This window comes from Symphalangus syndactylus, chromosome 1 (assembly GCF_028878055.3).
Source record: "Symphalangus syndactylus isolate Jambi chromosome 1, NHGRI_mSymSyn1-v2.1_pri, whole genome shotgun sequence".
Taxonomy (NCBI): Eukaryota; Metazoa; Chordata; class Mammalia; order Primates; family Hylobatidae; genus Symphalangus; species Symphalangus syndactylus.
Genome location: NC_072423.2, coordinates 152,027,362 through 152,249,497, shown reverse-complemented (window position 1 = coordinate 152,249,497; position 222,136 = coordinate 152,027,362). Strand labels below are relative to the sequence as shown.

General features: G+C 42.2%; 2 protein-coding genes, 1 long non-coding RNA gene, 2 other non-coding genes and 1 pseudogene across 8 annotated transcripts; 4 read left to right on the top strand and 2 right to left on the bottom strand.

Annotated features, from left to right (window-relative positions):
• Positions 1-7,456: 7,456 nt before the first annotated feature.
• On the top strand, positions 7,457-46,678 carry LOC134731951 (uncharacterized). The gene is made up of 3 exons (XR_010114695.1): positions 7,457-7,522; positions 38,678-38,820; positions 46,497-46,678. It is a non-coding gene; the product is annotated as an uncharacterized lncRNA (long non-coding RNA).
• An 18,716-nt stretch (positions 46,679-65,394) lies between these two features.
• LOC129461567 (small nucleolar RNA SNORA70) lies at positions 65,395-65,528 on the top strand. The gene has a single exon (XR_008650596.1). It is a non-coding gene; the product is annotated as a small nucleolar RNA SNORA70 (small nucleolar RNA).
• A 125-nt stretch (positions 65,529-65,653) lies between these two features.
• Positions 65,654-97,773, top strand: LOC129489321 (uncharacterized). The gene is made up of 4 exons (XM_055291714.2): positions 65,654-65,874; positions 67,053-67,251; positions 80,789-80,997; positions 97,325-97,773. The coding sequence occupies exons 1-4, from the start codon at positions 65,654-65,656 to the stop codon at positions 97,491-97,493; spliced, it is 798 nt and encodes a 265-aa protein (XP_055147689.2). The 3' UTR covers positions 97,494-97,773.
• A 7,044-nt stretch (positions 97,774-104,817) lies between these two features.
• On the top strand, positions 104,818-199,900 carry ERI1 (exoribonuclease 1). 4 transcript variants are annotated; one of them, XM_055288824.2, is made up of 8 exons: positions 104,858-105,154; positions 109,911-110,089; positions 113,468-113,678; positions 118,242-118,325; positions 120,516-120,625; positions 122,567-122,681; positions 189,315-189,424; positions 199,683-199,900. In XM_055288824.2, exons 1-7 carry the CDS (start codon positions 105,047-105,049, stop codon positions 189,420-189,422), a joined length of 915 nt encoding a protein of 304 aa, XP_055144799.2. In that variant the 5' UTR covers positions 104,858-105,046; the 3' UTR covers positions 189,423-189,424; positions 199,683-199,900. The 4 variants fall into 4 exon arrangements, with proteins under 4 accessions (XP_055144790.2, XP_055144799.2, XP_055144809.2 ...); XM_055288815.2 differs by lacking the exons at positions 189,315-189,424; positions 199,683-199,900 and adding an exon at positions 131,901-135,440 and having other exon boundaries at positions 104,818-105,154; XM_055288834.2 differs by lacking the exons at positions 104,858-105,154; positions 189,315-189,424; positions 199,683-199,900 and adding exons at positions 108,708-108,727; positions 131,901-135,440.
• On the bottom strand, positions 159,157-159,238 carry LOC129461859 (uncharacterized; annotated as a pseudogene).
• Positions 173,020-173,081, bottom strand: LOC129461468 (U7 small nuclear RNA). Its single transcript, XR_008650561.1, has one exon. It is a non-coding gene; the product is annotated as a U7 small nuclear RNA (small nuclear RNA).
• Positions 199,901-222,136: the final 22,236 nt, after the last annotated feature.

Sequence of the window (222,136 nt, the reverse complement as noted above, 5' to 3'; positions counted from 1 at the left end):
GGACTTGAACTCCTGGGCTCAAGCAGTCCTCTTGCCTGAGCCGCCTGAGTAGCTGGGATTATAGGCATGAGCCACTCTGACCAGCTTATACTTCCATTTTAAATGTCCTTGGAAAACTGCACTCTTCATTTGTCAGGAGATCATCTATAATTTGCTTTATCTAATAAAAAGAACTGGATAGGACCCTGCGCTAGGGCTTCAACCCACACTAAAGCCCCAAAGCCTGGTGTGAATAAGTCTGCTGAGGGGGCAATTCTTTGTGAGCCCCTCAGCTGATGCAGTCAATATGGTAGGAAGCCTTGTAAGAATCCTTGTCTGTGAGTTCTTTGACAGTCAGTATGTGAATGGGCACAGGGGCGTATGCCTGTAATCCCGGCACTTCCAGAGGCTGAGGTGAGCAGATCATTTGAGCTCAGGAGTTCGAGACCAGCCTGTGTAACAAGGCAAGACATCATCTCTACAAAAAATACAAAAATTAGTAGGGTGTGGTGGCTCACACCTGTAGTCCCAGCTACTCAGGAGGCTGAGGCGGGAAGATCACTTGAGGCTGGGAAGTGGAGGCTGCAGTGAGCCAAGACTGCACCACTGTACTCCAGCCTGGGAAACAGAGTGAGACTCTGTCTCAAAATACAACACAACACAACAAAAGAAAGTCAGTATGCTAAAAACTAGAAAGTCAAATGATAAAAGATAAGTCAATGATAAAAGAAAACTCTATGAAAAGATATTGTGCTCCATATAGCTTTAAATTTTTTTTTTCTTTGTGCTTTCCACTTTCAAAGAAACTGCTTCATAAAGAACTATAGAAATGATTCCTGGCCGGGGTGCAGTGGCTCACACCTGTAATCTCAGCACTTTGGGAGGCCGAGGCGGGCGGATCACAAGGTCAGGAGTTCCAGACCAGCCTGGCCAACATGGTGAAACCTCCTCTCTACTAAAAATACAAAAATTAGCTGGGTGTGGTGGTGGGTGCCTGTAGTCTCAGCTACTCAGGAGGCTGAGGCAGGAGAATCGCTTGGATCCAGGAGGCGGAGGTCGCAGTGCGCCGAGATCATGCCACTGCACTCCAGCCTGGGCAACAGAGCAAGACTCCATCTCAGAAAGAAAAAAAAGAAAGGATTCATGAAAGTATCATCTTTTTTGTTTTTTCATTGAGACAGGGTCTGGTTATGTTGCCCGGGCTGGTCTCGATCTCCTGTGCTCAAGTGATCCTCCCAAGTACCAACCCAGGGAAGGATCCTGCCGTAGGCACCTAACCCGGCCCTCCTCTCACCATGCTGTACCCCTTGTGGTAAAGTTTCTGATGGGCCAAGGGAGCACGCCCCGTCCACCTTCTAGAACACACATGGTATGGAGGACCCTGAATTCCCATTGCAAATAGCCTCAAGCCTGGATGGGGAGGGTGGAGCAGTCTTTCATAGTCATTCAAAAGAAGTTATTGAGATGGGCATCCCTAGACCTGGGGGTTGTGCAGGAGCTGGACCTCAGCTGTGTGTCAACGAAGCTCCTCTCTGTGCTGGATGAAACCCAGGCTAGGGCAAGGAGTGTGAATGTGCCACATCTGTTAGGGTGATGTAACACATTTAGATATTTAGGCGTGTGGCATGTGGGCCTTCACGTGTACCCTTTCCCCAGGCCCTGTAAAGGATAAGTGTGGCCCTGCAAATGGTAGGGTTCTTCTAAAAGCAAAAACAACAACAACATTGTTTGGAGAAGAGGAACTCTGTTATATAAAGTTTTCTTTCCTTAGAGGTCTATCCAATGTCATGAACCTAATCTATAAACTTTCCAAAACCTTTTCAGCTTAAGCCTTTTAATATATCCTGTTTTCTGACTCTTAGATTGTTTTCTCTTTCGCTGCTGCCTTACGATGGCAAGAACATTCCATAAACATTGGCTTTCTTCCAGAGTCTAGACCCTCTGTGCAAGGGCAGAGTCATTCAGGAGAGTGGAGGGTACATGGTAAGAAGTTGTGTCTTGAGTGAGGCCTTGAAACATGGCTATTTAGAAGGGAGAATCCCAGATGCTCCAGATAAGCATCTTTTGTCAAGAACAGTCTGGGTTGGCAATGTGTGGTGGCTCATGCCTCTACTCCCAACACTTTGGGCGGATCACTTGAGGTCAGGAGTTCAAGACCAGCCTGGCCAACACGGTGACACCCCCTCTCTACTAAAAATACAAAAAAAAAAAAAAAAATTAGCCAGACGTGTTGGTGCACTCCTGTAATCCTAGCTACTCAGGAGGCTGAGGCAGGAGGATCACTTGAACCCGGGAGGCAGAGGTCACAGTGAGCCAAGATCATGCCACTGCACTCCAGCCTGGATGACAGAGCGAGACGCTGTCTCAAAAAAAAAAAAAAAGTCTGAATAGAGGTGGGCAAGAGTAGTTGGTTCCTATCCTTTGCTAAAACTATCAACAAGCCCCAAGTAAGCTTTCATCCTGGTTTCTTTTGCTCAGTCTTCAGCATATTCAATCAACCTTCTTCCATCTTGACAGTTTTCTCTCGACCTTGCTAATGCCCTAGCTACTGTCTGACTACTTTACCTCCTTTCTCTGTCAAATGTCTTCCATAATTGGTCTACGCTAGTCTGACTCCTCACCCCTGGCTCCCTACTTGGGCCAGTCCAGGAATCTGGTTTCCATCCCCACCATGCTGATGAGCCTTTCCCTCTTAAAGGTCAACTCACCCTTTCTCCTTCCTTGACCTCCCATCGCTGAAAATATTAAACAACTTCCTTTGCAAACTTTCGCCTTTCTTGGCCTATAGGATATTTGGTGTCACTTTAAGGTTTGGGTTTTCAAAAGGAGTGCCTGTAAAGGCTAATTATTTCCTTCTAGGGATCAAGTTTGCAATTAGAATAAGTGCTACGAAACGAAGCACTATAACTACATGGGCAGAGTGGCCAGGATTTGCCTAGATAATGATAACTTCTTAGGAGGACATTTAGTCAGTATGCTTTTTCCACTTATATTTATATTACTCTATGTCTATTAAAGATGCATTTTGAAAATCATATGAGCACTCTTTTCCATTGAATTTTAATTTAATCTATCACAGCTTAATCAAGTCTTGATTTTAAGGTGACAAAACATTCCAGTGTGCACAAGACTGAGGGGTTTCTCAGGTTAGGAGACATTCTGTTCTTAAAACTAGGGTAATCTTAGGAAACTAGTACAATTTGTTAACTGACTTGGTCTTTAAAACAGACCCTTTAATTTGCTCTCCCTTTACCCTTGAGGAGTTCAGAAAGCACAGCTTCCAGGAAATGTAGCACTTTTTCAGCTGCTTTTGTTCTGATTTAGACTTTGTTATGATTTCATTTACCTAGTTGTTCACTACCTTAGAAGACAGGATATTCATGGGCTGGAGGTTCCAGCTGACTTTGGAGTATGAAAATTACCTGTCTAGTCTTGAAAGAAAATTTGGCAATCACTTAACCCTTCCACACAAGTGAGTCCCGGGGCTGGGTTACAACATCTCATGACAAAATGAACTGAATTTTCTCCTTGAAGTCTGGAGAAGCTGAAGATATGCTGTCTGTGTCATGAAAAGGGGCAAAGGGTTTCCCACATTTCTTCTTTCTTGTAATTTTAGATCGTATTTTGCTTTAAATAAATGACAGCAACAACAATGCTTCCTCCCATGTGGCTAAAGGCAACTAAGAGAAAATCTCACTTTCGCGATTTTAATTAGGCCACACCCTTCTTGACTTGTCTTTGGAGGAGATAGAAGTGGAAAAAGTCAAGAGAAAAACAGAAAGAGGAAAACGAAGAGATATTTATTTATTTATGTATGCATTTATTTGAGACAGAGTCTTGCTCTGTTGCCCAGGCTGGAGTGCAGTGCCGTGAACTAGGCTCATTGCAATATCTGCCTCCCCGGTTCAAGCGATTCTCCTGCCTCAGCCTCCCTAGTAGCTGGGACTACAAGCACACACCATCAAGCCCAGCTAATTTTTGTATTTTTAATAGAGACGGGGTTTCACCATGTTGGCCAGGCTGGTCTCGAACTCCTGACGTCAAATGATCCACCCGCTCCAGCCTCCCAACATGCTGGGGATTACAGGTGTGAGCCACTGCACCCAGCCAAGAAGAGATATCCCTTTGAAAGGTGTTACGCTTGGTCCAAAGCAGGGGATTAGAAATAAAGTCTTAAAAATTGACATCAAACAGTTTTGTCAAACGAGGTCTTGGTGATCATGGCATTCTCTCCTGCCACTGGGCATCGCTCACTGAGAAATCTCAGAATAATCACCAGTCATAATAGCTAACATCTCTTAAAAGTTTTCTATTCACCTAGGCACGGTGCTGTGTGCTTTTCATGCAATATTTCATTTAATCTTCTCAACAGCCCTGAATAGTAGGTTCCATTAGCCTCATTTACAGATGGAGAAAAATGAAAGCAGAGATACTGAGTGGCAAAATTCACTCAAATCAAGGCAGACTGTAAAATTCATGTGTTTAATTACTGTGCTAATTCTTCAGGGCTCAGGAGGGTAGAGGAGATTGGTTCTTAACTGACTGGGAGCAGACTGTGTATTTTAAGCTGTAGAGAAGAGGGAAAGAGGTACCAGCTGGAGACAGGGCTGCCACCCAGTCTTCAGTAGAAATTGAACTGATCTCTTACAAAATTGAAGAATATTATATTGGGTAATCCAAAGCTCTAAACAAAGTGTCCCCAACTACAAGAACTAGGCTTAATAACTATTCTTAAATGTCACTGCAGGAAACCAACAGAATATCTATGCTAGTTGTAGATCAGCTGTGTTTGTTCAATTTGCTAGTTTTAACAGAAAAGGTTTAATACCAATGTCTGTAAATCTACAGTCCAATTAGAGGGTGTTTCAGACTTCATATTTTGGCTTCATTGTTTGAAAAAAGATGGAAGAAGAATTTATTAAGCTCAGATTAGATACAAAGAATCTGACCCCTTTTGCTTGGATTTTTAAAAATTTTACTTAAAAAATATTTAAAACATACCTCACCCCTCTTTCCTAAATTTAATAAACCTGCCTTGGACTCATCTGATTTGAAAGCAAGTCGGCTGGGCATGGTGGCTCACGCCTGTAATCCCAGCACTTTGGGAGGCCAAGGCGGGCGGATCACGAGGTCAAGAGATCAAACCATCCTGGCTAACACGATGAAACCCCGTCTCTACTAAAAAATACAAAAAATTAGCTGGGCGTGGTGGCAGGCGCCTGTAGTCCCAGCTAGTCGGGAGGCTGAGGCAGGAGAATGGTGTGAACCGGAGAGGCGGAGCTTGCAGTGAGCCGAGATCAAGCCACTGTACTCCAGCCTGGGCGATACAGCGAGACTCCGTCTCGTTAAAAAAAGAAAAAAAAAAAGAAAGACAGCCAGTTCCAATCAGCAATGGCTAAGAAGCCTGAGACTTGCCACTTAACTACAAGCATGGAGCATAAAGTATGTGTTCAAGACACTGACTCCTCCAGAGAGCAAAGGCAAAACTATACCCAGACGACTGTTGTTTTTTCTTTCCCTTGCTCTCCAGAAAACTCATTTATCTTGGAATGAGCAACATTACATTTAACATTGGATCTCTTTGTGTTTCCAGGTCAAGTGGGAACACATATGCTCCCTACTGGGGAAAATAAACTGCAATGTATTTTTAGCATCCGTTGAAAGTACTTTCAGCTGAAGATATTCTACAGGACCCAGGCCATTTCACTGCAAGCCGAAGGATTTGCCTTGACGTCACCTAGAATTCCAGAATTTTCCTGGGGGTCCCACAGTAGCAGTGTCCCCTCCCAGCCCCCAACTGCCCACCCAATCCTGGAGAAAATATCCTCTTTCTGAGAAAAACAAGGAAAATTAGTCCAGTGAAAGACAAATGGAAAACATCTGTGAAATAGTCATGACACATGAGGCTAACTGTAGCATACTTGGCATTTTGAAATGAAGCATGTCCAGGAGGAGGGGAGAGGGAGAATGGGTTGCAGAGAGGATGCCCTATCATCCCCCACTTCATGTCTATTGCTAAAGGCAAGCATTGGACAGGGAGACACTCTATTGTGGGGCTTTTCAAAAGGGGCCTGTATTAGTCCGTTTTCGTGCTGCTGGTGAAGACATACCTGAGTCTCGGAAGAAAAAGAAGTTTAATGAACTCACAGTTCCACATGGCTGGGGAGGCCTTCACCATCATGGCAGAAGGCGAGGAGGAGCAAGTCACGTCTTACATGGATGGCAGCAGGCAGAAAGAGAGAGCTTGTGCAGGAGAACTCCCCTTATAAAACCATCAGATATCATAAGACTTATTCACTATCACAAGAACAGTATGGGAAAGACCTGCCCCCATGACTCAACTACCTCCCACCAGGTCCCTCCCATAGCATGTGGGAATTCAAGATGAGATTTGGGTGGGGACACAGTCAAACCATATCAGGGCCTGTATGGTGCCTCAGTGAAAGGGAGAGCAAGGCATCACTCTCCACAGACCCAACCATGCTCCTAGGTGTGGTGAGTGAAGCTCAGGTGGTTTTGTCTTCCATGCCTCCTTCCAAGGGTGTGTGTGCAAAGCATAATCTATGTAGCCCTGGGAGTGGAGTTTCAGTTACCAGTCTGAACTATAATGAGATGCAGTCACAGTGAGACAAATGGTTTAAGACCTTGCTTCCGTCCACAAGGTTTTGAAATATTTTCCATGTTTAAAAATAAAGGTACTAGTACCTACCATTTAAATAAATGACCCAGGGATATGGGGCCCTCCTTTTTGAACATCATAGTTCCAAAATTTCAGAAAAGTCTACAATGACATGACACATATTATAAAGCGTAGCGTTGAAAATGTAAAGTCCAGCTGAGCATGGTGGCTCATGCCTGTAATCCAAGCACTTTGGGAGGCCAAGGTGGGCAAATCACTTGAGGTCAGGAGTTCGAGACCAGCCTGGCCAGCATGGCGAAATCTCGTCTCTGCAAAAAATACAAAAATTAGCTGGGCATGATGGCAAAAGCCTGTAATCCCAGCCACTCAGGAGGCTGAGGCTCGAGAATTGCTTGAACCCGGGAGGTGGAGGTTGCAGTGAGCCAAGATCACGCCACTGCACTCCAGCCTAAGAAACAGACAGATTCTGTCTCAAAAAAAACTAGGGGAAAAAAAAATGTTGAGTCCTACCAAATTAGTGTAATTATTATTATTAATATTATTATTGAAGACAGACTGGACTTTGAGTTTTTTTCTTCTCTTGCCCAAATTCCTACCCTAGGGGCCTGGGGAGTCACAGCCTACAAACCATCAAATCTCATCAGAGAGGTTATCTGTAATACTATATAATGTGGCCTGCCTTCCAACCTGAGTCTGTCATAACATCACATAACAAGGAAGTAAATCAAAATATTTTAACCCCAAATATATTTCCTTGCCATACCTTGAAAGTGTCCTGCACAGTCGTCTCTTGTGGGGAAAAATCAGCATTCTGTAAAGAACCGCATTTTCCCTTTTTCCAGGCCTTTTTCTGGATCCAGGAGCGAATCAACTAAGAAACAGCCTAGCACCCTTTTAAGTCCGGTAAGAAACATTTACAATCTATTCTCTGGGAAGCCTGCTACCTGAAGACTTCGTCTGCATAGTAAAAACTTTGCTCACTAAAATCCTTTATCTTAACCCAGACATTTCCTTTCTCTTGATCCCAGGTCTGTAGATATACTCAACAAATTGTCAACCAGAAAAATTTTAAATCTACCTATAGTCTGGAAGCCCCAGCCCCGCTTGGAGTTGTCCCGCCTTTCTGACCCGAACCAATGTACATCTTAAATGTATGTGATTGGCCGGGTGAGGTGGCTCACTCCTGTAATCCCAGCACTTTGGGAGGCTGAGGTGGGCTGATCACTTGAGGTTAGGAGTTTGAGACCAGCCTGGCCAACATGATGAAACCTCGTCTCTATTAAAACTACAAAAATTAGCCTGGCCTGGTGGCACGTGCCTGTAATCCCAGCTACTTTGGAGGCTGAGGCAGGAGAATCACTTGAACCTGGGAGGCAGGGGTTGCCATGAGCCGAGATCGTGTCACTGCACTCGAGCCTGGGCAACAGAGTGAGACTCTGTCTCAAAAAACAAACAAAAAGTAATTTGATGTTTTATGTCTCCCAAAAATGTATAAAGCAAGCTGTGCCCCACACCTAGGGCACATGTTCTCAGGACCTCCTGAGGGTGTGTCACTGGCCATGGTCACTCATATTGGGATCCGATTAAAATATTTCTTCAAATATTTTAGGGTTTGACTTTTTTCATCAACATTATGAAGCCATGTATTTACTAAAACCCAGGAAAATCAAAGTTATCATTTATTTCTGATACTAATGACTCTTATAGCAAAAACAATTTCTGTTTACTTTTCTGTAAACAAAACAAGAAAACCTAAGTCTCTATCTGCTCTCGATGTCATCCTATGAAATAGAGTCCTTGAAATAATGCCATAAGGGACTATGGTGTATAATCATGGAAGCATCACCGTTGGTCATACATTCATTACTAACCCCACAAATATTTATGTGAGGCCCTGGCTAAGCTACCTGGACTCGACGCAACTTAAGAAGACTTCTATCTTTGTTCTCTCCCTCAAAGCTTACACATAAAGCATGTATCCACTATTGATTAAGGTGCTCTTCCAAAGCTGTGGTCCTCTGATAAAGTTAACAAGATACACTCTATTTCAAAATTCTCTGATTTGATGGAAGTAGCTAACAGACCCCTCTGTCTGGTTCCTTTGTCCCCTAATTTCAGTGGCTGCTTTGGTATTAAAGAACAATTTGAGGAAGCCCTTCTCTTTCTCTGTAAGATAATATTGTTCCATTGCCTTGGTGGATCTTGAATACAATGATGTTAACATTTAATTTATATTTTCAAACAATACTTGGAATATTAAGTTTATGTATTACAGGTTTGGTTTTGTTCTAGTATGGAACACTGAATTTATTATTATTTTTCTTAGTTGGGCTTATTTTAGTAAGTTCTTATTAGCAAGTTTAACATGTTGTACCAATTAAATGAAAATATCCTCCAAAATTATTTGGAAAAATTATAGAAGCCTTATCGTAGCAGCTTAGGATATAATCATACATTCCTGCTGCTTATCATGACTGTGTCACAGGCTCTGTCTCTGCAGAGCAACTGGATTTAACTGGAGCCAAACTCAGGTTTCCTCTTAAATTTTAGTGTTCACTTTCTTGCAGATGATGTTCTTAAAATGGATAGTTTATTTTTAAATATCCTCATGCGTAACATTAAATCTGACAAAAGATTCTAGGACATGCTTTTAAAAATACAGTTGGTGTGATGCACAGCTTTTTTGTATCTGTGTAAATTCACAATGGCTCTTCAACTGCTCCCTGTCTCCCCCAGTAGTGGGCTGTCAGGAGCCATTTGTCCATGTGACCGCACATTCTTGCCTTAGAATAATTAGACTTGAGGTAGGTGCTTAACTGAAATGGGGCCAAAGTCTCTTTCTTAGAAATTTGGACTTGGTCACGCCTGTAATCTAGCACTGTGGGAGGCCGAGGCGGGTGGATTGCCTGAGCTCAGGAGTTCGAGACCAGCCTGGGCAACACAGTGAAACCCCGTCTCTATTAAAATACAAAAAATTAGCTGGGCGTGTAGCGGGCACCTGTAGTAATCCCAGATACTCAAGAGGCTGAGACAGGAGAATCACTTGAACTTAGGAGGCAGAGGTTGCAGTAAGCCAAGATTGCGCCATTGAACTCCAGCCTGGACGACCGAGCGAGACTCAAAAAAAAAAAATACAGCAAGAAATTTAGACTTGGGGTTGAGAGAAGGAAAGCCAGTCTTTCTCTGGGTCCAGATGGTAAATTTGGAACCATAAGCAGCCAACTCCAGACTATTAAGAGGACTTAGGAGCAGAGAAAAGCCAGTCCACCGAGAAAGAAGATGGCAAATGTGAGAGGCCACGTTTCTTGAGTTTCCACCAACATTTTGCTTTCTTGACTGGTGTTCTTGAATCCTAGCTCCTCTCCCTGCCTTCAAGACTTACAATAAATCTCCTGCTTTTGCTAGAGTGCCTTCAAATTGGTTTCTCTTCTTTAAAACCCAAAGGATCTTAACATAGAAATTTTTATCTGGAAGTGAGTTTACAAGTTACAGTCCATTAAAGGAAATTGTTATATCAAAGCAGATGGGGTGAGAAGTGGATAGTCCTCTAACCAAGAAACAGTATGTTTTCGTGTGTGCAGTTATTGCAGACTTCCAGGAAGTACAGTAAGAGCAAGAAAGAGAGAGACTTCAGGCCAAGCTTGCCCCACTGAAAGAAGACGATGGAAAATAGAGTAAGAATACAGTTGTGTACCAGAAGCCTTTCTGATCACAGCCAGCCATCTAATCTTGCTCAAAGTTAATCTAAAAAGCATCTATAAGGGCTAGTCGTGGTGGCTTATGCCTGTAATCCCAGCACTTTGAGAGGCCAAGGTGTGTGGATCACCTGAGTTCAAGAGTTCAAGCCCAGACTGGGCAACATGGCGAAATCCCGTCTGTACAAAAAATAGAAAAGTTAGCCAGGTGTGGTGACAGGCACCTGTAGTCTCAGCTACTCAGGAGGCTGAGGCATGAGAACTGCTTGAGCCTGGGAGGCAGAGGTTGCAGTGAACCGAGATTGTGCCACTACACTCCAGCCTGGGCGAAAGAGCGGGAGACTCTGTCTCAAAAGAAACACATCTATAAGGACACTAACCATGCTAATTATGTATCATGCTTAGTAGCAACCAGATCCTTTATTGTAATCATTTTTGAAACTAAAATTGGGGTGTTTATTGGGAAAATATATAATGTTTATAATTAGAATGAGAATATCTGATAGAAACCAGAGCACCTAAGGACTTCAGCTTCAAAACTTCTGCTTTGATTCCCAAAACCCTGCACATGTCTGTTTCATTCCATTCATCCCATCAGATAAACACGCTGAGACCTGCCCCCTTGTAAAGCAAATCAGTTTTACAACAGCTTTGCAACTTGGGGCACAGGTGACATTTCATGATTTATTAGAGAAAAAAAGTGTCATCCTAAGTTAAAGAAAACGATAGAGAAAGTATTGTCAATACATACAACGTAGGGTTTATGGTAAAAATATATAAGGAGTTCCTACCCATCAATTTGCAAACGATGAGTACCATAATACAAAAACAGGCAAAACAGTTTGCATTAGGACAAATGCAAATAGCTAGTAAACATATTTTTAAAATAGTTTAACTTTGAAGAGTAATCAAACTAATGCAAATTAAAATAGGATACCATATTTAGGTTTTCAAATTGGAATCAATTTTTAAACATCCAATATTAACCAGAGAATAGGCAAAAGTAACACTAACAAATACTGCAGCTAGAGGTGCAAATTGGTAGAACAGTATATAAGCGTTTAATAATATACAGCAAAAACCTAAGAAAATGTTCTACTCTTGGGAATTATTTTACTTTTAGAAATTTCTGCTAGCCAAAAAGCTGAGAAAAATACAAAGTTTTCTAAAAAGGCTAGGTACGGTGGCTCACACCTGTAATCCAAGCACTTTGGGAGGTTGAAGCGGGTGGATTACTTGAGGCCGGGAGTTCCAGACCAGCCTGGCCAACGTGGTGAAACCCCATCTCTACTAAAATAAAAATTATGAAAAATATTTTTTAAAAAATTCTAAAGAAATAGAGAGGCACCCAAAGATCTACATACAAGGATATATAAGGGGGAATATTAAAAACACTCTGGATTTCCAAATGATTAAATAAATGTTGGCATGGATATATGATGGAATCCATATAGCTATTAAAAACTGTTTTCCAAGAAAATTTAATAACTTTTAAAAATACTTATGCTGTAATATTTGTTGAAAAGATCAAACTACAGTCCTTCATATAAACACGGCCTTACTTTGATAAATAAAATAGATCTATATGTAATTATATATATATATGTGTGTGTGAGAAAATATGTATTCATAGAAAAAAGCCTGAAAATATATGCATCAGATTATGAGTAGTTGTTACTTCTGCTTACTGGAATTACAGCAATTTTCTTTTCTTTCTTTTTTATTTTTCAAATTTCCTGTAATAGGTATGATCTTTATCAGAATAAATTATTTATCAAAAGAAATTCATGCAAAAATATACATATAGTTTGTTCAATCACAAAAATACTTGTAATATTTAGTTATATTTCTATATCTCAATTTATGATTCAGAGCAAATATGTTCACAAGGAAATCCCCCTCTTTCCCGGAATATCACTCTGTGCTTCCTTCTTGGCCATAACACAATCCTTATCCAACATGTGCAGTTTCTCCAAGTTAATTGCATGAGACTCATAAAAGTGGACATTTTTAAATACATTTCAACAATTTCAGGAATCTGGTTGCTTAGTATTTCAGTACAAAACACTTCCAGCACTCTTACTTCTAGCTGAAAAAAAAAAAATTGAATCAGATGAAGTTCTGAATACGCTGTTTTTGCTTAACTTTAATCCTGTTAGAGAGACTCTTCTGCCCCACCTCTCCTTTTATAAACACCCTATTTCTCTACCCCTCATCCCCTTGTGTAGAGCTGATCATCGGACAATAGGCAAACATGTGTAGAGGTCAAGCTTAACAGCAGGTAAAGAGACCAAGAGCATCAAAGGGAATTGAGCCTGAGAGAAAGGAGTCTGGGCTAGTGACCCATGTTATACTCTAGTTTGCCTTCACCTGGCATGTGCATGGAAGATGGTGCTTGATGTCTTGTCCAAGTTGATACAAATATGCTACCAGAAGACCCCACACGTGAGAATTTGAGGTATTATCAAAGACTGGGTAAGGAGGTACATCGGGTCCAATGGTACCTCTCACATTGATAATCTGTTAGGTGAAGTTTCGTAATCAAGTGATAGAAAAAGCCCCATTGTAATTATAGTGAAATCTCTACCCTCCCTCACTCTGTGGCCATGGGCAAATTGCATAGCCACCATGACTGTCAATTCCATCAACTGTAAAAGGAAGGAGTTGAATGACATCGGGTTCTCTTTTTTTTTCGTAGACAGAGTCTTGCTCTGTCGTCCAGGCTGGAGTGCAGTGGTTCGATCTCGGCTCACTGCAACCTCCGCCTCCCAGGTTCAAGCAATTCTCCTGCGTCAGCCTCCTGAGTAGCTGGGACTACAGGCACCCGCCACCATGCCCGGCTAATTTTTGTATTTGTAGTAGAGACGATGTTTCACCATATTGGCCAGGCTGGTCTGAAACTCCTGACCTCAAGACATCCACCTGCCTTGGTCTCCCAAAGTGCTGGGATTCCAGATGTACATCAGATTCTTAATTTGGAGTCTGACGATGGGCATCAGAAGGTCCATGAACAGGTAAAATTATCAGCAAAATAATATGCATTTTTCTAGGGAAAAGATTCATAGCTTACATCAGATTCTCAATTCATGAACCCAAGAGAGACTCTGACCCACTGAATTATACAACCTTTAAATTTCATTCGAGATCAACATTCCAGGATTCTCCATTGACGCATATTTTGGATAGAACTTTTACTTGATTAGAAAAGTTTATTTTATTGTATCTCAGCTTTTTGGATAGAAAAAATTTTTTAATAATATAAATAAATAAGTAAAAAGAAAGCTTTATTTTATACCACATTTAGGTTTACTCAGACTTCAAATAGGTAAGGCCAGACTCCAGTGTGAAGTTAAAATTATATTTCCTCTCTCGTCTAGAAGGAATTTTTCTACAAAACGGATTTGAATTTGTATGGGTACACAGGAGCTACAAAATCAGAAATTATATTAAAAGAGTTAAAATTCTGTTATAGTTCATGTCAATGAAGGACATTTTGCAATTGTGGGAAATTAGACACAATTTACTAGTTTTGTTCATCCAATTAAAATATTTTAAATGTAATGTGTGTTAAGGATAGTTATACACAGTGTTTTCAGTATACGATCCTGATGCCTACCTTGGCATAGTATTTTTTTTCTTTTTTGAGACAGAGTCTCACTCTGTTGCCCAGGCTGGAGTGCAGTGGCTCCATCACAGCTCACTGCGGCCTTTACCTCCCCAGGCTCACATGATTCTCCTACCTCAGCCTCCTGAGTAGCTGGGAATACACATGCACACCACCATGCCTGGCTAAATTTTGTATTTTTTGTAGAGATGGGGTTTTACCATGTTGTCCAGCCTGGTCTGGAACAATCCACCTGCCTCAGCCTCCCAAAATATTGGAATTACAATTGTGAGCCACCACACCTGGCCAGCATAGTATTTTTTTTTTTCTTTTTTGAGACAGAGTCTCACTCTGTCACCCAGGCTGGAGTGCAGTGGCATGATCTCGGCTCACTGCAACCTCCGCCTCCTGGGTTCAAGCGATTCTCCTGCTTCAGCCTCCCTAGTAGCTGGGACTACAGGCGTGTGCGGCCATGCCTGGCTAATTTTTCTGTATTTTTAGTAGAGACGGGGTTTCACTATATTGGCCAGGCTGTTCTCGAACTCCTGACCTCATGATCTGCTCACCTCAGCCTCCCAAAGTGCTGGGATTACAAGCATGAGCCACCACGCCTGGCTTCAGCATAGTATTTTTACAGAGTAGGTTGGGCTACAGAGGAAGACCCTATCTCAAGAAAAGAATAGGTTGGAAGGATGTGGGGGAATGTTATAGAACTGTAACTCCAAGATCCCTAACCCCACCAATATGTAAATAATGTAGCTATAATGAATTCAGAATCTCCAGATTTTCATTCCCTGCTTGACATTAATAATGTAACGTATCTATTCACATCGGTCTCTCTGACATTTACCTATTCTTTCAAGAGACTACATTAAAAGCAACTAAATGATGATACAGACATTTAGCATCTTGCGGCTTTAGAAGCTAGCTAGAGATGTGTCGGGAAATTCTGTATGCAAGGGGCACTCTGGGAGCGTCTTTGCCGGGGGCCACTGAAGCATAGTGCCAGATAACAGCCCTGTTTTTTCACCAGCCTTGCTGAGCATGCAGAGCTGATCTCACGGGTTCTGGGTGATCTGCAACGACGTCAGTGCGCAACAGAGACGCCACATCCACAGAACAAAACAATAGACTGACCCTGCAACTGTGGACCACAGTTCATTTTTATTTTAAAGTTGTTAACCTTGGATTGTTAGAGCTCTTACAAAAGTCTTACAAAAGGTGAAATTTGGTCATTTAATATTTACGTTGCTCATCTCTTTAGCTTTTTGAAAAATATTGCTACCATGTATTTTTATGTAGTTTTGTGCCCCCCAAATTCAGTCAATTTGCAAATGAAGATGAAAATAAAACAATTAAAAAGAATAAGACATTGGGAGGCTGTGGCTGGTGGATCACTTGAGGACAGGAGTTCGAGACCAGCCTGGCCAACATGGTGTAACCCTGTCTCTACTAAAAATACAAAAATTAGCCGGGCGTGGTGGTATGAGCCTGTAATCATAGCTACTGGGGAGGCTGAGGCGTGGGAATCACTTGAACTCGGGAGGCAGAGGTTGCAGTGAGCCAAGATAGCACCACTAAACTCCAGCCTGGGTGGCAGAGTGAGACTCAGTCTCAAAAAAAAAAAAAAGAATGAGACAATTGGAGAAAAACAAAGTGTAGTATATTCATGCAATGGGATATTATTCAGCCATAAAAAGGAGGGAAATTCTGATACATGCTATAATGTGGGTGGGTCTTGAAGATGTGATGCTAAGTGAAATAAGCCAGTCACAAAAAGTCAAATATTGTATGAGTTCACTAATATGAGATAGCTAGAGAAGTCAAATTCAGAGCCAGAAAGCAGAACGTTGATTGTCACACGGCTGAGGGAGTTGGGAGGGTCGGGGAGTGGGGAGCTACTGTTTAATGGGTGCAGAGTTTCAGTATGGGAAGATGAAGACTCTCTGGTGATGGATGGTGGTGATGATTGCATGACAATATGAATGAACTTAATGTCACTGAACTTTACACTTAATAATGGTAAATCTTATGTTGTGTATATTTTACCACAATTTTTAAAATCCACTGAATTGTAAAACAAACAGACAAAAGGCTAGGCATGGTGGGGCATATCTGTAAACCCCATTCTTTGGGAGGCCAAGGCAGGCAGACAGCTTGAGGTCAGGAGTTCGACACCAGCCTGGCCATCATGGTGAAACCCCATCTCTATTAAAAATACAAAAACTAGCCGAGCGTTGTAGCACGTGCGTGTAGTCCCATCTACTAGGGAGGCTGAACCACGAGAATTGTTTGAACCAGGAGTCAGAGGTTGCAGTGAGTTGAGATGTCGCCACTGCACCCCTGGGCAACAGACTGAGACTCTGACTCACAAGAAAATAAAAAGAAAAGAAATAAATAAATTGTGAGATAGTGAAGGAAATTTGAATACTAACTGGATGTGCAATGATATAGAAGAATTATTATTAATTTTGATCTCTTTCAAAGACTCTCTTTTAGAGCTACTTAGTGAAATCTTTACAGATGAAATAATGCTGTCATTTGCTTCAGAAAAATCTGGTGAGTGCTAACAAGGAGGGTAGAGATGAAACAGTGTCGACCATGAGTCAGTTAAATTTAAAAAGAGAGGGAAAAAAGAGCACACCTATAAACACATATTGCTGTTAACTTTACATAAATAAAACCAGAATCTATGATTTTTCACCAAAATGTGTTACGTATTGGAATCTAAACTTTACTTTGCTTGCCCAAACTAAGAGTGAATTTGTGTATATATTCTCTAAACTGTATACTTCTTGAGAACCGAGTTTAGTGTTTTATCTTAAAAAAAAGTCTAGAAAATAAAGGGCACTAATAAATATTTGATGAAGAAACAATGGACTCTATTTCTGGAATTCCTATGCTGCCCTGTAGACCATCACTGTTTACTTGGAGAAGAAGCCTGCCTATCTTACTCTCACTCTTAGGACACAGGGGTTGATAATTCACTTAACACAAGCCCCCCACTCACTCCATCCCAGCTGCCAAGCCTTTGTATTGTACCTTATAGGCCCCCACACATTCTACTTATGATTCCCTTTGTTTAGAAATCTCTCTTAAAATGTTTGCAAGAACCTCCTCTCCCTGCTTTTTCTTGTAACCTTCCCTAGAGGCCTGCTCTAGCCACGATATGGTTTGCATCCGTGTCCCCAACCAAATCTCATGTTCAATTGTAATTTATCATGTTCCAGGTGGGGCTTGGTGGGAGGTGATTAAACCATGGGGGTGGATTTCCCCCTTGGTGCTCTTCTTGTGATAGTGAGTGAGTTCTCGTGAGATCTGGCTGTTTAAAAATTGTGTAGCCCCTCCCTCTCTTGCTCCTGCTGTGGCCATGTAAGAGGTAGGTGCCCGCTACCTCTTCCCCTTCCGCTATGATTGTTTCCTGAGGTCTCCCCAGAAGCTGAGCAGGTGCCAGAATCATGCTTCCTGTACAGCCTGGGGAATGAGTCAACTAAACCTCTTTTCTTTGTAAATTACCCCGGTCTCAAGTATTTCTTTATAGCAATGTGAGAACCGGCTAATAGGAAAAATTGGTACCAGGGATCAATCTCTTACTTTTGTCTACCTCTCTATTTGTTTTCCCATCTCCTATCTCCTCCCTCCATGCACTTATCACTACCTGATATGTTTGTTTGTTGTCTTCTTCCCCTATAAGACTATAACCTCATGAGGAAGGAAATTTGACTGTTTTATTCACCACTGACTTTTAACCTTGGCCTTGGCACATGGTAGGTCACAAATGAATATTTGTTGCATCAATGAATAAAGTGTTAAAAAGGCACTAACAGTAAAGAGATTCTAACTTCTAGCTAGAACAATGAACTTCACTCATATCTTTAGCAACCTCTTCCTTGGGAACTTTCATGGAATTTAATTACTTGTACTTTTCATTTTCAAAGTGCATGTAAATGATTATTTTACTGCATGACACAGATGCTAATGCGGCATTTTATAGATGGGAAAACTAAAGCATAGACTAACTAAATCCCTGAAGATCAATGAGTGAGTCAACGTCACAGCTAGATGAATAGGAGAATTTGGGATATTTAGTTCTGAGCAACTGATTCCCCAAAGTCATTTAACTATATTTTGTGCTTGTTACAACTCATTTAAAAGCATTCACAATTCCCCAGTTTAAACGCTTTTCAAGTGAGGAATTGGTTTGTTGTGACAGCAGGTGATTCAGTTGCTGTAAACGCTCATTCGGGAACTCATTCCTCAATCTGGATACAGGAATTCACACAGTAAGCTAATGCTCTCCTACTAATCTCTCTGCCGCCAGTTATTTGTTCTGCCAGGCATCCTTTAGAAAGTCCAGAATGTCTTTCTAAACCCCAAATCAGGCGAGGGAGGGTGGCTCATGCCTATAATTCCAGCACTCTGGGAGGCTGAAGTGGGTGAGTCAGTTTAGGCCAGGAGTTTGGGACCAGCCTGGGCAACATGGTGAAACCTCATCTCTACTAATAATACAAAAAAAAAAAAAAAAACAGCCGGGTGTGGCGGCGTGCACCTGTGATCCCAGCTACTTGGGAGGCTGAGGAGGGAGGATCGCTTGGCCTGGGAGGCAGAGATTGCAGTGAATCAAGATTGCACCACTGTACTCCAAGCTGGGTGACAGAGCAAGACCCTGTCTCAAAAAAAAAAATCCCAATCTGATTGTGCCACACCGTAAACACATGTGTGTAAAAGTTGCATAAAGGGTTGACAGAAGCAGAGTTCTTCCTTTAGAAGGTAAAAATGTGTCAAGAAAATTGAGAAATAAAATGAATAAATGCTGAGTGAGAGCTCAGTAAATATCTAGGACTATGAATAACTACATCCAAGACATTATTATGTTTGTCTGTATAAAATATGTTGAATTTGCTTGTAAAATTCAGGTACTCTAATAGATTTGTTTTTCTGCTGCTGGAAATATTAAGGAATGACCATAGGTCAAAATCGGCATTTGCTTCCTATTATGTAGAAACTAGCAAAATAAATAGGATCACAAAATTAACATTTTATTGTATTCATTTCAAAGATCTATAGTCACTTCAGTAATCTCACTGAATTAAATTATCTTATTTATATAAGGAAAAAAGAGCAAGTCAACTTGAGTGAATAAAATGTGAATTTTTTTAAAAAAGTAAGTAGTGGCTGGGTGCGGTGGCTTATGCCTGTAATCCCAGCACTTTGGGAGGCCGAAGCGGGCAGATTACTGGAGGTCAGGAGTTCGAGACCAGCCTAGCCAACATGGTGAAACCCCGTCTCTACTGAAAATACAAAAATTAGCTGGGCCTGGTGGCACACGCCTGTAATCCTAGCTATTTGGGAGGCTGAGGAATGAGAATTGCTTGAGCCGAGGAGACAGAGGTTGCAGTGAGCTGAGATCATGCCACTGCACTCCAGCCTGGCCGACAAAGCAAGACTCTGTCTCAAAACAACAAAAAAAAAGTAAGTTACTGTTTTAGCAGGAATATGTGGTCTGTAAATAATTTACCAGTTGGTAGTTTCATTAATGTTCATTCCTCATTTTGTTTTAAAATGGATTGTGCCACCCCACATCTATTGCAAATGTAGAGGAAACGCTTTGTGTACTGTCTGTAAAAGAGTTTCTCAAAGTCTAATTTAATTTTTAATTATTCAAATGTTACTAGAAAGTATGACCCCAAAGTTCAGTATGCAATCTCGTTTTTCATTAGGAATTCTCTTTTAAAATGTGGACGTCTCAAAAAGAAAAGAAAAGGGTGGGGGGTGGGAGCTGGGCGCCATGGCTCACACCTGTAATCCCAGCAGTTTGGGAGGCCTAGGCGGGCTGATCACTGGAGGTCAAGAGTTTGAGACCAGCCTGGTCAACCTGGCAAAACCCTGTCTCTACTAAAAATACAAAAATTAGCTGGGCATGGTGGTGCTTGCCTGTAATCCCAGCTACTGGGGAGGTTGAGGCACAAGAATCGCTTGAACCTAGGAGCTAGAGTCTGCACTGAGCCGAGATCACGCCACTGCACTCCAGCCTGGGTGACAGAGCGAGACTCTGTATCAAAATATAAACAAATAATCATAATAACTGTCATAATATAGGGACAGTGGTTCTCAACTTTGGCTACACTTTGGAATCATCTGGAAACTTTACAAATAGTTATCCCTGGATTCCACTGCCTGTGTGTTTATTTGATCTGAGGAGTGGCCTAGGTATTGTGATTTTTTAAAGCAGCATCTGAAATGCAACCAAGATAGAGCCCTTTGAAGAAGAGGCTCAGTACATGGAAGTGCCTACGCAAGACCTGAGAATGGAATCTAAGAAGGACCCAAAGCCAGAGAACCCTGAATATAATGGTTTCTAGATTTCTCTGTAAGTCTAGGTGTTGTAAACAATTTCAATATTGCCATTAGTAATATCTTAGTGTATTCTTCAATGCTGTGGCTATTTCTCGAAAGGATCTAGTTTTCAGAATCTAGGATTTAAGTTAAATTGGGCTAAGATGAAAAGGATGGCAAGGTAATCAAAACTTTGGTATTAGGCCAGGCACAGTGGCTCAGGCCGGTAATCCCAGCACTTTGGGAGGCTGAGACCATGAGGATCACTTGAGCCCAGGAGTTTGAGGCCAGCCTGGGCAACATAGCAAGATGCCATATCCACAAAAAATTAGCCAGGCATAGTAGGGTATGCCTGTAGTTCCAGCTAACTTGTAAGCTAAGGTGGGAGGATCACTTGAGCCTGGGAGGTCGAGGCTGCTGTGAGCCATGACCACACTTTAGCCTGAGGGACAGAGTGAGACCCTGTCTCAAAACAAACTCTGAGAAAACAAAACAACAGCTGTGGTATTACATGTGAGCCATGCAGAACCAAAGTGGTTATTTGTATAATATAAACTGCCTCAATATAATTCTTAATAATAAAATACACACAAAATATGTTTACTTTTATTTTGGAGCTCTTAAATCTTCATCATCAATCATTCTCTCTTGCTGGAAAATGGATACAGATTTGAATGCCTGAAAATTCTACCCACTCTGATACCTATAGCTTAAAGTAAAACACAGCCCTGTTGTTACACAGTGGTTACTATATTTAACAATTCAGATCCCGCTATATGAAGAGTCCCAGGGGTACATGGTTTGCATTTATTTGCTAGCAAGTTCTCACACCTGGTATGTATTTGGTTTGCTTGCTTGCTTAATTGTGATGTTAACAAAGGTAACATAGAAAAATAGATACAGGTGCTGGCTCATACCTGTTATCCCAGCACTTTGGGAGGCTGACGCAGGTGGATCAGTTGAGCCCAGGAGTTGGAGACCAGCCTGAGCAACAGGGTGAAACCCATCTCTACAGAAAAACACAAAAATTAGCCAGGTGTGGTGGCACATGCCTGTAGTCCCAGCTACTTGGGACGCTGAGGTGGGAGGATTACTTGAGCCCGGGAGGTGGAGGCTGCAGTGAGCCAGGACTGCACCACTGCACTCCAGCTTGGGTGACAAAGCAAGACTCTGTCTCAAAAAGAAAAAGAAAAATAGATACAAATGAGGAAGGAATTACTGAAAAAGAAATCCTTTTTTAATAATGAGCAAGAAAAAGCACAGAAACTTTCACTTCTGAGATCTAGGACTAGAAACCCTGACCCTCTCCATAGTTCAACCTGTGCATCTCACTGGGTGCTTCCAGAACCCTGATTGCCTGAATCCCTTCCTTCACTGGTGGTGGTGTTGGGTCCTTGTCACTAGATTACTTAAGCTCCTTTAAAGTGTTGCTTTCCCCCTCCTTGCTCCAGGCTGTTGGGCCAACATTTGGTATACATTCTCAGAAGCAAGGAGGCTGGTGTCATCATTCAGCACCCCTATTCAAACACTCCCTTAATAATTCTTCCTGTTTCGTCTGCCTCATTGGGTGTTGCCCATAAAAACAGTTTGGCTTTTGTAATTACAATTAGAGCAGGCGGCATGACTAATCAGTCAGTTCACTGCACCTCTTGTTATCTTCTGTGAAGTGAGTCAGTTTCAACTTCGGCTTTGTGCTTATGTGTCATTCCCTGCTATTTGATGTTCAAGTCTATATTGGTTCCAGACTCTGTTTTATTTAATCTGTTTGTTTTCTTTCTAAAAACATATTCTATATTCCCATTCAAGAGTGGAGCTAACTTCACAGGATTTGGGGAAATTCTGATAATTCTAGCCCATACACAGAATGCCCAGGACAAGGAAGACACTTGTTCTCTGAGGAGTTGTACCAAGAATACAAGGCATTGAAGTCAGCAGGCACATGTTAAATGTTTACAATGTGCCAGGTACTTTCATACACTATTCTATTAATAAGCAGTATATGGCCAGGCGCAATGGCTCACGCCTGTAATCCCAGCACTTTGGGAGGCCAAGGTGGGCGAATCACAGGAGGGCAGGAGTTCGAGACCAGCCTGGCCAACATGGCGAAACCCCATCTCCACTAAAAATCCAAAAATTAGCTGGGTGTGTTGACAGGCAACTGTAGTTCCAGCTACTCAAGAGGCTGAGGCAGGAGAATTGTTTGAACCCAGGAGGTGGAGGCTGCAGTGAGCTGAGATCATGCCACTGCTCTCAGCCTGGGCAACAGAGCGAGACTCCATCTAAACAAACAAAAAAAAAGCACTATACGTTAGAGCAGTTTTAGGTTTACAGAAAAATTGGGAAGACAGTACAGAGTTTCCATATATGCCATACTCAAGTTCCCCTATTATTAACCTCCTACATTAGTGTGATCCATTTGTTACAATTAGTGTAATGCTATATGAATATTGATATGTTACGATTAACTGACATTTATACTTAATTTTTATTGACTTATTTTTTACCTGTTGTCCTTTTTGTGTTCTGGAATCCCTCCCAGATACAACATGACACTCTAGTCATCCATCTCCTTAGGTTCTTCTTGGCTGTGACAGATTCTCAGACTTTCTTTCTTTTTTCTGAGCTTGACAGTTTTGAGGAATATTGGACAGGTATTTTGTAGCATATCCCTCATTGACATTTGTCTATTGTGTTTCCCATTAGATTGGAGTTAAGTGTTGGTGGGAGCAAGACCACAGAGGCAGATGCCATTTTCATCACATCATGCCAAGGGTACATACTATCAAGATGGATTACCACTGCTGCTGTTACCTTGATCACCTGGCTGAGATAGTGCTAGTCAGGTTTCTCTGCTGTAAAGTGACCCCACTCCCCCAGCAACCCTTCTGTTCTGTGCTCTTTGGAAGGAAGTTGCTGTGCATGGCCCACACTTAAGGAGGAGGGACTTACAGCCATCTCTTTAAGACAGAGGATTTACATAAATTATTGTAAGTTCTTATTTAGTCACTTATTTATATCAACGTAGACTCAAGGATTTTTTTTTAATCTTTTGAGTTATAATCTAATTCCTTTCCCTTCCTTCCTTCCTTCCTTCCTTCCTTCCTTCCTTCCTTCCTTGCTCTCCACCCCCCTCTCTCTTTCTCTTGCTTTCTTGCTTTTTTCCCCAGCTTTGGCCATGCTGCAAGCTCTTTCAGTTGACTTCTCTGTACCTATGACATACTCCTTGTGTGAGTGTGTGTGTGTGTGTGTATGTGTGTGTATGTGTGTGTGTGTGTGTGTGTGTGTATGTGTGTGTGTATGTTTGAGCACTTCCTCAATTTCTGGCTCTACAGGATATTTCAGACATTTTGTATATTTTCTCTGCACTCGTAGAATCAGCCATTTCTCCAAGAATCCCTGGTTCCTTTTATTGAAAAATGGTACTAAATATCAAGATTTAGGTGGTAGGTGTGGTTGTTGCTGTGGGGAAGTCTTTGCTTCTCAGCTGAAAGAGAAAGGAAATATATGTGCATACACTAACCCATATATTTACATATATCCATAAACATTTCTATGTGTGACCATTTATAGTGATATCAAGCTAAATATTCATTCATAGGGATGTCCCAACTCTATTCCATTACCTCATGGTTTATTCTAGCCTCTTTCCCTTCCACCAGCAGTGAGAAGTCTGGCTGTGACTGTCAATCATCCATTTACTTAAGACCTCCTGGCCTCAAGTGATCTGCCTACCTCAGCCTCCCAAAATGCTGGGATTACAGCCGTGAACCACTGTGCCTGACCTGAATTTTAGCTGAATTTCTACGAAAGGGTTGGTTTTTTCTTCTTGGTACTTTTGACACAAAGCTCATTTCCTTCTTTTGCCACTTCCTTTGCTGCTGCATCACCTCCATGTTTTTTCAGCCTCCACAGCAGCCAGCCATCACTATCAGAAGTAAGGGGAGAAGCCTTAGCAACTTCATTAGACATTGTGAGGTGAGAGGGCACAGCTGGGTAGCCAGGTGGTGATGGATGGATGGAGGGAGGGAGGGAGAGAGGGATGGAGGGAGGGAGGGAGGGAGGGATGGATGGGTGGATAGATGGATGAAAAAAGTATCAGTTAATAGGTGCTGACTCATCCAAGATATTAATACAGCAAGGGGAAAGAAACATGGATGATGGGACGGGATTTACAGGTGACCATTAGGCAACCGTAATTTATATCTGTTAGGATATAGATTATACACCTCTGACTAGTCTGTGCCTCTTCACTGAGCTATGATCAAATCAATCATCGGCATGCTATTGTCATCCAGTGACAGCTGGCAATTTAAAAACAAACCCATGTCCACTTTCCAAATCTGACCTGATGTCTGCACAATAGTGGATGTGTGTCATTATATATTTGTCAAAACTCATAGATTGGGCTGAATGAAGTGGCTCACATCCGTAAACCTAGCACTTTGGAAGGCCGAGGCAGGCAGATTGCTTGAGTCCAGGAGTTCAAGACCAGCCTGGGTTACATGGTGAAATCCCGTCTCTACTACTAATAAAAAACAAAACAAAAACCGATAAGTTGTGCAATATCAAGAGTAAATTGTAGTCATAATGACATCTCAATGTAAGTTCACTGATTGTGATAAATGAAGTATTATTGTTGTGTTGGATGTTGATGGCAGGGAAGGCTGTGGCATGTGTGGGGAAAAGGGGTACGTGAGAACTCTGTATTTTCTACTCAATTTTGATATGAACCTAAAACTGCCCTAAAAAATAACTTTTATTAACATATAGGCCAGGCACGATGGCTCATTCCTGAACTCCCAGCATTTTGGGAGGCCGAGGTGGGCAGGTCACCTGAGGTCATGAGTTCAAGACCAGCCTGGCCAAACAGTGAAACCCCATCTCTAATAAAAATACAAAAATTAGCCGGGCATGGTGGCGGGCACCTGTAATCCCAGCTCCTTGGGAGGCTGAGGCAGGAGAATTGCTTGAACCCAGGAGGTGGAGGTTGCAGTGAGCTGAGATCATGTCACTGCACTCCAGCCTGGACAACGGAGTGAGATTCGATCTCAAAATAATAATAACAAACCTAAAGGTGTCCCTAAAATATGAGCTGATTGAGAGTTGAAGATTGTTGAAAGAAGCAAATGGCAAGGTGAAAGGAAAGGGGGTTTTGCAAACTCACTCATCTTAGTTTGAATCCTAGCTCTGCCACTTAATAGCTATGTGACCGTGGGCAAATTATGTGCTGTTATTTATTTTAAATTTATATTAAAATATTAAAGTATTAAATATAACTTATTGAAATAGTATGTAAATGACATCCTCTATTAATATTTAAAATGATATATGACAAAACTCATACAATTTGATAGCACTAAGAGTAAACCTGAATGAATGCACATTTACAAATCATTCATGAGGTCAAAAGATCCCAGGATGGAATGTGGAATGCAGTAAAACGATCTAAGTGTATTACAAAAGTAGGAAACCACCTCACTGAAGAGGTGGAGGGAAAAGATGTTAACCTAAGTAACTCTGGAAATGAGTGGAGTCTCATAGACTAAAGGCAAATGAAATTGTCCATAAACACTGCTGTAGTCAGAAGTCGAATATGAGACTTCCACCAAGTGTCTGTAAAGGAGAGGTGCCTTTCTCCTCATGTCTTTCTTTTCCTACTGGGTAGAAGGAGAACTGATATGGCTTGGCTCTGTGTGCCCACCCAAATCTCATCTTGAATTGTAATCCCCACGTGTCAAGGTAGGGACCTGGTGGGAGGTGATTGGATCATGGTAGTGGATCCCCCATGCTGTTCTCACGATAGTGAGTTCTAACAAGATCTGATGGTTTCATAAGTGTTTGGCAATTACTCCCTCACTCTCTCTCTTTCCTACTGCCTTGTGAAGAAGGTATTTGCTTCTCCTTCACATTCTGCTATGATTGTAAGTTTCTTGAGGCCTCCCCAGCTATGTAGAACAGTGAGCCAATTAAACTTCTTTCCTTTATAAATTACCCAGTCTCAGGTATTTCTTCCTCTTCTTTCTTTTTCTTCTTCTCTTTTTTTTTTTAAGATTGCTCTGTTCCCCAGGCTGGAGTGCAATGGCAAAATCTCAGCTTACTGCAACCTCCACCTCCCGGATTCAAGCAGTTCCCCTGCCTCAGCCTCCTGAGTGGCCAGGATTACGAGCATGCACCAACATGCCCCACCAATTTTTGTATTTTTAATAGAGGAGGGGTTTTGCCATGTTGGCCAGGCTGGTCTCGAACTCCTGACCTCAGGTGATCTGCCCACCTCAGCCTCCCACAGTGCTGTGATTACAGGCGTGAGCCACCACACCCAGCCGGGTGTTTCTTTATAGCAGTCAGAAAACGGACTAATACAAGGACAGGTGCCTGACATGGAAGGAACATCCATTTTGCACTACATGGAGTGAAAGGCAAGGGTTGAAGACAATGGGACAAGAAGATGGAAGACGCCTGTCTTCTTCTCAGGATGGTGGTGCCATTATGCCAGCTGAATCTATGTGGAATAAAAAGTAAACTTCTACTTTGTTTAACCCACTCTGATTTGGGGTTTTCTGTCACTCACAGATCAATCTAATCCTAACTGATATAAATTTTAGTTACGTCTTTTTCTCCCTACATTTTATCTCTCCAACAATGCCTGCATCCCTTAAAAAATGAGGCTACATAACTGTTCATGATATAACTCTCCTTGTGGGATATCCTAAGTTACTCTTAAGCACCTAATTCTAGTCAATAAAAGCAGGGCATGGAGCAGACTCTCTCTCACAAAAAGATCATGCCGTTACATGGAATAATAATTGATAATAAGTAGCATAATTTTTATTAACTCATCATCTTTACAAAAGAGATTTTTTTAATGAGCTTTCAAACAACAGTATAAATTTAGCTTTTGTTTCCTTTATATAAAAATTACACACTTACTGAATTTTGGGAGAAATGCCAAGAAGTATGACCTATTAAAATGTAAAGGAACACAAATTGCTTTGGTTTGGAAGGTGGTAAGTATGGGGTTTGAATTAGTCCGTTTTCACGCTGCTGACAAAGACATACCCGAGACTGGGAAGAAAAAGAGGTTTAATTGGACTTACAGTTCCACATGGCTGGGGAGGCCTCAGAATCATGGCAGAAGGTGAAAGGCACTTATTAAGTGACAGTAGTAAGAGAAAATGAGGAGAAAGAAAAAGTGGAAACCCCTGATAAACCCATCAGATCTCCTGGGACTTAATAACTATCACAAGAACAGCACAGGAAAGACTGGCCCCATGATTCAATTACCTCCCCCTGTTCCCTCCCACAGCATATGGGAATTCTGGGAGATACAATTTAAGTTAAGATTTGGGTAGGGGGTCAGCCAAACCATATCATTCTGCTCCTGGCTCCTCCAAATCTCATGTCCTCATAGGGAATCATGTGTTCCCAACCGTCCCCTAAAGTCTGAATTCATTTCAGCATTAATGCAAAAGTACACAATCCAAAGTCTCATCCAGACAAAGCAAGTCCCTTCCGCCTATGAGCCTGTAAAATCAAAAGCAAGCTAGTTACTTCCTAGATACAATTGGAGTATATGTACTGGGTAAATACAGCCATTCCAAATGGGAGAAATTGGCCAAAACAAAGGGGTTACAGAGCACAAGCGTGTCTGAAATCCAGCAGGGCAGTCAAATCTTAGAGCTCCAAAAGGATCTCCTTTCACTCCAGGTCTCACATCCAGGTCACACTGATGCTAGAGGTGGGTTCCCATGGTCTTGGGCAGCTCCACTCCTTTGGCTTTGCAGGGTGCAGACTCTCTCCCGGCTGTTTTCACGGGCTGGCATTGAGTGTCTGCGGCTTTTGGGCACGTGGTGCAAGCTGTCAGTGGACCTACCATCCTGGGGTCTGGAGGACGGTGGCCCTCTTCTCACAGCTCCACTAGGCAGTACCCCAATAGAGACTCTGTGTGGGGGCTCCAACCCCATATTCCCCTTCCCCACTGCCCTAGCAGAGGTTCTCCATGAGCACCCTGGCCTGCAGTAAACTTCTGCCTGGGCATACAGATGTTTCCATACATCGTCTGAAATCTAGGCGGAGGTTCACAAACCTCAGTTCTTGAATTCTGTGCACCCACAGCCTCAACACCATGTAGAAGCTACTAAGGCTTGGGGTTTCCACCCTCTGAAGCCACAACCTGAGTTCTACGTTGGCCCCTTTCAGTCACCACTGGAGCAGCTGGGGCACAGGGCACCAAGTCCCTAGGCTGCACACAGCACGAGGGCCCTCGGCCGGCCCCATAAAATCACTTTTTCCTTCTGGGCCTCCAGGCCTGTGATGGGAGGGGCTGCCGTGAATGTCTCTGACATGGCTTGGAGACACTTCCCCCATGGTCTTGGGGATTAACACCAGGCTTCTTGCTACTTATGCAAATTTCTGCAGCTGGCTTGAATTTCTCCCCAGAAAATGGGGTTATCTTTTCTATTGCATTATCAGGCTTCACATTTTCCAAATTTCTATGCTCTGTTTCTCTTTTAAAACTGAATGGTTTTTTTTTTTTTTCTTTTTTTTTGGTGACAGAGTCTCGCTCTGTGGCCCAGGCTGGAGTGCAGTGGCGCGATCTCGGCTCACTGCAAGCTCCGCCTCCTGGGTTTATGCTATTCTCCCGCCTCAGCCTCTAGAGTAGCTGGGACTACAGGCACCAGCCACCATGCCCAGCTAATTTTTTTGTATTTTTAGTAGAGACCGGGTTTCACTGTGTCAGCCAGGATGGTCTCAATCTCCTGACCTCGTGATCCGCCCACCTCTGCCTCCCAAAGTGCTGGGATTACAGGCGTGAGCCACTGCGCCCAGCCAACTGAATGCTTTTAACAGCACTCAAGTCACCTGTTGAATGCTTTGCTCCTTGGAACTTTTCATCGCCAGATACCCTAAATCATCACTTTCAAGTTCAAAGTTCCACACATCTCTAGGGTGGGGCAAAATGCTGCCAGTTTCTTTGCTAAAACATAGCAAGAATCACCTTTACTCCAGTTCCCAACAAGTTCATTATCTCCATCTGAGACCACCTCAGCCTGGACCTTATTATTCATATCACTATCAGCATTTTCGTCAAAGCCATTCTACAAATCTCTAGGAAGTTCCAAACTTTCCCACATTTTCCTGTCTTCTTCCGAGCCCTCCAAACTCTTCCATTCTCTGCCTGTTACCCAGTTCCAAAGTTGCTTCCGTATTTTCGGGTATCTTTTCAGCAACGCCCCACTCTACTGGTACCAATTTACTGTATTAGCCTGTTTTCACACTGCTGACAAAGACATATCAGAGACTGGGAAGAAAAAGAGGCTTAATCGGACTTACAGTTCCACATGGCTGGGGAGGCCTCAGAATCATGACGGGAGGCAAATGGCACTTCTTACATGGCAGCAGCAAGAGTAAATGAGGAAGAAGGAAAAGTGGAAACCCCTGATAAAGCCATCGGATCCGGTGAGATTTATTCACTATCACAGAACAGCATGGGAAAGACCGGCCCCCCATGATTCAATCACCTCTCCCTGGGTTCCTCCCACATCATGTGGGAATTCTGGGAGATACAATTCAAGTTGAGATTTGAGTGGGAGCGCAGCCAAACCATATCAGGGTCTAAAACAATGAGAATATTGATAAAATAGTTATTTATGAATGGCATGTTGTTTAAGTATTTTCACAAATAGGCACTAGTATCTCTCCATCTCTCTCTCTCCTCCGCCACCCTTCCTCGTTGACGTTATACTGGATTTAGGAATTAAGATTTCCATTCATAGAAACAGGAGAAAAGGAAGATGGCCGTTAGTAGTTGCTTGGTGTCCGTTTCAAAATGGTTACCTAGCAACAGTTCCAGGCTGTAGCTGCTAGGGGTAGCTCCAGCCGCTCGCGGTTAAGCCGGCTTGAGCTACATAGTTGCTCTGCTAAACATCTTATTTGTATGATTTTCAAATAAAGATCACCTTTTGGGGTTGTATGGGCTGATGCTTCAGCTGGCCTTCTGTTTCATTTGTCTTGTCTCATTCCTTGACAAGGTGAATGTGCTTGCTGTGTTTATAAAAGAAAAGAAAAACCTGGCCGGGTGCGGTGGCTCACACCTGTAATCCCAGCGCTTTGAGAGGCCGAGGCGGGCTGATCACCTGAGGTCAGGAGTTCGAGACCAGCCTGGCCAACATGGTGAAACCCCCGTCTCTACTAAAAATACCAAAAAATTTAGCCAGGCGTGGTCAGGGGCGCCTATAATCCCAGTTACTTGGGAAGCTGAGGCAGGAGAATGGCTTAAACCCGGGAGGCGGAGGTTGCAGTGAGCCAAGACCCCCCTATTGCACTCCAGCCTGAGCAAAAGAGCGAAATTCTGCCTCAAAAAAAAAAAAAAGTTGTAAAAAAAAAAAAAAATCTGACAGTATTTGGAGCCAAAACAAAATGTCTCTCAAAGCTCCTAGATGTCAAGTGATAGCAACTATGTAAACTCATAAATAGATTTAAAAAATATTAATAAAGTTTATCCCAGCTACTCAGGAAGCTGAGGCAGGAGGATTACTTGAGCCCAGGAGTTCAAGACCAACCCGGGCAACATAGTGAGAACCTGTCACAATTTTTTTTTTTTTTTTTGAGATGGAGTCTCGCTCTATCCCCCAGGCTGGAGTGCAGTGGCGCGATCTCTGGTCACTGCAAGCTCCATGTCCCGGGTTCACGCCATTCTCCTGCCTCAGCCTCTCCGAGTAGCTGGGACTACAGGCGCCTGCCACCACGCCCGGCTAATTTTTTTGTATTTTTAGTAGAGACGGGGTTTCACCGTGGTCTCGATCTCCTGACCTCGTAATCCGCCTGCCTCGGCCTCCCAAAGTGCTGGGATTACAAGTGTGAGCCACCGCACCCGGCCCCTGTCACAATTTTTTAAAGTCCACTTTTAAGTAAGAATATTGATAGTTTGCTTAAACCCACAGGATGCATTTGAAGAGTTTAAGTCAGTGTTAAATAATTTTCACAAAAGTTAAATATCCTTCTAAGATCACTCTACCCCTTGCCTCTTAAGTTTTAATCTCTTTACGTTCAATTTCAGGAAACTAAGATAAGTATCAATAAAAGGAGAAACATGGGCCGGGCGCGGTGGCTCACGCCTGGTGGGCGGATCACTTGAGGTCAGGAGTTCGAGACCAGCCTGGCCAACATGGTGAAACCCCGTCTCTAATAAACATACAAAAATTAACCGGGCGTGGTGCCACACACTTGTAGTTTCAGCTACTCAGGAAGCTGAGGCAAGAGAATCACTTGAACCTTGGAGGAGGAGGTTGCAGTGAGCAGAGATCGTGCCACTGCACTCCAGCCTGGGCAACAGAGCAAGACTTTAAAAAAGTTTTTTAAATAATAATAAATAAATACCCATCACATATGCTGAATGTGTAGAAATGGGATGGCTACTAAAAATCATATTCGCAAGGCCTCAGATATTTGTACACCAAAGTTTATAGCAGCATTATGCATGATAGCCAAAAGGTGGAAACAACCTAGCTGTTCATGGATAGCAAAACGTGATGTATGCACACTATGGAATATTATTCAGCCCTTAAAAGGAATAAAATTTTTACACATGCTACAACATAGATGAACCTTGAAGACATTATGCTAAGTGAAATAAGCCAGACATGAAAGAACAAAAACTGTATACTTCCACTTATGTGAGAAAACTAGGGGAGTCAAATTCATACAGACAGAAAGTAGCATGGTGCAATGGGGAGTAATTGTTTAATGGGTACAGATTTTCAGTCTGGGAAGAGCATTTAGCTCCCACTTACAAGTGAGAATATGTGGTATTTGGTTTTCTGTTCCTGCAAAATTTTGCACATGGCTGGTGGTGATGGTTGTAAAAACGATATGAATGTACTTAATGCCAGTCAACTATACACCTAAAAATGGTTAAAATAGACAATTTTATGCTATGTATGTTTTACATAGCTTAAAAAAAAATCAGATGTGCTTATTTGGTCCAGACAAATGTTAACAATGCTCTGATTTTCCCTCGCGTTCCAGTATTTTGCCACATAGCTAGTGGGAGATCATTACATTACTAAAAGAGAAAAATCTCCTATGGAGATTGTGTAATGTGCACCCATGTACAGAAAAATGAACCACAATGTCTAAAAAGCAAAATCCTGGCTGGGCGCAGTGGCTCATACCTGTAATCCCAGTGCTTTGGGAGGCCGAGGTGAGCAGATCACCCGAGTTCAGGAGTTCGAGACCAGCCTGGGCAACATGGTAAAACCTCGTCTCTACTAAAAATACAAAAATTAGCTAGGTGTGGTGGCAGGTGCCTACCAGCTACTCAGGAGGCTGAGGCAGGAGAATCGCTTGAACCCAGCAGGCAGTGTTTGCAGTGAGCCAGGATCATGCCATTGCACTCTAGCCTGGGCAGTAAGAGGGAAACTTGGTCTCAAAAAAAAAAAAAAAAAAAAAAAAAAGAAGACTGACTTCATTTTAAAAGCATGATTTTTATCTTTATATATATTTTTCGTTCATTTTTTTCTTCTTGTTTTTTCTTTCTTTTTTTTTTTTTATTTTTTCGGGGGGGCAGGGTATTGCTCTGTCACCCATGCTGGAGTGCAGTGGTGAGATTATGGCTCACTCCAGCCTTGAGTCCTTGGGCTCAAGCAATTCTCCTGCCTCAGCCTCCTGAGTAGCCAGGACTACAGGCACACACCACCATGCTTGGCTAATTTTTTATTTCTTTGTAGAGATGGGAGTCTATGTTGCCCAGGCTGGTCTTGGACTCCTAGACTCAAGTGATCCTCCCACCTCGGCCTCCCAAAGTGCTGGGATCACAGATGTGAGCCACTGTGACTGGCCATGATGTTATTTCCTATTGCAAAAGCAAAATGTAGCTATTATAGAAAAATCAGAAAATGCATGCAGACCGAATAAATCCTAGGGGCACACATAGATCAATGGCCACACATAATTCTACCAAAGAAGTGTGGTAGGGTAGCATGTGTGCCTCTAAAGATGCTGGCCTAATATGTCCATCATCTACAGCCCATTTCCCCCAGATCCATCCTTCCAACCTTCTCTGTGATGCTCTATCCCCTTACAGTTGGCCATTGCATGCTATATCACCCAGGTCCTTCTGGTTGGGCATACCAAAGGACTAGTGACTTCTTGGAAAAAAATTCAGAAGAAAGAATTCCCAGAAAGAATTTTGGAGTTCCCCGAAAAGCAGATCTTGAAAGAATAATTTGAATGCCAGCCGTTTATTTGGGAAATGATCCCAAGAAAGTGTGGTAGGGAAGTGAGACAGAAAAGAGAAGAAACCAAACAAGTGGTTGTTAGCAAGTTACCCTTGTGGGCGACTGGAGTTTAATTTCTGGGGAAATCTTGGAAATAGTGAGGAACGTGGACCTGTGAGCTGTCCCACTTGAGGGTGGGGAAGTCCTAGTATTTATCACCACTTCCCATCTGTCATTGGCTAATGACTTACCCCAGGATGGTGTACATGAAATGTAAGGTCTGAGGAGCTATGGGGCAGATAGTCGAGGGGACCACCTATTCGGACGTGAAGACAAGAGAAAAATAGAGAAAGGTCAAGAGTGTTAAAAAGCTACACAATAATGCTGTAAGCAAGTACGGAACTGTGTCCATCAATTTCTCAAAAGGAGTAGCTGGATGGACCATTTCAGTGGAACGATTGGAGCTAATGCCAAAATGCTTCAGAGTAAGAAGTAGAGATCATGTCTGGGGACAATTCTTTTTTTTCTCACTCTCACCCAGGCTGTAGTGTTGTGGTGTGATCTCGGCTCACTGCAACCTCCGCCTCCCAGGTTCAAGCTATTCTCCTGTCTCAGCCTCCTGAGTAGGTGCCATGTGCCACCAAGCCTGGCTAATATTTGTGTTTTTAGTACAGACAGGATTTCACCATGTTGGCCAGGCTGGTCTCAGCCTCCTAAAATACTGGGATTACAGGCATGAGCCACCATGCCCAGACAATTCTTTACAATGCTTGATTCTGAAAGGAAGGAGAGAAAGAGGGCTGCAGCCAAAAGGCTGTGAGGTTAGAGCAATGCTTTTCAAACTGGGGTCCTTGAAGGATTGTCAGTCCATAAGACCTGAGAATTTTAAACACAAACACACACACACACACACACACACACACACACACAGAGTGTCCTCTGGATGCCCATTTCTAAGTGAATATTGCTTCTGAGTTTTAGTTCCTCTGTTTATATTTGTGTTTACAATCAAGTTTTAGCCAGGCAGTAATCCTTTAAAGATCATTTTGTTTCTCTTTTTTTTTTTTTTTTTTTTTGAGGAGTTTCACTCCTGTTGCCCAGGCTGGAGTGCAATGGCGTGATCTCCACTCACGGCAACCTCCAACTCCCGGGTTCAAGCGATTCTCCTACCTCAGCCTCCTGAGTAGCTGGGATTACAAGAATGGGCCACCATGCCCAGCTAATTTTTTTGTATTTTTAGTAGAGACAGGGTTTCCCCATATTGGTCAGGCTGGTCTTGAACTGCCAACCTCAGATGATCCACCCTCCTTGGCCTCCCAAAGTGCTGGCATTACAGGAATGAGCCACCACGCCCGGCATAAAGATCATTTTCAAACAGAAATTGTTCATGCTGTCATGGAGAAGGTATGATCTGGATGAGAGTGAACATCAGTTTCTGTGTTGACAAGAAGGAACAGTGCTCTGCCTTCTTCTTTGGTTGTTCCAGCTTTAGAGGTGTTTGAATTAGAGTGAGTGTTCCCCATGGGGGATGCTTGTGTCCTAGAAAAGACACTGAGGGCCGGGCACGGTGGCTCATGCCTGTAATCTCAGCACTTTGGGAGGCCAAGGCGGGTGGGTCACCTGAGGTCAGGAGTTCGAGACCAGCCTGGCCAACGTGGTAAAACCCTGCCTCTGCTAAAAACACAAAAATAATTAACCAGGTGTGGTGGCATGCGCCTATAATCCCAGCTACTAGGGAGGCTGAGGCAGGAGAATTGCTTGAACCCATAAGGCAGAGGTTGCAGTGAGCTGGGATCACACCACCACCCTCCAGCCTGTGCAACAGACAGAGCGAGACTCCAACTCAAAAAAAAAAAAGAAAGAGAAAAAAAAGAGAGAGAAAAAGGAGAAACAGTGTATTAGTCTATTCTCATACCGCTAATAAAGACATATCGGAGACCGGGTAATTTATAAAGAAAAAGAGATGTAATGGACTCACAGTTCCACATGGGTGGGGAGGCCTCACAATCATGGCAGAAGGCAAAGGAGGAGCAAAGGTGTGTCTTACACGGTGGCCGGCAAGATAGCATGTGTGTGTGCAGGGGAACTGCCCTTTATAAAACCATCGGATCTCTTGAGACTTATTCACTATCACAAGAACAGCATGAGAAAAAGCCACCCCCATGATTCAATTACCTCCCACTGAGTTCCTCCCACAACACATGGGAACTATGGGAGCTACAATTCCAGATGAGATTTGGGTGGGAACACAACCAAACCATATCACAGGGGGATCAACGTATCGATGAGGGTAGATTTGTCACAATAAAACAGGAGCCCAAGCAGAGAACTTTATCACATATACCCATCAAGTCATTCTGGGTACTGCAAGACACTTCTCCTGAAAACACTTCTGGAAACATCCAGCTGCGAAGGACTCCAAGGCCTTAATTTTCAGAGAGGAATCTCTTAGTGGGTCTACAAGTGAATGCCTCCAGCAAGATGGAGTGGGGAGGGCTCCTTTGTGGCCATAGCAGTGTTGGAATTGGGGATACAGTGGGCAGACCAGATGTAAAAGCCACTTGCTGTTTGGCCGCGCTGAGAATCTTCCTTTCTGCCTGGGAATGCAAGCCCTGAAATAACATGATTTGTGTGTATCTTCAAAAGCAAGGAGAACTTATATCATAGGTAATCTCAAGATTTTGATGTTTCATAAGAAAGCTGAAGAACTTCAACGATTAGGATAAATCATCTTCGAGCTATTCGGTGTTTAAAGAAGTTTTACAAAAAACACATACACATGTACTCACGGAGAAAACCACTGCTTTAATGGAGTAACTAGCTGCAACTTATTATGTTATTTCCATTCTTGATCTATGTGCCTATGGTTTTAGATAGTTGTGGTCAACATGTTGAATATTTCATGAGTGACCCCAGACAAACAACTTCACCTCCACTCGTCTATTTTCCTGTCAGCAAATGGAGATAATTGCTTTTATTTCACAGGGCTGTTGTGAAAAACAAGTGAAGTATGGTAATACAAAAACAATTCGTAAACTCTAAAGTATACAATTATGAGACATAATAGTTACACGTAATTGCTTCTGTTGTGTTTTTCTATGTATCACTTGTAACAGTTGCATATTACTCTGAGTTGCTGTCACAGTTTATTTAACCATTATCTACTTGTTACTCATTCTTGCTTTTTGCTATCATAAATAAAGTTGGTTATAAACATCTCTGCGTGGTTTGCATTTTTTCTCTTTTGAAATATTTCTTTAGGAGGAATTCCTGGAAGTAGAATAAATGAGTTCGAATAGTAGTCCGGACATTCTTTCTTAGATGATATACATCATAGTACAAACAAGCAAAAAACTAGCTCATTATGCTGTACCATAATTCTGACAAATTAAGAAACTAAAACTAATTCTGGTGGTGTTAGCAAGCAAGCATATATAAAATCATATCATAATTTTCAAAAGAGAAATAGTTACATTTTCTTTGATTATGGAACATGCCTCCTGATGGCGTGAAATCCTTTTTTTGGAATGTGGCAGAATAGAGTATGAAATGCAAAGACTTAACTGGGTAGCCTTCTTTTACAGTTTTAGCGTCCTCTGTTTACAGGAGACCTGGTTTTTAAAGGATCACTTCCTTCCCATGTGAGGCCTCAAGCTCCTTGGCGTCAGCTGATTTTGATTCAGGGCAAAGTCATTTTAGTAAAGGACAGTTTGCTACATGGATTTTAGATTAAAACGGACAAGATGAATTTTGTGCAGCAGGTATATAAAATACAAAAATGTATTCTCCATGACGTGGTTCCAGTTTTCTGGAAAGATCAATTTTTTTTTTTTTTTGAGACGGAGTTTTGCTCTTGTTGCCCAGGCTGGAGTGCAATGGCATGATCTCGGCTCACCACAACCTCCGCCTCCCAGGCTCAAGTGATTCTCTTGCCTCAGCTTCCCTAGTAGCTGGGATTACAGGCGTGCGCCACCACGCCCAGCTAATTTTTTGTATTTTTAGTAGAGACAGGTTTTTTCCATGTTGGTCAGGCTGGTCTCGAACTCCTGACCTCAGGCCATCCGTTCTCCTCCGCCTCCCAAAGTGCTGAGATTACAGGCGTGAGCCACCGCGCCCAGCCAGAAAGTTTAATATTTTAAAAGTATATGCAGGCCAGTCGTGGTGGCTCACAGCTGTAATCCCAGCACTTTAGGAGGCTAAGGATGGAGGATCTCTTGAGACCAGGAGTTCAAGACCAGCCTGGGCAACATAAGAAGACTCTATCTCTGCAAAAAAAAAAAATAATAAAAAATACATATATATATAAATTAACTGGGCATGGTGGCACACACCTATAATCCCAGCTACTTGGGACACTGAGGGAGGAGGGCCACTTGAGCCTGGGAAGTCGAGGCTGCAGTGAGCTATGATTATGCCACTGCATTCCAGCCTGGGTAACAGGGCAAAACCCCATTAAAAAAATTTTTTTTTAAGTGTATGCAGATTCCCAAACTTCTGGAGTGTAAGTGCTCTTAACATCTATTATCTGACACAATTTTTGGAGCCTTAAATGCTCAGATTGGCAAGAGGCTTCTGCCTTTTTGGACTGAAATTTTGCTTCTCTCTGGGCATTTGTTTAGAGATGGTTGCAGAATCGAAGAAGAAATATCTGACCAAACTAGTATGGTTCAGTAGAAACTTTCCCTATGAAACATTTCAGAGGAATTTGACCTTTACCACTTATCAAGGGATCAGGGTGATTGATTATTAAGTGATTAGCTCTATTGCCCTTATTTTGTGTCTCCAGTCACTTCTCTTTTAAATGGCTTGATAGGAAGTTAAGAGGAGGTATAACGGGAAAGCCTTGGCTGAAAGTTACATTTGATTCGTGAGTTCAGCTTTGCCACTAACTAGCTGGCTGACCAGATCCAAGTTACTTAACCCATTTGGGCCTGAGTTTTCTCAAGTACAAAGTGGAATCTAAGGTCTAGTCCCGTTCCAACACTCTGTGATTTCATCTGGAGCAAAGGCCTTTCTCCATGACACAAGTAATCTTCTGAGGGCCAAATGACTTAAAGACTCTTTCGCAAATGTCATGTGACTATTGCTGTGCTGCGTGTGTGGGTGTGCGGTGGGGAAGGGTGGGTGGAAGTAAATTCCTACTGTCTATAGCAACAGTTAAAAAACAGGTTGAAAAAAATACAGTGCTCTCCTGTGTTTGGGCAAACAGGAATCAGGCCACCCTGACCTCATGGTCCCATGGACGCTGCCAGGAAGCCTGAAAACTCCATCCAAAGCTGCTGAGACAGAATCTTTGGCAGAGCTGAAAGGAAGCTGAAAGGAGCGGTGCCGGGAGTTCCTGCCCAAAAAAGGGTGAGCATGGCACTTGGCAAACGCGCTGCATGTATTATGTGCTGAGTTAACACCCCTTAGTGTCATTATTAGCACTTTCAGAAATAGCCAGCAAAGCTATTGAGAGAGGAGGTTAAAAAAAACAACACCAAAACCTTTAACTGACTCCAATATTACTTCTGGTGCATTAATACTTTTAAAACCTAAATTGTAGTCTTTCTACTTGTTATTAAGGCATCATTATTTTTCAGACTCAAATTCTGGCAGTTGCTTGTTGATATGTTCCTTTGGAGTTTCTTTGGCATTGCTGTTGAGTCTCAGATCCCACATTGGAGGGATCAGCTCCTACGAGGTGTATTATGAGGCTTAAGTGAAAGCAAACCCCAGGGTCTTACGTGACCCCAGCAGGATCCCTTCCCCTTTGGGTCCTCACTGTCCCAGACCCAGAGTGTTGCCTGGCCATCTGAGGGGCCTTAGTCTCACCCAGTCTGCTCACCTCTGCTAATACCTCTGTATGATGATACTTTCATTTATTGCTAAAACCTCGCTAGGGGTTCAGTCTGACACTGCCTGCTGGTTTGGTTCTGCACCCTGCTGCGTCTTCATGCAGCCCCTAGCTCCATAGAAAACCATTTGCCGTGGGCTTTCAAGTGCCCTTCCCTGACCTTCCTCCCAGAAGGTTCTTGCCCCTGCCTGCTGGCCTAGTAAACTCTTAGATTTGCCATCCTTAGGTCAGAGGCATTCCAACCAGAGCTGTGCCACCTCGAACGGGGGCTGGGTAAAATAAGACTGAGACCTACTGGGCTGCATTCCCAGGCAGTTAGGCATTCTGAGTCACACCATGAGATAGGAGGTCGGCACAAGATACAGGTCACAAAGACCTTGCTGATAAAACAGCATGTGGTAAAGATGCCAGTCAAAATCCCCCAAAACCATGATGGCAAAAAACTGACCTCTGGTTGTCCTCACTGCTCATTATAAAGTAATTATAATGAATCAGTATGCTACAAGACATTACCACCAGTGCACAGACAGTTTACAAATGCCATGGCAACATTAGGAAGTTACCCTGGTCTAAAAAGGGGAGGAATCCTCAGTTCCAGGAATTGCCCACCTCTTTGCCAAAAAACTCTTGAATGATCCACCCCTTGTTTAGCATATAATCAAGAAGAATGTAAGTGTCCTTGGTTGAGTAGCTCAAGCTGCTGCTCTGCCTGTGGACGATCCATTCTTTACTCCTTTACTTTTTTAATAAACTTGCTTTCACTTTACTCTATGGACTCGCCCTGAATTCTTTCTTGTGTGAGACCCAAGAACCTTCTCTTGGGGTCTGATTGGGACCCCTTTCCAGTAACACCAAGTCTCAGCTAAAATGTCTCTTCATGATATTTTATTGTTTCCTCTTGCGAGCTACCTCAGCACCCAGGACAATTCCAGCTGACTCTTGAAAAACTCAAGGGTTAGGGGCATCGACCCCCTGCACAGTCAAAAATCTGCATATAACTTAACTCCTCCAAAATGTAACTAGTAATCGCGTCCCATTGACCAGAAGCCTTACTGATGGCATCCACAGTTGATCAACACATATTTTGCATGTTACATGTATTACATACTATATTTTTACAATAAAGTAAGCTAGCTAGAGAAAATAAAATGTTACTAAGAAAATCATAAGGAAGAACAAATGTATTTACTGTTCATTAAGTGGAAGGAGATCATCATAGAGATCTTTATCTTTGTTGTCTTCCTGTTGACTAGGCTGAGGAAGAGGAGGAAGAGGAGGGGTTGGTCTTGCGGTGGGGTGGGTGGGTAGCAGAGGCAGAAGAGGTGGAAGAGGTGGAAGGAAGGGAGAGCAGTAGAGTCAGGCACACTCAGTGTACTTCTTTTTTTTTTTTTTTTTTGGAGACAGAGGCTTTCTCTGTCACCCAGGCTGGAGTGCAGTGGTGCAGTCTTGGCTCACTGCAACCTCTCCCTCCCGGGTTCAAGTGATTCTCGAGCCTCTGCCTCCCGAGTAGCTGGGATTATAGGCACATGCCACTATGCCCGGCTACTTTTTTTATTTTTAGTAGAGATGAGGTTTCACCAAGTTGGCCAGGCTGCTCTCAAACTCCTGACCTCAAGCGATCCGCCCCCCTCGGCCTCCCAAAGTGCTGGGATTACAGGTGTGAGCCACCATGCCCAACCTTCAGTGTAAATTTTACTGGACAAAAAATCCACATATAAGTAGATTTTGACTCACGTTCAAACCTGTGTTGATCAAGGGTCAACTGTATATATCCATCAGAGACTGAGTTTTTTGGAGCCAAGCATTTTATTTTGATTTTTATTTTTCAAGCTTTGAAGCTTGAGCTCGGAATCTGGTAAAAAGGTGCCCAGTAACTGCTGTATAAATACATAGATCTGTGTTCTAACAATCTCATCTTCAGTTCCTCCTTCGAACAAGGTGACGGAGGGTGTTAAATGAAAAAGAAATTTGTAAACTGACATGTGGGAATTTATATTAAACCATGTTTATACTTGCTTTATGGAAACTTCTCCTGAAACAAAGAAAAAGAGAACCAAAAAAGGGTCCCTTTCTGTTTCAAAGATCTTATGTAAGAGGAGAGTCCCTTGACACCCCTGAACACCGCATCCCCCCCACACAGGCCCATGGATTTCCCTCACATTCTAGCAATCACGGGCTCAAGTTTCTCTTTTAAAAACTTCATTACTTGTTAGGGAAGGCTAAGCCTCGTTTATCCGTTAATGCAAATTATTCCACATAGAGATCCTCCTATAAGAGCTTCTCGCTGGGGACAGTGAGCACCAGAGATGCGACTTTGAACGGGGGACGCTTTCCCGGCATCCAGGCCACAGCTCAAATGCTAATCAGTGCTCCTGGGCTGCAACCCACTGTTGGCCCAGATTCCTGGGCTGTGGAAACAGGTCTCCACGGTGTAAAGAGCCTGAGCATTCTCGCCAGAAAAAGCTACTTTCAATTCCTGGCTCTGTCACCCACAGGCTCTATGACTTGGGAAATATTACCTATCTTAGCAGAGCTCCTGTTTTCTCACCCATAAAATGGTGATAACAGCAAATGCCTCACAGTTGTTGACAAATGAGATGAGAGGGCTGAGGTCCGGTCATGTAGCAGGTGCATATAAAGAGTACTTTGTGTGTCTTTGAGTGACTCTGTGGCTCTGAGACTTACCGGGAGTAGGTTTGGATTGGTTGGTTATTGGGTCTTGCTATGAACTGGAGATGGTGTTGGGGGTGGGTTGGTAACAGCACTGGGGGCCTGGGGGATACCTGGTGAGGTGTGGCACACTGTGGACCCCTGAGGTTGATCTGCTGGAGGATATGGTATTCCAGGAGCTCCAGGGCAACTCTAAACCCACAGCCTGCAAAAGTGGGCAGTGGGTGATTCGATTCTGACACTTACTTCCTTTTCCAATGAATAATTTTTTCCATTTCTAGCTCGCTGAACAAGGGTGGGCCGCTGGCTCCATAGAGCACTAAACACAGAGAAACTTGGAGTGTTGAAAAAGAAATTAAATGTCAGAATCAGTTCCCATCTGTAAATGATCTGTCGCCCTATCTGACCTTGGAGGTGAAGCCCAGAGAAGATTGTTTCTCAAAGTGAATTCAGAGCACCTACCCCGGAGAGCTCAGACTTGTTGAATCAAGATCTCTGAGACAGGGATGGAGAATCTTCATTAAACCAAGTTCCCCCAGGTAGTCCTGGTGCACCTTATACCCTCACTACTTCAAGTGTGGTCCCTGGGACAACAGCAAGAGCCTAATTGGGCACTTACAAAAACTTCAGAATCTCAGACCCAGCCCCAAACCTACTGAATCTGCGTGTTTAAAACATCATAGTAAAATGTAATATCCATAGCATACAATTTACCGTCTTTAAGTGTACAGTTCAGAAGTGTTAATTGCATTCACATGATTGTCTAACCTATCTCCAGAACTCTTTTCATCTTGCAGAAATGAAACTCTATACCCATTAAACAACCCCCATTTCTTACTCCCACAGCCTCTGGCGACCACCCAGAATCTGCGTTTTAACAAGATTCCCAGGAGATTCTTATGCCCGTTAACGATGAAGACGCCCTGCACTGAGTATGAAAACCACAGATAACAAAATCAGGAGCCTGCCAGGAGGCTTAGTGAGGCAGCCAGGCCATTTCCTTAGGGCAAGATTAGGGAAACCAGTGAGCAGAACAATAGCAAATCCCTCTAGAAAATTCTGATGCATGCTCCAGTTTGACAATCACTGCTATCCAGCAGTGATTCATAACTCAATCTACATATTAGAATCACCTGGGAACCTTCCAAACATATTCATGCCTAAGACCCATCCAAAATCCAGTAACTCTAATCTCTAGAGGCAGGGCCCAGGCATCTAAATTTTTAAAACATCTCCCAGGGATTCTGATTACTCAGTCAGATTTCTTTCTTTTTTTTTTTGAAACACTCTTAGTCTGTTTCCCAGGCTGGAATGCAGTGGCGTATTCTTACCTCACTGCAATCTCCTCCTCCCAAGTTCAAGAATTCTTGTGCCTCAGCTTTCTGAGTAGCTGTGACTGCTGGCGGGCACCACTATGCCTGGCTATTTTTATTTTTTACTTTTATTTATTTATTTTTATTTTAGCAGAGATGGAGGATTTTTGCCATGTTGGCCAGGCTGGTCGTGAACTCCTGGCCTCAAATGATCCACTGGCCTCAGCCTCCCAATGTGCTGGGATTACAGGCATGAGCCACTGCGCCCTGCCTCAGTCAGGTTTCAGAACCACTGACCTGCAGAGATGAAGGAGGTTGGTAGGATGAGGCGGATTCTGCAACCGTGCATGGGCATTAGAGGAAAATAATGGTGCTGGGTAAGGCCTCAGAGCTGCTTTTTTATTTTATAGTCTGCTCAGCTCTCCTGGTATGAGTGATTGCCCTGGGGAGTTTAAACCAACCAACAAAGCTGTGTTTGCAAAAAGAAATCGCTATCTTATTTGATGTTCCAATGCTTTCCATGCAAACAATCCCTACCACCTCTTCCCTACTGCCTGCCATTATTTCCTATCACAGCCCTCTGTTTATTTTCCTAATAGCATTTACCACAATTAGCAATTATTATGCTCATTGTCTGCCTCCTCTCATTAAAATAATAGCTAACTGTCTCTGTGTAAAAACCAAGTTCATAGGTCTTGTTCACCTCCTCCTCACACAGAGGCCCCTGATAAATATTTGAATGAATGAAACACACATAGTACTCAATCAGCTGATGTACCAATCAACTTTGCTATGCCATGGAATCACTGCCCCCCTTGTGGCCCCAAACCAGCTGACATAATATAGAAAGGGAGAAGCAGTCGTCTTAAAAGAAACTGCTGCACTGTCGAGATTGAAAGAATTATGGCAGACAGGCTGTGCGCTAAAGCCCACAAGGAGCAGTCAAGGGCGGTGGTGGCCCAGTGTTCTCAGGTGGTAGAGACCAGTGTAGGGAAGCAGCACTGGCAGGTGGATTACCTAAGGTCAGGAGTTCAAGACCAGCCTGGCCAACATGGTAAAACCCCATCTCTACTGAAAAAAAAAAAAAAATTAGCCCAGTGCAGTGGCGAGCGCCTGTAATACTGTAATCCCAGCTGTTTGGGAGGCGGAGGCAAGAGAATCACTTGAATGTGGGAGGCGGAGGTTGTAGTGAGCCAAGATCGTGACACTGCACTCCAGCCTGGGCGACAGAGTGAGACTTCATCTCAAAAATAAATAAATAAATAAATTAGAATTCTTCAATGAGTGAGTGATAGGTTCATTGAAGTAGTGAAATCTGCATATAAATGTGACCTCATCCAGAACCTCCCAGCTGGTGAGGCTTGGATTAAAATGTGTTTATGCAACTCCCCATGTAGAATTCTGCAGTGGAAAGAGCGTAGCTTTTGGAACACTGTTGAAGACAAGTTCTGCTTCCTCTACTAGCTGGCTGTTCAACAGTGGGAAATTACTTATGTGAGCTTCAGCTTCCTCATCTGAAAATGAGATGATCTTTCTCTCATATATTATGCCAAGTGCCTAATAAAGTGCCTGCTGCATAGCAGCGTTTGATGAACGTTAACTCCTAAATCTGCAATCTAGATTTTCTTACCCATTCTTTCTCAGACTTTTTCTTCCTTTAGTTACAGCTTAGCTATTACCTCCTCGTCACTGGAACCACATGCCATCACTTATAACACTTACTGTTTGTTAACATTTGATTGGCCAAGAAAAAAATCACATACTGCCTTGTGGATTTTCTTTTATCATTATATTGAGAGTTCTTGTATTGTGAATATATTAAAAGCTAAAGAATTTATTTAACTTATTCCTCAGCACAAATTGAAATACTTTTGGAGACAGGAGGCTTTTACCAGAAAGGGGTCCTGATCCAGACCCCCAGAGAGGCTTCTTGGATCTCGAGCAATAAAGAATTCAGGGTGAGCCCACAGAATACAGTGAAACCAAGTTTATTAGAGAAGTAAAGCTCTCGGGGCTGCTGGTTGGCTATTTTTATGGTTATTTCTTGATCATATGCTAAACAAAGGGTAGATTATTCAGGAGTTTTCCAGAAAAGGGGTGAGGATTTCCCGGAACTAAGGTCCCTCCGCTTTTAGACCATATAGGGTTATTTCTGGATGTTGCTATGGCATTTGTAAACTGCCATGGTGCTGGTGGAGTGTCTTTTAGCATTCAAATGCATTTTTTTTTTTTTTTTTGAGACGGAGTCTCGCTCCGTCACCCAGCATGGAGTGCAGTGGCGCAATCTCGGCTCACTGCAAGCTCCACCTCCCGGGTTCACGCCATTCTCCTGCCTCAGCCTCCCGAGTAGCTGGGACTACAGGCGTCCGCCACCATGCCTAGCTAATTTTTTGTATTTTTAGTAGAGATGGGGTTTCACCATATTAGCCAGGATGATCTCGATCTCCTGACCTCGTGATCCACCCGTCTCGGCCTCCCAAAGTGCTGGGATTACAGGCATGAGCCACCTCGCCCAGCTCAAACTTTATTTTTGAAATCCTGATGATATACCATATGGATTGAAAAGGGTTTTATATTTTTAAATCAGATTTTTATCTGCTTTATCTTTTAACAGAATTCAGTGTTATGACAGAGCTGTAGCATCTTTCAATCAGTGTGATATTATTTATGTTAAGAGAGTGGCAAGAAATACAAATTTCTTTTCCCTATTTAGTCTCTCTTTTTTCTGTAGTAATATATCTTCAATTTTTGGTTGGTGCACGGCAGTCCAGTTAAAAGATGACATTTCCTAGTATCATTTGAAGTTGACTCGGTCAGGTATCTAAGTACTTGTCATAGAGTTGTAAGTCAAAATACTGCATAGTCTTCTGAGAAGTCTTATAAAGAAAGTGTTCTGGCAGGGTGTGGTGCCTCACGCCTGTAATCCCAGCACTTTGGGAGGCCGAGGTAGGCGGATCTCCTGAGGTCAGGAGCTCGAGACCAGCCCGGGCAACATGGTGAAACCCCATCTCTGCTAAAAATACAAAAATTAGCTGGGCATGGTGGCAGCCACCTGTAATCCCAGCTACTTAGGAGGCAGAGGAGCGAAAATTGCTCTCACCCAGAAGACGGAGGCTGCAGTGAGCCAAGATTGTGCTACTGCACTCCAGCCTGGGCGATAGAGCAAGGCTCTGAAACTGTTCTGTTTATTCTTTCTCTTTTGCTGCCAGCCTGAACCATGGAAGAGATTACTGGAGCACCAGACGTCTTGGACCGTGAGTATAAGGACCACAAGCTAGAGACTGTAGAGCTGACAGCCCGAAGGAGATTGAGTCTTTAATGAATTTGGGGTACCTTGCCACACTCACGCCAAAATGCTTACTTACAAAATCCCTTTGCAAGAGAAAGCAACCAAGTGTTATATCAAGCAAAAACTAATTTCAACTGATACAAGTTGTAGTTAAATTATACTTTTTTCATATTCCATTCTTATGAATGAGGTTAATTACAGACAATTAATGCATTGGTTCTGTGATGACCAAATACTTTATAGCCTACTAATTGCTCTGAAGTGCTGGCTGAATGTAGCATTTTGATTATAATGCGAAACAACGATATTAAGAGGTTTAAGAAAATACAATTGACCCAAAAAGTCAATTTTAGACAACAATCAATAAATAGGCCCTATGTTCTCTGGGCACCAAAGATTACCCCTTCAGGAAAACATATGCCAAAAAAAAAAAAACAAAACACCATAATCTGCTGAAAGAAAAAGCATTACCTTTGGTTTTATGGATTTTTCTAGCTATTTTTATGTGTCAAGTTTTAAATAGACTTTAGACACATTTATTGTGCTAGAGAATTTTTTATCACTAGCAAGAAAAAAAATCTTTGTCCTAGAAACACATATATGTAATTTTTTGGTCTTTGTTTATTACTGAAAAATGAGCATGAGAGAGAGGTAGGAAAACTGGGAAAAATAGAAGTTAGAGAAAAATGGTGGTAGAGGTTGTCCTGTCGGTTGGCTGGCATATAGGAATGTCAGAGGCATTTGAACTAGAGCAACCCCACCTTGCATAGGGCCTGGGTAAACCAAGGCAGAGACCTACTGGGCTGCATTCCCGGGAGGTTAGGCACTCTAAATCACAGGATGAGATAGGAGGTTGGCACAAGGTACAGGTCACAAAGACCTTGCTGATAAAAGGATGTGGGAAAGAAGCCTGCCAAAATCCCACCAAAACCAAGACAGTGACAAAAGTGACCTTAAGTGACCTCTAGTTGTCCTCTGTGTTCATTATATGCTAATTATAATGAGTTCTCATGCTGAAAGACACTCCTACCAGCATGCTGACAGTTTACAAATGCCATGGCAACATCAGGAAGTTACCCTATATGGTCTAAAAAGGGGAGGAACCCTCAGTTCCAGGAATTGCCCACTCGTGAATAATCTGCCCCTTGTTTAGCATATAATCAAGAAATAACCGCGAAGGTAGCCAACCAACAGCCCTCAGGGCTGCTCTGCCTGTGCAGTAGCCATTCTTTTATTCCTTTACTTTCTTAATAAATTTGCTTTCACTTTACTCTATGGATTTACCCTGAATTCTTTCTTTTGTGAGGTCCAAGATCCCTCTCTTGGGATCTGGATCAGGACCGATTTCCAGTAACCGGAGTAGTACTAATATCCACTATTTGAAGAATAGATTTCTGTTTATGAAGCCCACATATTATCTCACTGAGAGATAAGACTTAGGAAACAGGTTGGATTGCCAGGGGTTATCGGTGAGGGAAGTGATGACTGTAAAGGAATATCACAGGAAGGTGTTTTTTGTTTTTTTTTTTTTTTTTTGGATAATAAAAAAGTATAAAGTGACCAGGCACAGTGACTCAGGCCTATAATCTCATCAGTTTGGGAGGCCAAGGCAGTCAGGAGTTTGAGACCAGCCTGGACAACGTGGTGAAACGCCATCTCTACTAAAAATACTAAAATTAGCTGGGCGTGATGGCGGGCACCTGTAATCCCAGCTACTCGGGAGGCTGAGACAGGAGAATCACTTGAACCGGGAGGTGGAGGTTGCAGTGAGCCGAGATCACACCGCTGCACTCCAGCCTGGGCAACAGAGTCTCTGTCTCAAAAAAAAAAAAAAAATAGTATACTCCAACTGTCTATGATAACCCAGGTTGGCCATAATGTTTGTCATGTATGTAAATATCATGGAAAGATTCAGGTTTTTAAAATATCAAGTTAAGTTCAAGGTCTTCGAAGAAATTTATGCAAGTGAGAGTTTCTGAGCCTTAAATTTCATTCGCTCCACCATAAATCCACCTCTGATCATTATACTTTAAAAACAATCAAAAGAGTGTTCACAGTGTGCACATTGTTCTGTAAACTTTTTCTCTTCAATTATGCATCTTGGGTACATTTTCCTGTCAACATAGAGGGTTCCAGCTCATCTTTTAAAAACAATTCTATTTTTTTTAAAAAAATCTGTAATTGTCCAATATTCATTATATACTTCTTGAATGATATTTAAATTGTTTCCACAGTTTGTTCCTCTCACTGGGGAGACACTTTATACAACAACAGTGCCTGGCGTATAATAAGCCCTAAATAAATCTATGTTGAGGTCAAGTGTAGTGGCTCATGCCTGTAGTCCCAGCACTTTGGGAGTCCGAGGCAGGTGGATCACTTGAGGTCGGAAATTCAAGATCAGCCCAGCCAACATGGTGGAACCGCTTCTCTACTAAAAATACAAAAATTAGGCAGGCGTGGTGGTGGGTGCCTCTGATTTCAGCTACTCGGGAGGCTGAGGCAGGAGAATTACTTGAACCCGGGAGGCAGAGGTTGCAGCAAGCCGCGATCATGCCACTGCACTCCAGCTTGGACCACAGAGTGAGACTCTGTCTCAAAAAAAAAAAAAAAAAGAAAAAGTGTGTTGAGTTGGTGCTTTGTTATGAGCTGGGTGGTTCCAGGTTTGCTGGGGTTAAAAGATGCTGGTCTTTACTTGCAGCTCCCCTGGCTTGCAGAGGTGAGAGGAGAGAACAAAGCCCACTATTCTCTTCTTCCCCTCCTGCCTCCTTTCTGTTTGTCCCTCCTCCCTCCCACTTCCCCTGGCTGTCATCACCCAGCCTGGCTGTTAGTGAAGAGTGGGAAACATCACCACTGAACAGGTTTGGCCAGAAAGCAAGATGGTGTTCTGGGACTATGCTCTCAATTTCAAAGCACTTTTAATGTTATAGGAAAAAAAAGGTTCCTGAACTTTCTTTCCCCACATCAATGACAGCAAAGTCCCAGACATAAAACTGGAACGACAATCTGAGGGTCCGGAGTGCGTTTGGGTAATGTGAGCCTGAAAAACAAAGAATACTCAAAACGAATAAAAATCCCACAAAATCAAAGAGTGTGATGCTCGAAATGAATAAAAATCTCACAAAATCAAGGAGCGTGAGACTGACTCTAGAGATAAAATTCTCTTTATATTCTTGTGTGATAGAGGGGATTATAGACAAATCTACTTTAGCTAGGGCAAAAGGTACCATCAGCTTTTTGTTCGTTTGTTTGTTTTTAAGAGGTACGTACTGTGTCGCTCAGGCTGGAGTACAGTGATGCAATCATACCTCACTGCAGCCTCGAACTTCTAGGCTCAAGCAATCCTCCTGCCTCGGCCTCCCAAGGCACTGGGATTACAGGCATGAGCCATGGTGCTCGGCCTTCATTTGCGATTAGAAATATTCTTTGTCACTAATAAGCAGAATAAATGTACTGACGAAGAAACAGCCATCTCAAAGTCTATCATCCCAGAATGATAGAGTTTTGGTGTTTTTATTTGTTTATTTTTTTGAGATGGAGTCTTGCTTTGTCACCCAGGCTTGAGTGCAGTGGTGCAATCTCGGCTTGCTGCAACCTCTGCCTGGGTTCAAGCGATTCTTCTGCCTCAGCTTCCCAAGTAGCTGTGACTACAGGTACATGCCACCACGCCCGGCTAATTTTTGTATTTTTTGGTGGAGACAGGGTTTCACCATGTTGCCCAGGCTGGCCTTGAACTCCTGACCTCAAGTGATCGACCTGCCTCAGCCTCCCAGAGTGCTGGAATTACAGGCCTGAGCCACTGCACCCGGCGAAGTTTTGGTGTTTTTAATGAGAAAATGTATGTGTTCGTTTCCTAGAATAAATCTCTACATCAGTCATGGAAGTTAGTGGAATATTAAGCCTGCCAACTTCTCTCTCTCCAGCCTCTGCAGCCTCTTAATCGTTTAGCCTGGGACCACTCTTCTCCGTGGATTTCATCATGTTCTGAGGCTCAGGAGAATCGAAGGGACCCAAGGCCAGGTGCTTAGCGTGAAGTCCCAGGTCACTGCTGTCCCTTTCTTCTTTTTAGCTGTGATATTGGCTTGCCAGGATTGGGCTTCTGCTTCATTCACAGGGCTCAGTGACTGCTAATGGACTTCACTATCCCAAAATATTTTAGGCTGAAAGAACTTGAGAAAATGGCAAAACAAGAAGGTGGCTCTTACCTTTCCCCCTACCCTTCTTCCCTGAAGCAGGTCATAAATTTAGGAAGGATTTTTTTGATGTTGCCCTAAAGCAGGTCGTAAGACCCTCATTCCAGAGATGCCCTCCCTATACCTGGAGGAAAGGAACATCCTAACCTCCGACGACACAGGGACGCAGAGGAGAACCTCAACAAACAGGCCTGGCTACGTTCTCTCCAGTTTACTGCCATTAGATTGTATGGCTTTGTCCAATCATACTTTTCCAGGACCATCTTCATCTTCATCAAACTTAGCATGAAAATACACGGGCTTACCCACTTCTTCAGGGTTTCATTTCCATATGAAGGCTCCCGTGTCACGTAAAAGTTATATTCAATTTGTATGCTTTTTTTTGGTTTCTTTTCTGTTGTGTCTTTTGTTATAGGGATCTAAGCCCTGAACATTGAAGCGGAGATAGGAAGGTAAGGTAGTTCTCGTCCCTGACACTCCCAAGCCAAGTAACCAGGTCGCATGTCTGTCCCATAGTGTTCTGCGCACTGTTGAGCCACTTTGGCCTTTCTTTTATTTATTTATTTATTTAGAGACAAAGTCTCAGTCGTCCAGGCTGGAGTGCAGTGGCGCAATCTTGGCTCACTGCATCCTCTGCCTCCGAGGGTTCAAGCGATTTTCCTGTCTTGGTCTCCCGAGTAGCTGGGATTACAGGCGCCTGCCACCATGCCTGGCTAATTTTTGTATTTTTAGTAGGGACAAGGTTTCACCATGTTGGCCAGGCTGGTCTCGAACTCTTGACCTCCAGTGATCCACCCACCTCAGCCTCCCACAGTGCTGGGATTACAAGCATGAGCCACAGCACCTGGCCTTTAGTTGTGTTGTTGATGCTTATTTGATTCAGTTCATTTCTGGCATTCAACGTCACCCTGCTATGGGAGAATGGATTTTGTTTGGTTAACGGCCTAACCAGCATTCGTGGTTAGACACTTTGCCTGTTTCCTTCATGCACTACAATTATAATTGTATTTTACTGCAAATGCCTCTCCATCTAGGGATTGAGTATAATTACCATTGGGTCTCTACTGCTCCTAGTGAATTACCTAATGCTTCTTAATTACTTACTAAAGAGCCTAACAGCGAAATAGTTTTAGTAATAGTTTAAGGTAAGAAAAAATGTAAACTTGGACAGGAGCACCTCACCCTTAACTTTTTTTCTCTATAGCCGTATGAAAGCATTTACATCCCTTGTCCCCACAACTTTCACAGGGACCAAGAGATCTGGAGGCAAATGACAAGAGTCAGTGGGATAATGAAGGGGTTTACTCTTGTCATTTGCAGAGCTTTGTCTCTTTAAAGCAAACAACCTCTTGTTTTTACAGTCATACGCTGGTCATAGTCATAAGCAAACAAATGTTGAGAAAGTGCCAGAATTACTCATGAGCAAGCTGTTTCTTTTTGAATCAGCCTTCCTCATGACTTTCTACTGTCCCGTCTAGGGAAGGCTTCCTTTGCCTCCTACTCCCTCACCCTATGTGTGCAAAACCAGTATCATAGCCAACTCTTTTTAACCTACTAATCCTGATTTCTATCTTTCCTACCTCCATTGCATGGAGCTTTGGAAGTACAAAAATGATTAAGACAAAGTCTCCTTCCTCAAAGATCTTGCAGCCTTGTGAAAGAGACAAACACATATACATTTAATTTTAATAAAATGTGTTTAGCCGGGCACAGTGGCTTATGCCTGTAACCCCAGCACTTTGAGATGCCAAGGCGGGAGGATAGCTTGAGCCCACGAGTTTGAGACCACCCTGGGCAACATGGCAAGACCCCATCTCCACAAAAAAATATAAATAATTAGCAGGGTGTAGTGGCACACACCTGTAGTCCCAGCTCCTTGGGAGGCTGAGATGGGAGGATCATTTGAGCTCCAGAATTCTTGGCTGCAGTGAGCCATGACTGCACCACTGCACTCCCGCCTGGGAGGCAGAGTGAGACTCTGTCTCAAAAACGACAGGCTGGGTGTGGTGGCTTATGCCTGTATTCCTAGCACTTTGGGAGGCAGAGGCGGGTGGATCACATGAGGTCAGGAGTTCAAAACCAGCTTGGCCAACATGGCAAAACCCCGTCTCTACTAAAAATACAAAAATTAGCTGGGCGTGGTGGTGCGCACTTATAATCCCAGCTACTAGGGAGGCTAAGGCAGGAGAATTGCTTGAACCTGGGGGGCGGAGGTTGCAGTGAGCTGAGATCGTGCCACTGCACTCCAGCCTGGGTGACAGAGTGAGACTCTATCTCAAAAAACAAAACAAAAAAACAGTAACAACAACAGCAACAAAAGGGGGGGGAAGTGCTATGGTAAAATTATACGTAGGGTGCTACGGGGGCACAGAGAAGGGCCACTGAGGCCAATGCAAAGCTCTTGAAGGTTTTCAGGGAGAAAATGATACCTAAGGTGAACCAAAAACAAGAATACTGTTTGAACATAAAGCATGAGGCAGGAAACACTGCGCTCTGACGGTTGGAAGGGTATATACAGGAACCGTCATACAAGTCGTGGAGGTCAGGGCTTAGAAGAGGCATTTAAGTGAGGCTTTGAATTCTTTATTCCTATTAGAGTTTAAGCTCCTTCAGTGTAGGAACCTGATCTGTCTTGCTCACTAATGGATCTTCAATACCTAAAATGGTGCCTAGCACCTAAATGGTACTAAATAAGTACTTGTGGAACTGAATGAAAGCTTGGAAATAACACCACCAGATATAATCTCTTATAAATTATTTTGGCAGCTATGTGGGGCATCAGTTCTGAGGCTAATGCAACAGTCCAGGTAGTGAATTGAATGAGACCCCAACATGGCAATGAGAACAGGATAAGGAAGAGGGAACTTATCTGCGAAATGTTTACAGAGTGAAATCAGCAGGAATTAGTAACTGGATGTGGGAGGTGAAAGGGAGGCAAGGATGACTGTTAGTGATGAAAACTATAGGAGAAGGGACGGGAGTGGTGGCTCACACCTGTAATCCTAGCACTTTGAGAGGCTGCGGCAGGTGGATCGCCTGAGGTCAGAAGTTCGAGACCAGCCTGGCCAACATGGTGAAACCCTGTCTCCACTAAAAATACAAAAATTCGCCTGGCTTGGTGGCTTGTGCCTGTAGTCCGAGCTATGTGAAAGGCTGACGCAGGAAAACTGCTTGAACACGGGAGGCTGAGGTTGCAGCGAGCTGAGATCCCACCACTGCACTCCAGTCTGGGCTACACAGTGAGACCCCATCTCAAAAAAAAAAAAAAATACTACAGGAGGAGGACTAGATTTGGGGAGGGAATAAAACGAAGAAACCTACATAGCTAGAAATTCTATTTGAAAAAAATCTTTCTTCCACTTCCCTTTTCATTATCTACCCTTGATCCTCAGGGACCCTCTAGACAGGTGATGTTCAGATCACGTTCATCCGGTCATACACATTCAAGTCATGTTCATGTAACTTTGAAATTATATCACTTATGAAATTATGATTTAGACTATAATTATATGTTATTTTTATAGTTTGTTCTTTTCTGAAAATATTTTCAGGTTTGTCATTTACTTATTTAAACATGGTAAGCAGAGTGGGTTTATCATCTGAATCTGAAAATTCTGATCCCTGAAGTCCGTGTGGCCTTTTTCTATTATCTGTTGTTTCTGCTGGTTCTCCCTCAAGTGCTTTTGCTTTCATGTGAGTGTGAGTCTCTTTAACTACATGTTTGACACTGCTTTTGAAAGTTACACATGAGGATTTCCTGAGGCTGGCGAGGAATATGCCTTCCCCTGGGAGGCTGCGCATGTGCTACTGTCAGCTGCTTATACACACTGCTGCATGGGAACCATCTCAAACCAAATTAATGCATGAGGCTGTCTGGCTCCCTCAGACTGTGTGTGCTCAGAATGCAAATATATGTGAGAGCTGGTCTGTGGCCAATATTTCTAAGGATTTTTTTCCTTTTCTTTTTTTTCTCCCGTTTACGTTTTCTAGTCTCTTGTGGTTATGAGGCAGAAGAGCATGTTAGTTCTGCTTAACTCTCATGCTGTGAGGGTTGCACCTGTGGTTAAGGGTTATAGGGACACTTTTGGAACTGTGCTCCCGTGCTGGACTTCTGTCCCCCTCACTCCACAGGACTAACAACCCTGGCCAACTGCGTGTTGCCCCCAATTCCCTCAGGGAATATGTAGCTTGGATCTCCCCCAACCCCGTTCAATATATTATTCAGAAAACAGGCTTTATCCTAAAAGTGGACATTGAGTCCCCACTTGTCAACTTTTTTCAGCTTTTCAATTTTTAAAGGCAATCCAAATAACCTAGCCCTCCTTTTCTGGAAAAAAGAAGTCTTCTGCTAGAAATATTGAACTTTGTAATTACCAAAAGGTAGAATAACTCAAAAGGTTTTTGCTTTGGGAATCTGCTGATAAAAATATAGGTGAATATAGCTTGATTTTATTAAAGAATAAATGTTTATTACTAATAGTCAAGATAAATCATTGCAGTTAGCTTCATTATTTGTAACACTGTATGAAATTCCAACTAGCACTGTCTTTCTATCTCTGCGCCTGGTCCTCAGTTGATAAAAGTGTTTTGAATAACCAGGGACACAGATGGTGACCTGTACTAGTTTTTAATCATGTGACCTTAGGCTTCCATTTTCTCAATTTTGAAATGGAAAGGTTGAACTCTGAACTCTTAAATGAGAAGGTCATATCAGTTGAAAAAGTAGTATGGCTTATTTCAGAGCTCATAATCTGGGCTAATCACATTTCAGCTCTTTTCCCTGGGGAAGGAAGGGAAAAACAGGTTTATCCAGTTACTACTTTTTCCCCCTCTCCTCAGTCTAAAAAGTAAAAGAGTTTGTGGCAGCATATGAACATAAATGAATATAGTAACACAGAAATATATACTGGTACTTTAAAAATAGAGGAAGAGAAAAGAGATGAACACCACACATTTATTCCCTAATGTCCCGTAATTGGGTCCACATCTATGCAAAACTTTGTGGTGGCCCCAGCAGAAAAGAAAACTTGATTAGTTACTAAACTCACATCGTGTGTAAAATAATGGCAAACCAGAGAAAAGCTTTTCTAGATCCTTGTTCCGAGAAAATCTTCTCCCATGGGTTTTTAACATCAGTTTTCTAGGTCTGCCATAGAAAATTACCACAAACTGGGTGGCTCAGAACAATAGAAATGTATTCTCAGTTTAGGAGGATGGAAGTCTGAAATCGAGGTGTTGGCAGATTCTTTTGGGGGATGCTGAGGCTGTCCCAGGATGAACTCCCAGCTTCTAGTGGCTGCTGGCAACCCTTGGTATTCATTCTTGTTTGTTTGAGATGGGGTCTCCCTCTGTTGCCCAGGCTGGAGTGCAGTGGCATGATCTTGGCTCACTGCAGCCTTCTCCTTGGGCACAAGCAAGCAATCCTCCTGCCTCAGCCTCCAAGTAGCTGGGATTACAGGCATGCACCACCACGCCGGCTATATATATATATATGGTATTTTTTTTAAGGCAGGGTTTTGCCATGTTGCCCAGGCTGATCTCAAACTCCTGCGTTCAAGCAATCTGCCCATCTCAGCCTCCTGAGTAGCTGGGACTGCAGGCATGAGCCACTGCGCCTGGCCCTTGGCATTCTTTAGCTTATACTTGTATCACTTCAAATTCTGCCTGGCATCTCATGACCTTCCCCTCTGTGTGCCTGTGTCTCTGTATCCAAATTTCACTCTCCTTTCTCTTATTAAGACACCATTGCATTTAGAGCCCACCTAAATCCAGTAGAACCCCATCTCAACTTGATTATATCTGCAAAGACCCTGTTTCCAAATAAAACCACATTCACATGTATGAGTGGTTAGGTCTTGAACATGTATTTTTGGGGGACAAAATTCACAGGTCTTTACAAAAGAAAGCCTGAAGGGTGTAGAGGAAACATTTATACCTCCTCCAGCTGCCCTGCTTCCAGAGTATCCAGCGCTTCCTGTTCTCCACCCTCTTGCATCCCATCACCCGAAAGATGACTCCTTGACCACCTGGATGTCCGGCATATTCTAACGGATTGTTCTGAACTGCTCAGAGGGGCATTAATAAATAACAATAGCTGTATGAGCTAGTTATTTTTACAAAAATAGAAAAAGCACTGTCAGTAATTACTGTGAACTGAAGCTTCCTGGAAGAATACCAGATTTTAGAATCATGATCAGTTTATCTTGGCTGAGTCTAATTAAGGTTTTGGAATGAGGATCTAGCCATCTTTATCCTTACTCCAAATTTCTATTTGAATAAACTGCCACGTTTGCTGCTATGTTTTAGCTAAAGTGTGCCATTGGGCAGAGTTTTCTGCGCCAAAGTCCAGAGAAGTGAAGACAATGGAGGTTCTGGGAATAGTTTTGAGCCTCTGTGGTTAAATGGGTGCTATAGTTTGAATGTGCCCCCCACATTCCATGTATTGGAAACCTAATCTCCAACTTCATATGTTGATTGGGGGTGGGGCCTTTGGGAGGTAATTAGAATTAGACAAAGTCATTAAGACAGGGACCCCATGATGATTCTAGTGGCTTTATAAGAAGAAAAGAGACTTGAGGTGGCAGGCTCTTGCCTTTTGCCATGTTATGACACAGCAAAAAGGCTCACTAGGCACCAGTGCCATGCTCCTGGACTTCCCAGTCTGCAGAACTGCGAGCTAAATAAGCTTCTATTGCTTATAAATTATCCAGTCTGTGGTATTCTGTGATAGCAACAGAAAGCAGACTAAGACAATGAGTTAGAGACAGAAGCTGCTCTAAGTGTTACCTGGGGAGCCTCAAGACGTAAGCATAGTGCTTTGGGGTTCATATTGGGGCATAGAGCACCAGGGAGAGGGAGGCTTTCTCATTTTTCTGCAGACACACAGCTTGACCATGCAGCAGGGAGGAGGACCAAATGGAAACCTGTGTCATTCAGTGTATGAGAACATTTGTAGCATGGAGAATGTAGCAAGTAAGGAAGTAGCCTTCTGTGTGTTAGAGAAAAGACGCTGGTAGCTATGGCAGTGAATGAGTGACTCCTCTCTCAAACACTTCTAAGTAGAGGACTTACTCATACAAGAAAGCTGGCCAGGCGCAGTGGCTCACACTTGTAATCCCAGCACTTTGGGAGGCCAAGTCGGGCAGATCACTTGAGGTCAGGAATTTGAGAGCAGCTTGGCTAATGTGGTGAAACCCTGTCTTTACTAAAAAATACAAAAATTAGCTGGGCGTGGTGTCACACACTTGTAATCTCAGCTGCTTGGGAGGCTGAGACAGGAGAATTGCTTGAACCTGGGAAGCAGAGGTTACAGTGAGCCGAGATCATGCCACTACACTCTAGCTTGGGTGACAGAGCAAGACTCTGTCTCAACAATAAAAAAAAATTTTTAAAAAGAATGCCAAAATTAATGACCATGAGTGAATTTTTTTCTGAGCAAATGTGAGACAATTCTGGAGAATCCTTGGAACAACTAAGATAATTTTTTATTTTTTTAAAAAAATCTCGAATAGCAACTATTTTATTTTTATTGTAGTAAAATATACATAACATAAAATATGCCATTTTCACAATTTTCCAATGTACAATTCAGCAGCATTAAGCACAATTACGTTGTTGTGCAGTCATCACCACCATCTATCTCCAGAGCTTTTTCACCATTCCAAACTGAAACTCTGCACTCATTAAACAATAATTTTCAATTCTCCCCTCACCCCAGCCCCGATAACTTCAATTTTACCTTTTGTCTCTAGGAATTTGACTACCTTAGACAATATTTGTACAATATTATACAATTATTAGACAACATTTGTACAGTTGTAATTTGTAAATATTGTACAATTATAAAATATTGTACAATGTTTGTCTTTCTGTGTATGGCTTATTTCACTTGGCATAATGTCTTTAATGTCCATCCACATTGTAGCGTGCATCAGAATTTTCTTCCTTTTCATGCCTGAATAATATTCCATTATATGTATGCACTCTGTTTTGTTTATCCAGTCATCTGTTGACAGCCAGAACTTTAAATGTGGGGACTGAGGTCCTGCAGCTATGTTGATCGGAACTAACAAGGTGACAGAGTTCAGATGCCAACAGTGACATGAACTCACTTGCACCATAGATTTAACATATTTTAAGACACTCAGGTTACTGAATTGTGTGATTCTTTTCATCTGGCAAATGTCTTTTTTTACAGCTGAGGAAATGAACCCCCAGCTTGCTAAAGTCATCGTACATGCTATCTCCTCTGCCCATGCTTGTCTCCTGATGACTGGACTTGGGCTTTGGCTCTGCCAAGAATGAATGATTGGCCAGGGGTGGTGGCTCACGCCTGTAATCCCAGCAATTTGGGAGGCCAAGGTGGATGGATCTCTTGAGGTCAGGGGTTCGAGACCAGCCTGGCCAGCATGGTGAAACCCATCTCTACTAAAAATACAAAAATTAGCCAGACATGGTGATGCGCACCTGTAATTCCAGCTACTGAGGAGGCTGAGGTGTGAGAATCGCTTGAACCTGAGAGGCGGAGGTTGCGGTGAACAGACATCGCACCACTGCACTCCAGCCTGGGTGACAGAGCAAGACTCTGTCTTAAAAAACAAACAAAACAAAAAACAATGAATAATTGGCTTCTCTCCCTTAAGCCTTGCAAGCAGAATCAGGGGGCCATCCAGCCCAGTCATAAGAAAACTGAAGAGACCTCTCTTCTCTGACTGCCAACGGAATGGGTCACAAGAAACAAGCTCTTTCTATGTTTATTGGAATTCTCATTTATCTTTATGAAAATAAATCCTATTTACATAAAAAGAACTTTATCAGATTTACTTGTTCATGTTCTCTCAATAGTTATATAGAATTAGTAGATATATTCCCAAATTGCCATATTGTCAGATGGGCAATTTGGCCTATCTGACTGACAGAACACTGAGAGGATGTGATTGATGTGTGCAGAAGAACACAGCTGGAGGGCTATTTGAGTGTAATTACTTGGGGTTTTATTACTCTCCTTGCAAATGAAAAGCATGAAGATGTGCAAGTGCCAATTGTTTCCAATTACTTGAAATAGTTTCTGTTAATATCCAACCCCTTTCTGCAATTGTATTGCCAAGTCCAAAGGGAAATTACCAGATTATTGTATAGATTGTTAAGGTGGCTGAGCATGGTGGCCCACACCTGTAATTCCATCACTTTGGGAGGCCGAGGTGGGAGCATTGCCTGAGCCCAGGCATTCAAGACTAGCCTGGGCAACACAGGGAGACGCCATCTCTACAAAAAATTTAAAAATCAGTCAGGTATAGTGAAGCCCACCTGTGGTCTTAGCTATTCAGGTGCCTGAGGTGGGAGGATTGCTTGAGCCAAGGAGGTCGAGGCTGCAGTGAGCACCACTGCGCTCCAACCTGGGAGACAGAATAAAACTCTGTCTCAAAACAAAAAACAAACAAAAAGGCCAGGCACAGTGGCTCACACCTGTAACACTAGCACTATGGGAGGCTGAGGCGGGTGGATCGCCTGAGGTCAAGAGTTTGAGACCAGCCCGGCCAACATGGTGAAACCTCGTCTCTACTAAAAATACAAAAATTAGCTGGGCATGGTGGTGGGTACCTGTAATCCCAGCTACTTGGGAGGCTGAGACAGGAGAATTGCTGGAACCTGCGAGGCAGAGGTTGCAGTGAGCCGAGATCGCGCCATTGAACTCCAACATGGACAACGGAGCAAAAACTCTATTTCAAACAAATAAACAAATAAAAATAATAACAACAACAAAGTATATATATCCCTATATATTGGTTAAGCTATATATACACACACATATATATATAGCTTAATAAAACAATTACATGGTTGAAATATGCTCATCAGAAAAGATACCTGAATTCAATTACAACAGTATGTGTCACGTCTTTAATGCTCAATGGAATATTAGTAATAAATTAATAAATAAATAGTCACATAGAAAATACAATATAACTTTATACGAATAATAGTATATTGCCATAACTAGATATGTAAAGTCTCCTTGACACATAAACAGTGAGAGGAAAAACCACAAATCAAATCAAACTTTTAAAAAAATTTTTTTTCTTAATTTTTTTTAGTTAGCTTTGAGTTCAGCTATCAAAACCAAACTTTTTTTAACTCATTTTCTCTCCTGACCAAAAAAAAAAAAAAAGTATAAGTAGAAAAGTAAAATAAAATTGGGAATATTCTCTACCTCTTAATGGACACAAAAAAAATGGAACACACATTTGGTTATGGCACCCTGTTGACCTGTTTAACTAAGCGGGAGTTTGATTTTGTTAATATGACCTTGGGTGAATCCAGGAGTACTAGATAGAGTTCTTGAACTGGAAGATGTTTAAAAATAAGAAATAGCAACAAATCTTCAAGTTACTGATGCTTGTTAGGTTGAATTGCGGCGTTGCTCTGGGCTTACTGTCTGAGTAGTTGGCTACTTCAGACAGCCTGTACCAAGTGGGTGGACATCCTGGGGAAACTCAACATGATCCTAAATGTCAGGGTTGGAGAATATCTTGTATGCCAATGAATAGCCTGCAAGTACTTATAAATAAGTTGTTCAGTGATCTAGGTGCTTGTGTAACTATTACATCAAAGCATAATCTCGACAGGTAACACAGCATTTGGCCAAGTTATTCACAGTGTTTAGTAATTTACCTATAGAGGACTTGGCCCTGGGAAATGGTTGAATCGAATCTACGTGATCTTACAAGTTTAGTACTCTAAGAAGACCATGTGATGATGTATTGGTTTGGCATATGCCATGCCTATTCTCCTCTGTCACCTCACCACTTCCGTTGGCTTGAATCCTTGCAGCACATATGGGTTTAGGGATTTTACAGATAGAAGACGGACCGTCTCAGTATTTTTGCCCACTTTTTTTCTCTTATGTTACACCTTTAAGGTTGGAAATAGAACAAATGCGACTATTTGCTGGTAACAGTGTTAGATGACTTGGGGAAAAATAGATTACCCATAGCTCCTATCAATGCACATTTATTTACAATTTAAATAAATGAGTTAGTAATGTTCCATATGCAGCAGATGAAGCCCATCATTCTTATGCTTATTGTGCAATCCCTGGAGAGGGGCTTTTTTCCACTCTTCTCTCTAGTTTGTTGTTGTTGTTGTTGTTTGTCTTTAATCTAGTAAATGCTCAAAAGCCTAGTGAGACCGACTAACAAGAACCAAATAGAGTTTCTCAGGTAGGAATTTGTATTAATATACACAGGGGTTTCTCACTAAGCCGTGGTTTTGCTCATATCCAAAACACAGAGCCAGTAAAGTCTCCTCTGAAAGAGTCTGCCAGCAGACTCAACCCAAGTACCAGCGAGTGTGCTTGTTAATTTACACTGAGCATTGATCAAGAAAAGATTCTTTTCCTGCTGATACTATGGTGATGTCCAAACTCAGTAATCAAGATGCCTTTTATAAGAAAAAAATCATCCTCCTGGTAGTTTAAAGATCCAATGTAAAAACACTAATATTTTATTCCATAAGAAAATTTTTCCATTGTAAAATTATTACCACAAAAGCAATGTTTTGTAAGAAGGAATGTCTTTTTGTTTTTGTTTTTTAACCAAGCCTTCCATATGAAACTGATGAACACTGGTTATGCTTTGAACCTCTACTAAGGTTATCATTACCCTAATGGAATTTAGGAACTTATATTATTTCCTATTCCCGTTTCCTAAAGAATTGTGAAATTTCTTGTTAAGACAGACAGCTAAGGGAAGTGCCTAGGCTTTCAAAAAAAAGCCAGCTTTTATGCTACCAGTACATGGGAAAATTTAAAGGAGACTTCCCCAAAAGAGTTTATTCTACAAAAACGAATGAGCAACTCTGAGTGGAACTTTGGTTACAGAAGGGACAAGCTGATTCCTGGGATGGGGGGATTTTAGTAAGAAGATAGAATGAGAGAATACAAATAATGGTTGATCTGAGAATTTGCAATTGAAGTTGAGACAAACTAAGCCACCTTCCCAGCTCTCCCACTGCTCAGGAGTGATACCAATGTCTTATTCATTTAACGAGGCTCTAGGAATCATGAAACTGAGCTGTATTTTCGAGAAAAGGAATCAAAAGTCTCTCTCTCATTGAAGATACCAAAAAGATAATTTAAAATACATATTCTATTTGACTTTGTATTAATCCATTTTCATGCTGCTGATAAAGACGTACTTGGGCCTGGGCAATTTACAAAGGAAAGAGGTTTAATGCAGAGCTCCGGTTCCAGGTGGCTGGGGATGCCTCACCATCATGGCAGAAGGCATGGAGGAGCAAGTCACATCTTACATGCATGGCAGCACGCAAACAGAGCTTGTGCAGGCAAACTCCTGTTTTTAAAGCCATCAGATCTCGTGAGAGTTACTCAGTATCACAAGAACAGCTTGGGAAAAACCTGCCCCGTGATTCAATTACTTCCGATCAGGTTCCTCCCACAACACATGGGAATTGTGGGAGCTACACGGTGACATCTGGGTGAAGACACAGAGCCAAACCATATCATTCTGCCCTTACCCCTTCCCAAAAGTCACGTCTTCACATTTCAAAACCAATCATGCCTACTCAGCAGTCCCACAAAGTCTTAACTCATTTCAGTATTAACTCAAAAGGCCACAGTCCAAAGTCTTATCCAGATAAGGCAAGTCCCTTCTGCCTATGAGCCTGTAAAATCAAAAGCAAGCTAGTTACTTCCTAGACATAATGGAGGTACAGGAATTGGGTAAATACAACCATTCCAAATGGGAGAAATTGGCCAGAACAAAGTGGCTAGAGGCCCCACACAAGTCCAAAATCCAGCGGGGTGGTCAAATCTTAAAGCTCCAAAATTATCTCCTTTGACTCCATGTCTCATATCCAGGTCACGCTGATGGAAGAGGTGGGTTCTCATGGTCTTGGGCAGCTCTGCCTCTATGGCTTAGCAGAGTACAGCCTCCCTCCCGGCTGTTTTCACAGGCTGGCATTGAGCGTTTGCAGCTTTTTGAGGTGCACGACACAAGCTATTGGTGGATCTACCATCCTGGGGTCTGGAGGATGACGGCCCTCTTCTGGGCACAGCTCCACTAGGCAGTGCCGTAGTAGGGACTCTGTGTGGGGTCTCTGACCCCACATCTCCCTTCTGCACTGAGCTAGCAGAGGTTCTCCCTGACAGCCCCACACCTGCAGCAAACTTCTGCCTGGGCATCCAGGCGTTTCCATACATCCTCTGAAATTTAGGAGGAAGTTCCCAAACCTCAATTCTTGACTTCTGTGTACTGGCAGGCTCAACACCACATGGAAGCTGCCAAGGCTTGAGGCTTGCACCCCCTGAAGCCACAGCCTGAGCTCCATGTTGGCCCCTTTCAGCCATTGTTGAAGTGGCTGGGACGCAAGGCACTAAGTCCCTAGGCTGCACACAGCATAGGGACCCTGGGCCTGGCACCACGAAACCACTTTTTCTGCTAGGCCTCCGGGGCTGTGATGGGATGGGCTGCCGTGAAAACGTCTGCTGCGCTCCGGATATATTTTCCCCATTGTCTTGGAGATTAACATTCGGCTCCTTGTTACTTATGCAAATTTCTGCAGCTGGCTTGAGTTTCCCCTCAGACAATAAGATTTTCTTTAATGTCGCATTGTCAGGCTGCAAATTTTCCAAACTTTTATGCTCTGTTTCCCTTTTAAATCTGAATGCCTTTAACACCCAAGTCTCCTCTTGAATGCTTTGCTGCTTAGAAATGTCTTCCCCCAGATACTGTAAATCATCTCTCTCAAGCTCAAAGTTCCACAGTCTTTAGGGCAGGGACAAAATGCCGCCAAGTCTCTTTGCTAAAACACAGCAAAAGTCATCTTTGGTCCAGTTCCCAACAAGTTCCTCACCTCCATCTGAGGCCACCTCAGCCTGGATCTTATTGTTGATATCACCATCAGCATTTTTGTCAAAACCATTCAACAACTCTCTAGGAAGTTCCAAACTTTCCCACATTTTCCTGTCTTCTTCTGAGCCCTCCAAACTGTTCCATCCTTTGCCTGTTAACCAGGTCTAAAGTCATTTTCACATTTTCAAGTATATTTCCAGCAACACCCCACTCTACTTGTACCAATTTACTGTATTAGTCTGTTTTCACACTGCTGATAAAGACATACCCGAGAAAGGGCAATTTACAAAGGAAAGAGGTTTAATGGAGAGCTCACACTTCTGCATGGCTGGGGATGCCTCACAATCATGGTGGAAGGCAAGGAGGAGCAAGTCACATCTTACACGGGTAGCCAGAGAGTTTGTGCAGGTAAACTCCCATTTTATCAGATCTCGTGAGACTTATTCACTATCATGAGAATAGCACGGAAAAGACCCACCCCCAAGATTCAATTACCTCCCATTGGGTTCCTCCCACAATGCATGGGAATTGCGGGAGCTACAAGATGAAATTTGGGTGGGGATACAGGGCCAAACCGTATCCGATTTTATTTTCAAACACATTTTCTTAAAAACAAATACAAGATGCTTTTTAAAGAAATTGTTTACTCTTATTCCAATTGGCATATATATTTTGTTACCGTAAAAAGGTAATATACACATATGGTTGTGTGTGAAGAAGAAACAGATAGTAGGCTACATGTAAAAATGATAAAGGGCTGCAGCCAATTGAGCTGATGCAGTTCCTTTCATTATGGGGCCCAGTGTGCAATAGCTGCAAACGGCAGCTTCCTTTGTAGTGTATGCAGCCTGTTTCTTATATGGGTTGCTCTAAGGGACCTTGGAGACAGGCCTTTCAGGTGGATGTTCATGGCTCTGACCTTGCACTATCCTCAGTGTAGACTCTGAATAGGTATTCGAGGTGCCTTTGGAAAGCCCCAGGGTGCTGTGGTCAGGGTTCACATTGGCCAAGTCATCATGTCCATCCGCACCAAGCTACAGAAAAAGCAGCATGTGATTGAGGCCCTATGCAACGCCAAGTTCAAATTCCTTGGCCGCCAGAATATCCACTTCTCAGAGAAGTGGGACTTTACCAAGTTCAGTGTAGATGAATTTGAAGACATGATGGCTGAGAAGCAGCTTATCCCAGATAGCTGTGGGGTCAAGTACACCCCTGATCCTGACCCTCCAGACAAGCGGTGGGCCCTGCACTCATGAGGGCTTCAACTGTGCTGCCCCCTCCTAATGCCCACCAATAAATCCTACTTCCTGTCCACGTTAAAAAAAAAATGATAAAGGGTAGTCACCTCTTGAGAGTGAGAATAGGGCTGGTGTGGAAGTGAGTTTTTACTTCTCAATGGACATATTCCATGTTTGAAAAACTGTTCTGAAGTGGGTATCATTTTTATAACATTTAAATTTCAAGAAATATTTCACTGTGTGCCTAATCTGTGCAAGGGGAGAATGCAGAGGAGGGAGGCATTAGAACCACATGTGAGGAACACCGGAGTCCCAGTGTGTTTCACTGCAGAAAGCCATTACTTATCGTGTTTGGCTAATAAATACTGTATGAAGATTACTTCTGATTTGTAATCTCTTAATTACAGATTCACAAAAAAGGCCAGTCATGAATCACCCCAAATTGGAAGCAACCAACATGTCCTTCAGTGTGTGAATGGATAAGCAAACTATGGTGCATTCAGATAACAGAATATTACTCAGCACTAAAAAGAAATGAGCTGTCAGCCATGAAAAGATGTGGGGGGTATTACAGCCATATTACTCAATGAAAGAAGCCAGTCAAAAATGGCTACAGACATACAATTCCAACTATATGACATTCTGGAAAAGGCAAAACCACGGAGACAGTAAAAAGATCAGTGGTTGCCAGAGGCTGGGGAAGGGGTGAAAGAGCAGGATGAATAGGTGGAGAACAGGGGAATTTTAGCTCAATGGAGCTACTTCTGTATGAAACTGTAATGATGGATAGAGGACTTTATGCATTTGTCAAAATCCATAGAACTGTACAATACAAAGAGTGAATTTTAATGTACACCATGGATTCAAGTAATAATAATGTATCCACATTGGTTTGTCAATTGTAACAAACGTACTACATTAATGCAAGATGTTAACAGCCTAACTGTTGGGCAGAGACAGGATGCATGGGATCTCTCTGGACTTTCTGCTCAGTTTTTCTGCAAACCTAAAGCTGCCCCCCAAAACTAAAACCCAAATTAAGAACAAAGTTAATGCTGTTTAAACATAATAATAATAAAAGGCTACTAAGAACATACTAACATAAAAAACTAGTATTTCAAAACAAAGTCAGGACTATGATGCTCTTATCCATGTTTGTTTGTTTGTTGTTTTCAAGGTTAGGCGATTCTTTCCTTCGCTGTCCAGTTTGCAGAGCCGTCTTGGAGCTGGCAAGGGTCCTCCCTGCGTCGTCCTGGCTCTTGGGAAGGAACCAGGCGGGCTGCGGAAGTGGCGCGCCCTCGTCCGCCCGCAAGTCCTTGGAAAGCGCAGGCGTCGTGCGCTCTCCAGCGCCCTGCCAGGGTGCAAGGGCAGGACAGGTACATCCCGCGTGCTGCGGCGGCGATCAGCGCGGACACAGAGCCCGGCTCCACCCGTCCGCCCAGCCTCGGGGTTCTGCCAGAGCGCCGGGCACAGAGCAAGCGGGTCTGAGCTCCAGCACCTTTGGCAGCTCCCGGCCCCGGGGTGCGAACGGCGGCCGTGGCTCACCGCTTCAGGAGCAGGCCGCCAAAGCACTAGGGAGACAAGCCCGGAGCAGAGCTAGTTTGTTTCCTCACCTCCTCTACCCAGCTCAGGTTCTTAAACCCCCTGTGCAACAGACGCAGGTACCCGCTCAGGAAGCTCAGTCAGTGGTGCAGGAAGCCTGGGTCGCGGTGCATTGTGTTTAAAAATAAACACCCACTTCCCTTGGGGCCATTGGTATTTATTCTATTTAAATTACATAGATTGTTTCCATTCCTTGGTGTCTGAAGTATTAAAGCTGAAGTCTGCTTTCCCAGCTATTTGCATGTATTTGTTTAGGGGTGGAGTCGCCCTGCAACACGGGCTGCTCCTATGGCAACTGCTACAAAACAAGATCAGGCTTCACCAGGGTCGGGAGAAGAAACCTCCCAAGAAAGCCAGGCGCTGGAGTCACGGGTGTGGATGTCCTTTTAGGGCCTAGGAAAGGAGGGTCTGATGAGGAGGCATTGAAGAAAAGCCAGTATGACGACGATGCTTTCATGGTGAAGTTTTGTGCATTTTCTACTGAACATTTTTTAAAGTATGGCCTTCTTTTTTGACTTAAAAGGAAATCTTGGCATTCAGAGTTAATTCTTCCTAAAAACAGTTATATAGAAAGGAAAGTATTCTATCTTAGCTCATTTGCAAACAATTGCATTATTCTTGATCTTTGTTTATACATATATGTGTCCAGTGAATATACCATAGGATGTATATGTAATTATACATCATATGTATAGTGTAGAATATAATTATATAACTTTTCTTTTGAAACTTTGTACTTCAGAGAAGACCCTGGGAAACACATGCATACTTTGCACACTGAAGTTTATCTTAAGTTCTTTTTTATTTTTATTTTTTTTGAGACAGAGTATCACTCAGTTGCCCATTTTTAAGTTCTCTCTTTTGAGAGGCAGTAAGTGATGATTAGGGAGAATGAACGGACCACAGAGACCGAAACGAAATTGTAAGTGATTGATTGTCTTTGGAATCTGAATGGGCCTGAGAGGCCGAGATTATCTTGGGAAAAAGTCTGTCAGGTGTGGTCACATTCGTCAGGCTCTTTTTCTGAGATAATGAGATACCAGGGAGGGCATAGAAAGCATTTATGTTTCTTTCAGTAAGCTCTCTTAGACAGATAAGGATGTTCCAGGAATATTCCCTGCCCTTGTGATTTGGGGAGGCACAAGACAAGGTTAGAGGGACCTTCATTCTGAGGCTTGTTTCTGAGGCTGCTCAGCTTTCAAAAGCGCCCAGCATGCTCAGGTGCCATATTTTGAGGAATGATTTTCTATACCCCCAACATCATAAAACCACCTCATTTAAGCTTCAAGTGGTGCCTCATGTTTCCTTTCTAGGTTTTGTTTTGTTTTGTTTTGAGATAGAGTCTGGCTGTGTCCCCAGGGCCAAAGTGCAGTGGCGCAATCTCAGCTCACTGCAACCTCCACCTCCTGGGTTCAAGTGATTCTCCTGCCTCAGCCTCCCCCATAACTGGAATTACAGGCACATGTCATGATGCCCAGCTAATTTTTGTATTTTTAGTAGAAACAGGGTTCGATATCCACTCACTTTAGCCTCTGAAAGTGTTGGGATTACAAGCATGAGTCACCTCGCTCGGCCTATCTTAAGTTCTTATATTAAATATAGAGTTCACGTTTAAGATTCCTCTGGATCCAGCCTAAAAAGCAAGGCTTTATTTCCTTCTGAAGAAAAGACTTATGACACTATCAGACCCAATGCTCACCATTTTTCTTTCTCTTTTTTTGGAGACAGAGTCTTGCTATGTTGCCCAGGCTGGACTGCAGTGACTATTCAATACCAGCCCCATCAGACTGCACTGTGGCCTTGAACTCCTGAACTCAAGGGATCCTCCTTGAGTTCTCGGCCTCTCCTATAGCAACAGGCATGCACCAATCATCTTTTCTTTTTTTTTTTTTCTTTTCTTTTTTTTTTTTTTTTGAGATGGAGTCTCACACTGTTGCCTGGGCTGGAGTGCAATGGTATGATCTTGGCTCACTGCAACCTCTGCCTCTCGGGTTCAAGCGATTCTCCTGCCTCAGCCTCCCGAGTAGCTGGGATTACAGGTGCCCACCACCATGCCTGGCTAATTTTTTGTACTTTTAGTAGAGACCAGCTTTCACTGTGTTGGCCAGGCTGGTCTCGAACTTCTGACCTTGTGATCCACCCACCTTGGCCTCCCAAAGTGCTGGGATTACAGGCGCGAGCCACAGAGCCTGGCTCATGCTCACTTTTTATAAACAAATTTTTCAGTAATACCTTCTATGCTTAATTTTTAAAAAATAGTCTTTATTTTTAAGATCAGTTTTAAGTTCACAGCAAAACTGACTAGAAGGTAGGTACAGAGATTTCCCATACACATAGCTTCCCCTACACATAGCTTCCCCTTTTATCAACATCAACAACCAGGGTGGTACATTGTTGCAATTGATGATGCTGCATTGACACATCATTATCACCCAAAATCTGTGATTTACTTATGGCTCACTCCTGTACATACTGTGGGTATGATCAATGTCTACTGACATGTATCCACCATTATAGTATCATACTGAGTAGTTTCACGGCCCTAAAAATCCTCTGAGATCCATCTATTCATTCCTCCCTCCCCACCAACCCCTGACAAACACTGATCTTTTCGCTGTCTCCATAGTTTCGCCTTTTCCAGACTGTCATATAGTTGGAATCATACAGTATAGAGCCTTTGCAGATTGGCCTCTTTCACTTAATAATGTACATTTTAGGTTTCCTTTCTGCCTTTTCATGGCTTGAGAGCTCACATATTGTTAGCACTAAAAATTTTCCATTGTCTGGATATACCATGGTTTTTTCACACATTCACTTACTGGACATCTTGGTCGTGTCCAAGTTTGGTCAATTATGAATAAAGCCGCTATAAGCATTCACGTGCAGGTTTTTGTGTGGACGTAAGTTTTCAACTCATTTGGGTAAATACAAGAACTATGATTGCTGGATCATATGACAAGAGTATGATTAGGTTTACATTAATAACAAGCCTCCAAACTGTCTTCCAAATTGTCTGTATCATTTTGCATTTCCACCAACACTGTGTAAGAATTCCAGTTGCTCCACATCCTCACCAACATTTGGTGTTGTCAGTGTTCAAGATTTTGGCTATTCTAATCCATGTGTTGTAATATCTCATTGTTGTTTTTATTTGCATTTCCCTGATGATATATGATGTGGAGCATCTTTTCATGTGTTTGCCATATAACAAATATCCTTAATGCCTCCTTAACAATTCTGAAATGCAATTCTTAGTTAATATCGTTTACCTACAACATAATTGTTAAAATAATCAATACAATGCTCTAAGAAGTAAAGGACTAAAAAGAAAGTGATTAATAATGACATAGTACAGGGACCCCACAAGAGAAGACATGAACAAGTAGACAGATGATTGCTCTTAAGTGGCATAGAATCACCATGGAAGTGCCTTATATTGGCAAATAAAATATCCCAAATCAGCAATGAGATTCTGTGAAATGGCAAACAGCTCTTAGTAAAGCAAGCAAAACAAAGTATAATCTTCCCTCTTTTCACATTGTAGTTGCATTTGTGGAAATTTACTGTATATTAAAATTACACAAAACACATTTCGTGTTTATATGTAAAATGGAGTTGAAGTCTAGATGCAGATAATTATACATATGGTACTTAGTTTGTTTTTCTTGTACGAACATCTGTTCGGATATTCAGAATTTGACAGAACTGTCCCTTGCCAACAGTGCTACCCCAATATTGTGAAAAAAATTCCTGCTTTAAAAACCGCTGTTCTGAAAGATGGAACTTGGTTTGGTGCGGTGGTTCATGCTTGTAATCTCAACACTTTGGTATGCTGAGATGGGAGGATTGCTTGATTGAGCCCAGGAGTTCAAGAGCAGCCTGAGCAACCTAACAAGACCCAGTCTCTACCAAAAATTTTGTAAATTAGGGAGGCATAGGGCATGCGACTGTACTCCCAGGAGGCTGAGGTGTTACTTACTCATAGAGGGTCTTGACTGCAAGCTCTCAAGGTTAATGGCACTTTTGAACAAAGAATTGGACAAAATGCACAGCAAAGCAAGGAAAGAAGGAAACAGAAAGCAGAGATTTGTTGAAAGTAAAATTACCCTTCACAGTTTAGGAGCGGTTGGAGCAGCAGCTCAGGGGCCTGGATGCAGAATCTTCCTGGGTTCAAATACTCCTTAGAGGTTTCCCATTGGCTGCTTGGTGTTCACCTCATGTAAATGGAGTGGTGGCTCACAATCAGTGTGATTGGTTATGGACAGCAACCAATCAGAGGCTGAAGTGAAGTTACAAAGGTCACACTCCCATGCACACATCTGATTGGTCTTGGACAGCAACCAATCAGAGGCTGAAGTGAAGTTACAAAGGTCACACTCCTATGCACACATCTGATTGGTCTCGGAAAGCTAACAATCAGAGGCTAAATTTACCAAGTTACACTCCTATGCAAACGTCTGATTGGTTGCAATCAGAAGTGCTTTCAATGTCCCATCTGCCCGAGCAGAAAAGATGGGAGTTAGCAAAGGGAGTAGCCTCTGGTCCTTGTCATTTACGTGTGGAAAGTTAGGGTTTTCCTTCCAGGACCTGTTCTCCTATCTCAGGAAGACTGATTGAGCTAAACAGCGAGGCTCAAGCCTGGCTGACAGCACAGACCCTGTCTAGCAAAAAAAAAAAAAAAAAAAAAAAAGAAGAAAGAAAAGAAAAAGAAAAAGATATAACTCTTTCTCCAACAGGAACATTATGAATTTTTTTCACTGACTTGAGATTTGAGTCCAAGAAGGAAGGTGAAGTTGCTGAAAAACGAGACTCACTTAAAACTCAAAAGCTGAGCCAGGTACAGTGGCTCACGCCTGTAATCCCAGCATTTTGGGAGGCCAAAGTAGGTGGATCACCTGAGGTCAGGAGTTCAAGACTAGCCTGGCCAACATGGTAAAACCCCATCTCTACTAAAAATACAAATATTAGCCAGTCATGGTGGCAGGCAGCTATAATCCTAACTACTCGGAAGGCTGAGAATCGCTTGAACTCGAGAGGCGGAGGTTGTAGTGAGCCGAGATCACACCATTTCACTCCAGCCTGGGTGACAAGAATGAAACTCTGTCTTAAAAAAAAGGAAAAAAGAAACAAAAAAAGTCTGAAGCTGGTAAACTAATCCCAGTGAGAAGCTTGGCACTGAAATGATGAGTTAATTCACAGAGAAAAAGAGCAAAGTCTCCAAAAGCTTTTCTAGGCATTTTATAACTGAGCTGGCCCCAGGTGCAGGTGCAGGAACTCTTAGAAGCTCAGCCACAGGGAATAACACTGCAGGAAATATACGGCAAGGGATGAGCTGAATGAAATGAGGGGGATGGGATCCAGTATCCCATCTCTTCAACTTCAAACAGCTGCCCGCCTGTAGAAACCGTTTCAAGCTAGCTTGAGCACAGTATCCCTTCTGCAGGGCTGCATGCCATTTGCTTGTCTGGCAATCCCATAACTCATAGGCAGATGCTGTATGCCATATACCAAATAGCAAAGTGGAGATGTGCAGGGTAGGAAAACTGGATTGAGAGGAAGGAGATGAGGCAATCATTCTCAATCTTGGCTGCACAACAGAATCTCTTGGGAAGACTTTATAAAATATGAATTCCGGGGCCCATTCCTATGGTATTCTTTTTTTCTTGATAAATGTTAGGAATTTTATTAGTCTTATGTCCTTGCTTTTGTGTACTATCTGTCCCCAGGGAGATTATTTTTGAGAATTACCCCTAAATTTTCATTGTTTTCTCCCTTCAAATTCAGTGCTTATGAGACACCTTATGAAATAGAGAAGCAACTCTGCATTTGTTTAATGCATTACTTCCTCCACTTAACCTCTTGCTTATTGGAGCTAAAACCAAACTCTGTAGTTCTTGTCTCCTAATCGCTCTAATCCACACTGTCCTAACCAGGAATTTACCATTGTAGTTTCAATGCAATGGCAGTTTCGTTTTCTTTTTCCATCCTAATCCAGTAGTTAGCTTAACTTGATTTACAGTGAAATATACCCATGTTATTCTGACTTTATTGACTGAGTGCATAACCCTGGCATCAATAATTTTTAAAGGCTGATAAGGTGATTCTAATACGTGCAGTTGGGGTGGAGAATACCAATCTGGCAGCTGGAAACAAAATAAGAGTGAACATTTTCCCATTTGGTGCTTCCAGAAAGTAATTAAATACATATAAATGCTGGGAAAAAAGGAGGCTAAGTCCTCAGATATTAACTAGTTATATGACGTTGAGCTGGCTATGTTATCTAAGACTCAGTGTCATCTTTAAAAGGAGGGAAATTATAGCACCAGCCATATACAGATGTGAAGATTAAATGAGCTAGTATGTGTCAGTCACTTAGGATGGTGCTTGACAGTGCCCAATAGACAGGCCCAAGGCCTAGTGGCTCATGCATGTAGTCCCAGCGCTTTGGGAGGCTGAGGCAGTAGGTTCGTTTGAGCCCAGGAGGTTGAGGCTGCAGTGAGCCATGATCGTGCCACTGCATTCCAGCCTGGGAGACAGAGAGAGACTGCATCTCAAAAAAAAAAAAAAAAAAAAGGGTGGCTGGCATGGTGGTTCATGCCTGTAATCCCAGCATTTTGGGAGGCCGAGGTGGGTGCTTCACCGAGGTCAAGAGTTCAAGACCAGCCTGGCCAACATGACAAAACCCCATCTCTACTAAAAATACAAAAATAGGCGAGGCACCATGGCTCATGCCTGTAATCCCAGTACTTTGGGAGGCCAAGGCGGGTGGATCACAAGATCAGGAGATCAAGATTATCCTTGCCAACATGGTGAAACCCCGTCTCTACTAAAAATACAAAAATCAGCCATGTGTGGCTGTGCGCACCTGTAGTCCCAGCTACTTGGGAGGCTGAGGCAGAAGAATTGCTTGAACCTGGGAGGCAGAGGCTGCAGTGAGCCGAGATCGTGCTACTGCACTCCAGCCTGGGTGACAGAGTGAGAGTCTGTCTAAAAAAAAAAAAAAAAAATTAGCTGGGCATGGTGGCGGGTGCCTGTAATCCCAGCTACAAGGGAGGCTGAGGCAGGAGAATTGCTTGAACTTGGGAGGTAGAGGTTGCAGTGAGTCGAGATTATGCCACTGCACTCCAGCCTGGGCGACAGAGCAATACTCCTTCTCAAAAACAAACAAAGTGCCCAGTAAATGACTGGTGTTTCATCATCATCCTCATTGTCATTGTACAGAAAAAAAAATTAGATTAGAGGTTTATACACAACATATTTGCCTCCATAAATAAGTTCAAATCCTGAAATTCAAAGCAAAAAATTTTTTAAAAATCATTTTATATTTGCTGAGAGCTTTTCCTTTGAACATAGATTGGGGGAGTCAGTTTCATAGATTTCAATGCTCATAATTGGATCTGTCCCCAGTCTTTTTTTGGCATTCCCAGGCTTGAACTGCGTCTTGTTAATCCTCCTCCAAAAAAGCCCATACTAGCTTTTATTTATTTTCTCTCAGAACATCCCATGTCTGTAATTTCTGTTGATTTCTGCTGTATAAATACCAATTCCAGACTTGTGTAGCCAGCACTTTCTGGCCTCAAGTGCTCCACAAGATGGACTCAGATTGCCTTCTTGTATAACACACAGTCTACCAGGTTGGTGAAAGGTGATAAAGTGATCTGTGGAGCTCAGATGGAAAGAACCGTCTGGGAGAGCCAGGCTCCTAATCACTTAAATCCTTTCCAAACATGGGGAAGGGGATGGTGCGAGGGAGAATGAGAGCGTACAAAGCTGGCTGTCGTTGTTAGGATTAGGCTTTTGCTCTAAGCCTCCAGAGAGTTGTGAGCTAGGGTAGACGATGTGAAGGATTCATGTGGCCTGGATGGAGACAGGCTCAAGGAACTGCACCAGTGAAAGTGGGGTGAACGGCGTCTTAGACTCCCTTTCCTGTAAGCCCGGTGCAAGCCACAGCCTCCTGAGCAGCCCAATGTGATAAGACAAATCCAAGGAAAAAAGAAGGAATACGCTTCCTCCTGAGAGCTAGATCGGAGGGTCTCTAATCCCCCCAAAGTGTTATCTGTCAGGAATCTTATTTGTGAGCAACAGACTCCAACTCCAATAACTTTGGAAGGAAGAAATTTAGCAGAAGGCTATTCAGGAGCTGCGGCTTGTGCTGAGCAGATGGGAGAAGCAGGCTTAAAATCAAAGCTTTGGTGGCAGGCAGGAGCACAAGTCAGTCAGTGAGGACACCAGTGCAGTGGGCATTGGACACAAGACCACAATGCTCACCCATGGCTGATGCTGGCACGAGAAAGTGGTTGCTGCTGCAGGCATCGCTACCTCTGCACTTGGGAACTTGCCAGTACTCCCCCATCTGCCACCACCTACCTATCCATGGTTTCTCCACCACCCTGCTTCCTGGGGTGCAGCAACCCCCAAACAGACGCAGCTTTGGGCCAGCCTTATGGAATAGAAAGCAAATCCCCCAAATGTCTGAATCACAAACACAGAGACCTCACCCCCGTGACAGTGGAAATAAATGCCCTGGCCTCTGACCCCTACAGATATGCGTTCCTGCCCCTAAACGGTGCAGAGAGGGGAGAGCTGGGCTGCCGAACAGGTGGAGAGAAGAATGTGGTGTGCCCCTAGGGGTCGGTGCTAGGACTCATATTGTCTCCAGAGTTTCATGCCTTTCTGTTTGGTTGAGGGCAACATTTCTCAGAAGTATGTGGATACCTGGGATTTTAAGAGGGTATCATGGCAACTCTTTCACTCCCTAGTTTTAGAGTGATCTTGACAAATGTCTGTCACCTGAGAGCCTTTGAGTATGCACCAACTAATCAAATGGGGCAATTGGTGGGGATCAGATAGAAAGGCTGATGACATGGTCACTCTATTGAGTTAGCACCAGCTGTGCACAACAGGCCAGCATGTTGTCTCTGACTACCAGGCAGCATGGCAGGCTGCTTGTTGTCACCCCACATCCATTTTGCCCTTCTTCCTTGGAGAATGGCGAGCCAGCGAAAAATTGTATTTCCCAGTCTTCTTCTCCTTCTCCTCCTCGTCCTTCTTTTCCTCCCTCCTCCCTCCTCCCCTTCTTCTTCACCTCCCCTTCCCCTTCGCCCTCCCCCTACCCGTTCTCTTCCCCCTCGTTCTCCTTATCCTCCTCCTTCTCCTTCTCTTTCTTCTGACAGGGTCTTGCTTTTTTACCCAGGCTAGAGTGCAATGGTGCAATCACAGCTCACTGAAGCCTCAATCTACTGGCTTAAACGATCCCTCCACATCAGCCTCCCAAGCAGCTGGGACTATAGGCACACACCACCACGCCTGGCTACTTGTTAGATTTTTTGTAGATATGTGGTTTTTGCTATGTTGCCCAAGCTGGTCTTGAACTCCTGTTCTCAAGTGACGTCCCACCTCAGGCATCCAAAGTGCTGTGATTATAGGTATGAGCCATTGTACCCTGCCTACCGCAGCCTTTTTTACAGCTAGGTGTGGCCATGCAGCTAAGTTTTCATCAGTGAATTCTGAGAGGAAATGATGCATGAAATTTTGATTTCAGCTGGTCTCAGTGGCTCACGCCTATGATCCCAACACTTTGGGAGGCCGAAGCTGGCAGGGGGATCAGTTGAGCTCAAGACTTCAAGACCAGTCTGTCCAACATGGTGAAACCCCGTCTCTACTAAAAATACAAAAGTTAGCCAGGCGTGGTGGCACATGCCTGTAATCCCAACTACAGGGGAGGCTGAGGCAGGTGATTCACTTGAACCTGGGAGGTGGAGGTTGCAGTGAGCCGAGATCACTCCACTGTACTCTAGCCTGGGCAACAAAGTGAGACTCCACGTCAAAAAAAAAAAAATTTCTGTTTTGGTCTTACTTCCTTAAAACACTCCCCAAAGTTTGGCCTTTATTTCCCCCCAAATTTGCTACAGATTTTCATTTTTTCGCTTTCTTGAATCAGAAAATGGCAATGTTTGCTGCTTGACTTTGATCATGTAGATTAATTCTTAGCCCTAGGTCAGTTTTTTTTGTTGTTTTTTTTTTTTTAGATGGAGTCTCGCTCTTTCACCCAGGTTGGAGTGCAGTGGTTCCATCTCAGCTCACTGTAACCTCCACCTCCTGGGTTCAAGAGATTCTCCTGCCTCAGCTTCCCAAGTAGCTGGGATTACAGGCATGCGCTACCACAGCCAGTTAATTTTTGTATTTTTAGTAGAGACAGAGTTTTGCCATGTTGGCGAGGCTGGTCTCAAACTCCTCACCTCAAGTGATCCGCCTGCCTCAGCCCTCCGAAGTGCTGGGATTACATGTATGAGCCAACGTGCCCTGCCCAGGAGCTCTTAATCAGGTTTTATGAATATTCAAGGAATTTGGGGATATAAGCCATGTGGGTTCATGAACTTAAATTGGGGAAAATAATATCTTCATTTCAATTTAACTGAAATTAAGTGTATTTTTCAATTATGAATACAGGAAAGTAACCACAGTGTTAAGAATATAGGTAATTTTGGGACCAATAGATATTTTTATTTCACATTTCAGTTGAAGATATCTCAAAATATTATTTGTGCTCTTTACTAGTTTGAAATTGTGATACTGGACAATTTGATCCTACTAGATCTTTCTATTTGATGTATTAATAAAAAAGCAAATATGTTAGTAATTCACACCTTTGCTTTATAAGCATTGTGATGAATGTTTTTCAATATAATTGGTATCTTTTATATCTTTGAAAAAATTATTCTGAGGCTAGGCATAGTGGCTCTCACCTGTAATCCAAGCACTGTGGGAGGCCGAGATGGGTGGATGATTTGAGGCCAGGAGTTTGAGACCAGCATGGTCAACACAGCAAGACCTTATCTCTATTAAATAATAATAATAATAATAAAAAGAAAAAAATTATTCTGAGATAGTCCATAAGCTTCACCAGACTGTCAAAGCAGACCTTGTCACAAAAAACTTAAGAAGCAAATGGTTTCTTTTTTCTTGTCCTTCTGTCTCAGGGGATGGCAGAACAACTGGCTCTCAGAATACATGCAGAACAGATCTCACTCTCAATGAAACCACTCCCGTACAGACCTTAAATAAGAGAGAAATAAACCTTATGATCTTTAAGCCATGCATTTTGTGGTCTTTTTGTTATAGAAGCTTAAAAAATACTTTAACCATATATATAGTTTTAAGTTATTTTATTCTCACTTTCTTGTTTTAAAATTTATATCGACATCATTCGTTAAAGATAAGAAGCTTACAGATGTCAAAATCCAACAACTTGTTGAGGATTATTAAAATAATAATTATGCAAATTTATTTCAAGGAGATATTTGCAGTTTTTATGTTGTATTCATCTCAACAAAAGTATTATTTAGCACAACAAAATACTTCTTGTACTTCAAAAGATGTTAAGAGAGAAAATATGGCACGTATTAAATTTAATTTGACAACTTATTTATCAAAAGTAAACATTAACACCTGAAATATGTTGTTTGCACAGAAATACCTGTATTTAGAAGCTTGAAATATTTCCTCTGAATTGATAACTTAGAAACAAAACCTGGAAATTATAGTAAGTCAATTTCATTTTTAATGTACTACAGGCAATCTGTTTATACAGTAGTATGCAATTTTAAATTTTAAACCAGATTTTAATACATGTTTGATCGTAAGGCTAAATATCATATATACTCTTCTTGAATTAATTTGTTTATAAATCATGTTTTTGCTAGTTAATTAATTAATTATTCTGGATGGAGTCTCACTCTGTTAGCTGGAGTGCAGTGGCGCCATCTCGGCTCACTGCAACTTCCACCTCCCGGGTTCAACTGATCATGCCTCAGCCTCCTGAGTAGCTGGGATTACAGGCGTGTGCCAGCATGCTTGGCTAATTTTTGTATTTTTAGTAGAGATGGGGTTTTGCCATGTTGGCCAGGCTGGTATTGAACTCCCGACCTCAAATGATACACCTGCCTCAGCCTCCCAAAGTGCTGGGATTACAGGCGTGAGCCACTGTGCCCAGCCTAATTTAAATGAATAGTATGTATCAATTGTTAAGTGGGTAAAAAATAAATGTTTCTATATATTTTAAATATTACTACAGATTATATAAAAATGAACTCATATGCTAATTGAAAATATGCTTTATACTTGAAATTACTTTATATTGTATGCCCTGCAAAGTTGATAGAATTTTTTTTTAGTTGTCTTTTTGCATCCCTTGGCTATGCTATAAAGGGGCTTTGAGGATCAAATGAGGAGTGTGAGAGTAGTGAAAGTACCACCAAGGTCGGGGGGGAAGACCTGATATGCAGGAGAGGATTAACTTTGCCCACACAGGGGTCTGGGCTTTGCCCTCAGCTCCTGGGAGATAATCTCTAAACCACTGGAATACCCTGCCTGATAAGAATGTTCACCTGAGGACTTTGGAATAAGCTCCATAACCTATGCTAACAATGTAACCGATAATGCAGGCTTCGTGCCACACAGCTCCAGCTCAGCCTCCGGAAGGGCTGGAAACTAACCATGTCGATGTGACAGAACCCCAGTAAAAACTGTGGATATTGAGGCTCAGGTGAGCTTCTCCGGGTGGCAATTCATGCATATCCTCACACATCACTGCTGAGTTAGTTCCCTGGGAAAGAACAACTGGAAGCTTTGCACGTGGAGCTCTCCTGGACTCTTCCCCATATGCCTCTTCCCTCAGTTTATTTATTTATTTAGAGACAGAGTTTCACTCTTGTCGCCCAGGCTGGAGTGCAGTGGTGCAATCTCAGCTCACTGTAACCTCTGTCTCCCAGGTTCAAGCAATTCTCCTGCCTCAGCCTCCCAAGTAGCTAGAATTACAAGCATGTGCCGCCACCAGCACACCTGGCTAATTTTTTTGTATTTTTGTAGAGATGAAGTTTCACCATTTTGGCCAGGCTGGTCTCGAACTCCTAACCTCAGGTGATCTGCCCACCTTGGCCTCCCAAAGTGCTGGGATTACAGGTGTGAGCCACCAAGCCCGGCGCCCTCAGCTGATTTAAATTTGCATTCTTTCACTGTGATAAGCCACAACCGTGAGTATAATAGCTTTCAGTGAGTTCTGTGAGTCCTTCTAACGAATTGTCAAATCTGTGGGTGGTCTTGAGGATCCCTGAACTTGCAGTTAGTATCTGAAGTGAAAGTGGTCTTGGGGCCTCCTGAACTTCACGCCTGGCTTCTAGTCCTGACTGCCCCTAACTCTAGTTATAAACAAATCTCCGTTTGCCTCTAGGCCACAGTGTCTGCTGGTTCTCTGCCAAACTCCCACCCTTCTCTGCCTTCCTTTGTGTCATTGCCTGTGTTCCCTAACTCCAGGGGAAGATGAGCAGGTGCGAGACAGGGAGAAGCCATCCTCCTTCTGGCTCCAGCGGCAGCGGTACCAGTGGCTGTATACTACAGGGGGCCCGAGAAGCATCTGAGGCTCCAGCGGAGACACAGGGTTGGCTTCTGCTCCGCAGCAGTGGGGACGTCTCCAGACATTCAGCAGCTCCAGCCCGGGGACTGCTACAGCTTCTGACCTCTGGGTAATACCCTTCTTCTCTCTTTTGCTCTTCTAGCATACCCCACACCTTTGTCAACATCCGCTGAATTTATTCTCTCTCTGCTTTCAGTTTTCCTGAAAGGACAAGAAGGGAATACAGATTTCCCATCTGTATAAGGGGAATAATAATAATAATATCTGTTCTCTTTATCATTCAGAACTGTTGCGAGTATCCACTATTAATGATTGCTTGGTTGCTTTAAGGTTAATAATCACCTAATTTCACACTATTATGATCATGCAAATAGTGGCATTCTCATCACAAAACAAGTATCGAGTAGGGAGGGAATTTCTCTGGAACCTAGAACAAAGACAGAAAATATGTTTTTAAATATTTTTACAGTATTATGATGCATTTAAGCCTCGTAGTCAAATCCCAGCTTTACCATTTATTGTCTGTGTGGCCTTAGGCAAGTTGCTTAATTTCTCTGTGTTTTATTTCCTCATGTGTAAACTGAAAATAACAATGGACCCACCTCACTGGGTTTCTGTGGGGATTAAATACAATAATTCATACATGACCAAAAGGTTGTGTAAGCGATATTCATGGGCCATGATAAGAAACCACCTTTATTTTGTTTCTCATTGCTTATTTAAAATTTCTTCAGCAGGAGAAAGTCTTTTCCTGCTCCTAAATGTAAAATCAGGTGGTTCTCTAATGCTTCTGACCATCCTTACGTAATAAAAAGTTCTACAACCACATTAAGTTGCAAAACACACTCTCATTTCTAGATTTAGAATGTCACATCCCATGTAATAACAAAAGCTTCCAGTTTTATGGAAAGTTCCCCTTAGCTGGGGTCTTTTGCTACGGAGCCAGGTTTAGGGGGTATGATTCTCTTCTAGACCCTCACCTTACCCCTGCAGTCTCAATTTGATACCCATACTGTCTAATCACTTGAAGTGGGTTAGGTTGGCTTAGGATAGAAAAGGTTAGGGTGTGGCCAGAAACCTTCTCCTTAAGTGACACTCTTGTAGGCTATGTTCTCACTTTCTGGGTTTGGTAAATGTTTAAAGGTGACTTTTCTTCGTGGTGCTTCAGATTCCACCGTCACTTTCAACTGTGCTTCCCATGTTGAGGGCAATGTATTTGCTCCTGGTTGCTTTTCTCTCAGCCGTGTGTGTGTGTGTGTGTGTGTGTGTGTGTGTGTGTGTGTGTGTAGCTATCCACCGTGCATAGAATGTCTGTTGAAGATCCCTGTTCTTCCAGGCGTCCCTTGACCAGAGTTTAAACAAGCTCCAAGCCATCCTCCTCTCCCTCATGGTCCACACGTGAATTTTTTGTCCTGACATGCTTTGGGAGTGCAAGCTGACCTCAGTGCAGAAGGAACTCTCCTTCACCCTGTTAATGTCTTTTCTAGACTGCCCTTCTCTCTTGACCTCTAGATTCTCTGGATGCAAGTCAGACTGCAGTCTATTGTGCTTCCACCTCGCATGGGACACAAACCAAGCTCTACTTGGTCCTAGTGAAGTCTCTCTTGACCTGACATGGAGAGGAGGCAACCTACCAGTCCCCTTTGCTGCATGTGGTAAAGGACCCATACAGCACCTGTTTCCAGACACAGTTTCTTCAGTTTTTTTCCCTCAATTTCAACTTTTTAATATATAGCCGTGTATGACTTAATGATGGGGATTCTTCTGAGAAATGCATTGTTACATGATCTCATCATTGTGTGAACATCACAGAGTGCACGCACACAAACATAGATGGTCTAGCCTACAATACACCTAGACCATGTGGGACAGCCTATTGCTCTCAGGCTATGAACCTGCACAGCATGTGATTGCACTGAAAACTGTAAGCAATTGCCATACTATTAGTATTTGTATATCTAAGTATATCTGAACATTAAAAAAGATATAATAAAACCACAATATTATAATCCCTTGGGACCATCTACATATGCGCAGTATGTCATTGACTGAAATGTCATTATTCACTGCAGGACTGGATTTCTTTTTTGTTTTTGTTTGTTTGAGATGGAGTCTCGCTCTGTTGCCCAGGCTGGAGTGCAGTGGCATGATCTTGGCTCACTGCAGCCTCCGCCACCGGGTTCAAGCAATTCTCCTGCCTCATCCTCCTGAGTAGCTGGGATTACAGGCATACACTACCATGCCTGGCTGATTTTTCCATTTTAGTAGAGAAAGGGTTTTACCATGTTGGCCAGGCTGGTCTTGAACTCCTGACCTCGAGTGATCTGCCTCCCTTAGCCTCCCAAAGTGCTGGGATTACAGGTGTGAGCCACTGTCTCCAGGCCATGACTGTATTTGACTTAGTGTAAGTAGTCCAGAATTGTGTAACTAGTTTTTGACTAAATCCTACTTTATAAGCCCTCTGGGGTGGTCTGTGTGAAAACTCACTTTGGTATTTAGTATCTATTATCCTCATGCCTCAGCCAAAGTGGGAAAGAAGCCTCATTTTTACGTCTTTTATATGTGAAAAGCACTTAGAACAGTGTTGAATAAATGTTAGCCGTTGTTCACTATTGTGAACAGAAAACAGAACATGTGGGTAGTTTGAAATAAGCAAGTGGAACCAAAACAAAAGGATCACCCATTATCCTTCTTTCACAAAGAGCTTTAATGAATTTGATATTGTGGGATATCTCTTCTAGCTTACTTTCAGAGTAGAAGAGATTTTCATCTATTTGGAATGGATTAGCTGCCATTCAGCTTAAGCTGAGAAGTAGACTTGTGACCTCTTATTTCAGGTTCATGATGCTTTGAAACTCAGCCACAGGAAGCAAAGATATGGGTGGCAAGGCTGGGCGCAATAGCTCACGCTTGTAATCTCAGCACTTTGTGAGGTCGAGGCAGGTGGATCGCTTAAGGCCAGGAGTTCGAGACCAGCCTGAGCAATACAGAGAGACCCCCGACTCTACAAAACAAATAAAAACAAAACAAAGCAAAAACCAGCCAGATGTGGTGGCTCCTGCCCAGCTACTCCAGAGCCTGAGGTAGGAGGATCGCTTGAGCCCAGGAACTCGAGGTTGCAGTGAACTGTGATCGTGCCACTGCCCTCCAGCCTGGGTGACAGAGTGAGACACTGTCTCAAAAAAAAAAAAAAAAAGATACAGACGGCAGCAATTTTGCCCCACATGGGGCCGCAGTGAGTGTATCATGCCATGGTGTTTCTTGGGAAGGAGAATGCAGAAATGTTAATATTCAACCCATTTAGAAATACAGCAACTATCATTTCCTTCGGCAGGTGTAGTAGGCAAACTGGTGCTGTACACACGCTTGGAACCATTCCTCCAGGGCTGATTTTTTACAGAAAAAGGCTTATTTTATTTTAATTTATTTTTCGAGACAGTTTCACTCTGTCACCCAGGCTGCAATGCAGTGGCATGATCTCAGCTAACTGCAACCTCCGCCTCCCGGGCTCAATCGATCCTTCTGCCTCAGCCTCCTGAGTAGCTGGGATTATAGGCACGCACCACCATACCTGTCTAACTTTTGTATTTTTAGTAGAGGTGTGGTTTTGCCATATTCGCCAGACTAGTCTCGAACTCCTAACCTCAAATGATCCACCTGTCTCGGTTTCCCAAAGTGCTGGGATTACAGGTGTGAGCCATGGCGCCCGGCCGGCTTATTGTTTTTTAAACCTGAAATATTTTCATGGACTGGGAGAGACATAATTTTTTTGTAGTTGTTATATAAATTCAGGCTCTTTCTTTGCACTATCTTTTCTATCGGAAGTTGAAAAGTTTGATGGATTTGGAATACGGAATGTAGTTCTAATTGGACCAGTCAATTCCCATCTCTTAAAAGCCTGGACTGATACTCACGGATTTCTTGCAGCCTCACTTTCTTATTCCATAAAGTGGGATCCACAGTACCTAACTGCGCTGACAACTCACAGAACGGTTTTTGTTTTGTATTTTGTTTTTAGACACAGGGCGTTGCTTTGTCACACATGCTGGAGTGCAGTGGTGCGATCATAGCTCACTGCAGCCTCAACTTCCTGGGCTAAACGGATCCTCCCACCTCAGCCTCCTGGTTAGCTAGGACTACAGGTGCTGCTACCACAGCTGACTAATTGTTTAATTTTTTGTAGAGCTGGGGTCTTGCTATGCTGCCCTTGCTGATCTTGAACTCCTGGCCTCAAGCAGTCCTTGCACCTTGGCCCCCAAAGTGCTACAATTACAGGCATGTCTCACCGTTCACACCCTCACAGAACTGTTTTGAGGATGTGATCAGCAAACGGGTGTCAAAATTGCAATAAGAGTATTTCTTTATCATGAAAGCACTTAATAAGCGTATCATATAACCAGTTTTCCTATTGTGTTGGTGTTTGGATCTGCTGAAAACACATTTTACACTGAGCAGGCTAAAAGAGAAAGCAAAACACCAGAGAGCCCGGTGTTTTCTGACTAATAAAATACTCTACATAATCATATAGTGAACAATTGCTGAACACAAGTCTGGTGAGTTCATTTATGTCAGTAAACAAATTCCAATTTTTTTCAATCAACATATTTTGTAGAATGAAAAATTAATTCATTGTTTTATAACTGTGATCACACATTTTGTAGCTGAGAGTCACATTTCTAGGAGGTTGAATGAGAGCTAAGTTTTTATTTTTATTTTTATTTATTTATTTTTTGAGGCAGAGTCTCACTCTGTCCCCCAGGCTGGAGTGCAGTGGCATGATCTTGGCTCACTGCAACCTCGGCATCACGGGCTAAAGTGATTCTCATGCCTCAGCCTCCCAAGTAGCTGGGATTACTGTAGTATGCCACCACACCTGGATAAATTTTGTAATTTTTTAGTAGAGATGGGGGTTTCATCATATTGGCCAGGCTGGTCTCGAACTCCTGGCGTCAAGTGATCCACGTGCCTTGGCCTCCCAAAGTGCTGGGATCACAGGCATGAGCCTCCCAAAGGCTGGGATTACAGGCATTACATCTACCACTCCCAGTCGAGAGCTAAGTTTTTAACAGGTGAGCATCCTCTGGATTATTTTGAGAAGGTTATTTCCTCTCAATAAACATAACAAGTCATAGATCCTACAGAGATTTAAATGGAAATAAGACGGCTGTGCAAGGAGACAGCAGAGACCGTGGAGACTGACATAAAATGATACGAATATTGAAATATCCAAGTAAATAACTACATTGGGAATAATTAAAGGCAGATATTTTACTGTGGAGGAAGCGATTACAAATATAAAAGGCTGAGAAAAATTTTGAGGTGTGGGATTGAAACTGATGATATCAGTGTGAACTCATTTATATAGACAAAGGTACATAAGGACGGAAATATTTATATAGAGTATGTGTATGTATGTGTCTTCCATCTCTGTTAATGAGAGGTCTCAGAAGCAATGACCCTACTGTAGCAATGAGTATATTCTTCACTAGGCCAGGTGCAGTGGCTCACGCCTATAATCCCAGCACTTTGGGAGGCCGAGGCGGGTGGATCATTTGAGGTCGGGAGTTCAAGACCAGACTGGCCAACCCAACATGGCAAAACCCTGACTCTATTAAAAATTTTTTAAAAAATTAGCCAGGAGTGGTGGCACACACCTGTAATCCCAGCTACTGGGGAGGCACAGGCAGGAGAATCGCTTCAACCCAGGAGGCTGAGGTTGCAGTGAGCCAAGATTGTGCCACTGCACTCCAACCTGGGTGATGGAGTGAGACTCCACCTCAAAAAAAAAAAATATTCTTCACTAAAATACCCAGGACTCCTTAGAGAACTGGCAAATTCCTGGGCCAGGACAAGGTAAAGACAGAATGAGCTTGAAACAGTTTGTTGCACAAGAACATAAGAAAATGCTAAAAAAAAAAAAAATGGGAACATGTCAAAAGGACATAGGAAGCAGCTTGAAGAAACTCCCTTGGCCAAATGTAGGTTAATCTAAGTGTCATCCCCCTCCCCTAAAAAAAATGATAGAAATGGATTACATTTCCTCAAATAAAATAGGAAGCCATGAGTCCATACTGACACACACACATATACAGATATATATATATATATAAATTAAATAGGAAAGCATCTGTTTGTAGTAGAATGTCAACTACAGAAAGAATTACGGAAATAGAAAAAATCATCATTTAAGGCTGGGCGTGGTGGCTCACGCCTCTAATCCCAGCATTTTGGGAGGCTGAGGCAGGTGGATCACCTGAGGTCAGGAGTTTGAGACCAGCCTGGCCAACGTGGTGAAACCCTGTCTCTACTAAAAATACAAAAATTAACTGGGCTTGGTGGCAGGTGCCTGTAATCCCAGCTACTCTGGAGTCTGAGACAGAAGAATCACCTGGACCCGGGAGGTGTAGGTTGCAGTGAGCCGAGATTGCGCCATTGCACTCCAGCCTGGACAACAAAGTGAGACTCTGTTGCAAAAAAAAAAAAAAAAGTTAAAGTCATTGTTTAAGGACTACCATAATGATGGTTGGTTCAGACAGGAGTGGGTAATGAATGCTCCAGCCTGTGTGCTGGCGTTTCATAAGGTCATAGGGATTATGACCTCACAAATCCATCGTAAGTTGAAAATATCATCATGTTTTAGATGCACAGTGCTTCTTCTGATTACAGAATGTAAATATTCTTGAAATTTCCCTTTCTTTTCTTAATATCAGTGGTTTTGTGACTAAGACTGAAACTTAGCAGTTTAATCTTGTCCTATTTCCATTAAAATATGGTTAGTCTTAATACCTACTCAGAATCCCTGCAATGTGAGGTACAAATGAAGATTCTGAGGCTACCCAGATCTGTAAAGTCAAATCCTGAAATAAGGACCCCAGAAATCTACATTATTATGGAGTTCCTCAGGATTCTTACACACACTAAAATTTAAGGGCTATTGTCATATGGTTTCTATAATATTGAGCTTTGTGATTTTGACAATGACCAAAGAAATGCCTTCAGTAAAACCCTACAAAATTCCATCATGAAATCTTCATTTTAAATGTAATAATTTTCAATTGCCTAAAGTACTTATTCAAGCATTTTTTTAATGGGCCCTTGCATAGCTAAGAATTTTTGTTTACCTCACAAATGACAGATACCCTGGTTGACAATAAAATTCTTAGAGTGTAAACTTTTTTCCCTCAAAATGTTGTAAATGTTGTTCATTGGCTTCTGGAATTTAGTATTTCAGATAAATTTGAGGACTATCTAATTTTTGTTCTGTTTTAAGGTTCTAGTTTTTGCTGGGTGTTACGGCTATGTCTGTAATCCCAGGATTTTGAAAGGCCGAGGCAGGCGGATCACTTGAGCCCAGGAGTTTGAGACCAGCCTCGGCAACATGATGAAACCCCATCTCTAAAAAATTAAAAAAATTAGCCAGGCTTGGGCCGGGCGCGGTGGCTCACGCTTGTAATCCCAGCACTTTGGGAGGCCGAGGCGGGCGGATCACGAGGTCAGGAAATCGAGACCACGGTGAAACCCCGTCTCTACTAAAAATACAAAAAATTAGCCGGGGGTGGTGGCGGGCGCCTGTTGTCCCAGCTACTCGGAGAGGCTGAGGCAGGAGAATGGCGTGAACCCGGGAGGCGGAGCTTGCAGTGAGCCGAGATGGCACCACTGCACTCCAGCCTGGGCGACAGAGCAAGACTCCGTCTCAAAAAAAAAAAAAAAAATTAGCCAGGCTTGTGGCACACACCTGTAGTACCAACTACTCGGGAGGCTGAGGCGGGAGGAGAACTTGGGCCTGGGAGGCTGAGACTTCAGTGAGTTGTGATTGTGGCACTGCACTTCAGCCTGGGTGACAGAGTGGGACCTTGTCTCAAAAAAAAAAAAGAAAAGAAAAGAAAAAAGAAAAAAGAGTTCTAGTATTTTTACCCCTGGATAATGCTATAATCTTTTATCATTTTAGTTCAGAAATTTGCCAAGACATGCCATTAATCTTGCTTGCTCTCCCACTAAGAACGTTTTCTGGGAAGAGGCCATTGCCTTCCGTTGCATCTTTGATAATTGGTCCCACGAGTTCCATGCCAGGTACCTTCAAGCCTCCTCCCCTATCTGCAAATTTCCTGAAGTATACCCCTTCCTCCTCTGCCTGGAAACTTCCTCTTCATTATTATATTTTGCCATAGTTTAATAAAACATGCAAATTTATAATTATATTATTTAGAGCAAAGTAGAGGCTTATAATTTTTTGCAAATAATGTTTTTCTCTTCTGTGCGTTTATAAATGGTAAAATGTACTATATACAGAAAAGAACTTTTAACAACATAGAAGTAACATACTACTATTAATAAAATGCTTTTTGCATCTATCATCCCCACTGAGAAATAGAACGTAGTTCATTAGGAGCCCCCACTGTGTCTCTTTTTTATTGCCTGTTCAAAATCTATTTTTCATGTAGGGATAATGCGCCTAGCTATCATATTGTTTAGTTTTGAAAATTAAGATGCAAACACAAACTTAGCTGTATGAGGAGGAACAGAATCGTCTCTATTTGATGAAGTCTCCCAGGTCATCTAAACAGTCTCTAAGTCACAGCCTGGCTCCATCTAGCTTGATTGCTAATGGGAAACCTTTGGAAATTGATGGGCAAAGCTGTGTGTCCTAGGAAATGTAGGCGTGTAAAGGCATCAGACAGAACTGTGGAGTGGATTACCAAATAACAAGAAGAAATATAGGCCCGGCACGGTGGCTCATGCCTGTAATCCCAGCACTTTGTGAGTCCGAGGCAGGTGGATCACGAGGTCAGGAGATCCAGACCAGCCTGGCCAACATGGTGAAACCCCATCTCTACTAAAAATACAAAAATTAGCCAGTCATGGTGGCAGGCAGCTATAATCCTAACTACTCGGAAGGCTGAGAATCGCTTGAACTCCAGAGGCGGAGGTTGCAGTGAGCCGAGATCATGTCACTGCACTCCAGCCTGGGCGACAGAGTGAGACTCCATCTCAAAAAAAAAAAAAAAAAAAAAAAAAAAAGAAATATGGTTAGACACAGTGAGTTACAGCGTGTTTTCTCTTTCTTAGCTTACCACCTTTTATCTCCAGCTCTTGCATAGTTCAAAGCACAATACTTCTGCGGGGTGAATAAGTATCTTCAACTGATATAGCAGCAGGACTTGGAGGGGAAAGTGGAACTTCCTCAAGTTTTGATCAAGACAAAGTAAGCAGCTGGGTGCAGTGGCTTGCGCCTGTAATCCCAAAACTTTGGGAGGCCAAGGTACGCAGATCACTGGAGGCCAGGATTTCGAGACCAGCCTGGCCAACATGGTGAAACCCCATCTCTAATGAAAATACAAAAATTAGCCAAGTAGGGGTATGCACACCTGTAATCCCAGCTACACAGGAGGCTGAGGCACAAGGATCGCTTGAACCTGGGAGATGGAGGTTGCAGTGAGCCAAGATTGTGCCACTGCACTCCAGCCTGAGTGACAGGAAGACTCCGTCTTAAGAAAAAAAAGACAAAAGTAATCACACATCAAAATCTGACCAGATTCACTGGACTTTCTGTTCACCTGTTAAATAGAGTATGCAATAGCATTCAACATTTTGGTGGTAACAGCATTCAACGTGCCTGTCTCTTGAATTGCACCGCTCCGATCCTGACCAGTGTCCCCTGGAGCACAGCTGTCATGCTGCGATCTTTCTCCATCATCTTGGGGATTCTCTCTGCCTCTGTCCTGTGTTACATCTCCTGTTTTATTATGGACATATAAGAGTTGTACACATTTTTGGGGCATATGTGATATTTTGTTACAAGGATACAATGTGTAATGATCCCATCAGGATAACTGGGATACCCATCACCTGAAGGGTCTGTCATTTCTTTGTGTTAGGAACATTTCAATTTCAGTGTTAGATATTTTGAAATATACAGCAAATTGTTGTTAACCACATTTGAAGATTTTGCGGTGTAAGTGTGGTTGGTTCTCAGGTTTCCCACTGGCAGCTTGGGATTTTGTTTCCTCATATTGTTCTGAGAAACAAGTTTGTTAAAACACTTCGCACTGATCCACTGGTTTTGCAGCTTCTAAAATGTCATAGCTGTTGTCTCCTCTCCTGTTCTTCTAGTCCTTGTGGGTTTAGGTCTTACAACAAAACAACTCCTATTTTCATGGGGCTCGAGAGAGAGAAAAATTAAATGCACATGTTCAATCCAGCACATTAACCTGGAAGTCCAAAAACACCTATTTCTGTAAGGTCCAGTTCCTCTGGGAAGCATTCTTTTGACTCATCTGCCTTTAGCAGAATTAATCTTGTCCTTCAAAAGATTTTTAGTGTGGTGCACAACACAGTGGATTCTAATCCATTTGTTTACATATGCCTCTTCCCCCAGAGAAAATATGAATCCTGAAATGTCAGGATCAAGTTTTATTCTAATTTATCCATAGCACGCATCACAATAGTCATATGTATTTGGTAAATGTTTGCTATCTACAGGAATGTGTAATTAGGTTCCAAAGGTAATTAGCTGAACCTTTTCAAAAATTGGACACTTATTCAAATACATGTTATACTGACTAGGAATTTTTAATTCCTCCTTATCAGTTGTCAAACTAAACTAAAACTGAAAGCCGGTGAGCTCCTTCAACAGCATACAAGCCTGTTTCTTGCCCTCCAGATAGAGCAATGTTTTGTTTGAGTACCCTCTGGTGGCATTTCAAGAAACTAACTTCCTTTACAGCCCGATATCTGGTTCTGTTGCTATTAAAAGCTTGACGGAAGACATCTCTCATTTTCTTAATTTTCTCGATTGAACATGCATGACTTTTGCAATCAGAAAAATTGTATAATTTTTTCCAAAATAACTTTATGAGTTTCTGAGACAACAGAAGACGTTAGGAAGGTGAACAAACATACAAATAGAAATTGCACGTATTTTAAAATTAGTCTACTGCTAATGTTTGCTTGCTTTTTTTTTTTTTTTTTTGAGACAGAGTCTCGCTCTGTCGCTCAGTTCGCCCAGGTCGCCCAGGCTGCCCAGGCTGGAGTGCGGTGGTACAATCTCAGTTCACTGCAACCTCCGTATCCTGGGTTTCAGCAATTCTCCTTCCTCAACCTCCCATATACAGGCACATCTCACCACACCTGGCTAATTTTTGTGTTTTTAGTAGAGACAGGGTTTCACTACGTTGGTCAGGCTTGTCTCAAATTCTGGACCTCAGGTGATCCACCCACCTTGGCTTCCCAAAATGCTGGGATTACAGGCATGACCCACCACGCCAGCCTGCTTTACCTTTCTTATTTCTCGGTCTGAGTCAGTTGAATTATGAGAAGTCTCAAATTAATCATTTATATTTCAAATGGTAAAAAAAATCTGGAATTCTTCATACTAGAAAGTCCATTTTCTTTTTTATGCCAAAAAAAATTGAGTTTCTTCCACTCAACTTCAAAACAAATCTGAAATTTTTAACATACAGGCTTAAGCATGTTTATTTAAACAAAGACACATAAAAATGTGCAAAATGAACTTTGATGGAATGGATCATAGTTTTTTAAGTTTTTATTTTTGTTTTTTCCTTTTCTTTTTTCTGTTGTTTTTTTCTTTTTGTATGTTTGTTTGGTTTTGGTTTTTGGTTTTCTTTCTGTTTCTTTTCTTTTTTTTTCTGGTGAATGATTTTTTTTTTTTTTTTTTTTTTTTTTTTTTTTTTTTTTAAGACAGAGTCTCACTCTGTCACCCAGGCTGGAGTACAGTGGTGGGATCTCGGCTCACTGCAAACTCCATCTCCTAGGTTCAAGTGATTCTCCTGCCTCAGTCTCTCAGGTAGCTGGGATTATAGGCATGCACCACCACACCGGCTAATTTTTGTATTTTTAGTAGAAACGGAGTTTCACCATGCTGGCCAGACTGGTCTTGAACTCCTGACCTCAGGTGATCTGCCCAACTTGGCCTCCCAAAGTGCTAGGATTACAAGCGTGAGCCACCACGCCAGCACTTGGTGGATGATATTCTTAATGAAAGGATCTGGATGTGTGTATACCTTCCCATCAGCGGGTTGTGCTTGTCAGCAAAGCTACACATTCTGGTGCTGTGATTAGAGCAGAGGATCCTGTTTGTTTTTGTGATCAAGATTAGATAGGACATGATTTGTACCAGGTCACACAAATGTTTTTAAACAATCGCGTAATGCTTAGAATGAGACTAGGGGGTTGCCTCCATTAGGGAAAGGGCAAGTGTGTTTTATGTGTAGGAAAAATGGTATGTGTGGATATGTGGGGTCACCAGAATTGTGGCAGAGACTGTTAGTTGTCCTAATATTTGATCTTCCCTTCTTCAATAGTGATAGACTTTCAATTGTTCATAGGTAATTGTCCACAGAAACAAGACAATATTTTCACCAGTATAATTTTGCAACTAATGTGTGGTCCTATAACTAAGTACCAAAGGGGAAGATATAAGCAGAATTAATACGCATGACTTCAGGATGTGACCTTATAGAGAAATACATAGCCTCCCTTTTACTGTTTCTGTCTTTGCATTGGCTGAACGGTGTGTGGAATGGGGAGGTGTGTGGAACATGGGAATGAGGACAGCATACTAGGAATGATAAAGCTACAAGACAGAAAAGCCCTAAGTCCTTGACATCTTTCTATTAACCTCAGAGAGAAATATGTTAACTTCTACCACACTGAAGCCAAATATATTTAAGGCCTATTTTATTCCCAATCAAATTTTAGTTGTATTTTTTCCTCTTTATTTTTTGTAGAGATGGGGTCTCGCTGTGATGTCTGGGCTGGTCTCCAACTCTTGGCTTCAAGTTATCCTCTCGCCTCAGCCTCCCAAAATGCTGGGATTACAGGTGTGAACCATTGCCACTGGTCTTTTTTTCTTTCTTTCAAATCTTTATCCTAAAAAAAAGAAAACATGCCAAGAAAGGAGACAGATTCCACAAAGGGTGAGATATAACAAACTCTGGGAGTTTGGGGGGGGAAATCCTGGAGGAAGGGAAATTGAATCTCTGACCTAAACAATGAACAAAATTAGCTAACAAAAGTTCTGAAGTGGGAACCAGCATGGTGTGTGGAGGTACTAAAAGAAGAATGGAAAGAGGAAAAAGGTAGTTTGTGCTAAATTAGGAGAGAGAAATATAACCCAGATCATCCTGAAGGCATTAAGGAAGGTAAAGATGAAAAAAAGTCAAAAATGATGCCCATATTTTTGGCCCAATCAACTGTGTGGATTGTAGAGCTATTTATGAGAAAAGAAACACTGCTCTGGGCATGGTGGTTCACGCCAGTAATCCCTATACCTTGGGAGGTCGAAGTGGGAGGATTGTTTGAGTCCAGGAGTTGGAGTCCAGCCTGGGCAACATGGCAAAACCCTGCCTGTGCTAAAAAATACAACAATTAGCCAGGTGTGGTGGTGAGCGTTTGTAGTCCCAGCTAGTCGGGAGGCTGAGGTAGGAGGATCACTTGAGCAATAATTGTGCTACTGCACTCCAGCCTGGGCGACAGAGGGACATCCTGCTTCAAACAAACAAACAAACAAAAAACAAAAAGAAAAGAAAAAAGAAAAACAGAAACAGTAGAGAAGTGGCAGGTTTGGGGAGGGAGATGATGATTTCACTTTGGATATGTCAAGTTTGTGGTGTCTGTGACTAGGCAAGTAGTTATGTGGCTCTGGTGCTCTGAGTTAAGATCATGGGTGGAAACAGATTTTGGAGTCATTGGCTACTGGATGGTAAATAAAGCTAGATGAATGGATAGAATACCTAGAGCAAGAATCAATTCTTTGAAAAGAATATAAAATTATGAACAGGGCCGGTAAGATCCAAGTCCTGAAGGAATTCTGGAATTAAATGATTGGATATAAGAGAGGGAACTGATCAGGGAGATTCAGAAGAAATGGCCAGAAGAAAATGAAGGAAGCAGGCGAGTGTGCTGTCATGGACACTAAAGGAAAAGAGTGTTGCCGTAAATAATAGGCAGCTGGGCACGGGGGCTCACGCCTGTAATCCCAGCACTTTGGGAGGCTGAGGCAGGTGGATCACGGGGTCAGGAAATCGAGACCATCCTGGCTAACGTGGTGAAACCCCATCTCTACTAAAAAATACAAAAAATTAGCCAGGCATGGTGGTGGGCGCCTGTAGTCCCAGCTACTTGGGAGGCTGAGGCAGGAGAATGGCGTGAACTGGGGAGGCGGAGCTTGCAGTGAGCTGAGATCGCGCCACTGCACTCCAGCCTGGGGAACAGAGCAAGACTCATCTCAAAAAACAAAACAAAACAAAACAAAACAAACAAACAAAAAAGAATAGTCAGCAACGCTGGATGCTGTTGAAGGGTCAAGTCAGATGAGCTTTGATAAGAGGCTACTGGGCTTAACCACATGGGGATAACTGGTGACCTCAATGGAGAAGTAGACGTCAGTGGACCATGGTGGTGGAAGAGGAATTAGGGTAGATTGAATAGTGGGTAGATGTGTGAAAAAAGAGACAATTCTTTCAAGAAGTTTAGCACCAAAGAGGGCAGGAGAAAAGACAGTGCAGCAGCCATAGGAATTCTGAGGTTGAAGGAGGTGTTTTGTTTGGCTGGAGGGCTTTTTAAGTTGGAAAATTTTGAGTCAAGCTTATTTAAATGCCAAAGGGAAAGGTCTACTGATGAGGAAAACGTTGAAAATACAGAACAGAGAGTGAATAATACAAAATTCAAGATTCCTGGGAAGGTAGGAGAGGAGGGGAATTGAGGGAGCATGTGGTGGTATCAACCTAGAAAATGAAGGTGGGAGGGAGGAGTGGCTGAAAGGGGCGGGGCTAGGACTCAGGTGAGGCGAGGGAGGCACTCATTTCAGGCACAAAATTTAAGGACGCATCCCCCCCAAAATCAGTAATTAAGATAAACACTTTAGTGTAATTTTTTTTGTTTTGAGACAGCATCTTGCTCTGTCGCCCAGGCTGGAGTGCAGTGGTGTGATCTCAGCTCACTGCAACATCTGCCTCGCAGGTTCAAGCGATTCTTGTGCCTCAGTCTCCCAAGTAGCTGGGATTACAGGCATGCACCACCATGCCAGCTAATTTTTGTATTTTTAGTAGAGAAGCAATTTTGCCACCTTGGCCGGGCTGGTCTCAAACCCCTGGCCTCTAGCAATCCTCCCACCTTGGCCTCCCAAAGTGCTAGGATTACAGGCATCAATCTCTTAGAACATTAAAATTAATGTAAAAAATGTATGATGAGCAAAAATCAACATATTAAAGACATGACCAGATGTGAGCAGGTAGATTTGGTGGTGAAAAGCTGAAACTGTTTTCTTTGTGAAGCAGGAGGCAAGGTTGTCTGGTGAGAGTACATGGGAAAGGAGATGGGAGGTTGGAGGTGACAGCAGAGAAGGTTTGCTGCAGACGTTGTGGAGAGAGGGAAGACAAGTCAAGGAGAGAAATGTGACGGCTGCCAAGGAGGATTAGCACCCAGGTGGAGCAGGTGGTCATTCATTCTTCACATCACTGATCTGGCCATTGTATGATCTCTAAGGCCTCTCTCAGAACTCAGAGAAAGCATGAAGAAGGAAAATAGATTTATGATCATGGCAGGTTTTAACAGGGAAAAAGGTTTAGGATATTGGCAAGGGATTTATGATAGTGGACTACAGAAGCTATGATAAGTTATGATAAGGGGCCGTTGAACCTAAGCCAGCAAGAGAATAAGCCAAAACATGAGAAATAAACTAAATCAAATGTGAAATGATAGCTCTGGAATCGAATGTAAATGCCCAATGTTATGGGGTGAGTTGTGTCTCCCTAAATTTATGTGCTGAAGACCTAACCCCCAGTACCTCAGAATGTAACCATATTTGGAGTGACAAATGAAAATAAAATCCTAAATCCCCTAAGGCCATATGTGGCAGCTCACACCTGTAATCTTAGCACTTTGGGAGGCCAAGGCAGGTGGATCACCTGAGATCAGGCATTTGAGACCAGCCTGGGCAACATGGTGAAACCCATCTCTACTAAAAATACAAAAAAAAAAAAATTAGCTGGGCATGGTGGCACACACCTGTAATCCCAGCTACTCAGGAGGCAGAGGCAGGAGAATTGTTTGAACCCGAGAGGTGAAGGTTGCTGTGAGCCAAGACTATGCCACTGCACTTCAGCCTGGGTGACAAAGTGATGCTCTGTCTCAAAAAAAAGAAAAAAAAAAAAAATCCTAAATCCCCCAACCTTCTGAACGGATCCTGTTTCAGCCCAGAAGACCCCAGAGAAACCTTAAAACAGAGTTCCGGTCCATCTCGGGACAGGAGGTCAGACATGCCTCAGTCTGCCCCTTCCTTATTAACCTTTAACCAGAATCTTTCCTAAGAAGTAAGCAGGAATCAGCTGTGGAAGACAAGAGCAGATGACTTACTCTGTTATCACTATTAGCCAATTGTCTGAGGCCATGACGAGACTTCCCTTCCATTTTTACAGTTTCGACATGACAGCTCGCCAGTTTCACAATGCATACCTTCCTTATCAGAGACCGTTGATGATGGAGATGCTCTGGCCAGTCTACAGAGGATGCGCGGAGGATTTTCGTGTCCTCTGCTTCGCCTTCGGATGTCAGAAGGCGGAAAACTCCACGCTCAGATTATGCTAATGCTGCCATTTGTGTACATGTGACCCATGAAGAGATATGAAGCTCAAGTACACATGCATGTTTCTCCTTTCATAGACATTAATGATTCCTCCTACAGCTTATTAAATATGTATATTTGGCCACTACGCTCAGCATACATTCCTGTCTTATGCTTCCTTCCCTCAAAGTGCCTATTTCTGGCTTGTGGCTTGGGACTACACTTCCCAGCCTATCTGAATGGCAGCCTGCAAGGATGCATAACCCTAACCCTTTATGAGAAATAAAGCTCTTTTCTATGCTTATGAATCTTGTCATTCTTCAGTTGGCAGGAGATTAGGTCTTTAAAGAGGTGATTAAATTAAAATGAGGTGGCCGGCAGGTTGGTTCATGCCTGTAATCCCAGCACTTCGGGATGCCAAGGCAGGTGGATCGCCTGAGGTCAGGAGTTCAAGACCAGCTTAGCCAACACGGTGAAACCCTGTCTCTACCAAAAATACAAAAAATCATGTTTTTTATTATACAAAAAAAGGAGAATCCTCTCCTCGATCTATTACAATGAAATTTAAGAACATCAATGACCAAAAGAAAATTTGCAGACTCCAGAGAGAAAGAACAGATTATTCACAGAAGAACAAGAATCATATCGACATTACACTTTTCAAATAAACATAGGATACAGGAAGAAAATAATGTTTTTAAATGACTGAAGGAAAAGACTTTGTAACTTGCAGAAACAAACTAAATAGAAAAGCTTTATATATGTTTCCCATGAAATCAGCACAGCATCATTACTATTAATATATTACAATGTCTCCTGGCCAATGCAATAAGAAAAGAAAAAAGATATAGGGAGTATAAGGAAGGCAGGGCTAAAACTGATTATTTGGAGAATTTGATAATTTTAGAAAAAAAGCAACAGAATAATAAAACTATTAAAATTTACAAGAAAGTTTAGAAATTATCCAGGATGTTCTGGAGATTAATAAAAAAAGAATGTTTAGAAATTAAAAACCGTCAGGAGTTTGAGACCAGCCTGGCCAACATGGTGAAACCCTGTCTCTACTAAAAATACAAAAATTAGCTTGGCATGGTGGTGCACATCTGTAAGCTCAGTTACTTGGGAGGCTGAGGTGGGAGAATCGCTTGAACCTGGGAGGTGGAGGTTGCAGTGAGCCAAGGTTGTGCCACTGCACTCCAGCCTGGGCAACAGAGCAAGACTCCATCTCAAAAAAAAAAAAAAAAAAGAAAAGAAAAAGAAAAAGAAAGAAATTGAAAACCAATTTTTTGTCTTTAAAATTTTAATCTCTTTTTCATCAAAGGCAAGCTTACATAGAGTGAAATGTGTAGCTCTTACATACATAATTCAATGTGTTTTGATAAATATATACATCATGTAATCACTATCCCAATTAAGACGCAGAATATTTCCAGGACCTGGAAACTTCCCTTGTGTACCATTCAAGTTAATCCTCAACCCCTAACCCCAAGCTGAAGCAGTCACTATTGTGAATTTCTATTATCATAGATTAGTTTGGCCTATTCTTGAACTTTATGTAAGTGGAATTAGAGTATGTCTTCTTTTGCATCTGGCTTCTTTCACTCAAGATTTTTCCAAATTCATCCATACTATTGCATGTATCAATAGTTTATTATTGGTCGTGCATGGTGTCTCACACCTGTAATCCTAGCACTTTGGGAGGCTGGGCCAGGTGTATCATTTGAGCTCAGGAGTGCAAGACCACCCTGGGCAACATGGAGAAACTCTGTCTCTACAAAAAATACAAAAATTAGCTGGACATAGTGGCACGTACCTACAGTCCCAGCTACTTGGGTGGCTGAAGTGGGAGGATCACCTGAGTCCCAGAGGTCAAGGCAGCCATGATCCTGCCATTGCACTCCAGCCTGCGTGACAGAGTGAGGTTCTGTTTCTGGAAAAAAAAAGGCTTATTATTATATATTGAGGAGTATTATGCCGTTACAGGGATACATCACATTCTGGTCATCCATTCGCCTGTTGATGGAGATTTGAGTTAATTTCGTTTTTCAGTTATTATGAATAATGCTGCTGGAAATATCCACGTCCAAGCCTCCACATGGACATTCACTTTCACTCTTCTTGAGTGAATACCTAGGAGTGGAATTGCTGGGGGATAGGGCCAATGTATTATGTTTATTTAATTAATTAATTTATTTATTCATTTTTGAGATGGAGTCTCTCTCTGTCACCCAGGCTGGAGTGCACTGGCACTATCTAGGATCACTGCTACCACCACCTCCCAGGTTCAAGCGATTCTGCTGCCTTAGCCTCCCAAGTAGCTTGGACTCCGGGCACCAAGCCTGGCTAATTTTTGTATTTTTAATAGAGACAGAATTTCACCACGTTGGCCAGTCTGGTCTCGAACTCCTAACCTCAGGTCATCCACCCTCCTCAGCCTCCCAAAGCGCTGGGATTACAGGTGTGAGCCACTGCGCCTGGCTCTTTGTTTGTTTCTAATCTGGTTGGCTTTTATTTCTTTGTTTTTGTTTATTTAACTTAAAAATCAACAATATTTTATGTAATGGTATAAAATAATTTACCATTCATAATGGCAAAAAACCCATCATGTATCTAGCAATTCTTGGTTACGAATGTACAAGATATCTATGGAGAAAATTGTGAGATGTTAAAGATCATCATAAAAGACAATCTGAATTAGCTGCTCTATATTACAAGAGGATAACTTAATATGTCATTTCTCCTCAAATCCGTCGAGAGAATTCAGTCTTAATGAATTTTTTTGGATTGGATTAAACTGGATTTTTTAAAGAGCAAAAAATTTGTCCTAAAGTATACATGAAAGATTAAATATCCACAAATAGCTAAGTCAGTATTGAAAAAGAAGAGTAAAGAGGAGGAACTTGTTTTATAAGATATGAAGACATATTGCAGAGCTGAGTAATAGAAAGCAGTGTGGGAAGGGTATAAGAACAGATACCAGAGACCAAGAGAACAGAGCAGGATGCTCAAAAACAGACCTAAACATATGGAATTATCTAACACGTGGCATCAGGCAGCAATGGGAGACGGCTTAGAAACAAAAGGCATTTTGCTATGTGAAAGTCACATATTTAGTGCAGCCTAGAGTAATTTACTAACCCTGCTATCTAAGGATACATGGATCGTCACTGACAGCTGACTAATCCCAGGACACTGAAGCTAGAGGAAAGGTAGGTATATTTTTCCCCTGGGGTGAATAGAGAATAACCAATTCTCGAGCTTCTCTTTTAGGCTATGGCATAGCTGAAATACTCAGGTAAGCTTTCTCTCTAACTGTCCAACTATGGCACGCATTGTTTTTTAAACAGGAGGCGCTAAAATCATTGGGATTTCCCCTTTGGTGTTATGTGGCAAGTTACAGCAGAGACAACATTTAAAAACATCGGCCAGACGAGGTAGCTCATGCCTGTAATCCCAGCACTTTGGGAGGCCAAGACGGGTAGATCACCTGAGATCAGGAGTTTGAGAGTTTCACTTGGCCAACATGGTGAAATCCCACCTCTACTAAAAATACAAAAATTACCCGGGTGTGGTGGCAGGTGCCTGTAATCCCAGCTACTTTTGAGGGTGAGGCACGAGAATCGCTTGAACCCAGGACGCTGAGGTTGCAGTGAGCCGAGATTGCACCGCTGCACTCCAGAGCAAGACTCTGTCTCAAAAAATAAATAAATAAATAAAATAAAATAAGAACATTTAGGTCTCCTGCATACTGATGTCACACAGTACTGAACACAGTGATATTTCTTAAACATGTTGGGTACACTCCCAGCTCAGGATCTTTTCACTTGTTTGCTCTGCCTAAACTTCTCTTCTCCCATATATTCTGTTTACTCCCTTGCCTCTTCAAGTCTTTACACAAATGGCACATCATTAGAGAGGTCTTCCCTAATGATTCTATTTAAAATTGTAACCCCCTCCATACCTGGGCACCCATCAATCCCCTTTTCCTGTTTAACTTTTCTCCATACTATAAGCATTTTACTTATTTCTTTTGTTGATTGCCTGTCTTGCCGTCCCTCCATCCCTCCCTTCCTTCCGTAGAGATGAGGTTTCACCATGTGGCCAGGTTGGTCCTGACCGTAAGTGATCCTCCCACCTCAGCCTCGCAAAGTGCTGCGATTACAGGTGTGAGCCACCACGTCTGGCCTTACAATAAATTCTTGATAAACAACCCTGGAACTGCCTCTTCTTTCCTTTAAAAATTCACTCGTAGCTGCTACTAATCTGAGTATACCCAAGGCAACTTGAATCTACAATTGCAATCCTCAAGCTTGGGCCAGATAAACTCTACTTATATTAATTTTGCCTCAGCTTTTTAGGTTATTTCATTCATGTTTCACCTTGTTCAACCTTTAATTGCTCAAACCAGAGTCTAAAGACAAAAAAAGTTACCGCACGATAGTAATTTTCATGTAGCTATTTTCATCTAGCTTGGATTTGTTTTTACTATTCTTTTACTTACTTTGACTATTTTCACCTAGCTAGGATTTTTCAGAAGAGACATTCTTTAACTGTGTCTCACAATCCAATTTCCTCAGAGAAACTTCTTGGAGTTTCCCCAGCACAGCTACTCATCATAGGCTTCATGGACAAAAGCCTCACTATTTATTAGATTCTCTTCTTCTCGGTCTTTTTCTTTATGGCAGGTCTAATTTCTTGATGTTGCTGCACTAGTTCTAGAAATCAAAGAAATAAAGTCAACAGTGTTGTTTCTTGAGATAGAAGCTGAGATGGAGGTATGTATGGTTAGTAAGGACTACTTATCCTCATCAAAGATTATTGTTATTGGAATTATGCCCTATCTCAATTGCCTATTTAACAAAGCAAATAATCTAGAATGGGCAAGAGTTAAGACAATTATGATAGGTTACTAAGTGTTCACTTAACTTCCAAATTGGCATATCTTCTGAGTGGATGGATTCAGGGCAACTTCAATTCTATGCTCCTGGGTTGCAATCCTCAAGTTTGGACCAAATAAACTCTCTAGTTATATTAATTTTGCCTCAGCTTTTACCTTTTAGATCAACAGTATAAGCCTCTTTAAGTGGTCCTGAAGTATTAAGCCTCTTTAAGTGGTTATTGAATCTGTACTCATTTTTTTTTCTCTGTGTGTGTGTCATTTTGTATTGTTTCTGTTGCTGTATCTTTGAATTCATTAATCTTTTTTTCTGCATTGCTTAATGTGCTAGCAATCCCATCAAATTTTTATTTCAAATATTTTTCATCTCCATCCAGAAATTTGATTTGTTTCTTTTCAAAAATCTTTCCAGTTTCTCTCCTATCATGTCTTCCTTTAAATCTTTGAGCATATTCATAAGAGGTGTTTAAAATCCATCATTTTTATCATTTTGGGCTTTGTTTCTATTAACTTCATGAGATATTTTATTACCTCTTGGTCTCTCTCTCTCTTTTGAGACACAGTCTCACCCTGTCACCCAGGCTGGGTTGTGGTGGTGCAATCATAGGTCACTGCAGCCTTGAACTACTGGGCTCAAGCAATCCTCCCGCCTCAACGTCCCCAAGTGCTGCGTGTCTCTCAATTTTTGACTAGATGTCTCACATTTTCAATTCAATGTTGTTGAATCCTGGATTTTACTGTTGTCTTTCAGAGAGTATTAGAATTTGTTCCTACAGGTAATTAGGTTACTTACAAAGCAGTTTGATCCTTTTGGGGCTTGTTTTAAGGTTTTTGAAGTGTCTACAGTAGTTTATGTCTACAGCAGTCTATGGCTATTGTATCTCACTAAGGCTTGACACTTTTGTAACCGCCCAAGAGGTTCATCTTGCCTACTGCCTAGACAGAGTCGATTTATCAAGAAGGGAATTGCAATAAAGAGCAATTCATGCAGAGCTGGCAGTGCAGGAGACCTGACTTTTATTATTCAAATCAGTCTCCCTGAGCATTTGGGGATCAGAGTTTTTAAGGATAATTTGGTGGGTGAGAAGCCAGCGAGATGGGAGTGGTGATAGGTTGGGTAGGAGATAAAATCATAGGGAGTTGATGCTGTCCTCCTGCATTGAGTCAGTTCCTGGGTGGGGGACACAAAATCAGAAGAGCCAGTTTATCCAAGATCAGGTGAGCCAGTTTATCAGTCTGGGAGGTGCCAGCTGATCCATCAAGTGCAGGGCCTGCAAAATATCTCAAGCACTGATCTTAGGTTTTACAATAGTGATATTATCCCCAGGAGAAATTTGGAGAGGGTTAGAATCTTGTAGCCTTCAGCTGCATGACTCCTAAATCATAATTTCTAATCTTTCAGCTAATTTGCTAGTCCTACAAAAGCAGTCTAGTCTCAGGAAGAGGGTTTATTTTGAGAAATGGCTGTCACCTTTGTTTTAAACTATAAGCTATACACTAAGTTCTTCCCAATGTTAGTTTGGCCTACGCCCAGGAATGAATAAGGATAGCTTGGAGGTTAAAAGCAAGATGGAGTTGGTTAGGTCCCATCTCTTTCACTGTCTCAATGATAATTTTGCAACGGCAGTTTCACTTCTGAGGTTTCTAGTGCATGTTCCATGGTATTCAATAATCTCTTCACTCTAGTTGCTGGGAGCTCAAATGATTTCCAGTTCTGTGTGAGCTCTCGTAATTGTTTGGTGTACTGCTCCCCAATAATTGTTCTTTCCTGGCCTTGTGGAGTTTCACGTTTTTTATTCAGTTAAAGATTCAAGGTGCACCTAAGCAGATTTCTGAAGCTCTTTTTCCATGTAATTCCCTCCTCTCCAGAATTCTGCCCCACAAATTCCAACCAACTTGGTCTACGCCCATTTCCTCAACTCCAATCCCTGTCTTCTCAACCCAGGAGATCCTAGGTTTCCAAATGATTTCCCTTCACTGCACCACAGACTGGAAATGGCCTCTGGGCAAAAGGGCAGGGTGATACACGGCTCCTTTTCTTTCTTTTCCCTCAGGCAAAACAGTCCACAGCTGTCTGTCGTCCAATGTCTGAAGAGCTGTCTCCTATATTTTGTTCCGTTTTCTAACTGTTTATAGTGGGACACTAAGTCTCGACCCATTTTCTTTTCTTGCCCAGAAGTGTAAGTTTTAGGAAACTGCTTATGGAAAATGTAAATTGTTTTATTATTTTTTATGGTTGAAAACTTCATCTTTCTCTATGATAACTCCCCACTCACCCTACTTTTTTCCCTCTCAGGAAACGCTGACGGGAACATATGTTCTGGTGCCACCCTCTAGTGACTGCACTAGATCCTTGCGCAACTTCTACCCGCGGTAGCTCCGCCCACGGCCGGCCACGCCCCGTCTTCTCACCGAGGCACCTCCCTCTTCTTCCTCCTCCCTCCCCCTGTGGAGTGCGGCGCTGGCGTTCCGCGCACGCCGGCTCACTGCGCCTGCGCGGCGTGTGGACGCCGCACGCTCCCGGAAGTGGGAGGTGGCCGCTCGAGTTTGTGTGGCCGCCGCCGCGGGAACGCGAGCCCGGTAATTTTTCAACGGAGAAAGGCGAGGCTTTCGGGCTCGGCAGAGTGAGAGTGAGCAGGTGTTCGGCTCTAGCAGCTCTCCTCTGGAGTGACAGCCGGCATGGAGGATCCACAAAGTAAAGAGCCTACCGGCGAGGCCGTGGCTCCCGCGCTACTAGAGTCGCCGCGGCCGGAGGGCGGGGAGGAGCCGCCGCGTCCCAGTCCTGAGGTGAGGAGTCGGCCCGCGCCTGGCTGTCGGTACCGGCTGCCCCGTCCCCAAAGCGCCCTCGGCACCCCTTTCTTCTCAGGTGTCCCGCAGAAGGTGCAGCTGCGTGCACTTGGACCCCAGCCTCCTCCTCGGTGTCCAGCTCCCTAGCTTTACCCTGGGGTGGGTGTCTTGGAGCCCTTTCAGGGCCGAATCACTCTCTGGGAGGGAGGAAATCGTCAAGACCAGTTCTGTCAACAGTGGGTTAATAGGTTCTAACAGGGAGTTCTGCTCTAAACTTAATTCTGTGTTCACGGTTGCTGTTGTCACTCCATCTAGCCGTTATGGGTAATTTACAAGGCTTTATATTTTTAAAATCTCACCATATACCCTAGGTATGTCACTTCATACCTTTTTTTTAAAAAAAGAGAAAGTTTACAATGCACCCACCAGCATCCCTGTCTCTGTACCTGTTAAGTGGAGCTTCGTCTTAGCTGGTTTTGGTCATTTACTGGTGTCTGATATAAACGTAGTATACGATTGAATGAATAATTTTGACATCTCATCGGTTGAACCTAGTTACAGTGGCAAAGTTGTAGAACAGTCTTAAAACTTATTTAACGAATGTAATTGTTGACTAGCGCTGCGGATTGTAAGTGATCCAATACTAAAATTGATCTTTTCCTAATCATAAACATGTTGAGCACTTCATAAAGTGGGTATTTGTAAGAGGCCTCCTAACTCGTGCTCCTTCCGTCCACAATCAGTTTCCATCTGGCAGCCAGAATGAGCTTTTTAATAACATGAATTTGGCTTATTCCCCTCCTTAGTAACTCCGATTTGCTGCTCTGCGGGGTCTGGTGCCTGCCTCGGTTGCTAATTGAATCTCACACAGTTTTTCCCTTTTGTTCCCAGTGCCCCTTGCTTCCTTGTGTTCTTTTACATTGGAAAGAAGGTCTTTCTTGTTAAGGGTCTCTGTATGTTTCTTGCCCTGTATGCACTTCCCTTGGATCTTTGCAGTTATCTTTCTCCTTCTAAAGTTACTTTCAAAGAGTACTTGCACATCCCCTCTCTTAGAAAGAACCACTCTTCCACCTGCCTCCCTCTTCAGCGTGAGATACATTGTGTCAATCTCATCGTGTAAGTGGTTTTTAAAATAAATTTCGAACTTTATTTTTAGTAAAAGAAGTGTGTTTGAATATGCTTCTTTATATTTGAAAGTCTTGACACTTTTACAGGTACTTAAGGCCTAGGTCTCTGTTCCCAATTGGCTTTAGTGACGGTACTAATTGTTGAAAACTTACTGTTGCATGCTCTTAATAATGATACTTTTTTTTTTTTTTTTTTAACGAAGAGCTGGGCGTAGTTGTGCTCGGCCATAGCCCCAGCTACTAGGGAGGCTGAGTGGGGAGGATCACCTGAGCACATGGGTGGAGGCCGCAGTGAGCTGTGATTGTGCCAGTGCACTCCAACCTGGGTGACAGAGTGAGACCCTGTCTCAAAAAATAATAGTAATGATACAATTTATTATTATTTTTTTTGGAGACGGAGTTTCGTTCTTGTTGCCCAGGCTGGAGGGCAATGGCATGGTCTCAGCTCACTGCAACCTCTGCCTCCCCGATTCAAGTGATTCTCCTGCCTCAGCCTCCCTAGTAGCTGGGATTACAGGAACCCACCACCACGCTTTGCTAGTTTTTGTATTTTTAGTAGCGATGGGGTTGCACCATGTTGGCCAGGCAGGTCTTGAACTCCTGACCTCAGGTGATCTGCCCACTTCGGCCTCCGGGAGTGCTGGGATTACAGGCAATGAGCCACTGCGCCTGGCCTTGATACAGTTTTTTTCAATCTGGAGCAAAGTTTTTTGTTGAATTCAGGTGGTAAATTTCCATTATCTCTAATGCCAGTTGTCTTTGTAAACTAATAGAAGCTATTGCCTATTTATATTTTTAATAAATAGGTTCAAATTTCATCAGAACTCTCCTTTTGGAAGAACATCAATCCAGAAAAATTCTAAGTTTTTTTTCATTGTGCAGATGCAGAGGTTTTCCTTTTCTTTTTTTAATAGGTAGTACCTAGATTTTTGGCAACAGATTAATAGCAGCATTTCCAGATCATGTTTTCAAAATGTTCTCTATACAGAGAAAGTTTCATTTGACAAGCAGTTATTTTCTAGCTTACTGTTAAAATGTATTTTCTTTTATCTTGCAACAACAGATTGTGTTCCTTCAAAAAAATGCTAAAAACCATGCTCCAGTACCCTTCCCAATAAGAAGAGGACAGCAGTTATAGAATACCTGCCTTTCTGTAAAAGAAAATTTGTAACTTTAAGTTCAACAACAGTTGTTTTTTGTTTTTTTTTTTTTGAGACGAGTCTCGCTCTGTCGCCCAGGCTGGAGTGTAGCGGCTCAGTCTCGGCTCACTGCAAGCTCCGCCTCCTGGATTCACGCCATTCTCCTGCCTCAGCCTCCTGAGTAGCTGGGACTACTCGCGCCTGCCCGCCCACCCGGCTAATTTTTTGTATTTTTAATAGAGATGGGGTTTCACCGTGGTCTCGATCTCCTGGCCTCTTGATCCGCCAGCCTTGGCCTCCCAGAGTGCTGGGATTATGGGCGTGAGCCACCGCGCCGGGCCTCAACAACAATTTTAAAGTAGTTTGACACAAGATAGTAAACCTCTGTTTGGTATAGAAGATTTTCATGGCCACATCCCATAATGCAAAAGCTTCTCTTGTTTGAGATAATATAAACCATACATCCACTTAATTGAAGACATGAATATTGCAAAATGTTGCAGTTCTGTGATGGTGAATGTTTCTCTCCATATTGTAGAATCTATCGTTTTTCTCATTATATGGTCATTTTTATATGTGACGTGATAGTTAGATGTAGATACTGGTACGGATGCTGATGCAAATGTAAGTATGTATTTCGTAAACTAATTTTGTGTTTCTGCAGATTAACAATACAAGTAGGGTTCTTAGTATTTTCTTTTTGCTCCTTGGCGGATTGATTTGAGCATCATTCTTTGTGAATCATTAGTGTAGATGTGAAATTTGGGAGGAGACACTGCTTTCTGAGGATTGGACCTCGGCTGTTTCTAGAAGTTCACTGAAGGAAGAGAATTAGAGCTGGACCTAGGAAGGGAAGCAAATTTTTCTTATAGAAGTCATAATTTATAGCATCTATAGAAGAGGCCTAAGTGTTACTTGTGAATAATTTTTGTAGCTACAGTTTTGGATGAGAATTAAGAAGTGAATCAGAAAGAGGATTTATCCAAAGAGAAAATCTACTTAAATTAATTGATACATCTGTTTTGGTAGACAAACTGTTACTTAATGTTGACCTAAATTTTAACCTGACTAAAGATGAAGTTTAAAATTCAATGTAAATTTAAAGTCAAAAGATAATTTTTTATAAAATTCTGGTCAAGCAGAGCAATATCTATTGTAAATTTAATATATTTTTGAAAGTGAATTACTGGTCAACTAGCAATACTTTTTTTCTTAACATTGTTAACAAGGATCCTCAATGTGGCTATTCTTTAATTTATGGACAGTTCACACATTGGAATTGATGACCTCTTCCTCAAAGGAAATGGGTGAGTCACTTTTGAGTACTCTGGCACCTTAGCTAGCATTACATTTCCAGTCAATGTGTGTTGCATTAAATTGAGAGCTTAGAGTAAGAATTAGTTCCTGAACCATCAGAATCAGTTCTAAGTCAGGGACTGTGGCCTCTCTGTGATTATCCTTCCTTGATCTATAATTACAGTTTACATGAGGACAGTGTGGTAAATTGTAACTAAGGTAACAAGCTTTAATAGGGATTAATAGTAAGTACTAAATATTTTTCAAAATTCTGGAACATAGCTAATATTTGTGATATTGCACGTGGAAAATAACTTACAAATGAATCTTTGGAACTTAACATATTAGTAATTTGAGACTGCTTGTGGAGATAATAGAATTGAGTCATGTTTTTTCTTAACAGATTTTTATTTATGAAAAGATTTATAATTCTGTAGTTCTTCTGGTTAGCGAACATAAGTATAACTTGTGGAAAATGTAAGTTTTGAAATTAAATACATTTCCTTCTTTGCTTTGAGTACGAGGAAGCTGTGAATTAGATTTGCAGTCCATTTTGTTTTTATGTTGGGCAATTTTTGTTAACTTTGTGAAATGAAATCAGGTTAAAAAATTATCAGAAGTTATACATGCATAGTGTAAAAGTTCATTTAAAATGGGTTCATTTGTAAATATTAGCATATTGTTTGTGAAGGGCTTGTTGTATAGCCTGTGATATTAATAGTTACCATTTATTAATAGCTACTGTGGGTGAGGGGCCTGATACGCATGATCTCATTTAATCTTTGTAATAATTCTGCCCAAACACAATTTACCATAACCAAATTACCATTTTATAGATAAGGAAATTGAAGATCAGAGGCTAATACGTAACTATCCAAAGTCATGCTGCTGTTTGTAGTAAATAGTCAGCTGGGGCTCTCTATTGAGGTGGTGTTGACTCCCAACACCAGTCCTCTTTTTAGTTAGCTTTGTTTCCTTTGAGGAACCTCATGACTCATAATAGAGCGGGGTAGATTGTATTGGAGACACATCTTCCTTCTTCTTATCCTTTCCTCCGTTCAGGAGCTACAGTGAACACTTTTCATTGAAGATGTAGCATGAAGAGGCTTCAGAAGTTTGAAAGTTTGAATCTTTAAATCTGTGATGTTTGTACTAATTATAAACTACATACTTTTTTTTTTTTTTTTTTTGTAGGAAACTCAGCAGTGTAAATTTGATGGCCAGGAGACAAAAGAATCCAAGTTCATTACCTCCAGTGCGAGTGACTTCAGTGACCCAGTTTACAAAGAGATTGCTATTACAAATGGCTGTATTAATAGAATGAGTAAGGAAGAACTCAGAGCTAAGCTTTCAGAATTCAAGCTTGAAACCAGGTAATTAAAAATAACTTATAAAACTATAAAAGTAGTACATGCTTATTTTAGAAAATCTTGAAAACATTGAAATATTAAAAATCATCTGTAATCCTACCATAATGACATGACCCTTTTAAGAATTCAAAAAACTAATTAACATTTTTTATGTGCTACTGTGATTATTTTTGTCTTCTAGATGATAGGACTGCTGAATCAAAGTCTATGAATATTTTAAAGAGCTACTGGCAATGTATAGGAGTATCTGTCTTATTATGACAAATGTGTTTTTAATTTTTTTAGTGGCTCATTTAAATGATGGATAGTTATTTTAGTGAGATAGGGTATTTTTCTTTTTTATTTTCTTTTTGCCATTTGTATCTTTTATAAAAAGAGTTTGTTTGAAATCAGGTACAATAGATTAAAACATCATTCACTTACCAGCATATTTTTTGTTTTAATTTCTAAAAAATAACGTACAATGATGGTATGCATTATGTTTAACTGTATATTGAGTGAGAAAACAGTGCAACTTAGTCAACTGTGTGCGTATTTTAATGAGATATACACATACCTAAGTTTTTAGTAATTTTTTGTGAAACAAATCACTTTACGTTGATTGGGCCATGGGGCAGGAATGGCTTTTGGAGTCCAGAAAAATACATCGATTTTTGATAAACAGTAGAACTGCCAGGCATCAAGAAAAAAAATTGCCTGTATGAAATGGGTGAAAACTCTTACTTTTTCAAGGCATCTCTGAATCATAATTCTCTTAAAAGTAGTATTCTTCCTCTTTAGAGTTTCACCACTCTTCAAAAGAGCACAAATATATTTATTTCTAGATTGTCTACATCATAACGTATGAAGAAATTTTTGACTCCTATTACCCTGATTCTTTCTGTTGTGAAGGTACAACTTGTAGCCTACAGAAGATTTTCCGAGCAAAATTTTTGTCCTTCCCAGGTGTGAAGATCAGTTGCTTACTCCTAGCTTGTGTGGGAGCTAGAGATCTAGATGTATGTTTATACATTTATTCAACAAGCCTGTACTGAATTCTAAGTACTGCACTAGGCATTGAAGTTATGAAGGTAAATACAGATATGTTCCCCACTTTGGCAATCTGAGTCTTTTGGGAAAACACACAAAGAAATGATCACAATACAGAGTGGCCGATGCTGTGTTGGAGGTCCGGCCAGGTACAGCGTGAGAATACAGAGGAGAATATTTCTCAGGAATTCAGAAAGATGATGTTTGAATTGTGCCAAACAGAAAAGGGAGGCGGAGGGTATTTCAGACAAAAAAATAACAGAAACTTTTCTAATTCCAGTTTGTATGGTTTCTGCAACATGATCTTGCCTTGTCTTCAGCTGTTGCACAACCACAGTTATAGGAGGTGAAAGTGTACCACACATATTGAGAACATGACTTTTAGATTTTTTTTTATTTTTTTGAGACAGAGTCTTGCTCTGTCACCCAGGCTGGAGTGCAGTGGTATGATCTCGGCTCACTGCAACCTCTGACTCCTGGGTTCAAGCGATTCTCGTGCCTCAGCCTCCCGAGTAGCTGGGATTACAGGCATGCACCACCATGCCTGGCTAATTTTTGTATTTTTAGTGGAGATAGGGTTTCTCCATGTTGCCCAAGCTGGTCTCGAACTCCAGCTCAAGTGATTCACCCACCTCCCAAAGCACTGAGATTATAGACGTGAGCCATCTGGCCGGTTGAGGCCATGACTTATAGTATGTTTTGTCTGCAGTACACAGTATACCTTAGGAACATTTGACAATGATACTGAAATGATAGGTTGTAGCCAAGTTGTGAAGGAACTCTATGCTGAAGTCTGCATTTTACCTTGTAAGCAGAAGGGAGCCACTGAAGATATTTAAGCACAAAATTGGCATTAGTGCTCGGTTCTCAAGTAAAGAATGAATTGAAGGGTTGTGGTAATGGAGGCTTTTGCCATACTCCACGAAGCTAATGAGAGCCATAGCAGAAAGAATTAAAGAGAATAATATTCTGAATATGTTTCTGAGTTAGAATTGGCAAACAGGGTGAGTATTTGGAAGAGCAAAGATGTTAAAGATAGCAGGTTTCTATCCAGAGCAACTAGTTGTATGTTTGTCCTGCCATTAGCTTTGCAGACAACTCTGGTAAATGTAGTGTCTCCCCCATCACTCCTCCCACCCCACAACAAAAAAAAAAAAGAAAAAAAAAGAAAGTAATCCAAAGCTGTCACATGACACAGAGGTCACTCACAGTGCCTTAATATGAAAGAGCTTAAGGATTTTCTCCCTAGGTCTTGATAATTTTGAAAATCTCAAGCAAAGAAACAATATTAAGACCTTTCATCTTAAAATAGCTAACTGGTTGATTATTACTATTTTCATGGGTAGGTTTTTTTCAGTGCTTAATTGTAGTTTAGAAAGGAAAGTGAAAGATTAAAAAAGTTTTTTTAAATGTTCATTAATCAGTTAACATGATACTTTACTTGGCACTACACATTATAATTTAGATCTTCTTATTTTTGCTTTTTGCAGGCCCATATAGGATTCATTTATATAACACTGAAGGAAGCCTGAATGCTGGTTGTAACTTAATTTTTTGGAAAAATACATATTGTTTAAAGAATGAAGTCACCTGATCACTGTTATCTGTTAGGATGACCTTTCTCTCCTCCGCACTACTCCATTTGTGGAATGTATATTTTAAAGTTACCTATAATATTGAAATCCCTTAAATGATAATTCTACCCATGATAAATTAAGAAACTTATTTCTAGTTAAGAAACTACTAGTATGATAATGCTCCTCTGGACACAGTTTACTTAGAGTGTATTCTAATTGAGTTTTCCTTGTTAAGTAGCCAACAGAGATTCACCTTTATATGCTAGGCTCATAATGCTTTTGTATTCATGTGGATGTTTTGAGTTGACTAACCTACAAAAGCCAAAAGAAAGGAAAGAGACAATATGATATCTTCAACTTAACCCAAATTTTTATATTCTTAAGTTTATATTTTGGCCAGTGGAATAATTTTATATTAATTTCAATGTATCATATATGTTATCTTAGTATATAGGGCAATATGATTTTGTTGGTAGTATATGCTGACAATGTTTATGGTTTGAAGTACCAGTGTATGTTGGAGAAAATACTGTTATATACTACTAAAATAAAAAATGACTTGTGAAGGAAAATGTTAATGTTGTAATAAACATATTATTTTAATTACTTCTTTGCTAACTTAGCTTCGAGTCTTGCTTTTCTTACATTTATTTTAGCTAGCATTTGCGAAATTATGCTGTGATTGTCAGTGTTCAGCCCAGTGCCGGTGGGTAAGAGTTTTGATTCTTGACTGTAGAATTTACCTAAGTGTAATTAGTCTTCTTCGTCTACTTAGAGGAGTAAAGGATGTTCTAAAGAAGAGACTGAAAAACTATTATAAGAAGCAGAAGCTGATGCTGAAAGAGAGCAATTGTGCTGACAGTTATTATGACTACATTTGTATTATTGACTTTGAAGCCACTTGTGAAGAAGGAAACCCACCTGAGTTTGTACATGAAATAATTGAATTTCCTGTTGTTTTACTGAATACGCATACTTTAGAAATAGTAAGTGAATTTTTGTATTTTAATTGTATTTCTAGCAGCAACTATTCTGGTGTTTGCTGGTTATGTGGAGGACCTCATTTGCTATTTAGCCAGAATTAGACTTTTAAAGTAAGTTTTTTCTTTGCCTCGAACTTTATATCAGCTTGATTAATAGAAAAGCTATAACAGCAGTTTTAGAGACTATTGCTTTCTTTTTGCAGTAGTGAAAGTTAAAATGTTTTTTTCCATTTGCTTAGAACATCTGGGTGTGGACATCAGAATCTCCTGGTAAGTAAAAAAATAAAGAAAATACTAATGATACTGATGCCTGGCCCTAGTCCCAGAGATTCTAATTTGGTTCTGTAATAGGGCCCCTGACATCAGCATTTTTTGAAGCTTTTCAGTTGGTTTTGATATGCAGTCAGGCTTGATAACCACCGCTGTGGCCTAGTGTGAACTCTGGTCTCTAAGAATGATAATTTACAAAAATGACTTTTGAACCTCTCTCTCTGGTGGAAAGTTTAAGGGTGAAATGACTCATATAACCGTGGTTTCTAAGCCAAATAATATGTGTGCTTTAGATACTTGTCAGTGCATTATTAGTTCAGGAAGTCTAGTAGGAATTCCCTAAAATAATACTTTTTGCCTTATAAAATCTGAGCAAGAATATCCTAACATCTCATCTCTCCAAAAGTCACTTCTGTGATAGCCTCAGTTGCTGCCAACCCACTTGGGAGTAAGTTTAAAAGGGCTTTGTGAATTAAAATGCATAGGTTATTAGTGCTATTCAAAATCTCTTTTAGTTATAGTCTTAGCCTATTTCTGTAATTTTCTTATCCAAAGCAGATTGAAGGTCAGTAAATTAGAAGGAAAAATTGCAGCTATGAAGGCAAATAATCTTGCATAAGTCACTAGATTTTACTTCTCTCTTACTCAAGGACATTACTGTAGCAATTCTCCCTCATTTGGACATTATGATTTATTGCTTCTGTCTATATTGCTCCCACTACACACAAACATGTTATTTTTTTCACACCATATAAAAACTTCATCCCACTGCACTGCCAGCTACCCAATTTCTTTGTTCCTCTTTTTGGGAAAATTCTTCACGTAAGTTATAGGTACTTGTATGTGTATCTCTTTACTTTTCTTCCATTCTCTCAAATTTATACCATTGTGGGTTTACATTCAATAAAGTTAAACTGTGTATTGAATCCCATCATTCCACTAAAATCACTCATCAACATCATCTTTGACCTTTACCCTAAATCCTGGCAAAATTAACCGTTCACACTTTTTTTTTCTTTTTTAAGATAGAGTCTTGTACCCAGGCTTGAGTGCAGGGGTGCGAACCCAGCTGACTGCAACCTCCACCTCCCAGGTTCGAGGAGCTCTCATGCCTCAGCCTCCTGAGTAGCTGGGAATACAGTGCGTGTCACCACGCCCAGCTAATTTTTTGTATTTTAGTAGAGACAGGGTTTCATCATGTTGCGCAGGCTGGTTTCGAACTCCTAAGCTCAGGCAATCCACCTGCCTCAGCTTCCCCAAGTGCTAGGATTACAGGCGTGAGCCGCCATGCCCAGTCATTCTCACTTAAAAAAGAAAAACAAAAAACATTGCATTGCTGGCTTCAATACTCTTTCCTTGGAGTATTTTCTTCAGTTATAACTTGTTCTGCTTGATTTTTCTCCAGCCCTACTGGTTTCCCCATTTGGAGTTTTCTTTGCTGGTTCCTCCTTTCCTTCCCAGCTTCCCCATATCGGATGACCCAGGTCTCAATCCTACCCCTTCTTCTCTGCTTACATCCTCTTCTCTGCTTACATCCTGTCGCTTCATCATCTTGTCTAGTTCCATAGCTTTCAGAAGCTATCTCTTTGCTGGTGACTTTCAAATACATATTTCCAATCTGTACCTCTGTTCCAAATCCAGATTGCTTATTTGACATCTCTACTTAAGTGTGTGTCAATCTTTTGAACTTACCCCCAGCCCATTCTATCTTTAGCCTCCTGTAGCTTGAGTGATGGCAGCTTTTTCTAATTAGAATCCTTCTAATTGCTCAGTTCAAAAACTTTGGAGTCATCTTTGACTCCTGTTTCTCTCCCATCCAGGCCATCAATGATTCCTGTTTGGCTCTGCCTTCAAAATACATCCAGAACCCAGTCACTTAACTGCTATGACTTCATTCTGAGCCTCTATCATTTATGTGACTTCCTGCATTCGCCATCTAACTGGTCTGTGTGTTTCTGTCCGTGTCCGCCTACAACCAGTTCTCAAAAAACTGGCCAGAGTAATCCTTTTAAAATATAAGTCATATCATTTCACCCCTCTGCTCAAAACCCTGCACTGGCTCCTCATGTAACTCAGAGTACAACCCATATTCCTTACATGATGTGGCCTATTGTTTCCTCTGATTGTTTCCTGTCGTACTACTCTTTTCCTTAACTCATTCCACTCCAGGCATACTGACCTGCTTGCTCATTCTCAAAAATGCCAGGTATGCTTTATCCCATTACTTGCCAGGAATTTAGCTCCAGTTTCCTTAGCCAGAAGTCTTGCTGGCTGACGTTTTTCTCCTTCTCTCCCTCCCTCTCGTTTTTGCTTCCAGTCCTTCCGTAAGTCTTACCTCTAAATAAAGCCTACTTGATTATCCTAGTTAAGAGTGTGGCCTATACCCATGTTTGTGACCCCCCTTACTGCTCTACTTTCCTTTGCTTGCTGAAGCGAGTCTCCTGCTTCATCTTCCTGAGTAGCTGCGATTATAGGCACCCAGGTTCCTTTAGTTTTAATAAATCTTACTACCTTTTAACTTACCTAATTTATTTAAGTGATGATTAAAGATTTGGCCAATGAATGCATAGTTCTCTCTAGCATTCTTCTGTTAAAAGTATTTAATAGTGAATAACATTTTAGTAATACCTGTTATTTAGTACTACCGAATTGTAGTTGTAAGGAAAGTTACAATATATTTTTGAAAGAGTGTCATTTAGAATGATAAAATAGTGATACTTAAAAGGATATAGACTTAATGTATCTGTGATACTCATTTAAGTGGAATTTTGCAATGTATCTGGTAAGAGTGTCTAGCTTTTGAAATTCAATTATTCTTTTTTTTTTTTGAGATGGAGTCTTGCTTTGTCACCCAGGCTGGAGAGCAGTGGCTCAATCTGGGCTCACTGCAACCTCCGCCTCCTGCGTTCAAGCGATTATCCCACCTCAGCCTCTTCAGTAGTTGGGACTATACGTGCATGCCACCTCGCCCAGCTAATTTTTGTATTTTTAGTAGAGACGGGGTTTTCACCACTTCGGCCAGGCTGGTCTTGAATTCCTGACCTCAAGTAATCCACCCACCTTGGCCTCCCGAAGTGCTGGGATTACAGGCATTAGTCACCACATCTGGCCTCAAGTGTTCTCTTTTGTTCTTTACTGTTGCTCATTTATAATTATTTACAACCATTTATAGCTCATCCACTTAATAGATTAGTATGTAGAAAGAATTTATTCTTAGGCAATACAAACTTTTCTTAATTTTTAAATCTTCCGCCATAAAGAATTTTTTTTTTATTTTCTCTGTATCTACTACCTAGGATTAACAGTTGCTGCGTTTAAATCTTTAGGGTTTAAAATTGTCCTTAATCTCAAAAGTGACTCAGTGTATTCTGGTTAGGGAGGCGTTACTGGGCTAGAGGAAAAAGCACTTAGAGATTGGAGCCTGGTAACAATACTGGCCTTGCTTAGATTACAGAGTTGTGAGCATAAAATAAGACCATCGTGTCAGGACATCGAGACCATCCTGGCTAACACGGTGAAACCTAGTCTCTACTTAAAATACAAAAAATTAGCCGGGTGTGGGGGTGGGCGTCTGTAGTCTCAGCTACTTGGAAGGCTGAGGAAGGAGAATGGCGTGAACCTGGGAGGTGGAGCTTGCAGTGAGCCGAGATTGTGCGAGTGCACTCCAGCCTGGGAGACAGAGCGAGACTCCGTCTCCAAAAAAAAAAAAAAGAGAGACCATCGTGAAAGCTTCTTGAAAAGATTCAACATTGCTGCAGATACACAGTGTTAGCAACTCTTAAACTACCTATATATCATAATATCATACAGTTAAATTTTGACTATTTAGAATTTAGTCCCGTTGAATTTTTATATGAAAATAAAGACTATTCAGGAGTAAATGAGAGAGCAGTAGTTTAAAGATAATTTATTATAACTGAAGGCTGGTATTTCTTCAAAAGAATTTATTATTTTTAAAACTTACTATCTTGAAGTAGAGGTTGCGTTAATGGGCTTCATAGTTTTAAAATATGAACAAAATTATTAACATTTTGTTCCTCAGGAAAATAATTTTTGGGTTGAAATCTTTCACACACTCACTTTATCTTAAAATATTTTAAATTATGAACCAAACGATTTTTTAATTTAAAAATTAAGAGTGCTTTCGATGTGGGGAATTATCCTTAAAAACTGTGGAAGGGTTTATGCCATGAGATCCTCTGAAATTACAACCTGCTGTGATGAATTCGTCGTGTATCATGTATTGTGTATCTTAACTCATATAAATTTCTTTAACTTGCTATCCTTCCCTTGCAGGAAGACACGTTTCAGCAGTATGTAAGACCAGAGATTAACACACAGCTGTCTGATTTCTGCATCAGTCTTACTGGAATTACTCAGGTTATAATTCTAAGTTCTTCTTTCTAGAGTTTGAAAGAGTTCTTGAAGTTAGGGATTTATTTTATACATAATTTTAAAAAATTATTACTGTTGTGAACAATTTAATACCTTGGTAAAGATCTTTCATGTTGTAATAATTAAAAAAAAAAAAAATCAAATTTTACACCTGGTGACATTTTCCTCAGCCTTTCCTCTTGAGGAGTTGTAGTGATGAATGTAAAGATTTCATTTGTAAAATGAGGCATCAGCAAATTGTTACCATACTGAACTTGGAGATAAGTTTTATGTATTTATTTTTTTGAGGCAGTATCACTCTGTCACCCAGGCTCGAGTGTGGTGGCGTGACTTGGACTCATTGCAGCCTCCGCCTCCTGGGCTCAAGCAATTCTCCTGCCTCAGCCTCCCTAGTAACTGGGACTACAGGCACGTTGCCACCACAGCTAGCTAATTTTTGTATTTTTAGTAGAGACATGATTTCGCCATATTGGCCGGGCTGGTCTCGAACACCTAACTTCAAGTGTCCTGCCTTGGCCTCCCAAAGTGCTGAGATTACAGATGTGAGCCACCATGCCCAGCCAGTGATAAGTTTAGAAGGTATCTGTTTACAACCTGACTTTATATTTTGCATTTATTTTTTATTTTTTTTTTTTGAGATGGAGTCTCACTCTGTTGCCCAGGCTGGAGTGCAGTGGCATGATCTTGGCTCACTGCAGCCTCTGCCTCCCAGGTTCAAGCGATTCTCCTGCCTCAGCCTCCCAAGTACCTGAGACTATAGGCACACACCACGATGCCCGGCTAATTTTTTTTTTATGTCTAGTAGAGATGGGTTTCACTGTGTTGGCCAAGCTGGTCTTGAAGAACTCCTGACCTCAAGCCCGCCTCAGCCCCCCAAAGTGCTGGGATTACAGGTGTGAGCCACCACACCCATCCTGTTTGATGAATTTTTAGGTCTCTGATTTTTTATTGTATTCTAATGTGGTAGGCACTTTTTTCATTTAGTTAGTTCATTCATTCACTCCACGTGTATTTGAGTGCCTACTATAATATATGCCAGGATTTGTGTATATCTTTATGTGTATATAGATGTATGTCTGTCCAGTGGTCACAGTAGGCCTAATAAGTCAGTGTTTTATTGCGGTGTTGTAGACGTCTATGAAAAGGGCTTCCATATATGACAGAGGGAATAGAAGACTGTCCTGGGGAAAAACATCCTCAAATTGATGAACTTGGGCTGAGTCATGAAAGATAGGTAGTCAGAAAAGAATGGCTGGGCATTTCAGGTGGGAACTGGCAGACCTACAGGTAGTTCAGGGTGTTTCAGATGTGTATGGGCTGGGAAGAAAATGGTCCAGATAGGCAGAGGCAATCCAGATCCTGAAGGGTCTTGTGCATCTATGCTGAAAGCCTTAGAGAGTGGTTGGAGGATTTAAGTATGAGAGTGATAGGGTAGACCCGATTTACGTTTTAGGAAGATCAATCTGGCAGCAGTATGTAGTATGCGTGGAAAATTGTGAGACCTGAGATGGGAAGACACTTAGGGAGCTGTGGCTTTCAGCTTAGAAGAGATTTCTCTTTTCCCACCTCGAGAAATCCAGTAAGCCACTAGGTTCAGGCCTATAAAAAGAGAACCACTGGGGATGATCTTAAATCTTTTTTTTTTTTTGAGACAGAGTCTCACACTATCTCCCAGGCTGGAGTGCAGTGGCACGTTCTCGGCTGACTGCAAGCTCCGCCTTCCGGGTTCACGCCATTCTGCTGCCTCAGCCTCCCGAGTAGCTGGGACAACAGGTGCCCGCCACAATGCCTGGCTAATTTTTTGTATTTTTAGTAGAGATGGGGTTTCACTGTGTTAGCCAGGATGGTCTCGATCTCCTGACCTCGTGATCCGCCCGCCTCAGCCTCCCAAAGTGCTGGGATTACGGGTGTGAGCCACTGTGCCCGGCCTGATCTTAAATGTTAGTTTTGGGAGGATTATACATTTCAGTTGAAAGTAGTCCCAGTACTTGGTTATGAAATTTTTTAAATTTCTTAAAAATGAAACTTTAGGTGGAGCTAAGCCAAGGAAACCATCAATTTAAAGTATCAGCCTTTCTCATACTGTTTCTTTCCCTCCCACTTAGGTCTGGGTATTTTGTAGGACTACGTAAAGCTACAGCCCTGATTTTTGTATATTTACTTTTATATCCTCAGGATCAGGTAGACAGAGCTGATACCTTCCCTCAGGTACTAAAAAAAGTAATTGACTGGATGAAATTGAAGGAATTAGGAACAAAGTATAAATACTCAATTTTAACAGATGGGTAAGTATTTAGGAAGATTATTTTTTATGACTACTTTTTAAAGATTAAAGATACCCTTATTTATTTAACTTTTAGAATAACCACAAACTATTATTAAAGACCCTAGAGTCTCACCCCACAGGGGATAGTATTTTTACTTTCATTTAAGGATGAAAGAGAGGAGGAAAGGAGTGGTCACAGTCCAATCCACGACTAGAACACTACAGAAAGATAAATACGTAAAGCTAAAAAGACTTTGCTAAAACTCTGTTTTTTCGTGACACTTCCTTGCTCAAAAAAGTTCAGACTCTTGAGCTTGGCATTGAAGGCCCTTTCATCTCATTCCACCCTACCTGTTTAATCAAATTCACCTGCCATTGATCCTCTTTAGTCAGACTGGCCCAGGAATTCACATGGTTTATCCTTTCTCTTTGTACTTACTTATGCTTCCCTCTCTACTGAGAGTCTCTTCTCGACAACTTTATCATTTTTCAAAGCCCATCTTGTGTTTTACCGTGACAACCCCATTGATCTTTTTTTTTTCCTTGAAACCTTATGACTTCTATTATATATACCATTCATGTTGACATCTGACCATATGTTCTGATATACAATCTTTATGTACATACATAAGACTTACTTTTGCAAGGAAATTTAAAATTCTTTCAGAGAAGGACTTTTGCTGCCAGGTAATATTCCATAATGCTTACCTTAGTGCTGAGCTTAAAGTGTATACCCAAAAAGCATTTGTTAAATGAAAAGCTAAATGGGAAGATCAGAAGGATTAAAACATAGATGACAGACGTTGTGCCAGGGCAACTCCTATACCTTAAGGCCATTAAGGTTGAAAAGAATGTCCTAAACAACTTCTGTTTCAAACTGTACAGATTATCCTCTATACCTGGGATGTCATCAACATAGAGGGTTTAGAGATCCTCACATGTGATAGGAGAAAAGCATTGAATTTAATGACATCATAACTGTTAAGTTTGGAAAAATGTTTATGGACCTCTTTAGAAATCTATTACTGATTTTAAACATGAATGAGCAGTGCTCTGCTAAAGTATACAGGTGTTTCTGCTGTAGTATAGTATATGCAGTTCTGGTAAAGTCTCATTTTGTGGGACAGATCACTCAAAACCTATGCAATTTTGTAACCAGAGCACTAACAAAAACCAATCATTGGAGTCTCCATTAATAATTTGGCACCCTAGGCAAGCAACTCAGGGAAGGTGAGGTTGCGTCAAAGTATATTAAAATTGCACAGAAGCACTAGTATCCTGGGGACATACACTTTTTTTAAATTTTCTTATAATATAGTTAACAGTATTATAAGAAAATACAAAGGATTATATCCTGTTCCCAGTATAGCAGCTAAGTTGAGGGCTTTTCTTTTTTCCTGCTGAAGTTTATAATTTCCACTGCTATTATTGTGACTCTCCTTGCCTCAGAAAAACCACATAGGAACCAACACAATTTCTATATTACACAATCAATATTGTCCTTAACTACAATAAATTGGTTAGTGTTATAGAAACATGTTGTAGCAGAACAGATTGTATTTTAACCCTTTGATACCAGCTACTTTTGTCTCTTTCATTTTTTTGTTTTTGGTTTTATTTCAAAGCATACTGTCAACTTACTATGCTAAGTCTGGCATTAAAAGTAAGCTTAGCATTATACTCAGCAAGATAGAAGCCTGCCCAGAACCATGAAAACAATCAAGATGAGCCTAATAGAAATTAGTTTGTGAACAAAAGTTAATATATCCGACTTGTTTGGTTTTTAAAGCTTAATTTTGAATTAGTATTTTGTAGGAAGTAAGGTTAATTTTCTCAGCTTGATGTTACATTTGAATATGAGAAAGTTGATATATATAAATAAAAAATGATTTAAAATACTTATTTGTAAGAATAGTATAGCGTTTATTTCATCAATTTTTTGTCCTTTTTTAATTTAAAGTTCCTGGGATATGAGTAAGTTCTTGAACATTCAGTGCCAACTCAGCAGGCTCAAATACCCTCCTTTTGCTAAAAAGTGGATCAATATTCGGAAGTCATATGGAAATTTTTACAAGGTAAAATTTCTATATTTAATAATTACATGGTTCTTAATGATAAATTTGTTAAATTTTGCATGTACGTTAAGTTGTAATTTTCCAGGTGTTTTTCATGGAAAAAGGCCATATAATTAGTTCTTACTCTTCAGATTCCAAATTAGTTGTGTTCAAATTAGATAAGCCTTTTTCTCATTCAACCTGTTAACTTTATTTAAGTAGGTTAACTATATATACCTGACAAGTCTGAGACTGTAGGGGCAGTCAGTATGTGGATTGTTCGTGAAGCAAATGCTCCCCACTAGATTTTAATTTTACTTCACATTTATCAAAGTTAATATGCATGTGTCGTGTAAATGTTTAAAATAGTATTGCAAGACTTCCAATGAATGGCAGTCTTCTACCGTAGCCTTCAGCAGAACTGGTTCCTGTTCTGAGGCAAACACTTTCAACTTATGTAAAGCTCTTTTTTTTTTTTTTTCAGATATTTGCCTTTGTATTTCTAAGTTTCATCCTTATACTACTTCTTGACTTTTCAATTTGTGATCTGTTGAATTCCTGCACTGAAAGATGAGCTCGACTAAGCTACCACTCCTGCATGTCCTTCCCTTCCTGCATCTTCCTACTATAGCTCTATTACCTTTCAGTCAGAGCACTCAGTGTTCATAGCCCTGTGACTATGGAGAGTGTTCACAGCTTTCCCCTGGATGTAATAATTTACTTGTGCGGTTGTTTACTTATCCCCTTACTCTCCATTCAAACTGTAAGTCACTTCTCATGACTGAAAACACTCAGGTAGTCTGTCAGGTTTTTTTTTTTTTTCCTCTTTTTTTCCCTTGCATGCTGTCTTCCTGGAGCCTTTAATCCTTTTGTAATCTGAACTGTTAGTTCTTCAGGCCTGTTTTAAAATCATCTTAGGGGATTTCCTTTAATTCTCATGCGTTAGATACTATGTCATTTTTTTCCCTTTACAGTTTCATTTTGGAGAAGCATGTTCTAAAGTAGTTTCATGAGAAAGGATGCTTTTCCTTACAGACTCTTCTGTTTTAACAGTCTTTTAAAACTGAGAAGCATGCATGCAGAAAAGCAGAGTTTTGCAGATTGTTATAAAGCAAATACCCTTGTAACTTCCACCCACTTAACTCCCTTCCTTCCTCCTGGAGTTAACCGTAATTCTTCCTTTCATGGTAATCATTTTCTTATTATTCCTTATAGCTTTAATATTTAAATGTATATCCTTATAGTATATAGTTTTGTCTGGCTTTGAGCACGATATAATTAGTGTTATACTGGCTGTATTACTTAGTTTTTTTTTTTTTCCAATATTATGCTTGAGATCCATCGACATCATGTGTGTCACTGCAGTTCATTCACTTTATTGCTATTAATCCCTTTGTGTGACTATACCAGATTTGTTTATCTGTTCTACTTTTGCTGGCCATTTGGATTGTTTTTATTTGGGGCTTCCATGAAGAGTACTGTTATAAGCATTCTTGTGCATGTCCCCTGGTGTCTTTGTGCACTCATTTTTCTAGGATGTAAACCTAGGAGTGTAGTTGCTGGGTCATGGGATATGTACATCATTGACATTACTAGATAATGCAAAAATAGTTTTCCAATGGAGTTGTACCGGTTTGCACTCTTATCAGGACTGTGTGAGTTTATAGTTGCTGTAAGTTTTTGCCAGCCTCTGATAATATCAGACATTTTAAATGTTTTTAAAATCTGATGGGTGTGTGATACCATCTCATTGAGATATCAGCTATCTGGATTGCTTTTTTGCGAACCCCTTTTTTAAATTTCTGACCGTTTTAAAAAAAATTCGGTAGTCTGTTCTTTCATTACTGGTGTATTTTACTGGTTTCTAGATTTTTACTTTGGATGCTAGTCCTTTGATTATATTTGATAATTTTTTTGTGTGAATTTTTTTTGTTTTTTTGTTTATATTTGTCTTTGAGGTGGAGTCTCATTCTGTTGCCCAGGTTGGAGTGCAGTAGTGTGATCTTGGCTCACTGCAACCTCTGTCTCGCAGGTTCAAGCATTTCTCCTGTCTCGGCCTCCTGAGTAGCTGGGACTACGGGCGCCCGCCACCACATCTGGCTAATTTTTGTATTTTCAGTAGTGATGGGGTTTCGCCATGCTGGTGAGGCTGGTCTTGAACTCCTGGCCTCAAATGATCTGCCCGCGTTGGCCTCCCAAAGTGCTGGGATTATAGGAGTGAGCCACTGCACCTGGCCTTTTATGGATCTTTTTTTGTTTTTTTGAACTCATTTTGTGAATTTTTAAAAAAATTGTGTTAGGGAAAATTTCAAACATACAGAAATAGGTATGAGTCCTCATGACCTAGGTTCAACAATTAGAAACTCATGGCCAGTCATGTTTCATGTGTATCCCCACCCACTTCCTCTTCCTTATTATTTTGAGGCAGAAGTCAGACATTATGTTATCTGATCTGTAAAAATTTCATTACATAGCTCCAAAAGCTAAGGGTCATTTTCTTAGAAACACAGCTACCATACTATTGTCACATCTTAAAAAATTAGCAGTAATTCCTTCACCAAATAGTCATAAATATTTTCTTTTACCTTTTGTGTGTTGAGTCAGATTAGCATAAGTTTCACAGATTTGTAGTTGGTTAATAATGTCTCAAGTTTTTTAGTCTTTGATATGTTTGATATGTTGATACATCTCTTTAGTTTTTTTAATCTCTTCTTTTTCTTCCCTAGCAATTTATTTTATTCTTTTAAGAAACTGTCATTTGTCCTGTTGTGTTTCCCCTTATCTGGATTATGTAATCGTGTCCTGGAATGTGGTTTCAGCGGTATCTCTGTCTTTTGTATTTCATGTCAATTTATACTCCAGTTGAGAACCTCGAGCCCCTTTAGGTTCTTTTTTTGCTACAATGCCCAGATGGAATAATTATTATTAAAAGTTAATTAACTTTAAAATAATTTTCAGTCAGGTATGCATAATTCTACAGCTCACAGTATATTAGTGTAATCAGAAAGTTGTAGATATTATAAGGCAACAAAATGCTCCCTGCTTTTTTGAGTAAACAGTGGTTTCTCTTTGTGGACCTGTTTATTTTGGCCAGTTTGTTAGCCTACTCTTTTTGTGTGTGGTTTTCCCCTCTTCATAATAGATAACTATAATGCAGTTAGTTGTATAAGTAGAAGAAACTTACGTTTTCCTTTTTTTTATACCTTATCTAAGACTTAAAACTCTCTGTCACAAGTTTCTGCTGTATATAATGCTAATAAGGTATATTATATGGTATGTCGAAAAACATTTTTTTAAAAGTAAAAATGACTTTTTTTTTTTTTTTTGAGATGGAGTCTCACTCTGTCTCCCAAGCTGGAGTGCAGTGGCATGATCTCGGCTCACTGCAACCTCCGCCTCCTGGGTTCAAGCAGTTCTCCTGCCTCAGCCTTCTGAGTAGCTGGGATTACAGGCATGTGCCACCACGCCTGGCTGATTTTTTGTATTTTTTAGTCGAGATGGGGTTTCACCATATTAGCCAGGCTGGTCTTGAAGTCCCAACCTTGTGATCCACCTGCCTTGGCTGCCCAAAGTGCTGGGATTACAGGCATGAGCCATTGTGCGTGGCCAAAGATGACCTTTTATCCAACCTTTCTTGGGGGCAGAGGGTGGAAATGGGTAATTAAACTTGGAGCTTAATCTCTTTCATAAATTTAAAAGGCAAGTAACTGTAATACATTTCTGTGAAATAATAATTGGCTTAGGATGGGACTTGGTTTTTCTAAAAGTAGGCTGAAACAATATGAATAAAAATACAGTCTAAGACACAGTTTTGTACAAGATTTTGGGGGAAAACCCAAACTTTCTTTGTGCGTGGCATATCAAGCACAAATGTGGGGTTAGCGTTTACAAAATTATGCAGCTTTTTCTTTCTTTCTTTCTTTCTTTCTTTTGAGACGGAGTCTCACTCTGTCATCCAGTCTGGAGTGCAGTGGTGGGATCTCAGTTCACTGCAACCTCCGCCTCCTGGGTTCAAGCAATTCTCCTGCCTCAGCCTCTCAAGTAGCTGAGATTACAGGTGCCTGCCACCATGCCTGGCTAATTTTTTTGTATTTTTAGTAGCGACTGGGTTTCACTATGTTGGCCAGGCTGGTTTTGAACTCCTGACCTTAAGTGATCTGCCCCCCTCGGCCTCTTAAAGTGCTAGGATTACAGGCATGAGCCACCACGCCCAGCCTCTTTATGTCTTTATAGGCCTGTGTATATGCATTAAAATGCTGTTGTCGAAGTAAAAGGAAAGGATGAAGTATACGTCTTTACTGTAAAATCTGTTTTCTTTTTTTTTCTCCATTTACAAATACTCAATTCTAGGTTGAATGTAAGATAAGCTCACATGGATTCATTTTCTTAGGACATTAGCCGATTTCTGCCTTTGCTCTTCATAAATGTTAAAAAAAAAAGCTTGCTTACACATGTAGAAAGTTGAAATTGCAGTGAAATGTTACTGCTTTCAAATGAATGACAGGATGCTTTGTCTGCTGAAATCCGCAACTTTTCTAGGGGCAGAGCATTAAGTCTCATCCCTGGTGTACGGTCAGATTGTACCTATAAAGCTCTTTTCTTGAATTCAGATTCTCAGGCTGAACAGAGATTCAGAGGAAGGATCCCTTACCTAATCATATTCTGGTGTTGAAAGGGAGGAAAAATACTTAATTTTCTCCTACAGTTTTTCCAGATTGCACTCAGTTAGACTTAAGACTTTCCATTAGCTTTCCTCACTTGATATCAAGCCCAAGCAAAAGGTGGACATTGTAAGATTTTCTGTTGTAACATGATTATTTCCAAAGACATACTCCGTTACCTTTGAAATGCAAGAATCTTGTCACTTGAAGTCAAACATTTTCTCCAGCTTCTTATAGGGACTTGTTCAGCTGATTCATGTGATGAAAAATGTCTATAAGGAGGCTACGTTTTGCAGCCCTTCTTCGAACTGCTCAGCAAAAGCTGGCCTTTTTGTTTTCCTGTTGTTCACCTTTCAACTCAGTCACTTGACTGAGAACTTTTCCTTCCTAAGGCAGAGGAAGCAAGAGGTTGGTTTGTTCTTTGTCCAGATTTCACATCATTTTTAAAAACACGAAGTGACTGGGCCTTTGTTTAATAAAGTTAATAACTCTTTTTTGGGCACTATCTAGGACTTTGCATTTTAATCTCTCTTTTTTTTTTTTTTTTTTGTGGTAAAATATATGTAATACAGGTTGAGTATCCCTAATTGGAAATGACTGGGACCAGAAGAAATGTTTGAGATTTGGGGTTTGTTTTAGATTTTGGAATATTTGCATATACATAATGAGATATCTTAGAGATAGGACCCAAGTCTAAATATGAAATTCATTTTTGTTTCATATATACCTCATACACATAGCCTGAAGTTAAGTTTCATACAGTTTTGTGGATGAAACAGTGTATGTACATTGAACCATTAGAAAGCAAAATTGTCACTGTCTCAACCACTGATACAGACAGTCTGGTTGTTTGGCATCATTGTTCCTGATGCTACTAATAAGCAGTCACTTTCTTAGTCACACATAAATTAATTGTGTGTCATGTGTTTTGACTGCGAACCATTATATGAGGTGTAGAATCTTCTCACTTGTGACGTTATGTTGGCCCTCAAAAAGTTTCTGATTTTAGAGCATCTCAGAATTTGGGTTTTTGGGATTAGGGATGCTCACCCTGGATAACACTTGTTGTTCACTTAAAAAAGCTCTCAATCATTTTTAAGTGCACAGCAGTTCAGTGGCATTAAGTACATTCACATTATTGCACAACCGTCACCATATCGTTCTCTGGAACTCTCATATTCCAAAAGTGAAACTCTGTGCCTGTTGAACTTGCGCTTCCCACCAAACCCTGACAATCATCATCATTCTTTCTGTCTCTATCAGTTTGACTTATCTATATACCTCTTATAAGTGGAGGCATACAGTATTTTATCTTTTGTGACTGGCTTATTTCACCGAGCATAATGTCTTTAAAGTTCTTCCATGTTGTATAATGTGTGAGAATTCTACCTTTCTGAGGTAGAATAAGAATTCATTGTATGTATTTACAGGCTGAGTATACCTAATCCAAAAATTCAGTATCTGAAATGCTCCAAAATCTGAAACTTTTTGGCGACTGACATTATACTCAAAAGAAATTCTCATTGGAGCATTTCAGGTTTTGGATTTTTGGATTTCCCGATGAGGGATGCAAAAGTGGTGTAATGTAAATATTTAATATTTCAAAATCCAAAAAATTTCAAATCCAAAACACTTCTGTCCCAAGCATTTCAGGTAAGGAATATTTAACCTGTACCACGTTAAAAAAAAAATCCATTGATTGTTTGATGGACATTTAAGTTACTTCCATGTTTTGGCAATCATGAATAGTGCTGTTATGAACATGGATGTACAAATACCATTCTTTTTCCTGTATAACCAGAATAGGAATTGCTGGATCATGTGCTAATTCTTTGTTTAATTTTTTTGAGGAATCTCCACTTTGTTTCCCACAGTGGCTGTACCATTTTACATTCCCAGCAGCAGTGCACAAAGTACTACATTCTCTACACCTTTGTCAATGCTTGTTATTTTCTGGTGTGCATGAGTGTGTTTATGGCCATTCTAATGAGTGTGAAGTTGTATCTTACTGTGGTTTTGATTTGTATTTCCCTAATGATTGGTGATGTTGAGCATCTTTTCATGTGATTATTAGCCATTGGCATATCACGTTTGGAGAAATGTCTATTCAGATTCTTTCCTCATTTACTAAATTGAGGTATCATGATGTTTTGAGTTGTAGGAGTTCTTTATTCTGGATATTAATTCATTATCAGATATATACTTGCAAATCTATCTTCTGTTCCATGGGTTGCCATTTCACTCTACTGATAATGTCTTTAGTAATAAGGTTTTTAATGTTGATGAAGTCCACTTTATTTTTTCTTTTGTTGCCTGTGTTTGGTGACATCCAAGAAATCATTGTCATAAAGCCTTTTCCATGTGTTTTCTTCTAAGAGTTTTATAATTGTATGTCTTACATTTAGGTCTTCGATCAATTTTAATTTTGTTATATGGTGTAAGGTAAGGGTCCAACTTCATTCTTTTGCACATGGATATTCAGTTTTCCCAGCACCATTTGTTGAAAAGGCCATTGTTTTCCCCATTGATTCAATGTATTTGTGAAGGTTTATTTCTGTTTTATTAGTTTATATGTCTCTTCTGTTTTATTAGTTTATATGTCTATCTTTATACTAATACCACTCTCTTTCAATTACTATACTCCTTCCTTCTGTTAATGGTTAACATTGTTTTTTAAATGTTGAGCCATCCTTGCATTTCAGGGTAAAATCCTACTTGGTCATGGCACATAATTTTTTTAATATGCTGCTGATTTAAATTTACTTATATTTTGTCAAGGACTATTGCATCATGATATTCGTAAGGGATATTGATCTGTAATATTCTTTCCTCATGAGGTCTTTGTCAGGCTTTTGTATCAAAGTGATGCTGACGTTAATGGAATGAGTTGGGAAGTATTTCTTCTTCAATTTTTTTGTAGTAGTTTGAAGAGGCTTGGTTCTAATTCTTTAAATATTTGCTTGAATTCAGCAGCAAAGCTGTCTGGTTCAGAGCTTGTCTTTGTTAGAGGTTTTCAGTTACTGATTCATTCTCCTTCCTAGGTATAGGTCTATTCAGATTTTCTGTTTCTTTGTAATTCAATTATTGGTAAGTTGTGTATTTCCAGAAATTTGTCTCTTCTACCTAAGTTATCCAGTGTGTTGGACAGGTTATTTTTAGAAGTGCATTTTCCAAGTGATAATTAGTGGAAGGTGCAAGATATATTGCAGTATTACAGCTTAAGATAATTATGGATGTTTTACATCCTTTGCTTTGTGATTATCCCAGTAACCCTATGAGTAAATAGTAGAGTTGTTGGTCCCATTTTACAGATGAAGAAGCTGAGGTCCAAGAAGCATAGGCACAATAGTTGTACAAACTACCGAATGTAAAACTTAACAAATCTTGATAGAAATATGAAGAAAATATAACAATTTTTTTTCTTTTTTTCTTTTTTTGAGATGGAAACTCACTCTGACGTCCAGGCTGGAGTGCAGTGGAGTGATCTTGGCTCACTGTAACCTCTGCTTCCTGGGTTCAAGGGATTCTTCTGACTCAGCCTCCCGAGTAGCGGGATTACAGGCGCACGCCGCCATACCCAGATAATTTTTATATTTTTAGTAGAAATGGGGTTTCACCATGTTGGCCAGGCTGGTCTCGAACTCCTGACCTCAGGTGATCCACCTGCCTTGGCCTCCCAAAGTGCTGGGATTACAGGCGTGAGCTACCACACCCAGCCAATAATTCTTAAAAGTGGTGGTGCATATTGGAATTTGGGGAGTGTGAGGTTTGTTTGTTTTAAATTTATCAAGGAACAGGTTTTTAAATAACTTGAAAAATACCACACGACATCATCTTTCATTCTTAATGTTCGTTATCTTTAGCCATCCAAAAAGGCTAAATAGTCTTTTTATCTAAGAAATCAGTCAAGTAAAGTAATACACTGTAGAAAAATACCATGTAAAATAACTTATTTGGTTTAAAAAGGTAGATGTTCAACTTACATGTCCTGAACAATACATTCCCTTTAATAAATTATTTTTAAATTAAAAAACTGCAGAGGTTTTAGATGTCTGAGGATTCTGTCTGTATTTTCAGCTAAAACTCTAAGATCATATTTTAAAGCTCTGAAAATTTCAGGGTGGTTTTTTTTTTTTTTTTTTTTTTTTTTTGATGGAGTCTCTCTCTGTTGTTCAAGCTGGAGTGCAATGGCAGGATCTCAGCTCACTGCAGCCTCCACCTCCCAGGTTCAGGCAGTTCTCCTGCCTCAGCCTCCCGAGTAGCTGGGATTACAGATGTGCACCACCATGCCTGGCTAATTTTTTTGTATTTTAAGAAGAGATGGGGTTTCACTATGTTGGCCAGGCTGGTCTCATACTCCTGGCCTCAAGTGATCTGCCCACCTTGGCCTCCCAAAGTGCTAAGATTATAGGCATGAGCCACCTTGCCCGGCCTGAGTTTTTTATTTGCCTTATTTAACTGGGGATATTGCCCTTTGCCTAGCTTTATTTAGCTATTAGTGCTAATTTTCAGTTTCTTATTTTTCAGCTTATATTCCAGTTTAGAACACCAAAGAATTACTCAGCTGTTTATTTTACAGGTTCCTAGAAGCCAAACCAAACTGACAATAATGCTTGAAAAATTAGGAATGGATTATGATGGGCGGCCTCACTGTGGTCTTGATGACTCTAAGAATATCGCCCGAATAGCAGTTCGAATGCTTCAGGATGGGTGTGAACTCCGAATCAACGAGAAAATGCATGCAGGACAGCTAATGAGTGTGTCCTCTTCCTTACCAATAGAGGGCACTCCACCGCCACAAATGCCACATTTTAGAAAGTAACAACAGTTTTGTGTGTGGATCATTCCAGTTGAAGTTGCTATGAAGAGGTAGCAGATGAATCTCATTGAATTAGTCCTGTAGTGCAAACTTTAAGCACCTTAAAACATTTAAAATCTTATTACAGGTGATAGAGATAGATACATGTATGTGAACAGATTTTGTAGGAAGGCATACTGAATTCTTTGTCACCAGCACTTTTGATATGAGCAGTATTCGTTATACAGTAACAGTTCCTGCTTAGAACTGAATTTTATAATTTAAGGTGTTCAAGATATATTCTTTTTGGTTTTAAAATGCAAAATCTTATTGGCTGTTCTCTTGAATGTCGTATCTTACTGGTGTTTAAATATGTAATGTATTTCTTTATTAACATCACTAGATGAAACCATATCTTAAAATGCAGAAATGATTGGAAGGTAGGTCTTATCTAGCCTTTGGATTTCAAGAATATCATAGTCCTTTTGATTTTCAAAGTTTATATGTGAAGTTCACCATGTATGTGGTGAATTTTATAAGGTACTTGGTATACATATTTGCCTATGTTTCTTTTCAACTCATAATTGGAAGAATTGTGTTGGGTTATAGAGTTTGGTTAAAAATTCAGTTACTCAAGGAATTAATGACAACTCAGAAGAAAATACTAAAAGGAATATTGTAAGGGCTGTAGCTCAGACTTAATAGTACATAAATCACTGCGGTCTTTTTGGATTTGGTTGTTTGATTCGCCTTCCTTTTTTGACATATATATGCCTTAATTCTTAAATCTGAGGGACCATGCTTTGAAATAGACTGAAAATTAAGGGTCACCACCTGATTTTACTTTGTATTCAGTATCGTAAGTGAGGTTAATAAAGTCAATACTTTCTACCATATATTATGTTTTTGTTATTAAAAAACTTCATTGGCCACCAATGAAGTCAGTCAATAAAAGACTTGTTTTTCTGATTTTACATAGGAAATGGCTGCTAAATATTGTGTAATTCTTAACTAATTCTAAAAGCTAAAAGTGCATTTTGACTTAATAAGGTAAAACTCTTATCTAGAGGCTAAACCCATGTATTTTCAGAACTGAATTTTTCTCCTTGTAGCTTTCAGGGAACAATTTCATTGACATTGCTTGCTTCCTGCCTTTTACTTTTTAATAGAAATTGTGATGTTAGTTTATTCTAAAGCTTTATATTTTATAACCAAATGAATTTCCTCAAAGGTTTCCAAACCTGATATATAGGGTGAAAAGCAGGAAAGTAAACATTTTTCTTGGCGTGGGAATTCTCTACATAGGGCAGTAGATTTCTTAAGCCAATAAATTTCTGCTTTTGAGCAGTAGTCATATAATCAGTGTCATAAAGAAAAATGTGTAAATAACAGAAGGCATATGAGTGTGTGGTGTTCTAGATGTTACAGATTATAGTAAAATAAGGAAATCTAAGTGCTTTAAGTTTATACAGTTAACTCTTAGGTTAAGAGGGATGTATGCTGAGATGTTTGTGAATCCCAGATAGCACTGTAAGATAACCTGTAAAATATTACTGAATACTGAATAGCTGAAACTGCAATTGGAAAATCTCATGATGACAAGGAAGTACTACGTTTCCAGTTTTTTTTAGCTCTATCTGCTAATTTCTTTGCCTATTTTCACTTTTGCCAAGTACCAGCAAGCTCATGTTGTATTTCTTTTTAAGAACTTCAACATTATAAGCTCTCAGTACCCTATTTTGTTGTTGTTGTTGTTGTTTGAGACAGAATTTTTGCTTGTCTGCCAGGATGGAGTGCAGTGGTGCAATCTTGGCTCACTTCAACCTCCGCCTCCTAGGCTCAGGTGATCCTCTTGCCTCAGCCTCTGAGTAGCTCGGATTACAGGCGTATGCCACCACACCCGCCTCATTTTTGTATTTTTAGTAGAGGTGGGGTTTCACCATTTGGTCAGGCTGGTCTCGAACTCCTGACCTCAAGTGATTTGCCCACCTCGACCTCCTACAGACGTGAGCCACTGCGCTCAGCCATAGATTTTACTGTCTTAACCCATTTTAATTCTTCTGTTGAGTCTCTGTCCTCCCCTCCAATCTGATTTGGGATTTTGCTGATGAAATGATACTAAACATTGAGAGTACTGCTTTTTACTCTGACTTTTATTGTGTTGTCTTTGAAAGACAAATAGTGCAACTTTTTACAAGGAAACACATAAGAGATGGATGTCCACGAAAACAATATTAGTATATTCTGTTATTGTTTCTTCTTATTAATAGTATTTACAAACTATTAATTACTAGCTATGTTAATTTTTATTCTATGCTTCATATGCTCTGACATTGACATAGTGGATTTCTGCTGATTTTTTTCAAATCCACAATCTTTATAACCAACTGAAGTGTATAATAGAGCATTATATTTTATATTTATTTGGTTCTTTTGGATCAAGTATTTAACATTTGCTCTGAAAAAAAATGTTTTTGTGATGTGTCTTTGTTGCCTTGAGATCTGTTTATCCTGCCTCCTAGGGAGAAGTTTCTGCCTGGATTGAAACAAGAAAATACAGGAGTCACAAGCATGTTACCTATTAAAAGAGAAAGGGTATCTCTGAAAACTAATTAAAATGCTAATTTTTTAAAAGATATGACCAGTTAATTTTTAGTATATCACCCCAAGTATTATCCCCAAAATGATCATGCAAAGCAGAATAATTTGGAGACCAGGAGAAAAACTCGTAGTAGGATTACTGGGGAGGGGAAGAAGCACAGGTGGTCAAGATAATAATGCATGTTTGGCCTCAGCTGTAGGTAGAGGTGCCGAAGAAACTACCTGCCTCACAGATGAGCACGCACGGGTGCATTGTCAAAGTCTGAGAAGGATGTATTTTACTTTGAAGGAAGACTTTCCATTTCTAAGCTACCATGGAGAAGTATAAGCTCCTTGAGGCCAGAGACTGACTTCTGCATCTTTGATTCCAGCGACATATGATAAAATGTTTTGCACATAGTTGAATCCAGCATTGATAAATGAAGGACAGCATTACATCTTTTTTCTATTATACTTAGAAATTTCCTCTTTCTTCTGCACCACCACCCTGTATATCAAGCTTCCCTGCCCCACAAAGCTTCCAAAGCCCATAAATTTGTTAATCTAGAGCCGGGGTCAGCAAACTGCCACCCATGGGCCAAATCTGGCCTGCTGTCTAGTTTTGTATGGCCTACAAACTAACTATGGTTTTTATATTTGTTGATGGCTCAAAATAATATTTTGTATGATGTGAAAATTACGCGAAATTTTAGTTTCTCTAAATAAAGTTTTGGAAAGATCTACCATTCTCATTTGTTTTCATGTCATCTCTGACCACTTTTGTGCTACAATGGCAGAGTTGAATAGCTGCATCAGTGGTACCATCTGGCCAGCAAGGCCAAAAATACTACTGTGTGGCCCTTTATGGAGAAAGTTTGCCTACCCTTACCTCCCTTATCTAATGCAATATATAAGTTCCGTCAACAAACAAGAAATGAGACTGTGATGAGAGCCTAGAGCTGAATGTTAAGGTACAATAATGATACTTGCATCAAACATTTATTGAGCACTGTTAAGGACTTTACTCCATTGTTTAATAAGAATCTGGTGAGGGAGAGAGGCATTCTCTCCACTTAACAGATGGGAAAATTGAGGTCCAGAGCAGTTAACTTGACAAAGTTTAAGCAGTGGGAGCTGTAGACTCTGGCAGTCTGACTTGAGCCTTGCTGTTTACCCATGTGCTATGCTGCCTCCCATTGTAGACTTTGGCTTACCCTGATATTCCAGGAACAGGTAGGTTGTCCTAGGTAGAATAAACATCTTCCTGCTACAGTTTAAACTAGACATTTTCAATGCGATTGTACTAAATGTTGCAAATCAGGAGGTAATTTCATGTTCATTCTTTGAATGAAACAATATAAAATACTGTTAACTTCTAATGTAACCAGCTCTAAGGGTTTTTTCGGAGATGGGGATAAGTCGAGAAGGAGAAGGATTTTTGCTTTAAAATTTCCTCCATGTTCTTGAGATGAGAAACGTTAGTGTCTTGAATTTATAATGACACAGAGGCTAAAGGGCTTAAGCTTGACTGATGGGTTAAGAGGTGGAAGTACTTGTTCTTCTGGATTCCTTACCAAGACTTGGGTAAGGGGCTGATGCCTGAGGCTTTAAACCAGATCTGCTTTTCTACTTGCAAATGAATGTTCTCAAGGTAAATTTCATAAGATTTGTTTTAGGATGAATACTGCTCAATCATTGTGAAGCCACAAGGCATGCTTCATTTTATTGCGCTTCTCTTTATTGTACTTTGCAGATACTATTTTGTTTTGTTTTGTTTTTTAACATACTGAAGGTTTGTGTCAATCCTGTGTGGAGAAAGTCTATTGGTATCATTTTCCTAACAGCATATGTTCACTTCATGTCTCTCACATTTTGGTAATTCTCCCTGTATTTCAAACTTTTTGATTATTATTATCTCTCCTAGGGTGACTTGTAATCAGTGACCTTTGATGTTAGTATCATGGTTGTTTTGGGGCAACACCAACCACACCCATATAAGACAATGAACTTAATTGATAAATGTCTGTGTTTTCCCCATCGCTCCCTCTCCAGACCTACCTATTCCCTGAGACAAAATACTGAAATTAGGCCAATTAATAAGCCTACAGTGGCCTCTTTAAGTGTTCAAGTGAAAGGAAGAGTCACATGTCTTCCACTTTAAATCAAGAACTAGAAATGATTAATCTTAGAGAGGCAGGCATGTCAAAAGCTAAGACGGGCTGAAGGCTATGCCTCTAGATCCAAATTAGCTAAGTTGTAAATCCAAAGGAAAAGTTATTGAAGGAAATTAAAAGTGCTGCTCCAGTGAGCACACAAGTGATAAGAAAGCAAAACAGCCTTATTGCTGATATGCAGGAAGTTTTAGTGGTTTGGATAAAAAATCAAACCGCAACATTTCCTTAAGTCAAAGCCTAATCTAGAGCAAGACTGTAACTCTCTCATACTCTGTGAGGGGTGAGGGAGGTGAGGAGGCTACAGAAGAAAAGTTGGAAGCCGGCAGAGATTGGTTCATGAAATGTAAGGAAAGAAGCTGTTTCCACAGAATAGTGCAAGGTAAAGCAGCAAGTGCTGATATAGAAGTTACAGCAAGTTACCCGGAAGATCTAGCTAAGATAATTGATGAAGGTGGCCACACCAGACAACAGGTTTTCAATGTAGATGAAATAGCCTATTAGAGGAAGATAACATCTGGGACTTTGATAGCTAGAGAGAAGTCAGTGCGTGGCTTCAAAGCTTCAAAGGACAGGCTGATTCTTGTTAGGGGCTAATGTAGCTCGTGACTTTTAAGTTGAAACCCAGTGTTCCCGAACCATGCTGAAAATCCTAGGCCGGTGTACTAAACCTACTCTGCCTGTGCTCTATAAAGGGAACGGCAAAGCCTGAATGACAGCATGTCTGCTTACAACATCATTTACTGAATATTTGAAGCCTGCTGTTGAGACTTAGTGGTCAGAAAAAAAAATTTTTCAAAATATGACTGCTCATTGACAATGCATCTGGTCATCCAGGAGCTCTGGAGTTGTATAAAGAGATTAATGTTGGTTTTAATGCCTACAAACACAATATCCGTTCTGCAACCCATGGATCAAGTAGTAGTTCTGGCTTTCAAGTCTTATTATTTAATAAATAGGTTTCATAAGGCTGTAGTTAGCATAGGTAGTGATTCCTCTGATGGATCTAGGCAAAGTCAGCTGAAAACCTGGAAAGGATTCAGCATTCTGATTGCCATTACAAGCCTTTGTGATTCGTGAAAGGAGGTAAAGATATCAACCTTAACAGGATTTTGCAAGAAGTTGATTTCAGTCCTCATGGATGACTTTTAGGGGCCCAAGACTTCAGTGGAAGAAGTCACTGCTGATGTGGGGGAAATACCAAGAGAACTAGAAGTGAAGATGTGACAGAATTGCTGCAACCTCGTGATAAAACTTGAGGAGTAATTGCTTCTTAAAGAAAAGCAAAGAAAGTGATTTCTTGAGATGGAATCTTTTCCTGGTGAAGATGCTGTGAACATTCTTGAAATGACAGCAAAGGATTTAGAATATTACATAGACCTAATTATAAACCAGTGGCAGGGTTTGAGAGGATTGACTCTAATTTTGAAAGAAGTTCTGTGGATAGAATGCTATCAAACAGCATGGTAAAGAGAAATATTTTATGAAAGCACAAGTATCAGTTGATGGAGCAAACTTCATTGTTGTCTTATTTTGAGAAACTGCCACAGCCGCTCCAGTCTTCACCACCTACCACCCTGGTCACTCAGTAGCCCTCAACACGTAGGCAAGATCCTACCCCAGGAAAAAGATTATGACTTGCTGAACACTCGGGATTGTTACCTTTTTCTAGAAATTTAATCTTTAAGGTATATATGTATTTTTTAGACATAATGCTTTTGCACACTTCGTAGACTATTGTTTAAATTGCACTTTTATATGCATTGGGGAGCCAAAACATTTGTGTGAGTTGCTTTATTGTGATACTCCCTTTATTGCAGTGGTCTGGAACTGAACCTGCAGTATCTCTGAGGTGTGCCTGTATATAGTATGATCAAGAACAAGTTTCGAATACAAGTCCTTTTTTTTTCTATTGAGTAAAAGAACAAAAGAGGAGCAAGCTTATGATTTTCTGCTTGCTAGTGTAGTGTGGCATACCATCACTGGTGATGGCAGATTGATGGAAGGCAGAGGTTGAGCCTTCCCTTTCAAGTGTCCATTCTTCCTTGCCGACTCTGCACCTTTGAACATACACCTGTTTTCCCTTTGGATTTATTTTTGTCGGTGGGACCATGATTATCACAGTCACATAGAATTGAAACCATGAAACTCATGGTCCCTCCTTCCCCCTTTTAGCACAATGTCCTTTATTTTCCAGTGACTTCATCTTCACTCCAGCCTCTGTTTTCATATTGCTACACAGGCTATTGCTAAAATTTAACTGACTTCTCTCTTGCTGTCTCTTCCTATATACCACTGTCTTAAAAAAACCTTCCTAAAATGTTGCTTTGCACACTGATCTCAGAAACCTTCACATTTCTGATGGGATAAAACTGAGCTCTCTGTTGGCATAAAGACCCTTCACAGTCTGATTTCTATCTGCCAACTTTTATAGTAGCCATCTGCTCTGGGGTAATAGTTACTCCCCTCACCATCATACTCACATTGAGTCGCATGTGCACCATCCTACTTCTGTCCCCAGGAAGTTAGCCCATCGGTCTTATTCTCTTGATTCTGTTTTGTTAAAAACCTGCTCTGATTTCAGCCTTCTCCTTCCCAGACAACCCGTATCTTTGGCAACAACTCCCTCTATTTGTTCATTGCACTTTTGTTATATTCATTGGGCCCTTCATTTGTGCTGCAGAGATTCATATGTACTGTATTGTTGGGTTTTTCTCTGTTTCCCCAACAGGAGTGTAAATTGCTCAGGCACAGGTTCTTACTTGTATCTCAAGTACCTAAGACACAATGGGTGCTTAGTTAAAAATAATTAGTGATGGTAAAATATATCCTCTAAGGTTAGTACCTGTTCCTGAAATTGCAAAAGGTAGCATTAAGTCCTGACTGCTGTGATGAATGAGTTGCTGCTTTGGCAGAGTTACAGATATGAGCTATCCCCTTTTCTGTTACTGTGCACCATAAATAAATTTTTAGAGGCTCTGTCTCGAGTAGAAATGTTTAATCCCTGTCTATGCTTGACTTTCCCCCTAGGTGCCAGGAAAAGCAAACAAATGTTAAGCTGTCCTTCCTGGTAGTTCAGTCTGTACATTGCTGATTTAAAAAAAAAAAAAAAAAAAAAAAATCTGTTCCAAATATCTTTGGCCTTGAAAAAGATCATTGCTTGCCTTTCCTCTGTGTTGAGCACTGATTTTTCAAACTTTTTGCACAAGTATCCTTAGTACTTACAAAAAGTTGTTTGAAGAGGAAACTGTACCTATTTGCACATTTAAAGCTGTTCCTAAGTTCATAGTATAAATATTGTCATTTAAAACAAAACAGGCTTAATTACACAATCAGTGGAGTCTACATACCATAGAAATTTAGTACCATTATCTACATAGAAAATACATAAAATTCCTCTTTCTCCTGGAACTTGTATTTTTGTTGCAGTTCTCCCACAAGGTTTTATTCTAATGTAATACAGTAGTCCCCTCTCATCCGTGGTTTCGCTTTACGTGATTTCAGTTACCCAAGGTTCAGTAACAAGATATTTTGAGAGAGAGAGAGAGACCACATTCACATGACTTTTATTGCAGTATATTGTTATAACTGTTCTATTTTATTAGTTATTGCTATTAATGTCTTACTATTCCTAATTTATAACTTGATCATAGATAAGTATAGGAAAAAACATCAGGTTTGGTGTTATCCAAGGTTTCTGGCATCCTGGGGTTCTTGGAAAGTATTCCCTGTGGATAAGGGAGTACTGTACAGCAAAACTCCACCACAATATCTAGGTAGGACCCCAAAAAATTGAGTTGTGACAGTGTGGGGTCATATTATTGCAGGAGTAATGAAAATATATATTTTAGTTTGTACTATCGCACAAAGATACAGAAGTAAAGATTTGGTGACACTGTTTCACCATCATTAACTGACCAGTCACTAAACTTAGAAAGTCCCCGTTGGTGACAAGTCACTTTCTCGCCACCACCACCACCACCACCTGCCATCTCAGAGAAGCTTAAGGCTTTCAGCTCCTGTGTTTGAGCAGAGGCTCTGGGCTGGAGTACAGGGACCAATTCCACTACATGCACTTTTCAACTTACAGCTTATCATCAGGTTTTACTCTATATTTTTATGCCTGAAAGTCATTGATCATACTATCATACATCTTTGCAGCAAGTGTATATACATTTAAAATTATATATGGCTGAGTGCAGTGGCACATGCCTGTAATCCTAGAACTTTGGGAGGCTGACGTGGGTGGATTGCTTGAGCTCAGTTCTGGACCTGCTTGGGCAACGTGGCAAAACCCTGTTTCTACAAAAAATTCAAAAACTTAGCTGGGCGTGGTGGCACAAGCCTGTAGTCCCAGCTACTTGGGGGGCTGAGTTGGGAGGATTGCTTGAGCCCAGGACGTGGCGGCTACATTGTGCGGAGATCTATTTATTGTGACCGTAAGGATGTGTTAAATTTCTTCTATATTTACTCAGTCATTTGCATAATAGATCAAGATATAATTATATTAAAGTTTTTGGAAATACTTTAATGAGAATGTTTTTACAATTAGTTTATATATCTGGATTAATATGACATTGCTAGAATGAAAGGGGGTCAAGCATCAATTCTATAGCTTTACCTAAAAGCCTTTTACTCAGTTCTTTAATTTCCATGACAAAAATCACATTATGATTGGGGGCCGGGCGCGGTGGCTCACGCTTGTAATCCCAGCACTTTGGGAGGCCGAGGTGGGTGGATCACAAGGTCATGAGATCGAGACCACGGTGAAACCCCGTTTCTACTAAAAATACAAAAAAAATTAGCCGGGCGTGGTGGCGGGCGCCTGTAGTCCCAGCTACTCAGAGAGGCTGAGGCAGGAGAATGGCGTGAACCCGGGAGGTGGAGCTTGCAGTGAGCGGAGATCGCACCACTGCACTCCAGCCTGGGTGACAGAGCAAGACTCTGCCTAAAAAAAAAAAAAAAAAAAAAAAAAAAAAAAAAATCACATTATGATCTATCATCTGTGATGATAAATCATTCTCCAGCTGACAGCATGATTGGTTTCTTTATTTTTGTTGAAGACAGAATTTTTGAAAGGTGCCTAACTTTTAGAAGTGTTTGCTTAGAATTTACTCATTTTCATATTTGGGGGTGTAAACCCAAAGGGCTTTACCAAGAGTATCAAATGATTATTAATTATACCCGTTACTCTTTAACCTAGAAAACCTTTATTTATTTCAGTATATTCATAAAGCGTTGGGAAAATCCAACCTGTTACTTTCAAAACACCTTTTTGGATATAATACTCTTGGTACAGTTAGTGCTTTAGATATATTTTTATTATATGTTTCGTCAAAACCTTGGAGCTACAGATTTAGACATTCAATTCATGATACATGTTCATCATATAATGAAATCAAGCAAAATATCCATTTCATGAATCAAATCAGACTGACTGTCAGAAGAAGGTCTGACTTGAAAATTGAGGTTGTGTTACTGAATTTTGAACTTATGAAAATCATTAAAAACCATCACAGAACACCTTTTTGTAAGTGATTAATGAAAACAATCAAGATTTAAAATTTCCCTTATTTAACTTATAACAAGTCACAGTCATCTGTGGCAAAAACAAATTATTTAGGAAGCAAGTTAGGTTGATGAAAGGCAAGATACTCTTTCAATAAAGGTGTGTACGTATATTGAACTAAGGTGTTTGGCTTTCGGTAGAATTAGGAGTCAAAATTCTTTAATGTTAATAACATTAACTTTTACTAGGATTACACTTTTCCTATAGAATGTTATCCTGCTGAAAACTAACTGGCAGCTATCTAGAACCTAATTTCTGTTAATAGGTAGTAAATATTTCCCATTTCATAAGATGAAGAAATAGATATTTGACTTCATTTGGAGTAAATATTTCACAATATGATTGTGGTCAGTTTTTTCATTTTTTGTGATCAGTTTTGTCTGTAGGTTTTATTCAGTGCCTCATGAAAATTCTGTTGTCCTGAAAATTATTCCAAGTACAATTAAAATATTCAGCATCACTAAACTCTTCTTGTTTTGACTGTCCAAGGGTATTTTTCCTTCCAGTCAATGATTGTTCTGTGGATGAGTTTTTAAATAGCTGAAAAAGTGACTTAGAAGAAAAGCTGTTTGTAGCAGTCAGTATTTCTTACCGATGCTTGCCGCTTTTTGCTGGTGGGGCCTCCACCAAGAGTGATTCATTTCTTGGCAGGAGTCTTGGAGAGGGAAGTGGCCAATTTGTTCAATAAAAATCGTTACTTTCACTTTACCACATATTCACATTTTGAATATCCTAACAAGTGTCCAAACATCCCCATTTCTAAATCCCCTTTTACAGAAGTTTAGAACAGGGAAAGTCACAAAGCCCTTAAGCTGACTTGAGGAAACTTTCCGGGTAAGCGGCTTCTGCTTTGTTCTCTGTGTTCGCTGACGCCTTGGGGCAGCAGTGCCAAGTGAGCTGGGAAGGTGAGTGCTGTCTTTGTTTTGTAGAACGGAAGAAATAGTGTGGATGCCACGGTTTTACTTGTGTTAGAGGGCTGTATGAAAGCTCAGAATTACCTTAAATTCCAAATTAATTAGGTCGTCCTGTAAAAATTACCCTTGCTGAGGCACCCCTTAGAAAGTTTCAAGGTGGGGCCGGGCGCGGTGGCTCACGCTTGTAATCCCAGCACTTTGGGAGGCCGAGGCGGGCGGATCACGAGGTCAGGAGATTGAGACCATCCTGGCTAACACGGTGAAACGCTGTCTCTACTAAAAATACAAAAAATTAGCCGGGCATGGTGGCGGGTGCCTGTAGTCCCAGCTACTCGGGAGGCTGAGGCAGGAGAATGGCGTGAACCCGGGAGGCGGAGCTTGCAGTGAGCCGAGATCGCGCCACTGCACTCCAGCCTGGGTGACAGAGCGAGACTCCGTCTCCAAAAAAAAAAAAAAAAAAAGTTTCAAGGTGGCCTTAGGGTTAGACGTATCCCACATGAAGACCTCTGGTCCAAAGTGTTAAAAATTTCTGTTATTTTTGTATGTTCATAAAATGTTTTCATCAGTAATATTTTGTGTGTGTGTGTGTGTGTGTGTGTGTGCGTGCGCGCGCACGTTTGATAAGGTTCTTGTTTGGGACTTCCTTAGCGGTGAGAAAACGAGCTTAGTCTTCTGTAGGGAGAGTGGAGCACAAACCTGCCCCTGCCTCATTAATGTCAAGAAGCCTCTCCATCAGCCCGCCAGCACCGAGCCTTTTGAGTTCCTTTTGATAATGTCAGTAACACCTGGGTTAGCATTATTCCCACGTGGGTCTAGTGCTTACTCAGTCCTGGGCCATGCTGAAATTACATGCATACAAGGTACAGTGTAATGAGACAGTTTTCAGTGCAGACAGCTGAGCCCCCAGTCACTTGCTCCGCTGAGTGTTTCAGCGATTACGCTGCACTTCTGCTAGCCTGCCTAAAGTGCATGAAGAGTACAGTGGGGGAAAAATGAGCATGACTTTTGTTCATTCTTTGTGTCTGGTGAGAAAAATGTGGGAATTCCAAGCAACAACGTTATTTGTGATGATTCTGGAAATTCAGGAGAAATAGGTAAAATATAAAGAAGCCTTAAGTTGTAACCTTTATGTTAAATCCTACATTCCTTACTACAGGCAACTTCTTTGTGTTCTCCGACTTCGTGACTTGGTAGGAGAGTAGGAGGGGGAGCTTTTAAAAATCACGTGTGTTGAAGCATACACGCTCTTCTCATCGGCACATAGAACATTCTCCAGGATTGCCCATAGATTAGTACACAAAACAAGTCTCAAGAACTTTTAAAAAATCGAAATTGTATCAAGCATCTTCTCTGACCACAATGGAATTAAGCTACACATCAATAACAAGGAACATTCAAAACTAAAGAAACACGTGCAAATTAGACAACATGCTACTGAATGATCAATGGGTGAAAGAAGAAATTAAGAATGAGATTTAAAACTTGAAACAAATGAAATAGAAACACAATGTATCAAAACCTACGAGACACAGCAAAAACAGTATTGAGAGGCAAGTTTATAGCAATACATGGCTACATTCAAAAAGTAGACAGATTCTCCTCTCTCCTCGCCTCGCCTCGCCTCTCCCCTCCCCTCCCCTCCCCTCCCCTCCCCTCCCTTCCCCTGCCCTCCCCTCTCCTTTCCTTTCCTCTCCTCTCATTTCTTTTTAGACGGAGTTTCGCTGTTGTCACTTAGGCTGAAGTGCAGTGGCGTGATCTCAGCTCACTTCAACCTCTGCCTCCCGGGTTCAGGCGATTCTCTTACCTCAGCCTCTTGAGTAGCTGGGACCACAGGCATGCACCACCATGCCCGGCTAATTTTGTATTTTTAGTAGAGACGTGTGTTCACCATGTTGGCCCGGCTAGTCTTGAACTCCTGACCTTGGGTGATCCTCCCGCCTTGGCCTCCCAAAGTGCTGGGATTATAGGCGTGAGCCACCGCGCCCAGCCAAGAGATTTTTAAATGAACAACCTAACAGTGTACCTCAAGGAACTGGAAAAGCAAGAACAAACCAAACCCACCAGGGGGAAAGAAATTAGATGTTGTAGAATAAGATAAGCATTAGGAATTTCTCAAGGCCAAGAGAAATCTCTGTACAGAGAAGGAACTTGGAGGCTGCATTGCCAGAATGCCTCACAGCGTACGTTTTGTATGCCTCACAGCGTACGTTTTGTACGCTGTGTCCCTGGTCCTCACTTTGCGATAATTTCTCGCTGTGGCACACAAGATTTCAACTGTCCCTTCTCTGCAAAATGTTCCTAAAATCTAATGCCCTGACCTCTCTTTTGAGTTCTAATTTCTTGAGTATTTCATAGGTGTCACCAGCATTTTAAATTTTATACATTAAGAAACAAACATGCTTATTTCCTCACCTGCTACACCCTCTCCCGCCTCCAACACACACACAGCCTACTCTTGTGTCACTCAAGTCAGGGAACACCCTCCCATTATACTCAAATCTGCCAGTTCCCTGTTCTTTGTGGATGCTTATGAGGAGGTAGTGTCATTTGTCACACTGCAGGCCTTCTGGGGCTTTGTGCCCCTGGAGGAAGCCTGGATGCGATGGGTCTTTGTATCCAGCATGAAAGTTAGCTAACAAAGCTGGAGGGAAGTGTTATGCTTTGAGGAGGTAATACAGATTGAGGATCCCTAGTCCGAGAATCAGAAACGATCCAAAATCTGAAGCTTTTTGAGTGTTGTCATGATTTTGGATTAGTGATGCTCAACGAATAAATATCAATATAATGCAAATATTCCAAGATCTGAGAAAATTCAATATCTGAAACATTTCTGGACCCTAGCGTTTCAGAGAAGGGATGCTCAGCCTGCACCTGCACCTGCACCTGCTTGAGTCAGTTACCCTGCTTGCTCCCACGCGCAGGGCCGTATGTCCCCCGGCTCACGCTCTGCAGTCTGCAAGGCTCTGGAGAAGAAAGCTGTGGCTGTGCTTCCTGGCAGTAGACACTTCATCTCTGCTGTTGGAATAGATTGTGTTTGATTCTACTCTTATGTCTAAGTGCATCTCTTTAGGTTTCCAGCCTTGGAACCATGCTTGCCTGTGGAAGGGGTACATAATTCTGATTTATTTTTAAGGTGTTATTTCTACTACTTCATGTATAATTGATGCAAACCACTTGTGACATCCTTCAGAGCACTTGTGTCTTCTTGAAACTCCCACCTTTAAGACAAGCTATGAGTGTGTTTTTGTGTGGCTCAGATATGTGGTGAAACCTGTGTATGCAGCGCCCACCCCAACCACCCAATTTCAAGCCCAGCTTTTGTGACGCTTTTGTGACTCAATTATAAATAATCAGAGCTGTGCCTGGACCCCATCATTCTGTCTTACTCTTTACATTCTCAGACCCAAGCATGTAGGGGCCAGGCCTAAATCAAAGAGCTCAGAGGAAGTGGCGGTTCTTTGGAGTTCAGGAACGTCTCTTATGGAAGATGGAGACAATTGTGGAGAAATGTTTTCATCATCCGTGATAGGCAGATGAGATGCAAATAGGCCTAGACTCACTTTGGTAGAAACTTTTAAATAGATAGTTCTAGAAAATTATTCCGTTTTTGGTATTCCATAAGAGGTTGGGCAATTTTGGAAGCTTTTTTAAAGTTCAGTCCAGTGACACACTATCCATAATTGTATTGTTTATTGGAGATTTTATTTCTATTTTATTCTTGTTGCAGACAGGGTTTCACTATCTTGCTCAGGCAGACCTTGAACGCATGTGCTCAAGCCATCCTCCTACCTCACACTCCTGAGTAGCTGGGACTACAGGCCATAATCGTATTGTTTATATTCAACAAAGAAATATTTACTTAATATTTAATTCTAGTTGAGAAAATAAGGCATAAGCAGGGAAAGATAGTTAACAATGTAAAGTAAGTTTCAAAAGAGGCCTACAGTGTAGCATGGTGTTTAAGGCTATAAGAGATTGGAATTGGATCTGGGTTTAGATCTTGGTTCTGAGACTTACTGGTGGTGGGACCTCAGCAAGTTACTTAACTTTTATGAGCTCCCGATTTTCCTTACAAAACTCTTTATAGGGTTGTTGTAGGAGTTAAATAGGATATCATCTGAATCATGCCTAGTGAATTATAGCTGATTTAGCGAGGGCATCATAGAGTAAGATAAAACATCTTCAAATAAAACATCTTCAAAATCCATCATAGTGCTAAAGGATGTCCTTGTTAGCATGGCATGCTGGATGCAGGGCAACAAGTCTAGAGCTCCTTAAATTTTCTATGATTAGGGGATAAGTGATCCCAGATCCTGGAATAGTGCTGAGATTGTTGAAAGAAGCAAGGTGACTTTGGTGTGGGAATAAGGAGGATGTGAGGAGCAGAAGGGAAGCCAGCGGCCAGGTCAGCAGACACGTCACTGCGTCAGCTCTGTAGGAGAGTTCACACTGGCCCCCATACAGGTAGATCTAGTTACCAAGTTGCCAACTACCCATCATCAACTGGAGATGATGGAGAAATAATTACAATACGTGATGTGGCTAAAGTACACAGAGGACAGTATAGGAGCAGAAGCAAACTTAATGGACTAGGGGGTCGAAGAGGGCCCTTTCAGGTGGAAACACAAGCTAAGCCTTAAAGAACAAATCAATGACATTAGAAAGAGAAGCAATCGTTTACCAAGCAGCAGACACAGCACGTCGAAGAAATAAAAACACAGAAACATGAAACACCACTGGACTCTCCAAGATGATATTTTCCCAGTGGAGTTCTCCTTTTCGTCAATGTGCAGATAGAGATTCCAAACCTGCCCTTGACTCTCACCCTGACCTGCCACACCTGCATCATCTTCTTGCTGACACTGAGCCAGATTTCACAAGTTGAGAACTGTTCTAAAATCTTAGAGTCCTGACATCTTGTCTTAGAGTCCTGACCACGAAGCTCTTAAGAGTAGTAATATTGCCAGGCGTGGTGGCTCAAGCCTGTAATCCCACCACTTTGGGAGGCCGAGGCGGGCGGATCACAAGTTCAGGAGATCGAGACCATCCTGGCTAACACGGTGAAACCCCGTCTCTACTAAAAATATAAAAAATTAGCTGGGCGTGGTGGCGGGCGCCTGTAGTCCCAGCTACTTGGGAGGCTGAGGCAGGAGGATGGTGTGACCCAGGGAGGTGGAGCTTGCAGTGAGCAGCGATGGCACCACTGCACTCCAGCCTGGATGACAGAGCGAGACTCTGTCTCAAAAAAAAAAAAAAAAAAAAAAGTGGTAATATTTCGTTCGGCCCTGAGCTGGCTTCTCAAATTTCCACTAGACTGGTTTTACAGCCAGTGCTCTGTAAGGTAGGGACTTCGCCATCCCACACACGTATACTTGCACCGAAACTGATTGCTCACTCCAGCCATAGAGGTCTAGCCTCCACGAATAGATCGCTTAACAGGCAGGCTCTCGTTAGACTTTAGTATAAACATTCATGGATACCAAAAACTGTGTTTCAGTGGCTCTCAAATCTAATGTACTGACCCTGGGCATGGTGGCTCATGCCTGTAATCTCAGCTACTGGGGAGGCCAAGGCAGGAGGATCACTTGAGCCCAGGAATTTGAGATCAGCCTGTGTAACATAGTGAGACCCCTATTTGTATTAAAATATAAATAAATCTAATTTATCATCAGAATCTATAGTTTTTTTTTTTTTTTTTTTTTGAGATGGAGTCTCACTCTGTCACCCAGGCTGGAGGGCAGTGGCGCAATCTCGGCTCACTGCGACCTCCACCTCCTGGGTTCAAGTGATTCTCCTGCCTCAGCCTCCTGAGTAGCTGGGATTACAGGCATGCATCACCATGCCTGGCTAATATTTTTGTATTTTTAATAGAGATGGGGTTTCACCATGTTGGCCAGGCTGGTCTTGAATTCCTGACCTCAAGTGATCCACCTGCCTCAGCCTCCCAAAGTGTTAAGATTACAGGTGTGAGCCACTGCGTGTGGCCATATCTATAGATGAATTTTTAATACAGAGTCCCAGACCCCACTCAGACATTCTAGGGGGCGGAGCTGGGCCTATGTTAAAGAAAATTCATTTAAAAATTAAATTAAAAAAACAAATTGCCACAGGTAACTGTGATCCTTAGATCTGGAAACCTTGGCTGAGAGGACCCCCACTGGGCCATCAGCTATCCCCATTGGCCTTGCTGATGGAATCTGACCAATGAGGTTCTCTTTCCTAAGAATCATATGCGAGACTGCCTGGAGAAAGTGAGGCAGAGCAGCCCTGACACCTCTGCAGTTCCTGAGGCCACACTGCACATAGCCACACTCCTCTCCTTGCTTCCATGAGACGCTCCTTTATTTCTTTGACAAATTCCCCTCTCCGGCTAAGGACAGCACAAGTTGGTTTCTGTTACTTGCAATTAAAGAGCCCAGTGACTACGACTCTTACTGAAATAGCATCCCTAAAGAACAATGAAGGGACACACTTTAAACAAGCTAGGTATGAAATATCAAGTTTCTCCCCAAACAACTCTAGAAATGAGCTCTTGCTTAGGAAGGAAAAAACAAAAACACTTTTACTATTGAGTCATTTATGCAGCTATTAGCTTGGTACAAAGAACATCCCCTTATGAAAAGAGAAATTCAAGATGCTGTGTTGATTGGAAGAAATGGAAGGAAGCAGTGGAAGCTCCACTCTCACAAGCAGGGCCCACATCGGCCTCCGCTCGGGAAGAGGAAATACAATCAGTTTTGTGGCACAGATGAGCTCCAGGCAGAGCCAATTTCACTCACGCTGATTGCAGCCTGCGCCTTCTGCTTCACCCTCCAAATCAGCCTGAGGCTGGCAGAGGTCTGTGAACTGGGCTGAGATTTTTTGACCTGTTAGGTTTTAGCATATGGCAGAAACAATCAATACTGCCCAAGAACCGAATAAAGCACAGCTGTTCCCAACAGGGAAAAGAGGCAAGCTGCTCTTTCCCAGAAGAAGCACTCCTTGCCAAGCCTGCATGCCCCAAGCATCTTCCTGCACTGGGCACTTAGATATTCACCTACTTAGGAAACACATTCCAGCCTCTAGCCACCATCCCATACCTAAAAACCAAACAGAGATATTCATCCAGCTAGGGACTGGGAGTTTATAACAGTGCCTTTTGGGTGGGTTGGTGAGCTCAGCTAGTGGTGGCTTACTCCACTAATTAGCCTGTGGCCAGAAAGCCACTTAGGCTAAGTAGCCCTGCTCTGCTTACTCCTGTGGCCACAGAGTGGTCCCTGGGCTTAGCCAGTCAGCTGGCTGGCAGAAGCTTGCCACTAGGAGATGGGAAATGGGCTGCAGAAGTTCTGAAGCAGAAAATGTCACCTGACCAGCCTGGGCGACATAGGAAGACCCCATCTCTACAAAAAATGTTTTAAAAATTAGCCAGGCTAATTTTTACACACCTGTGCTACAGGTACACATCTGCAGTCCCAGCTACTCAGGAGGCTGAGGTGGGAGGATGGCTTGAGCCCAGGAGTTTGAGGCTGCAGTGAGCTGTGATTGCACTGCTGCACTCCAGCCTGAGTAACAGAGAGAGACCCTGTCTCTTAAAAGGAAAGAAAAGGAGAGTGGGGCCTGCGTCTGTCCCTACCCTCCCCTTCAAACAGAGCAGTTCCACCTTTACCTATTTATTAATTGAGCCTGGATTCCGGTCTCAGCTTCAGGATTTGTTAGCTGTGGGAACTTAGGTCTATCCCATCACAACTCTGGGCCTCTTCATTCTTTATGCAATGAGAATAATGATATCATTCCTATTGCTCTTCTGTTGTGGGGATAAAGAGATAATAAGAGTGCAAAAGTGACTCAGAGCAGCACCTTTGGATGGAAATGAGCTTTGTTAAGGCTTTGTTCTTTCAGTGGGCTCATTTCTTTGCCTGGGCTGGTTCATCTGGTTCTGATCCTGAACTTAATGATCTTTGGAGGTAGATTCTTTATTCTGGACTTTAAAATGATAGCAGAAAGAATTAGCTGAAAGTAACAAATTATTATTTAAAGTGGGTATTATAGATATTAGTTCTGGTATTAATTATATTACTTTCCCATAGAGAATTGCAGGCATAAATATATGAAAAGGAGTTTATTTCTTACAGTATGGTGGCTGAGAAGTCCACGGTTGAGGGACGGCATCTGGTGAGGGCCTTGTTGCTGGTGGGGACTCTGTGGAGTCCTGAGGTGGCTCATGGCATCACATGGTGAGGGGGCTGAGATTGCTAACATGCTCTAATTGGAGGTGTTTTAAGAAGCATGACTAAGGGCTGGGCGTGGTGGCTCATGCCTGTAATCTCAGCACTTTGGAAGGCTGAGACGAGCAGATCGCTTGAGGTCAGGAGTTCGAGACCAGCCTGGCCAACATGGTGAAACCACATCTCTACTAAAAATGCAAAAATAAGCAGGGCATGGTAGCATGCACCTGTAGTTCCAGCTACTTGGGAGGCTGAGGTGGAAGGATCACTTGAACCCAGGAGGCAGAGGTTGCAGTGAGCCGAGACTATACCACTGCACTCCAGGCTGGGTGACAGAGTTGAGATCCTGTCTCCAAAAAAAAAAAAAAGATGCACGACTAAGGGAAATGCCTTCTTCTTGGTCCTGCCTAGAACCACTTCTTTTGTTTTTCTGAGTTTGCATGTTTAGATCTTTGTAAGTGTCCTATGTAGTTATACATTTTCCTTTATGATGAGTTTGAATGATCACTTCCTTTTCTCAAGCAAATGCACTCACTTATGAGAATTTTCAGTCATTTGGACTATAATTGCTTAAAATTCAGACTGTAGCTGCAGAGTCATTTTCTAGCCATCCTTAGAGAGTGAGTATGGTGTAAGGATTGAGACCCCAGGCTCAGATGCCATGCCACTAAATAAGTGACCTTGTTACACAGGGGCATGCCAGCCCAGATCTCACAGGGTCGTGAGAAATGAAAGAATTAATGTTTATAAAGTGCTTAAAATAGTGTTTAGTGAATAATAACCACTCCATAAATGTTAGCCATTATTGTATTGACCCTGTTTGTGTTAGCTCTTATTACACTGGTCTGCACAAGGCTGAAACGTGGGGCTTATTCTCTATGGGACGTTCTCTGTGAGTTTCAGCTACTGCTCCTAGTACACTTCCTGGCAGTGTTTTTGTCTCTCTGTGTTCTGTTTCTCTGCTTTCTTCCATTCTTCCGTGTCCATGGATAGGATTAGATACACTTTTTTTTTTTTTCCAGTAAATCCCCTTTAAGCAAAATTGAATCAGGTGTCTCTTGCTACCAAAAGAACTGGACAAACTCCACTAGTTTGAGAACAGTCACCTCCTATTCTTGTGCTAATTGGTTGAACTCTCGTAAAGCAGTGAGTCTTCTGGGATTCTGGCAAAGTACTGTCACTGACACCAGCAGCACTCTGGGTAAGCAGCATATACCACTATTATCAGTGAACCAATCAAGGAACACGCTAAGTGCACGCATATGAAGGGGCATCTTTTGCACACAGAACTGGGGCACAGTTGGCAAGGAGGTTAAATATGTTAACTTCAGGATACATTTAGGGAAACTGCAATCAAGAGATTTACCCAGAAAACACATTTCAGAACTATGGTATAATAAAAATATGTTTGGTCTTTATCCCTGACTCCTGGCACTGAGCATCAGAGACCCTTAGAAATTTCCGAATGGTTGGAATGTCTTTTGTTATTCATGAATCCTTTCTGATCACAACTAAGTTTATGCTATTGAGGCAAATCAAGGTGGGCCCTTAAATAGTTTCAAGAGAGAGTCTGGCCACACTACAAAGACCAAGCTTATGATTACAGGGTTGGAACTTTTGGCTCTGCCCCTCAACCTCTGGAGAGAAGAGGGGAACTGGAGATTGAGTTCAATCACTAGTGGCTAATGCTTTATTTATTTTTATTTTTGTTTTTGTTTGAGACAGAGTCTTGCTCTGTCACCCAGGCTGGAGTGCAATGGTGCAATCTGAACACACTGCAACCTCTGCCTCCCGGGTTCAAGCGATTCTTCTCCCTCAGCCTCCGGAATAGCTGGGATCACAGGCATGCACTACCACACCTGGCTAATTTTCATATTTTTAGCGGAGATGGGGTTTTGCCATGTTGGCCACACTGGTCTCGAACTGCTGACCTCAAGTGATCTGCCTGCCTTGGCCTCCCAAAGTGTTGGGATTATAGGCAAGAGCCACTGTGCCCAGCCAATGGCTAATGATTTAACTGGTCATGCCTAAGTCATGACACCTCCATAAAAGCTCTTGAGCAACAAGCTTCCGGGAGCTTCTGGGTTGGTGAGCTCATGATGTGCTGGGAGAATGGCATGCCCAGAGAGGGGTTGGAAGCTCCACACCCCAGCCACTAGCCCCATACCTCGCCCTATGCGTCTTTTCCATTTGGCTGTTCTTGAGTCGTATCCTTTATAGGAAACTGTAAGTGAATCATCAATACAGTGCTTTGTTGAGTTCTATGAGTCACTCTAGTCTATTAATGAACCTGAAGCAGTCATGGAAACTCCTGAATTTATAGTCAGCCAGGTAGAAGGGCAGGTAGCCTGGGGACCCCACTGGCCCTGGACGTTTTGTGGAACTGAGCCCTTGATTTGTGGGATATGACAGTAACTCCAGATAGTACCAGAATTGAACTGTAGGACACCCAGTGAATGTTAGAGAATTGATGTTGAAACCATAAGAACTTTGGAGGAACTGACTGTAAGAATTCTTTTCTGAAAAGTAGCCAAGTTCTCTATTGCCTCCAGAGTACCACGTTGAAATCATTGATAACAAAGTATAGTATTCTGTTTCTCTGCTTTCTTCCTCTCTTTGGTGGTATTCAACAGATTGTTTGGAAGTGAAAGGAAATATATCCGTGATAGGGGGGTAAACAACACCCTTTGGCATTCAAAGTTCTAAGGCCTGATAGGCTACGGGCTGTGATAATGAACTCCCATTTCCACATTCATATATGAAGTTAATCAGATTTGGGATTTATTCTGCTGAAATTCCCCAGAGTTGGTCCAACTCTCTTACCGTGGAAAAGCAACATCATGGGATTGGGTACATTAAAGGTGATATAAACTGTAGTGGGAATGGTGTTTTAGCGCACATTTTATTTATTTATTTATTTTTTATTTTTATTTTTTAGACGGAGTCTCACGCTGTCGCCCAGGCTGGAGTGCAGTGGCTCAATCTCGGCTCACTGCAAGCTCCGCCTCCCGGGTTCAAGCCATTCTCCTGCCTCAGCCTCCCGAGTAGCTGGGACTACAGGCACCCACCACCACGTCAGGCTAATTTTTTGTATTTTTAGTAGAGATGGGGTTTCACTGTGTTAGCCAGGATGGTCTCGATCTCCTGACCTCGTGATCTGCCTGCCCCGGCCTCCCAGAGTGCTGGGATCACAGGCGTGAGCCACCACGCCCGGCCCTAAGCGCACATTTTAAATAATCTATTTTGGACTCATGGCAGGCTGCCATTAGAAAACAGTTGTGAGGGCTAAATTATCCTCATCAAAATACATCAGTTATGTACCCACTCAGTCCTATTCTGCTGCACTTTTTTGTAGGATTCAGCTTTCCTTATCTACAAACACATTTCTTCTCTTTTTTATACTTCTATTCTTGCATTTTTGTTTCTATTCTTTATGTAATTGGAGTGAGGACTGTAGGGACAGAAAGGGGGTGATCCCTTTCCTCCCCATCGTAAGGTTCACGGCTGACACTGCTACAACAAAAGACAGGTTACCAAGAGAAAAGCACAACAAATTTATTTGATCCTAGTTTTATGTGGCACAGGAGGCTTCAGGATAAAGATCCAAAGACCCAGAGTAAACTATCCATGTTTACATTTAGGTTCAAGGAAGCAGGGACAGCCACGTAGAAACGTGATTGGGTCAGGCACCATGGCCTACGCCTGTAATCCCAGCACTTTGGGAGGCCAAAGGGGGGGCGGATCACTTGAGGCCAAGAGTTTGAGATCAGGCTGGCCAACATGACAAAACCCCATTTCTACCAAAAATATGAAAATTAGCCAGGCAGAGGGGCGGAAGGCACCTGTAATCCCAGCTACTCAGGAGGCTGAGGCAGGAGACTCACTTGAACCCAGGGTGTCGAGGCTGCAGTGTGCGGAGATCGTGCCATTGCACTCCAGCCTAGGTGGCAAAGCAAGACTCTGTCTCAAAAATAAATAATAAATAAATAAATAAATAAATAAAATAAACACATAATAAATAGATATGTGATTGGACAAAAAGAGTAGGAACTGTTAAAAGAAAAACTTCAGCCTAATTAAATTTAACAGAGTTTAACTGAGTAAACAACAATTCGCCAATCAGCAGCTGCCTGAGCCAGAGTAGGCTCAGAGACTCCAGCACAGCCCCGTGGTGGACGATTTGTGGACAGAAAAAAGAAAGTGACATACAGAAAACGGAAGTGAGGCACAGAAACAGGCAGATTGGTTATAGCTTAGTGTTTGCCTTATTTGAATGTGATTTAAACAGTTGGCCACATTTGATTGGCCAAAACTCAGTGATTGGCACAAGAGTAGATGACAGTCTGTTTACAACTCCATTTAGGTTATAGTTCATGATGTACTTTAGGTCAAACTTAAAATATGTAAGGAGAGAGCGTTAGGGCAAACTTGATTTGACAGAGCTGACGGTAATAAACGGAATGGGGAAAACTAGTCAGGCTTGCCTGTTCCGATTCTTCTTGGCCCCTCGTTTGCAGCATTTCTTCTTCCTTCGTGTAGGGCAGGACCCCTCTGGGATGAGGGTATTTATTTATGGCCAGCTGATACATTGAAAGGTGGGGGAAGGTGAGAGTAATATTTTTTTGTTGTCGCCCAGGCTGGAGCGCAGTGGTGCGATCTTGGCTCACTGCAACTTCTGCCTCCCTGGTTCAAGCCCTTCTGGTGCCTCAACCTCCCGAGTAACTGAGATTACAGGCACCCGCCACCATGCCTGGTTGATTTTTTGTGTTTTTAGTACAGACGGGGTTTTGCCATGTTGGCCAGGCTGATCTTGAATTGGCCTGAAGTGATCCTCCCTTCTCAGCTTCCCAAAGCCCTGGGATTACAGGCATCAGCCACCGTGCCCGGGAGGAATGTTTTTAAGCTTTATAGCTGGCTTTGAGGGAAAGGGGTTCTGGTTTCTATGACCCGCCTTGGGGAAGAGGAGTAGTAGTTTCTATGGCTTGCCTCAGGGAAAAATGAGGGGCAAGAGACAGAAAGGCAGGGAAAGGTCAGAGAGAAACTTCAGTCCTAAGCGTTCACTTTGGGGCATCACTTTCTGAGCTCCAATATTGCTACTTGGATCTTAATTCATACACAGCCCTCAGAAGCTCTGGGATCTCACAGGGTGCCTATGTGCTGTGGGTTCCTGGAGCTTAGAGGAGACATCGTAAAGAAGAGTTTGGAAATGGAAAAGTTTCCAGGCCTTGGAGCTGTGATCCCCAGTTCCGCTGGAAGTGGAAGACACTGTGTCTGGGGATTTGGGATCAGATGGATGGGGCACTCCCTGAAGTCAGAGAATGCAGGAGCACAGCTCTGTCCTGCTCCTACCTCTGTTGTTATTTGACCTGCCTTTTCCCCTAATCTGTTGGGGTAACGGGTTATACAGCATCATATTAGGACTTTCCCACATTGTTAAACTATTAGTGAGTCACTAAAAACAGAATCGAGTTGATGAGCCATGTATAGTTTGCTTAACCATGTTCTTACGGCCAGTCATGCAGGTTGCTTTCAGGTTTGGCTTTTATAAATGCATCTGTAAATAAAATATTTGTCCATAAATATGTTTCCACATTTACGGTAAATTCCCACAAATTAATTCCTGAACATCTTAAGGCGTTTGGCCCATTTTCCAAATAACTTCGCAAAGGGCTCTGTTTTCTAAAGGGCAAGGTCTAAAGGTGCATTTTTTTCATTCCTTTGCCAGCATTATTATAGTTTTTAAAAATCTTTACCAACGTAGTAGCTGAAAAATGGTTATATTGATTTGATAAATACTTCCCTGGTTACTTTTGATGTAATCAAACACTTTTGATTACCCATCAATTTTGACTATCCCATCAATTACATGGGAACACTTTCTCCATGTAATTGTCTGTTTTTTGAGACAAAGTCTCGCTCTGTCACCCAGGCTGGAGTGCAGTGGCGAGATCTTGGCTCACTGTAACCTCTGTCATCTGGGTTCAAGTCATTCTTCTGCCTCAGCCTCCTGAGTAGCTGGAACTATAGGCAGCACCACCATACCTGGTTAATTTTTGTGTTTTTTATAGAGGTGGGGTTTCAACATGTTGGCCAGGCTGATCTCAAACTCCTGACCTCAAGTGATCTGCCTGTCTCGGCCTCCAAAAGTGCTAGGATTACAGGCCTGAGCCACCACACTGGACTGTTTTTTTGTTTTTTGTTTTGTCTTGTGTGAGACAGGGTCTTGCTCTGTCGCCCAGGCTGGAGTATGGTGGCGCAATCACTGCTCACTGCAGCCTTGGCCTCCTGGGTTCAAGTGATCCTCCTGCCTCAGCCTCCCAAAGTGCTGGGATGACTGACGTGAGCCGCTGTGCCTGGCTCCTGTGTACATGTTAGCCACTTATTTTTTTCAGGTGCTTTGCGCAACTCTGGGCTGTGCTGCCTCACACAACTTATAATTGCAGAATGAAACCCACCAGGGATTGGCAACAACTCCAATCGCCACCTAGGAGACCCAGCACGTAGCTCACAGACCCAATCACTTTTGAGGTCCAAGTTTAGAAATCACAGTTGTTAACCAGTTTGTGGTTTGAAAAACAAGTGTTAGGCATCTTTTCATTTGCTGGTTCATCAAATATTTTTTATGCGCCCTCTATGAGCCAGACACTGTTTTAGGCACAGTGAAAAAGACAAAAATCTCTCTTTGTATGGACTGTACATTCTAGTGGGGAGAGGAAGAAAGTAAACATCCTTAAGTCTGTTGTCAAATAAATTAAAAGATGTTCATTGCTTTAGGAAAATGAGCATCAAGGGTTGGGGGTGGTTTGGAGAACAGTGGAGGGTGAAACCTGCTGCAGATGTAAAGTGTGGTCAGGACAGAGCCCAGCAAGGGGGTGAGAGAGTCTTGGGAGCCGCCTGGGGACACTGCGTCTGGCAGAGGCACCAACCATGGGGAAGAACAGTAGGAAACCAGGATGGCCAAAACGGGGCAAGCAATCGGAGGAATAGGAGTTAATGTCACAGAAGTCCGGGGGGGTGGATCTCATAGGGCCTTGGGGGCCGTTGCAGGCATTTGGGCTTTCCTAAAGGTGAGATGGGAGGACCAGAAGGTTTTCAGCCACAAGAGTGATGACATCTGTCTGGCGTTTGAAAAGAGTAGCTCTGGCTGGCTGCCGCATTCAAAACAAGCTGCAGGGAGTCAAAGGCAGGAGCTGGAGAAGAGGGCGGAGCAGACAGACTGCTGCAGATTACCCAGAGCCCTCACGTGGCCCTGGAGCTGGTGAGTGAAAAGATCCAGGAATACGGCAGAGATGATGGGGATTTCCTGATGGAGTGAATGTGCACTGAGAGAAAGGGTGGAGCCGCGGGCAGTTTCTATTTAAGGCCTCGTAGTTTGCTATGTGCCCATGGTCCCTTAACTAATGTCTGAGCATTTCCAGAGTTAAACCAGGAACACATTTACTCACGGGGCTAGCTCCAGGTATGAAGGGCATGATAACTAATCCCTGCCAGGAGAACTCAGAAGGGGCAATGGTTTTATCCATGTTAATGAGGTGATGAATAAAAATGATAATGACATTGTGGCATTTGGTCCATTCTTTGATGATCTTCATATATTCCTGTTTAACATTTTTTTCTCTACACGTTTAGAGAAACTTCTCTAGCAGCGAACTACAGAAATGATTCCTGAAAGTATCGTCTTCTGTTTAACTTGACTTAATTGAATTAGGACAGTTATTTCCTATCTTGGCAACCACATGTGGATCTTATACAAGATTTATGCATGACTTCTTTGCTGTTGTTGTTAAAACAACTCAGCAAAATAAAATTCCAGTTCATCGTTGGACAACATTGTTTCACACATCTGTGAAATAGGCCAAAAAAATAAATAAATAAACAGCAACTTCATAGACAAATAAATAAATCTTTTATCTTTGGCCTTTTTAACCGTCTCATACAAACCAACTTTCATGTGCGTCGGTGTGAAGAGACCACCAAACAGGCTTTGTGTGAGCAACAAGGCTGTCTATTTCACCTGGGTGCAGGTGGGCTGAGTCCGAAGACAGAGTCAGCGAAGGGAGATAGGGGTGGGGCCATGTTATAAGATTTGAGTAGGTAAAGGAAAAGGGGGTTGTTCTCTAGCAGGCAGGAGTGGGGGTCACAAGGTGCTCAGTAGGGGAGCTTTTGAGCCAGGATGAGCCAGGAGAAGGAATTTCACAAGACAATGTCATCAGTTAAGGCAGGAACAGGCCATTTTCACTTCTTTTGTGGTGGAATGTCATCAGTTAAGGCAGGAACCGGCCATCTGGATGTGTACGTGCAGGTCACAGGGGATATGATGGCTTAGCTTGGGCTCAGAGGCCTGACATTCCTGTCTTCTTATACTAATAAGAAAAATAAAATGAAATAGTGGTAAAGTGTTGGGGTGGCGAAAATTTTTCGGGGTGGTATGGAGAGAGGATGGGCAATGTTTCTCAGGGCTGCTTCGAGTGGGATTAGGGGCGGCGTGGGAACCTAGAGTGGGAGAGATTAAACTGAAGGAAGATTTTGTGGTAAGGGGTGATATTGTGGGGTTGTTAGAAGAAACATTTATAGAATTATTGGTGATGGCTTGGATACAGTTTTGTATGAATTGAAAAAAGAATGGAATAAGACAAGGAGAAAAACAGGTATTAAATGACTAAGAATTGGGAGGACCCAGGACATCTGATTAGAGAGTGCCTAAGGAGGTTCAGCACAGCCTTGCCAGCCAAGATTATTTATGTACTTCAAGAGTTAAGAGTGGTGGTTTGGGGATAGCACCAGGAGATATCAGCTGCCATGGCCTGGAGAAACAGTGTAAACCGGCAGTGTAAACAAGAGCAGGGTGTGTATAATTAGTTGAGAATGGTAAATAGGAGTGTGACTAGACAGAAGATAGTAGGGATGACGAGTTTTTTGGGGCACAGTCCAAGTTGGTCTGGTGTCTGGAATGAGACTGGGGCTTAATAAAAAGGAGCGTCCATACAGGGGCTCAAATGGGCTGTACCCTGTAGCGTTCGGAGGACAGGCCTGAATTCTGAGAAGGGAAAGTGGTAAAAGTGTTGTCCAGTCCTTTTTAAGTTGGAGGCTGAGCTTGGTGAGGTGTGTCTTTTTTTTTTTTTTTTTTTGAGGTGTGTCTTTAAAAGACCATTAGTCTGTTCTACCTTTCCTGAAGATTGAGGATGGTAAGGGGTATGAAGGTTCCACTGAATACCAAGAGCCTGAGAAACTGCTTGGGTGATTTGACTAGTAAAGGCTGGTCCGTTATCAGACCGTATAGAGGTGGGAAGGCCAAACCGAGGAATTAGTCTGACAGAAGGGAAGAAATGACCGCAGTGGCCTTCTCAGACCCTGAGGGGAAGGCCTCTACCCATCCAGTGAAAGTGTCCACCCAGAGTAAGAGGTATTTTAGTTTTCTGACTCGGGGCATGTTGAGTAAAGCTAATTTGCCAGTCCTGGGCGGGGACAAATCTCCGAGCTTGATGTGTAGGGAAGGGAGGGGGCCTGAAGAATCCCTGAGGGGTAGTAGAATAGCAGATGGAACACTGAGAAGTGATTTCCTTGAGGTGAGATTTCCATGATGGAAAGGAAATGAGAGGTTCTAAGCGACGGGTTAGCAGCTTGTAACCTACATGGAAGAGGGTATGAAATGACGACAGAATAGAATGGGCCTGTGAGGCTGGAAGGAGATATTTTCCTTGGTCTAAGAACCATTTGCCTTGTGTGGGAAGAGATTGATAGGTGGAAGTTTCAGTGGGGCAGTAGGTGGGAGTGACCGATGTGAAGGGGAAAAACTGGCCGTGAGGGACAGAAGTTGGAGAGCTAGCTGTTTGTCTAGCCACCTTATCAGCATAAGCGTTGCCTAGAGCAATGGGATCTGATGCCTTTTGATGCCCCTTGCAGTGAATGACCCCGGCTTCCTTTGGAAGTAAAGCCGCCTTGAGTAGAGTTTTTATTAAAGAGGCATTAATGATGGAGGACCCTTGTGTAGTGAGGAAACCTCCTTCAGCCCATATGACCGCATGGTGGTGCAGAATATGAAAGGCATATTTAGAGTCAGTATAGATATTGACACGTAGTCCTTTTGCAAGAGTGAGGGCTTGAGTTAAGCCAACTAGTTTGGCTTGCTGAGAGGTAGTGGAGGGGGGCAGAGCGGTAGCCTCAATGATAGATGTGGAAGATACTACAGCATAGCCTGCCTTTGCTGGTGAGTGGTGATTAGGCCTGGTGGAACTGCCATCAATAAACCAAGTATGATGAGGGTGAGAAACAGGGAAGAAAGAAATATGGGGAAATGGAGTGAATGTCAGGTGCATGAGAGAGATACAGTCATGAGGGTCAGGTGTGGTATCCGGAATAATGTGGGAGGCCGGACTGATGTCCGGGCCAGGAACAACGGTAATTGTGGGAGACTCAACAAAGAGTGAGTACAGCTGAAGGAGCCGGGGAACAGACAGTATATGCGTCAGGTGTGAGGAAGAAAATAGACTTTGGAAGTTAGGAGAGCTGTAGAGAATGAGTTGAGCATAGTTTGTGATTTTAAGGCCTCTGAAAGTATTAAAGCAGCGGCGGCCGCTGCATGCAGACATGAGGGCTAGGCTAAAACAGTAAGGTCAAGTTGTTTGGACAGAAAGGCTACAGGGTGCGGTCCTGGCTCTTGTATAAGAATTCTGACCGCACTAACCATGCCTAGGAAGGAAAGGAGTTGTTGTTTTGTAGAAGGGGTTGGGGTTTGGGAGATCAGTCGGACACGATCAGCAGGGAGAGCACACGTGTTTTTACGAGAATTATGCCGACATAGGTAACAGATGAGGAAGAAATTTGGGCTTGACTGAAGTAATGGGGGCTGTCTGTGAAGCTTTGCGGCAGTACAGCCCAGGTAATCTGCTGAGCCTCATGGGTGTCAGGGTCAGTCCAAGTGAAAGCGAAGAGAGGCTGGGATGAAGGGTGCAAAGGAATAGTAAAGAAAGCATGATTGAGATCTAGAACAGAATAATGGATTGTGGAGGGAGGTACTGAGGATAGGAGAGTATATGGGTTTGGCACCATGGGGTGGATAGGCAAAACAATTTGGTTGATAAGGCACAGATGTTGAACTAACCTGTAAACTTTATCTGGTTTTAGGACAGGCGAAATGGGGGAATTGTAAAGGGAGTTTATCGGCTTTAAAAGGCCATGCTGTAGCAGGTGAGTGATAACAGGCTTTAATCTTTTTAAAGCGTGCTGTGGGATGGGATATTGGCATTGAGGTGGGGTAAGGGTGATTAGGTTTTAATTGTAAGGGGTGCATGATCGGTTGCCAAGGAGGGAGTAGAAGTATCTTATACTTGTGGGTTAAGGTGGGGGGATATGAGAGGAGGAGGCGACGGAGGTTTGAACTGGGGAAAATGGCAGCAGTGAGGTGTGGCTGTAGTCCAGGAACAGTCAGGGAAGCAGATAATTTAGTTAAAATGTCTTGGCCTAATAAGGGAGCTGGGCAGGTGGGGATAACTAAAAAAGAGTGCATAAAAGAATGTTCTCTAAGTTGGCACCAGAGTTGGGGAGTTTTAAGAGGTTTAGAAGCCTGGCCGTCAATACCTACAACATTTATGGAGGCAAGGGAAACAGGCCCTTGAAAAGAAGGTAATGTGGAGTGGGTAGCCTCTGTATGGATTAAGAAGGGGACGGACTTACCCTCCACTGTGAGAGTTAACCACAGCGACTGTGATGGTCCGGTAGGCTTCTTAGGCGATTGGGTGGTGTCAGTCTTCAGCTGGTAAGCCGAGAAGATCTGGGAAGGAGTCAGAGAGCCTTGGGCCAGAGTTCCAGGGGCTCTGGGAGTGGCTGCCAGGTGAGTTAAACAGTCTGATTTTCAGTGGGGTCCCACACAGATGGGACATGGCTTAGGCGGAATCCTGGGCTGGGGGCATTCCTTGGCTGAGTGGCCAGATTTCTGGCACTTATAGCGAGCTCCTGGGGGAGGAGGTTCTGGAGGAACCCCTGGCAGCTGCGGTTCAGGTGTTTGGAGTTCTTGTGTGCTGGATGTGTGGCTGGGGTTTGTCTCACAGTGGAGGCAAGGAATTGCAACTCAGAAATATGCTGCTACTTTGCTGCCTCTACTCTATTATTGTACACCTTGAAGGTGAGGTTAATTAAGTCCCGTTGTGGGGTTTGAGGGCCGGAATTTAATTTTTGGAGGTTTATTTAATGTCGGGAGCAGATTGGGTAATAAAATAAAATGTATATTGAGAATAAGACGGCCTTCTGACCCTTTAGGGTCTAGGGCTGTAAAGCGTCTCAGGGTTGCTTCTAAAGGGGCCATGAACTGGGCTGGGTTTTTTATATTTGATGAAAAAGAGCCTAAACACTAACTGATTTGGGAGAGGTCGGATAAAGAAAAAGGAGCATTAACCTTGACTATGCCTTTAGCTCCAGCCACCTTTTTAAGAGGAAATTGCTGGGCAGGTGGGGAGGGCTAATCATGGAACGAAAATGTAAGCCAGACTGGGTGTGAGGAGGGGAGATGATAAAAGTATTAGAGGGTGGAGGGGAGTGGAGGCTGAGGAAGAATTGGGACCTAGCTCGGCCTGGCAAGGAGAGGAGAGGTCAGATGGGTCTGTAGAAAAGGAAGATTAGAAAGACTCAGCGACGCTTGGGGTTGGGATTGAGGGGACACACGGGAGGGAAAGAGGGAAGATTTGGGACGAGTTGCATTGGGCACAGAGACTACAGAGGGACTGATGTGTAAAAGGATGCCTGGACATCAGGCACCTCAGACTGTTTGCCCATTTTACGACAAGAATTATTTAGATCTTGTAGGATGGAAAAATTGAAAGTGCCATTTTCTGGCTATTTGGAACCACTGTCAAGTTTATATTGGGGTCAAGCAGCATTGCAGAAGAAAATAAGGCGTTTAGGTTTTAGGTCAGGTGTAAGTTGAAGAGGTTTTAGGTTTTTAAGAACACAGGCTAAGGGAGAAGAAGGGGGAATGGAGGGTGGAAGGTTGCCCATAGTGAAGGAGGCAAGCCCAGAGGAAAGATAGTAGAGACATGGAGGGAAAGGGTTCGGGGGTTCTTACCCTCCAGAAAAGCGGGAAAGGGGTCGGGGTATGGAAATAAAGGTTGGGCCACAGAGATAAGAGGTCAGGGTGTGGATATAAGGGATCGGGATGCAGAGATAAGAGGTCAGGGCATGGAAATAAGGGATCGGGACACAGAGATAAGAGGTCAGGGCGTGGAAATAAGGGATCGGGGCACAGAGATGAGAGGTCGGGGCGTGGAAATGAGGGATTGGGGGTTCTTGCCCCCTAGAAAAGTGGTACTTGCTGCTAAGGGTGAAGGAGAAGGGGTTGCAGGGTTCTTGCCCCCCAGAAAAGCAGAGAAGGGGTAGAGACACGGAGGGAAGTAGTTGGGGGGTTCTTGCCCCCAAGAAAAGCGGTACTTGCTGCTAAGGGTGAAAGACCAAGGCAGGCGTCTCCGCGTGGTCAGACACCTCTGAAATGCAGGTGATTAAACACCAAGGGAAGGCTGCCTTCCCAAGTCCATGACTGGCGCCGGAGTTTTGGGTCCACGGATAAAACGTGTCTCCGTTGTCTCTACCAGAAAATGAAAGGAATTGAAATTAAGAGAAGGGAGAGATTGAATGGTGGCATCAAGATTGAAAGGAGAAAGTGTTTGAGGGATAGTGAGAGAGGTTGGAGAAGAGAGTAAGAAGAGACCGCTTACCCGATTTAAAATTGGTGAGTTGTTCCTTGGGCTGGTAGGTCTGAGGACCTGAGGTCGTGGGTGGATCTTGTTCATGGAGCAAAGAGCAGGAGCACAGGGGATTGATCTCCCAAGGGAGGTCCCCTGATCCGAGTCACGGCACCAAATTTCATGTGTATCTGTTTGAGGAGACCACCAAACAGGCTTTGTGTGAACAACAAGGCTGTCTATTTTACCTGGGTGCAGGCTGGCTGAGTCCCAAAAGAGAGTCAGTGAAGGGAGATAGGGGTGGGGCCATTTTATAGGATTTGGGTAGGTAAAGGAAAAAGGGGGGTTGTTCTCTGGCAGGCAGGAGTGGGGGTCACAAGGTGCTCAGTATGGGAGCTTTTGAGCCAAGATGAGCCAGGAGAAGGAATTTCACAAGATAATGTCATCAGTTAAGGCAGGAACAAGCCACTTTCACTTCTTTTGTGGTGTAATGTCATCAGTTAAGGAAGGAACTGGCCAGCTGCATGTGTACGTGCAGGTCACAGGGGATATGATGGCTTAGCTTGGGCTCAGAGGCCTGACACCAACTATCTATACTACAGCTAAGTGCATGTACAAAAAAAGTTACTGGAGTGCTCAGAATAAGATTGTTTAGTTGTTTTTGCTTCTTTCTGCGAGGTTTCTTTTGTCCTTTGAGGTTAACCACAAGTCTGAAGTAGGACAGAGGATGCTCAGGAGGTGGGTTTGATCACCTGAGATCATTAAAAATGGCCGACTCCTGGCTGGGCACGGTGGCTCACACCTGTAATCCCAGCACTTTGGGAGGCCGAGGTGGGCGGATCACAGGTCAGGAGATGGAGACCATCCTGGCTAATGTGGTGATACGCTGTCTCTACTAAAAATACCAAAAATTAGCCGGGCGTAGTGGCAGGCGCCTGTAGTCCCAGCTACTCAGGAGGCTGAGGCAGGAGAATGGCGTGAACCCGGGAGGCGGAGCTTGCAGCGAGCTGAGATTGCACCACTGCGTTCCAGCCTGGGAAACAGAGTGAGACTCCGTCTCAAAAAAAAAAAAAAAAGGCTGACTCCTGACAATATGTGCAAAAATATAAAAGGAAACTAAAAAATACTAACAAATCTCCTTTTAAAATTACTTAAAAAAAAAAGCAGGGCCTTGGAAGTGTTGATTCTTTTTTCCTCTCCTGTTGCAAACTCATGTTGTGGTTTTGGGCGGGTGGTGGAGAGTGTGTTACCAGCAGGTGGCGCTGTCGGCAGTGGCTGGGACTCACTCCGAGGTGACCACGACTAGTTTCTGAGAAGGGAAGTGGAGGGTGAATAGGTCACGGCCGCCTTTTTTTTCTTTGACTTTTGTGCTGTCTGGCTATCCTCCTCATCTTCTGCTTCGCGATATCAGCACCACTATCTTCTTTATCTTCAGTGCCCTGTTTGCCACCAGGTGCTTTAGCTTTTTCATTCGTCTCCACCCTCTTCCTTGCCTCCACCTTCTTCCTCCTCCTCTTCCTCCCCACCTTCTTCCCCTTCTTTGTCCTCCTCATCGTCAGCCTCATCTCCCCATTTTCTTCATTGGGATTCCCACTAGCAGGGGCATCTCTTCCCCTTTCTCCACCTGCACAACTTCCTTCTTCTCCTTTAAGTGGTTGGTGGTCATCTCAGAGTTGGTGTCCACAGATGGACGTCTGTGACGCAGTGGGCTCTGCGGTGATCCCATGCGCTGGTTAACAAGAAAGCAAGAGTTTGAGAACTCTACCAATAGAATGGGGACAATGCAAAGATGGCTTTTCAGAGCGGCCAGTGGGCACCTGATGACTTTTGAACTCACCAACACTGGCAGTGATTTGATTTCGTGTTCATCTGGCCTTTGGGTTGTTGGGCACAGTGAAGGAGAGTGACAAATGACAGGCAGAAAGGAATCAGATGCATGACTTTGTGAAGATGTAGGACATTTTGTTATTCAAGGAATGTTCAGTTATGAGTGCTGGTCATTGTTTTTAAAGGAAGGGACATACTTAACATTTTAAGTATTCTGTTTTCTTACCTGAAATTTAAAAGAAAGGAAGAAATAAGAGGTCCGGCAGCCCCCACTGCAGAGACTAAAATGTGACAAGCGGGTGAGTTGAGAGGGAAACAGCTGGCTGGTTTATCTCTGTGGTGGCTTCTATTTTGGGAAAGTTGGTGATCGCATTGCCTCACTGTTCTGATGTTCTCAGTGGCCTCAGCTGAGGTGCAGTGGAGTGAGGGGTGGAGGAAGCACAAACGGTGACAGTCATTCCAGCTGCCTTGCAACCTGGCAGATGGGAATAAACGGCCGTGAACTGGGAGAAGATTTGATGGCTGCCCATTGCTGCATAAACCTGGCCAAGCCATTTTACACTTGTAAGCCTCAGTAAAAGAGAAATCATTCTCATTGCCCTACCTATTTCTAAAAATCTCATGAGTCTCCAAAATTGCAAGTGATATGACATAAAATTGTTTTGGGAACACTAAAGACCTATGCAAATATAAGCCCCCATTATTGATTTAGCTGCAGGCTACGTCATTCATACACATGAAGTATGTTATACTCAAAGACTGCATACACGTTCCTGTATCAGCCTGAAATCTGTATTAAGTTTTCTAGATATAAAGAGTCCATTATTTTATGACTGGAATTTTCCTGTTCTATGTACTTGTTTATTACAAAGGTCATGGTAGGATTTCATTTTTAACCTGTGCAGACGTGCGCGTGTGTGTGTGTATGTGTCCAATGTCAATAGTAGGAGGGAAAAAAGAAAGGTGACCTAGCCTGGGCAACATAGTGAAACCCCATCTCTACAAAAGATGCAAAAATTAGCTGGTCATGGTGACATATACCTATTGTTCTAGCTACTTGGGAGACTTAGGTGAGAGGATCACTTGAGCCCAGGACCTCGAGGCTGCAGTGAGCCAAGATCGCACCACTGCACTCCAGCCTGAGCAACACAGTGAGACCCTGTCTCAAAAAAAAAAAAAAAAAAAAGGTGACAAGACCTTCCATAAAATGGATAAGGCCTTACAGATGATCCAGTCCAATTTCCTCAAGTTTTAAAGAAGCTGGGTTCCATGGTATTAACTGAATGATTTCAAGATTACACAGCTAGTTTGAGCAAAACTGGGACAGGTCTCCAAGTCAACAGACTCCTGCCCCAGCAGGTTTTTCTACCTCATTTTGCTTCTTTCACATATTTTACAATTTTGCCATGCATATGAGCACAGAGAGTTACGCTGCAAATACATACACACACACACACACACACACACACACACACACACACATATATACACACAAATATTATATAACATTCTTTCCTCAACAGTCTCCTTCCCCCAAGAAAGAAGTTTCCACTAAACCTTGAACAATTTTACTCAAAGCTTTATGGCTAAAAAAGTGGAGGAAGCAGAGAACATATATTTTCAGAGCAACATCTAATCCAGAATTGCTTTTCTCCTTAGCCCTTAATTAACTTTTTTAAATTCAAAAATTTTCTCAGATATATCTAAAATAGTATTATATACAACTGGTCTGAGACTGTCTCAGATTTAAAGAAGCATTTCTGGAAATCTCGCCCAACAACTTCCCTCACACCTCATGTGGCTGTCCTGCCCTTGGGGAAAGTAGGTTGGGTTTCATGGTGTGCTTTTAGTAGAGGCTCTCTTTCTCTCTCCCTCCTTTTTGGAGGCAGAGTCTCATTCTGTTGCCCAGGCTGTAGTGCAGTGGCATGATCATAGCTCACTGCAGGCCGGAATCTCTGGACTCAAGTGATCCTCCTGCCTCAGCCTCCCTAGTAGCTGGAACTACAGGTGTGTGCCATGACGCCTGGCTAGAGATTCTCTTATGAATGCTGAGTGGAGCCTGGATTGGTGGGATCGCTGGCCAGTTGCCACAGGGGTCTTTATTGAGCACCAAGCAAAGCAACCTCCTCCCTCGCCTGTAGGGTCCTCATATCCATGTTTGCTTCTCTTTCTAGGATGCATTGTGTCTGAATTTATCTTCTTTCTTTATTTGTGTACATATGTATTGTCTTACTCTCTCTTCATTAGCATGTAAGCTTCCTGAGAGCAGAGAGCTGGCTTGTGTTGTTCACCTGCATACCTTCAGTGACCAGAGAGTGATTGGCACTCTTTCTAAATTTTTTTTATTTTATTATTAGTTTTTGAGACAGGGTGTCTTTCTGCCACCCAGGCTGGAGTACAGTGGTGCCGTCATGGCTCACTATAGCCCTGACTCCCTGGGCTCAAGCAATCCTCTTGCCTCAGCCCTCCCTAGTAGCTGGGACTACAGGTGTGCACCACCATGCTTGGCTAATCTTTTTATTTTTTATAGAGATGAGGGCCTCGCTGTGTGGCCCAGGCTGGTCTCAAAGTCCTGGGCTCAAGCCATCCTCCCACCTCGGCCTCCCAAAGTGCTGGGATTACAGGGAGGAGCCACCACACCAGCTACTTTTAATATGTATTAAAAGGATGAAAGGATTGTGGGGTTAACGGTTTGAACATCTCAGTCCATATTCTCCAATCACCTTCCCAAATACGTCAGAATTCACAATCCCATTAGGAATGTCCAGGAGGCTCTTTTCCCTTGAATCTTCTCTGAAGCTGGGTGGGATAGTTTTTGAAATCCTTGTTAATATGATAGGAAAATTTTTAAAAGCCCTCATATTTTAATTTACATTTCTTTGTTGCAATGTATTTTAGAAAGATTTTTATTCCAACAGATTTTTAAAAGGTGTGGTAACATTCTGTTATGTCAGTACCTCCTTTGGTAATCTTCCCTGGCAATGCTGGATGGATTAAAGGGGACTGTGTTAGTTATGGGCATCAAACATGTATGAAAGTATTTTAAGAAGTATAAACAAGTTATGCAATCAGAATGATTTCTTTTGCTCAAGATGAGAGTACGGAAGACAATGATTTCACTCAAATAGCACTTGTAAATTACTCTAATGCTTGCCACCTAAGTGACAAAAATCTTTCGTATCTCAGCATCGTGCAGTATACACATGTAACAAACCGGCACATGTACCCCCTGAATCTGGAATAGAAGTTGAAATTATTAAATAAACAGGTAAAAAAAAAAAAAGTAAAGTACTACTTTACAAATGTGGGAGCAGGAGGAATTATAGAGAAGAAAATGATTATACTATTGAACATATTATTTCCTCCCTGAGTATTTTAACTATTGTAAGTCAACAGAGCAATTTGTAGGTTTTAGAAAGTTGCTCCAGTCATTCTGATTATTGATTAGTTTTGCTTAATTTTAGATAGTCTGTTACGGCCGGGTGGAGGTGGCTCATACCTGTAATCCCAGGACTATGGGAGGCTGAGGTGGGTGGATCACCTGAGGTCAGGAGTTTGAGACTAACCTGGCCAACATGGTGAAACCCTGCCTCTACTAAAAATACAAAAACTAGCTGGGCATGGTGGCGGGCACCTGTAATCCCAGCCACTCGGGAGGCTGAGGCAGGAGAATCACTTGAACCTGGGAGGCAGAGGTTGCAGTGAGCTGAGGTTGCACCACTGCACTCCAACCTGGGTGACAGAGTGAGACGCTGTCTCAAAGAAAAAAAAAAACAAAAACACCAAACCAAAACTAAAAAGACTATTAAAAATAACAACAATAAAAAAGAAATGACATATATGTATAAAAATGAAGTACTCTAAAGAAGCAGGGTGTGGTGGCTCCCACAGATAATCATAGTCCTTTGGGAGGCTGAGGCCAGAGGATGGCTTGAGCCCAGGAATTCAAGGCTACAGTGAGCTGTGATCCCACCACTGAACTCCAGCCTGGGCAACAGAACAAGACCTTGTCTCAAGAAAAACAAAAAGGACTCTAAAGATATTTGAGACACATTGGCAGGTTCCGAACTACTAGTATGGAACAGAAAGAAGGAAACTGATTGACTCATTTCCCAACTACTTACTCACCCACGGAACATTCGTAATGCACACACTCAGGACTCATTGCTCATAACGATCAAGTAGCCCACGTACGCAGTGGAGTCCATCCTTGCATATGCACACAGAAAGAGGACATTTGGCATCTGAAAGAATCGGGTTCAAGTTGCATGTCTGTAGATCAAAGTAAAAATTTTAAAATAATTTTTACTAAAGCTCCATGAACCATGTTTGTAACTTGGGGATGAATTTGTTTGAAATCTGGTTTTTCCTCACCATTTTTGCAGCCCATGTGTGCAGGGCTGGGCAGGGAATTGTGGTGGTGGCCCCGGGTGGCAGGGCTGGGAGCTGGGACAGAGACTTACAAGGGCACCCATGGCTGCTGTCACTCTGTACCTCTGCAGAGACTGCAGAGTGAACGGGCTCTATTTTCTCTCCACCCAGTTCTTCTGGGTGTTTTGGTCTGTTGATTTTCCAGTTTCCCAAAGCAACATATCTTTCTTGGCCTGTTTGGAAAGAGAACTGTTGCTAAGATTATTGAACTCGCAAGGGAAAGTTCTTGTGTTTACAGCTGTCTAATGCAGGGCATTATTCTAAGCAGACGATTGCATTGTTTTAGACATCTACAAGGTCAGTTTTTTCTAACCACTGTAATAAATCTAATGATAACCAGTTAACTTGACAAAGCCATTTCTCAAAGCAGCTTCAGTGTTTGATAAATACTTTTCCTTTTCTGGAATTTCTATTCTAGTTATTACATTTGGAAGTAGAATGCACACGCATCACAAAATGCCTAAACTTTAAGCTCGCTCGGTGGAATTCAATATGATTAAAAGCAGCAAGTATTTAAGTTTCTAGTAATGCCAGCTCTATGTGAGAAGTTTGGGGAACATCCAAGAAATGTAAGTCTTGTAAATGATGTCCTAATTATGAAAAGAAATAAAAACACCTTTTCCAGTTTTCAGTTTCCAGTTCATTCATCTGTGGAATGCTTTCTCCAGATAGGACGGGATAATTGACTCCTTTAACTTGGTACCCCATTCTGCAGGGAAACGGGAAAAGTCCTCCCCTGTGGCTCACTCTATAGCCAATGCCTTCCTTTAAAGAGTTCAAACTGTAACACCTTCATCACAGCTTTAGTTTTTGGGCTCCAACAGAGCAAGGTGATTCAACTTTGGAAATAGAATGACAGAGAGAGACTGGGTGCAGTGGCTGATGCCTGTAATCCCAGCATTTTGGGAGACCAAGGTGGGAGGATTGCTTGAATCCAGGAGTTCAAGACCAGCTTAAGCAACATAGTGAGACCTCGTCTCTACAAAAGACGAACAAAATTAGCAAGCGTGGTGGTGTGTGCCTGTAGTCCTGCCTACTTGGGATGCTGAGGTGGGAGAATCATTTGAACCTGGGAGGTCGAGGCTGCAGTGAGCGAAGATTGCACCACTGCATTTCAGCCTGGGTGACAGCAAGACCCTGCCACACACATACACACACGCAAAAATGACAGAGAGGCAGAATTCTCCTAAGTGGAAATGAAATACAGAATACCATGGTTTAGTGTTCCTGTAGTTCTTTCTCTAGCATTTGATAATAGCTTTCTTTTTGAGTGATCAGTGACCTTTGGTTTTACCTCACAGCCCTGTGAGGTTGCTGTGTTGAGTCTTGTTTTCAAACCACATTGACTGTCCTCTCTAGTGGCTTGAAGGTTTTTGTTATTATTTTAAAAAGCTTTATTGATATATAATTCACATACCATACAATTCACTCATTTGAAGTGTACATTTCAATATTTGAAAGCCTATTCACAGCATATGCGCAACCATTACCACAGCCAATTTTAGGATAATTTTTTTCTTTCTGTTTTTTCTGTGGGGGCTTTACAGTGAAAACCAGAAAACCTGCTAGACAAATTCCAAAAGAGCTGTAACACGCGATTTCAGAACATTTAATCACTTCAAGAAGAAACCTGAAGGATCCTTCCATTGCCGCCTCTATCTCTGTCCCCTCCAGCCCTCAGCAACAATTAATCTACGTTCTTTCTTTAAAAAAAAAAAAAAAAAAATCTTTGAAGGCTTCGTAAATCAGCCCTTTGATTTAAATCTCCTTTTCACTCCGCCACTATTTTTGATCAATTCTTCACCAGAGCTTCATCTTGACATGTGCTCTGCCCTTCGGCCGATGCCACTGAGCTAAGGAACAGAGTGACCCCTCACCCTACTCCCGACAGAAGCAGCCCCAGAGAGAGAAGTGGAGGGTCAGGGTCAGGGTCAGCACCGAGTGTGCTTGGGGAACTGAAAGTCTTGACTTAGCCTTGAGGACCTCCTCGGCCTTGTACCCCTTCCTTCAGCTCCACCTGCTGGGATGCATCTTTTGGCCTCCTCTGAAGTACAAAAACATTTTGTTGTCTACCTGCTCACTGTATTTTCGCCCCGTGGTTTTCTTTAATTTATGCCCCTCTTCTACTCTGCTGGCCTTCGGGATTTTTTTATTTTTATTCACCACACTCATCAGGAAACAAATGCATAATCCTTCATGCGGCTTCTGCTGTCAGTCATTTTGAATCTTGGTTGCCTTCTCAGCCATAAACTTTATCACCCGGCCTCATGCCTTCGACTTTGTCCTTGATTTTGGAAGTGCAGTGAATCAACATTATTTATCTTTGCAGAAGGCTGTATGTTAACCACCACATAGAAGCATTAATCTGTCAAATCGTCCCAAAGATGCAAGGCACTATTTGTTATTGAAGAGGAGACTTCTTTATTGAAGGGTATTGTCCACTCTTAGTAAGGTATCTCAACTTATGATCCCAAATACTTCCAAGAAGGGCAAGCGTGAGAGAAGGTACAGTTGGGGGTGTCTGGGGGACAGGTCCATTACTGATGGACAGGTTAGCAAGTAGAGCATTGTAAAGGAGATCAGTGAAGTAAGATTTTCATAAAATAACAAGTAGAGGGCCGGGCGCGGTGGCTCACGCTTGTAATCCCAGCACTTTGGGAGGCCGAGGCGGGCGGATCACAAGGTCAGGAGATGGAGACCACGGTGAAACCCCGTCTCTACTAAAAAATACAAAAAAATTAGCCGGGCGCGGTGGCGGGCGCCTGTAGTCCCAGCTACTCGGAGGCTGAGGCAGGAGAATGGCGTGAACCCGGGAGGCGGAGCTTGCAGTGAGCCGAGATTGCGCCACTGCACTCCAGCCCGGGCGACAGAGCGAGACTCTGTCTCAAAAAAAAAAAAAAAAAAAAAAAAAAAAAAAAACAAGTAGAATATTGGTGAATTTCCAGTTCACTTGTTAACTATTCCATATTCAAATATTGTTTCGAAGAGGCATTAACTCAGGCTTTAAAAAATGTTGCTGAATCAGTGTGCAGGAGGGAAAAAAATAATTTTAAAATGTCGCTGAAAAATTATATTCTTCTGGTGGGAAATAATTATACTCTTCTGTTATTAGAAAGCCTATTATTTCTTAAATAGGCTTAAACATATTTCAGTTAATCTTTCTGTATGCAATCAGGACTCTTAAGACTGACACGAAACTACATAGAATCCAGTACACCTTTTGTTTAGGGTCTTTGACTTATTCACAACTAACTTCATAAAAAGTCAAATCCTATCAAATACCTTATAAAAGACCACGACTAAGTAAACATTGTACTTTACAAAAATTTTATTTTTAAAATTTATTTTTAAATTTTTATCTTTACAGAGGAGGTCTGGCTATGTTGCCCAAACTGGTCTTGAACTCCCAGGCTCAAGCAATCTTCCTGCCTTGGCCTCCCAAAGTGCTGGGATTGCAGGTGCATAAGCCACCGCACCCAGCCATACTTTTCTGTGTGTGTTATTTTTTCATTTTTTTGTTTTTTTGAGACATGGTCTTGCTCTGTTGCCCACACTGGAGTATGGTGGTGCAATCTCGGCTCACTGCAACCTCCGCCTCCCAGGTTCAAGTGATTCTCCTGCCTCAGCCTCCCGAGTAGCGTGGATTACAGGCACCCGCCACCATGCCTGCCTAATTTTTTTTTTTCTGTAGAGACGGAGTTTCACCATGTTGGCCAGGCTGGACTTGAACTCCTGACCTCAAGTGATCTGCCCTCCTTAGCCTCCCAAAGTGCTGGGATTACAGGCATGAACCACTGCGCCTGATCCATATTTTTAAATTTAAATTTAAGTTTTTATTTTTGAGGCAAGGTCTTGCTCTGTCACCCAGGCTGAAGTGCAATGGCAAGAACACGGCTCACTGCAGGCTTGACCTCCTGGGCTCAAGCAATTCTCTGGCCTCAGTCTCCCGAGTAGCTGAGACTACAGTTACATACTATTATGCCCAGCTAATTTTTTGTAGAGCAACAGCCTATTGCCCAGGCTGGTCTCAAACTCCTGGACGCAAGTGATCCTCCCGTCTTGGGCTTCCAAAGTTGCTGGGATTACAGGCATGAGCCACTGCGCCCAGCCAGTACTTTATATTTATTGTGCCTGCATTTATATGGGAACTTCCTGTCATATTTCCTTTTTAAAAATTTCTAAATTCCTAAAGCCTTAATTAATAGAGCACATCATCCTCTTAAGTTGTCAGTCCTTCTAGGGGAAAAGCAGTATCTCCTGGTGTGGTCTGGTGTGGTCTTAATCTTCAGTGTCACAGGAGCAAGCCTGTCCCCACCAGTGCCACAGTGAGGTGACACAGAAGAGCGCCAGGCACCACGTGTTTACTTGCATTCCTCTGGTCCCGTGGAAGCCCATTATTCCTTTCCTGAATCGTGTCTGAGCCAAAGGCCCTATATGGCCAAGATTCCCTGTTCGGTGATGAAATGCCAGCACATGACATTCTTTCTAATGAGTCACAGTCAATAAAAAATGTTTTCTAAATGAATCTGAGTATGTCTCCACACCAAGCAACACAGAAGAAAAATCTTATCAAACCAAAACATCTTATCAGCTGAGCCCAGACAGACCTTTCACTTTGGCAAGCAAAGTGTAATGCGTTCCCACACAAAGCGAAAACCCAGTCTCTCCTTAGTTTTCCTTGGATACATGTGTTATATACTGTGAGGAAATGAGGGAGACACATATTGGGAATTATTTTCAGGGTTTGGAGACTGATGAGAGATTACCGAGGAGTTTGTGTACAATAATAAGAACACAGCTAAAGACATGCACTTTTGAGAGCTTCCATGTAAACATTAGGTTAATATCACATGCTGAACATTGCTTTTTTTTTTTTTTTTGCAATGCTTTATTTTCATTATGAACATGGTCTTTACATGGAATTGCACTGACCCTATTATTAGAAGTGGAAATTCCTTAGCCAGGCATTTTGTTGTTGTCGTCGCTTCTAAAGAGACTTACAGTGAGCTTAGGAAAGCCGCAGAGAATCCCCACGTCGTGCACACATCAACCACAGACAGGTTCACCCTTTGGGCTCAGGGAAAATGAACATGAACTGAAGAAATAAAATGTAATGATCACCCAGAGTTTAACTATTAGGTTAACTGTTATAGTGAAAGAGAAAAATAATCTTAAAAAATTTTTTATTTATTATTTTTTATAGAGACAAGGTCTTGCCATATGCTCAGGCTGGTTTTGAACTCTTGGGCTCAAGCCATCCTCCTGCTTCAGCCTCTGGAAGTGTTGGGATTACAGGGGTAAGTCACTGCACTTGGCTTTTTTTTTTTTTTTTGAGACAGGGTCTCATTGTGTCGCTCAGGCTGGAGTGCAGTGGCGCAATCATGCAATCATGGCTCACTGCAGCCTCAATCTGCTGGGCTCAAGTGATCCTCCTGCCTCAGCCTCCCAAGTCGCTGGGACTACGGGTGTATTCCTCCATGCCCAGCTAATTTTTGCTGTTGTTGTTGTTTTGTAGAGATGAGGGCTCACTTATTGCCCAGGCTGGTCTCAAACTCCTGGGCTCAAGTGGTCCTCCTACCTCGGCCTTCCAAAGTGTTGGGATTACAGGTGAGAGCCACTGTGCCCAGCCAGAAAAAAGAAAATCTGAAGGAAAAAATACAAGCAAGCCATGTATACACAGTTTTGTCCCCTAAAACTATGGTACAGAAGAGAGTGTATAAATTACAGGACTGGCATCCATAAAATTCCCTAAGGGAAAGATATACAACATCTAGGGTTCATCTGTAAGTCAAAGCAAACCCAAGTCAGAATGAGATGAAGGATTTAAATATGACCAAGGTGCCAACATGTAAATGATACCATAGACAAGTGAGAACTCATCTGGGCCTTGAACTTGACTTTCTCTCAAGTACTCCCAATAAAGTTACCCAGTAAGGAAAAGAGGTGGGTGGGGGATTAAATTCTTATTTGCCAATCAAGAGTTTATTTGTTTAAATTATCCATTGCCTTTGGTAATACAATGTGCTTCTCTTTCTGTGGGAGAAACTACATAGTATCCAGAGAAGGGTGGAAAAGCCACTTCAGTGAGAAATGGCTAAAAAACCGGGCATATTTAACAAGAAGAGAAATCTGAATGAGGACAAGAGGGCTGCCAAGAATCTTTAGGAGGAAATGGGGATGTGTATTCTCCTGTAGTGCTGCAGAAGGCAGGGCTAGGACCACAGGAGAGCTGCCCCACCTTTGAAGGAGCTCTCTGGGGCAGAGTTGATGATTTAGAAGATAGGGATTTATTGTAAGGCCACACCAGTGGAAGGTGGGGACATGGGAATAAAGCCAAAGGTGAGGTAGAGATGGCTGTTAAAGAATGCGGACTTCACAGCTTTCGCTGCCTCCATGCTCTTCCCCTTCCAATCTACCTCATACGCATACCGTTGTTACTTATCTGCTGGTCAGAAGGTTTATTAGCTACCCATTACCTACCAAAGTATGCTGAAACTCCTTTTCCTGGTATTCAATGCTTTCCGTGGTTTTACACTTCTTTTTCAGCCATATCATCAGATTAATTATTTTCTCATGTTCTCCAGTTCTTAAATGTGGCATGCATTTCCTGCCACATTCCTTCCCTGCTTAATTCCCTGCCTGTTGAAAACCTTTAGGGCCCAGCAAAAATTCCACCTGTTTCATGAAACCTATGTAGAGGCAAAGGGAGCTTTCCTTTTACCTTCTGAAGGTTCAATAATTTGAGTCTCTGGAAGAAGCTGACAATAAATTAACAGGAGAAAAGGCATACAAATTTATTATGTGCACATGTGCACAGGAGCCACACAAACTATGACTCAGAGGAAGACCAGGTGACTGAAGATTTTATACCCCACAGAAAAAAATAGGGGCTGGGGGCTCCTGCAGGGTGGTGGTGATGAGATGTGGGAGAGAGAGGGGCAGAAATGCACTGTGAACAAAAGCTGCTTTATCTGCTTATAATGCAGACAAAGTGTCTCAGGCAGCAGCCCTCAGAGGAATATATTGGTAGCCTATGGTAAAAGTCTCTCTGAGCAAGAGGTCAGACCTTTAGTCTATTTTCCTGAGTTAAGCTTCCCTGGCTGATGATTGCACTCCTCTGGAGGAACTTCCCTTAGTCAGATTAGAGAGGACTAGAGAAAGCTCTTCTCTGCATTTTCTACTCTCCAGGTACTCTCAGTCTGAAGTCCAAAGCAGCATTTTGGGGGAATTTTTTCTGAACCCCAACACCGACCCCATCTAACCTTTCTTTATGCCGGGGGAATGCACTGCTTTCTTTCTGTGTTCCCATAATACTCTCATGGTCTTTCTGACACTGATCCAGCCTATCTTTTTTTCTTTTTTCTTTTTCTTTTGAGACAGAGTCTCGCTTTGTCAGCCAGGCTGGAATGCAGTGGCGTGATCTCGGCTCACTGCAACCTCCACCTCCTGGGTTCAAGTGTTTCTCCTGCCTCAGCCTCCCAAGTAGCTGGGACTGCATGCCTGTGCCACCACACCTGGCTAATTTTTGTATTTTTAGTAGAGACAGGGTTTCACCATGTTGGTCAGGCTGGTCCCGAACTCCTGACCTCAAGCAATCCACTAACTTCACCCTTGCAAAATGCTGGGAATACAAGTGTGAGCCACCACACCTGCCCTACCGCCTTATCTTTTTTCTAATTTGGTATCTGTATAGCATTTTTTTTTTTTTTTAGCTCATACAGTATTTTTACAAACACAAGTATTACCTACCTGGAAGAGTAATATTCCCATTTCACAGATAACTCAGGCTTTGAGAGTTTAAGCAACTTAACCATAACCATAGAGCTAATACTTGGTAAGGTTGGAATTCAAACTCCAAGTTTTTTAACCCAAAGTGCAGACTCTGCTTCCCCTCACACTGCTCTGAGGGTGTTTTTTAAGTCTAATCAATATGACAGAGATTTTCAAATTCTGAAGTGCTACTCAGATCAAAAGAGGGTTTTATCCATTAGACTGCAGCCTTGTGGAAGGCAGAGACCAAATCATTTTCATCTGCGCATATAAATGCATATTCTCAGGTCTACCCAGACATGCTGAATCAGTGACTCCAGGGTGGGGTCCAGCAGACTTTGTTACGGCAAAGCCTTCCAGGTATCTGCTGCATGCTCAAAGTCTGAGAACCAAAACTCTAAGAGAAGATTATCTTTTCTCTCTTTTTTTTTTTTGTGGGGCCCTTGTCCTACAGAGACTACAGGGGCATTATGGGATCATTAACAAGTACACAAACCTCAATTCTCAGAGGAGAGAATCGCTACTAGTGCTGAGTGAGCAAAGATTCTATCAGGATAAAAAAATTTAAAGACTAACCTGGCAAGATTATGAGCTCTAAGGGGTGTTGTCTTACCTGGAAGGCAGGTGTCAAGTGAAGCTTTGAGTGGAGAAGGCAAGAAGACAGGATGTTGAAAGGAAAATTCTTTATGGGTGTCACAAAAACTCACAGGGAGGGGAAAAAAGATTTATTGGTGAATTTTAATATGAGAAAGAAATGACAGTTTTGTGAAAAAGGCTATTTACTGAACATTGCTGACAGCAGGCCTTTGGTAAAAGGGTGGAACAATGGGGAGGAGTAGCAAACCTTGAGAGCTGAGGATGAAGCACTGAAGTCAAGGGTAAGCCAGCCCTGATCTCCGGAGCAGAGCTTTAAGTTCCTGTGTCCATTTGATTCCGGAAAACACTAACCTGAGTCAAGCTATAGACGGTTTTCATTTTCCCTAAACAAATGCATTGTTCTAAAGAAGAAAACAATTACATGTGAAGAGTTCCTGGTTTCTTGAAGCTATTTTGAATAATGCAAAAATGTTGGTTGTGACTCTCATTTAAAATGTGTCCAGAATGGGCTAGCAAAAAAGAGGAACTTGCTAAAGTTCAAACGACTGTGTCTATCTAAAAGAAAGAAGCTGAGGCCTAAAATATAATTGGAATAGTTTAGCCAAAGTGAGGACAGCTGCTGGGAAGACTCAGACCCAAGTAGCCTTGGATATGAATTCCATTCGATCTTTGTTATGAGGAGGTTTGTTTGTTTCTTGAGACAGTGTCTCACTGTCTTCCAGGCTGGAGTGCAGTGGATCATGGCTCACTGCAGCCTTGACCTCCCCAGGCTCAGATGATGCTCCCACCTCAGCCTCCAGAGTAGCTAAGACTACAGGTGCACACCACCAGGCCTGGATAATTTTGGTATTTTTTGTAGACACAAGGTTTTGCCATGTTGTCCAGGCTGGTCTTGAACACCTGGGCTCCAGCAGTCCTCCAGCCTTGGCCTCCCAAATTGCTGTGATTACAGGTGTGAGCCACTATGCTTGGCCCACAAGCAGGTATTTAAAGACGGAAAAAAAAAAAAAAGTTTGGGTGAAAGGGAGTAGGCTGATAGAAAGTTGTTTGTCAGGAACTGGCTTACAGGAATAACACTGATTAGTGATTGGCTATACATTGTTAGGCTATAGGGTGTGGTTGTAGTGTTTGATGTGGCATTATTAGGTTACTTTACAGCTACTTGTGGTAATAGCAGTTTTAAGAGGGGAGTAGGACGTGCTTGCTATCTCATTTTAATGTCTCCCTGGGCCTGATAATTGAAGAGGACTTGCATTCCTCAGATCAAAGTCCATTTACTTTCTCAACTGTATAACCCAAGTAGCCTGAATAGATGTGCTCTGTGAGTGTCTAGTAGCCTCTGTTGTCCATGTTCCTGTGATGTCCTGACAGGATGGCTTGTGATGAGTCTGCCCTCTGAGTGACAGTGACATTTCTCCTTGCAGCCTGGCAGTAATAACCAGTTAGCAGAGAGAGACATGAACAGCACATATGCAAGGCTGCCTAGAGGAGATGAGGCAGACAGGCCTGACACCTCTCCAGTTCCCGAGGCCACACTGCACACCTTTGTGAAGTGCAGCACCCCTGCCCTGATCTTCCTGCAGGTTTCCACCAGGTTCACGTTCATCTGTTCCACCTTGATGTTGCCTCATTCCCTATTGTCTCTTGTTTTCTAGATGTGTCTTTGGGTTCCAGCAGCTCAGAGCTCTGAGTGTGGAATCATCACCAATGTGGGCCTTGGCCACTTCTTCATTTCCCCCTCCCCTAAGGCACCACTCACTGGGCTCCTGCAGAAACCAGCATTTAGTGCAGATATCAGCTAAATGGGGGGCGTGGGGCAGTGGTGCAAAGAATGGAGCAGACAGCACAGCCCAGAATTGGCTACTACTTAAGATTTAATGCTATACTGAAATGTTCACTGATAAAATATGCTATCTGGATTTATTAGTCCAGTCTCACACTGCTCTAAAGATACTACTTGAGACTGGGTAATTTATAAACAAAAGAGGTTTAATGGACTCACAGTTCCTCATGGCTGGGAAGGCCTCAGGAAACCTAACAATCATGGTGGAAGGTGAAGGGGAAGCAAGGCGCATCTTACATGGCAGCAGGTGAGAGAGAAAGCAGGGGAAACTGTCATTTATAAACGCCATCAGATCTCGTGAGAACTCACTCACTATCATGAGAACAGCCTGAAGGAAACCACCCCTGTGATCCAATCACCTCCCACCAGGACCCTCTGTTGACACATGGGGATTACAATTTGAGATGAGATTTGGATGGGGACACAGAGCCAAACAATATCAATGGAGTTTCTTTCAAGATAATCCATGGGAGAAAGGTGAGTGAGTGGGGCATTTTAGATGAAACAAGATTGGCTGTGTGTTAATAACTGTTGAAGCTGCCAAGGGTGCATTGAGGTTCTTTATACTAGTCTGGTTACTTTTGTACATACTTGAAATTTCCCAAAATAAATTATTTTTTTTTAAAGTGGATGCTGGAATCCTTCAGGCATTGCCAGCTCAGCCATTTTCTCTCTGGCCATCCTTCCCCTGATACGTTCCCTGGGATCCCTCTTCCCCTCTGCTACCCATTTCTTCACTGTCTTTCTTTCTATGGCTCTCGGAATTCCTGTCTTCCCTACCTAAAGGGAACACTTAAAACAACTCCCATTTCTTCCTTTCTTCTTCTTCTTTTTTTTCGGTTTTTTTTTTTTTTTTTTTTGGTTTTTGTTTGTTTGTTTGTTTGTTTTAAGGAGCAGGGAGTTTAATAGGGAAGAAAGAAGGGGTAAGAAAGAAACAAGAAGCTCCCCTGTACAGAGACAAAGGGAGGGTACTCCAAAGCCAAGAGAGGGAACCCCCACAACTCCCATTTCTTATGAAAAACAAGCAATTTAATTATTCTATGTCTAGACTTCTCATTAGGCTGCAGTGGAAGACCAAATATACACATTAATATTGTTTTTCTGAACAAAAGTTGTTCTCTTTGTATGAAGAATTCTGCCTTCATCTTAGTCCATCTGGACCCTGCAGCCAACTTTTAAAGTTACTGTATCCCCCCACCGCATTAGAACTCTAATATTTGTTTAACCTCAGAGTAGAATGGAAAGCATGAATGGTAGATATTTCTTACAACTCCAGGAAGTGAAATTTAGTCTCTTTCTAGAACCTTCCATCAGGCGAGGTCCACTATGAGCCTGGTTTAGAGGGGAAGGAGAATGGAGACCCCCACAATGTCCTAAGACTCTTGTTTTCTTTGTCTTCCTCTTACTCCTTTTACCAGAACTTCTGGCAAGTAACGTGTTGACTCATGGTGTTTTATCACTTCCTTCCTCTGGCTCACTTCCAGTAGAGATGCTAATGAGTTGCCAAGTCACCAGTAGGCAGGAAAAGACGGAAGGGCTTCTCTGCCATGGAAACTTGATCATCTGGTGTTAATATTCTGAAAACGACATTGACAAAATGATAGTTAAGCTGGATGAGAAGGTATCTCCTGCTTTCTGGCATGAAATCATTCTTCCTTTGTTCCCTTTGAAATCCATATCTGTGTAAAAGCTGCAACAGCAGGAATGATCTGTACTTCTTGGGGGTCTTAATCTCTGCTGTGTTGAAAGGATATGGAAAGAAATGGATGGGTACCTACATCTGGGCTCCTCATCTTAGAGAGTAGGCACCCACTTGGGAACACTTAGGCAAATGGCTTCTCTCCTTCCCCATTTTCCCTCAGGGGCCAGAAGGTCAGACAGAAAGTCCACCTTGAACCTATCTAAGGTCTAGGAGAAAGTCTTTCTAGAAACATAGGGAAAGTGAATGATGAGATGCCCAGAGACTCATAATTACAAGAGTCCAGTCTAGTCAGTTTAGGGTGAACTGACTAGGGAATGCATTGGAGATAGGGAATGCATTGGAGAAAGGTGGGGAGGATGGAATATCCTAAATTTTGTAAGTCATAAAAGTAGGGTTACCAGATAAAATATGGAATACCCACCTTAGTGTGAACTTCAGGTAAACAGCAAATACATTTTTAACACAGGCATTTCCTCAATATTGCATGGGACATAAGTATACTAAAAAAAGTATTTGCTGTTTATCTGAAATTTAATTTTAACTGGGGCCCTGCATTTTTTATTTGCTGATAACCCTAGAAAAGCCCAACCAATCAGAGCTTTTATCGCTCCGTTGACTGTAACAAGTGGTCACTGCACATTTGTCAGGGGGAAGCAAAGTCAATGACTGTGGTAATAATCCCTTATCCTGACCTACTTTCAGTGAAAAATATTACTTCTTTTATTCCTTTTGGAATGTTGCTAAAACAATGGCTGTGCTCTGACGGTAACTCCCATCCAAAGATCTCTTATTACATGGTATATGCTCCCTAGAGAAAGCATACCATCTAGGGGTCAGAAATCGATGTTTTTCTCCATTATTTTTCTTTCTCCTTTTGATGCCTTATAAATTTTTATTTCTTTATTAAGGAAAAACTTAAAAATATATCAAAGAAGAGAGAACAGTGCAGTGAACCGCCTTGTACTCAGTATCCGGCCTCAGCAGTCATCAACTCATAATCAATACTGCCTTATCATGCTCACTTTGGCAGCACATATACTAAAATTGAAATGATACAGAGTTTTGCATGGCCCATGTTAAAAAAAAAAAAAAGAAAAGGGAGGGAAAAAAAGAATACTGCTTCATGCTTGGCACAGTGGTTCATGCCTGTAATCCCAGCACTTTGGGAGGCTGAGGCAGGAGGATCACTTGAATCCAGGAGTTCAAGACCAGCCAGGACAACATAGAAAGACCCTGTCTCTATAATTTTTTTTTCTTTTTTTTTGAGACGGAGTCTCATTCTGTAGTCCAGGCTGGAGTGTAGTGGTGTGATCTGGGCTCACTGCAAACTCCGCCTCCTGGGTTTACGCCATTCTCCAGCCTCAGCCTCCTGAGTAGCTGGGACTACAGGCGCCTGCCACCACGTCTGGCTAATTTTTTGTATCTTTAGTAGAGATGGGGTTTCACCATCTTAGCCAGGATGGTGTCGATTTCCTGACCTTGTGATCCACCCGCCTCGGACTCCCAAAGTGCTGGGAGTACAGGTGTGAGCCACCGTGCCCAGCCTAAAATTTTTTTTTTTAATTTAGCCTGGTGTGGTGGTGTGCACCTGTAGTCCCAGCTACTTGGGAGGCTGAGGCAGGAGGATCACTTGAGCCTAGGAGTTTGAGGTTGCAGCAGTGAGCTTTCATGGCATCACTGCTTTCCAGCCTGGGCAACAGTGAGACCCTGTCTCAAAGAATACTGCCTCATCTATTCCACCACATTTTTGTCCATTCCAACTACATTATTTCGAAATAAATTCCAGAGAGCTGGACTTTATTGCTTTGTAACTTTCTACTTCTGACTGTACCTTTTCTTTCCCAGCAGTGGAATTGTGTGGACAGTGGCTGCCCCAAACCTGAACTTGCGTTGCCCCACATTTATCGTTGTGTAGTTGCCTGCCTTCCCGATATCAAATCCCCAAATGTGCATTTTCCAGCCTCCCTTAACTCCACAGCTCAGACACTCAACTTCAGTTTTGAAAATCAGACCCTCTTGGGCACAAGATTTTGACTAGAACTTGGGCTTGGAGGAAGCGGGAGGGGTTGGGTGCATGCCATCAGGTCAGCTCTGCAATGGCATTCTGGGGGCTGCTCCTGGAAGATGACCCAGGAAAATATTCCTCCTGCTTTTTCCAAGGAGTTTGTGAGTACCCTAACTACCTTAATAAAGCCCTTCCTTTACACACTACCTAGAAGGATTCCAATGACTTTTAGTAGATAGCTGGAGTGATACAAAAGCTGATCGTTCTAACCTTCTAAAGAAGCCTAAGAGGAGAGGTGTACACAAGCACTTCAGTCGCTCAGGAGAAAAATGTTGTGATTTGTGTGAATATGTTAATTTATTAAGTACGGGTTTATGGGACCACCCGGTAGCAGTCGTTTCCAAAGTGTAATCCCCCCTGCATCCCCCTCCAGCCCACCAACCAACAGCATCAACATCACCTAGAAACTTCTATAAATTCAGATTCTTGGACCTATTTCCAAGACCTCACGAATCAGAAACTTGGGAGTGGGGCCTAGTAATCTGCGTTGTAACAAACCCTAGATGATTTACATCAGCAAATTCCAGCCTGAGGGCTACATTCTGTGCCCACCTCTTTTTTTGTTTTTGTTTGTTTGTTTGTTGTTGTTATTTTGAGACTGAGTCTTGTTCTGTCACCCAGGCCAGAGAGCAATGACATGATCTTGACTCACTGCAAACTCTGCCTGCTGGGTTCAAGTGATTCTCCTGCTTCAGCCTCCTGAGGAGATGAGATTATAGGCTTGTGCTTCCATGCCTGGCTAATTTTTGTATTTTTAGTAAAGACAGGATTTCACTATGTTGGCCAGGCTGGTCTTGAACCCCTGACCTCAAGTGATCACCCTCCTCAGCCTCCCAAAGGGCTGGGATTACAGGCCTGAGCCACCGCGCCTGGCCCTACCACTTTTTTTTATAAATAAATTTTTACTGGAACATAGCCACTCTCATTCATTTATGTATTGCCTCTCTCTGCTTGTGTACTAAACTTGTAGAGTGTCATGGTTGCGATATAGACCGTAATGGCCCACCAAGCTTACAGTATGTACCATCTGGCCCTTGACAGAGAAAGTTCAGGGCCCCTGCTTTAGATTCACTCTAAATGATGAGACAGTAAAATTTAGAGGAGGAGTCAATAAGAATTAAACAGGAATATGTGACACTAATTTATAACAAAGTGTAGCTGTTGGGATTCGTGTCCATAAAATGGTGGTCTTTCCTTAGCTGAGGTCTGTGAGAGACAGAACAGCCGGTTTTTTCTAACTTGTTAATGGCAGTCTTCATGCTGAGGACAAATTTAACAAAGTCTTACTTGATCAAGATGCTTTTTTTAAAGTGTGTGCATGAGCATGCATGTGTTGGTTTGTGTGTATCTAGAAGATAATCTCTTGAGCAACCAGGAGGAATCACAGAAAAGAGAATTTTATCCTACCATTAGGAAATAACTCCCGTCCTCTTTCAAGTCCTAATTTGTTTGTCTAGACTGCGGCATTTACCATGAATGCTAAAAAATAGGGATAGTGGGCCAGGTGTGGTGGCTCACACCTGTAATCCCAGAACTTTGGGAAGCCAAGCTGGACAAATTGCTTGAGGCCAGGAGTTCAGGACTAGCCTGGACAAGATGGTGAGATCACCAATGCTACAAAAATACCAAAAATTAGCTTGGCATGGTGGCCTGCACCTGTGGTCCCAGCTACTCGGCAGACTGAGGTGGCAAGATAACTTAAGCCCAGGAGTCTGAGACCAGCCTGGGTAATACGGCAAAACCTTGTCTCTACAAAAAATACAAAAACTAGGTGTGTGTGGTGGTGGGCGCCTGTAGTCCTAGCTACTCTGGAGGCTGAGGTGGGAGGATCTCTTGAGCCAGGGAGGTGGAGGCTGCAGCAAGCTGAGATCACGCCACTGCACTCCAGCCTGGGTCACATTGATACCCTGTCTCAAAACCAGCCAACCAACCAACCAATTCATTCTGTTTGCCCCACAGTTTCACTCTTAAGAATGCACTGTAACAAAATAAGTAAGGATGTGTTCAATGATATAGCAAGAAGCCTGTTGGTTTCAGCACTGTTTATAACAGTAAAAAATGAAAAGCAGCCTAAATGTCCTACCTAATCAATGTGGTTAACTGTGATATACATGTATTATGGAATATTATGTGGCCATTAACATGATGTCGTAAAAACATACATATTGGCATGGATAAATACTCATACTGTTGAGTGAGCAATGGTGTCAAAACATTATTTTGTATATTTTCCTGCAATGGACTTACTATTATGTATACCCATTTGTATGCCTACATTATAATCTATAAGTGTACACAGGAAAATTCTCAAAATTTTAACTGGTTTTAAACTAGTTAGTGCTGGGCGGTAGGATTATGAGTAACTTTGACCTCCTTCTGACCGTCTCATCTTATTTTTTTGTTTGTTTTTTGAGTTTTACTTTAAGTTCCAGGATACATGTGCAGAATGTGCAGGTTTGTTACATAGGTGTACATGTGCCATGGTGGTTTGCTGCACCCACCAACCCATCATCTTGATTTTAAGCCCCACTTGTATTAGGTATTTGTCCTAATGCTCTCCCTTCCCTTGCCCCCCACCTTCATCTTATTTTTATTTATTTTTAAATTATATTTATTATTTGTTTATTTTTGAGATGGAGTTTTGCTCCTGTTGCTCAGTCTGGAGTGCAACGGAGCAATCTTGGGTCACTGCAATCTCCGCCTCTCCAGTTCAAGCCATTTTCCTATCTCAGCCTCCCTAGTAACTGGGGATTACAGGTGCATGCCACCATACCTGGCTAATTTTTTTTTTTTTTTTTTTTGGTATTTTTAGTAGAGGCAGGGTTTCAACATGTTGGCCAGGCTGGTCTCGAACTCCTGACCTTAGGCCCACCTCAACCTCCTAAAGTGCTGGGATTACAGGCTTGAGCCACTGCACCCTGCCCTTATTTTTATTTTTATTTTTTATTTTTTATTTTTCTCCGGTGATCATGTATTACTTGTGTAATTATATGCATTTTAATGCACATGCATATACAGACATCTTAGTTTGGAGATGTAACAACATATTTAAATAGATAAATTTAGATCCCCTACCTTCTGCTCAAGTTGACATAAATGTCCTCCCCATGCAGCTGGGTGGGAGCATTAGGCCCCACAAGGGTTGCAGGTTCCCTACTTTTGCAGAGAGGGAAAGAGGCACATTCTGGTAGGGACAACACATTAAGGACCCCTTGCTTCTTCCTCATTTCCTGGGTGGGATGGTCAATCACCCCAGTATGCCTGGAACTGAGGGATTTCCCAGGATATAAGACTTTCAGTACAAATAGGGAAAATCCCAGGCAAACTGGGTCCAGTTGATCCTCCTATTCCTGGCAGATGTAAAAAGAATGGTATATGCGCCTACAGGTACACAGAGCTACATTTGTGACTCGCGCTGCGGTATGTGGTTTCATGAGAAGTTACTTATGAAATCATTGCTCATTTCTGATCGTCATGGCCAGGAAAGGAGATAAAATCAGCAGGGTTGAGGTCAGTTCAAAAAGGAGGCCTTCCAACCCCAAAGAAAGCAGAACCCATTTCAGGAGATAACACCTTCTCTTCTCTGCATTTAACACCAGTGCATGCATTTGTTCTGTGTCTGAGCCTCTGTAAATTAAAAAAATAAAAATAAAAATAAGTGTTTTCTGAATAATTCAGGTCAAATTAGGCATTCAGTGACTCAATTTCCCACTTTCTTTACTATTAAACATTAAACTATTTAATGTCGCTGAAATTGCGTTTACTGTATTCCATTAGCCGAAGTTGTGCCCATTCTGTGCCCAAGTTGTGCCCATTCTGCTAAAGCTCTCGACATTCTTATTATCATTAAAGAGAAAGAGGAAAGGACCAGGAGTGGGGACCGGCAAACCACAGCTTGTGTGGGAAGGAAATTTGACATGTGATTCAAGCGGACGTTTGTGTAAACTGCTGGGAGATTAACAGTGAGTATCTCTCTGTGTGTTGCCCATCCACCCATTTATAAGTGGTGGGAGAGATGGCGCAGAGGGGGAACAATGCCCATTCAACAAGTGCAAGTTGTGGGCTCAGCTGGCTGCTAGTCAGTCATCCTTTGTTTGAAAGCAGCACACCTCCTATTCACTAGCTGAGTCAGGAGCTGTTCTCCTGGGTAGTTTCAGAGAATCACCTCATTGCTCACATGCACGTCATTCCCTTTGGATCATAGCATGCTGGAGGGTTTAACCAGGGAGGTGACAATGAGTGTCTCTGCAGAACAGGCCAAGCACATTCCCTGACCAGGTCATGCGGGTGAGTTAATAGGTTCACTACGTGCTCCTCCTACCCTGGAGAGCAGCGTGACGTTAGTTCCTAAGCCGCAGGGTTAGCATGTACAGTCTTATGTGGTGGCCTTGGCTTTAGAGTTAGCCAGACTTAGGGCAGAGCTGTAGCTCAACCACTTCCTCACTGTGTGATATTTGGCAAGCTATTCGCCATCGCTCAGTTTCCTCCAATAGATTAGGGAAATAACCTGGATCCCGCTTCACTCTCATCTTTCCCCTTCTTCACTGAGTTTCTCTAACCTGTGCTTCTTTGTTGCCTGTAAAACATATAGGCCAAAGGGAAAGTTGATTCTGGCATATTCCAGACCATTCTTGCCTTCTTTAATTTAGTTTAATTTTAAAAATATTTATAAATAGAAATGGGGTCTTGCTATGTTGCCCAGGCTGGTGTTGAACTACTGGCTTCAAGTGGGCAGGAGCCTTGGCATCCCAAAGTGCTGGAATTATAGGTGTGAGCTACCACATCCAGCCTGGATCTCTTTCCACTGGGGAACTTAAGATTCTTCTTCCTTTTCTGAAAATGACTTGGACGCAAGGGTTTGCAAAGTATGTTCCAGGGACCACTGGTGGTGCACTGTGGTCCCCTAGATGATACAAACTTCAGAGGGAAGAAAATGCCCTATGAGGAGGAAGCAGAGAGGAGCCCCGCTGGCTCTGAGTGGAGACTCTTGGCTCTACCTTCAGAACTCCACTCCTGGTCACCATCAAAGTCCTGCCTGGAGACCACAGATTCCAATCCTTTCTTGTTCTCCCCACCTGTTCTTCACCAGCTGCACAAAATGAAGAGCTTTGGGTAGCCAGAGCGATGCCTTGGGTTTTTGTTGTTTTACACCATCAGGAAAAATAGAGGGATTAGGTGGGAGAGTCCACTTAGCTTTTCAGTGAAGAAATGAAAAGTGTGGCAAGATGGGTTCAGGTGCATTTTGCTGGTGGGAATGGAAATAAGATTGGGAGGAGGAGGATGTGAATGTGAACAGTGAGACAGATTCCCTGAAATTACCCAAGAGAACGGCTCCTGACTCGACCGCTGGCACAGAGGGTGTGCTACTTGCAAAGCAAGGATGACGACTGAGATGGGATCACATTTGCATTTTTTTGGATTGTCATCAGTCTCATTGTGCCATGTTTCCAATCTGCACATGTGCGGATGTGCAACCGGGAGGCACAGACAGGCACCAAGAGCCAGTAAAGAAAATCCCACCTTCTCCTTGTAAGCAAACCTAATCCAAGGACCCAGGACACTTGCTTGACCCAATTAAGCAAAAACTCCACTGCTTCGTCCTCCTCCTTATATGCTGTGAGAGAGGAAAGGAAGAGGGGCCGACAGAGAAGGGGTGGGTGGTGAGCTCAGGTGTGTTTTCCTGGTGGGGGGACACATTGGTGCCAACTTGTTCTGTTTGTCCAGTGATGTAAAAGTCTTTCAAAGTTGTCACTGGTTGACCCAATCATTCTAGTTCTAGGAATCCAGCCAAAGGAAATAATCAGCAATGCAGATGAAGATCTGTGTTAAGGGTACTTAGTCTAGCTTAGTGATTATGGTAAAATATTGGAAAAAAATCTACATGACCAAAGGTGGAAAATGAAGTAGAATATGATGGAATTACCCAGTCTATGAAGATGTTGTTTTAGGAGTATTCATTTTTAAACGGAAAAAGTAACACATGCACATGGCTAAAAGTTTAAATAGGACAAAAGAGAAGAAATTAGAAAGGAATCTCTCTCTGGAGTCCTCTTCTATAGATAAAACTACGTCCTCATTTATAGATTGTGCTTTAGAAAAGAAATAGGTGAAACAAGAAAATGGTTTCAAAGTAATGATAAGTGGAGGAAAGACGCAAGATCAAAAACAACAACAACAAAATAAAACAATGAACTTTCCAGTATAATTGCCATTTGAGAGGCTTGAGAGGAGAGTAAGACAGAGAAGAAATATTCCAAGCTTTTTCTCAGTGATGAAATTTGGGATAATATTTATTTTCTGTATTTTATAAACTTTTTATAGTGTGTAGTATTACTTTCTAATACCTAGCATTTAAGGAGCTAGAAAATTGCCTTTAAGTTCAGAATTCAGCAAGGGACACCAATGATCTTCTGAAAATATTTTTTTCCAAAAATCAAGAGACTTTATATTTACACATATATATTCCCCTATTTTCTTCATGTGTAAGTTTAAAATAATGCTGCAAGTTAATTATTCAAGAACACCCAGAAAATGCATTTTATCTCCCTGTCGGCCCTTCTTCAGCATCTGACTTAATCACCACATGCAAGAACGTTAGAAAACAACACCACAAGAAAGGATTCTTGACCGGGTGCAGTGGCTCATGCCTGTAATCCAAGTACTTTGGGAGGCTGAGGCAGGTGGATCGCTTGAGGTCAGGAGTTCAAGACCAGCCTGGACAACATGGTGAAACCCTGTCTCTACTAAAAATACAAAAATTAGCTGGGTGTGGTGCATGCACCTGTACTCCCAGTTACTTGGGAGGCTGAGGCAGGAGAATCGCTTGAACCCAGGAGGCAGAGGAGGTTGCATCACAGCACTCTAGTCTGGGCGACAGAGCGAGACTGTCTCAAAAAAAAAAAAAGAGTTCTTGCCATTATTTGGTGGTCTTGTGCTCAAATAAAAACGTTTTGCTTATTTTGCATTTCAATGTCAAACACAGAAGTCTGAACTTTGCCTTTCTATAAATGAATCCATCAGGGAAGATAAATTTGACAGTGGTTCTTAGGTCAAGGTCTAATGTTATGAGAGTTTTCAAAAGAATCCCCAGGGAAAGCATCTGTCTGGTTAGCATGTGACAGCACTTAAGAACAAATTATTCCCAGTTTCCAAAAATGTGAAGTGTACATTTGGGAGTCAAGTCAAGTTTCTGGATTTACAATAGTATTTCAGAATCCATCCATATATTTTAAAGAGACAGACATTCCTAAATGCCCTCTAAAAAGACCTGTAACAAAATTGTTAATTTTTGGATGTTGGAAAGAGCTTTCTGCACTTACACTGAAGTGTGTGCATGTGTTTTTGTTGCTGTTGTTTTGAGACAGGGTCTCACTCTGTCACCCAGGCTGGAGTGCAATGGTGCAATCTCGGCTGACTGCAACCTCCGCCTCCTGGGCTCAAGTGATCCTCCTACCTCAGCCTCCCAAGTAGCTAGGACTACAGGCATGTGCCACCACACCTGGCTAATTTTTGTAGTTTTTGTAGAGAAAGGGTTTCGCCATGTTGCCTAGGCTGGTCTCAAACTCCTGGGCTCAAACAGTCTGCCTGGCTTGGCTTCCCAAAGTGCTGAGATTACAGGCCTGAACCACTGTGCCCCGCATGTGTATGTGTTTCAGTGATGGGATCCCCACAGTGTGAAGGATCTTAAGTGTGAAGACCCTTATTTGGAGAGGATTTGGAGGGGTGTTGGCTTCTTGTTCTGTTGAGAATCTTCCCGTCTACACTACTGCACACATGGCCTGTGGTCAGGCTCACCTCTGAGTCTGGCCTGGAATGAGCAAATATCTTGTTTATAGCCACAAACTGGTTCATTGGTTAAGTAGGTGAATATGTCAGGAAATAAGATTTGCTCTTGTCATGGGTAAACAGATAGGGGACATCACTGAAGATTACGGGGAATCAAATGAGCAATTGTTTTCCTTCAGTCTGTCTCACACATATCAACCTCGTAGGATGCATGACGGCTGTGAGCTGAGAGCGCCGACAGCAGGACAGAACCAGGGCTGTGAGCAGTGGTTTGCCACTTGGACAAGATTCAGATTCATACTTCTTCATACCCTGAGTTCTTGAGACCTGGGATTTATATTTGTAGAGATGTTTTGTCTTAGTTTCCTAGGACTGCCATAACAAAGTAACAGACCGGGTAGCTTCGTAAGACCCAGAATTGTATTGGCTTACAGTTTTGGAGACTGGAAGTCTGAGAGCAAGCTTTTGGCAGGGTTGGTTCCTTCTGAGGGTTGGGAGGGAGAATCTGTTCAGGCCTGTCTCTTGGCTTCTGATGGTTTGCCGGGAGTCTTTGGCATTCCTTGGCTTGTGGGCACATCACTCTAATGGTTGCCTTCATGTTCACATGCTGCTTTCCCCGTGTGAATGTGTCTGTCTCCAAATTTCCCCTTTTTATAAGGACATCAGTCATATTAGATCAAGTCCCACCCTATTACCTCATTTTAACGTAGTCACCTTTTTAAAGACCAGGTCTCCAAATACAGCAGGGGTGTCCAATCTTTTGACTTCCCTGGGCCACATTGGAAGAAGAAGAATTGTCTTGGGCCACACATAAAATACACGAACACTAATGAAAGCTGATTAGCTTAAAAAAAACTTAAGGTTTTAAGAAAGTTTATGAACCTGTGTTGGGCCACATTCAAAGCCATCCTGGGCTGCACGTGGCCCAAGGGCCGCGGGTTGGACAAGCTTGAAGTACAGTCACTTTCTGAAGTACTGGGGGTTGAAACTTTAATATGTGAATTTTGGGGGCATGCAATTCAACCCATTACAAATATACACACAGGTATATGCATACACCTGGATAATATTTTTGGAAGGGAAGACCTTGTCTCCAAAAAAAAAAAAAAAGAAAGAAGAAAGTAAGAAAGTTTGTAAAACAGCTTAAGACTATTTATTTATTTATTTATTTATTTATTTTTGAGACGGAATCTCACTCTGTCACCCAGGCTGGAGTGCAGTGGCACAATCTCCGCTCACTGCAACCTCTGCCTGCTGGGTTCTAGCAATTCTCCTGCCTCAGCCTCCTGAGTAGCTGGGATTACAGGCACATGCCACCATGCCCAGCTAATTTTTTTTTTTTTGTAAGTGTTTTTGGTAGAGATGGGGTTTTGCCACGTTGTCCAGGCTGGTCTCGAACTCCTGACCTCAGACGATCCACCCGCCTCAGCCTCCCAAAGTGCTGGGATTACAAGCGTGAGCCATCTTGTCTGGCCAAGACTTTAAAATAATTATTTTGTCAATGGAAGAGCTAGGTGTGAGTTTTACGGGAAGATGCCTGTGTGTTTAAAGTGTTATTTATCATTCAAAAGCAAATAAAGGAAACTTCTTTTTTGTTTTATCTTTTTATTGTGGTACCCCATACACCAATCAGCTAGCTTCAACAATTACTAATAATTGTTATAAGCTAACTTTTTAATAATAACAAGGATAGTAGTGATTATTAGCAATTTAAAAGCTTTGCTGGAGAATATTATCAAATACAAATAGCAGACAAGTCATCGAGGACAATTGAAACGTTAGCTACGGTGTTTCTTGACAAGCTCCAATTTTAAAATAATAGCAAATTACAATATGAGCATGAGAATCATTGTGGACTCTCAGGACAAATCCAAGCAACCAGCAGAGTCTCCTCAAGGGGCAGAGGATCATGCCCTCATTCTCAGTGCAGACTTGGGCAGCATTCCAGAAGCGTCTCCAAGAGTTAAGCATTGATATTTGCCTCACAATCCCTCTCTCTGCAATTGCTGCAAGGGCTGAGTGTCAAACTTTTCAATCCACGTACCTCTTTGATGAGGCAAAAACCCTCCCCACCATCTGCCCCACCTGTTTGTTCTGCGCACAGGGGAGGGAGATTGGCTCTGTTCCCTCTCCTTCTCTGCGTCCTGTGTGTTGATGGATGATGAGTTTCCAGCAACCCAACTGCCCAGAACAAATACCACATCTCCTTTTCTCTCTTCTCTTCGTGCTGGTTGGGGAACATAAATGTGTTTCTCATTATTTGGTCTGTTTTACAATGTGAGTTTCAGCTGGAGTTCACTGCTTTGGGGATTACAAGGTATTTCATCTCCTATAGGCCGGGCCTTTCCCTAACACTTAACAATGGCAGTCTGTCTGAAGACAGGAAACCCTGAAGTGTTTTGCTAATTTTAAAGGCTCAGACAAATATTAAGATTGGAGAGATTTTTCCTATTTTTTTTAAAAAACATAATCCTTTTATGTTGCTTGTGTGTATATGTGTTATGGGGGTTGGGAGAGTCCTGAAATGGGTGGTAGGAAGGATCCAAAGATAATTAATTCTCAGCTTAAAAACCATCATGGCGCAATGGAAAGGGAATGGGCTTTGGAGCCAGAAGGTGGGATGTGAATCCTGCGGTTTTCCTACTGGCAGTTGCAACAGCTTTACTTCCATCAGCTGCAAGATAAGGATTGTATAACCTGCTTTCTTAGGACTGGTGTGAAGACTAAATGAGATGCTGCATGAGAGCATCTGGCACGCTGTAGGGCTTCGTGAGTGCTACCTCTTTGAAAACACTTTTAAATTTTAGATTCAGGGAGTACATGTGCAGGTTTGTTACACGGGTGTATTGGGTGATGCTGGGGTTCTATTGAATAGATTGGGTTTCTATTAAACCCATCACCCAAATAGTAAACATGGTACCGAGTAGATATCTTTTCAATCCTTCCCCTTCCCGCTACCTCTCCCTACTTGGAGTCCCTAGAGGGCTATATCTTATTAAAACCTAATTCTGTAATGGTAAGGAGTTCAGCGTTGCAAATTCAAATACAGGGGCTGTGGCTACAGGATGCCCAAATCCATGGGAAAGGTCTTTTGTTGTTGTTGTTGTTGTTTGTTTGTTTGTTTGTTGTTTGTTTTTGAGATGGAGTCTCACTCTGAAACCCAGGCTGGAGTGCAGTAGCCTGATAATGGTTTACTGCAGCCTCAACCTCCTGGGCTCAAGCCTCCCGGGCTCAGGTGATCCTCCCACCTCAGACTCCTGAGTAGCTGGGACTACAGGCACATGCCACTATGCCCAGCTAATTTTTGTATTTTTTGCAGAAATGAGGTTTCACCATGTTGCCCAGGCTGGTCTTGAACTCCTGGGCTCAAGCCATCTGCCTGCCTTGGAATCCCAAAGTGTTAGGATTACACTGCGCTCTGCCAGGACAGATGTTTATATAATAGAAGTTTGCTCTGAGTTTAAGGATCATCTATAGGAGTGGGGGGCAAGGCACTTGGCCTTACTAGCCTCATTAAAGAAATGTTTCAGGAGCCCCCGCCACCTAGCTGCAGGGCACTGGGTCATCTGGAATACAGAAATCATAATAATCCCCTTTGCATCATAGGCTGACTTGAGGATCAAATGAGATAATGTCTGCGAAAGTACTTGGTAAACCTGAACCACTGTCTAAATGTATTGCTGAGGGCCTGAGGTAGAGAGGACGTTTACTTTGGGCCATTCATGAGGTTCAAGTACAAACTCTCCATTACATGGCATTCAGTGCAGAGCAAACACGTTCTATTTGGCTTTAGCATTGAATGAAAAGTCAACAGTGCCTTTTCAGTTGCTTTGCTTCCTCTCTTCTCCTTTCAAAACAAAGCCAGGTCCTCTATGAGTTTCCTGCTGAGTTTATAAAGAGATGCCGGATTACAAATCCAGCCCCGGCTCTGAGGATCTTAGAGGCTGGGGAAGAGTATGGCATCAAAACAAGGGGTGCCTGAGGACACCTACCCTTGGTTTTTCATCAAGGGGTTGGCCTTCTCTCAAGCCTTGAACCAGGGCCAACTACCCCAGAAGCAATGCTTTCTTTCCCATGGAGATAGTCACAGGAGAGGCACCATGAAAGAACTTGGACAATGTCACTGCTAGACCGTGGAAGGTGTCACTGTGAGGATGATCAGGAGGGAGGAGCGGTGGCTTGGGGCTGACCTCGGAAGCATGGTCCAGCTGCCTGATGTTGATTGTACATTTCAGGCATGCTTTGAGAAGAGTCCTAAGTGATCCAAAGTCCCGTTCTATGAAATGAAATGTCCATCTCTTTACTTCTATTGCCATCTTCTTTTTTTTTTTTTTTCTTTTGAGACGTGATCTCATTCTGTCACCCAGCCTGGAATTGCATGATCATGGCTCACTGCAGCCTCAAACTTTTGGGCTCAAGCAATCCTCCCACCTCAGCCTCCCAAAATGCTGGATTACAGGCGTGAGTCACTGTGCCCAGCCTCTGTTCCCATTTTCTGTCTGCCTTTCTCCTGACATTCTTCTTTTCTTCAATCTCACGCACCCATCCTGCAGATCCTAAATATTGCCTTTACGATGGGAGTCCGGGCTCTTCACTCTCTAGACGAAGCCACCTTTCCTACCCAGGTCCCAAACGAACCCATTCCCTCTGTGCCTTTGCTCTTCTAGCTCTCCTGCTTCCTCTGGAAGTTCCCCTTTCTTCTCTCTTCCCATTTACACCCTCTCCATCCTTCAGGACCCTTTGTGCGTGCCTCCCCATGAAGCCTTTTGTGACTATTCAGTCCCCAGCCCTTTCTCCCCGCTCTCATATGCTACATATTTTTTATATTTTTTGTATTACTCTTTGGCCCTTCATGATTTTCTGTTTCTTATTCACTCATTAACAGTTGAGTGTCTTTGTGCTAGGCTTTGCATTTGGTACTGGGGACCCAGTGGTAAACCAAACAAACAGGGCCTCTCTTCAGAAGTAATTTATCATTTAGGGCCGGGCGCGGTGACTCACACCTGTAATCCCAACACTTTGGGAGGCTGAGGCAGGTGGATCACCTGAGGATCACAGGCTGAGTTCGAGACCAGCCTGGCCAACATGGTAAAAACCGGTCTCTACTGAAAATACAAAAATTAGCCAGACACGGTGGCGTGCGCCTGTAATCCCAGCTACTCAGGAGGCTGAGGCTAGAGAATCACTTGAACTAGGGAGGCAGAAGTTGTAGTGAGCCAAGATTGTGCCACTGCACTTCAGCCTAGGTGACAGAGTGACACTCTGTCAAAAAAAAAAAAGAGTAATTTATCATTTAGTAGGCAGTTAAGAGACTTTTTTAAAAGAAAGAAAAGAAAGAAGAAAAGACATAACTAAGCACTATATACATCATAAAGAATGTGGATTTTATTCTGAAAGCAATAAAAGCCATTGCAGAAATTTAAATTTTTTTTAATTAAAAAAATGCATAACAACCCAAATGCCCATCAATCAAAGAGTGGATAAAGAAATTATAGTATACATATATACCATGGAATACTACTCAGCCACAAAAAGAAATGCAGTAATGGCATTTGCAGCAACCTGGGTGGAATTGGAGACCATTATTCTAAGTGAAGTAACTCAGGAATGGAAAAGCAAACATTGTATGTTCTCATTCCTAAATGGGAGCTAAGCTATGAGGATGCAAAGACATGAGAGTGATACAATGGGCCGGGCACGGTGCTGGGATTACAGGCATGAACCACCACACCCAGCCACAATTTGGTAAGTTTTAACATCTGTATATACCCATAAAACCATCACCACAATATGATGAGCATATCCATCCACCAACAAAGAGTTCTTGTGCTCCCTTCTTCCTTCTCCCCAAGTAAGAATTGAACTCCAATGCTATTGATTAGTTCAACTTTTTAAGAATTTTGTAGAAATCATCATACAGGGCCAGGCACAGTGGCTCATGCCTGTAATCCTAGCACTTAGGGAGTCAGGAGGTTTGCTTGAGCCCAGGAGTTCAAGACCAGCCTGCACAATATAGTGAGACCTTGTCTCTACAAAAAAATAAAAAATTATCCAGGTGTGGTGGTGCATGCCTGTGATCCCAACTACTCAGGAGACTGAGGTGGAAGAATCAGTTGAGCCTCGGAGGTCAAGGCAGCATTGAGCTGTGATGGTATCATTGCAATCCAGCCAGGGCAACAGAGCAGGACACTCTCTCAAAAAAAAAAAAAAAAACCCCAACCAAATAAATAAATAATTGTACACTATATACTCTTTTTCACGTGGCTTTCATGCTCTTTACTCCTGAAGAGCATTCCATTGTATGATACAGCAGTTTATCCATTTACCTGTCAATGGAACTTTGGGGTTGTTTCTACTTTTTGGTTATTATGAATAATGCCGCAGTCTTTGCTAACGGTATTGGTATGGACACATGCTTTCATTTCTTTTGGGTAGACAACTGTGAGTGGAATTGCTGAGTCATGTGGCAAACTACCAGTTCTGTTGAACCTCAGGGCCATCATTCTGTTCCTGTCAGCTCATTGTAGAACCTCATCGATGAAGACCAAGATGGTAAAGAAGAAAAATTGTAGCTAACATTTACTGCACATTTACTACAAGCCAAGCATTGCACTATGAGGTTGAAGTGCATTATTCATTAACCCCTTCACTAATTCCTCTGAAATAGGTACTGTGAATACCTTCATTTAAAATGAGGAAGCTTAGCCTTTTCAAAGTTAAGTAACTTGCCTAAAGTTTCTTAACATCTAGCGAAAAGGATAGAACTCAAACCTAGGTCTTTCTGACCGTGCAGTTTGTGTTTCTGTCCATGGTGTAAGTGAATGAGTCAATGTATGCTAAAGTCAAGACTCTTATCTTGTGTTTTGCCTTCTTTCAGCATGGACAGAAGCACATTAATCTAGTCACAGGTGCCATTGAGGGGCATTCTGATTAGCTGAGATGTTGGTTTCATTTTGCTTTACTATTAGTCTAAGAATCTAAGGAAAATATAATGTGCAAGATACATTTGGCAATCATTTTATAGATTTTATTAAAACTCCATAGGAATCCTTTATAAAGTTGTCTAATCTAAAATATATGACTATGTTTAAGATGCATTTGTTTGTTTGGTTTAGATGGTAGTTTTTTACAGGGCTTCATCCATCGAAACAGAATAAATGGAAATTGATTGTAGAATCCTGAGAATTTGTAATATTTGGAGGCAGAATGACATAGCATAGAGAACATGAGTTTGCAGGTAAAAGAGACTTGGATTGAATATTCGGTCTGATGTTTCACAATGGAAAAACTATTGAAACCTCATTTTCTCCTTGGTAGAATGAAGATAGTAATCCCTATTTAAAGGGTGGTTGTAAGGATTAAAGAAGATGACAGACTTGTTACCCGTTGACACATTAGATTCTTGGTGAGGGTCAGGTCCTAGTTCATTTTTCTAGTCCCCCCCCAACCTTTTTTTTTTTTTTAATGGGATCACACCTTTTTAACCTGGCTTAAAATCTAAATCCCTTCCTGCTAGGAGTTGGTGATCCTTCCCAAACCGTATGCAAAATTTAGTATGTTTGTACATGTTCATTTTGTGAGAAAATATCCCTGTGTATTAGTCCCTTTTCAAACTGTTATAAAGCACTACCTGAGACTGGGTAATTTATGAAGAAAAGAGGTTTCATTGACTCACAGTTCCACATGGCTGGGGTGGCCTCAGGAAACTTACATTTTTGGCAGAAGGAGAAGGGGAAGTGAGGCACGCAGCAAGATGCAGGGGAAGTGCCACACTTTTAAACCATCAGATCTCCTGAGAACTCACTTACTATCACAAGAACAGCCTGGGGGAAACCACCCCCATGATCCAATCACCTCCCACCAGGCACCTCCCCATGGGAATTACAATTCCAGATGAGATTTGAGTGGAGACGCAGAGCCAAATCATATCACCCTGGCTTTCATCAGATTTCAAAGAAATCCATGATTCAAAGGCAATTTAGAACCACTGGGAGATTGTTTTTCATTTATTCAACAGTATTTACTGAATATACACTATGGGTCAAGTGTTTTGCTCAGACAAACTGTGTCCCCGATTTTCAGGAAGGTACAGCCTAGAGTGGTGAATAAAATTATGACCTGTTTTGTGAATCTCTGTGTTATCACACTATTGTTAGGTTGGTGCAAAAGTAATTGAGGCTTTTGCCATTGAAAGTAATTACTTTTCACCAACTTCATGCTTACATGTATGGAGATGACACATGAGAGAAAAAGGTGAGTACATGGAATAAAAAGCAGAAGAGTCCAGGCAGTAGAGTGGACAGGAACAGGCATCAAGAAAATAAACCTTCCTGACCTTGACTTACAGCCAGCTGCTGTATTAAGGTGTAGGATTGTGTAGGTTCTGCCCCACAGAAGTGCCAGCCAAGGGGTGAGTGGAGAGAGTTGGGGTGGGGACGTGATGAGATGCAGCTTGAGCTCCCTTCACCACCTGGGGGCCCTCAAGACTCTACCTATCTGGAGAGAGTAACTTTTTCTAATATGCTCCAAGGTACTATAAGAGGCTGCCAGCCCAGTATATTGCTGCTACACAGAGAGTCAGATTTTCCTTTACGAGCTGAGCTGTTAAACTTGAAAGTAGATCAACTCTAGTTCTGAAAAAGAAAAAAAAAAAGTGAGTTCTTTGGCTCTTTGCTCAATTGATCCCTTAGAGGACATAATCACGATAACTAACAGTTGGGTCACTATGTCAACAGTGTTTGGGGAACAAAGGAGGTGTCATTTAGCCTCACACCTTTCCAGACAGCTAGTAAGGTGAGTTGGAAAAATCCCAATGCAGGAGAGGAATTTGTTTTTTTTGCGGCTCGGTCCCCTCATTTTATAGATAAAGAAACTGGGACCCAGCCTTTTCTTAAGCATGCAGCTGGAGAGTGGATGGTAAAGGCAGGAGGCCTTGGAGGATTCATTGTACTCACTCTGAGCACTCGACAATGGGAAGGGGCCCCTCCGCGGTGACACTGGCTCTCCTGGCCCTGTTCACAGTGACTAGCTCCACCCACCTGGCATATCTCGGGGCCAGAGCCTGTGCATATTTATTCTTTCGAGTCTTGCACTTTGCTCTTTTATTTTTACTGGCCCTGCACTTGTGTTTGCTCTTGGTGCTCTCTTCATACATATTGCAGGAGGCCCCCTGTTTAACTTGAGCTTGGTACTAAATATAACTACTGCTATCGCCAGAGGCATCCATACATGTCAGCCCTTTTTCAGTGTTTGTCTGCTCCACCCCAGGTCGCAGGCACGGGGCAGGCCCCAGCACTCCTTTCATAGGAATTCACTTTTAAATGGAAACTATCACCAAAAGCAGGGGTGACCGGGGCCGGGAAGAAATCAGTTCTATCACAGGCTGCACTCATGCTTCGTCCCTGGTGTGCAAAAGCCCAGTCCCCAAATCTCCAAACCTCTCTTCTCCGTTTCACAGCATGGTAGATGCCCCTCTCACTGACTCCATCCCCATCCCGTGGGCCCTTTGAGAGGAACTGCAAAGTGTCTGCAGCTTTGACACGTGCTTTTGTCCTCCGGTGCCTTCCAAAGCCCTTAGGTCATGCCACAGAACTGCAAACCATGGTTCTTGGACATTGTTCCCACACTGCACATTGCACCAGGACAAGCTTCCACCTCACCTCCTCCAGGAAGCTCTCACCCACACTCCTATCAACAATGCCCTTGCCTGTCTATGGTAATCGTGGTGATTAAAAGTTGCCTGCATGGTTCATAAATTATTGTGTGGTTTTCATCTTGTCAAAATGAGAGCAAAAGCCCTTCATTACTCGAATTAGTGTCTTCCACTCACCAATCCCTGATCCCTTTTCTCAGTGCTGAGAAAACAGGTGCTTGCCAATATCTCACTCTCTTGAGAACACGGGAGAAGATTCATGCTCCCATTTCCTACTTCTCTGAATACGGTAGGATCTGCTGTGACCTCCACTGCAGGCTGGGGAATACCAGGCCAGAAGCGGGGCTTGGAGGGGCAGCTGGAGCTCCTAGAGAGAAAAGAGGGCACCCGCCCAGCCAGCTGAATCAACCCGGGATAATGAAACAGCAGAACTGGAAACCACATTGTTCTTGCAGCTTCCACTGGGTCTGAAATCAGATCCTTTACAATTTCTTCAACGTCTACAAGGTCAGAGACTCACTCCTTTGAAAGAATACTGGGTGCAGCGACATCATTTCCTGAATCAATCCCCTTTTCTCTCCATCCCTTCTAGCAATTGTGAGCACCTGCTGTGTACAAAGCTCAGGGTTAACAAGAAGTCTAAGATGTACTACTTGTACTTCTAGAGCATGCTATCTAGGACAAAAGACATATTTAAAGTTACGTTCAAAGGAAGAAGAAAGGACCCTTGGATAAGTCGACTGGGCTGCTGTTGGGGGTTGTCAGCAGCAGGGGTTGTTTCAGGCACAAATTCAGGGAGAGTGGGTGATGATAGAGTAAGGAGATGTACGGGGGAAAGAGGAAGCGTTTGTTTATGTGTTCATTTGTGAATTTGTTTCAACCCCGGGGAAAGAAGCAAGTGGTGAAGGTGGAGATTGCAAATACCAGAAAAGGCAGAAAGGAAGAGTACCCGATACTCCATTGGAGAAAGACACAATGCAGTGTGGCAGTGACATGGGGCCACGCCTTGGATGCTTCTCCATGAGGACAGGTCATGATTGTTCCATCAGCCTCTAGATGCACAGCTAGCAGTTTTCTATATGGCTGCCCAGCTGCTCAGCCTATTCTCCAAAAGGTCTGCTTAGGTCACGTGTTGGCTGTAGGTGAGGACTGGGAATACTTCTTGTTTTTTGCCCTGGGTCCTGTGTGTACAGGGTCACCCTCATGCCATTGGGATTTTGAATGAGGACATAGTGTCCGACGCCGTTCACGGGAAGAACTATTCTGGTCAGGTTACATCTGACGCTGGCTGCAATTTGCTGGTGAGGGTGGGGTGGGGTAGAGGCATCAGAATTTGAGAGTCTCTCTGGCTTCAACATCTCTACTGCAGACAGTTAACCTCAAGAGGCCCCAGGAGGGGATCTTCCTGGTGCCATTAAGAACACAGAGCATGAGAGGCCCCCGTCTTCAAGGAGGTGGAGGTGGCTGTGAGCTCAAGGTGCGGCCTTCTGATTTTCAGTGATTTGTTGTTAGAACCGGAATTTCAGGGTTTTTTGCGGCCTGGGGTCTATCCAGGCAGGTGTTAGAAAACTGGAATGACTAGATCATTAAGTGGTGTTGAGTGTGGCCATGCCAGAGTATGAAAGCTTTAGCAGGAACACAGAGCAGGATCTTATCTCTGCTGCCTCAGTTGGACACATGATATTGCATTAGACATAAGCTCAAAGCTCACATCTCCCTTGGAAATACACAGTAACATCTAAAAACAATGAGTTAAGATTAATAAAATATTCTTGGCTTGTGTTTTAAGTCAAATTGGAAGTCCAATTCATTTTGATCACTAATATATGCTTTTTGCTATTCCACAATCCATGCAAAATAAGATAATGTGTTGTGCGTATAGCCCAGGACCTGGTGGACGCTCAGAAATGCTGGTTATTTTCCTTAGTCTCGTCCCACCCGTTCCCCATAGAAGAAAGTCTGCACCCCATACATTTGAAACCCTGCACAATATTTTCCCTTTCTTGTGTTCAATCATATGTAAGCACTAATTATGTGCCAGGCCAGGGAACGCAGTAGACAAAGTCCTTGATCTCATAAAATTTATTTATTTCTTAGAGACAGGGTCTTGCTCTATTGCCCAGGCTGGAGTGCAGTGGTACAATCATTGCTTACTCCAGCCTCCAAATCCTGAGCCCAGGATTTGCCATCATGTCAAACTTCTCATGGAATTTAGATTATAGTAGGAGAGAAAGTCAAGAAACAAATAAAACACAGTATACCATGCCAGGTAATGAGAAGTTCTAAGAAAAAATTGCAGCAGGGTCAGAGTATTAAGCATCTGCCTTAACATCTTTATTTCACATTTAGTCACCAAAGGAGCCCTCTGCTAGAGCCAGGCTCACATCCAGCCTCACATAGTACAGACCGTCTTGAAGGTCAAAGTATGCATTTCAACTATTTCTTTCCATAAAAGCCCTCCAAGTCCCCTAACTCAGGGATCCCCCAGCCCCAGGCCATGGATTGGTACTGGTTCATGGCCTATTAGGAACTGGGCCACAGGGCAGGAGGGGAGCAGCAGTCAGAAGCTTCATCTGTGTTGACACCCACTTCCCATCACTCGCATTACTGCCCAAGCTCTGCCTCCTGTCAGATCAGCAGCAGCATTCGATTCTCATAGGAGCTTGAGCCTTATTGTGAACTTACATATGCGAGGGATCTAGGCTACACGCTTCTTATGAGAATCTAATGCCTGATGATCTGAGGTGGAACAGTTTCATCCCAAAACCATCCCCTGCCCCTAAGTCTCTGGAAAAGTAAAACAAATCCCTGAGACCACTGCCCCAACCCTTGTTTTGCACATTTGTTGTCATGTTGTTTTTGATTAAGATTCCAATGCTTCTTGTATCTTATTCTTTCCACTTTGGTTCAGTTTTCTTTAGAAAATATACTCTTTTTCATTGAGGGCCTGTGAATAATATATTATCTTAGTCTTAATTTGTATATATATATAAAGAGAGAGATGGAGTCTTGCTCTGTTGCCCAGGCTAGAGTGCAGTGGCACAATCTCAGCTCACTGCAACCTCCACCTCCTGGGTTCAAGTGATTCTCATGCCTCAGCCTCCTGAGTAGCTGGGACTACAGGCGCCCACCACCACACCCAGCTAATTTTTGTACTTTTAGTAGAGATGGGGTTTCACCATCTTGGCCAGGCTGGTCTCGAACTCCTGACCTCAAGTGATCCACCCACCTTGCCTCCTAAAATGCTGGGATTACAGGTGTGAGCCACCGCACCCAGCCTTAATCTGAATATATTTTTGTTTCATCTCTATATTTATTTAATAGTTTAGTCCTCTATAGTATCTAGATTAAAATTACTTTCACTAGCAGTTGGAAATATTATTCCACCATCTTCTGGTGTCCATCGCTGTCATTGAGAAGCCTTTTGTCAGGCGAATTGTTATGCTTTGTGTAATCTGTCTTTTTCTCTCATTGCTTCCTCCTCTCCTCCCTTCTGTTTTTTTTTTTTCCTCTCTCTCTCTCTCTCCCTTTTCTCTTGTATATTTTTAAGATTTTCTAAATCGTGTGTGTGTGTGTGTGTTCGGTAGCTTCACTACAAGGCTTCTTGGTATAGATTTGGTTTCCTCTGTCCTGCCTGAGACTAACATCTTCAAGTACGAATTCTTACTCATTCTCTCAAAACTCAAATCCAGTGAAATGTCGACTCTTCATCTTCCATTTCTCTTAATATGCTGTAATATTTTCTATCTCTTTATCTCTGGTTGCAGAGGGTAATCTGTGCATATATTTTACAATCGCAGATGACAATGATCTATTTTACAATTCCCGTGTTCGCTACTCAGTTTTGCCGATCTGCAGTTATGCTGTGCCCTGCATTTTAATCTCAATGATGAGACTTATTCATTAAAATTCTTTTTAAAAATTTTTTTTTCTACTTTCATAGTGCCTTGTTCTCTTCTAGGAGTTTTGTCTTTTGTAGATATGTGTTTAATCATTTCAAACATTTTTCTTTCATATTCTCTTTCTGATTGCCATTCTGTTCTATCAAGTCTAATTCTCCTGTTCATTTTGTCTGCTCATTCTTGGTGAATGAATGGTGAATTGTTGCCTTATGTATTTTGTAATTTTCAATTTGTGCTCTAATACGCATTGTGTGTGTGTAAAAATTTCTCGTGGCGTGGGTTGTGAGAATATCCTTCTAATGTTATTATCTCTATTTCTGCCAGGGACTATAGGTATCACTTAACTAAGAGTTGTTTTTTTTTTGTTTGTTTTTGTTTTTTTGAGACAGGGTTTTGCTCTGGCACCCAGAATGGAGCGCAGTGGGCAATCTTGGCTCACTGCAACCTCCGCCTGCCGGGTTCAAGCAATTCTCCTGCCTCACCCTCCCAAGTAGCTGGGATTACAGGAGCCTACCGCCATGCCTGGCCAATTTTTATATTTTTAGTAGAATCAGGGTTTCACCATGTTGGCCAGGCTGGTCTCGAACTCCTGACCTCAAGTGATCAGCCCACCTTGGCCTCTCAAAAAGTGCTGGGATTACAGGTGTGAGCCACCACGCCCAGCCCTAAGATCTGTTTTTTTTTTTTTTTCTTGTGTTTGTTCCTGAACTTATGGGTTCCTAGGCCAAATAAATAAATTTGAATCCTTCCTCCATGCAAGGTATAGGCTTAGAGTTCCAATTTTTCAAGAGAGACTTTATTTCTCCACCCAGAAACAGGAAAAACTTTCTTGTAATACCTTGGTACTGATGGGTAGATTTTTCTAGTTGATCTTGTAACCAAGGAGGCAGCTCTAGCAGGGTTCCAGCTTAATGCAGGGATTTCAGTTACCAGGTCCATGGTTTTATCAGGCTCAAAGCCTTGCTGAGGTTAACATATAGCCTCAATGTTGGCTTTAAGACGCAATGCTACATAGATCGCTAGTGTGGGCCCTGAACCAGCAGCCACAGAAGCAGCATGTTGTGGGCTGTCAGAAATAAACCCTTAGTCCCCACTGCAGAATCAGAATTTTTATCCTAGCAAGACTCACAGATGATTCCTGTGTACATTACGGTTTGAGAAGCGCCGCCCCAGGTCACATGTTTTTTAACGCTCATTCTTCCAGCTTCTCCCCTAGAGAAGTTATAATGTCACCCATGTTTTTTCTGGGCTCTTTGTTTTAAACTTCTCTCTGCATTTTTGGAAACAGAGGTGTAATTTTCTTTCTTGAGAGCTCATCTGTGCATTTAAAAATATTTTTGTTGAAACCTTCTTAGTTGGCCATATTGCCAGGCCTAGAAATCCAATCCTACTCATTCTTCAAAGTTAAACTTTAAGCTTTTAGCAGTTTTCTATGCCAGCCCCTACCTTTGTGCTTTGTAGATATAGACACTCAACAAACTATTTGTAGCTTTTGCATTCAAATGATGGCTTAGAAAAATGTTCATTATAGTGACATGGTATCATTTTTGCTTAGTTCTGCCCCTTCTGTGGTATTCTCTTTTTTTAACATAATACCCTCTGTGTCCCACTATATACTTTCTACAAAGCTGGCTGTGGCTCAAGCCAAGGCCTCCTCTCTGGCACCATGGAATTTCTGTAGTGAGATAGGAAAAATCTGTTGTGCTCTCAGAGTCACAGACACTGAACAACACAGAAGGGGCCACGTTATCAGTGGCCACTTCTTCCAGAGTTCCTGTAGGACAGTTGGTTATCTCAGCCTGTGCCCAGTCAGCCTACACGTGGGGGTCTGGGTAGTAAAAGCTGCAGAGAAAGCAGCTCTGTCCAGATTCATTTGATTAACTAGACAGGCGCATTAACTATACACCCGTTCATTGCATTGCAGTATCCTGAACCTCGGGGGCACTTGAGGGGGAAGAGGAAGTAGCTCCTGCCTCTGGGGTGCTTACAATCATATGGTAGTGAGACACCCATATCCAAAAGAACGAGAAGAAAAATCCCAAGAGGATAGAGATGCAAGTGCCTCATAGGGAGGTAGAAACTGTGTACAAAATGCAGAGAGAACATCAAGGAAAGAGAAGCAACTCCATTGGTTGGGACAGAGGAACATCATCCCTTGTTTCCTTTAATCGCCAGTAATTATTTATCCCCTGCTTGCTTCTTCTTGGGGCCAAACCATTCTCCTTTGCTTTAGAGAGAAGGAAAGAGCCCCTCTGCTCTCCCGTTCCTGGTAAATTCATCACACCAACAGCGGAGATCTTGGCTTTTTACACTATTTGGGGGGCTCTGCTTGGCATAAAATAATACATTCCCTGCATGGGGCTAGGACGGATTGCTGCTTTTCTCCCACCTCCTGTAGGGTACATCTGGCCAACAGTCCCGATCATTGTTTGCAAAGCTTCTATTCAAACATGTATATTGTTTTATGAATGGCAAAAGAGGAAGCCAACAATAACCTTAGGTCTTCATCTGCTTCTTTCATGTGAACGGCGGGATGATTCTGTGAAGCTCCCCTCCAGCCAGTGTCCCATGCTCTCTGTTTCCTGGGAAGCCAAGATCATCAACATCATTGTCTTCTTTTGCTCACTGCACACCCACTCCTGGAGTCCCAAACCCATTCCTTTCTAAATCCTACCATTCTTAAATGCTCTCTTTCCCTGGTGACTTTGTATCTGAATGGATTATTTGAAACTTCAGTGGTGCCTTATAGTGTTAGGAATTGTTTTTCTGTCTTTCTGACTTACCTCCCCAAATATATTTTAAGCTATTTGAAGGCAGAGGATTCATAGCATGTGGTACAATGCAGGCAAGGGCAAGTTCTCAAAGATCTCAAGAGAGTCTGTTGAGGCCAAATTCATAACACTGTTAGTTATCATATATAAGGTCACTTGCCTGCTCTGACGAAGCCCTTCCGTATGATGCCGAGGTTGTTGTAGAAGTCACAGTAAAGAACATCTAAGGACATAGGAATGTCTTGTTCATACAGGTCAGAGGAATAAGCCAGACTTTCCACTGCTGGGGGAGGTGAAATGCCACACAAGTGCTTACCTGAACCCAGTACCTCCATTCTCCTGCCACCAACAGTTTACTTCCTATCACCTTCTCTCCCATGTAGAATCATCAAATGTCCCATGCAACTTTCTGATGTTATCTTGGAGATATTGCAGGTTCAGTTCCAGACCATGACAATAAAGCAAGCATAGGCTGGGCACGGTGGCTCACACCTGTAATCCCAGCACTCTGGGAGGCTGAGGTGGGTAGATCATTTGAGGTCAGTAGTTCGAGACCAGCCTGGCCAAAATGGTGAAACACTGTCTCTACTAAAAATACAAAAATCAGCCAAGCGTGGTGGTGGGCGCCTGTAATCCCAGCTACTTGGGAGGCTAAGGCAGGAGAATCGTTTGAACCTGGGAAGTGGAGGTTGCAGAGAGTCAAGATGACACCACTGCACTCCAGTCTGAGTGTCAGAGTGAGACTCCATCTAAAAATAAAAAATAAAAATAAATAAATAAAGCAAGTATTGCAATAAAGCAAATCACCTGAATATTTTGGTTTCCCAGTGCACATAAAAGTTATCTTTTTGCTATACTAAAGTCTATTAAGTGTCCAATAGCCCTATGTCTAAAAAAAGATGTACCTATCATCTTAATTTAAAATACTTCAGGCCAGGTGCGGTGGCTCATGTCTGTACTCCCAGAACTTTGGGAGGCCAAGGTGGATGGGTCACTTGAGGTCAGGAGTTCGAGACCAGCCTGGCCAACATGGTGAAACCCCATCTGTATGAAAAATACAAAAATTATTCGGGTGTGGTGGTGGCTGCCTGCAATCCCAGCTACTCAGGAGCCTGAGGTGAGAGAAGCGCTTGAACCTGGGAGGCAGAGGTTGCAGTGAGCTGAGATTACACCACTGCACTCTAGCCTGGGTGACAGAGTGAGACTCCATCTCAAAAACTAAATAAATAAAAATAAAAATACTTTATTGCTAAAAAATTGCTAACAATTATCCAAGACTTTAGCAAGTCATAATGTTTTTGCTGGTGAAGAGTCTTGCCTCAATGCTGATGGCTGCTAACTTAGCAGGATGCTGGTTGCTGAAGGTTAGGGTGGCTGTGGCAATTTATGAAATAAGACAGCAGTGAAATTTGCTGCGTTGATTGACACTTGCTTTCACGAAAGATTTCTCTGTAGCTTGTAATGCTGTTTAATAGCATTTTACCCATGGTAGATCCTCTTTCAAAATTAGAGTCAGTCGTCTCAAATCCTGCTGCTGCTGTGTCAACTAGGCTTAGGTAATATTCTAAATCCTTTGTTGTTGTTGCAAGAATGTTCACAGCATCTTCAACAGGAGTAGATTCCGTCTCAAGAAACCACTTTCGTTGCTCATCCGTAAGAAGCAGCTCCTCATTTGTTGAAGTTTTATCATGAGATTGCAGCAATTCAGTCATATCTTCGGGCTCTACTTCTAATTCGAGTTCTCTTGCTATTCCCGCCACCTCTGCATTGACTTCCTCCACTAAAGTCCTGACCCTCTCGAAGTCATCCATGATGGCTGGAATCAACTTCTTCTAAATCCCCGTTAATGTGGATATTTTGGATGCATGCCTGTAGACCCAGCTACTTGGGGAACTGAGATGGGATTATTTGAGGCCAGGAGTTCGAGGCTACAGTGAGCTATGATTGTGCCACTTCATGGCAGCCTGGTGACAGAGTGATACCCTATCTCCAAAAATATTTATAAGAAAGAAAAAAATAAAAAATGTTGATATTTTGACCCCCTCCCATGACATGAAAGACCACATAATGGAATCTAGAATGGCAAATCTTTTCCAGAAGTTTCTTAATTTACTTAGCCCAGCTCCATCACAGGAATCAGTATGTATGGCAGCTACAGCCTCACAAAATATATCTCTTAAATAAGACTTGAAATTTGGAATTACTCCTTGATTCATGGGCTGCAGCATGGACACTGTGTTAGCAGGCATGAAGCGGCATTAATCTCCTGTACATCTCCGTCACCGCTCCTGGGTCACTAGGTCAATTGTCAATGAGAAGTCCGATTTTGAAAGAAAACTTTTTTTCTAGAGAAACAGGTCTCAATAATCGGCTTGAAATATTCAGTAAACCATGCTGTAAACAGATGTGCTATCATCTGGGCTTCTTTGTTCTCTTTATAGAGCACAGGCAGAGTAGGTTTAGCATAGTTCTTAAGGACCCTAGGATTTTAAGAATCGTCAATAAGCATTGGCTTCAACTAAAATTTACCAGCTGGATTAGCCCCTAGTAAGAGAATCAGCCTCTCCTATGAAGCCAGGCACTGATGTCTCTTCTCTAGCTGTGGAAGTTCTAGATGGCATCTTCTTCCAATGAAAAGCTATTTCTTCTACATCAAAAACCTGTTGTTTACTATAGCAACCTTCATCAATTATGTTCGCTAGATCTTCTGGATAACTCTCTGTAACTTCTATATCAATACTTGCTGCTTCATCTTACCCTTCTGTATAATGGAGATGGCCTATTTTCTTAAACCTCATGAACTACCCCCTGGTAGCTTCCAACTTTTCTTCTGTAGCTCCCTCACCTTTCTCAGCCTTCACAGAATTGAGGAGAGTTAGGGCCTTTCTGTGAGTTAGGTTTTGGCTTAAGAGAATGTTGTAGTTGGTTTCATCTTCTAACTAGACCACTAAAAATTTCTCTATATCAGCAATAAGGCTCTTTCACTTTCTTATCATTCATGTGTTCACTGGAGTAGCACTTTTAATTTCTTCCGGAACTTTGCCTTCACATTCACAACTTGGCTAACTGCAGCAAGAGGCCTAGCTTTAGGCCTGTGTCAGCTTTCAACATGGCTTCCTCACTAAGCTTAATCATTCCTATCTTTTGATTTAAAGTGAGAGATGTGTGACTCTTCCTTTCACGTGAACACTTAGAAACCATTGTAATATTATTAATTGGCCTAATTTCAATATTGTTATTGAAATTGTTAACAATAACAATTTTGTTAATTGGCCCAATTTCAATATCGTTATGTCTCAGGGAATAGGGAGGACTGAGGAGAGGGAGGGAGATTGGGGGATGGCTGGTCAGTGGAACAATCAGAACATACACAACATTAATCAATTAAGTGACCATCAAATTACTAATAACCAAAGGTAAAAAGAAAATCTTGAAAGTAGCTAAAGAAAACATAGTTTACAATGGAGAGCAACAATGTCAATTATCACTGATTTCTCTGCAGAAACAATGGAAGACAGAAGACAGTGGAGTAACATCTTTAAAGTATAAAAGAAAAATACTCTCAATGCAGAATATCTATATCCAGTAAAAATATTCTTCAAGAATGAAAGTGAAATGAAGACATTTTTCAGATACACGGAATCTAAGATAATTAATTACTGGCAGATCTGAACTCTAAGAAATACTACAATATAAGTTCTTTAGAATAATGGAAAAGTTATCACATCTTAACCCATTGAGGCTAGTACAGCAAAATACCGTAAACTGGGTAGCTTCTAAACAGAATTTATTTCTTACAATTCTGGGGGCTGGGAAGCTAAAAGTGTCAGCAGATTTGGTGTCTGGTGAGGGCCCACTTTCTGCTTCACAGATGATGTCTTCTTGTTATATCCTCACATGGTGAAAGAGGCAACTGAGCTTCCTTGGGCTCTTTTATAAAGGCACTAATCCCATTTATGAGGGTCCCATCCTCATGGCCTAATCACCTCCCAAAGGTCCCACTTCTTAATACCATCACCTTAGGGTTTTTTCAACTTATGAATCTTAGGGAGACACAAACATTCAGACCATAGTACATAGCAACTCGGAATTTTAAGGCGGAATGAAGAGCATAAGAATGTCAAACATTTGGGTGGACATGAAAGACTTTTCCCCTTTAATTTCTTTATAATACATATAACTATTTAAAGCAAAAATTGAGACATTTTTTATAATGTATACAGATGTATATGGATATTGGTAAAATGTATCTAGATACATGAAAACTATATCAAAAAGAATGGGAGAGTAAAAGGACCTGTACCAGTGCAAGATTTGTATATTTCATGTAAAGTGGTGCAAAAGTGGCCCTAAGTAATTAAGAAAGTTAAGGGTGTATATATTAATCCCTACAATAATCACTGAAAACTAATGCAAATAGTCATAAATAAGAAGCCAATAGATACATTAAAATAAAATTCTAAAATGTACAATTAACTCAAAAAAATGTAGGAAAGGAGGAACAGAGGAACAAAACACAGATGGGACCAACAGAAAACAAATAGAAAATAGTAGGCCTAAATCCAACCACAGCGATAATTATAGGCCGGGCACGGTGGCTCACGCCTGTAATCCCAGCACTTTGGGAGGCCAAGATGGGCGGATCATGAGGTCAGGAGATCGAGACCATCCTGGCTAACATGGTGAAACCCCGTCTCTACTAAAAAATACAAAAAATTAGCCAGACATGGTGGCGGCCGTCTGTAGTCCCATCTACTCGGGAGGCTGAGGCAGGACAATAGCGTGAACCCAGGAGGCGGAGCTTGCAGTGAGCCAAGATTGAGCCACTGCACTCCAGCCTGGGTGACACAGCGAGACTCTGTCTCAAAAAAAATGATAATTATTATTATTATATTAAATATTAATAGAGTACGCATTCCAATTAAAAGGCAGAGATGGTCATAATGGGTAAAAAGGTAGACCTAATGAACACTGCCTATAAGAGTTACACTGTAACTGTAAAAACATTAGATTGAAAGTAAAGATAAAAGAATAGAATAGAAAAATAAAGATATACCATATAAACAATAAACGTAAGAAGACTGGGTGGCAATAATATCAGGTGAAGTTGACTTTGACACTAAAATTATTACCAGAGATAAGGAGGGATATTTCATAATGATAAAAGTATCAACTTATCAGGAAGACGTAACAATTATGTATGTGTGTGGATCAAATAACAGAGCTTCCCAATATAAGCATACCTTGTTTTATTGTGCTTTGTGGTTACTGAATTTATTACAAAATGAAAGTGTGTGGCAACCCTGCATCAAACAAGACTATCATCACCATTTCTCCAAATGCACGTGCTCACTTTGTGTCTCTGTGTCCCATTTTGGCAATGCTTGCAATGTTTCAAACTTTTTCATTCTTTTTAGTGTAATACCATAAACCTTGAATAATATCATGAGATCCATATAGAGTGCCCCTAGTGACACTGAAATTGCTCCCAAGAAACAGAGAAAAGTCATGACATTACAAGAAAAAGTTGACTTGCTTGATATGTACCATAGATTGAGCTCTGCAGTTGTGGTTGCCACCATTTCAGACAGATTATTCATCTTGTGAACAGGCAATGGAAACTTACGGTATCAATACATACAGTACAGTGCTGTAAATGTATTTTCTTCTCCTTATGGTTTTCTTAATAACATTTTCTTTTCTCTAGCTTACTTTATTATAAGAATATAGTATAGAATCCATATGCACAATATATGCTAATTGACTTTATATTATTGGCAAGGTTTCCAGTCACAAGTCAACTATTAATGGTTAAGTTTTTGAGAAGTCAAAAGTTATATGCAGATTTTTGACTGCATGGTGGGGGTCAGCATCTCTAACTTTCACATTATTCAAGGGTCAAGTGTAATAATAATTGCTTATATATTCTTTGCAAGGCCCGGTGCTAAATGTTACATATACATTATCTCATTTGGCCTTCCCCCAAACCTTTACATTAGGGGCAAGTATTGTTCTCATTTTGCAAATCAATGAATGAGACCTAAAGGGATCAAGTGAGTTGTCTCTCAGTCACACAGCTGAGTGTATTTGGAAGCAAGACTAAAATCTAGATCTGTCTGACTTGAAGGCCCCTTTTCTTATCAGAATGGGGTAGATACAGTTTTTATCCATCCTTCCTCATAGACAAAAGTAGCATGGTTCATGGTCATGTAAATATACACCCTGAATATTTACCCTTCTGATTCCCTTATGTAGGAGGAACATCCACATCCAAGAGACGCCTGCAGTCCAGGGGGCTCCAGAGGGAGGGAGTCTTGTGGGTGTGGAAGATATGCTTTTGTCTGAGAGTCATGAGCTTGGACTGTGGGTCCCTGTTGTTGCTAACCCCCTGTGTGATCTTGGGCAATTCACTGTCTCTGTCTTTACCTCTACTTGCTCCTCAGTAATTCAGAATGAACTGAGATCTCTTCCTGAAATTACTTAGGCTAATTCTATAGTTGGTTTCTCGTGGCCAGGAACCAGAAATAAATCTCTCAGCAAAATTTTGCTTGTGGACCATAATCTTAGAGTATCCAAGTATCATTGATATCTTTAATTCCCAGATATTTTCCAATAATGAAATTCAGATAATAAAGCCAGGATCTCTGGTTCTTAATGTGGTGTTCTCCAGATCTCTGACTCTATCTAACCTTGCTTCCCCCAGATCTATCATGTTTCAGTCCATGCTGCTGGCCTGCCATTCCTTAGGAGTGCCTTCATCCTGGACTGGTCACTTTTTTTTTTTTTTTTTTCAATCATAAGGCACTAATTCCTACAAAGGGAGAAAAGTGAAGGGTATGATAGTCATCCATCTTGGGAGCCTGTGCTCTGGAGTTGGGCGGCTTATGTTTCCCACCTACCAAAATTGTCTCCTTGCCTCATCTGTCCAAGGTGGGTGGAAAAGGTTGTTTCTATTTATGACTTCCTTGCAGAACTCAGTTTCCATGACGCCACTTCAGTACCATGCCTAGCCCTATATTAACAGCATGGTAAATTGGACACAGGGCCTCTTCTCCCAAGAATTCATCAATCCATAAGTTTTCATTAAGTAAATGAAGCCTCTTGTCAGTGCCTTCTTGGCACAAGAAACTTGTCAGTTTCTGGAATCTCTAAGGGTTCACAGCTCCCCTCCCTCATCTCCACCTTGTCTTCTTCTTCTTCTTCTTCTTATTATTATTATTATTATTTTTATTATTGAGACAGAGTCTCGCTCTGTCACCCAGGCTAGAGGGCAGTGGTGCGATCTTGCCTCACTGCAACCTCTGCCTCCTGGGTTGAGTGATTCTCCTGCCTCAGCCTCCCAAGTAGCTAGGATGACAGGCGCCCGCCACTGTGCCTGGCTAATTTTTGTATTTTTAGTAAAGAACGGGTTTCACCATCTTGGCCAGACTGGTCTCATACTCCTGACCTCATGATCCACCTGCCTCAGCCTCCCAAAGTGCTGGGATTACAGGCGTGAGCCACCGCACCCGGCCTGTATTATTTTCATTTAAATAATTGTGCTGGAAAAATCGTCCTGCTTGGGAAAAAAAAAGTAACACAGGAAGAGGCATGGCGCCGACTCAGTGTGCTTTTTTTTGAGAATGACAGCTTGGGACACAGCCAATGGAAGAATTCACCTTCCTGATCTTCTCAGAAATGGCTTTAGAATGAGGTTATGGGCATAAAATATGCCTTCCTTTAGGCTCACTGCGTAACTTTGGGGAATGAACTTAATCTTGCGGTGGTCCAAGTGCAAATGTCCAAGGTGTTACTTCCCATAATTCTGTGACAATGAGAATTCCTGAAATACCAGGACAGCCTTGCAAACATAAAGTGACCTCGCAAAAGTGACATTTCTGCCCACTGCTGAAACTATAACAGGACTTAAAATGGAGCTTTGTGGTTTGTCATAAATTTATGCCGTCAATTTACTCTGAGACTGACCTCTCCAGTTGGTTCTGGGGATGTCTAAATCACATGTCAGCATCTTACACGCTGTGGGCCAGCGATGACGAGGGCTGCATTTTCACACATGGGAAGGCCAGTTGGCAGCACTGTTGCTTATGACTTCCATTTGCCATCTCCCTCTTTCCACTTCTCCTGCTGCTTGGGAGAACAGATCCACATTTGCTAACCTAGACCTCGTGGGAGTTAGAGTCACCAAACAAGAAGAAGGCCCTTAGCTTGGCAAAACTTCAAAAGTTTCTAGTTTCTTATCTAAAGGGGCAAAACTATAGCCATACCTTGGAATGAAGACTGAAGTTTCCCCAGGACTGCTGAGGTCTCACCAATGGTTAATCAAATGTCAAATTCTCACAGCAAGAATTTTCCAGAAGGTGAACAGGTAACTAGATGTCATTTAACTTCCCTGGGCCTTAATTGTCTCATCTGTAAAATGAGGCAGTGGGAGTCACTGGTGCTCCACAGTTCTTTCCTGTGTCACCTATGGAAGAGTCTATCTTTTTATTCTTTTTTTGTTCTTTTTTTTTTTTTTTTCTTTTTAATTTTTGAGACAGGGTCTCACTCTGTCGCCCAGGCTGGAGTGCAGTGGCGTGATCTCGGCTCACTGCAGCCTTGACCTCCCAGGCTCAAGTGATCCTTCCACCTCAGCCTCCCAAGTAGTTGGGAGGGACCACAGGCATGCACCAACATGCCCAGGTAATTTTTAAATTTTTTTGTAGAGACAGAGTTTCACCATGTTGACCAGGCTGGTCTCGACCTCCTGGGCTCAAACAGTCTGCCTGCCTTGGCCTCCTAAAGTGCTGGGATCACAGGCGTGAGCCACTGCACCCAGCTGTCTTTTTATTCTATTGCATTCAAATATTATTGCCAAAGGCTGATGTTAGCTAAAAGTAGCCATTTTATTACTATATTTTTTTGGCTAAAAAAAAAATCTCCAGTCTTCTCCCTTCCCACACTATAAAATACAATGATTAGTAAAAGCTCATGACTTCTCTTGCTCTAGCTCAGCAAACAGCAGGAGGCTTTCATCCTCCTGTGGATATATTTCAGATCGCTTCACTGATTTTTCTTAGGTATCTATAGTATCTTGGGAGGATTTCTATTCCCAGCTAACCCTATATCCTCTAAAGACCTACCCAAATATTCTAGCTTTAACTTCTCAGCAAAGTTCTATTCTTGTATTTCCAGTTACCCATAGGGAATTTTCACTCGGAAAGAATATGTCATCATAAGACAGTTAACAGATATTTTTGAGTGGCTATGATATGTCCATTACTGTGAGTAATCTAGAAGAAACATTAGACATTGCCTCTGTTTTTTTTTTTTTTTTTTGAGACAGAGTTTCGCTCTTGTTGCCCAGGCTAGAGTGCAGTGGCGCAGTCTCAGCTCACTGCAACCTCTGTCTCCCGGGTTCAAGGGATTCTCCTGCCTCAACCTCCCGAGTAGCTGGGATTACAGGCACTCACCACCACGCCCAGCTAATTTTTTGTATTTTTAGTAGAGAAGGGGTTTCACTGTGTTAGCCAGGATGGTCTCGATCTCCTGATCTCAGGTAATTGACCCGCTTCGGCCTCTCAAAGTGATGGGATTACAGGCGTGAGCCACCATACCTAGCCACCTCTGTTCTTTGTTTTTTTTTTCTTTTTTTTGAGACCGAGTCTTGCTCTGTCACCCAGGCTGGAGTGCAGTGGCGCGATCTCGGCTCACTGCAAGCTCCGCCTCCTGGGTTCACGCATTCTCCTGCCTCAGCCTCTCCGAGTAGCTGGGACTACAGGCGCCCGCCACTACGCCCGGCTAATTTTTTTGCATTTTTAGTAGAGACAGGGTTTCACCATGGTCTCGATCTCCTGACCTCGTGATCCGCCCGCCTCGGCCTCCCAAAGTGCTGGGATTACAAGCGTGAGCCACCGCGCCCGGCTGCCACCTCTGTTCTTAAGAAACTTAAATTACAACAAGGGAGGAAAAAACAAATATATTCATCCAGCAAACACTTGTCGAGGATCTATTTATGTGAGATACTTTAAAGTCTGATAGGAAAAGTCGCTATGTATCTCAATTTGCCAGGAACTGTCTTATCTATACCTGTCGCACTGGTGTATTATAAATAGCAATCCTTCTGACCTTCAAAAGTGCCCTAGTTTGTATGGCAGATTAGAAGATTGCTTTGATGCTGGGAAGTGATAGGGCCTTGATAACCTCATCCACTAGAGTCAGGTCAACAGAGAAGATTACCATAGCAACTAAGGACCATTATGTTCACAGAAACAGATATTATCACACCCTGGATATTTTTGTAATTTGGATGAGGCAATTTCATTCAGTACCTGAGATATTTCTAGAAGCTATATTCATGTTGTTGGTTAATCTCATGCAATGTGTTATTTTCTCCAGTTTACAATTCTGATCAGCATCTATGCCTCTGGGACAGGCTTAGCCTATGCTGAGACAGGTCAGATCTCACGTCTGTGGGAAATGAACCAAGGAGAAGCCTTAAAGAGCAGGCAGGCCGGGTGTGGTGGCTCACGCCTGTAATCCCAGCAGTTTGGGAGGCTGAGGCAGGCATATCATTTGAGGTCAGGAGTTCGAGACCAGCCTGACCAACATGGTGAACCCCATCTCTACAAAAAAAATATAAGTTAGCTGGGAATGGTGGCACATGCATGTAATCCCAGCTACTCAGGAGGCTGAGGCAGAAGAATTGCTTGAACTTGGGAGACAAGTGAGCTGAGATCACGCCACTGCACTCCAGCCTGTGAGACAGAGCGAGACTCCACATGAAGAGAAGCGACCTGAAGTCTCATGAGCTCAGTCCCATAATCATGCGTAGGTGGCTACTCCATGCTGAGCACTGCCTCTAGTCAACAGGGCAGAAGGAATTTTATGAGCAGAGCCTGGAGGTGGGAAATAGCATGGGGTGTGTGGGGCCCACCAAGCAACTTGGCATTGGTGGATGTCTACAGCGTGTGGCAGTGGCCAGCAGGGGATGTGCTATGGAAATAGGCAGAGGCCACATGATGTAGAACCTACATCAAGAAACATCGTGCTTTTTTTAAGTTTGGAAATGAAAAGGTACCTCAGATGTGGCTCTATCCCAAGGGCTCTGCCTGCCTTGGCAGCCACCACACCTGCAGCAAGAGCATCCATTTTTCAGCACTTCTGCTGATCACTGAAAACCTCTCTGCCCTCTCCAGGGCTCTGTCCAGGTGTATGTTACTCATATTTGCAGATTTAGTGCTGATGAGACAGTTTCTGGAGACCCAGGACAAACTATACTGGCTGGAAGAGCCAACCCTGGGCAGTCAGCTCCTTGTTTGGCAGCACTTCCAGGTGCTACAGAACTGGTGCAGCAAGGATGATTGATTCGTGTGGGTCAAAGTAGGGGTGTTGATGTTCTTCCGGAATGTGCAGCAGTTGCTGGTAATGTTGGCTGACACTGAAGATCCTGCCAATTTCTTTAATGTGACTTACTGCTGGTAGACTTGGATGGTCCAAAAGGCCATGTATACCAGCCTGGAGTGCTACCCCGAAGCCACTGGTCTTCAACTCCCTGCCACTCTGAACGGCAACACGCAAAGCAGGTGATCTTATTTACACTGGCGACATAAGCTCTTGCCAACAGGAGCAGAGCAGTATGGTTTGGTGCATAACACAGGAAGTTAAAAAATAAAAATAAAAAAAAGAAAGAAAGGGGAAAAAATGCTCATGTCAGTGTGGAATGGGCAAGTAGAACTCATCAAAAAGGTAAAATGTGAAACTAGTAGGAAGAACTGTCTCCAGTTGCCTGAGAAGAACATGCCAACAAAGATGATTTTCACAGATAATTGTTAAGAAACACGTGGCCAAGAACTTTAAAAATCAAGTAAAAGCCAGGCATGGTGGCATGTGCCTGTGGTCCCAGCTACTTGGGAGACTGAGGCAGGAGGATAGCTTAAGCCCAGAGTTTAACACTGTAGTGTGTGATGATCATGCCTGTGAATAGTCACTGCAGTCCAGCCTGGGTGACATAGCAAGACCCCACCTCTAAAAAACAAAACAAAAAAAATCATGTGCAGACATTTGTTTTCCAGTTTGCTAGACACCAGCACTTGAAGTAATATGTCTTTTAGGATGAAGAGATGTTTTTCCTAAAGTTGTATGAAACAGCTCTTCCTCTGTACTAACTCATTTAAACATTAATGAGTCTTAAATTATTACCTTTTCTTCTCTATTGCAAGAGTCTCACTGGTGTTCATTTGGTGAAGAATCAATGATGAACTAAGGGAGTGTGGGAGGCATTCTTCTCCTTTGAGGACTGTAGAGATGCCAATAGATAGAAATAATCTTGAACAAAAAGGTCCATGATGTTATTGGGCTGATTTATGGTCCATTCTGGGTCATGTGCATGCGAAGTCCATCTGTTTCATCCAAAATGCCTTCATGAGTATGTTCTGAACTGGGATTCTGGGCGTCATATGATTATGACTATTTTTTTTTTGAGATGGAGTCTCGCTCTGTCGCCCAGGCTGCAGTGCAGTGGCGCGATCTCGGCTCACTGCAAGCTCCGCCTCACGGGTTCACGCCATTCTCCTGCCTCAGCCTCTC

Excerpts from the sequence above, each read along its gene's own strand:
- LOC129489321 (XM_055291714.2), top strand. The coding sequence starts at position 65,654 with ATGTCCATCCGCACCAAGCTACAGAAAAAGCAGCATGTGATTGAGGCC. Across the intron at positions 65,875-67,052 it reads CCTGACCCTCCAGACAAGCG|GTTAGGCGATTCTTTCCTTC; the intron begins GTGGGCCCTGCA and ends GTTGTTTTCAAG. Across the intron at positions 67,252-80,788 it reads AGGGTGCAAGGGCAGGACAG|GGGAAGATGAGCAGGTGCGA; the intron begins GTACATCCCGCG and ends CCCTAACTCCAG.
- ERI1 (XM_055288815.2), top strand. The coding sequence starts at position 105,047 with ATGGAGGATCCACAAAGTAAAGAGCCTACCGGCGAGGCCGTGGCTCCC. Across the intron at positions 118,326-120,515 it reads GTCTTACTGGAATTACTCAG|GATCAGGTAGACAGAGCTGA; the intron begins GTTATAATTCTA and ends TTATATCCTCAG. Across the intron at positions 122,682-131,900 it reads CATATGGAAATTTTTACAAG|GTTCCTAGAAGCCAAACCAA; the intron begins GTAAAATTTCTA and ends TTTATTTTACAG.